Source organism: Castor canadensis, chromosome 16, assembly GCF_047511655.1.
Source record: "Castor canadensis chromosome 16, mCasCan1.hap1v2, whole genome shotgun sequence".
NCBI lineage: Eukaryota > Metazoa > Chordata > Mammalia > Rodentia > Castoridae > Castor > Castor canadensis.
In genome coordinates this window covers 33,704,005-33,992,362 of record NC_133401.1, presented here as the reverse complement: position 1 = coordinate 33,992,362, position 288,358 = coordinate 33,704,005, and positions in this window count along the sequence as shown.

The following is a 288,358-nucleotide window of genomic DNA, read 5'->3' as shown; positions in this document are numbered from 1 at the left end:
AGGGGAACAAAGTGCTTGTGTTCCTGCTGGGAACACAGAAAATTTTCAACCGAGAGAAACATCTGTGTATCACCTTCACAAAACAGTCCTATTTTGAACAAACTGAGTATCTGTTCAACATGAAAATTCAGATTTGAACTATGTATTCCTATCAAAAACTAACTCAATTCTCAAAGGGAAACAGCGTGCTAGTTGCTCCTGCTAATAACATGGACGGATTTTTTGCAGATAGAAATGTGTTTCTTCAACTAAGCTGAATAGGCTTATTTGGAACAAAAGGAGCCACTCTCCACCTTCAAAACTATGAATTGAAGGATATATTCCTTTCAAAAACTAATGCAATTACCACAGGGAAACAATGTGGTAGATGCCACAGCCTCTAACAAAGATGGTTTTCTTTGAAAACCTACATGTGTTTCATTGTTTAAGCTGAACAAGTCTACTTGCTACAAATTTAGACTTCTCCACCATGAAACTTCTGATTTGCCAGAAATACACCCTTCAAAAATTGACTCATTTCTCTCAAGGGAGCAATGTGGTAGGTGATGCAGCTTTAACATACATGCTTGTCTTTGGAGGAGAAGATATATTTGTTTCTTGACTATCGCAGAATAGGCCCATTTGGAACAAAAGGAGCCTTATTGCAACTAGAAAACTATGATTTGCAGTAAGTATTCCTTTCAAAAACTAACAGAGTTCTCATAGGTAAACAACATGCTAGAAGCTCCTGATGCTTTCTCAGATGCTTTTCCTGTGAGAGATACATATGTTTCCTCAACCTAGCTGAATAGGCCTATTTGCAAGAAAAGGTGCCTTCCTCCACCTTGAAACCTAAGATTTGGAGGAACTATTCCTTTCAAAAACTACATGAATTCTCAAAAAGAAACCAACTGCGACATGCTGCAACTTCTGTCATAGATGGTTTTCTTTTCAGAGATTTATAGTTTCATCTCCTCAGTTGAATAGGCCTGTCTGGAACCAATGAGCCTTTCTCCCCCTTAACAACTGTGATTAGCAGGAAGGATTTGTTTCAAAACCTAACTCAATTCTCACAGGGAAACAATGTGCTGGTTGCTCCTGCTTCTAACACACATGGTTTTCTTGCCAGAGATACATGTGGTTCAAAAACTCAGCCTAAGATGCCTATTTGAAACCAAAAGATCCTCTCTTCAACTACAAAAATCTGATTTGGAGGCAGTGTTTCAATCACAAACTACCTCAATGTTCACATGGAAACAAAGGGCTAGATGCTCCTTCTTCATTTACACACGGTTTTCTTTTGACAGATAAATGTGTTTCACCAACTTAGCTGAATAGGCCTGTTTGCAACAAAATGAACCTTTCTCAGTCTTGACAACTATGATTTCCAGGAAGCACTCCCTTCCAACCCGAACTGAGATCTCACAAAGGAACAACGTGTGACATTCTGCAAAGCCTAACACAGACGTTTGTTTTCTGAGACCTACATGTGTTTCTTCAACTTGTCTGAATAAGGCCTATTTGGAACAAAATGAGCATTTCTTCACCTTCTCAATTCAGATCGGAAGTAAGTATTCCTTTCAAAAGCTACCTTGATCCTCACAGGGAAACAATGTGCTAGTTGCTCCTGCTCCTGACACAGACGGTTTTCATTTCAGATATACATGTGTTTCTTCAACTAAGCTGCATAGGCCTCTTTGGAACAAAATGAGCCTTTCTCAAAATTGGAAGCTATGAATTCATGGATGCATTACTTTCAAAAACTAACTCACTTCTCACAGGGAATCCATGCCCTAGGTGTTGCAGCTTTGAACACAAATGGTTTTCTTTGGACAGATACAGGAGTTTGCCATCAAGCTGAATAAGTCTATTTACATCAAATTGCACTTTTCTCCTCCTTGAAAATTCTGATTTGCCAGAATTATACCCTTGAAAGAAGATCTCACTTATCACTGGGGAACAATGTGCTGGATGCTGCAGATCATAACACCCATGGTTCTCTTTTAGTGAAACATGTTTCTTGGCCGTAGAAGATTTGGCCTATTTGGAACCAAAGGAGTGTTATTCCAACTAGAAAGCCATGGTTTTTAGCCAGTATTCCTTTCAAAAAGTACCTCAATTCTCATAAGTAAACAATGTCCTAGATGCTCCTGATTCTGCCACCGAGGGTTTAATTTCGAGAGATACAAGTGTTTAGTCAACTCACCAGAGTAGGCCTATTTGCAGCAAAAGGAGCCATTCTCCACCTGTTAAACTTTGATTTGCAGGAAGTACACCATCCAAAACTCATTGAATTACCACAGGGAAACAATGTGCTAGATGCTCCTGGTTCTAACACACATGCTTTTCTTTGAGAGATACATGTGTTTCTTACCTTACCTGAACAGGCCCATTTGGAACAAAATGAGCATTTCTTCACCTTGAAAACTCAGATAAGAAGAAAGTATTCCTTTCAAAAACCCATCCAATTCTCACAGGTAAACAATGTGCTAGTTGCTCCTGCTGATAACACACACAGTCTTCTTTGCAGAGAGACATGTGCTTCTTCAATTAAGCTGATGAAGCTTATTTGGAGCAAAATGAGCCTTTCTCCACCTTGAAAAGTGGGAATTGAAGGACATATTCCTTTCAAAAACTAACTCAATTATCACAGGGAAATAATATGCTAGATTCTGCAGCATCTAACACAGATGATTTCCTTCTGAGAGATACATGTGTTTCGTCATCTAAGCTGAGTAGGTCTATTTGCTGCAAATTTAGCCTTCTCCACCTTGAAAATTCCGATTTGCTAGAATTATACCCTTCAAAAACTAACACATTTCTCACAATGGATCAATGTAGTAGATGCTGCAGCAGCTAATATAGATGTCTCTCCTTGGAGACATACATGAGTTTCTTGACCATCACTGAATCGGCCCATTTGGAACAAAATGAACCTTATACCAATGCGAAAACTGTGATTGGCAACAAGTATTCCTTCCTAAAACTAACACAGTTCTCATAGGTAAACAATGTGCTGGAATCTCTTGATTCTGCCACAGATGCATTTCCTAGGAGAAATATATATGTTTCCTCAACCTAGTTGACTAGGCCTATTTGCAACAAAATGTGCCTTTCTCCACCTTGAAAACTGTGTTTGCAGGAAGTATTCCTTTGAAAAATTAACTGAATTCTCACAAAGCAACCAGGTACCACCTGCTGCAGCTAATAATACAGCCGGTTTTCTTTTCAGAGATTTATGTGCTTCGTCCACTCAGCTGAATAGGCCTATGTGGAACGAACGAGCCTTACTCCAACTTCAAAACTGATTTGCAAAAGGTTTGTCTCTGAAAGCTAACTCAATTCTCACAGGGGAACAAGTTGCTGGTTGCTCTTGCTTCTAATACTGATGGTTTTCTTTCGAGAGATACTTGTGTTTCGTCGACTCAGCATATGATGCATCCAAATTCAAAATCTGATTTGCAGGAAGTGCTCCATTCAAAAACTGCCTCAATTTCCACACGGAAACAATGGGCTCGATACTCCTTCTTCTATTACACACAGTTTTGTCTGGAGAGATAATTGTGTATCATCAACTTAGTTGAATAGGCCTGTTTGTGACAAAATGAGCCATTCTCAACCTTGAAAACTAGGATTAGCAGGAAGTACTCCCTTCCAAAGCGAACTGAGATCTCACAAAGGAACAACGTCTAACACAGACGGTTTGTTTCCGAGACATACGTGTGTTTCTTCACGTTTACTGAGTAGGCCTATTTGGAACAGCAAAAACCTTTCTCCACCTTGAGAAGTTTGATTTGCAGAAATTATTTCTTTCAAAATCTAATCCAATTCCCATAGTTAAGCAATGTGCTAGATGCTCCTGATTCTGTGACAGGTGGTATAATTTCGATAGCTATGTGTGTTTCGCCAAGTCAGCAGAGTAGGTCCATTTGCAACAAACTCAGGCTATGTCCACCTTGAAAATTCTAATTAGCAGGAAGATTTTCCTTTGACAGCTAACTCTATTCTCCCAGGGAAACAATGTGATCGATGTTGCAGTTTCTCACATAGCTGGTTTTCTATCGAGAGATACATGTGATATTTCAACTCTTCTGAATACGCCTACTTGGAGCAAACAGAGCCTATCTCCACCCTGGAAATTATGATTTGCAAGAAGTGTCCTATGAAAGATTTACTCAATTCTCACAGGGGAACAAAGTGCTTGTGTTCCTGCTGGGAACACAGAAAATTTTCAACCGAGAGAAACATCTGTGTATCACCTTCACAAAACAGTCCTATTTTGAACAAACTGAGTATCTGTTCAACATGAAAATTCAGATTTGAACTATGTATTCCTATCAAAAACTAACTCAATTCTCAAAGGGAAACAGCGTGCTAGTTGCTCCTGCTAATAACATGGACGGATTTTTTGCAGATAGAAATGTGTTTCTTCAACTAAGCTGAATAGGCTTATTTGGAACAAAAGGAGCCACTCTCCACCTTCAAAACTATGAATTGAAGGATATATTCCTTTCAAAAACTAATGCAATTACCACAGGGAAACAATGTGGTAGATGCCACAGCCTCTAACAAAGATGGTTTTCTTTGAAAACCTACATGTGTTTCATTGTTTAAGCTGAACAAGTCTACTTGCTACAAATTTAGACTTCTCCACCATGAAACTTCTGATTTGCCAGAAATACACCCTTCAAAAATTGACTCATTTCTCTCAAGGGAGCAATGTGGTAGGTGATGCAGCTTTAACATACATGCTTGTCTTTGGAGGAGAAGATATATTTGTTTCTTGACTATCGCAGAATAGGCCCATTTGGAACAAAAGGAGCCTTATTGCAACTAGAAAACTATGATTTGCAGTAAGTATTCCTTTCAAAAACTAACAGAGTTCTCATAGGTAAACAACATGCTAGAAGCTCCTGATGCTTTCTCAGATGCTTTTCCTGTGAGAGATACATATGTTTCCTCAACCTAGCTGAATAGGCCTATTTGCAAGAAAAGGTGCCTTCCTCCACCTTGAAACCTAAGATTTGGAGGAACTATTCCTTTCAAAAACTACATGAATTCTCAAAAAGAAACCAACTGCGACATGCTGCAACTTCTGTCATAGATGGTTTTCTTTTCAGAGATTTATAGTTTCATCTCCTCAGTTGAATAGGCCTGTCTGGAACCAATGAGCCTTTCTCCCCCTTAACAACTGTGATTAGCAGGAAGGATTTGTTTCAAAACCTAACTCAATTCTCACAGGGAAACAATGTGCTGGTTGCTCCTGCTTCTAACACACATGGTTTTCTTGCCAGAGATACATGTGGTTCAAAAACTCAGCCTAAGATGCCTATTTGAAACCAAAAGATCCTCTCTTCAACTACAAAAATCTGATTTGGAGGCAGTGTTTCAATCACAAACTACCTCAATGTTCACATGGAAACAAAGGGCTAGATGCTCCTTCTTCATTTACACACGGTTTTCTTTTGACAGATAAATGTGTTTCACCAACTTAGCTGAATAGGCCTGTTTGCAACAAAATGAACCTTTCTCAGTCTTGACAACTATGATTTCCAGGAAGCACTCCCTTCCAAACCGAACTGAGATCTCACAAAGGAACAACGTGTGACATTCTGCAAAGCCTAACACAGACGTTTGTTTTCTGAGACCTACATGTGTTTCTTCAACTTGTCTGAATAAGGCCTATTTGGAACAAAATGAGCATTTCTTCACCTTCTCAATTCAGATCGGAAGTAAGTATTCCTTTCAAAAGCTACCTTGATCCTCACAGGGAAACAATGTGCTAGTTGCTCCTGCTCCTGACACAGACGGTTTTCATTTCAGATATACATGTGTTTCTTCAACTAAGCTGCATAGGCCTCTTTGGAACAAAATGAGCCTTTCTCAAAATTGGAAGCTATGAATTCATGGATGCATTACTTTCAAAAACTAACTCACTTCTCACAGGGAATCCATGCCCTAGGTGTTGCAGCTTTGAACACAAATGGTTTTCTTTGGACAGATACAGGAGTTTGCCATCAAGCTGAATAAGTCTATTTACATCAAATTGCGCTTTTCTCCTCCTTGAAAATTCTGATTTGCCAGAATTATACCCTTGAAAGAAGATCTCACTTATCACTGGGGAACAATGTGCTGGATGCTGCAGATCATAACACCCATGGTTCTCTTTTAGTGAAACATGTTTCTTGGCCGTAGAAGATTTGGCCTATTTGGAACCAAAGGAGTGTTATTCCAACTAGAAAGCCATGGTTTTTAGCCAGTATTCCTTTCAAAAAGTACCTCAATTCTCATAAGTAAACAATGTCCTAGATGCTCCTGATTCTGCCACCGAGGGTTTAATTTCGAGAGATACAAGTGTTTAGTCAACTCACCAGAGTAGGCCTATTTGCAGCAAAAGGAGCCATTCTCCACCTGTTAAACTTTGATTTGCAGGAAGTACACCATCCAAAACTCATTGAATTACCACAGGGAAACAATGTGCTAGATGCTCCTGGTTCTAACACACATGCTTTTCTTTGAGAGATACATGTGTTTCTTACCTTACCTGAACAGGCCCATTTGGAACAAAATGAGCATTTCTTCACCTTGAAAACTCAGATAAGAAGAAAGTATTCCTTTCAAAAACCCATCCAATTCTCACAGGTAAACAATGTGCTAGTTGCTCCTGCTGATAACACACACAGTCTTCTTTGCAGAGAGACATGTGCTTCTTCAATTAAGCTGATGAAGCTTATTTGGAGCAAAATGAGCCTTTCTCCACCTTGAAAAGTGGGAATTGAAGGACATATTCCTTTCAAAAACTAACTCAATTATCACAGGGAAATAATATGCTAGATTCTGCAGCATCTAACACAGATGATTTCCTTCTGAGAGATACATGTGTTTCGTCATCTAAGCTGAGTAGGTCTATTTGCTGCAAATTTAGCCTTCTCCACCTTGAAAATTCCGATTTGCTAGAATTATACCCTTCAAAAACTAACACATTTCTCACAATGGATCAATGTAGTAGATGCTGCAGCAGCTAATATAGATGTCTCTCCTTGGAGACATACATGAGTTTCTTGACCATCACTGAATCGGCCCATTTGGAACAAAATGAACCTTATACCAATGCGAAAACTGTGATTGGCAACAAGTATTCCTTCCTAAAACTAACACAGTTCTCATAGGTAAACAATGTGCTGGAATCTCTTGATTCTGCCACAGATGCATTTCCTAGGAGAAATATATATGTTTCCTCAACCTAGTTGACTAGGCCTATTTGCAACAAAATGTGCCTTTCTCCACCTTGAAAACTGTGTTTGCAGGAAGTATTCCTTTGAAAAATTAACTGAATTCTCACAAAGCAACCAGGTACCACCTGCTGCAGCTAATAATACAGCCGGTTTTCTTTTCAGAGATTTATGTGCTTCGTCCACTCAGCTGAATAGGCCTATGTGGAACGAACGAGCCTTACTCCAACTTCAAAACTGATTTGCAAAAGGTTTGTCTCTGAAAGCTAACTCAATTCTCACAGGGAAACAAGTTGCTGGTTGCTCTTGCTTCTAATACTGATGGTTTTCTTTCGAGAGATACTTGTGTTTCGTCGACTCAGCATATGATGCATCCAAATTCAAAATCTGATTTGCAGGAAGTGCTCCATTCAAAAACTGCCTCAATTTCCACACGGAAACAATGGGCTCGATACTCCTTCTTCTATTACACACAGTTTTGTCTGGAGAGATAATTGTGTATCATCAACTTAGTTGAATAGGCCTGTTTGTGACAAAATGAGCCATTCTCAACCTTGAAAACTAGGATTAGCAGGAAGTACTCCCTTCCAAAGCGAACTGAGATCTCACAAAGGAACAACGTCTAACACAGACGGTTTGTTTCCGAGACATACGTGTGTTTCTTCACGTTTACTGAGTAGGCCTATTTGGAACAGCAAAAACCTTTCTCCACCTTGAGAAGTTTGATTTGCAGAAATTATTTCTTTCAAAATCTAATCCAATTCCCATAGTTAAGCAATGTGCTAGATGCTCCTGATTCTGTGACAGGTGGTATAATTTCGATAGCTATGTGTGTTTCGCCAAGTCAGCAGAGTAGGTCCATTTGCAACAAACTCAGGCTAAGTCCACCTTGAAAATTCTAATTAGCAGGAAGATTTTCCTTTGACAGCTAACTCTATTCTCCCAGGGAAACAATGTGATCGATGTTGCAGTTTCTCACATAGCTGGTTTTCTATCGAGAGATACATGTGATATTTCAACTCTTCTGAATACGCCTACTTGGAGCAAACAGAGCCTATCTCCACCCTGGAAATTATGATTTGCAAGAAGTGTCCTATGAAAGATTTACTCAATTCTCACAGGGGAACAAAGTGCTTGTGTTCCTGCTGGGAACACAGAAAATTTTCAACCGAGAGAAACATCTGTGTATCACCTTCACAAAACAGTCCTATTTTGAACAAACTGAGTATCTGTTCAACATGAAAATTCAGATTTGAACTATGTATTCCTATCAAAAACTAACTCAATTCTCAAAGGGAAACAGCGTGCTAGTTGCTCCTGCTAATAACATGGACGGATTTTTTGCAGATAGAAATGTGTTTCTTCAACTAAGCTGAATAGGCTTATTTGGAACAAAAGGAGCCACTCTCCACCTTCAAAACTATGAATTGAAGGATATATTCCTTTCAAAAACTAATGCAATTACCACAGGGAAACAATGTGGTAGATGCCACAGCCTCTAACAAAGATGGTTTTCTTTGAAAACCTACATGTGTTTCATTGTTTAAGCTGAACAAGTCTACTTGCTACAAATTTAGACTTCTCCACCATGAAACTTCTGATTTGCCAGAAATACACCCTTCAAAAATTGACTCATTTCTCTCAAGGGAGCAATGTGGTAGGTGATGCAGCTTTAACATACATGCTTGTCTTTGGAGGAGAAGATATATTTGTTTCTTGACTATCGCAGAATAGGCCCATTTGGAACAAAAGGAGCCTTATTGCAACTAGAAAACTATGATTTGCAGTAAGTATTCCTTTCAAAAACTAACAGAGTTCTCATAGGTAAACAACATGCTAGAAGCTCCTGATGCTTTCTCAGATGCTTTTCCTGTGAGAGATACATATGTTTCCTCAACCTAGCTGAATAGGCCTATTTGCAAGAAAAGGTGCCTTCCTCCACCTTGAAACCTAAGATTTGGAGGAACTATTCCTTTCAAAAACTACATGAATTCTCAAAAAGAAACCAACTGCGACATGCTGCAACTTCTGTCATAGATGGTTTTCTTTTCAGAGATTTATAGTTTCATCTCCTCAGTTGAATAGGCCTGTCTGGAACCAATGAGCCTTTCTCCCCCTTAACAACTGTGATTAGCAGGAAGGATTTGTTTCAAAACCTAACTCAATTCTCACAGGGAAACAATGTGCTGGTTGCTCCTGCTTCTAACACACATGGTTTTCTTGCCAGAGATACATGTGGTTCAAAAACTCAGCCTAAGATGCCTATTTGAAACCAAAAGATCCTCTCTTCAACTACAAAAATCTGATTTGGAGGCAGTGTTTCAATCACAAACTACCTCAATGTTCACATGGAAACAAAGGGCTAGATGCTCCTTCTTCATTTACACACGGTTTTCTTTTGACAGATAAATGTGTTTCACCAACTTAGCTGAATAGGCCTGTTTGCAACAAAATGAACCTTTCTCAGTCTTGACAACTATGATTTCCAGGAAGCACTCCCTTCCAAACCGAACTGAGATCTCACAAAGGAACAACGTGTGACATTCTGCAAAGCCTAACACAGACGTTTGTTTTCTGAGACCTACATGTGTTTCTTCAACTTGTCTGAATAAGGCCTATTTGGAACAAAATGAGCATTTCTTCACCTTCTCAATTCAGATCGGAAGTAAGTATTCCTTTCAAAAGCTACCTTGATCCTCACAGGGAAACAATGTGCTAGTTGCTCCTGCTCCTGACACAGACGGTTTTCATTTCAGATATACATGTGTTTCTTCAACTAAGCTGCATAGGCCTCTTTGGAACAAAATGAGCCTTTCTCAAAATTGGAAGCTATGAATTCATGGATGCATTACTTTCAAAAACTAACTCACTTCTCACAGGGAATCCATGCCCTAGGTGTTGCAGCTTTGAACACAAATGGTTTTCTTTGGACAGATACAGGAGTTTGCCATCAAGCTGAATAAGTCTATTTACATCAAATTGCACTTTTCTCCTCCTTGAAAATTCTGATTTGCCAGAATTATACCCTTGAAAGAAGATCTCACTTATCACTGGGGAACAATGTGCTGGATGCTGCAGATCATAACACCCATGGTTCTCTTTTAGTGAAACATGTTTCTTGGCCGTAGAAGATTTGGCCTATTTGGAACCAAAGGAGTGTTATTCCAACTAGAAAGCCATGGTTTTTAGCCAGTATTCCTTTCAAAAAGTACCTCAATTCTCATAAGTAAACAATGTCCTAGATGCTCCTGATTCTGCCACCGAGGGTTTAATTTCGAGAGATACAAGTGTTTAGTCAACTCACCAGAGTAGGCCTATTTGCAGCAAAAGGAGCCATTCTCCACCTGTTAAACTTTGATTTGCAGGAAGTACACCATCCAAAACTCATTGAATTACCACAGGGAAACAATGTGCTAGATGCTCCTGGTTCTAACACACATGCTTTTCTTTGAGAGATACATGTGTTTCTTACCTTACCTGAACAGGCCCATTTGGAACAAAATGAGCATTTCTTCACCTTGAAAACTCAGATAAGAAGAAAGTATTCCTTTCAAAAACCCATCCAATTCTCACAGGTAAACAATGTGCTAGTTGCTCCTGCTGATAACACACACAGTCTTCTTTGCAGAGAGACATGTGCTTCTTCAATTAAGCTGATGAAGCTTATTTGGAGCAAAATGAGCCTTTCTCCACCTTGAAAAGTGGGAATTGAAGGACATATTCCTTTCAAAAACTAACTCAATTATCACAGGGAAATAATATGCTAGATTCTGCAGCATCTAACACAGATGATTTCCTTCTGAGAGATACATGTGTTTCGTCATCTAAGCTGAGTAGGTCTATTTGCTGCAAATTTAGCCTTCTCCACCTTGAAAATTCCGATTTGCTAGAATTATACCCTTCAAAAACTAACACATTTCTCACAATGGATCAATGTAGTAGATGCTGCAGCAGCTAATATAGATGTCTCTCCTTGGAGACATACATGAGTTTCTTGACCATCACTGAATCGGCCCATTTGGAACAAAATGAACCTTATACAAATGCGAAAACTGTGATTGGCAACAAGTATTCCTTCCTAAAACTAACACAGTTCTCATAGGTAAACAATGTGCTGGAATCTCTTGATTCTGCCACAGATGCATTTCCTAGGAGAAATATATATGTTTCCTCAACCTAGTTGACTAGGCCTATTTGCAACAAAATGTGCCTTTCTCCACCTTGAAAACTGTGTTTGCAGGAAGTATTCCTTTGAAAAATTAACTGAATTCTCACAAAGCAACCAGGTACCACCTGCTGCAGCTAATAATACAGCCGGTTTTCTTTTCAGAGATTTATGTGCTTCGTCCACTCAGCTGAATAGGCCTATGTGGAACGAACGAGCCTTACTCCAACTTCAAAACTGATTTGCAAAAGGTTTGTCTCTGAAAGCTAACTCAATTCTCACAGGGAAACAAGTTGCTGGTTGCTCTTGCTTCTAATACTGATGGTTTTCTTTCGAGAGATACTTGTGTTTCGTCGACTCAGCATATGATGCATCCAAATTCAAAATCTGATTTGCAGGAAGTGCTCCATTCAAAAACTGCCTCAATTTCCACACGGAAACAATGGGCTCGATACTCCTTCTTCTATTACACACAGTTTTGTCTGGAGAGATAATTGTGTATCATCAACTTAGTTGAATAGGCCTGTTTGTGACAAAATGAGCCATTCTCAACCTTGAAAACTAGGATTAGCAGGAAGTACTCCCTTCCAAAGCGAACTGAGATCTCACAAAGGAACAACGTCTAACACAGACGGTTTGTTTCCGAGACATACGTGTGTTTCTTCACGTTTACTGAGTAGGCCTATTTGGAACAGCAAAAACCTTTCTCCACCTTGAGAAGTTTGATTTGCAGAAATTATTTCTTTCAAAATCTAATCCAATTCCCATAGTTAAGCAATGTGCTAGATGCTCCTGATTCTGTGACAGGTGGTATAATTTCGATAGCTATGTGTGTTTCGCCAAGTCAGCAGAGTAGGTCCATTTGCAACAAACTCAGGCTAAGTCCACCTTGAAAATTCTAATTAGCAGGAAGATTTTCCTTTGACAGCTAACTCTATTCTCCCAGGGAAACAATGTGATCGATGTTGCAGTTTCTCACATAGCTGGTTTTCTATCGAGAGATACATGTGATATTTCAACTCTTCTGAATACGCCTACTTGGAGCAAACAGAGCCTATCTCCACCCTGGAAATTATGATTTGCAAGAAGTGTCCTATGAAAGATTTACTCAATTCTCACAGGGGAACAAAGTGCTTGTGTTCCTGCTGGGAACACAGAAAATTTTCAACCGAGAGAAACATCTGTGTATCACCTTCACAAAACAGTCCTATTTTGAACAAACTGAGTATCTGTTCAACATGAAAATTCAGATTTGAACTATGTATTCCTATCAAAAACTAACTCAATTCTCAAAGGGAAACAGCGTGCTAGTTGCTCCTGCTAATAACATGGACGGATTTTTTGCAGACAGAAATGTGTTTCTTCAACTAAGCTGAATAGGCTTATTTGGAACAAAAGGAGCCACTCTCCACCTTCAAAACTATGAATTGAAGGATATATTCCTTTCAAAAACTAATGCAATTACCACAGGGAAACAATGTGGTAGATGCCACAGCCTCTAACAAAGATGGTTTTCTTTGAAAACCTACATGTGTTTCATTGTTTAAGCTGAACAAGTCTACTTGCTACAAATTTAGACTTCTCCACCATGAAACTTCTGATTTGCCAGAAATACACCCTTCAAAAATTGACTCATTTCTCTCAAGGGAGCAATGTGGTAGGTGATGCAGCTTTAACATACATGCTTGTCTTTGGAGGAGAAGATATATTTGTTTCTTGACTATCGCAGAATAGGCCCATTTGGAACAAAAGGAGCCTTATTGCAACTAGAAAACTATGATTTGCAGTAAGTATTCCTTTCAAAAACTAACAGAGTTCTCATAGGTAAACAACATGCTAGAAGCTCCTGATGCTTTCTCAGATGCTTTTCCTGTGAGAGATACATATGATTCCTCAACCTAGCTGAATAGGCCTATTTGCAAGAAAAGGTGCCTTCCTCCACCTTGAAACCTAAGATTTGGAGGAACTATTCCTTTCAAAAACTACATGAATTCTCAAAAAGAAACCAACAGCGACATGCTGCAACTTCTGTCATAGATGGTTTTCTTTTCAGAGATTTATAGTTTCATCTCCTCAGTTGAATAGGCCTGTCTGGAACCAATGAGCCTTTCTCCCCCTTAACAACTGTGATTAGCAGGAAGGATTTGTTTCAAAACCTAACTCAATTCTCACAGGGAAACAATGTGCTGGTTGCTCCTGCTTCTAACACACATGGTTTTCTTGCCAGAGATACATGTGGTTCAAAAACTCAGCCTAAGATGCCTATTTGAAACCAAAAGATCCTCTCTTCAACTACAAAAATCTGATTTGGAGGCAGTGTTTCAATCACAAACTACCTTAATGTTCACATGGAAACAAAGGGCTAGATGCTCCTTCTTCATTTACACACGGTTTTCTTTTGACAGATAAATGTGTTTCACCAACTTAGCTGAATAGGCCTGTTTGCAACAAAATGAACCTTTCTCAGTCTTGACAACTATGATTTCCAGGAAGCACTCCCTTCCAAACCGAACTGAGATCTCACAAAGGAACAACGTGTGACATTCTGCAAAGCCTAACACAGACGTTTGTTTTCTGAGACCTACATGTGTTTCTTCAACTTGTCTGAATAAGGCCTATTTGGAACAAAATGAGCATTTCTTCACCTTCTCAATTCAGATCGGAAGTAAGTATTCCTTTCAAAAGCTACCTTGATCCTCACAGGGAAACAATGTGCTAGTTGCTCCTGCTCCTGACACAGACGGTTTTCATTTCAGATATACATGTGTTTCTTCAACTAAGCTGCATAGGCCTCTTTGGAACAAAATGAGCCTTTCTCAAAATTGGAAGCTATGATTTCATGGATGCATTACTTTCAAAAACTAACTCACTTCTCACAGGGAATCCATGCCCTAGGTGTTGCAGCTTTGAACACAAATGGTTTTCTTTGGACAGATACAGGAGTTTGCCATCAAGCTGAATAAGTCTATTTACATCAAATTGCGCTTTTCTCCTCCTTGAAAATTCTGATTTGCCAGAATTATACCCTTGAAAGAAGATCTCACTTATCACTGGGGAACAATGTGCTGGATGCTGCAGATCATAACACCCATGGTTCTCTTTTAGTGAAACATGTTTCTTGGCCGTAGAAGATTTGGCCTATTTGGAACCAAAGGAGTGTTATTCCAACTAGAAAGCCATGGTTTTTAGCCAGTATTCCTTTCAAAAAGTACCTCAATTCTCATAAGTAAACAATGTCCTAGATGCTCCTGATTCTGCCACCGAGGGTTTAATTTCGAGAGATACAAGTGTTTAGTCAACTCACCAGAGTAGGCCTATTTGCAGCAAAAGGAGCCATTCTCCACCTGTTAAACTTTGATTTGCAGGAAGTACACCATCCAAAACTCATTGAATTACCACAGGGAAACAATGTGCTAGATGCTCCTGGTTCTAACACACATGCTTTTCTTTGAGAGATACATGTGTTTCTTACCTTACCTGAACAGGCCCATTTGGAACAAAATGAGCATTTCTTCACCTTGAAAACTCAGATAAGAAGAAAGTATTCCTTTCAAAAACCCATCCAATTCTCACAGGTAAACAATGTGCTAGTTGCTCCTGCTGATAACACACACAGTCTTCTTTGCAGAGAGACATGTGCTTCTTCAATTAAGCTGATGAAGCTTATTTGGAGCAAAATGAGCCTTTCTCCACCTTGAAAAGTGGGAATTGAAGGACATATTCCTTTCAAAAACTAACTCAATTATCACAGGGAAATAATATGCTAGATTCTGCAGCATCTAACACAGATGATTTCCTTCTGAGAGATACATGTGTTTCGTCATCTAAGCTGAGTAGGTCTATTTGCTGCAAATTTAGCCTTCTCCACCTTGAAAATTCCGATTTGCTAGAATTATACCCTTCAAAAACTAACACATTTCTCACAATGGATCAATGTAGTAGATGCTGCAGCAGCTAATATAGATGTCTCTCCTTGGAGACATACATGAGTTTCTTGACCATCACTGAATCGGCCCATTTGGAACAAAATGAACCTTATACCAATGCGAAAACTGTGATTGGCAACAAGTATTCCTTCCTAAAACTAACACAGTTCTCATAGGTAAACAATGTGCTGGAATCTCTTGATTCTGCCACAGATGCATTTCCTAGGAGAAATATATATGTTTCCTCAACCTAGTTGACTAGGCCTATTTGCAACAAAATGTGCCTTTCTGCACCTTGAAAACTGTGTTTGCAGGAAGTATTCCTTTGAAAAATTAACTGAATTCTCACAAAGCAACCAGGTACCACGTGCTGCAGCTAATAATACAGCCAGTTTTCTTTTCAGAGATTTATGTGCTTCGTCCACTCAGCTGAATAGGCCTATGTGGAACGAACGAGCCTTACTCCAACTTCAAAACTGATTTGCAAAAGGTTTGTCTCTGAAAGCTAACTCAATTCTCACAGGGAAACAAGTTGCTGGTTGCTCTTGCTTCTAATACTGATGGTTTTCTTTCGAGAGATACTTGTGTTTCGTCGACTCAGCATATGATGCATCCAAATTCAAAATCTGATTTGCAGGAAGTGCTCCATTCAAAAACTGCCTCAATTTCCACACGGAAACAATGGGCTCGATACTCCTTCTTCTATTACACACAGTTTTGTCTGGAGAGATAATTGTGTATCATCAACTTAGTTGAATAGGCCTGTTTGTGACAAAATGAGCCATTCTCAACCTTGAAAACTAGGATTAGCAGGAAGTACTCCCTTCCAAAGCGAACTGAGATCTCACAAAGGAACAACGTCTAACACAGACGGTTTGTTTCCGAGACATACGTGTGTTTCTTCACGTTTACTGAGTAGGCCTATTTGGAACAGCAAAAACCTTTCTCCACCTTGAGAAGTTTGATTTGCAGAAATTATTTCTTTCAAAATCTAATCCAATTCCCATAGTTAAGCAATGTGCTAGATGCTCCTGATTCTGTGACAGGTGGTATAATTTCGATAGCTATGTGTGTTTCGCCAAGTCAGCAGAGTAGGTCCATTTGCAACAAACTCAGGCTAAGTCCACCTTGAAAATTCTAATTAGCAGGAAGATTTTCCTTTGACAGCTAACTCTATTCTCCCAGGGAAACAATGTGATCGATGTTGCAGTTTCTCACATAGCTGGTTTTCTATCGAGAGATACATGTGATATTTCAACTCTTCTGAATACGCCTACTTGGAGCAAACAGAGCCTATCTCCACCCTGGAAATTATGATTTGCAAGAAGTGTCCTATGAAAGATTTACTCAATTCTCACAGGGGAACAAAGTGCTTGTGTTCCTGCTGGGAACACAGAAAATTTTCAACCGAGAGAAACATCTGTGTATCACCTTCACAAAACAGTCCTATTTTGAACAAACTGAGTATCTGTTCAACATGAAAATTCAGATTTGAACTATGTATTCCTATCAAAAACTAACTCAATTCTCAAAGGGAAACAGCGTGCTAGTTGCTCCTGCTAATAACATGGACGGATTTTTTGTAGATAGAAATGTGTTTCTTCAACTAAGCTGAATAGGCTTATTTGGAACAAAAGGAGCCACTCTGCACCTTCAAAACTATGAATTGAAGGATATATTCCTTTCAAAAACTAATGCAATTACCACAGGGAAACAATGTGGTAGATGCCACAGCCTCTAACAAAGATGGTTTTCTTTGAAAACCTACATGTGTTTCATTGTTTAAGCTGAACAAGTCTACTTGCTACAAATTTAGACTTCTCCACCATGAAACTTCTGATTTGCCAGAAATACACCCTTCAAAAATTGACTCATTTCTCTCAAGGGAGCAATGTGGTAGGTGATGCAGCTTTAACATACATGCTTGTCTTTGGAGGAGAAGATATATTTGTTTCTTGACTATCGCAGAATAGGCCCATTTGGAACAAAAGGAGCCTTATTGCAACTAGAAAACTATGATTTGCAGTAAGTATTCCTGTCAAAAACTAACAGAGTTCTCATAGGTAAACAACATGCTAGAAGCTCCTGATGCTTTCTCAGATGCTTTTCCTGTGAGAGATACATATGTTTCCTCAACCTAGCTGAATAGGCCTATTTGCAAGAAAAGGTGCCTTCCTCCACCTTGAAACCTAAGATTTGGAGGAACTATTCCTTTCAAAAACTACATGAATTCTCAAAAAGAAACCAACTGCGACATGCTGCAACTTCTGTCATAGATGGTTTTCTTTTCAGAGATTTATAGTTTCATCTCCTCAGTTGAATAGGCCTGTCTGGAACCAATGAGCCTTTCTCCCCCTTAACAACTGTGATTAGCAGGAAGGATTTGTTTCAAAACCTAACTCAATTCTCACAGGGAAACAATGTGCTGGTTGCTCCTGCTTCTAACACACATGGTTTTCTTGCCAGAGATACATGTGGTTCAAAAACTCAGCCTAAGATGCCTATTTGAAACCAAAAGATCCTCTCTTCAACTACAAAAATCTGATTTGGAGGCAGTGTTTCAATCACAAACTACCTTAATGTTCACATGGAAACAAAGGGCTAGATGCTCCTTCTTCATTTACACACGGTTTTCTTTTGACAGATAAATGTGTTTCACCAACTTAGCTGAATAGGCCTGTTTGCAACAAAATGAACCTTTCTCAGTCTTGACAACTATGATTTCCAGGAAGCACTCCCTTCCAAACCGAACTGAGATCTCACAAAGGAACAACGTGTGACATTCTGCAAAGCCTAACACAGACGTTTGTTTTCTGAGACCTACATGTGTTTCTTCAACTTGTCTGAATAAGGCCTATTTGGAACAAAATGAGCATTTCTTCACCTTCTCAATTCAGATCAGAAGTAAGTATTCCTTTCAAAAGCTACCTTGATCCTCACAGGGAAACAATGTGCTAGTTGCTCCTGCTCCTGACACAGACGGTTTTCATTTCAGATATACATGTGTTTCTTCAACTAAGCTGCATAGGCCTCTTTGGAACAAAATGAGCCTTTCTCAAAATTGGAAGCTATGAATTCATGGATGCATTACTTTCAAAAACTAACTCACTTCTCACAGGGAATCCATGCCCTAGGTGTTGCAGCTTTGAACACAAATGGTTTTCTTTGGACAGATACAGGAGTTTGCCATCAAGCTGAATAAGTCTATTTACATCAAATTGCACTTTTCTCCTCCTTGAAAATTCTGATTTGCCAGAATTATACCCTTGAAAGAAGATCTCACTTATCACTGGGGAACAATGTGCTGGATGCTGCAGATCATAACACCCATGGTTCTCTTTTAGTGAAACATGTTTCTTGGCCGTAGAAGATTTGGCCTATTTGGAACCAAAGGAGTGTTATTCCAACTAGAAAGCCATGGTTTTTAGCCAGTATTCCTTTCAAAAAGTACCTCAATTCTCATAAGTAAACAATGTCCTAGATGCTCCTGATTCTGCCACCGAGGGTTTAATTTCGAGAGATACAAGTGTTTAGTCAACTCACCAGAGTAGGCCTATTTGCAGCAAAAGGAGCCATTCTCCACCTGTTAAACTTTGATTTGCAGGAAGTACACCATCCAAAACTCATTGAATTACCACAGGGAAACAATGTGCTAGATGCTCCTGGTTCTAACACACATGCTTTTCTTTGAGAGATACATGTGTTTCTTACCTTACCTGAACAGGCCCATTTGGAACAAAATGAGCATTTCTTCACCTTGAAAACTCAGATAAGAAGAAAGTATTCCTTTCAAAAACCCATCCAATTCTCACAGGTAAACAATGTGCTAGTTGCTCCTGCTGATAACACACACAGTCTTCTTTGCAGAGAGACATGTGCTTCTTCAATTAAGCTGATGAAGCTTATTTGGAGCAAAATGAGCCTTTCTCCACCTTGAAAAGTAGGAATTGAAGGACATATTCCTTTCAAAAACTAACTCAATTATCACAGGGAAATAATATGCTAGATTCTGCAGCATCTAACACAGATGATTTCCTTCTGAGAGATACATGTGTTTCGTCATCTAAGCTGAGTAGGTCTATTTGCTGCAAATTTAGCCTTCTCCACCTTGAAAATTCCGATTTGCTAGAATTATACCCTTCAAAAACTAACACATTTCTCACAATGGATCAATGTAGTAGATGCTGCAGCAGCTAATATAGATGTCTCTCCTTGGAGACATACATGAGTTTCTTGACCATCACTGAATCGGCCCATTTGGAACAAAATGAACCTTATACCAATGAGAAAACTGTGATTGGCAACAAGTATTCCTTCCTAAAACTAACACAGTTCTCATAGGTAAACAATGTGCTGGAATCTCTTGATTCTGCCACAGATGCATTTCCTAGGAGAAATATATATGTTTCTTCAACCTAGTTGACTAGGCCTATTTGCAACAAAATGTGCCTTTCTCCACCTTGAAAACTGTGTTTGCAGGAAGTATTCCTTTGAAAAATTAACTGAATTCTCACAAAGCAACCAGGTACCACCTGCTGCAGCTAATAATACAGCCAGTTTTCTTTTCAGAGATTTATGTGCTTCGTCCACTCAGCTGAATAGGCCTATGTGGAACGAACGAGCCTTACTCCAACTTCAAAACTGATTTGCAAAAGGTTTGTCTCTGAAAGCTAACTCAATTCTCACAGGGAAACAAGTTGCTGGTTGCTCTTGCTTCTAATACTGATGGTTTTCTTTCGAGAGATACTTGTGTTTCGTCGACTCAGCATATGATGCATCCAAATTCAAAATCTGATTTGCAGGAAGTGCTCCATTCAAAAACTGCCTCAATTTCCACACGGAAACAATGGGCTCGATACTCCTTCTTCTATTACACACAGTTTTGTCTGGAGAGATAATTGTGTATCATCAACTTAGTTGAATAGGCCTGTTTGTGACAAAATGAGCCATTCTCAACCTTGAAAACTAGGATTAGCAGGAAGTACTCCCTTCCAAAGCGAACTGAGATCTCACAAAGGAACAACGTCTAACACAGACGGTTTGTTTCCGAGACATACCTGTGTTTCTTCACGTTTACTGAGTAGGCCTATTTGGAACAGCAAAAACCTTTCTCCACCTTGAGAAGTTTGATTTGCAGAAATTATTTCTTTCAAAATCTAATCCAATTCCCATAGTTAAGCAATGTGCTAGATGCTCCTGATTCTGTGACAGGTGGTATAATTTCGATAGCTATGTGTGTTTCGCCAAGTCAGCAGAGTAGGTCCATTTGCAACAAACTCAGGCTAAGTCCACCTTGAAAATTCTAATTAGCAGGAAGATTTTCCTTTGACAGCTAACTCTATTCTCCCAGGGAAACAATGTGATCGATGTTGCAGTTTCTCACATAGCTGGTTTTCTATCGAGAGATACATGTGATATTTCAACTCTTCTGAATACGCCTACTTGGAGCAAACAGAGCCTATCTCCACCCTGGAAATTATGATTTGCAAGAAGTGTCCTATGAAAGATTTACTCAATTCTCACAGGGGAACAAAGTGCTTGTGTTCCTGCTGGGAACACAGAAAATTTTCAACCGAGAGAAACATCTGTGTATCACCTTCACAAAACAGTCCTATTTTGAACAAACTGAGTATCTGTTCAACATGAAAATTCAGATTTGAACTATGTATTCCTATCAAAAACTAACTCAATTCTCAAAGGGAAACAGCGTGCTAGTTGCTCCCGCTAATAACATGGACGGATTTTTTGCAGATAGAAATGTGTTTCTTCAACTAAGCTGAATAGGCTTATTTGGAACAAAAGGAGCCACTCTCCACCTTCAAAACTATGAATTGAAGGATATATTCCTTTCAAAAACTAATGCAATTACCACAGGGAAACAATGTGGTAGATGCCACAGCCTCTAACAAAGATGGTTTTCTTTGAAAACCTACATGTGTTTCATTGTTTAAGCTGAACAAGTCTACTTGCTACAAATTTAGACTTCTCCACCATGCAACTTCTGATTTGCCAGAAATACACCCTTCAAAAATTGACTCATTTCTCTCAAGGGAGCAATGTGGTAGGTGATGCAGCTTTAACATACATGCTTGTCTTTGGAGGAGAAGATATATTTGTTTCTTGACTATCGCAGAATAGGCCCATTTGGAACAAAAGGAGCCTTATTGCAACTAGAAAACTATGATTTGCAGTAAGTATTCCTTTCAAAAACTAACAGAGTTCTCATAGGTAAACAACATGCTAGAAGCTCCTGATGCTTTCTCAGATGCTTTTCCTGTGAGAGATACATATGTTTCCTCAACCTAGCTGAATAGGCCTATTTGCAAGAAAAGGTGCCTTCCTCCACCTTGAAACCTAAGATTTGGAGGAACTATTCCTTTCAAAAACTACATGAATTCTCAAAAAGAAACCAACTGCGACATGCTGCAACTTCTGTCATAGATGGTTTTCTTTTCAGAGATTTATAGTTTCATCTCCTCAGTTGAATAGGCCTGTCTGGAACCAATGAGCCTTTCTCCCCCTTAACAACTGTGATTAGCAGGAAGGATTTGTTTCAAAACCTAACTCAATTCTCACAGGGAAACAATGTGCTGGTTGCTCCTGCTTCTAACACACATGGTTTTCTTGCCAGAGATACATGTGGTTCAAAAACTCAGCCTAAGATGCCTATTTGAAACCAAAAGATCCTCTCTTCAACTACAAAAATCTGATTTGGAGGCAGTGTTTCAATCACAAACTACCTCAATGTTCACATGGAAACAAAGGGCTAGATGCTCCTTCTTATTTACACACGGTTTTCTTTTGACAGATAAATGTGTTTCACCAACTTAGCTGAATAGGCCTGTTTGCAACAAAATGAGCCTTTCTCAGTCTTGACAACTATGATTTCCAGGAAGCACTCCCTTCCAAACCGAACTGAGATCTCACAAAGGAACAACGTGTGACATTCTGCAAAGCCTAACACAGACGTTTGTTTTCTGAGACCTACATGTGTTTCTTCAACTTGTCTGAATAAGGCCTATTTGGAACAAAATGAGCATTTCTTCACCTTCTCAATTCAGATCGGAAGTAAGTATTCCTTTCAAAAGCTACCTTGATCCTCACAGGGAAACAATGTGCTAGTTGCTCCTGCTCCTGACACAGACGGTTTTCATTTCAGATATACATGTGTTTCTTCAACGAAGCTGCATAGGCCTCTTTGGAACAAAATGAGCCTTTCTCAAAATTGGAAGCTATGAATTCATGGATGCATTACTTTCAAAAACTAACTCACTTCTCACAGGGAATCCATGCCCTAGGTGTTGCAGCTTTGAACACAAATGGTTTTCTTTGGACAGATACAGGAGTTTGCCATCAAGCTGAATAAGTCTATTTACATCAAATTGCGCTTTTCTCCTCCTTGAAAATTCTGATTTGCCAGAATTATACCCTTGAAAGAAGATCTCACTTATCACTGGGGAACAATGTGCTGGATGCTGCAGATCATAACACCCATGGTTCTCTTTTAGTGAAACATGTTTCTTGGCCGTAGAAGATTTGGCCTATTTGGAACCAAAGGAGTGTTATTCCAACTAGAAAGCCATGGTTTTTAGCCAGTATTCCTTTCAAAAAGTACCTCAATTCTCATAAGTAAACAATGTCCTAGATGCTCCTGATTCTGCCACCGAGGGTTTAATTTCGAGAGATACAAGTGTTTAGTCAACTCACCAGAGTAGGCCTATTTGCAGCAAAAGGAGCCATTCTCCACCTGTTAAACTTTGATTTGCAGGAAGTACACCATCCAAAACTCATTGAATTGCCACAGGGAAACAATGTGCTAGATGCTCCTGGTTCTAACACACATGCTTTTCTTTGAGAGATACATGTGTTTCTTACCTTACCTGAACAGGCCCATTTGGAACAAAATGAGCATTTCTTCACCTTGAAAACTCAGATAAGAAGAAAGTATTCCTTTCAAAAACCCATCCAATTCTCACAGGTAAACAATGTGCTAGTTGCTCCTGCTGATAACACACACAGTCTTCTTTGCAGAGAGACATGTGTTTCTTCAATTAAGCTGATGAAGCTTATTTGGAGCAAAATGAGCCTTTCTCCACCTTGAAAAGTAGGAATTGAAGGACATATTCCTTTCAAAAACTAACTCAATTATCACAGGGAAATAATATGCTAGATTCTGCAGCATCTAACACAGATGATTTCCTTCTGAGAGATACATGTGTTTCGTCATCTAAGCTGAGTAGGTCTATTTGCTGCAAATTTAGCCTTCTCCACCTTGAAAATTCCGATTTGCTAGAATTATACCCTTCAAAAACTAACACATTTCTCACAATGGATCAATGTAGTAGATGCTGCAGCAGCTAATATAGATGTCTCTTCTTGGAGACATACATGAGTTTCTTGACCATCACTGAATCGGCCCATTTGGAACAAAATGACCCTTATACCAATGCGAAAACTGTGATTGGCAACAAGTATTCCTTCCTAAAACAAACACAGTTCTCATAGGTAAACAATGTGCTGGAATCTCTTGATTCTGCCACAGATGCATTTCCTAGGAGAAATATATATGTTTCCTCAACCTAGTTGACTAGGCCTATTTGCAACAAAATGTGCCTTTCTCCACCTTGAAAACTGTGTTTGCAGGAAGTATTCCTTTGAAAAATTAACTGAATTCTCACAAAGCAACCAGGTACCACCTGCTGCAGCTAATAATACAGCCGGTTTTCTTTTCAGAGATTTATGTGCTTCGTCCACTCAGCTGAATAGGCCTATGTGGAACGAACGAGCCTTACTCCAACTTCAAAACTGATTTGCAAAAGGTTTGTCTCTGAAAGCTAACTCAATTCTCACAGGGAAACAAGTTGCTGGTTGCTCTTGCTTCTAATACTGATGGTTTTCTTTCGAGAGATACTTGTGTTTCGTCGACTCAGCATATGATGCATCCAAATTCAAAATCTGATTTGCAGGAAGTGCTCCATTCAAAAACTGCCTCAATTTCCACACGGAAACAATGGGCTCGATACTCCTTCTTCTATTACACACAGTTTTGTCTGGAGAGATAATTGTGTATCATCAACTTAGTTGAATAGGCCTGTTTGTGACAAAATGAGCCATTCTCAACCTTGAAAACTAGGATTAGCAGGAAGTACTCCCTTCCAAAGCGAACTGAGATCTCACAAAGGAACAACGTCTAACACAGACGGTTTGTTTCCGAGACATACCTGTGTTTCTTCACGTTTACTGAGTAGGCCTATTTGGAACAGCAAAAACCTTTCTCCACCTTGAGAAGTTTGATTTGCAGAAATTATTTCTTTCAAAATCTAATCCAATTCCCATAGTTAAGCAATGTGCTAGATGCTCCTGATTCTGTGACAGGTGGTATAATTTCGATAGCTATGTGTGTTTCGCCAAGTCAGCAGAGTAGGTCCATTTGCAACAAACTCAGGCTAAGTCCACCTTGAAAATTCTAATTAGCAGGAAGATTTTCCTTTGACAGCTAACTCTATTCTCCCATGGAAACAATGTGATCGATGTTGCAGTTTCTCACATAGCTGGTTTTCTATCGAGAGATACATGTGATATTTCAACTCTTCTGAATACGCCTACTTGGAGCAAACAGAGCCTATCTCCACCCTGGAAATTATGATTTGCAAGAAGTGTCCTATGAAAGATTTACTCAATTCTCACAGGGGAACAAAGTGCTTGTGTTCCTGCTGGGAACACAGAAAATTTTCAACCGAGAGAAACATCTGTGTATCACCTTCACAAAACAGTCCTATTTTGAACAAACTGAGTATCTGTTCAACATGAAAATTCAGATTTGAACTATGTATTCCTATCAAAAACTAACTCAATTCTCAAAGGGAAACAGCGTGCTAGTTGCTCCCGCTAATAACATGGACGGATTTTTTGCAGATAGAAATGTGTTTCTTCAACTAAGCTGAATAGGCTTATTTGGAACAAAAGGAGCCACTCTCCACCTTCAAAACTATGAATTGAAGGATATATTCCTTTCAAAAACTAATGCAATTACCACAGGGAAACAATGTGGTAGATGCCACAGCCTCTAACAAAGATGGTTTTCTTTGAAAACCTACATGTGTTTCATTGTTTAAGCTGAACAAGTCTACTTGCTACAAATTTAGACTTCTCCACCATGAAACTTCTGATTTGCCAGAAATACACCCTTCAAAAATTGACTCATTTCTCTCAAGGGAGCAATGTGGTAGGTGATGCAGCTTTAACATACATGCTTGTCTTTGGAGGAGAAGATATATTTGTTTCTTGACTATCGCAGAATAGGCCCATTTGGAACAAAAGGAGCCTTATTGCAACTAGAAAACTATGATTTGCAGTAAGTATTCCTTTCAAAAACTAACAGAGTTCTCATAGGTAAACAACATGCTAGAAGCTCCTGATGCTTTCTCAGATGCTTTTCCTGTGAGAGATACATATGTTTCCTCAACCTAGCTGAATAGGCCTATTTGCAAGAAAAGGTGCCTTCCTCCACCTTGAAACCTAAGATTTGGAGGAACTATTCCTTTCAAAAACTACATGAATTCTCAAAAAGAAACCAACTGCGACATGCTGCAACTTCTGTCATAGATGGTTTTCTTTTCAGAGATATATAGTTTCATCTCCTCAGTTGAATAGGCCTGTCTGGAACCAATGAGCCTTTCTCCCCCTTAACAACTGTGATTAGCAGGAAGGATTTGTTTCAAAACCTAACTCAATTCTCACAGGGAAACAATGTGCTGGTTGCTCCTGCTTCTAACACACATGGTTTTCTTGCCAGAGATACATGTGGTTCAAAAACTCAGCCTAAGATGCCTATTTGAAACCAAAAGTTCCTCTCTTCAACTACAAAAATCTGATTTGGAGGCAGTGTTTCAATCACAAACTACCTCAATGTTCACATGGAAACAAAGGGCTAGATGCTCCTTCTTCATTTACACACGGTTTTCTTTTGACAGATAAATGTGTTTCACCAACTTAGCTGAATAGGCCTGTTTGCAACAAAATGAGCCTTTCTCAGTCTTGACAACTATGATTTCCAGGAAGCACTCCCTTCCAAACCGAACTGAGATCTCACAAAGGAACAACGTGTGACATTCTGCAAAGCCTAACACAGACGTTTGTTTTCTGAGACCTACATGTGTTTCTTCAACTTGTCTGAATAAGGCCTATTTGGAACAAAATGAGCATTTCTTCACCTTCTCAATTCAGATCGGAAGTAAGTATTCCTTTCAAAAGCTACCTTGATCCTCACAGGGAAACAATGTGCTAGTTGCTCCTGCTCCTGACACAGACGGTTTTCATTTCAGATATACATGTGTTTCTTCAACTAAGCTGCATAGGCCTCTTTGGAACAAAATGAGCCTTTCTCAAAATTGGAAGCTATGAATTCATGGATGCATTACTTTCAAAAACTAACTCACTTCTCACAGGGAATCCATGCCCTAGGTGTTGCAGCTTTGAACACAAATGGTTTTCTTTGGACAGATACAGGAGTTTGCCATCAAGCTGAATAAGTCTATTTACATCAAATTGCGCTTTTCTCCTCCTTGAAAATTCTGATTTGCCAGAATTATACCCTTGAAAGAAGATCTCACTTATCACTGGGGAACAATGTGCTGGATGCTGCAGATCATAACACCCATGGTTCTCTTTTAGTGAAACATGTTTCTTGGCCGTAGAAGATTTGGCCTATTTGGAACCAAAGGAGTGTTATTCCAACTAGAAAGCCATGGTTTTTAGCCAGTATTCCTTTCAAAAAGTACCTCAATTCTCATAAGTAAACAATGTCCTAGATGCTCCTGATTCTGCCACCGAGGGTTTAATTTCGAGAGATACAAGTGTTTAGTCAACTCACCAGAGTAGGCCTATTTGCAGCAAAAGGAGCCATTCTCCACCTGTTAAACTTTGATTTGCAGGAAGTACACCATCCAAAACTCATTGAATTACCACAGGGAAACAATGTGCTAGATGCTCCTGGTTCTAACACACATGCTTTTCTTTGAGAGATACATGTGTTTCTTACCTTACCTGAACAGGCCCATTTGGAACAAAATGAGCATTTCTTCACCTTGAAAACTCAGATAAGAAGAAAGTATTCCTTTCAAAAACCCATCCAATTCTCACAGGTAAACAATGTGCTAGTTGCTCCTGCTGATAACACACACAGTCTTCTTTGCAGAGAGACATGTGTTTCTTCAATTAAGCTGATAAAGCTTATTTGGAGCAAAATGAGCCTTTCTCCACCTTGAAAAGTAGGAATTGAAGGACATATTCCTTTCAAAAACTAACTCAATTATCACAGGGAAATAATATGCTAGATTCTGCAGCATCTAACACAGATGATTTCCTTCTGAGAGATACATGTGTTTCGTCATCTAAGCTGAGTAGGTCTATTTGCTGCAAATTTAGCCTTCTCCACCTTGAAAATTCCGATTTGCTAGAATTATACCCTTCAAAAACTAACACATTTCTCACAATGGATCAATGTAGTAGATGCTGCAGCAGCTAATATAGATGTCTCTCCTTGGAGACATACATGAGTTTCTTGACCATCACTGAATCGGCCCATTTGGAACAAAATGAACCTTATACCAATGCGAAAACTGTGATTGGCAACAAGTATTCCTTCCTAAAACTAACACAGTTCTCATAGGTAAACAATGTGCTGGAATCTCTTGATTCTGCCACAGATGCATTTCCTAGGAGAAATATATATGTTTCCTCAACCTAGTTGTCTAGGCCTATTTGCAACAAAATGTGCCTTTCTGCACCTTGAAAACTGTGTTTGCAGGAAGTATTCCTTTGAAAAATTAACTGAATTCTCACAAAGCAACCAGGTACCACGTGCTGCAGCTAATAATACAGCCAGTTTTCTTTTCAGAGATTTATGTGCTTCGTCCACTCAGCTGAATAGGCCTATGTGGAACGAACGAGCCTTACTCCAACTTCAAAACTGATTTGCAAAAGGTTTGTCTCTGAAAGCTAACTCAATTCTCACAGGGAAACAAGTTGCTGGTTGCTCTTGCTTCTAATACTGATGGTTTTCTTTCGAGAGATACTTGTGTTTCGTCGACTCAGCATATGATGCATCCAAATTCAAAATCTGATTTGCAGGAAGTGCTCCATTCAAAAACTGCCTCAATTTCCACACGGAAACAATGGGCTCGATACTCCTTCTTCTATTACACACAGTTTTGTCTGGAGAGATAATTGTGTATCATCAACTTAGTTGAATAGGCCTGTTTGTGACAAAATGAGCCATTCTCAACCTTGAAAACTAGGATTAGCAGGAAGTACTCCCTTCCAAAGCGAACTGAGATCTCACAAAGGAACAACGTCTAACACAGACGGTTTGTTTCCGAGACATACGTGTGTTTCTTCACGTTTACTGAGTAGGCCTATTTGGAACAGCAAAAACCTTTCTCCACCTTGAGAAGTTTGATTTGCAGAAATTATTTCTTTCAAAATCTAATCCAATTCCCATAGTTAAGCAATGTGCTAGATGCTCCTGATTCTGTGACAGGTGGTATAATTTCGATAGCTATGTGTGTTTCGCCAAGTCAGCAGAGTAGGTCCATTTGCAACAAACTCAGGCTAAGTCCACCTTGAAAATTCTAATTAGCAGGAAGATTTTCCTTTGACAGCTAACTCTATTCTCCCAGGGAAACAATGTGATCGATGTTGCAGTTTCTCACATAGCTGGTTTTCTATCGAGAGATACATGTGATATTTCAACTCTTCTGAATACGCCTACTTGGAGCAAACAGAGCCTATCTCCACCCTGGAAATTATGATTTGCAAGAAGTGTCCTATGAAAGATTTACTCAATTCTCACAGGGGAACAAAGTGCTTGTGTTCCTGCTGGGAACACAGAAAATTTTCAACCGAGAGAAACATCTGTGTATCACCTTCACAAAACAGTCCTATTTTGAACAAACTGAGTATCTGTTCAACATGAAAATTCAGATTTGAACTATGTATTCCTATCAAAAACTAACTCAATTCTCAAAGGGAAACAGCGTGCTAGTTGCTCCTGCTAATAACATGGACGGATTTTTTGTAGATAGAAATGTGTTTCTTCAACTAAGCTGAATAGGCTTATTTGGAACAAAAGGAGCCACTCTGCACCTTCAAAACTATGAATTGAAGGATATATTCCTTTCAAAAACTAATGCAATTACCACAGGGAAACAATGTGGTAGATGCCACAGCCTCTAACAAAGATGGTTTTCTTTGAAAACCTACATGTGTTTCATTGTTTAAGCTGAACAAGTCTACTTGCTACAAATTTAGACTTCTCCACCATGAAACTTCTGATTTGCCAGAAATACACCCTTCAAAAATTGACTCATTTCTCTCAAGGGAGCAATGTGGTAGGTGATGCAGCTTTAACATACATGCTTGTCTTTGGAGGAGAAGATATATTTGTTTCTTGACTATCGCAGAATAGGCCCATTTGGAACAAAAGGAGCCTTATTGCAACTAGAAAACTATGATTTGCAGTAAGTATTCCTGTCAAAAACTAACAGAGTTCTCATAGGTAAACAACATGCTAGAAGCTCCTGATGCTTTCTCAGATGCTTTTCCTGTGAGAGATACATATGTTTCCTCAACCTAGCTGAATAGGCCTATTTGCAAGAAAAGGTGCCTTCCTCCACCTTGAAACCTAAGATTTGGAGGAACTATTCCTTTCAAAAACTACATGAATTCTCAAAAAGAAACCAACTGCGACATGCTGCAACTTCTGTCATAGATGGTTTTCTTTTCAGAGATTTATAGTTTCATCTCCTCAGTTGAATAGGCCTGTCTGGAACCAATGAGCCTTTCTCCCCCTTAACAACTGTGATTAGCAGGAAGGATTTGTTTCAAAACCTAACTCAATTCTCACAGGGAAACAATGTGCTGGTTGCTCCTGCTTCTAACACACATGGTTTTCTTGCCAGAGATACATGTGGTTCAAAAACTCAGCCTAAGATGCCTATTTGAAACCAAAAGATCCTCTCTTCAACTACAAAAATCTGATTTGGAGGCAGTGTTTCAATCACAAACTACCTTAATGTTCACATGGAAACAAAGGGCTAGATGCTCCTTCTTCATTTACACACGGTTTTCTTTTGACAGATAAATGTGTTTCACCAACTTAGCTGAATAGGCCTGTTTGCAACAAAATGAACCTTTCTCAGTCTTGACAACTATGATTTCCAGGAAGCACTCCCTTCCAAACCGAACTGAGATCTCACAAAGGAACAACGTGTGACATTCTGCAAAGCCTAACACAGACGTTTGTTTTCTGAGACCTACATGTGTTTCTTCAACTTGTCTGAATAAGGCCTATTTGGAACAAAATGAGCATTTCTTCACCTTCTCAATTCAGATCAGAAGTAAGTATTCCTTTCAAAAGCTACCTTGATCCTCACAGGGAAACAATGTGCTAGTTGCTCCTGCTCCTGACACAGACGGTTTTCATTTCAGATATACATGTGTTTCTTCAACTAAGCTGCATAGGCCTCTTTGGAACAAAATGAGCCTTTCTCAAAATTGGAAGCTATGAATTCATGGATGCATTACTTTCAAAAACTAACTCACTTCTCACAGGGAATCCATGCCCTAGGTGTTGCAGCTTTGAACACAAATGGTTTTCTTTGGACAGATACAGGAGTTTGCCATCAAGCTGAATAAGTCTATTTACATCAAATTGCACTTTTCTCCTCCTTGAAAATTCTGATTTGCCAGAATTATACCCTTGAAAGAAGATCTCACTTATCACTGGGGAACAATGTGCTGGATGCTGCAGATCATAACACCCATGGTTCTCTTTTAGTGAAACATGTTTCTTGGCCGTAGAAGATTTGGCCTATTTGGAACCAAAGGAGTGTTATTCCAACTAGAAAGCCATGGTTTTTAGCCAGTATTCCTTTCAAAAAGTACCTCAATTCTCATAAGTAAACAATGTCCTAGATGCTCCTGATTCTGCCACCGAGGGTTTAATTTCGAGAGATACAAGTGTTTAGTCAACTCACCAGAGTAGGCCTATTTGCAGCAAAAGGAGCCATTCTCCACCTGTTAAACTTTGATTTGCAGGAAGTACACCATCCAAAACTCATTGAATTACCACAGGGAAACAATGTGCTAGATGCTCCTGGTTCTAACACACATGCTTTTCTTTGAGAGATACATGTGTTTCTTACCTTACCTGAACAGGCCCATTTGGAACAAAATGAGCATTTCTTCACCTTGAAAACTCAGATAAGAAGAAAGTATTCCTTTCAAAAACCCATCCAATTCTCACAGGTAAACAATGTGCTAGTTGCTCCTGCTGATAACACACACAGTCTTCTTTGCAGAGAGACATGTGCTTCTTCAATTAAGCTGATGAAGCTTATTTGGAGCAAAATGAGCCTTTCTCCACCTTGAAAAGTAGGAATTGAAGGACATATTCCTTTCAAAAACTAACTCAATTATCACAGGGAAATAATATGCTAGATTCTGCAGCATCTAACACAGATGATTTCCTTCTGAGAGATACATGTGTTTCGTCATCTAAGCTGAGTAGGTCTATTTGCTGCAAATTTAGCCTTCTCCACCTTGAAAATTCCGATTTGCTAGAATTATACCCTTCAAAAACTAACACATTTCTCACAATGGATCAATGTAGTAGATGCTGCAGCAGCTAATATAGATGTCTCTCCTTGGAGACATACATGAGTTTCTTGACCATCACTGAATCGGCCCATTTGGAACAAAATGAACCTTATACCAATGCGAAAACTGTGATTGGCAACAAGTATTCCTTCCTAAAACTAACACAGTTCTCATAGGTAAACAATGTGCTGGAATCTCTTGATTCTGCCACAGATGCATTTCCTAGGAGAAATATATATGTTTCTTCAACCTAGTTGACTAGGCCTATTTGCAACAAAATGTGCCTTTCTCCACCTTGAAAACTGTGTTTGCAGGAAGTATTCCTTTGAAAAATTAACTGAATTCTCACAAAGCAACCAGGTACCACCTGCTGCAGCTAATAATACAGCCAGTTTTCTTTTCAGAGATTTATGTGCTTCGTCCACTCAGCTGAATAGGCCTATGTGGAACGAACGAGCCTTACTCCAACTTCAAAACTGATTTGCAAAAGGTTTGTCTCTGAAAGCTAACTCAATTCTCACAGGGAAACAAGTTGCTGGTTGCTCTTGCTTCTAATACTGATGGTTTTCTTTCGAGAGATACTTGTGTTTCGTCGACTCAGCATATGATGCATCCAAATTCAAAATCTGATTTGCAGGAAGTGCTCCATTCAAAAACTGCCTCAATTTCCACACGGAAACAATGGGCTCGATACTCCTTCTTCTATTACACACAGTTTTGTCTGGAGAGATAATTGTGTATCATCAACTTAGTTGAATAGGCCTGTTTGTGACAAAATGAGCCATTCTCAACCTTGAAAACTAGGATTAGCAGGAAGTACTCCCTTCCAAAGCGAACTGAGATCTCACAAAGGAACAACGTCTAACACAGACGGTTTGTTTCCGAGACATACCTGTGTTTCTTCACGTTTACTGAGTAGGCCTATTTGGAACAGCAAAAACCTTTCTCCACCTTGAGAAGTTTGATTTGCAGAAATTATTTCTTTCAAAATCTAATCCAATTCCCATAGTTAAGCAATGTGCTAGATGCTCCTGATTCTGTGACAGGTGGTATAATTTCGATAGCTATGTGTGTTTCGCCAAGTCAGCAGAGTAGGTCCATTTGCAACAAACTCAGGCTAAGTCCACCTTGAAAATTCTAATTAGCAGGAAGATTTTCCTTTGACAGCTAACTCTATTCTCCCAGGGAAACAATGTGATCGATGTTGCAGTTTCTCACATAGCTGGTTTTCTATCGAGAGATACATGTGATATTTCAACTCTTCTGAATACGCCTACTTGGAGCAAACAGAGCCTATCTCCACCCTGGAAATTATGATTTGCAAGAAGTGTCCTATGAAAGATTTACTCAATTCTCACAGGGGAACAAAGTGCTTGTGTTCCTGCTGGGAACACAGAAAATTTTCAACCGAGAGAAACATCTGTGTATCACCTTCACAAAACAGTCCTATTTTGAACAAACTGAGTATCTGTTCAACATGAAAATTCAGATTTGAACTATGTATTCCTATCAAAAACTAACTCAATTCTCAAAGGGAAACAGCGTGCTAGTTGCTCCCGCTAATAACATGGACGGATTTTTTGCAGATAGAAATGTGTTTCTTCAACTAAGCTGAATAGGCTTATTTGGAACAAAAGGAGCCACTCTCCACCTTCAAAACTATGAATTGAAGGATATATTCCTTTCAAAAACTAATGCAATTACCACAGGGAAACAATGTGGTAGATGCCACAGCCTCTAACAAAGATGGTTTTCTTTGAAAACCTACATGTGTTTCATTGTTTAAGCTGAACAAGTCTACTTGCTACAAATTTAGACTTCTCCACCATGCAACTTCTGATTTGCCAGAAATACACCCTTCAAAAATTGACTCATTTCTCTCAAGGGAGCAATGTGGTAGGTGATGCAGCTTTAACATACATGCTTGTCTTTGGAGGAGAAGATATATTTGTTTCTTGACTATCGCAGAATAGGCCCATTTGGAACAAAAGGAGCCTTATTGCAACTAGAAAACTATGATTTGCAGTAAGTATTCCTTTCAAAAACTAACAGAGTTCTCATAGGTAAACAACATGCTAGAAGCTCCTGATGCTTTCTCAGATGCTTTTCCTGTGAGAGATACATATGTTTCCTCAACCTAGCTGAATAGGCCTATTTGCAAGAAAAGGTGCCTTCCTCCACCTTGAAACCTAAGATTTGGAGGAACTATTCCTTTCAAAAACTACATGAATTCTCAAAAAGAAACCAACTGCGACATGCTGCAACTTCTGTCATAGATGGTTTTCTTTTCAGAGATTTATAGTTTCATCTCCTCAGTTGAATAGGCCTGTCTGGAACCAATGAGCCTTTCTCCCCCTTAACAACTGTGATTAGAAGGAAGGATTTGTTTCAAAACCTAACTCAATTCTCACAGGGAAACAATGTGCTGGTTGCTCCTGCTTCTAACACACATGGTTTTCTTGCCAGAGATACATGTGGTTCAAAAACTCAGCCTAAGATGCCTATTTGAAACCAAAAGATCCTCTCTTCAACTACAAAAATCTGATTTGGAGGCAGTGTTTCAATCACAAACTACCTCAATGTTCACATGGAAACAAAGGGCTAGATGCTCCTTCTTATTTACACACGGTTTTCTTTTGACAGATAAATGTGTTTCACCAACTTAGCTGAATAGGCCTGTTTGCAACAAAATGAGCCTTTCTCAGTCTTGACAACTATGATTTCCAGGAAGCACTCCCTTCCAAACCGAACTGAGATCTCACAAAGGAACAACGTGTGACATTCTGCAAAGCCTAACACAGACGTTTGTTTTCTGAGACCTACATGTGTTTCTTCAACTTGTCTGAATAAGGCCTATTTGGAACAAAATGAGCATTTCTTCACCTTCTCAATTCAGATCGGAAGTAAGTATTCCTTTCAAAAGCTACCTTGATCCTCACAGGGAAACAATGTGCTAGTTGCTCCTGCTCCTGACACAGACGGTTTTCATTTCAGATATACATGTGTTTCTTCAACGAAGCTGCATAGGCCTCTTTGGAACAAAATGAGCCTTTCTCAAAATTGGAAGCTATGAATTCATGGATGCATTACTTTCAAAAACTAACTCACTTCTCACAGGGAATCCATGCCCTAGGTGTTGCAGCTTTGAACACAAATGGTTTTCTTTGGACAGATACAGGAGTTTGCCATCAAGCTGAATAAGTCTATTTACATCAAATTGCGCTTTTCTCCTCCTTGAAAATTCTGATTTGCCAGAATTATACCCTTGAAAGAAGATCTCACTTATCACTGGGGAACAATGTGCTGGATGCTGCAGATCATAACACCCATGGTTCTCTTTTAGTGAAACATGTTTCTTGGCCGTAGAAGATTTGGCCTATTTGGAACCAAAGGAGTGTTATTCCAACTAGAAAGCCATGGTTTTTAGCCAGTATTCCTTTCAAAAAGTACCTCAATTCTCATAAGTAAACAATGTCCTAGATGCTCCTGATTCTGCCACCGAGGGTTTAATTTCGAGAGATACAAGTGTTTAGTCAACTCACCAGAGTAGGCCTATTTGCAGCAAAAGGAGCCATTCTCCACCTGTTAAACTTTGATTTGCAGGAAGTACACCATCCAAAACTCATTGAATTGCCACAGGGAAACAATGTGCTAGATGCTCCTGGTTCTAACACACATGCTTTTCTTTGAGAGATACATGTGTTTCTTACCTTACCTGAACAGGCCCATTTGGAACAAAATGAGCATTTCTTCACCTTGAAAACTCAGATAAGAAGAAAGTATTCCTTTCAAAAACCCATCCAATTCTCACAGGTAAACAATGTGCTAGTTGCTCCTGCTGATAACACACACAGTCTTCTTTGCAGAGAGACATGTGTTTCTTCAATTAAGCTGATGAAGCTTATTTGGAGCAAAATGAGCCTTTCTCCACCTTGAAAAGTAGGAATTGAAGGACATATTCCTTTCAAAAACTAACTCAATTATCACAGGGAAATAATATGCTAGATTCTGCAGCATCTAACACAGATGATTTCCTTCTGAGAGATACATGTGTTTCGTCATCTAAGCTGAGTAGGTCTATTTGCTGCAAATTTAGCCTTCTCCACCTTGAAAATTCCGATTTGCTAGAATTATACCCTTCAAAAACTAACACATTTCTCACAATGGATCAATGTAGTAGATGCTGCAGCAGCTAATATAGATGTCTCTTCTTGGAGACATACATGAGTTTCTTGACCATCACTGAATCGGCCCATTTGGAACAAAATGACCCTTATACCAATGCGAAAACTGTGATTGGCAACAAGTATTCCTTCCTAAAACAAACACAGTTCTCATAGGTAAACAATGTGCTGGAATCTCTTGATTCTGCCACAGATGCATTTCCTAGGAGAAATATATATGTTTCCTCAACCTAGTTGACTAGGCCTATTTGCAACAAAATGTGCCTTTCTCCACCTTGAAAACTGTGTTTGCAGGAAGTATTCCTTTGAAAAATTAACTGAATTCTCACAAAGCAACCAGGTACCACCTGCTGCAGCTAATAATACAGCCGGTTTTCTTTTCAGAGATTTATGTGCTTCGTCCACTCAGCTGAATAGGCCTATGTGGAACGAACGAGCCTTACTCCAACTTCAAAACTGATTTGCAAAAGGTTTGTCTCTGAAAGCTAACTCAATTCTCACAGGGAAACAAGTTGCTGGTTGCTCTTGCTTCTAATACTGATGGTTTTCTTTCGAGAGATACTTGTGTTTCGTCGACTCAGCATATGATGCATCCAAATTCAAAATCTGATTTGCAGGAAGTGCTCCATTCAAAAACTGCCTCAATTTCCACACGGAAACAATGGGCTCGATACTCCTTCTTCTATTACACACAGTTTTGTCTGGAGAGATAATTGTGTATCATCAACTTAGTTGAATAGGCCTGTTTGTGACAAAATGAGCCATTCTCAACCTTGAAAACTAGGATTAGCAGGAAGTACTCCCTTCCAAAGCGAACTGAGATCTCACAAAGGAACAACGTCTAACACAGACGGTTTGTTTCCGAGACATACCTGTGTTTCTTCACGTTTACTGAGTAGGCCTATTTGGAACAGCAAAAACCTTTCTCCACCTTGAGAAGTTTGATTTGCAGAAATTATTTCTTTCAAAATCTAATCCAATTCCCATAGTTAAGCAATGTGCTAGATGCTCCTGATTCTGTGACAGGTGGTATAATTTCGATAGCTATGTGTGTTTCGCCAAGTCAGCAGAGTAGGTCCATTTGCAACAAACTCAGGCTAAGTCCACCTTGAAAATTCTAATTAGCAGGAAGATTTTCCTTTGACAGCTAACTCTATTCTCCCATGGAAACAATGTGATCGATGTTGCAGTTTCTCACATAGCTGGTTTTCTATCGAGAGATACATGTGATATTTCAACTCTTCTGAATACGCCTACTTGGAGCAAACAGAGCCTATCTCCACCCTGGAAATTATGATTTGCAAGAAGTGTCCTATGAAAGATTTACTCAATTCTCACAGGGGAACAAAGTGCTTGTGTTCCTGCTGGGAACACAGAAAATTTTCAACCGAGAGAAACATCTGTGTATCACCTTCACAAAACAGTCCTATTTTGAACAAACTGAGTATCTGTTCAACATGAAAATTCAGATTTGAACTATGTATTCCTATCAAAAACTAACTCAATTCTCAAAGGGAAACAGCGTGCTAGTTGCTCCCGCTAATAACATGGACGGATTTTTTGCAGATAGAAATGTGTTTCTTCAATTAAGCTGAATAGGCTTATTTGGAACAAAAGGAGCCACTCTCCACCTTCAAAACTATGAATTGAAGGATATATTCCTTTCAAAAACTAATGCAATTACCACAGGGAAACAATGTGGTAGATGCCACAGCCTCTAACAAAGATGGTTTTCTTTGAAAACCTACATGTGTTTCATTGTTTAAGCTGAACAAGTCTACTTGCTACAAATTTAGACTTCTCCACCATGCAACTTCTGATTTGCCAGAAATACACCCTTCAAAAATTGACTCATTTCTCTCAAGGGAGCAATGTGGTAGGTGATGCAGCTTTAACATACATGCTTGTCTTTGGAGGAGAAGATATATTTGTTTCTTGACTATCGCAGAATAGGCCCATTTGGAACAAAAGGAGCCTTATTGCAACTAGAAAACTATGATTTGCAGTAAGTATTCCTTTCAAAAACTAACAGAGTTCTCATAGGTAAACAACATGCTAGAAGCTCCTGATGCTTTCTCAGATGCTTTTCCTGTGAGAGATACATATGTTTCCTCAACCTAGCTGAATAGGCCTATTTGCAAGAAAAGGTGCCTTCCTCCACCTTGAAACCTAAGATTTGGAGGAACTATTCCTTTCAAAAACTACATGAATTCTCAAAAAGAAACCAACTGCGACATGCTGCAACTTCTGTCATAGATGGTTTTCTTTTCAGAGATTTATAGTTTCATCTCCTCAGTTGAATAGGCCTGTCTGGAACCAATGAGCCTTTCTCCCCCTTAACAACTGTGATTAGAAGGAAGGATTTGTTTCAAAACCTAACTCAATTCTCACAGGGAAACAATGTGCTGGTTGCTCCTGCTTCTAACACACATGGTTTTCTTGCCAGAGATACATGTGGTTCAAAAACTCAGCCTAAGATGCCTATTTGAAACCAAAAGATCCTCTCTTCAACTACAAAAATCTGATTTGGAGGCAGTGTTTCAATCACAAACTACCTCAATGTTCACATGGAAACAAAGGGCTAGATGCTCCTTCTTATTTACACACGGTTTTCTTTTGACAGATAAATGTGTTTCACCAACTTAGCTGAATAGGCCTGTTTGCAACAAAATGAGCCTTTCTCAGTCTTGACAACTATGATTTCCAGGAAGCACTCCCTTCCAAACCGAACTGAGATCTCACAAAGGAACAACGTGTGACATTCTGCAAAGCCTAACACAGACGTTTGTTTTCTGAGACCTACATGTGTTTCTTCAACTTGTCTGAATAAGGCCTATTTGGAACAAAATGAGCATTTCTTCACCTTCTCAATTCAGATCGGAAGTAAGTATTCCTTTCAAAAGCTACCTTGATCCTCACAGGGAAACAATGTGCTAGTTGCTCCTGCTCCTGACACAGACGGTTTTCATTTCAGATATACATGTGTTTCTTCAACGAAGCTGCATAGGCCTCTTTGGAACAAAATGAGCCTTTCTCAAAATTGGAAGCTATGAATTCATGGATGCATTACTTTCAAAAACTAACTCACTTCTCACAGGGAATCCATGCCCTAGGTGTTGCAGCTTTGAACACAAATGGTTTTCTTTGGACAGATACAGGAGTTTGCCATCAAGCTGAATAAGTCTATTTACATCAAATTGCGCTTTTCTCCTCCTTGAAAATTCTGATTTGCCAGAATTATACCCTTGAAAGAAGATCTCACTTATCACTGGGGAACAATGTGCTGGATGCTGCAGATCATAACACCCATGGTTCTCTTTTAGTGAAACATGTTTCTTGGCCGTAGAAGATTTGGCCTATTTGGAACCAAAGGAGTGTTATTCCAACTAGAAAGCCATGGTTTTTAGCCAGTATTCCTTTCAAAAAGTACCTCAATTCTCATAAGTAAACAATGTCCTAGATGCTCCTGATTCTGCCACCGAGGGTTTAATTTCGAGAGATACAAGTGTTTAGTCAACTCACCAGAGTAGGCCTATTTGCAGCAAAAGGAGCCATTCTCCACCTGTTAAACTTTGGTTTGCAGGAAGTACACCATCCAAAACTCATTGAATTGCCACAGGGAAACAATGTGCTAGATGCTCCTGGTTCTAACACACATGCTTTTCTTTGAGAGATACATGTGTTTCTTACCTTACCTGAACAGGCCCATTTGGAACAAAATGAGCATTTCTTCACCTTGAAAACTCAGATAAGAAGAAAGTATTCCTTTCAAAAACCCATCCAATTCTCACAGGTAAACAATGTGCTAGTTGCTCCTGCTGATAACACACACAGTCTTCTTTGCAGAGAGACATGTGTTTCTTCAATTAAGCTGATGAAGCTTATTTGGAGCAAAATGAGCCTTTCTCCACCTTGAAAAGTAGGAATTGAAGGACATATTCCTTTCAAAAACTAACTCAATTATCACAGGGAAATAATATGCTAGATTCTGCAGCATCTAACACAGATGATTTCCTTCTGAGAGATACATGTGTTTCGTCATCTAAGCTGAGTAGGTCTATTTGCTGCAAATTTAGCCTTCTCCACCTTGAAAATTCCGATTTGCTAGAATTATACCCTTCAAAAACTAACACATTTCTCACAATGGATCAATGTAGTAGATGCTGCAGCAGCTAATATAGATGTCTCTTCTTGGAGACATACATGAGTTTCTTGACCATCACTGAATCGGCCCATTTGGAACAAAATGACCCTTATACCAATGCGAAAACTGTGATTGGCAACAAGTATTCCTTCCTAAAACAAACACAGTTCTCATAGGTAAACAATGTGCTGGAATCTCTTGATTCTGCCACAGATGCATTTCCTAGGAGAAATATATATGTTTCCTCAACCTAGTTGACTAGGCCTATTTGCAACAAAATGTGCCTTTCTCCACCTTGAAAACTGTGTTTGCAGGAAGTATTCCTTTGAAAAATTAACTGAATTCTCACAAAGCAACCAGGTACCACCTGCTGCAGCTAATAATACAGCCGGTTTTCTTTTCAGAGATTTATGTGCTTCGTCCACTCAGCTGAATAGGCCTATGTGGAACGAACGAGCCTTACTCCAACTTCAAAACTGATTTGCAAAAGGTTTGTCTCTGAAAGCTAACTCAATTCTCACAGGGAAACAAGTTGCTGGTTGCTCTTGCTTCTAATACTGATGGTTTTCTTTCGAGAGATACTTGTGTTTCGTCGACTCAGCATATGATGCATCCAAATTCAAAATCTGATTTGCAGGAAGTGCTCCATTCAAAAACTGCCTCAATTTCCACACGGAAACAATGGGCTCGATACTCCTTCTTCTATTACACACAGTTTTGTCTGGAGAGATAATTGTGTATCATCAACTTAGTTGAATAGGCCTGTTTGTGACAAAATGAGCCATTCTCAACCTTGAAAACTAGGATTAGCAGGAAGTACTCCCTTCCAAAGCGAACTGAGATCTCACAAAGGAACAACGTCTAACACAGACGGTTTGTTTCCGAGACATACCTGTGTTTCTTCACGTTTACTGAGTAGGCCTATTTGGAACAGCAAAAACCTTTCTCCACCTTGAGAAGTTTGATTTGCAGAAATTATTTCTTTCAAAATCTAATCCAATTCCCATAGTTAAGCAATGTGCTAGATGCTCCTGATTCTGTGACAGGTGGTATAATTTCGATAGCTATGTGTGTTTCGCCAAGTCAGGAGAGTAGGTCCATTTGCAACAAACTCAGGCTAAGTCCACCTTGAAAATTCTAATTAGCAGGAAGATTTTCCTTTGACAGCTAACTCTATTCTCCCATGGAAACAATGTGATCGATGTTGCAGTTTCTCACATAGCTGGTTTTCTATCGAGAGATACATGTGATATTTCAACTCTTCTGAATACGCCTACTTGGAGCAAACAGAGCCTATCTCCACCCTGGAAATTATGATTTGCAAGAAGTGTCCTATGAAAGATTTACTCAATTCTCACAGGGGAACAAAGTGCTTGTGTTCCTGCTGGGAACACAGAAAATTTTCAACCGAGAGAAACATCTGTGTATCACCTTCACAAAACAGTCCTATTTTGAACAAACTGAGTATCTGTTCAACATGAAAATTCAGATTTGAACTATGTATTCCTATCAAAAACTAACTCAATTCTCAAAGGGAAACAGCGTGCTAGTTGCTCCCGCTAATAACATGGACGGATTTTTTGCAGATAGAAATGTGTTTCTTCAATTAAGCTGAATAGGCTTATTTGGAACAAAAGGAGCCACTCTCCACCTTCAAAACTATGAATTGAAGGATATATTCCTTTCAAAAACTAATGCAATTACCACAGGGAAACAATGTGGTAGATGCCACAGCCTCTAACAAAGATGGTTTTCTTTGAAAACCTACATGTGTTTCATTGTTTAAGCTGAACAAGTCTACTTGCTACAAATTTAGACTTCTCCACCATGAAACTTCTGATTTGCCAGAAATACACCCTTCAAAAATTGACTCATTTCTCTCAAGGGAGCAATGTGGTAGGTGATGCAGCTTTAACATACATGCTTGTCTTTGGAGGAGAAGATATATTTGTTTCTTGACTATCGCAGAATAGGCCCATTTGGAACAAAAGGAGCCTTATTGCAACTAGAAAACTATGATTTGCAGTAAGTATTCCTTTCAAAAACTAACAGAGTTCTCATAGGTAAACAACATGCTAGAAGCTCCTGATGCTTTCTCAGATGCTTTTCCTGTGAGAGATACATATGTTTCCTCAACCTAGCTGAATAGGCCTATTTGCAAGAAAAGGTGCCTTCCTCCACCTTGAAACCTAAGATTTGGAGGAACTATTCCTTTCAAAAACTACATGAATTCTCAAAAAGAAACCAACTGCGACATGCTGCAACTTCTGTCATAGATGGTTTTCTTTTCAGAGATATATAGTTTCATCTCCTCAGTTGAATAGGCCTGTCTGGAACAAATGAGCCTTTCTCCCCCTTAACAACTGTGATTAGCAGGAAGGATTTGTTTCAAAACCTAACTCAATTCTCACAGGGAAACAATGTGCTGGTTGCTCCTGCTTCTAACACACATGGTTTTCTTGCCAGAGATACATGTGGTTCAAAAACTCAGCCTAAGATGCCTATTTGAAACCAAAAGTTCCTCTCTTCAACTACAAAAATCTGATTTGGAGGCAGTGTTTCAATCACAAACTACCTCAATGTTCACATGGAAACAAAGGGCTAGATGCTCCTTCTTCATTTACACACGGTTTTCTTTTGACAGATAAATGTGTTTCACCAACTTAGCTGAATAGGCCTGTTTGCAACAAAATGAGCCTTTCTCAGTCTTGACAACTATGATTTCCAGGAAGCACTCCCTTCCAAACCGAACTGAGATCTCACAAAGGAACAACGTGTGACATTCTGCAAAGCCTAACACAGACGTTTGTTTTCTGAGACCTACATGTGTTTCTTCAACTTGTCTGAATAAGGCCTATTTGGAACAAAATGAGCATTTCTTCACCTTCTCAATTCAGATCGGAAGTAAGTATTCCTTTCAAAAGCTACCTTGATCCTCACAGGGAAACAATGTGCTAGTTGCTCCTGCTCCTGACACAGACGGTTTTCATTTCAGATATACATGTGTTTCTTCAACGAAGCTGCATAGGCCTCTTTGGAACAAAATGAGCCTTTCTCAAAATTGGAAGCTATGAATTCATGGATGCATTACTTTCAAAAACTAACTCACTTCTCACAGGGAATCCATGCCCTAGGTGTTGCAGCTTTGAACACAAATGGTTTTCTTTGGACAGATACAGGAGTTTGCCATCAAGCTGAATAAGTCTATTTACATCAAATTGCGCTTTTCTCCTCCTTGAAAATTCTGATTTGCCAGAATTATACCCTTGAAAGAAGATCTCACTTATCACTGGGGAACAATGTGCTGGATGCTGCAGATCATAACACCCATGGTTCTCTTTTAGTGAAACATGTTTCTTGGCCGTAGAAGATTTGGCCTATTTGGAACCAAAGGAGTGTTATTCCAACTAGAAAGCCATGGTTTTTAGCCAGTATTCCTTTCAAAAAGTACCTCAATTCTCATAAGTAAACAATGTCCTAGATGCTCCTGATTCTGCCACCGAGGGTTTAATTTCGAGAGATACAAGTGTTTAGTCAACTCACCAGAGTAGGCCTATTTGCAGCAAAAGGAGCCATTCTCCACCTGTTAAACTTTGATTTGCAGGAAGTACACCATCCAAAACTCATTGAATTACCACAGGGAAACAATGTGCTAGATGCTCCTGGTTCTAACACACATGCTTTTCTTTGAGAGATACATGTGTTTCTTACCTTACCTGAACAGGCCCATTTGGAACAAAATGAGCATTTCTTCACCTTGAAAACTCAGATAAGAAGAAAGTATTCCTTTCAAAAACCCATCCAATTCTCACAGGTAAACAATGTGCTAGTTGCTCCTGCTGATAACACACACAGTCTTCTTTGCAGAGAGACATGTGTTTCTTCAATTAAGCTGATAAAGCTTATTTGGAGCAAAATGAGCCTTTCTCCACCTTGAAAAGTAGGAATTGAAGGACATATTCCTTTCAAAAACTAACTCAATTATCACAGGGAAATAATATGCTAGATTCTGCAGCATCTAACACAGATGATTTCCTTCTGAGAGATACATGTGTTTCGTCATCTAAGCTGAGTAGGTCTATTTGCTGCAAATTTAGCCTTCTCCACCTTGAAAATTCCGATTTGCTAGAATTATACCCTTCAAAAACTAACACATTTCTCACAATGGATCAATGTAGTAGATGCTGCAGCAGCTAATATAGATGTCTCTCCTTGGAGACATACATGAGTTTCTTGACCATCACTGAATCGGCCCATTTGGAACAAAATGAACCTTATACCAATGCGAAAACTGTGATTGGCAACAAGTATTCCTTCCTAAAACTAACACAGTTCTCATAGGTAAACAATGTGCTGGAATCTCTTGATTCTGCCACAGATGCATTTCCTAGGAGAAATATATATGTTTCCTCAACCTAGTTGACTAGGCCTATTTGCAACAAAATGTGCCTTTCTCCACCTTGAAAACTGTGTTTGCAGGAAGTATTCCTTTGAAAAATTAACTGAATTCTCACAAAGCAACCAGGTACCACCTGCTGCAGCTAATAATACAGCCGGTTTTCTTTTCAGAGATTTATGTGCTTCGTCCACTCAGCTGAATAGGCCTATGTGGAACGAACGAGCCTTACTCCAACTTCAAAACTGATTTGCAAAAGGTTTGTCTCTGAAAGCTAACTCAATTCTCACAGGGAAACAAGTTGCTGGTTGCTCTTGCTTCTAATACTGATGGTTTTCTTTCGAGAGATACTTGTGTTTCGTCAACTCAGCATATGATGCATCCAAATTCAAAATCTGATTTGCAGGAAGTGCTCCATTCAAAAACTGCCTCAATTTCCACACGGAAACAATGGGCTCGATACTCCTTCTTCTATTACACACAGTTTTGTCTGGAGAGATAATTGTGTATCATCAACTTAGTTGAATAGGCCTGTTTGTGACAAAATGAGCCATTCTCAACCTTGAAAACTAGGATTAGCAGGAAGTACTCCCTTCCAAAGCGAACTGAGATCTCACAAAGGAACAACGTCTAACACAGACGGTTTGTTTCCGAGACATACGTGTGTTTCTTCACGTTTACTGAGTAGGCCTATTTGGAACAGCAAAAACCTTTCTCCACCTTGAGAAGTTTGATTTGCAGAAATTATTTCTTTCAAAATCTAATCCAATTCCCATAGTTAAGCAATGTGCTAGATGCTCCTGATTCTGTGACAGGTGGTATAATTTCGATAGCTATGTGTGTTTCGCCAAGTCAGCAGAGTAGGTCCATTTGCAACAAACTCAGGCTAAGTCCACCTTGAAAATTCTAATTAGCAGGAAGATTTTCCTTTGACAGCTAACTCTATTCTCCCATGGAAACAATGTGATCGATGTTGCAGTTTCTCACATAGCTGGTTTTCTATCGAGAGATACATGTGATATTTCAACTCTTCTGAATACGCCTACTTGGAGCAAACAGAGCCTATCTCCACCCTGGAAATTATGATTTGCAAGAAGTGTCCTATGAAAGATTTACTCAATTCTCACAGGGGAACAAAGTGCTTGTGTTCCTGCTGGGAACACAGAAAATTTTCAACCGAGAGAAACATCTGTGTATCACCTTCACAAAACAGTCCTATTTTGAACAAACTGAGTATCTGTTCAACATGAAAATTCAGATTTGAACTATGTATTCCTATCAAAAACTAACTCAATTCTCAAAGGGAAACAGCGTGCTAGTTGCTCCCGCTAATAACATGGACGGATTTTTTGCAGATAGAAATGTGTTTCTTCAACTAAGCTGAATAGGCTTATTTGGAACAAAAGGAGCCACTCTCCACCTTCAAAACTATGAATTGAAGGATATATTCCTTTCAAAAACTAATGCAATTACCACAGGGAAACAATGTGGTAGATGCCACAGCCTCTAACAAAGATGGTTTTCTTTGAAAACCTACATGTGTTTCATTGTTTAAGCTGAACAAGTCTACTTGCTACAAATTTAGACTTCTCCACCATGAAACTTCTGATTTGCCAGAAATACACCCTTCAAAAATTGACTCATTTCTCTCAAGGGAGCAATGTGGTAGGTGATGCAGCTTTAACATACATGCTTGTCTTTGGAGGAGAAGATATATTTGTTTCTTGACTATCGCAGAATAGGCCCATTTGGAACAAAAGGAGCCTTATTGCAACTAGAAAACTATGATTTGCAGTAAGTATTCCTTTCAAAAACTAACAGAGTTCTCATAGGTAAACAACATGCTAGAAGCTCCTGATGCTTTCTCAGATGCTTTTCCTGTGAGAGATACATATGTTTCCTCAACCTAGCTGAATAGGCCTATTTGCAAGAAAAGGTGCCTTCCTCCACCTTGAAACCTAAGATTTGGAGGAACTATTCCTTTCAAAAACTACATGAATTCTCAAAAAGAAACCAACTGCGACATGCTGCAACTTCTGTCATAGATGGTTTTCTTTTCAGAGATTTATAGTTTCATCTCCTCAGTTGAATAGGCCTGTCTGGAACCAATGAGCCTTTCTCCCCCTTAACAACTGTGATTAGCAGGAAGGATTTGTTTCAAAACCTAACTCAATTCTCACAGGGAAACAATGTGCTGGTTGCTCCTGCTTCTAACACACATGGTTTTCTTGCCAGAGATACATGTGGTTCAAAAACTCAGCCTAAGATGCCTATTTGAAACCAAAAGATCCTCTCTTCAACTACAAAAATCTGATTTGGAGGCAGTGTTTCAATCACAAACTACCTCAATGTTCACATGGAAACAAAGGGCTAGATGCTCCTTCTTCATTTACACACGGTTTTCTTTTGACAGATAAATGTGTTTCACCAACTTAGCTGAATAGGCCTGTTTGCAACAAAATGAACCTTTCTCAGTCTTGACAACTATGATTTCCAGGAAGCACTCCCTTCCAAACCGAACTGAGATCTCACAAAGGAACAACGTGTGACATTCTGCAAAGCCTAACACAGACGTTTGTTTTCTGAGACCTACATGTGTTTCTTCAACTTGTCTGAATAAGGCCTATTTGGAACAAAATGAGCATTTCTTCACCTTCTCAATTCAGATCGGAAGTAAGTATTCCTTTCAAAAGCTACCTTGATCCTCACAGGGAAACAATGTGCTAGTTGCTCCTGCTCCTGACACAGACGGTTTTCATTTCAGATATACATGTGTTTCTTCAACTAAGCTGCATAGGCCTCTTTGGAACAAAATGAGCCTTTCTCAAAATTGGAAGCTATGAATTCATGGATGCATTACTTTCAAAAACTAACTCACTTCTCACAGGGAATCCATGCCCTAGGTGTTGCAGCTTTGAACACAAATGGTTTTCTTTGGACAGATACAGGAGTTTGCCATCAAGCTGAATAAGTCTATTTACATCAAATTGCGCTTTTCTCCTCCTTGAAAATTCTGATTTGCCAGAATTATACCCTTGAAAGAAGATCTCACTTATCACTGGGGAACAATGTGCTGGATGCTGCAGATCATAACACCCATGGTTCTCTTTTAGTGAAACATGTTTCTTGGCCGTAGAAGATTTGGCCTATTTGGAACCAAAGGAGTGTTATTCCAACTAGAAAGCCATGGTTTTTAGCCAGTATTCCTTTCAAAAAGTACCTCAATTCTCATAAGTAAACAATGTCCTAGATGCTCCTGATTCTGCCACCGAGGGTTTAATTTCGAGAGATACAAGTGTTTAGTCAACTCACCAGAGTAGGCCTATTTGCAGCAAAAGGAGCCATTCTCCACCTGTTAAACTTTGATTTGCAGGAAGTACACCATCCAAAACTCATTGAATTACCACAGGGAAACAATGTGCTAGATGCTCCTGGTTCTAACACACATGCTTTTCTTTGAGAGATACATGTGTTTCTTACCTTACCTGAACAGGCCCATTTGGAACAAAATGAGCATTTCTTCACCTTGAAAACTCAGATAAGAAGAAAGTATTCCTTTCAAAAACCCATCCAATTCTCACAGGTAAACAATGTGCTAGTTGCTCCTGCTGATAACACACACAGTCTTCTTTGCAGAGAGACATGTGCTTCTTCAATTAAGCTGATGAAGCTTATTTGGAGCAAAATGAGCCTTTCTCCACCTTGAAAAGTAGGAATTGAAGGACATATTCCTTTCAAAAACTAACTCAATTATCACAGGGAAATAATATGCTAGATTCTGCAGCATCTAACACAGATGATTTCCTTCTGAGAGATACATGTGTTTCGTCATCTAAGCTGAGTAGGTCTATTTGCTGCAAATTTAGCCTTCTCCACCTTGAAAATTCCGATTTGCTAGAATTATACCCTTCAAAAACTAACACATTTCTCACAATGGATCAATGTAGTAGATGCTGCAGCAGCTAATATAGATGTCTCTCCTTGGAGACATACATGAGTTTCTTGACCATCACTGAATCGGCCCATTTGGAACAAAATGAACCTTATACCAATGCGAAAACTGTGATTGGCAACAAGTATTCCTTCCTAAAACTAACACAGTTCTCATAGGTAAGCAATGTGCTGGAATCTCTTGATTCTGCCACAGATGCATTTCCTAGGAGAAATATATATGTTTCCTCAACCGAGTTGACTAGGCCTATTTGCAACAAAATGTGCCTTTCTGCACCTTGAAAACTGTGTTTGCAGGAAGTATTCCTTTAAAAAATTAACTGAATTCTCACAAAGCAACCAGGTACCACCTGCTGCAGCTAATAATACAGCCGGTTTTCTTTTCAGAGATTTATGTGCTTCGTCCATTCAGCTGAATAGGCCTATGTGGAACGAACGAGCCTTACTCCAACTTCAAAACTGATTTGCAAAAGGTTTGTCTCTGAAAGCTAACTCAATTCTCACAGGGAAACAAGTTGCTGGTTGCTCTTGCTTCTAATACTGATGGTTTTCTTTCGAGAGATACTTGTGTTTCGTCGACTCAGCATATGATGCATCCAAATTCAAAATCTGATTTGCAGGAAGTGCTCCATTCAAAAACTGCCTCAATTTCCACACGGAAACAATGGGCTAGATACTCCTTCTTCTACTACACACAGGTTTCTCTGGAGAGATAGTTGTGTATCATCAACTTAGTTGAATAGGCCTGTTTGTGACAAAATGAGCCATTCTCAACCTTGAAAACTAGGATTAGCAGGAAGTACTCCCTTCCAAAGCGAACTGAGATCTCACAAAGGAACAACGTCTAACACAGACGGTTTGTTTCCGAGACATACGTGTGTTTCTTCATGTTTACTGAGTAGGCCTATTTGGAACAGCAAAAACCTTTCTCCACCTTGAGAAGTTTGATTTGCAGAAATTATTTCTTTCAAAATCTAATCCAATTCCCATAGTTAAGCAATGTGCTAGATGCTCCTGATTCTGTGACAGGTGGTATAATTTCGATAGCTATGTGTGTTTCGCCAAGTCAGCAGAGTAGGTCCATTTGCAACAAACTCAGGCTAAGTCCACCTTGAAAATTCTAATTAGCAGGAAGATTTTCCTTTGACAGCTAACTCTATTCTCCCAGGGAAACAATGTGATCGATGTTGCAGTTTCTCACATAGCTGGTTTTCTATCGAGAGATACATGTGATATTTCAACTCTTCTGAATACGCCTACTTGGAGCAAACAGAGCCTATCTCCACCCTGGAAATTATGATTTGCAAGAAGTGTCCTATGAAAGATTTACTCAATTCTCACAGGGGAACAAAGTGCTTGTGTTCCTGCTGGGAACACAGAAAATTTTCAACCGAGAGAAACATCTGTGTATCACCTTCACAAAACAGTCCTATTTTGAACAAACTGAGTATCTGTTCAACATGAAAATTCAGATTTGAACTATGTATTCCTATCAAAAACTAACTCAATTCTCAAAGGGAAACAGCGTGCTAGTTGCTCCTGCTAATAACATGGACGGATTTTTTGCAGATAGAAATGTGTTTCTTCAACTAAGCTGAATAGGCTTATTTGGAACAAAAGGAGCCACTCTCCACCTTCAAAACTATGAATTGAAGGATATATTCCTTTCAAAAACTAATGCAATTACCACAGGGAAACAATGTGGTAGATGCCACAGCCTCTAACAAAGATGGTTTTCTTTGAAAACCTACATGTGTTTCATTGTTTAAGCTGAACAAGTCTACTTGCTACAAATTTAGACTTCTCCACCATGAAACTTCTGATTTGCCAGAAATACACCCTTCAAAAATTGACTCATTTCTCTCAAGGGAGCAATGTGGTAGGTGATGCAGCTTTAACATACATGCTTGTCTTTAGAGGAGAAGATATATTTGTTTCTTGACTATCGCAGAATAGGCCCATTTGGAACAAAAGGAGCCTTATTGCAACTAGAAAACTATGATTTGCAGTAAGTATTCCTTTCAAAAACTAACAGAGTTCTCATAGGTAAACAACATGCTAGAAGCTCCTGATGCTTTCTCAGATGCTTTTCCTGTGAGAGATACATATGTTTCCTCAACCTAGCTGAATAGGCCTATTTGCAAGAAAAGGTGCCTTCCTCCACCTTGAAACCTAAGATTTGGAGGAACTATTCCTTTCAAAAACTACATGAATTCTCAAAAAGAAACCAACTGCGACATGCTGCAACTTCTGTCATAGATGGTTTTCTTTTCAGAGATTTATAGTTTCATCTCCTCAGTTGAATAGGCCTGTCTGGAACCAATGAGCCTTTCTCCCCCTTAACAACTGTGATTAGCAGAAAGGATTTGTTTCAAAACCTAACTCAATTCTCACAGGGAAACAATGTGCTGGTTGCTCCTGCTTCTAACACACATGGTTTTCTTGCCAGAGATACATGTGGTTCAAAAACTCAGCCTAAGATGCCTATTTGAAACCAAAAGTAACTCTCTTCAACTACAAAAATCTGATTTGGAGGCAGTGTTTCAATCACAAACTACCTCAATGTTCACATGGAAACAAAGGGCTAGATGCTCCTTCTTCATTTACACACGGTTTTCTTTTGACAGATAAATGTGTTTCACCAACTTAGCTGAATAGGCCTGTTTGCAACAAAATGAACCTTTCTCAGTCTTGACAACTATGATTTCCAGGAAGCACTCCCTTCCAAACCGAACTGAGATCTCACAAAGGAACAACGTGTGACATTCTGCAAAGCCTAACACAGACGTTTGTTTTCTGAGACCTACATGTGTTTCTTCAACTTGTCTGAATAAGGCCTATTTGGAACAAAATGAGCATTTCTTCACCTTCTCAATTCAGATCGGAAGTAAGTATTCCTTTCAAAAGCTACCTTGATCCTCACAGGGAAACAATGTGCTAGTTGCTCCTGCTCCTGACACAGACGGTTTTCATTTCAGATATACATGTGTTTCTTCAACTAAGCTGCATAGGCCTCTTTGGAACAAAATGAGCCTTTCTCAAAATTGGAAGCTATGAATTCATGGATGCATTACTTTCAAAAACTAACTCACTTCTCACAGGGAATCCATGCCCTAGGTGTTGCAGCTTTGAACACAAATGGTTTTCTTTGGACAGATACAGGAGTTTGCCATCAAGCTGAATAAGTCTATTTACATCAAATTGCGCTTTTCTCCTCCTTGAAAATTCTGATTTGCCAGAATTATACCCTTGAAAGAAGATCTCACTTATCACTGGGGAACAATGTGCTGGATGCTGCAGATCATAACACCCATGGTTCTCTTTTAGTGAAACATGTTTCTTGGCCGTAGAAGATTTGGCCTATTTGGAACCAAAGGAGTGTTATTCCAACTAGAAAGCCATGGTTTTTAGCCAGTATTCCTTTCAAAAAGTACCTCAATTCTCATAAGTAAACAATGTCCTAGATGCTCCTGATTCTGCCACCGAGGGTTTAATTTCGAGAGATACAAGTGTTTAGTCAACTCACCAGAGTAGGCCTATTTGCAGCAAAAGGAGCCATTCTCCACCTGTTAAACTTTGATTTGCAGGAAGTACACCATCCAAAACTCATTGAATTACCACAGGGAAACAATGTGCTAGATGCTCCTGGTTCTAACACACATGCTTTTCTTTGAGAGATACATGTGTTTCTTACCTTACCTGAACAGGCCCATTTGGAACAAAATGAGCATTTCTTCACCTTGAAAACTCAGATAAGAAGAAAGTATTCCTTTCAAAAACCCATCCAATTCTCACAGGTAAACAATGTGCTAGTTGCTCCTGCTGATAACACACACAGTCTTCTTTGCAGAGAGACATGTGCTTCTTCAATTAAGCTGATGAAGCTTATTTGGAGCAAAATGAGCCTTTCTCCACCTTGAAAAGTAGGAATTGAAGGACATATTCCTTTCAAAAACTAACTCAATTATCACAGGGAAATAATATGCTAGATTCTGCAGCATCTAACACAGATGATTTCCTTCTGAGAGATACATGTGTTTCGTCATCTAAGCTGAGTAGGTCTATTTGCTGCAAATTTAGCCTTCTCCACCTTGAAAATTCCGATTTGCTAGAATTATACCCTTCAAAAACTAACACATTTCTCACAATGGATCAATGTAGTAGATGCTGCAGCAGCTAATATAGATGTCTCTCCTTGGAGACATACATGAGTTTCTTGACCATCACTGAATCGGCCCATTTGGAACAAAATGAACCTTATACCAATGCGAAAACTGTGATTGGCAACAAGTATTCCTTCCTAAAACTAACACAGTTCTCATAGGTAAGCAATGTGCTGGAATCTCTTGATTCTGCCACAGATGCATTTCCTAGGAGAAATATATATGTTTCCTCAACCGAGTTGACTAGGCCTATTTGCAACAAAATGTGCCTTTCTGCACCTTGAAAACTGTGTTTGCAGGAAGTATTCCTTTAAAAAATTAACTGAATTCTCACAAAGCAACCAGGTACCACCTGCTGCAGCTAATAATACAGCCGGTTTTCTTTTCAGAGATTTATGTGCTTCGTCCACTCAGCTGAATAGGCCTATGTGGAACGAACGAGCCTTACTCCAACTTCAAAACTGATTTGCAAAAGGTTTGTCTCTGAAAGCTAACTCAATTCTCACAGGGAAACAAGTTGCTGGTTGCTCTTGCTTCTAATACTGATGGTTTTCTTTCGAGAGATACTTGTGTTTCGTCGACTCAGCATATGATGCATCCAAATTCAAAATCTGATTTGCAGGAAGTGCTCCATTCAAAAACTGCCTCAATTTCCACACGGAAACAATGGGCTAGATACTCCTTCTTCTACTACACACAGGTTTCTCTGGAGAGATAGTTGTGTATCATCAACTTAGTTGAATAGGCCTGTTTGTGACAAAATGAGCCATTCTCAACCTTGAAAACTAGGATTAGCAGGAAGTACTCCCTTCCAAAGCGAACTGAGATCTCACAAAGGAACAACGTCTAACACAGACGGTTTGTTTCCGAGACATACGTGTGTTTCTTCATGTTTACTGAGTAGGCCTATTTGGAACAGCAAAAACCTTTCTCCACCTTGAGAAGTTTGATTTGCAGAAATTATTTCTTTCAAAATCTAATCCAATTCCCATAGTTAAGCAATGTGCTAGATGCTCCTGATTCTGTGACAGGTGGTATAATTTCGATAGCTATGTGTGTTTCGCCAAGTCAGCAGAGTAGGTCCATTTGCAACAAACTCAGGCTAAGTCCACCTTGAAAATTCTAATTAGCAGGAAGATTTTCCTTTGACAGCTAACTCTATTCTCCCAGGGAAACAATGTGATCGATGTTGCAGTTTCTCACATAGCTGGTTTTCTATCGAGAGATACATGTGATATTTCAACTCTTCTGAATACGCCTACTTGGAGCAAACAGAGCCTATCTCCACCCTGGAAATTATGATTTGCAAGAAGTGTCCTATGAAAGATTTACTCAATTCTCACAGGGGAACAAAGTGCTTGTGTTCCTGCTGGGAACACAGAAAATTTTCAACCGAGAGAAACATCTGTGTATCACCTTCACAAAACAGTCCTATTTTGAACAAACTGAGTATCTGTTCAACATGAAAATTCAGATTTGAACTATGTATTCCTATCAAAAACTAACTCAATTCTCAAAGGGAAACAGCGTGCTAGTTGCTCCTGCTAATAACATGGACGGATTTTTTGCAGATAGAAATGTGTTTCTTCAACTAAGCTGAATAGGCTTATTTGGAACAAAAGGAGCCACTCTCCACCTTCAAAACTATGAATTGAAGGATATATTCCTTTCAAAAACTAATGCAATTACCACAGGGAAACAATGTGGTAGATGCCACAGCCTCTAACAAAGATGGTTTTCTTTGAAAACCTACATGTGTTTCATTGTTTAAGCTGAACAAGTCTACTTGCTACAAATTTAGACTTCTCCACCATGAAACTTCTGATTTGCCAGAAATACACCCTTCAAAAATTGACTCATTTCTCTCAAGGGAGCAATGTGGTAGGTGATGCAGCTTTAACATACATGCTTGTCTTTAGAGGAGAAGATATATTTGTTTCTTGACTATCGCAGAATAGGCCCATTTGGAACAAAAGGAGCCTTATTGCAACTAGAAAACTATGATTTGCAGTAAGTATTCCTTTCAAAAACTAACAGAGTTCTCATAGGTAAACAACATGCTAGAAGCTCCTGATGCTTTCTCAGATGCTTTTCCTGTGAGAGATACATATGTTTCCTCAACCTAGCTGAATAGGCCTATTTGCAAGAAAAGGTGCCTTCCTCCACCTTGAAACCTAAGATTTGGAGGAACTATTCCTTTCAAAAACTACATGAATTCTCAAAAAGAAACCAACTGCGACATGCTGCAACTTCTGTCATAGATGGTTTTCTTTTCAGAGATTTATAGTTTCATCTCCTCAGTTGAATAGGCCTGTCTGGAACCAATGAGCCTTTCTCCCCCTTAACAACTGTGATTAGCAGAAAGGATTTGTTTCAAAACCTAACTCAATTCTCACAGGGAAACAATGTGCTGGTTGCTCCTGCTTCTAACACACATGGTTTTCTTGCCAGAGATACATGTGGTTCAAAAACTCAGCCTAAGATGCCTATTTGAAACCAAAAGTAACTCTCTTCAACTACAAAAATCTGATTTGGAGGCAGTGTTTCAATCACAAACTACCTCAATGTTCACATGGAAACAAAGGGCTAGATGCTCCTTCTTCATTTACACACGGTTTTCTTTTGACAGATAAATGTGTTTCACCAACTTAGCTGAATAGGCCTGTTTGCAACAAAATGAACCTTTCTCAGTCTTGACAACTATGATTTCCAGGAAGCACTCCCTTCCAAACCGAACTGAGATCTCACAAAGGAACAACGTGTGACATTCTGCAAAGCCTAACACAGACGTTTGTTTTCTGAGACCTACATGTGTTTCTTCAACTTGTCTGAATAAGGCCTATTTGGAACAAAATGAGCATTTCTTCACCTTCTCAATTCAGATCGGAAGTAAGTATTCCTTTCAAAAGCTACCTTGATCCTCACAGGGAAACAATGTGCTAGTTGCTCCTGCTCCTGACACAGACGGTTTTCATTTCAGATATACATGTGTTTCTTCAACTAAGCTGCATAGGCCTCTTTGGAACAAAATGAGCCTTTCTCAAAATTGGAAGCTATGAATTCATGGATGCATTACTTTCAAAAACTAACTCACTTCTCACAGGGAATCCATGCCCTAGGTGTTGCAGCTTTGAACACAAATGGTTTTCTTTGGACAGATACAGGAGTTTGCCATCAAGCTGAATAAGTCTATTTACATCAAATTGCGCTTTTCTCCTCCTTGAAAATTCTGATTTGCCAGAATTATACCCTTGAAAGAAGATCTCACTTATCACTGGGGAACAATGTGCTGGATGCTGCAGATCATAACACCCATGGTTCTCTTTTAGTGAAACATGTTTCTTGGCCGTAGAAGATTTGGCCTATTTGGAACCAAAGGAGTGTTATTCCAACTAGAAAGCCATGGTTTTTAGCCAGTATTCCTTTCAAAAAGTACCTCAATTCTCATAAGTAAACAATGTCCTAGATGCTCCTGATTCTGCCACCGAGGGTTTAATTTCGAGAGATACAAGTGTTTAGTCAACTCACCAGAGTAGGCCTATTTGCAGCAAAAGGAGCCATTCTCCACCTGTTAAACTTTGATTTGCAGGAAGTACACCATCCAAAACTCATTGAATTACCACAGGGAAACAATGTGCTAGATGCTCCTGGTTCTAACACACATGCTTTTCTTTGAGAGATACATGTGTTTCTTACCTTACCTGAACAGGCCCATTTGGAACAAAATGAGCATTTCTTCACCTTGAAAACTCAGATAAGAAGAAAGTATTCCTTTCAAAAACCCATCCAATTCTCACAGGTAAACAATGTGCTAGTTGCTCCTGCTGATAACACACACAGTCTTCTTTGCAGAGAGACATGTGCTTCTTCAATTAAGCTGATGAAGCTTATTTGGAGCAAAATGAGCCTTTCTCCACCTTGAAAAGTAGGAATTGAAGGACATATTCCTTTCAAAAACTAACTCAATTATCACAGGGAAATAATATGCTAGATTCTGCAGCATCTAACACAGATGATTTCCTTCTGAGAGATACATGTGTTTCGTCATCTAAGCTGAGTAGGTCTATTTGCTGCAAATTTAGCCTTCTCCACCTTGAAAATTCCGATTTGCTAGAATTATACCCTTCAAAAACTAACACATTTCTCACAATGGATCAATGTAGTAGATGCTGCAGCAGCTAATATAGATGTCTCTCCTTGGAGACATACATGAGTTTCTTGACCATCACTGAATCGGCCCATTTGGAACAAAATGAACCTTATACCAATGCGAAAACTGTGATTGGCAACAAGTATTCCTTCCTAAAACTAACACAGTTCTCATAGGTAAACAATGTGCTGGAATCTCTTGATTCTGCCACAGATGCATTTCCTAGGAGAAATATATATGTTTCCTCAACCTAGTTGACTAGGCCTATTTGCAACAAAATGTGCCTTTCTCCACCTTGAAAACTGTGTTTGCAGGAAGTATTCCTTTAAAAAATTAACTGAATTCTCACAAAGCAACCAGGTACCACCTGCTGCAGCTAATAATACAGCCGGTTTTCTTTTCAGAGATTTATGTGCTTCGTCCACTCAGCTGAATAGGCCTATGTGGAACGAACGAGCCTTACTCCAACTTCAAAACTGATTTGCAAAAGGTTTGTCTCTGAAAGCTAACTCAATTCTCACAGGGAAACAAGTTGCTGGTTGCTCTTGCTTCTAATACTGATGGTTTTCTTTCGAGAGATACTTGTGTTTCGTCGACTCAGCATATGATGCATCCAAATTCAAAATCTGATTTGCAGGAAGTGCTCCATTCAAAAACTGCCTCAATTTCCACACGGAAACAATGGGCTCGATACTCCTTCTTCTATTACACACAGTTTTGTCTGGAGAGATAATTGTGTATCATCAACTTAGTTGAATAGGCCTGTTTGTGACAAAATGAGCCATTCTCAACCTTGAAAACTAGGATTAGCAGGAAGTACTCCCTTCCAAAGCGAACTGAGATCTCACAAAGGAACAACGTCTAACACAGACGGTTTGTTTCCGAGACATACGTGTGTTTCTTCACGTTTACTGAGTAGGCCTATTTGGAACAGCAAAAACCTTTCTCCACCTTGAGAAGTTTGATTTGCAGAAATTATTTCTTTCAAAATCTAATCCAATTCCCATAGTTAAGCAATGTGCTAGATGCTCCTGATTCTGTGACAGGTGGTATAATTTCGATAGCTATGTGTGTTTCGCCAAGTCAGCAGAGTAGGTCCATTTGCAACAAACTCAGGCTATGTCCACCTTGAAAATTCTAATTAGCAGGAAGATTTTCCTTTGACAGCTAACTCTATTCTCCCAGGGAAACAATGTGATTGATGTTGCAGTTTCTCACATAGCTGGTTTTCTATCGAGAGATACATGTGATATTTCAACTCTTCTGAATATGCCTACTTGGAGCAAACAGAGCCTATCTCCACCCTGGAAATTATGATTTGCAAGAAGTGTCCTATGAAAGATTTACTCAATTCTCACAGGGGAACAAAGTGCTTGTGTTCCTGCTGGGAACACAGAAAATTTTCAACCGAGAGAAACATCTGTGTATCACCTTCACAAAACAGTCCTATTTTGAACAAACTGAGTATCTGTTCAACATGAAAATTCAGATTTGAACTATGTATTCCTATCAAAAACTAACTCAATTCTCAAAGGGAAACAGCGTGCTAGTTGCTCCTGCTAATAACATGGACGGATTTTTTGCAGATAGAAATGTGTTTCTTCAACTAAGCTGAATAGGCTTATTTGGAACAAAAGGAGCCACTCTCCACCTTCAAAACTATGAATTGAAGGATATATTCCTTTCAAAAACTAATGCAATTACCACAGGGAAACAATGTGGTAGATGCCACAGCCTCTAACAAAGATGGTTTTCTTTGAAAACCTACATGTGTTTCATTGTTTAAGCTGAACAAGTCTACTTGCTACAAATTTAGACTTCTCCACCATGAAACTTCTGATTTGCCAGAAATACACCCTTCAAAAATTGACTCATTTCTCTCAAGGGAGCAATGTGGTAGGTGATGCAGCTTTAACATACATGCTTGTCTTTGGAGGAGAAGATATATTTGTTTCTTGACTATCGCAGAATAGGCCCATTTGGAACAAAAGGAGCCTTATTGCAACTAGAAAACTATGATTTGCAGTAAGTATTCCTTTCAAAAACTAACAGAGTTCTCATAGGTAAACAACATGCTAGAAGCTCCTGATGCTTTCTCAGATGCTTTTCCTGTGAGAGATACATATGTTTCCTCAACCTAGCTGAATAGGCCTATTTGCAAGAAAAGGCGCCTTCCTCCACCTTGAAACCTAAGATTTGGAGGAACTATTCCTTTCAAAAACTACATGAATTCTCAAAAAGAAACCAACTGCGACATGCTGCAACTTCTGTCATAGATGGTTTTCTTTTCAGAGATTTATAGTTTCATCTCCTCAGTTGAATAGGCCTGTCTGGAACCAATGAGCCTTTCTCCCCCTTAACAACTGTGATTAGCAGGAAGGATTTGTTTCAAAACCTAACTCAATTCTCACAGGGAAACAATGTGCTGGTTGCTCCTGCTTCTAACACACATGGTTTTCTTGCCAGAGATACATGTGGTTCAAAAACTCAGCCTAAGATGCCTATTTGAAACCAAAAGTTCCTCTCTTCAACTACAAAAATCTGATTTGGAGGCAGTGTTTCAATCACAAACTACCTCAATGTTCACATGGAAACAAAGGGCTAGATGCTCCTTCTTCATTTACACACGGTTTTCTTTTGACAGATAAATGTGTTTCACCAACTTAGCTGAATAGGCCTGTTTGCAACAAAATGAACCTTTCTCAGTCTTGACAACTATGATTTCCAGGAAGCACTCCCTTCCAAACCGAACTGAGATCTCACAAAGGAACAACGTGTGACATTCTGCAAAGCCTAACACAGACGTTTGTTTTCTGAGACCTACATGTGTTTCTTCAACTTGTCTGAATAAGGCCTATTTGGAACAAAATGAGCATTTCTTCACCTTCTCAATTCAGATCGGAAGTAAGTATTCCTTTCAAAAGCTACCTTGATCCTCACAGGGAAACAATGTGCTAGTTGCTCCTGCTCCTGACACAGACGGTTTTCATTTCAGATATACATGTGTTTCTTCAACTAAGCTGCATAGGCCTCTTTGGAACAAAATGAGCCTTTCTCAAAACTGGAAGCTATGAATTCATGGATGCATTACTTTCAAAAACTAACTCACTTCTCACAGGGAATCCATGCCCTAGGTGTTGCAGCTTTGAACACAAATGGTTTTCTTTGGACAGATACAGGAGTTTGCCATCAAGCTGAATAAGTCTATTTACATCAAATTGCGCTTTTCTCCTCCTTGAAAATTCTGATTTGCCAGAATTATACCCTTGAAAGAAGATCTCACTTATCACTGGGGAACAATGTGCTGGATGCTGCAGATCATAACACCCATGGTTCTCTTTTAGTGAAACATGTTTCTTGGCCGTAGAAGATTTGGCCTATTTGGAACCAAAGGAGTGTTATTCCAACTAGAAAGCCATGGTTTTTAGCCAGTATTCCTTTCAAAAAGTACCTCAATTCTCATAAGTAAACAATGTCCTAGATGCTCCTGATTCTGCCACCGAGGGTTTAATTTCGAGAGATACAAGTGTTTAGTCAACTCACCAGAGTAGGCCTATTTGCAGCAAAAGGAGCCATTCTCCACCTGTTAAATTTGATTTGCAGGAAGTACACCATCCAAAACTCATTGAATTACCACAGGGAAACAATGTGCTAGATGCTCCTGGTTCTAACACACATGCTTTTCTTTGAGAGATACATGTGTTTCTTACCTTACCTGAACAGGCCCATTTGGAACAAAATGAGCATTTCTTCACCTTGAAAACTCAGATAAGAAGAAAGTATTCCTTTCAAAAACCCATCCAATTCTCACAGGTAAACAATGTGCTAGTTGCTCCTGCTGATAACACACACAGTCTTCTTTGCAGAGAGACATGTGTTTCTTCAATTAAGCTGATGAAGCTTATTTGGAGCAAAATGAGCCTTTCTCCACCTTGAAAAGTAGGAATTGAAGGACATATTCCTTTCAAAAACTAACTCAATTATCACAGGGAAATAATATGCTAGATTCTGCAGCATCTAACACAGATGATTTCCTTCTGAGAGATACATGTGTTTCGTCATCTAAGCTGAGTAGGTCTATTTGCTGCAAATTTAGCCTTCTCCACCTTGAAAATTCCGATTTGCTAGAATTATACCCTTCAAAAACTAACACATTTCTCACAATGGATCAATGTAGTAGATGCTGCAGCCGCTAATATAGATGTCTCTCCTTGGAGACATACATGAGTTTCTTGACCATCACTGAATCGGCCCATTTGGAACAAAATGAACCTTATACCAATGCGAAAACTGTGATTGGCAACAAGTATTCCTTCCTAAAACTAACACAGTTCTCATAGGTAAACAATGTGCTGGAATCTCTTGATTCTGCCACAGATGCATTTCCTAGGAGAAATATATATGTTTCCTCAACCTAGTTGACTAGGCCTATTTGCAACAAAATGTGCCTTTCTCCACCTTGAAAACTGTGTTTGCAGGAAGTATTCCTTTGAAAAATTAACTGAATTCTCACAAAGCAACCAGGTACCACCTGCTGCAGCTAATAATACAGCCGGTTTTCTTTTCAGAGATTTATGTGCTTCGTCCACTCAGCTGAATAGGCCTATGTGGAACGAACGAGCCTTACTCCAACTTCAAAACTGATTTGCAAAAGGTTTGTCTCTGAAAGCTAACTCAATTCTCACAGGGAAACAAGTTGCTGGTTGCTCTTGCTTCTAATACTGATGGTTTTCTTTCGAGAGATACTTGTGTTTCGTCGACTCAGCATATGATGCATCCAAATTCAAAATCTGATTTGCAGGAAGTGCTCCATTCAAAAACTGCCTCAATTTCCACACGGAAACAATGGGCTCGATACTCCTTCTTCTATTACACACAGTTTTGTCTGGAGAGATAATTGTGTATCATCAACTTAGTTGAATAGGCCTGTTTGTGACAAAATGAGCCATTCTCAACCTTGAAAACTAGGATTAGCAGGAAGTACTCCCTTCCAAAGCGAACTGAGATCTCACAAAGGAACAACGTCTAACACAGACGGTTTGTTTCCGAGACATACGTGTGTTTCTTCACGTTTACTGAGTAGGCCTATTTGGAACAGCAAAAACCTTTCTCCACCTTGAGAAGTTTGATTTGCAGAAATTATTTCTTTCAAAATCTAATCCAATTCCCATAGTTAAGCAATGTGCTAGATGCTCCTGATTCTGTGACAGGTGGTATAATTTCGATAGCTATGTGTGTTTTGCCAAGTCAGCAGAGTAGGTCCATTTGCAACAAACTCAGGCTAAGTTCACCTTGAAAATTCTAATTAGCAGGAAGATTTTCCTTTGACAGCTAACTCTATTCTCCCAGGGAAACAATGTGATCGATGTTGCAGTTTCTCACATAGCTGGTTTTCTATCGAGAGATACATGTGATATTTCAACTCTTCTGAATACGCCTACTTGGAGCAAACAGAGCCTATCTCCACCCTGGAAATTATGATTTGCAAGAAGTGTCCTATGAAAGATTTACTCAATTCTCACAGGGGAACAAAGTGCTTGTGTTCCTGCTGGGAACACAGAAAATTTTCAACCGAGAGAAACATCTGTGTATCACCTCCACAAAACAGTCCTATTTTGAACAAACTGAGTATCTGTTCAACATGAAAATTCAGATTTGAACTATGTATTCCTATCAAAAACTAACTCAATTCTCAAAGGGAAACAGCGTGCTAGTTGCTCCTGCTAATAACATGGACGGATTTTTTGCAGATAGAAATGTGTTTCTTCAACTAAGCTGAATAGGCTTATTTGGAACAAAAGGAGCCACTCTCCACCTTCAAAACTATGAATTGAAGGATATATTCCTTTCAAAAACTAATGCAATTACCACAGGGAAACAATGTGGTAGATGCCACAGCCTCTAACAAAGATGGTTTTCTTTGAAAACCTACATGTGTTTCATTGTTTAAGCTGAACAAGTCTACTTGCTACAAATTTAGACTTCTCCACCATGAAACTTCTGATTTGCCAGAAATACACCCTTCAAAAATTGACTCATTTCTCTCAAGGGAGCAATGTGGTAGGTGATGCAGCTTTAACATACATGCTTGTCTTTGGAGGAGAAGATATATTTGTTTCTTGACTATCGCAGAATAGGCCCATTTGGAACAAAAGGAGCCTTATTGCAACTAGAAAACTATGATTTGCAGTAAGTATTCCTTTCAAAAACTAACAGAGTTCTCATAGGTAAACAACATGCTAGAAGCTCCTGATGCTTTCTCAGATGCTTTTCCTGTGAGAGATACATATGTTTCCTCAACCTAGCTGAATAGGCCTATTTGCAAGAAAAGGTGCCTTCCTCCACCTTGAAACCTAAGATTTGGAGGAACTATTCCTTTCAAAAACTACATGAATTCTCAAAAAGAAACCAACTGCGACATGCTGCAACTTCTGTCATAGATGGTTTTCTTTTCAGAGATTTATAGTTTCATCTCCTCAGTTGAATAGGCCTGTCTGGAACCAATGAGCCTTTCTCCCCCTTAACAACTGTGATTAGCAGGAAGGATTTGTTTCAAAACCTAACTCAATTCTCACAGGGAAACAATGTGCTGGTTGCTCCTGCTTCTAACACACATGGTTTTCTTGCCAGAGATACATGTGGTTCAAAAACTCAGCCTAAGATGCCTATTTGAAACCAAAAGTTCCTCTCTTCAACTACAAAAATCTGATTTGGAGGCAGTGTTTCAATCACAAACTACCTCAATGTTCACATGGAAACAAAGGGCTAGATGCTCCTTCTTCATTTACACACGGTTTTCTTTTGACAGATAAATGTGTTTCACCAACTTAGCTGAATAGGCCTGTTTGCAACAAAATGAACCTTTCTCAGTCTTGACAACTATGATTTCCAGGAAGCACTCCCTTCCAAACCGAACTGAGATCTCACAAAGGAACAACGTCTGACATTCTGCAAAGCCTAACACAGACGTTTGTTTTCTGAGACCTACATGTGTTTCTTCAACTTGTCTGAATAAGGCCTATTTGGAACAAAATGAGCATTTCTTCACCTTCTCAATTCAGATCGGAAGTAAGTATTCCTTTCAAAAGCTACCTTGATCCTCACAGGGAAACAATGTGCTAGTTGCTCCTGCTCCTGACACAGACGGTTTTCATTTCAGATATACATGTGTTTCTTCAACTAAGCTGCATAGGCCTCTTTGGAACAAAATGAGCCTTTCTCAAAATTGGAAGCTATGAATTCATGGATGCATTACTTTCAAAAACTAACTCACTTCTCACAGGGAATCCATGCCCTAGGTGTTGCAGCTTTGAACACAAATGGTTTTCTTTGGACAGATACAGGAGTTGCCATCAAGCTGAATAAGTCTATTTACATCAAATTGCGCTTTTCTCCTCCTTGAAAATTCTGATTTGCCAGAATTATACCCTTGAAAGAAGATCTCACTTATCACTGGGGAACAATGTGCTGGATGCTGCAGATCATAACACCCATGGTTCTCTTTTAGTGAAACATGTTTCTTGGCCGTAGAAGATTTGGCCTATTTGGAACCAAAGGAGTGTTATTCCAACTAGAAAGCCATGGTTTTTAGCCAGTATTCCTTTCAAAAAGTACCTCAATTCTCATAAGTAAACAATGTCCTAGATGCTCCTGATTCTGCCACCGAGGGTTTAATTTCGAGAGATACAAGTGTTTAGTCAACTCACCAGAGTAGGCCTATTTGCAGCAAAAGGAGCCATTCTCCACCTGTTAAATTTGATTTGCAGGAAGTACACCATCCAAAACTCATTGAATTACCACAGGGAAACAATGTGCTAGATGCTCCTGGTTCTAACACACATGCTTTTCTTTGAGAGATACATGTGTTTCTTACCTTACCTGAACAGGCCCATTTGGAACAAAATGAGCATTTCTTCACCTTGAAAACTCAGATAAGAAGAAAGTATTCCTTTCAAAAACCCATCCAATTCTCACAGGTAAACAATGTGCTAGTTGCTCCTGCTGATAACACACACAGTCTTCTTTGCAGAGAGACATGTGTTTCTTCAATTAAGCTGATGAAGCTTATTTGGAGCAAAATGAGCCTTTCTCCACCTTGAAAAGTAGGAATTGAAGGACATATTCCTTTCAAAAACTAACTCAATTATCACAGGGAAATAATATGCTAGATTCTGCAGCATCTAACACAGATGATTTCCTTCTGAGAGATACATGTGTTTCGTCATCTAAGCTGAGTAGGTCTATTTGCTGCAAATTTAGCCTTCTCCACCTTGAAAATTCCGATTTGCTAGAATTATACCCTTCAAAAACTAACACATTTCTCACAATGGATCAATGTAGTAGATGCTGCAGCCGCTAATATAGATGTCTCTCCTTGGAGACATACATGAGTTTCTTGACCATCACTGAATCGGCCCATTTGGAACAAAATGAACCTTATACCAATGCGAAAACTGTGATTGGCAACAAGTATTCCTTCCTAAAACTAACACAGTTCTCATAGGTAAACAATGTGCTGGAATCTCTTGATTCTGCCACAGATGCATTTCCTAGGAGAAATATATATGTTTCCTCAACCTAGTTGACTAGGCCTATTTGCAACAAAATGTGCCTTTCTCCACCTTGAAAACTGTGTTTGCAGGAAGTATTCCTTTAAAAAATTAACTGAATTCTCACAAAGCAACCAGGTACCACCTGCTGCAGCTAATAATACAGCCGGTTTTCTTTTCAGAGATTTATGTGCTTCGTCCACTCAGCTGAATAGGCCTATGTGGAACGAACGAGCCTTACTCCAACTTCAAAACTGATTTGCAAAAGGTTTGTCTCTGAAAGCTAACTCAATTCTCACAGGGAAACAAGTTGCTGGTTGCTCTTGCTTCTAATACTGATGGTTTTCTTTCGAGAGATACTTGTGTTTCGTCGACTCAGCATATGATGCATCCAAATTCAAAATCTGATTTGCAGGAAGTGCTCCATTCAAAAACTGCCTCAATTTCCACACGGAAACAATGGGCTCGATACTCCTTCTTCTATTACACACAGTTTTGTCTGGAGAGATAATTGTGTATCATCAACTTAGTTGAATAGGCCTGTTTGTGACAAAATGAGCCATTCTCAACCTTGAAAACTAGGATTAGCAGGAAGTACTCCCTTCCAAAGCGAACTGAGATCTCACAAAGGAACAACGTCTAACACAGACGGTTTGTTTCCGAGACATACGTGTGTTTCTTCACGTTTACTGAGTAGGCCTATTTGGAACAGCAAAAACCTTTCTCCACCTTGAGAAGTTTGATTTGCAGAAATTATTTCTTTCAAAATCTAATCCAATTCCCATAGTTAAGCAATGTGCTAGATGCTCCTGATTCTGTGACAGGTGGTATAATTTCGATAGCTATGTGTGTTTCGCCAAGTCAGCAGAGTAGGTCCATTTGCAACAAACTCAGGCTAAGTTCACCTTGAAAATTCTAATTAGCAGGAAGATTTTCCTTTGACAGCTAACTCTATTCTCCCAGGGAAACAATGTGATCGATGTTGCAGTTTCTCACATAGCTGGTTTTCTATCGAGAGATACATGTGATATTTCAACTCTTCTGAATACGCCTACTTGGAGCAAACAGAGCCTATCTCCACCCTGGAAATTATGATTTGCAAGAAGTGTCCTATGAAAGATTTACTCAATTCTCACAGGGGAACAAAGTGCTTGTGTTCCTGCTGGGAACACAGAAAATTTTCAACCGAGAGAAACATCTGTGTATCACCTTCACAAAACAGTCCTATTTTGAACAAACTGAGTATCTGTTCAACATGAAAATTCAGATTTGAACTATGTATTCCTATCAAAAACTAACTCAATTCTCAAAGGGAAACAGCGTGCTAGTTGCTCCTGCTAATAACATGGACGGATTTTTTGCAGATAGAAATGTGTTTCTTCAACTAAGCTGAATAGGCTTATTTGGAACAAAAGGAGCCACTCTCCACCTTCAAAACTATGAATTGAAGGATATATTCCTTTCAAAAACTAATGCAATTACCACAGGGAAACAATGTGGTAGATGCCACAGCCTCTAACAAAGATGGTTTTCTTTGAAAACCTACATGTGTTTCATTGTTTAAGCTGAACAAGTCTACTTGCTACAAATTTAGACTTCTCCACCATGAAACTTCTGATTTGCCAGAAATACACCCTTCAAAAATTGACTCATTTCTCTCAAGGGAGCAATGTGGTAGGTGATGCAGCTTTAACATACATGCTTGTCTTTGGAGGAGAAGATATATTTGTTTCTTGACTATCGCAGAATAGGCCCATTTGGAACAAAAGGAGCCTTATTGCAACTAGAAAACTATGATTTGCAGTAAGTATTCCTTTCAAAAACTAACAGAGTTCTCATAGGTAAACAACATGCTAGAAGCTCCTGATGCTTTCTCAGATGCTTTTCCTGTGAGAGATACATATGTTTCCTCAACCTAGCTGAATAGGCCTATTTGCAAGAAAAGGTGCCTTCCTCCACCTTGAAACCTAAGATTTGGAGGAACTATTCCTTTCAAAAACTACATGAATTCTCAAAAAGAAACCAACTGCGACATGCTGCAACTTCTGTCATAGATGGTTTTCTTTTCAGAGATTTATAGTTTCATCTCCTCAGTTGAATAGGCCTGTCTGGAACCAATGAGCCTTTCTCCCCCTTAACAACTGTGATTAGCAGGAAGGATTTGTTTCAAAACCTAACTCAATTCTCACAGGGAAACAATGTGCTGGTTGCTCCTGCTTCTAACACACATGGTTTTCTTGCCAGAGATACATGTGGTTCAAAAACTCAGCCTAAGATGCCTATTTGAAACCAAAAGTTCCTCTCTTCAACTACAAAAATCTGATTTGGAGGCAGTGTTTCAATCACAAACTACCTCAATGTTCACATGGAAACAAAGGGCTAGATGCTCCTTCTTCATTTACACACGGTTTTCTTTTGACAGATAAATGTGTTTCACCAACTTAGCTGAATAGGCCTGTTTGCAACAAAATGAACCTTTCTCAGTCTTGACAACTATGATTTCCAGGAAGCACTCCCTTCCAAACCGAACTGAGATCTCACAAAGGAACAACGTGTGACATTCTGCAAAGCCTAACACAGACGTTTGTTTTCTGAGACCTACATGTGTTTCTTCAACTTGTCTGAATAAGGCCTATTTGGAACAAAATGAGCATTTCTTCACCTTCTCAATTCAGATCGGAAGTAAGTATTCCTTTCAAAAGCTACCTTGATCCTCACAGGGAAACAATGTGCTAGTTGCTCCTGCTCCTGACACAGACGGTTTTCATTTCAGATATACATGTGTTTCTTCAACTAAGCTGCATAGGCCTCTTTGGAACAAAATGAGCCTTTCTCAAAATTGGAAGCTATGAATTCATGGATGCATTACTTTCAAAAACTAACTCACTTCTCACAGGGAATCCATGCCCTAGGTGTTGCAGCTTTGAACACAAATGGTTTTCTTTGGACAGATACAGGAGTTTGCCATCAAGCTGAATAAGTCTATTTACATCAAATTGCGCTTTTCTCCTCCTTGAAAATTCTGATTTGCCAGAATTATACCCTTGAAAGAAGATCTCACTTATCACTGGGGAACAATGTGCTGGATGCTGCAGATCATAACACCCATGGTTCTCTTTTAGTGAAACATGTTTCTTGGCCGTAGAAGATTTGGCCTATTTGGAACCAAAGGAGTGTTATTCCAACTAGAAAGCCATGGTTTTTAGCCAGTATTCCTTTCAAAAAGTACCTCAATTCTCATAAGTAAACAATGTCCTAGATGCTCCTGATTCTGCCACCGAGGGTTTAATTTCGAGAGATACAAGTGTTTAGTCAACTCACCAGAGTAGGCCTATTTGCAGCAAAAGGAGCCATTCTCCACCTGTTAAATTTGATTTGCACGAAGTACACCATCCAAAACTCATTGAATTACCACAGGGAAACAATGTGCTAGATGCTCCTGGTTCTAACACACATGCTTTTCTTTGAGAGATACATGTGTTTCTTACCTTACCTGAACAGGCCCATTTGGAACAAAATGAGCATTTCTTCACCTTGAAAACTCAGATAAGAAGAAAGTATTCCTTTCAAAAACCCATCCAATTCTCACAGGTAAACAATGTGCTAGTTGCTCCTGCTGATAACACACACAGTCTTCTTTGCAGAGAGACATGTGTTTCTTCAATTAAGCTGATGAAGCTTATTTGGAGCAAAATGAGCCTTTCTCCACCTTGAAAAGTAGGAATTGAAGGACATATTCCTTTCAAAAACTAACTCAATTATCACAGGGAAATAATATGCTAGATTCTGCAGCATCTAACACAGATGATTTCCTTCTGAGAGATACATGTGTTTCGTCATCTAAGCTGAGTAGGTCTATTTGCTGCAAATTTAGCCTTCTCCACCTTGAAAATTCCGATTTGCTAGAATTATACCCTTCAAAAACTAACACATTTCTCACAATGGATCAATGTAGTAGATGCTGCAGCAGCTAATATAGATGTCTCTCCTTGGAGACATACATGAGTTTCTTGACCATCACTGAATCGGCCCATTTGGAACAAAATGAACCTTATACCAATGCGAAAACTGTGATTGGCAACAAGTATTCCTTCCTAAAACTAACACAGTTCTCATAGGTAAACAATGTGCTGGAATCTCTTGATTCTGCCACAGATGCATTTCCTAGGAGAAATATATATGTTTCCTCAACCTAGTTGACTAGGCCTATTTGCAACAAAATGTGCCTTTCTCCACCTTGAAAACTGTGTTTGCAGGAAGTATTCCTTTAAAAAATTAACTGAATTCTCACAAAGCAACCAGGTACCACCTGCTGCAGCTAATAATACAGCCGGTTTTCTTTTCAGAGATTTATGTGCTTCGTCCACTCAGCTGAATAGGCCTATGTGGAACGAACGAGCCTTACTCCAACTTCAAAACTGATTTGCAAAAGGTTTGTCTCTGAAAGCTAACTCAATTCTCACAGGGAAACAAGTTGCTGGTTGCTCTTGCTTCTAATACTGATGGTTTTCTTTCGAGAGATACTTGTGTTTCGTCGACTCAGCATATGATGCATCCAAATTCAAAATCTGATTTGCAGGAAGTGCTCCATTCAAAAACTGCCTCAATTTCCACACGGAAACAATGGGCTCGATACTCCTTCTTCTATTACACACAGTTTTGTCTGGAGAGATAATTGTGTATCATCAACTTAGTTGAATAGGCCTGTTTGTGACAAAATGAGCCATTCTCAACCTTGAAAACTAGGATTAGCAGGAAGTACTCCCTTCCAAAGCGAACTGAGATCTCACAAAGGAACAACGTCTAACACAGACGGTTTGTTTCCGAGACATACGTGTGTTTCTTCACGTTTACTGAGTAGGCCTATTTGGAACAGCAAAAACCTTTCTCCACCTTGAGAAGTTTGATTTGCAGAAATTATTTCTTTCAAAATCTAATCCAATTCCCATAGTTAAGCAATGTGCTAGATGCTCCTGATTCTGTGACAGGTGGTATAATTTCGATAGCTATGTGTGTTTCGCCAAGTCAGCAGAGTAGGTCCATTTGCAACAAACTCAGGCTAAGTTCACCTTGAAAATTCTAATTAGCAGGAAGATTTTCCTTTGACAGCTAACTCTATTCTCCCAGGGAAACAATGTGATCGATGTTGCAGTTTCTCACATAGCTGGTTTTCTATCGAGAGATACATGTGATATTTCAACTCTTCTGAATACGCCTACTTGGAGCAAACAGAGCCTATCTCCACCCTGGAAATTATGATTTGCAAGAAGTGTCCTATGAAAGATTTACTCAATTCTCACAGGGGAACAAAGTGCTTGTGTTCCTGCTGGGAACACAGAAAATTTTCAACCGAGAGAAACATCTGTGTATCACCTTCACAAAACAGTCCTATTTTGAACAAACTGAGTATCTGTTCAACATGAAAATTCAGATTTGAACTATGTATTCCTATCAAAAACTAACTCAATTCTCAAAGGGAAACAGCGTGCTAGTTGCTCCTGCTAATAACATGGACGGATTTTTTGCAGATAGAAATGTGTTTCTTCAACTAAGCTGAATAGGCTTATTTGGAACAAAAGGAGCCACTCTCCACCTTCAAAACTATGAATTGAAGGATATATTCCTTTCAAAAACTAATGCAATTACCACAGGGAAACAATGTGGTAGATGCCACAGCCTCTAACAAAGATGGTTTTCTTTGAAAACCTACATGTGTTTCATTGTTTAAGCTGAACAAGTCTACTTGCTACAAATTTAGACTTCTCCACCATGAAACTTCTGATTTGCCAGAAATACACCCTTCAAAAATTGACTCATTTCTCTCAAGGGAGCAATGTGGTAGGTGATGCAGCTTTAACATACATGCTTGTCTTTGGAGGAGAAGATATATTTGTTTCTTGACTATCGCAGAATAGGCCCATTTGGAACAAAAGGAGCCTTATTGCAACTAGAAAACTATGATTTGCAGTAAGTATTCCTTTCAAAAACTAACAGAGTTCTCATAGGTAAACAACATGCTAGAAGCTCCTGATGCTTTCTCAGATGCTTTTCCTGTGAGAGATACATATGTTTCCTCAACCTAGCTGAATAGGCCTATTTGCAAGAAAAGGTGCCTTCCTCCACCTTGAAACCTAAGATTTGGAGGAACTATTCCTTTCAAAAACTACATGAATTCTCAAAAAGAAACCAACTGCGACATGCTGCAACTTCTGTCATAGATGGTTTTCTTTTCAGAGATTTATAGTTTCATCTCCTCAGTTGAATAGGCCTGTCTGGAACCAATGAGCCTTTCTCCCCCTTAACAACTGTGATTAGCAGGAAGGATTTGTTTCAAAACCTAACTCAATTCTCACAGGGAAACAATGTGCTGGTTGCTCCTGCTTCTAACACACATGGTTTTCTTGCCAGAGATACATGTGGTTCAAAAACTCAGCCTAAGATGCCTATTTGAAACCAAAAGTTCCTCTCTTCAACTACAAAAATCTGATTTGGAGGCAGTGTTTCAATCACAAACTACCTCAATGTTCACATGGAAACAAAGGGCTAGATGCTCCTTCTTCATTTACACACGGTTTTCTTTTGACAGATAAATGTGTTTCACCAACTTAGCTGAATAGGCCTGTTTGCAACAAAATGAACCTTTCTCAGTCTTGACAACTATGATTTCCAGGAAGCACTCCCTTCCAAACCGAACTGAGATCTCACAAAGGAACAACGTGTGACATTCTGCAAAGCCTAACACAGACGTTTGTTTTCTGAGACCTACATGTGTTTCTTCAACTTGTCTGAATAAGGCCTATTTGGAACAAAATGAGCATTTCTTCACCTTCTCAATTCAGATCGGAAGTAAGTATTCCTTTCAAAAGCTACCTTGATCCTCACAGGGAAACAATGTGCTAGTTGCTCCTGCTCCTGACACAGACGGTTTTCATTTCAGATATACATGTGTTTCTTCAACTAAGCTGCATAGGCCTCTTTGGAACAAAATGAGCCTTTCTCAAAATTGGAAGCTATGAATTCATGGATGCATTACTTTCAAAAACTAACTCACTTCTCACAGGGAATCCATGCCCTAGGTGTTGCAGCTTTGAACACAAATGGTTTTCTTTGGACAGATACAGGAGTTTGCCATCAAGCTGAATAAGTCTATTTACATCAAATTGCGCTTTTCTCCTCCTTGAAAATTCTGATTTGCCAGAATTATACCCTTGAAAGAAGATCTCACTTATCACTGGGGAACAATGTGCTGGATGCTGCAGATCATAACACCCATGGTTCTCTTTTAGTGAAACATGTTTCTTGGCCGTAGAAGATTTGGCCTATTTGGAACCAAAGGAGTGTTATTCCAACTAGAAAGCCATGGTTTTTAGCCAGTATTCCTTTCAAAAAGTACCTCAATTCTCATAAGTAAACAATGTCCTAGATGCTCCTGATTCTGCCACCGAGGGTTTAATTTCGAGAGATACAAGTGTTTAGTCAACTCACCAGAGTAGGCCTATTTGCAGCAAAAGGAGCCATTCTCCACCTGTTAAACTTTGATTTGCAGGAAGTACACCATCCAAAACTCATTGAATTACCACAGGGAAACAATGTGCTAGATGCTCCTGGTTCTAACACACATGCTTTTCTTTGAGAGATACATGTGTTTCTTACCTTACCTGAACAGGCCCATTTGGAACAAAATGAGCATTTCTTCACCTTGAAAACTCAGATAAGAAGAAAGTATTCCTTTCAAAAACCCATCCAATTCTCACAGGTAAACAATGTGCTAGTTGCTCCTGCTGATAACACACACAGTCTTCTTTGCAGAGAGACATGTGCTTCTTCAATTAAGCTGATGAAGCTTATTTGGAGCAAAATGAGCCTTTCTCCACCTTGAAAAGTAGGAATTGAAGGACATATTCCTTTCAAAAACTAACTCAATTATCACAGGGAAATAATATGCTAGATTCTGCAGCATCTAACACAGATGATTTCCTTCTGAGAGATACATGTGTTTCGTCATCTAAGCTGAGTAGGTCTATTTGCTGCAAATTTAGCCTTCTCCACCTTGAAAATTCCGATTTGCTAGAATTATACCCTTCAAAAACTAACACATTTCTCACAATGGATCAATGTAGTAGATGCTGCAGCAGCTAATATAGATGTCTCTCCTTGGAGACATACATGAGTTTCTTGACCATCACTGAATCGGCCCATTTGGAACAAAATGAACCTTATACCAATGCGAAAACTGTGATTGGCAACAAGTATTCCTTCCTAAAACTAACACAGTTCTCATAGGTAAACAATGTGCTGGAATCTCTTGATTCTGCCACAGATGCATTTCCTAGGAGAAATATATATGTTTCCTCAACCTAGTTGACTAGGCCTATTTGCAACAAAATGTGCCTTTCTCCACCTTGAAAACTGTGTTTGCAGGAAGTATTCCTTTAAAAAATTAACTGAATTCTCACAAAGCAACCAGGTACCACCTGCTGCAGCTAATAATACAGCCGGTTTTCTTTTCAGAGATTTATGTGCTTCGTCCACTCAGCTGAATAGGCCTATGTGGAACGAACGAGCCTTACTCCAACTTCAAAACTGATTTGCAAAAGGTTTGTCTCTGAAAGCTAACTCAATTCTCACAGGGAAACAAGTTGCTGGTTGCTCTTGCTTCTAATACTGATGGTTTTCTTTCGAGAGATACTTGTGTTTCGTCGACTCAGCATATGATGCATCCAAATTCAAAATCTGATTTGCAGGAAGTGCTCCATTCAAAAACTGCCTCAATTTCCACACGGAAACAATGGGCTCGATACTCCTTCTTCTATTACACACAGTTTTGTCTGGAGAGATAATTGTGTATCATCAACTTAGTTGAATAGGCCTGTTTGTGACAAAATGAGCCATTCTCAACCTTGAAAACTAGGATTAGCAGGAAGTACTCCCTTCCAAAGCGAACTGAGATCTCACAAAGGAACAACGTCTAACACAGACGGTTTGTTTCCGAGACATACGTGTGTTTCTTCACGTTTACTGAGTAGGCCTATTTGGAACAGCAAAAACCTTTCTCCACCTTGAGAAGTTTGATTTGCAGAAATTATTTCTTTCAAAATCTAATCCAATTCCCATAGTTAAGCAATGTGCTAGATGCTCCTGATTCTGTGACAGGTGGTATAATTTCGATAGCTATGTGTGTTTCGCCAAGTCAGCAGAGTAGGTCCATTTGCAACAAACTCAGGCTAAGTCCACCTTGAAAATTCTAATTAGCAGGAAGATTTTCCTTTGACAGCTAACTCTATTCTCCCAGGGAAACAATGTGATCGATGTTGCAGTTTCTCACATAGCTGGTTTTCTATTGAGAGATACATGTGATATTTCAACTCTTCTGAATACGCCTACTTGGAGCAAACAGAGCCTATCTCCACCCTGGAAATTATGATTTGCAAGAAGTGTCCTATGAAAGATTTACTCAATTCTCACAGGGGAACAAAGTGCTTGTGTTCCTGCTGGGAACACAGAAAATTTTCAACCGAGAGAAACATCTGTGTATCACCTTCACAAAACAGTCCTATTTTGAACAAACTGAGTATCTGTTCAACATGAAAATTCAGATTTGAACTATGTATTCCTATCAAAAACTAACTCAATTCTCAAAGGGAAACAGCGTGCTAGTTGCTCCTGCTAATAACATGGACGGATTTTTTGCAGATAGAAATGTGTTTCTTCAACTAAGCTGAATAGGCTTATTTGGAACAAAAGGAGCCACTCTCCACCTTCAAAACTATGAATTGAAGGATATATTCCTTTCAAAAACTAATGCAATTACCACAGGGAAACAATGTGGTAGATGCCACAGCCTCTAACAAAGATGGTTTTCTTTGAAAACCTACATGTGTTTCATTGTTTAAGCTGAACAAGTCTACTTGCTACAAATTTAGACTTCTCCACCATGAAACTTCTGATTTGCCAGAAATACACCCTTCAAAAATTGACTCATTTCTCTCAAGGGAGCAATGTGGTAGGTGATGCAGCTTTAACATACATGCTTGTCTTTGGAGGAGAAGATATATTTGTTTCTTGACTATCGCAGAATAGGCCCATTTGGAACAAAAGGAGCCTTATTGCAACTAGAAAACTATGATTTGCAGTAAGTATTCCTTTCAAAAACTAACAGAGTTCTCATAGGTAAACAACATGCTAGAAGCTCCTGATGCTTTCTCAGATGCTTTTCCTGTGAGAGATACATATGTTTCCTCAACCTAGCTGAATAGGCCTATTTGCAAGAAAAGGTGCCTTCCTCCACCTTGAAACCTAAGATTTGGAGGAACTATTCCTTTCAAAAACTACATGAATTCTCAAAAAGAAACCAACTGCGACATGCTGCAACTTCTGTCATAGATGGTTTTCTTTTCAGAGATTTATAGTTTCATCTCCTCAGTTGAATAGGCCTGTCTGGAACCAATGAGCCTTTCTCCCCCTTAACAACTGTGATTAGCAGGAAGGATTTGTTTCAAAACCTAACTCAATTCTCACAGGGAAACAATGTGCTGGTTGCTCCTGCTTCTAACACACATGGTTTTCTTGCCAGAGATACATGTGGTTCAAAAACTCAGCCTAAGATGCCTATTTGAAACCAAAAGATCCTCTCTTCAACTACAAAAATCTGATTTGGAGGCAGTGTTTCAATCACAAACTACCTCAATGTTCACATGGAAACAAAGGGCTAGATGCTCCTTCTTCATTTACACACGGTTTTCTTTTGACAGATAAATGTGTTTCACCAACTTAGCTGAATAGGCCTGTTTGCAACAAAATGAACCTTTCTCAGTCTTGACAACTATGATTTCCAGGAAGCACTCCCTTCCAAACCGAACTGAGATCTCACAAAGGAACAACGTGTGACATTCTGCAAAGCCTAACACAGACGTTTGTTTTCTGAGACCTACATGTGTTTCTTCAACTTGTCTGAATAAGGCCTATTTGGAACAAAATGAGCATTTCTTCACCTTCTCAATTCAGATCGGAAGTAAGTATTCCTTTCAAAAGCTACCTTGATCCTCACAGGGAAACAATGTGCTAGTTGCTCCTGCTCCTGACACAGACGGTTTTCATTTCAGATATACATGTGTTTCTTCAACTAAGCTGCATAGGCCTCTTTGGAACAAAATGAGCCTTTCTCAAAATTGGAAGCTATGAATTCATGGATGCATTACTTTCAAAAACTAACTCACTTCTCACAGGGAATCCATGCCCTAGGTGTTGCAGCTTTGAACACAAATGGTTTTCTTTGGACAGATACAGGAGTTTGCCATCAAGCTGAATAAGTCTATTTACATCAAATTGCGCTTTTCTCCTCCTTGAAAATTCTGATTTGCCAGAATTATACCCTTGAAAGAAGATCTCACTTATCACTGGGGAACAATGTGCTGGATGCTGCAGATCATAACACCCATGGTTCTCTTTTAGTGAAACATGTTTCTTGGCCGTAGAAGATTTGGCCTATTTGGAACCAAAGGAGTGTTATTCCAACTAGAAAGCCATGGTTTTTAGCCAGTATTCCTTTCAAAAAGTACCTCAATTCTCATAAGTAAACAATGTCCTAGATGCTCCTGATTCTGCCACCGAGGGTTTAATTTCGAGAGATACAAGTGTTTAGTCAACTCACCAGAGTAGGCCTATTTGCAGCAAAAGGAGCCATTCTCCACCTGTTAAACTTTGATTTGCAGGAAGTACACCATCCAAAACTCATTGAATTACCACAGGGAAACAATGTGCTAGATGCTCCTGGTTCTAACACACATGCTTTTCTTTGAGAGATACATGTGTTTCTTACCTTACCTGAACAGGCCCATTTGGAACAAAATGAGCATTTCTTCACCTTGAAAACTCAGATAAGAAGAAAGTATTCCTTTCAAAAACCCATCCAATTCTCACAGGTAAACAATGTGCTAGTTGCTCCTGCTGATAACACACACAGTCTTCTTTGCAGAGAGACATGTGCTTCTTCAATTAAGCTGATGAAGCTTATTTGGAGCAAAATGAGCCTTTCTCCACCTTGAAAAGTAGGAATTGAAGGACATATTCCTTTCAAAAACTAACTCAATTATCACAGGGAAATAATATGCTAGATTCTGCAGCATCTAACACAGATGATTTCCTTCTGAGAGATACATGTGTTTCGTCATCTAAGCTGAGTAGGTCTATTTGCTGCAAATTTAGCCTTCTCCACCTTGAAAATTCCGATTTGCTAGAATTATACCCTTCAAAAACTAACACATTTCTCACAATGGATCAATGTAGTAGATGCTGCAGCAGCTAATATAGATGTCTCTCCTTGGAGACATACATGAGTTTCTTGACCATCACTGAATCGGCCCATTTGGAACAAAATGAACCTTATACCAATGCAAAAACTGTGATTGGCAACAAGTATTCCTTCCTAAAACTAACACAGTTCTCATAGGTAAACAATGTGCTGGAATCTCTTGATTCTGCCACAGATGCATTTCCTAGGAGAAATATATATGTTTCCTCAACCTAGTTGACTAGGCCTATTTGCAACAAAATGTGCCTTTCTCCACCTTGAAAACTGTGTTTGCAGGAAGTATTCCTTTAAAAAATTAACTGAATTCTCACAAAGCAACCAGGTACCACCTGCTGCAGCTAATAATACAGCCGGTTTTCTTTTCAGAGATTTATGTGCTTCGTCCACTCAGCTGAATAGGCCTATGTGGAACGAACGAGCCTTACTCCAACTTCAAAACTGATTTGCAAAAGGTTTGTCTCTGAAAGCTAACTCAATTCTCACAGGGAAACAAGTTGCTGGTTGCTCTTGCTTCTAATACTGATGGTTTTCTTTCGAGAGATACTTGTGTTTCGTCGACTCAGCATATGATGCATCCAAATTCAAAATCTGATTTGCAGGAAGTGCTCCATTCAAAAACTGCCTCAATTTCCACACGGAAACAATGGGCTCGATACTCCTTCTTCTATTACACACAGTTTTGTCTGGAGAGATAATTGTGTATCATCAACTTAGTTGAATAGGCCTGTTTGTGACAAAATGAGCCATTCTCAACCTTGAAAACTAGGATTAGCAGGAAGTACTCCCTTCCAAAGCGAACTGAGATCTCACAAAGGAACAACGTCTAACACAGACGGTTTGTTTCCGAGACATACGTGTGTTTCTTCACGTTTACTGAGTAGGCCTATTTGGAACAGCAAAAACCTTTCTCCACCTTGAGAAGTTTGATTTGCAGAAATTATTTCTTTCAAAATCTAATCCAATTCCCATAGTTAAGCAATGTGCTAGATGCTCCTGATTCTGTGACAGGTGGTATAATTTCGATAGCTATGTGTGTTTCGCCAAGTCAGCAGAGTAGGTCCATTTGCAACAAACTCAGGCTAAGTCCACCTTGAAAATTCTAATTAGCAGGAAGATTTTCCTTTGACAGCTAACTCTATTCTCCCAGGGAAACAATGTGATCGATGTTGCAGTTTCTCACATAGCTGGTTTTCTATCGAGAGATACATGTGATATTTCAACTCTTCTGAATACGCCTACTTGGAGCAAACAGAGCCTATCTCCACCCTGGAAATTATGATTTGCAAGAAGTGTCCTATGAAAGATTTACTCAATTCTCACAGGGGAACAAAGTGCTTGTGTTCCTGCTGGGAACACAGAAAATTTTCAACCGAGAGAAACATCTGTGTATCACCTTCACAAAACAGTCCTATTTTGAACAAACTGAGTATCTGTTCAACATGAAAATTCAGATTTGAACTATGTATTCCTATCAAAAACTAACTCAATTCTCAAAGGGAAACAGCGTGCTAGTTGCTCCTGCTAATAACATGGACGGATTTTTTGCAGATAGAAATGTGTTTCTTCAACTAAGCTGAATAGGCTTATTTGGAACAAAAGGAGCCACTCTCCACCTTCAAAACTATGAATTGAAGGATATATTCCTTTCAAAAACTAATGCAATTACCACAGGGAAACAATGTGGTAGATGCCACAGCCTCTAACAAAGATGGTTTTCTTTGAAAACCTACATGTGTTTCATTGTTTAAGCTGAACAAGTCTACTTGCTACAAATTTAGACTTCTCCACCATGAAACTTCTGATTTGCCAGAAATACACCCTTCAAAAATTGACTCATTTCTCTCAAGGGAGCAATGTGGTAGGTGATGCAGCTTTAACATACATGCTTGTCTTTGGAGGAGAAGATATATTTGTTTCTTGACTATCGCAGAATAGGCCCATTTGGAACAAAAGGAGCCTTATTGCAACTAGAAAACTATGATTTGCAGTAAGTATTCCTTTCAAAAACTAACAGAGTTCTCATAGGTAAACAACATGCTAGAAGCTCCTGATGCTTTCTCAGATGCTTTTCCTGTGAGAGATACATATGTTTCCTCAACCTAGCTGAATAGGCCTATTTGCAAGAAAAGGTGCCTTCCTCCACCTTGAAACCTAAGATTTGGAGGAACTATTCCTTTCAAAAACTACATGAATTCTCAAAAAGAAACCAACTGCGACATGCTGCAACTTCTGTCATAGATGGTTTTCTTTTCAGAGATTTATAGTTTCATCTCCTCAGTTGAATAGGCCTGTCTGGAACCAATGAGCCTTTCTCCCCCTTAACAACTGTGATTAGCAGGAAGGATTTGTTTCAAAACCTAACTCAATTCTCACAGGGAAACAATGTGCTGGTTGCTCCTGCTTCTAACACACATGGTTTTCTTGCCAGAGATACATGTGGTTCAAAAACTCAGCCTAAGATGCCTATTTGAAACCAAAAGATCCTCTCTTCAACTACAAAAATCTGATTTGGAGGCAGTGTTTCAATCACAAACTACCTCAATGTTCACATGGAAACAAAGGGCTAGATGCTCCTTCTTCATTTACACACGGTTTTCTTTTGACAGACAAATGTGTTTCACCAACTTAGCTGAATAGGCCTGTTTGCAACAAAATGAACCTTTCTCAGTCTTGACAACTATGATTTCCAGGAAGCACTCCCTTCCAAACCGAACTGAGATCTCACAAAGGAACAACGTGTGACATTCTGCAAAGCCTAACACAGACGTTTGTTTTCTGAGACCTACATGTGTTTCTTCAACTTGTCTGAATAAGGCCTATTTGGAACAAAATGAGCATTTCTTCACCTTCTCAATTCAGATCGGAAGTAAGTATTCCTTTCAAAAGCTACCTTGATCCTCACAGGGAAACAATGTGCTAGTTGCTCCTGCTCCTGACACAGACGGTTTTCATTTCAGATATACATGTGTTTCTTCAACTAAGCTGCATAGGCCTCTTTGGAACAAAATGAGCCTTTCTCAAAATTGGAAGCTATGAATTCATGGATGCATTACTTTCAAAAACTAACTCACTTCTCACAGGGAATCCATGCCCTAGGTGTTGCAGCTTTGAACACAAATGGTTTTCTTTGGACAGATACAGGAGTTTGCCATCAAGCTGAATAAGTCTATTTACATCAAATTGCGCTTTTCTCCTCCTTGAAAATTCTGATTTGCCAGAATTATACCCTTGAAAGAAGATCTCACTTATCACTGGGGAACAATGTGCTGGATGCTGCAGATCATAACACCCATGGTTCTCTTTTAGTGAAACATGTTTCTTGGCCGTAGAAGATTTGGCCTATTTGGAACCAAAGGAGTGTTATTCCAACTAGAAAGCCATGGTTTTTAGCCAGTATTCCTTTCAAAAAGTACCTCAATTCTCATAAGTAAACAATGTCCTAGATGCTCCTGATTCTGCCACCGAGGGTTTAATTTCGAGAGATACAAGTGTTTAGTCAACTCACCAGAGTAGGCCTATTTGCAGCAAAAGGAGCCATTCTCCACCTGTTAAACTTTGATTTGCAGGAAGTACACCATCCAAAACTCATTGAATTACCACAGGGAAACAATGTGCTAGATGCTCCTGGTTCTAACACACATGCTTTTCTTTGAGAGATACATGTGTTTCTTACCTTACCTGAACAGGCCCATTTGGAACAAAATGAGCATTTCTTCACCTTGAAAACTCAGATAAGAAGAAAGTATTCCTTTCAAAAACCCATCCAATTCTCACAGGTAAACAATGTGCTAGTTGCTCCTGCTGATAACACACACAGTCTTCTTTGCAGAGAGACATGTGCTTCTTCAATTAAGCTGATGAAGCTTATTTGGAGCAAAATGAGCCTTTCTCCACCTTGAAAAGTAGGAATTGAAGGACATATTCCTTTCAAAAACTAACTCAATTATCACAGGGAAATAATATGCTAGATTCTGCAGCATCTAACACAGATGATTTCCTTCTGAGAGATACATGTGTTTCGTCATCTAAGCTGAGTAGGTCTATTTGCTGCAAATTTAGCCTTCTCCACCTTGAAAATTCCGATTTGCTAGAATTATACCCTTCAAAAACTAACACATTTCTCACAATGGATCAATGTAGTAGATGCTGCAGCAGCTAATATAGATGTCTCTCCTTGGAGACATACATGAGTTTCTTGACCATCACTGAATCGGCCCATTTGGAACAAAATGAACCTTATACCAATGCAAAAACTGTGATTGGCAACAAGTATTCCTTCCTAAAACTAACACAGTTCTCATAGGTAAACAATGTGCTGGAATCTCTTGATTCTGCCACAGATGCATTTCCTAGGAGAAATATATATGTTTCCTCAACCTAGTTGACTAGGCCTATTTGCAACAAAATGTGCCTTTCTCCACCTTGAAAACTGTGTTTGCAGGAAGTATTCCTTTAAAAAATTAACTGAATTCTCACAAAGCAACCAGGTACCACCTGCTGCAGCTAATAATACAGCCGGTTTTCTTTTCAGAGATTTATGTGCTTCGTCCACTCAGCTGAATAGGCCTATGTGGAACGAACGAGCCTTACTCCAACTTCAAAACTGATTTGCAAAAGGTTTGTCTCTGAAAGCTAACTCAATTCTCACAGGGAAACAAGTTGCTGGTTGCTCTTGCTTCTAATACTGATGGTTTTCTTTCGAGAGATACTTGTGTTTCGTCGACTCAGCATATGATGCATCCAAATTCAAAATCTGATTTGCAGGAAGTGCTCCATTCAAAAACTGCCTCAATTTCCACACGGAAACAATGGGCTCGATACTCCTTCTTCTATTACACACAGTTTTGTCTGGAGAGATAATTGTGTATCATCAACTTAGTTGAATAGGCCTGTTTGTGACAAAATGAGCCATTCTCAACCTTGAAAACTAGGATTAGCAGGAAGTACTCCCTTCCAAAGCGAACTGAGATCTCACAAAGGAACAACGTCTAACACAGACGGTTTGTTTCCGAGACATACGTGTGTTTCTTCACGTTTACTGAGTAGGCCTATTTGGAACAGCAAAAACCTTTCTCCACCTTGAGAAGTTTGATTTGCAGAAATTATTTCTTTCAAAATCTAATCCAATTCCCATAGTTAAGCAATGTGCTAGATGCTCCTGATTCTGTGACAGGTGGTATAATTTCGATAGCTATGTGTGTTTCGCCAAGTCAGCAGAGTAGGTCCATTTGCAACAAACTCAGGCTAAGTTCACCTTGAAAATTCTAATTAGCAGGAAGATTTTCCTTTGACAGCTAACTCTATTCTCCCAGGGAAACAATGTGATCGATGTTGCAGTTTCTCACATAGCTGGTTTTCTATCGAGAGATACATGTGATATTTCAACTCTTCTGAATACGCCTACTTGGAGCAAACAGAGCCTATCTCCACCCTGGAAATTATGATTTGCAAGAAGTGTCCTATGAAAGATTTACTCAATTCTCACAGGGGAACAAAGTGCTTGTGTTCCTGCTGGGAACACAGAAAATTTTCAACTGAGAGAAACATCTGTGTATCACCTTCACAAAACAGTCCTATTTTGAACAAACTGAGTATCTGTTCAACATGAAAATTCAGATTTGAACTATGTATTCCTATCAAAAACTAACTCAATTCTCAAAGGGAAACAGCGTGCTAGTTGCTCCTGCTAATAACATGGACGGATTTTTTGCAGATAGAAATGTGTTTCTTCAACTAAGCTGAATAGGCTTATTTGGAACAAAAGGAGCCACTCTCCACCTTCAAAACTATGAATTGAAGGATATATTCCTTTCAAAAACTAATGCAATTACCACAGGGAAACAATGTGGTAGATGCCACAGCCTCTAACAAAGATGGTTTTCTTTGAAAACCTACATGTGTTTCATTGTTTAAGCTGAACAAGTCTACTTGCTACAAATTTAGACTTCTCCACCATGAAACTTCTGATTTGCCAGAAATACACCCTTCAAAAATTGACTCATTTCTCTCAAGGGAGCAATGTGGTAGGTGATGCAGCTTTAACATACATGCTTGTCTTTGGAGGAGAAGATATATTTGTTTCTTGACTATCGCAGAATAGGCCCATTTGGAACAAAAGGAGCCTTATTGCAACTAGAAAACTATGATTTGCAGTAAGTATTCCTTTCAAAAACTAACAGAGTTCTCATAGGTAAACAACATGCTAGAAGCTCCTGATGCTTTCTCAGATGCTTTTCCTGTGAGAGATACATATGTTTCCTCAACCTAGCTGAATAGGCCTATTTGCAAGAAAAGGTGCCTTCCTCCACCTTGAAACCTAAGATTTGGAGGAACTATTCCTTTCAAAAACTACATGAATTCTCAAAAAGAAACCAACTGCGACATGCTGCAACTTCTGTCATAGATGGTTTTCTTTTCAGAGATTTATAGTTTCATCTCCTCAGTTGAATAGGCCTGTCTGGAACCAATGAGCCTTTCTCCCCCTTAACAACTGTGATTAGCAGGAAGGATTTGTTTCAAAACCTAACTCAATTCTCACAGGGAAACAATGTGCTGGTTGCTCCTGCTTCTAACACACATGGTTTTCTTGCCAGAGATACATGTGGTTCAAAAACTCAGCCTAAGATGCCTATTTGAAACCAAAAGATCCTCTCTTCAACTACAAAAATCTGATTTGGAGGCAGTGTTTCAATCACAAACTACCTCAATGTTCACATGGAAACAAAGGGCTAGATGCTCCTTCTTCATTTACACACGGTTTTCTTTTGACAGATAAATGTGTTTCACCAACTTAGCTGAATAGGCCTGTTTGCAACAAAATGAACCTTTCTCAGTCTTGACAACTATGATTTCCAGGAAGCACTCCCTTCCAAACCGAACTGAGATCTCACAAAGGAACAACGTGTGACATTCTGCAAAGCCTAACACAGACGTTTGTTTTCTGAGACCTACATGTGTTTCTTCAACTTGTCTGAATAAGGCCTATTTGGAACAAAATGAGCATTTCTTCACCTTCTCAATTCAGATCGGAAGTAAGTATTCCTTTCAAAAGCTACCTTGATCCTCACAGGGAAACAATGTGCTAGTTGCTCCTGCTCCTGACACAGACGGTTTTCATTTCAGATATACATGTGTTTCTTCAACTAAGCTGCATAGGCCTCTTTGGAACAAAATGAGCCTTTCTCAAAATTGGAAGCTATGAATTCATGGATGCATTACTTTCAAAAACTAACTCACTTCTCACAGGGAATCCATGCCCTAGGTGTTGCAGCTTTGAACACAAATGGTTTTCTTTGGACAGATACAGGAGTTTGCCATCAAGCTGAATAAGTCTATTTACATCAAATTGCGCTTTTCTCCTCCTTGAAAATTCTGATTTGCCAGAATTATACCCTTGAAAGAAGATCTCACTTATCACTGGGGAACAATGTGCTGGATGCTGCAGATCATAACACCCATGGTTCTCTTTTAGTGAAACATGTTTCTTGGCCGTAGAAGATTTGGCCTATTTGGAACCAAAGGAGTGTTATTCCAACTAGAAAGCCATGGTTTTTAGCCAGTATTCCTTTCAAAAAGTACCTCAATTCTCATAAGTAAACAATGTCCTAGATGCTCCTGATTCTGCCACCGAGGGTTTAATTTCGAGAGATACAAGTGTTTAGTCAACTCACCAGAGTAGGCCTATTTGCAGCAAAAGGAGCCATTCTCCACCTGTTAAACTTTGATTTGCAGGAAGTACACCATCCAAAACTCATTGAATTACCACAGGGAAACAATGTGCTAGATGCTCCTGGTTCTAACACACATGCTTTTCTTTGAGAGATACATGTGTTTCTTACCTTACCTGAACAGGCCCATTTGGAACAAAATGAGCATTTCTTCACCTTGAAAACTCAGATAAGAAGAAAGTATTCCTTTCAAAAACCCATCCAATTCTCACAGGTAAACAATGTGCTAGTTGCTCCTGCTGATAACACACACAGTCTTCTTTGCAGAGAGACATGTGCTTCTTCAATTAAGCTGATGAAGCTTATTTGGAGCAAAATGAGCCTTTCTCCACCTTGAAAAGTAGGAATTGAAGGACATATTCCTTTCAAAAACTAACTCAATTATCACAGGGAAATAATATGCTAGATTCTGCAGCATCTAACACAGATGATTTCCTTCTGAGAGATACATGTGTTTCGTCATCTAAGCTGAGTAGGTCTATTTGCTGCAAATTTAGCCTTCTCCACCTTGAAAATTCCGATTTGCTAGAATTATACCCTTCAAAAACTAACACATTTCTCACAATGGATCAATGTAGTAGATGCTGCAGCAGCTAATATAGATGTCTCTCCTTGGAGACATACATGAGTTTCTTGACCATCACTGAATCGGCCCATTTGGAACAAAATGAACCTTATACCAATGCGAAAACTGTGATTGGCAACAAGTATTCCTTCCTAAAACTAACACAGTTCTCATAGGTAAACAATGTGCTGGAATCTCTTGATTCTGCCACAGATGCATTTCCTAGGAGAAATATATATGTTTCCTCAACCTAGTTGACTAGGCCTATTTGCAACAAAATGTGCCTTTCTCCACCTTGAAAACTGTGTTTGCAGGAAGTATTCCTTTAAAAAATTAACTGAATTCTCACAAAGCAACCAGGTACCACCTGCTGCAGCTAATAATACAGCCGGTTTTCTTTTCAGAGATTTATGTGCTTCGCCCACTCAGCTGAATAGGCCTATGTGGAACGAACGAGCCTTACTCCAACTTCAAAACTGATTTGCAAAAGGTTTGTCTCTGAAAGCTAACTCAATTCTCACAGGGAAACAAGTTGCTGGTTGCTCTTGCTTCTAATACTGATGGTTTTCTTTCGAGAGATACTTGTGTTTCGTCGACTCAGCATATGATGCATCCAAATTCAAAATCTGATTTGCAGGAAGTGCTCCATTCAAAAACTGCCTCAATTTCCACACGGAAACAATGGGCTCGATACTCCTTCTTCTATTACACACAGTTTTGTCTGGAGAGATAATTGTGTATCATCAACTTAGTTGAATAGGCCTGTTTGTGACAAAATGAGCCATTCTCAACCTTGAAAACTAGGATTAGCAGGAAGTACTCCCTTCCAAAGCGAACTGAGATCTCACAAAGGAACAACGTCTAACACAGACGGTTTGTTTCCGAGACATACGTGTGTTTCTTCATGTTTACTGAGTAGGCCTATTTGGAACAGCAAAAACCTTTCTCCACCTTGAGAAGTTTGATTTGCAGAAATTATTTCTTTCAAAATCTAATCCAATTCCCATAGTTAAGCAATGTGCTAGATGCTCCTGATTCTGTGACAGGTGGTATAATTTCGATAGCTATGTGTGTTTCGCCAAGTCAGCAGAGTAGGTCCATTTGCAACAAACTCAGGCTAAGTCCACCTTGAAAATTCTAATTAGCAGGAAGATTTTCCTTTGACAGCTAACTCTATTCTCCCAGGGAAACAATGTGATCGATGTTGCAGTTTCTCACATAGCTGGTTTTCTATCGAGAGATACATGTGATATTTCAACTCTTCTGAATATGCCTACTTGGAGCAAACAGAGCCTATCTCCACCCTGGAAATTATGATTTGCAAGAAGTGTCCTATGAAAGATTTACTCAATTCTCACAGGGGAACAAAGTGCTTGTGTTCCTGCTGGGAACACAGAAAATTTTCAACCGAGAGAAACATCTGTGTATCACCTTCACAAAACAGTCCTATTTTGAACAAACTGAGTATCTGTTCAACATGAAAATTCAGATTTGAACTATGTATTCCTATCAAAAACTAACTCAATTCTCAAAGGGAAACAGCGTGCTAGTTGCTCCTGCTAATAACATGGACGGATTTTTTGCAGATAGAAATGTGTTTCTTCAACTAAGCTGAATAGGCTTATTTGGAACAAAAGGAGCCACTCTCCACCTTCAAAACTATGAATTGAAGGATATATTCCTTTCAAAAACTAATGCAATTACCACAGGGAAACAATGTGGTAGATGCCACAGCCTCTAACAAAGATGGTTTTCTTTGAAAACCTACATGTGTTTCATTGTTTAAGCTGAACTAGTCTACTTGCTACAAATTTAGACTTCTCCACCATGAAACTTCTGATTTGCCAGAAATACACCCTTCAAAAATTGACTCATTTCTCTCAAGGGAGCAATGTGGTAGGTGATGCAGCTTTAACATACATGCTTGTCTTTGGAGGAGAAGATATATTTGTTTCTTGACTATCGCAGAATAGGCCCATTTGGAACAAAAGGAGCCTTATTGCAACTAGAAAACTATGATTTGCAGTAAGTATTCCTTTCAAAAACTAACAGAGTTCTCATAGGTAAACAACATGCTAGAAGCTCCTGATGCTTTCTCAGATGCTTTTCCTGTGAGAGATACATATGTTTCCTCAACCTAGCTGAATAGGCCTATTTGCAAGAAAAGGTGCCTTCCTCCACCTTGAAACCTAAGATTTGGAGGAACTATTCCTTTCAAAAACTACATGAATTCTCAAAAAGAAACCAACTGCGACATGCTGCAACTTCTGTCATAGATGGTTTTCTTTTCAGAGATTTATAGTTTCATCTCCTCAGTTGAATAGGCCTGTCTGGAACCAATGAGCCTTTCTCCCCCTTAACAACTGTGATTAGCAGGAAGGATTTGTTTCAAAACCTAACTCAATTCTCACAGGGAAACAATGTGCTGGTTGCTCCTGCTTCTAACACACATGGTTTTCTTGCCAGAGATACATGTGGTTCAAAAACTCAGCCTAAGATGCCTATTTGAAACCAAAAGTTCCTCTCTTCAACTACAAAAATCTGATTTGGAGGCAGTGTTTCAATCACAAACTACCTCAATGTTCACATGGAAACAAAGGGCTAGATGCTCCTTCTTCATTTACACACGGTTTTCTTTTGACAGATAAATGTGTTTCACCAACTTAGCTGAATAGGCCTGTTTGCAACAAAATGAACCTTTCTCAGTCTTGACAACTATGATTTCCAGGAAGCACTCCCTTCCAAACCGAACTGAGATCTCACAAAGGAACAACGTGTGACATTCTGCAAAGCCTAACACAGACGTTTGTTTTCTGAGACCTACATGTGTTTCTTCAACTTGTCTGAATAAGGCCTATTTGGAACAAAATGAGCATTTCTTCACCTTCTCAATTCAGATCGGAAGTAAGTATTCCTTTCAAAAGCTACCTTGATCCTCACAGGGAAACAATGTGCTAGTTGCTCCTGCTCCTGACACAGACGGTTTTCATTTCAGATATACATGTGTTTCTTCAACTAAGCTGCATAGGCCTCTTTGGAACAAAATGAGCCTTTCTCAAAATTGGAAGCTATGAATTCATGGATGCATTACTTTCAAAAACTAACTCACTTCTCACAGGGAATCCATGCCCTAGGTGTTGCAGCTTTGAACACAAATGGTTTTCTTTGGACAGATACAGGAGTTTGCCATCAAGCTGAATAAGTCTATTTACATCAAATTGCGCTTTTCTCCTCCTTGAAAATTCTGATTTGCCAGAATTATACCCTTGAAAGAAGATCTCACTTATCACTGGGGAACAATGTGCTGGATGCTGCAGATCATAACACCCATGGTTCTCTTTTAGTGAAACATGTTTCTTGGCCGTAGAAGATTTGGCCTATTTGGAACCAAAGGAGTGTTATTCCAACTAGAAAGCCATGGTTTTTAGCCAGTATTCCTTTCAAAAAGTACCTCAATTCTCATAAGTAAACAATGTCCTAGATGCTCCTGATTCTGCCACCGAGGGTTTAATTTCGAGAGATACAAGTGTTTAGTCAACTCACCAGAGTAGGCCTATTTGCAGCAAAAGGAGCCATTCTCCACCTGTTAAATTTGATTTGCACGAAGTACACCATCCAAAACTCATTGAATTACCACAGGGAAACAATGTGCTAGATGCTCCTGGTTCTAACACACATGCTTTTCTTTGAGAGATACATGTGTTTCTTACCTTACCTGAACAGGCCCATTTGGAACAAAATGAGCATTTCTTCACCTTGAAAACTCAGATAAGAAGAAAGTATTCCTTTCAAAAACCCATCCAATTCTCACAGGTAAACAATGTGCTAGTTGCTCCTGCTGATAACACACACAGTCTTCTTTGCAGAGAGACATGTGTTTCTTCAATTAAGCTGATGAAGCTTATTTGGAGCAAAATGAGCCTTTCTCCACCTTGAAAAGTAGGAATTGAAGGACATATTCCTTTCAAAAACTAACTCAATTATCACAGGGAAATAATATGCTAGATTCTGCAGCATCTAACACAGATGATTTCCTTCTGAGAGATACATGTGTTTCGTCATCTAAGCTGAGTAGGTCTATTTGCTGCAAATTTAGCCTTCTCCACCTTGAAAATTCCGATTTGCTAGAATTATACCCTTCAAAAACTAACACATTTCTCACAATGGATCAATGTAGTAGATGCTGCAGCAGCTAATATAGATGTCTCTCCTTGGAGACATACATGAGTTTCTTGACCATCACTGAATCGGCCCATTTGGAACAAAATGAACCTTATACCAATGCGAAAACTGTGATTGGCAACAAGTATTCCTTCCTAAAACTAACACAGTTCTCATAGGTAAACAATGTGCTGGAATCTCTTGATTCTGCCACAGATGCATTTCCTAGGAGAAATATATATGTTTCCTCAACCTAGTTGACTAGGCCTATTTGCAACAAAATGTGCCTTTCTCCACCTTGAAAACTGTGTTTGCAGGAAGTATTCCTTTAAAAAATTAACTGAATTCTCACAAAGCAACCAGGTACCACCTGCTGCAGCTAATAATACAGCCGGTTTTCTTTTCAGAGATTTATGTGCTTCGTCCACTCAGCTGAATAGGCCTATGTGGAACGAACGAGCCTTACTCCAACTTCAAAACTGATTTGCAAAAGGTTTGTCTCTGAAAGCTAACTCAATTCTCACAGGGAAACAAGTTGCTGGTTGCTCTTGCTTCTAATACTGATGGTTTTCTTTCGAGAGATACTTGTGTTTCGTCGACTCAGCATATGATGCATCCAAATTCAAAATCTGATTTGCAGGAAGTGCTCCATTCAAAAACTGCCTCAATTTCCACACGGAAACAATGGGCTCGATACTCCTTCTTCTATTACACACAGTTTTGTCTGGAGAGATAATTGTGTATCATCAACTTAGTTGAATAGGCCTGTTTGTGACAAAATGAGCCATTCTCAACCTTGAAAACTAGGATTAGCAGGAAGTACTCCCTTCCAAAGCGAACTGAGATCTCACAAAGGAACAACGTCTAACACAGACGGTTTGTTTCCGAGACATACGTGTGTTTCTTCACGTTTACTGAGTAGGCCTATTTGGAACAGCAAAAACCTTTCTCCACCTTGAGAAGTTTGATTTGCAGAAATTATTTCTTTCAAAATCTAATCCAATTCCCATAGTTAAGCAATGTGCTAGATGCTCCTGATTCTGTGACAGGTGGTATAATTTCGATAGCTATGTGTGTTTCGCCAAGTCAGCAGAGTAGGTCCATTTGCAACAAACTCAGGCTAAGTTCACCTTGAAAATTCTAATTAGCAGGAAGATTTTCCTTTGACAGCTAACTCTATTCTCCCAGGGAAACAATGTGATCGATGTTGCAGTTTCTCACATAGCTGGTTTTCTATCGAGAGATACATGTGATATTTCAACTCTTCTGAATACGCCTACTTGGAGCAAACAGAGCCTATCTCCACCCTGGAAATTATGATTTGCAAGAAGTGTCCTATGAAAGATTTACTCAATTCTCACAGGGGAACAAAGTGCTTGTGTTCCTGCTGGGAACACAGAAAATTTTCAACTGAGAGAAACATCTGTGTATCACCTTCACAAAACAGTCCTATTTTGAACAAACTGAGTATCTGTTCAACATGAAAATTCAGATTTGAACTATGTATTCCTATCAAAAACTAACTCAATTCTCAAAGGGAAACAGCGTGCTAGTTGCTCCTGCTAATAACATGGACGGATTTTTTGCAGATAGAAATGTGTTTCTTCAACTAAGCTGAATAGGCTTATTTGGAACAAAAGGAGCCACTCTCCACCTTCAAAACTATGAATTGAAGGATATATTCCTTTCAAAAACTAATGCAATTACCACAGGGAAACAATGTGGTAGATGCCACAGCCTCTAACAAAGATGGTTTTCTTTGAAAACCTACATGTGTTTCATTGTTTAAGCTGAACAAGTCTACTTGCTACAAATTTAGACTTCTCCACCATGAAACTTCTGATTTGCCAGAAATACACCCTTCAAAAATTGACTCATTTCTCTCAAGGGAGCAATGTGGTAGGTGATGCAGCTTTAACATACATGCTTGTCTTTGGAGGAGAAGATATATTTGTTTCTTGACTATCGCAGAATAGGCCCATTTGGAACAAAAGGAGCCTTATTGCAACTAGAAAACTATGATTTGCAGTAAGTATTCCTTTCAAAAACTAACAGAGTTCTCATAGGTAAACAACATGCTAGAAGCTCCTGATGCTTTCTCAGATGCTTTTCCTGTGAGAGATACATATGTTTCCTCAACCTAGCTGAATAGGCCTATTTGCAAGAAAAGGTGCCTTCCTCCACCTTGAAACCTAAGATTTGGAGGAACTATTCCTTTCAAAAACTACATGAATTCTCAAAAAGAAACCAACTGCGACATGCTGCAACTTCTGTCATAGATGGTTTTCTTTTCAGAGATTTATAGTTTCATCTCCTCAGTTGAATAGGCCTGTCTGGAACCAATGAGCCTTTCTCCCCCTTAACAACTGTGATTAGCAGGAAGGATTTGTTTCAAAACCTAACTCAATTCTCACAGGGAAACAATGTGCTGGTTGCTCCTGCTTCTAACACACATGGTTTTCTTGCCAGAGATACATGTGGTTCAAAAACTCAGCCTAAGATGCCTATTTGAAACCAAAAGTTCCTCTCTTCAACTACAAAAATCTGATTTGGAGGCAGTGTTTCAATCACAAACTACCTCAATGTTCACATGGAAACAAAGGGCTAGATGCTCCTTCTTCATTTACACACGGTTTTCTTTTGACAGATAAATGTGTTTCACCAACTTAGCTGAATAGGCCTGTTTGCAACAAAATGAACCTTTCTCAGTCTTGACAACTATGATTTCCAGGAAGCACTCCCTTCCAAACCGAACTGAGATCTCACAAAGGAACAACGTGTGACATTCTGCAAAGCCTAACACAGACGTTTGTTTTCTGAGACCTACATGTGTTTCTTCAACTTGTCTGAATAAGGCCTATTTGGAACAAAATGAGCATTTCTTCACCTTCTCAATTCAGATCGGAAGTAAGTATTCCTTTCAAAAGCTACCTTGATCCTCACAGGGAAACAATGTGCTAGTTGCTCCTGCTCCTGACACAGACGGTTTTCATTTCAGATATACATGTGTTTCTTCAACTAAGCTGCATAGGCCTCTTTGGAACAAAATGAGCCTTTCTCAAAATTGGAAGCTATGAATTCATGGATGCATTACTTTCAAAAACTAACTCACTTCTCACAGGGAATCCATGCCCTAGGTGTTGCAGCTTTGAACACAAATGGTTTTCTTTGGACAGATACAGGAGTTTGCCATCAAGCTGAATAAGTCTATTTACATCAAATTGCGCTTTTCTCCTCCTTGAAAATTCTGATTTGCCAGAATTATACCCTTGAAAGAAGATCTCACTTATCACTGGGGAACAATGTGCTGGATGCTGCAGATCATAACACCCATGGTTCTCTTTTAGTGAAACATGTTTCTTGGCCGTAGAAGATTTGGCCTATTTGGAACCAAAGGAGTGTTATTCCAACTAGAAAGCCATGGTTTTTAGCCAGTATTCCTTTCAAAAAGTACCTCAATTCTCATAAGTAAACAATGTCCTAGATGCTCCTGATTCTGCCACCGAGGGTTTAATTTCGAGAGATACAAGTGTTTAGTCAACTCACCAGAGTAGGCCTATTTGCAGCAAAAGGAGCCATTCTCCACCTGTTAAACTTTGATTTGCAGGAAGTACACCATCCAAAACTCATTGAATTACCACAGGGAAACAATGTGCTAGATGCTCCTGGTTCTAACACACATGCTTTTCTTTGAGAGATACATGTGTTTCTTACCTTACCTGAACAGGCCCATTTGGAACAAAATGAGCATTTCTTCACCTTGAAAACTCAGATAAGAAGAAAGTATTCCTTTCAAAAACCCATCCAATTCTCACAGGTAAACAATGTGCTAGTTGCTCCTGCTGATAACACACACAGTCTTCTTTGCAGAGAGACATGTGCTTCTTCAATTAAGCTGATGAAGCTTATTTGGAGCAAAATGAGCCTTTCTCCACCTTGAAAAGTAGGAATTGAAGGACATATTCCTTTCAAAAACTAACTCAATTATCACAGGGAAATAATATGCTAGATTCTGCAGCATCTAACACAGATGATTTCCTTCTGAGAGATACATGTGTTTCGTCATCTAAGCTGAGTAGGTCTATTTGCTGCAAATTTAGCCTTCTCCACCTTGAAAATTCCGATTTGCTAGAATTATACCCTTCAAAAACTAACACATTTCTCACAATGGATCAATGTAGTAGATGCTGCAGCAGCTAATATAGATGTCTCTCCTTGGAGACATACATGAGTTTCTTGACCATCACTGAATCGGCCCATTTGGAACAAAATGAACCTTATACCAATGCGAAAACTGTGATTGGCAACAAGTATTCCTTCCTAAAACTAACACAGTTCTCATAGGTAAACAATGTGCTGGAATCTCTTGATTCTGCCACAGATACATTTCCTAGGAGAAATATATATGTTTCCTCAACCTAGTTGACTAGGCCTATTTGCAACAAAATGTGCCTTTCTCCACCTTGAAAACTGTGTTTGCAGGAAGTATTCCTTTAAAAAATTAACTGAATTCTCACAAAGCAACCAGGTACCACCTGCTGCAGCTAATAATACAGCCGGTTTTCTTTTCAGAGATTTATGTGCTTCGTCCACTCAGCTGAATAGGCCTATGTGGAACGAACGAGCCTTACTCCAACTTCAAAACTGATTTGCAAAAGGTTTGTCTCTGAAAGCTAACTCAATTCTCACAGGGAAACAAGTTGCTGGTTGCTCTTGCTTCTAATACTGATGGTTTTCTTTCGAGAGATACTTGTGTTTCGTCGACTCAGCATATGATGCATCCAAATTCAAAATCTGATTTGCAGGAAGTGCTCCATTCAAAAACTGCCTCAATTTCCACACGGAAACAATGGGCTCGATACTCCTTCTTCTATTACACACAGTTTTGTCTGGAGAGATAATTGTGTATCATCAACTTAGTTGAATAGGCCTGTTTGTGACAAAATGAGCCATTCTCAACCTTGAAAACTAGGATTAGCAGGAAGTACTCCCTTCCAAAGCGAACTGAGATCTCACAAAGGAACAACGTCTAACACAGACGGTTTGTTTCCGAGACATACGTGTGTTTCTTCACGTTTACTGAGTAGGCCTATTTGGAACAGCAAAAACCTTTCTCCACCTTGAGAAGTTTGATTTGCAGAAATTATTTCTTTCAAAATCTAATCCAATTCCCATAGTTAAGCAATGTGCTAGATGCTCCTGATTCTGTGACAGGTGGTATAATTTCGATAGCTATGTGTGTTTCGCCAAGTCAGCAGAGTAGGTCCATTTGCAACAAACTCAGGCTAAGTCCACCTTGAAAATTCTAATTAGCAGGAAGATTTTCCTTTGACAGCTAACTCTATTCTCCCAGGGAAACAATGTGATCGATGTTGCAGTTTCTCACATAGCTGGTTTTCTATCGAGAGATACATGTGATATTTCAACTCTTCTGAATACGCCTACTTGGAGCAAACAGAGCCTATCTCCACCCTGGAAATTATGATTTGCAAGAAGTGTCCTATGAAAGATTTACTCAATTCTCACAGGGGAACAAAGTGCTTGTGTTCCTGCTGGGAACACAGAAAATTTTCAACTGAGAGAAACATCTGTGTATCACCTTCACAAAACAGTCCTATTTTGAACAAACTGAGTATCTGTTCAACATGAAAATTCAGATTTGAACTATGTATTCCTATCAAAAACTAACTCAATTCTCAAAGGGAAACAGCGTGCTAGTTGCTCCTGCTAATAACATGGACGGATTTTTTGCAGATAGAAATGTGTTTCTTCAACTAAGCTGAATAGGCTTATTTGGAACAAAAGGAGCCACTCTCCACCTTCAAAACTATGAATTGAAGGATATATTCCTTTCAAAAACTAATGCAATTACCACAGGGAAACAATGTGGTAGATGCCACAGCCTCTAACAAAGATGGTTTTCTTTGAAAACCTACATGTGTTTCATTGTTTAAGCTGAACAAGTCTACTTGCTACAAATTTAGACTTCTCCACCATGAAACTTCTGATTTGCCAGAAATACACCCTTCAAAAATTGACTCATTTCTCTCAAGGGAGCAATGTGGTAGGTGATGCAGCTTTAACATACATGCTTGTCTTTGGAGGAGAAGATATATTTGTTTCTTGACTATCGCAGAATAGGCCCATTTGGAACAAAAGGAGCCTTATTGCAACTAGAAAACTATGATTTGCAGTAAGTATTCCTTTCAAAAACTAACAGAGTTCTCATAGGTAAACAACATGCTAGAAGCTCCTGATGCTTTCTCAGATGCTTTTCCTGTGAGAGATACATATGTTTCCTCAACCTAGCTGAATAGGCCTATTTGCAAGAAAAGGTGCCTTCCTCCACCTTGAAACCTAAGATTTGGAGGAACTATTCCTTTCAAAAACTACATGAATTCTCAAAAAGAAACCAACTGCGACATGCTGCAACTTCTGTCATAGATGGTTTTCTTTTCAGAGATTTATAGTTTCATCTCCTCAGTTGAATAGGCCTGTCTGGAACCAATGAGCCTTTCTCCCCCTTAACAACTGTGATTAGCAGGAAGGATTTGTTTCAAAACCTAACTCAATTCTCACAGGGAAACAATGTGCTGGTTGCTCCTGCTTCTAACACACATGGTTTTCTTGCCAGAGATACATGTGGTTCAAAAACTCAGCCTAAGATGCCTATTTGAAACCAAAAGATCCTCTCTTCAACTACAAAAATCTGATTTGGAGGCAGTGTTTCAATCACAAACTACCTCAATGTTCACATGGAAACAAAGGGCTAGATGCTCCTTCTTCATTTACACACGGTTTTCTTTTGACAGATAAATGTGTTTCACCAACTTAGCTGAATAGGCCTGTTTGCAACAAAATGAACCTTTCTCAGTCTTGACAACTATGATTTCCAGGAAGCACTCCCTTCCAAACCGAACTGAGATCTCACAAAGGAACAACGTGTGACATTCTGCAAAGCCTAACACAGACGTTTGTTTTCTGAGACCTACATGTGTTTCTTCAACTTGTCTGAATAAGGCCTATTTGGAACAAAATGAGCATTTCTTCACCTTCTCAATTCAGATCGGAAGTAAGTATTCCTTTCAAAAGCTACCTTGATCCTCACAGGGAAACAATGTGCTAGTTGCTCCTGCTCCTGACACAGACGGTTTTCATTTCAGATATACATGTGTTTCTTCAACTAAGCTGCATAGGCCTCTTTGGAACAAAATGAGCCTTTCTCAAAATTGGAAGCTATGAATTCATGGATGCATTACTTTCAAAAACTAACTCACTTCTCACAGGGAATCCATGCCCTAGGTGTTGCAGCTTTGAACACAAATGGTTTTCTTTGGACAGATACAGGAGTTTGCCATCAAGCTGAATAAGTCTATTTACATCAAATTGCGCTTTTCTCCTCCTTGAAAATTCTGATTTGCCAGAATTATACCCTTGAAAGAAGATCTCACTTATCACTGGGGAACAATGTGCTGGATGCTGCAGATCATAACACCCATGGTTCTCTTTTAGTGAAACATGTTTCTTGGCCGTAGAAGATTTGGCCTATTTGGAACCAAAGGAGTGTTATTCCAACTAGAAAGCCATGGTTTTTAGCCAGTATTCCTTTCAAAAAGTACCTCAATTCTCATAAGTAAACAATGTCCTAGATGCTCCTGATTCTGCCACCGAGGGTTTAATTTCGAGAGATACAAGTGTTTAGTCAACTCACCAGAGTAGGCCTATTTGCAGCAAAAGGAGCCATTCTCCACCTGTTAAACTTTGATTTGCAGGAAGTACACCATCCAAAACTCATTGAATTACCACAGGGAAACAATGTGCTAGATGCTCCTGGTTCTAACACACATGCTTTTCTTTGAGAGATACATGTGTTTCTTACCTTACCTGAACAGGCCCATTTGGAACAAAATGAGCATTTCTTCACCTTGAAAACTCAGATAAGAAGAAAGTATTCCTTTCAAAAACCCATCCAATTCTCACAGGTAAACAATGTGCTAGTTGCTCCTGCTGATAACACACACAGTCTTCTTTGCAGAGAGACATGTGCTTCTTCAATTAAGCTGATGAAGCTTATTTGGAGCAAAATGAGCCTTTCTCCACCTTGAAAAGTAGGAATTGAAGGACATATTCCTTTCAAAAACTAACTCAATTATCACAGGGAAATAATATGCTAGATTCTGCAGCATCTAACACAGATGATTTCCTTCTGAGAGATACATGTGTTTCGTCATCTAAGCTGAGTAGGTCTATTTGCTGCAAATTTAGCCTTCTCCACCTTGAAAATTCCGATTTGCTAGAATTATACCCTTCAAAAACTAACACATTTCTCACAATGGATCAATGTAGTAGATGCTGCAGCAGCTAATATAGATGTCTCTCCTTGGAGACATACATGAGTTTCTTGACCATCACTGAATCGGCCCATTTGGAACAAAATGAACCTTATACCAATGCGAAAACTGTGATTGGCAACAAGTATTCCTTCCTAAAACTAACACAGTTCTCATAGGTAAACAATGTGCTGGAATCTCTTGATTCTGCCACAGATGCATTTCCTAGGAGAAATATATATGTTTCCTCAACCTAGTTGACTAGGCCTATTTGCAACAAAATGTGCCTTTCTCCACCTTGAAAACTGTGTTTGCAGGAAGTATTCCTTTAAAAAATTAACTGAATTCTCACAAAGCAACCAGGTACCACCTGCTGCAGCTAATAATACAGCCGGTTTTCTTTTCAGAGATTTATGTGCTTCGTCCACTCAGCTGAATAGGCCTATGTGGAACGAACGAGCCTTACTCCAACTTCAAAACTGATTTGCAAAAGGTTTGTCTCTGAAAGCTAACTCAATTCTCACAGGGAAACAAGTTGCTGGTTGCTCTTGCTTCTAATACTGATGGTTTTCTTTCGAGAGATACTTGTGTTTCGTCGACTCAGCATATGATGCATCCAAATTCAAAATCTGATTTGCAGGAAGTGCTCCATTCAAAAACTGCCTCAATTTCCACACGGAAACAATGGGCTCGATACTCCTTCTTCTATTACACACAGTTTTGTCTGGAGAGATAATTGTGTATCATCAACTTAGTTGAATAGGCCTGTTTGTGACAAAATGAGCCATTCTCAACCTTGAAAACTAGGATTAGCAGGAAGTACTCCCTTCCAAAGCGAACTGAGATCTCACAAAGGAACAACGTCTAACACAGACGGTTTGTTTCCGAGACATACGTGTGTTTCTTCACGTTTACTGAGTAGGCCTATTTGGAACAGCAAAAACCTTTCTCCACCTTGAGAAGTTTGATTTGCAGAAATTATTTCTTTCAAAATCTAATCCAATTCCCATAGTTAAGCAATGTGCTAGATGCTCCTGATTCTGTGACAGGTGGTATAATTTCGATAGCTATGTGTGTTTCGCCAAGTCAGCAGAGTAGGTCCATTTGCAACAAACTCAGGCTAAGTCCACCTTGAAAATTCTAATTAGCAGGAAGATTTTCCTTTGACAGCTAACTCTATTCTCCCAGGGAAACAATGTGATCGATGTTGCAGTTTCTCACATAGCTGGTTTTCTATCGAGAGATACATGTGATATTTCAACTCTTCTGAATACGCCTACTTGGAGCAAACAGAGCCTATCTCCACCCTGGAAATTATGATTTGCAAGAAGTGTCCTATGAAAGATTTACTCAATTCTCACAGGGGAACAAAGTGCTTGTGTTCCTGCTGGGAACACAGAAAATTTTCAACCGAGAGAAACATCTGTGTATCACCTTCACAAAACAGTCCTATTTTGAACAAACTGAGTATCTGTTCAACATGAAAATTCAGATTTGAACTATGTATTCCTATCAAAAACTAACTCAATTCTCAAAGGGAAACAGCGTGCTAGTTGCTCCTGCTAATAACATGGACGGATTTTTTGCAGATAGAAATGTGTTTCTTCAACTAAGCTGAATAGGCTTATTTGGAACAAAAGGAGCCACTCTCCACCTTCAAAACTATGAATTGAAGGATATATTCCTTTCAAAAACTAATGCAATTACCACAGGGAAACAATGTGGTAGATGCCACAGCCTCTAACAAAGATGGTTTTCTTTGAAAACCTACATGTGTTTCATTGTTTAAGCTGAACAAGTCTACTTGCTACAAATTTAGACTTCTCCACCATGAAACTTCTGATTTGCCAGAAATACACCCTTCAAAAATTGACTCATTTCTCTCAAGGGAGCAATGTGGTAGGTGATGCAGCTTTAACATACATGCTTGTCTTTGGAGGAGAAGATATATTTGTTTCTTGACTATCGCAGAATAGGCCCATTTGGAACAAAAGGAGCCTTATTGCAACTAGAAAACTATGATTTGCAGTAAGTATTCCTTTCAAAAACTAACAGAGTTCTCATAGGTAAACAACATGCTAGAAGCTCCTGATGCTTTCTCAGATGCTTTTCCTGTGAGAGATACATATGTTTCCTCAACCTAGCTGAATAGGCCTATTTGCAAGAAAAGGTGCCTTCCTCCACCTTGAAACCTAAGATTTGGAGGAACTATTCCTTTCAAAAACTACATGAATTCTCAAAAAGAAACCAACTGCGACATGCTGCAACTTCTGTCATAGATGGTTTTCTTTTCAGAGATTTATAGTTTCATCTCCTCAGTTGAATAGGCCTGTCTGGAACCAATGAGCCTTTCTCCCCCTTAACAACTGTGATTAGCAGGAAGGATTTGTTTCAAAACCTAACTCAATTCTCACAGGGAAACAATGTGCTGGTTGCTCCTGCTTCTAACACACATGGTTTTCTTGCCAGAGATACATGTGGTTCAAAAACTCAGCCTAAGATGCCTATTTGAAACCAAAAGATCCTCTCTTCAACTACAAAAATCTGATTTGGAGGCAGTGTTTCAATCACAAACTACCTCAATGTTCACATGGAAACAAAGGGCTAGATGCTCCTTCTTCATTTACACACGGTTTTCTTTTGACAGATAAATGTGTTTCACCAACTTAGCTGAATAGGCCTGTTTGCAACAAAATGAACCTTTCTCAGTCTTGACAACTATGATTTCCAGGAAGCACTCCCTTCCAAACCGAACTGAGATCTCACAAAGGAACAACGTGTGACATTCTGCAAAGCCTAACACAGACGTTTGTTTTCTGAGACCTACATGTGTTTCTTCAACTTGTCTGAATAAGGCCTATTTGGAACAAAATGAGCATTTCTTCACCTTCTCAATTCAGATCGGAAGTACGTATTCCTTTCAAAAGCTACCTTGATCCTCACAGGGAAACAATGTGCTAGTTGCTCCTGCTCCTGACACAGACGGTTTTCATTTCAGATATACATGTGTTTCTTCAACTAAGCTGCATAGGCCTCTTTGGAACAAAATGAGCCTTTCTCAAAATTGGAAGCTATGAATTCATGGATGCATTACTTTCAAAAACTAACTCACTTCTCACAGGGAATCCATGCCCTAGGTGTTGCAGCTTTGAACACAAATGGTTTTCTTTGGACAGATACAGGAGTTTGCCATCAAGCTGAATAAGTCTATTTACATCAAATTGCGCTTTTCTCCTCCTTGAAAATTCTGATTTGCCAGAATTATACCCTTGAAAGAAGATCTCACTTATCACTGGGGAACAATGTGCTGGATGCTGCAGATCATAACACCCATGGTTCTCTTTTAGTGAAACATGTTTCTTGGCCGTAGAAGATTTGGCCTATTTGGAACCAAAGGAGTGTTATTCCAACTAGAAAGCCATGGTTTTTAGCCAGTATTCCTTTCAAAAAGTACCTCAATTCTCATAAGTAAACAATGTCCTAGATGCTCCTGATTCTGCCACCGAGGGTTTAATTTCGAGAGATACAAGTGTTTAGTCAACTCACCAGAGTAGGCCTATTTGCAGCAAAAGGAGCCATTCTCCACCTGTTAAACTTTGATTTGCAGGAAGTACACCATCCAAAACTCATTGAATTACCACAGGGAAACAATGTGCTAGATGCTCCTGGTTCTAACACACATGCTTTTCTTTGAGAGATACATGTGTTTCTTACCTTACCTGAACAGGCCCATTTGGAACAAAATGAGCATTTCTTCACCTTGAAAACTCAGATAAGAAGAAAGTATTCCTTTCAAAAACCCATCCAATTCTCACAGGTAAACAATGTGCTAGTTGCTCCTGCTGATAACACACACAGTCTTCTTTGCAGAGAGACATGTGCTTCTTCAATTAAGCTGATGAAGCTTATTTGGAGCAAAATGAGCCTTTCTCCACCTTGAAAAGTAGGAATTGAAGGACATATTCCTTTCAAAAACTAACTCAATTATCACAGGGAAATAATATGCTAGATTCTGCAGCATCTAACACAGATGATTTCCTTCTGAGAGATACATGTGTTTCGTCATCTAAGCTGAGTAGGTCTATTTGCTGCAAATTTAGCCTTCTCCACCTTGAAAATTCCGATTTGCTAGAATTATACCCTTCAAAAACTAACACATTTCTCACAATGGATCAATGTAGTAGATGCTGCAGCAGCTAATATAGATGTCTCTCCTTGGAGACATACATGAGTTTCTTGACCATCACTGAATCGGCCCATTTGGAACAAAATGAACCTTATACCAATGCGAAAACTGTGATTGGCAACAAGTATTCCTTCCTAAAACTAACACAGTTCTCATAGGTAAACAATGTGCTGGAATCTCTTGATTCTGCCACAGATGCATTTCCTAGGAGAAATATATATGTTTCCTCAACCTAGTTGACTAGGCCTATTTGCAACAAAATGTGCCTTTCTCCACCTTGAAAACTGTGTTTGCAGGAAGTATTCCTTTAAAAAATTAACTGAATTCTCACAAAGCAACCAGGTACCACCTGCTGCAGCTAATAATACAGCCGGTTTTCTTTTCAGAGATTTATGTGCTTCGTCCACTCAGCTGAATAGGCCTATGTGGAACGAACGAGCCTTACTCCAACTTCAAAACTGATTTGCAAAAGGTTTGTCTCTGAAAGCTAACTCAATTCTCACAGGGAAACAAGTTGCTGGTTGCTCTTGCTTCTAATACTGATGGTTTTCTTTCGAGAGATACTTGTGTTTCGTCGACTCAGCATATGATGCATCCAAATTCAAAATCTGATTTGCAGGAAGTGCTCCATTCAAAAACTGCCTCAATTTCCACACGGAAACAATGGGCTCGATACTCCTTCTTCTATTACACACAGTTTTGTCTGGAGAGATAATTGTGTATCATCAACTTAGTTGAATAGGCCTGTTTGTGACAAAATGAGCCATTCTCAACCTTGAAAACTAGGATTAGCAGGAAGTACTCCCTTCCAAAGCGAACTGAGATCTCACAAAGGAACAACGTCTAACACAGACGGTTTGTTTCCGAGACATACGTGTGTTTCTTCACGTTTACTGAGTAGGCCTATTTGGAACAGCAAAAACCTTTCTCCACCTTGAGAAGTTTGATTTGCAGAAATTATTTCTTTCAAAATCTAATCCAATTCCCATAGTTAAGCAATGTGCTAGATGCTCCTGATTCTGTGACAGGTGGTATAATTTCGATAGCTATGTGTGTTTCGCCAAGTCAGCAGAGTAGGTCCATTTGCAACAAACTCAGGCTAAGTCCACCTTGAAAATTCTAATTAGCAGGAAGATTTTCCTTTGACAGCTAACTCTATTCTCCCAGGGAAACAATGTGATCGATGTTGCAGTTTCTCACATAGCTGGTTTTCTATCGAGAGATACATGTGATATTTCAACTCTTCTGAATACGCCTACTTGGAGCAAACAGAGCCTATCTCCACCCTGGAAATTATGATTTGCAAGAAGTGTCCTATGAAAGATTTACTCAATTCTCACAGGGGAACAAAGTGCTTGTGTTCCTGCTGGGAACACAGAAAATTTTCAACCGAGAGAAACATCTGTGTATCACCTTCACAAAACAGTCCTATTTTGAACAAACTGAGTATCTGTTCAACATGAAAATTCAGATTTGAACTATGTATTCCTATCAAAAACTAACTCAATTCTCAAAGGGAAACAGCGTGCTAGTTGCTCCTGCTAATAACATGGACGGATTTTTTGCAGATAGAAATGTGTTTCTTCAACTAAGCTGAATAGGCTTATTTGGAACAAAAGGAGCCACTCTCCACCTTCAAAACTATGAATTGAAGGATATATTCCTTTCAAAAACTAATGCAATTACCACAGGGAAACAATGTGGTAGATGCCACAGCCTCTAACAAAGATGGTTTTCTTTGAAAACCTACATGTGTTTCATTGTTTAAGCTGAACAAGTCTACTTGCTACAAATTTAGACTTCTCCACCATGAAACTTCTGATTTGCCAGAAATACACCCTTCAAAAATTGACTCATTTCTCTCAAGGGAGCAATGTGGTAGGTGATGCAGCTTTAACATACATGCTTGTCTTTGGAGGAGAAGATATATTTGTTTCTTGACTATCGCAGAATAGGCCCATTTGGAACAAAAGGAGCCTTATTGCAACTAGAAAACTATGATTTGCAGTAAGTATTCCTTTCAAAAACTAACAGAGTTCTCATAGGTAAACAACATGCTAGAAGCTCCTGATGCTTTCTCAGATGCTTTTCCTGTGAGAGATACATATGTTTCCTCAACCTAGCTGAATAGGCCTATTTGCAAGAAAAGGTGCCTTCCTCCACCTTGAAACCTAAGATTTGGAGGAACTATTCCTTTCAAAAACTACATGAATTCTCAAAAAGAAACCAACTGCGACATGCTGCAACTTCTGTCATAGATGGTTTTCTTTTCAGAGATTTATAGTTTCATCTCCTCAGTTGAATAGGCCTGTCTGGAACCAATGAGCCTTTCTCCCCCTTAACAACTGTGATTAGCAGGAAGGATTTGTTTCAAAACCTAACTCAATTCTCACAGGGAAACAATGTGCTGGTTGCTCCTGCTTCTAACACACATGGTTTTCTTGCCAGAGATACATGTGGTTCAAAAACTCAGCCTAAGATGCCTATTTGAAACCAAAAGTTCCTCTCTTCAACTACAAAAATCTGATTTGGAGGCAGTGTTTCAATCACAAACTACCTCAATGTTCACATGGAAACAAAGGGCTAGATGCTCCTTCTTCATTTACACACGGTTTTCTTTTGACAGATAAATGTGTTTCACCAACTTAGCTGAATAGGCCTGTTTGCAACAAAATGAACCTTTCTCAGTCTTGACAACTATGATTTCCAGGAAGCACTCCCTTCCAAACCGAACTGAGATCTCACAAAGGAACAACGTCTGACATTCTGCAAAGCCTAACACAGACGTTTGTTTTCTGAGACCTACATGTGTTTCTTCAACTTGTCTGAATAAGGCCTATTTGGAACAAAATGAGCATTTCTTCACCTTCTCAATTCAGATCGGAAGTAAGTATTCCTTTCAAAAGCTACCTTGATCCTCACAGGGAAACAATGTGCTAGTTGCTCCTGCTCCTGACACAGACGGTTTTCATTTCAGATATACATGTGTTTCTTCAACTAAGCTGCATAGGCCTCTTTGGAACAAAATGAGCCTTTCTCAAAATTGGAAGCTATGAATTCATGGATGCATTACTTTCAAAAACTAACTCACTTCTCACAGGGAATCCATGCCCTAGGTGTTGCAGCTTTGAACACAAATGGTTTTCTTTGGACAGATACAGGAGTTTGCCATCAAGCTGAATAAGTCTATTTACATCAAATTGCGCTTTTCTCCTCCTTGAAAATTCTGATTTGCCAGAATTATACCCTTGAAAGAAGATCTCACTTATCACTGGGGAACAATGTGCTGGATGCTGCAGATCATAACACCCATGGTTCTCTTTTAGTGAAACATGTTTCTTGGCCGTAGAAGATTTGGCCTATTTGGAACCAAAGGAGTGTTATTCCAACTAGAAAGCCATGGTTTTTAGCCAGTATTCCTTTCAAAAAGTACCTCAATTCTCATAAGTAAACAATGTCCTAGATGCTCCTGATTCTGCCACCGAGGGTTTAATTTCGAGAGATACAAGTGTTTAGTCAACTCACCAGAGTAGGCCTATTTGCAGCAAAAGGAGCCATTCTCCACCTGTTAAATTTGATTTGCACGAAGTACACCATCCAAAACTCATTGAATTACCACAGGGAAACAATGTGCTAGATGCTCCTGGTTCTAACACACATGCTTTTCTTTGAGAGATACATGTGTTTCTTACCTTACCTGAACAGGCCCATTTGGAACAAAATGAGCATTTCTTCACCTTGAAAACTCAGATAAGAAGAAAGTATTCCTTTCAAAAACCCATCCAATTCTCACAGGTAAACAATGTGCTAGTTGCTCCTGCTGATAACACACACAGTCTTCTTTGCAGAGAGACATGTGTTTCTTCAATTAAGCTGATGAAGCTTATTTGGAGCAAAATGAGCCTTTCTCCACCTTGAAAAGTAGGAATTGAAGGACATATTCCTTTCAAAAACTAACTCAATTATCACAGGGAAATAATATGCTAGATTCTGCAGCATCTAACACAGATGATTTCCTTCTGAGAGATACATGTGTTTCGTCATCTAAGCTGAGTAGGTCTATTTGCTGCAAATTTAGCCTTCTCCACCTTGAAAATTCCGATTTGCTAGAATTATACCCTTCAAAAACTAACACATTTCTCACAATGGATCAATGTAGTAGATGCTGCAGCAGCTAATATAGATGTCTCTCCTTGGAGACATACATGAGTTTCTTGACCATCACTGAATCGGCCCATTTGGAACAAAATGAACCTTATACCAATGCGAAAACTGTGATTGGCAACAAGTATTCCTTCCTAAAACTAACACAGTTCTCATAGGTAAACAATGTGCTGGAATCTCTTGATTCTGCCACAGATGCATTTCCTAGGAGAAATATATATGTTTCCTCAACCTAGTTGACTAGGCCTATTTGCAACAAAATGTGCCTTTCTCCACCTTGAAAACTGTGTTTGCAGGAAGTATTCCTTTAAAAAATTAACTGAATTCTCACAAAGCAACCAGGTACCACCTGCTGCAGCTAATAATACAGCCGGTTTTCTTTTCAGAGATTTATGTGCTTCGTCCACTCAGCTGAATAGGCCTATGTGGAACGAACGAGCCTTACTCCAACTTCAAAACTGATTTGCAAAAGGTTTGTCTCTGAAAGCTAACTCAATTCTCACAGGGAAACAAGTTGCTGGTTGCTCTTGCTTCTAATACTGATGGTTTTCTTTCGAGAGATACTTGTGTTTCGTCGACTCAGCATATGATGCATCCAAATTCAAAATCTGATTTGCAGGAAGTGCTCCATTCAAAAACTGCCTCAATTTCCACACGGAAACAATGGGCTCGATACTCCTTCTTCTATTACACACAGTTTTGTCTGGAGAGATAATTGTGTATCATCAACTTAGTTGAATAGGCCTGTTTGTGACAAAATGAGCCATTCTCAACCTTGAAAACTAGGATTAGCAGGAAGTACTCCCTTCCAAAGCGAACTGAGATCTCACAAAGGAACAACGTCTAACACAGACGGTTTGTTTCCGAGACATACGTGTGTTTCTTCACGTTTACTGAGTAGGCCTATTTGGAACAGCAAAAACCTTTCTCCACCTTGAGAAGTTTGATTTGCAGAAATTATTTCTTTCAAAATCTAATCCAATTCCCATAGTTAAGCAATGTGCTAGATGCTCCTGATTCTGTGACAGGTGGTATAATTTCGATAGCTATGTGTGTTTCGCCAAGTCAGCAGAGTAGGTCCATTTGCAACAAACTCAGGCTAAGTCCACCTTGAAAATTCTAATTAGCAGGAAGATTTTCCTTTGACAGCTAACTCTATTCTCCCAGGGAAACAATGTGATCGATGTTGCAGTTTCTCACATAGCTGGTTTTCTATCGAGAGATACATGTGATATTTCAACTCTTCTGAATACGCCTACTTGGAGCAAACAGAGCCTATCTCCACCCTGGAAATTATGATTTGCAAGAAGTGTCCTATGAAAGATTTACTCAATTCTCACAGGGGAACAAAGTGCTTGTGTTCCTGCTGGGAACACAGAAAATTTTCAACCGAGAGAAACATCTGTGTATCACCTTCACAAAACAGTCCTATTTTGAACAAACTGAGTATCTGTTCAACATGAAAATTCAGATTTGAACTATGTATTCCTATCAAAAACTAACTCAATTCTCAAAGGGAAACAGCGTGCTAGTTGCTCCTGCTAATAACATGGACGGATTTTTTGCAGATAGAAATGTGTTTCTTCAACTAAGCTGAATAGGCTTATTTGGAACAAAAGGAGCCACTCTCCACCTTCAAAACTATGAATTGAAGGATATATTCCTTTCAAAAACTAATGCAATTACCACAGGGAAACAATGTGGTAGATGCCACAGCCTCTAACAAAGATGGTTTTCTTTGAAAACCTACATGTGTTTCATTGTTTAAGCTGAACAAGTCTACTTGCTACAAATTTAGACTTCTCCACCATGAAACTTCTGATTTGCCAGAAATACACCCTTCAAAAATTGACTCATTTCTCTCAAGGGAGCAATGTGGTAGGTGATGCAGCTTTAACATACATGCTTGTCTTTGGAGGAGAAGATATATTTGTTTCTTGACTATCGCAGAATAGGCCCATTTGGAACAAAAGGAGCCTTATTGCAACTAGAAAACTATGATTTGCAGTAAGTATTCCTTTCAAAAACTAACAGAGTTCTCATAGGTAAACAACATGCTAGAAGCTCCTGATGCTTTCTCAGATGCTTTTCCTGTGAGAGATACATATGTTTCCTCAACCTAGCTGAATAGGCCTATTTGCAAGAAAAGGTGCCTTCCTCCACCTTGAAACCTAAGATTTGGAGGAACTATTCCTTTCAAAAACTACATGAATTCTCAAAAAGAAACCAACTGCGACATGCTGCAACTTCTGTCATAGATGGTTTTCTTTTCAGAGATTTATAGTTTCATCTCCTCAGTTGAATAGGCCTGTCTGGAACCAATGAGCCTTTCTCCCCCTTAACAACTGTGATTAGCAGGAAGGATTTGTTTCAAAACCTAACTCAATTCTCACAGGGAAACAATGTGCTGGTTGCTCCTGCTTCTAACACACATGGTTTTCTTGCCAGAGATACATGTGGTTCAAAAACTCAGCCTAAGATGCCTATTTGAAACCAAAAGTTCCTCTCTTCAACTACAAAAATCTGATTTGGAGGCAGTGTTTCAATCACAAACTACCTCAATGTTCACATGGAAACAAAGGGCTAGATGCTCCTTCTTCATTTACACACGGTTTTCTTTTGACAGATAAATGTGTTTCACCAACTTAGCTGAATAGGCCTGTTTGCAACAAAATGAACCTTTCTCAGTCTTGACAACTATGATTTCCAGGAAGCACTCCCTTCCAAACCGAACTGAGATCTCACAAAGGAACAACGTCTGACATTCTGCAAAGCCTAACACAGACGTTTGTTTTCTGAGACCTACATGTGTTTCTTCAACTTGTCTGAATAAGGCCTATTTGGAACAAAATGAGCATTTCTTCACCTTCTCAATTCAGATCGGAAGTAAGTATTCCTTTCAAAAGCTACCTTGATCCTCACAGGGAAACAATGTGCTAGTTGCTCCTGCTCCTGACACAGACGGTTTTCATTTCAGATATACATGTGTTTCTTCAACTAAGCTGCATAGGCCTCTTTGGAACAAAATGAGCCTTTCTCAAAATTGGAAGCTATGAATTCATGGATGCATTACTTTCAAAAACTAACTCACTTCTCACAGGGAATCCATGCCCTAGGTGTTGCAGCTTTGAACACAAATGGTTTTCTTTGGACAGATACAGGAGTTTGCCATCAAGCTGAATAAGTCTATTTACATCAAATTGCGCTTTTCTCCTCCTTGAAAATTCTGATTTGCCAGAATTATACCCTTGAAAGAAGATCTCACTTATCACTGGGGAACAATGTGCTGGATGCTGCAGATCATAACACCCATGGTTCTCTTTTAGTGAAACATGTTTCTTGGCCGTAGAAGATTTGGCCTATTTGGAACCAAAGGAGTGTTATTCCAACTAGAAAGCCATGGTTTTTAGCCAGTATTCCTTTCAAAAAGTACCTCAATTCTCATAAGTAAACAATGTCCTAGATGCTCCTGATTCTGCCACCGAGGGTTTAATTTCGAGAGATACAAGTGTTTAGTCAACTCACCAGAGTAGGCCTATTTGCAGCAAAAGGAGCCATTCTCCACCTGTTAAATTTGATTTGCACGAAGTACACCATCCAAAACTCATTGAATTACCACAGGGAAACAATGTGCTAGATGCTCCTGGTTCTAACACACATGCTTTTCTTTGAGAGATACATGTGTTTCTTACCTTACCTGAACAGGCCCATTTGGAACAAAATGAGCATTTCTTCACCTTGAAAACTCAGATAAGAAGAAAGTATTCCTTTCAAAAACCCATCCAATTCTCACAGGTAAACAATGTGCTAGTTGCTCCTGCTGATAACACACACAGTCTTCTTTGCAGAGAGACATGTGTTTCTTCAATTAAGCTGATGAAGCTTATTTGGAGCAAAATGAGCCTTTCTCCACCTTGAAAAGTAGGAATTGAAGGACATATTCCTTTCAAAAACTAACTCAATTATCACAGGGAAATAATATGCTAGATTCTGCAGCATCTAACACAGATGATTTCCTTCTGAGAGATACATGTGTTTCGTCATCTAAGCTGAGTAGGTCTATTTGCTGCAAATTTAGCCTTCTCCACCTTGAAAATTCCGATTTGCTAGAATTATACCCTTCAAAAACTAACACATTTCTCACAATGGATCAATGTAGTAGATGCTGCAGCAGCTAATATAGATGTCTCTCCTTGGAGACATACATGAGTTTCTTGACCATCACTGAATCGGCCCATTTGGAACAAAATGAACCTTATACCAATGCGAAAACTGTGATTGGCAACAAGTATTCCTTCCTAAAACTAACACAGTTCTCATAGGTAAACAATGTGCTGGAATCTCTTGATTCTGCCACAGATGCATTTCCTAGGAGAAATATATATGTTTCCTCAACCTAGTTGACTAGGCCTATTTGCAACAAAATGTGCCTTTCTCCACCTTGAAAACTGTGTTTGCAGGAAGTATTCCTTTAAAAAATTAACTGAATTCTCACAAAGCAACCAGGTACCACCTGCTGCAGCTAATAATACAGCCGGTTTTCTTTTCAGAGATTTATGTGCTTCGTCCACTCAGCTGAATAGGCCTATGTGGAACGAACGAGCCTTACTCCAACTTCAAAACTGATTTGCAAAAGGTTTGTCTCTGAAAGCTAACTCAATTCTCACAGGGAAACAAGTTGCTGGTTGCTCTTGCTTCTAATACTGATGGTTTTCTTTCGAGAGATACTTGTGTTTCGTCGACTCAGCATATGATGCATCCAAATTCAAAATCTGATTTGCAGGAAGTGCTCCATTCAAAAACTGCCTCAATTTCCACACGGAAACAATGGGCTCGATACTCCTTCTTCTATTACACACAGTTTTGTCTGGAGAGATAATTGTGTATCATCAACTTAGTTGAATAGGCCTGTTTGTGACAAAATGAGCCATTCTCAACCTTGAAAACTAGGATTAGCAGGAAGTACTCCCTTCCAAAGCGAACTGAGATCTCACAAAGGAACAACGTCTAACACAGACGGTTTGTTTCCGAGACATACGTGTGTTTCTTCACGTTTACTGAGTAGGCCTATTTGGAACAGCAAAAACCTTTCTCCACCTTGAGAAGTTTGATTTGCAGAAATTATTTCTTTCAAAATCTAATCCAATTCCCATAGTTAAGCAATGTGCTAGATGCTCCTGATTCTGTGACAGGTGGTATAATTTCGATAGCTATGTGTGTTTCGCCAAGTCAGCAGAGTAGGTCCATTTGCAACAAACTCAGGCTAAGTCCACCTTGAAAATTCTAATTAGCAGGAAGATTTTCCTTTGACAGCTAACTCTATTCTCCCAGGGAAACAATGTGATCGATGTTGCAGTTTCTCACATAGCTGGTTTTCTATCGAGAGATACATGTGATATTTCAACTCTTCTGAATACGCCTACTTGGAGCAAACAGAGCCTATCTCCACCCTGGAAATTATGATTTGCAAGAAGTGTCCTATGAAAGATTTACTCAATTCTCACAGGGGAACAAAGTGCTTGTGTTCCTGCTGGGAACACAGAAAATTTTCAACCGAGAGAAACATCTGTGTATCACCTTCACAAAACAGTCCTATTTTGAACAAACTGAGTATCTGTTCAACATGAAAATTCAGATTTGAACTATGTATTCCTATCAAAAACTAACTCAATTCTCAAAGGGAAACAGCGTGCTAGTTGCTCCTGCTAATAACATGGACGGATTTTTTGCAGATAGAAATGTGTTTCTTCAACTAAGCTGAATAGGCTTATTTGGAACAAAAGGAGCCACTCTCCACCTTCAAAACTATGAATTGAAGGATATATTCCTTTCAAAAACTAATGCAATTACCACAGGGAAACAATGTGGTAGATGCCACAGCCTCTAACAAAGATGGTTTTCTTTGAAAACCTACATGTGTTTCATTGTTTAAGCTGAACAAGTCTACTTGCTACAAATTTAGACTTCTCCACCATGAAACTTCTGATTTGCCAGAAATACACCCTTCAAAAATTGACTCATTTCTCTCAAGGGAGCAATGTGGTAGGTGATGCAGCTTTAACATACATGCTTGTCTTTGGAGGAGAAGATATATTTGTTTCTTGACTATCGCAGAATAGGCCCATTTGGAACAAAAGGAGCCTTATTGCAACTAGAAAACTATGATTTGCAGTAAGTATTCCTTTCAAAAACTAACAGAGTTCTCATAGGTAAACAACATGCTAGAAGCTCCTGATGCTTTCTCAGATGCTTTTCCTGTGAGAGATACATATGTTTCCTCAACCTAGCTGAATAGGCCTATTTGCAAGAAAAGGTGCCTTCCTCCACCTTGAAACCTAAGATTTGGAGGAACTATTCCTTTCAAAAACTACATGAATTCTCAAAAAGAAACCAACTGCGACATGCTGCAACTTCTGTCATAGATGGTTTTCTTTTCAGAGATTTATAGTTTCATCTCCTCAGTTGAATAGGCCTGTCTGGAACCAATGAGCCTTTCTCCCCCTTAACAACTGTGATTAGCAGGAAGGATTTGTTTCAAAACCTAACTCAATTCTCACAGGGAAACAATGTGCTGGTTGCTCCTGCTTCTAACACACATGGTTTTCTTGCCAGAGATACATGTGGTTCAAAAACTCAGCCTAAGATGCCTATTTGAAACCAAAAGTTCCTCTCTTCAACTACAAAAATCTGATTTGGAGGCAGTGTTTCAATCACAAACTACCTCAATGTTCACATGGAAACAAAGGGCTAGATGCTCCTTCTTCATTTACACACGGTTTTCTTTTGACAGATAAATGTGTTTCACCAACTTAGCTGAATAGGCCTGTTTGCAACAAAATGAACCTTTCTCAGTCTTGACAACTATGATTTCCAGGAAGCACTCCCTTCCAAACCGAACTGAGATCTCACAAAGGAACAACGTGTGACATTCTGCAAAGCCTAACACAGACGTTTGTTTTCTGAGACCTACATGTGTTTCTTCAACTTGTCTGAATAAGGCCTATTTGGAACAAAATGAGCATTTCTTCACCTTCTCAATTCAGATCGGAAGTAAGTATTCCTTTCAAAAGCTACCTTGATCCTCACAGGGAAACAATGTGCTAGTTGCTCCTGCTCCTGACACAGACGGTTTTCATTTCAGATATACATGTGTTTCTTCAACTAAGCTGCATAGGCCTCTTTGGAACAAAATGAGCCTTTCTCAAAATTGGAAGCTATGAATTCATGGATGCATTACTTTCAAAAACTAACTCACTTCTCACAGGGAATCCATGCCCTAGGTGTTGCAGCTTTGAACACAAATGGTTTTCTTTGGACAGATACAGGAGTTTGCCATCAAGCTGAATAAGTCTATTTACATCAAATTGCGCTTTTCTCCTCCTTGAAAATTCTGATTTGCCAGAATTATACCCTTGAAAGAAGATCTCACTTATCACTGGGGAACAATGTGCTGGATGCTGCAGATCATAACACCCATGGTTCTCTTTTAGTGAAACATGTTTCTTGGCCGTAGAAGATTTGGCCTATTTGGAACCAAAGGAGTGTTATTCCAACTAGAAAGCCATGGTTTTTAGCCAGTATTCCTTTCAAAAAGTACCTCAATTCTCATAAGTAAACAATGTCCTAGATGCTCCTGATTCTGCCACCGAGGGTTTAATTTCGAGAGGTACAAGTGCTTAGTCAACTCACCAGAGTAGGCCTATTTGCAGCAAAAGGAGCCATTCTCCACCTGTTAAATTTGATTTGTAGGAAGTACACCATCCAAAACTCATTGAATTACCACAGGGAAACAATGTGCTAGATGCTCCTGGTTCTAACACACATGCTTTTCTTTGAGAGATACATGTGTTTCTTACCTTACCTGAACAGGCCCATTTGGAACAAAATGAGCATTTCTTCACCTTGAAAACTCAGATAAGAAGAAAGTATTCCTTTCAAAAACCCATCCAATTCTCACAGGTAAACAATGTGCTAGTTGCTCCTGCTGATAACACACACAGTCTTCTTTGCAGAGAGACATGTGTTTCTTCAATTAAGCTGATGAAGCTTATTTGGAGCAAAATGAGCCTTTCTCCACCTTGAAAAGTAGGAATTGAAGGACATATTCCTTTCAAAAACTAACTCAATTATCACAGGGAAATAATATGCTAGATTCTGCAGCATCTAACACAGATGATTTCCTTCTGAGAGATACATGTGTTTCGTCATCTAAGCTGAGTAGGTCTATTTGCTGCAAATTTAGCCTTCTCCACCTTGAAAATTCCGATTTGCTAGAATTATACCCTTCAAAAACTAACACATTTCTCACAATGGATCAATGTAGTAGATGCTGCAGCAGCTAATATAGATGTCTCTCCTTGGAGACATACATGAGTTTCTTGACCATCACTGAATCGGCCCATTTGGAACAAAATGAACCTTATACCAATGCGAAAACTGTGATTGGCAACAAGTATTCCTTCCTAAAACTAACACAGTTCTCATAGGTAAACAATGTGCTGGAATCTCTTGATTCTGCCACAGATGCATTTCCTAGGAGAAATATATATGTTTCCTCAACCTAGTTGACTAGGCCTATTTGCAACAAAATGTGCCTTTCTCCACCTTGAAAACTGTGTTTGCAGGAAGTATTCCTTTAAAAAATTAACTGAATTCTCACAAAGCAACCAGGTACCACCTGCTGCAGCTAATAATACAGCCGGTTTTCTTTTCAGAGATTTATGTGCTTCGTCCACTCAGCTGAATAGGCCTATGTGGAACGAACGAGCCTTACTCCAACTTCAAAACTGATTTGCAAAAGGTTTGTCTCTGAAAGCTAACTCAATTCTCACAGGGAAACAAGTTGCTGGTTGCTCTTGCTTCTAATACTGATGGTTTTCTTTCGAGAGATACTTGTGTTTCGTCGACTCAGCATATGATGCATCCAAATTCAAAATCTGATTTGCAGGAAGTGCTCCATTCAAAAACTGCCTCAATTTCCACACGGAAACAATGGGCTCGATACTCCTTCTTCTATTACACACAGTTTTGTCTGGAGAGATAATTGTGTATCATCAACTTAGTTGAATAGGCATGTTTGTGACAAAATGAGCCATTCTCAACCTTGAAAACTAGGATTAGCAGGAAGTACTCCCTTCCAAAGCGAACTGAGATCTCACAAAGGAACAACGTCTAACACAGACGGTTTGTTTCCGAGACATACGTGTGTTTCTTCACGTTTACTGAGTAGGCCTATTTGGAACAGCAAAAACCTTTCTCCACCTTGAGAAGTTTGATTTGCAGAAATTATTTCTTTCAAAATCTAATCCAATTCCCATAGTTAAGCAATGTGCTAGATGCTCCTGATTCTGTGACAGGTGGTATAATTTCGATAGCTATGTGTGTTTCGCCAAGTCAGCAGAGTAGGTCCATTTGCAACAAACTCAGGCTATGTCCACCTTGAAAATTCTAATTAGCAGGAAGATTTTCCTTTGACAGCTAACTCTATTCTCCCAGGGAAACAATGTGATCGATGTTGCAGTTTCTCACATAGCTGGTTTTCTATCGAGAGATACATGTGATATTTCAACTCTTCTGAATACGCCTACTTGGAGCAAACAGAGCCTATCTCCACCCTGGAAATTATGATTTGCAAGAAGTGTCCTATGAAAGATTTACTCAATTCTCACAGGGGAACAAAGTGCTTGTGTTCCTGCTGGGAACACAGAAAATTTTCAACCGAGAGAAACATCTGTGTATCACCTTCACAAAACAGTCCTATTTTGAACAAACTGAGTATCTGTTCAACATGAAAATTCAGATTTGAACTATGTATTCCTATCAAAAACTAACTCAATTCTCAAAGGGAAACAGCGTGCTAGTTGCTCCTGCTAATAACATGGACGGATTTTTTGCAGATAGAAATGTGTTTCTTCAACTAAGCTGAATAGGCTTATTTGGAACAAAAGGAGCCACTCTCCACCTTCAAAACTATGAATTGAAGGATATATTCCTTTCAAAAACTAATGCAATTACCACAGGGAAACAATGTGGTAGATGCCACAGCCTCTAACAAAGATGGTTTTCTTTGAAAACCTACATGTGTTTCATTGTTTAAGCTGAACAAGTCTACTTGCTACAAATTTAGACTTCTCCACCATGAAACTTCTGATTTGCCAGAAATACACCCTTCAAAAATTGACTCATTTCTCTCAAGGGAGCAATGTGGTAGGTGATGCAGCTTTAACATACATGCTTGTCTTTGGAGGAGAAGATATATTTGTTTCTTGACTATCGCAGAATAGGCCCATTTGGAACAAAAGGAGCCTTATTGCAACTAGAAAACTATGATTTGCAGTAAGTATTCCTTTCAAAAACTAACAGAGTTCTCATAGGTAAACAACATGCTAGAAGCTCCTGATGCTTTCTCAGATGCTTTTCCTGTGAGAGATACATATGTTTCCTCAACCTAGCTGAATAGGCCTATTTGCAAGAAAAGGTGCCTTCCTCCACCTTGAAACCTAAGATTTGGAGGAACTATTCCTTTCAAAAACTACATGAATTCTCAAAAAGAAACCAACTGCGACATGCTGCAACTTCTGTCATAGATGGTTTTCTTTTCAGAGATTTATAGTTTCATCTCCTCAGTTGAATAGGCCTGTCTGGAACCAATGAGCCTTTCTCCCCCTTAACAACTGTGATTAGCAGGAAGGATTTGTTTCAAAACCTAACTCAATTCTCACAGGGAAACAATGTGCTGGTTGCTCCTGCTTCTAACACACATGGTTTTCTTGCCAGAGATACATGTGGTTCAAAAACTCAGCCTAAGATGCCTATTTGAAACCAAAAGTTCCTCTCTTCAACTACAAAAATCTGATTTGGAGGCAGTGTTTCAATCACAAACTACCTCAATGTTCACATGGAAACAAAGGGCTAGATGCTCCTTCTTCATTTACACACGGTTTTCTTTTGACAGATAAATGTGTTTCACCAACTTAGCTGAATAGGCCTGTTTGCAACAAAATGAACCTTTCTCAGTCTTGACAACTATGATTTCCAGGAAGCACTCCCTTCCAAACCGAACTGAGATCTCACAAAGGAACAACGTGTGACATTCTGCAAAGCCTAACACAGACGTTTGTTTTCTGAGACCTACATGTGTTTCTTCAACTTGTCTGAATAAGGCCTATTTGGAACAAAATGAGCATTTCTTCACCTTCTCAATTCAGATCGGAAGTAAGTATTCCTTTCAAAAGCTACCTTGATCCTCACAGGGAAACAATGTGCTAGTTGCTCCTGCTCCTGACACAGACGGTTTTCATTTCAGATATACATGTGTTTCTTCAACTAAGCTGCATAGGCCTCTTTGGAACAAAATGAGCCTTTCTCAAAATTGGAAGCTATGAATTCATGGATGCATTACTTTCAAAAACTAACTCACTTCTCACAGGGAATCCATGCCCTAGGTGTTGCAGCTTTGAACACAAATGGTTTTCTTTGGACAGATACAGGAGTTTGCCATCAAGCTGAATAAGTCTATTTACATCAAATTGCGCTTTTCTCCTCCTTGAAAATTCTGATTTGCCAGAATTATACCCTTGAAAGAAGATCTCACTTATCACTGGGGAACAATGTGCTGGATGCTGCAGATCATAACACCCATGGTTCTCTTTTAGTGAAAGATGTTTCTTGGCCGTAGAAGATTTGGCCTATTTGGAACCAAAGGAGTGTTATTCCAACTAGAAAGCCATGGTTTTTAGCCAGTATTCCTTTCAAAAAGTACCTCAATTCTCATAAGTAAACAATGTCCTAGATGCTCCTGATTCTGCCACCGAGGGTTTAATTTCGAGAGATACAAGTGTTTAGTCAACTCACCAGAGTAGGCCTATTTGCAGCAAAAGGAGCCATTCTCCACCTGTTAAATTTGATTTGCAGGAAGTACACCATCCAAAACTCATTGAATTACCACAGGGAAACAATGTGCTAGATGCTCCTGGTTCTAACACACATGCTTTTCTTTGAGAGATACATGTGTTTCTTACCTTACCTGAACAGGCCCATTTGGAACAAAATGAGCATTTCTTCACCTTGAAAACTCAGATAAGAAGAAAGTATTCCTTTCAAAAACCCATCCAATTCTCACAGGTAAACAATGTGCTAGTTGCTCCTGCTGATAACACACACAGTCTTCTTTGCAGAGAGACATGTGTTTCTTCAATTAAGCTGATGAAGCTTATTTGGAGCAAAATGAGCCTTTCTCCACCTTGAAAAGTAGGAATTGAAGGACATATTCCTTTCAAAAACTAACTCAATTATCACAGGGAAATAATATGCTAGATTCTGCAGCATCTAACACAGATGATTTCCTTCTGAGAGATACATGTGTTTCGTCATCTAAGCTGAGTAGGTCTATTTGCTGCAAATTTAGCCTTCTCCACCTTGAAAATTCCGATTTGCTAGAATTATACCCTTCAAAAACTAACACATTTCTCACAATGGATCAATGTAGTAGATGCTGCAGCAGCTAATATAGATGTCTCTCCTTGGAGACATACATGAGTTTCTTGACCATCACTGAATCGGCCCATTTGGAACAAAATGAACCTTATACCAATGCGAAAACTGTGATTGGCAACAAGTATTCCTTCCTAAAACTAACACAGTTCTCATAGGTAAACAATGTGCTGGAATCTCTTGATTCTGCCACAGATGCATTTCCTAGGAGAAATATATATGTTTCCTCAACCTAGTTGACTAGGCCTATTTGCAACAAAATGTGCCTTTCTCCACCTTGAAAACTGTGTTTGCAGGAAGTATTCCTTTAAAAAATTAACTGAATTCTCACAAAGCAACCAGGTACCACCTGCTGCAGCTAATAATACAGCCGGTTTTCTTTTCAGAGATTTATGTGCTTCGTCCACTCAGCTGAATAGGCCTATGTGGAACGAACGAGCCTTACTCCAACTTCAAAACTGATTTGCAAAAGGTTTGTCTCTGAAAGCTAACTCAATTCTCACAGGGAAACAAGTTGCTGGTTGCTCTTGCTTCTAATACTGATGGTTTTCTTTCGAGAGATACTTGTGTTTCGTCGACTCAGCATATGATGCATCCAAATTCAAAATCTGATTTGCAGGAAGTGCTCCATTCAAAAACTGCCTCAATTTCCACACGGAAACAATGGGCTCGATACTCCTTCTTCTATTACACACAGTTTTGTCTGGAGAGATAATTGTGTATCATCAACTTAGTTGAATAGGCCTGTTTGTGACAAAATGAGCCATTCTCAACCTTGAAAACTAGGATTAGCAGGAAGTACTCCCTTCCAAAGCGAACTGAGATCTCACAAAGGAACAACGTCTAACACAGACGGTTTGTTTCCGAGACATACGTGTGTTTCTTCACGTTTACTGAGTAGGCCTATTTGGAACAGCAAAAACCTTTCTCCACCTTGAGAAGTTTGATTTGCAGAAATTATTTCTTTCAAAATCTAATCCAATTCCCATAGTTAAGCAATGTGCTAGATGCTCCTGATTCTGTGACAGGTGGTATAATTTCGATAGCTATGTGTGTTTCGCCAAGTCAGCAGAGTAGGTCCATTTGCAACAAACTCAGGCTAAGTTCACCTTGAAAATTCTAATTAGCAGGAAGATTTTCCTTTGACAGCTAACTCTATTCTCCCAGGGAAACAATGTGATCGATGTTGCAGTTTCTCACATAGCTGGTTTTCTATCGAGAGATACATGTGATATTTCAACTCTTCTGAATACGCCTACTTGGAGCAAACAGAGCCTATCTCCACCCTGGAAATTATGATTTGCAAGAAGTGTCCTATGAAAGATTTACTCAATTCTCACAGGGGAACAAAGTGCTTGTGTTCCTGCTGGGAACACAGAAAATTTTCAACCGAGAGAAACATCTGTGTATCACCTTCACAAAACAGTCCTATTTTGAACAAACTGAGTATCTGTTCAACATGAAAATTCAGATTTGAACTATGTATTCCTATCAAAAACTAACTCAATTCTCAAAGGGAAACAGCGTGCTAGTTGCTCCTGCTAATAACATGGACGGATTTTTTGCAGATAGAAATGTGTTTCTTCAACTAAGCTGAATAGGCTTATTTGGAACAAAAGGAGCCACTCTCCACCTTCAAAACTATGAATTGAAGGATATATTCCTTTCAAAAACTAATGCAATTACCACAGGGAAACAATGTGGTAGATGCCACAGCCTCTAACAAAGATGGTTTTCTTTGAAAACCTACATGTGTTTCATTGTTTAAGCTGAACAAGTCTACTTGCTACAAATTTAGACTTCTCCACCATGAAACTTCTGATTTGCCAGAAATACACCCTTCAAAAATTGACTCATTTCTCTCAAGGGAGCAATGTGGTAGGTGATGCAGCTTTAACATACATGCTTGTCTTTGGAGGAGAAGATATATTTGTTTCTTGACTATCGCAGAATAGGCCCATTTGGAACAAAAGGAGCCTTATTGCAACTAGAAAACTATGATTTGCAGTAAGTATTCCTTTCAAAAACTAACAGAGTTCTCATAGGTAAACAACATGCTAGAAGCTCCTGATGCTTTCTCAGATGCTTTTCCTGTGAGAGATACATATGTTTCCTCAACCTAGCTGAATAGGCCTATTTGCAAGAAAAGGTGCCTTCCTCCACCTTGAAACCTAAGATTTGGAGGAACTATTCCTTTCAAAAACTACATGAATTCTCAAAAAGAAACCAACTGCGACATGCTGCAACTTCTGTCATAGATGGTTTTCTTTTCAGAGATTTATAGTTTCATCTCCTCAGTTGAATAGGCCTGTCTGGAACCAATGAGCCTTTCTCCCCCTTAACAACTGTGATTAGCAGGAAGGATTTGTTTCAAAACCTAACTCAATTCTCACAGGGAAACAATGTGCTGGTTGCTCCTGCTTCTAACACACATGGTTTTCTTGCCAGAGATACATGTGGTTCAAAAACTCAGCCTAAGATGCCTATTTGAAACCAAAAGTTCCTCTCTTCAACTACAAAAATCTGATTTGGAGGCAGTGTTTCAATCACAAACTACCTCAATGTTCACATGGAAACAAAGGGCTAGATGCTCCTTCTTCATTTACACACGGTTTTCTTTTGACAGATAAATGTGTTTCACCAACTTAGCTGAATAGGCCTGTTTGCAACAAAATGAACCTTTCTCAGTCTTGACAACTATGATTTCCAGGAAGCACTCCCTTCCAAACCGAACTGAGATCTCACAAAGGAACAACGTGTGACATTCTGCAAAGCCTAACACAGACGTTTGTTTTCTGAGACCTACATGTGTTTCTTCAACTTGTCTGAATAAGGCCTATTTGGAACAAAATGAGCATTTCTTCACCTTCTCAATTCAGATCGGAAGTAAGTATTCCTTTCAAAAGCTACCTTGATCCTCACAGGGAAACAATGTGCTAGTTGCTCCTGCTCCTGACACAGACGGTTTTCATTTCAGATATACATGTGTTTCTTCAACTAAGCTGCATAGGCCTCTTTGGAACAAAATGAGCCTTTCTCAAAATTGGAAGCTATGAATTCATGGATGCATTACTTTCAAAAACTAACTCACTTCTCACAGGGAATCCATGCCCTAGGTGTTGCAGCTTTGAACACAAATGGTTTTCTTTGGACAGATACAGGAGTTTGCCATCAAGCTGAATAAGTCTATTTACATCAAATTGCGCTTTTCTCCTCCTTGAAAATTCTGATTTGCCAGAATTATACCCTTGAAAGAAGATCTCACTTATCACTGGGGAACAATGTGCTGGATGCTGCAGATCATAACACCCATGGTTCTCTTTTAGTGAAACATGTTTCTTGGCCGTAGAAGATTTGGCCTATTTGGAACCAAAGGAGTGTTATTCCAACTAGAAAGCCATGGTTTTTAGCCAGTATTCCTTTCAAAAAGTACCTCAATTCTCATAAGTAAACAATGTCCTAGATGCTCCTGATTCTGCCACCGAGGGTTTAATTTCGAGAGATACAAGTGTTTAGTCAACTCACCAGAGTAGGCCTATTTGCAGCAAAAGGAGCCATTCTCCACCTGTTAAATTTGATTTGCAGGAAGTACACCATCCAAAACTCATTGAATTACCACAGGGAAACAATGTGCTAGATGCTCCTGGTTCTAACACACATGCTTTTCTTTGAGAGATACATGTGTTTCTTACCTTACCTGAACAGGCCCATTTGGAACAAAATGAGCATTTCTTCACCTTGAAAACTCAGATAAGAAGAAAGTATTCCTTTCAAAAACCCATCCAATTCTCACAGGTAAACAATGTGCTAGTTGCTCCTGCTGATAACACACACAGTCTTCTTTGCAGAGAGACATGTGTTTCTTCAATTAAGCTGATGAAGCTTATTTGGAGCAAAATGAGCCTTTCTCCACCTTGAAAAGTAGGAATTGAAGGACATATTCCTTTCAAAAACTAACTCAATTATCACAGGGAAATAATATGCTAGATTCTGCAGCATCTAACACAGATGGTTTCCTTCTGAGAGATACATGTGTTTCGTCATCTAAGCTGAGTAGGTCTATTTGCTGCAAATTTAGCCTTCTCCACCTTGAAAATTCCGATTTGCTAGAATTATACCCTTCAAAAACTAACACATTTCTCACAATGGATCAATGTAGTAGATGCTGCAGCAGCTAATATAGATGTCTCTCCTTGGAGACATACATGAGTTTCTTGACCATCACTGAATCGGCCCATTTGGAACAAAATGAACCTTATACCAATGCGAAAACTGTGATTGGCAACAAGTATTCCTTCCTAAAACTAACACAGTTCTCATAGGTAAACAATGTGCTGGAATCTCTTGATTCTGCCACAGATGCATTTCCTAGGAGAAATATATATGTTTCCTCAACCTAGTTGACTAGGCCTATTTGCAACAAAATGTGCCTTTCTCCACCTTGAAAACTGTGTTTGCAGGAAGTATTCCTTTAAAAAATTAACTGAATTCTCACAAAGCAACCAGGTACCACCTGCTGCAGCTAATAATACAGCCGGTTTTCTTTTCAGAGATTTATGTGCTTCGTCCACTCAGCTGAATAGGCCTATGTGGAACGAACGAGCCTTACTCCAACTTCAAAACTGATTTGCAAAAGGTTTGTCTCTGAAAGCTAACTCAATTCTCACAGGGAAACAAGTTGCTGGTTGCTCTTGCTTCTAATACTGATGGTTTTCTTTCGAGAGATACTTGTGTTTCGTCGACTCAGCATATGATGCATCCAAATTCAAAATCTGATTTGCAGGAAGTGCTCCATTCAAAAACTGCCTCAATTTCCACACGGAAACAATGGGCTCGATACTCCTTCTTCTATTACACACAGTTTTGTCTGGAGAGATAATTGTGTATCATCAACTTAGTTGAATAGGCCTGTTTGTGACAAAATGAGCCATTCTCAACCTTGAAAACTAGGATTAGCAGGAAGTACTCCCTTCCAAAGCGAACTGAGATCTCACAAAGGAACAACGTCTAACACAGACGGTTTGTTTCCGAGACATACGTGTGTTTCTTCACGTTTACTGAGTAGGCCTATTTGGAACAGCAAAAACCTTTCTCCACCTTGAGAAGTTTGATTTGCAGAAATTATTTCTTTCAAAATCTAATCCAATTCCCATAGTTAAGCAATGTGCTAGATGCTCCTGATTCTGTGACAGGTGGTATAATTTCGATAGCTATGTGTGTTTCGCCAAGTCAGCAGAGTAGGTCCATTTGCAACAAACTCAGGCTAAGTTCACCTTGAAAATTCTAATTAGCAGGAAGATTTTCCTTTGACAGCTAACTCTATTCTCCCAGGGAAACAATGTGATCGATGTTGCAGTTTCTCACATAGCTGGTTTTCTATCGAGAGATACATGTGATATTTCAACTCTTCTGAATACGCCTACTTGGAGCAAACAGAGCCTATCTCCACCCTGGAAATTATGATTTGCAAGAAGTGTCCTATGAAAGATTTACTCAATTCTCACAGGGGAACAAAGTGCTTGTGTTCCTGCTGGGAACACAGAAAATTTTCAACCGAGAGAAACATCTGTGTATCACCTTCACAAAACAGTCCTATTTTGAACAAACTGAGTATCTGTTCAACATGAAAATTCAGATTTGAACTATGTATTCCTATCAAAAACTAACTCAATTCTCAAAGGGAAACAGCGTGCTAGTTGCTCCTGCTAATAACATGGACGGATTTTTTGCAGATAGAAATGTGTTTCTTCAACTAAGCTGAATAGGCTTATTTGGAACAAAAGGAGCCACTCTCCACCTTCAAAACTATGAATTGAAGGATATATTCCTTTCAAAAACTAATGCAATTACCACAGGGAAACAATGTGGTAGATGCCACAGCCTCTAACAAAGATGGTTTTCTTTGAAAACCTACATGTGTTTCATTGTTTAAGCTGAACAAGTCTACTTGCTACAAATTTAGACTTCTCCACCATGAAACTTCTGATTTGCCAGAAATACACCCTTCAAAAATTGACTCATTTCTCTCAAGGGAGCAATGTGGTAGGTGATGCAGCTTTAACATACATGCTTGTCTTTGGAGGAGAAGATATATTTGTTTCTTGACTATCGCAGAATAGGCCCATTTGGAACAAAAGGAGCCTTATTGCAACTAGAAAACTATGATTTGCAGTAAGTATTCCTTTCAAAAACTAACAGAGTTCTCATAGGTAAACAACATGCTAGAAGCTCCTGATGCTTTCTCAGATGCTTTTCCTGTGAGAGATACATATGTTTCCTCAACCTAGCTGAATAGGCCTATTTGCAAGAAAAGGTGCCTTCCTCCACCTTGAAACCTAAGATTTGGAGGAACTATTCCTTTCAAAAACTACATGAATTCTCAAAAAGAAACCAACTGCGACATGCTGCAACTTCTGTCATAGATGGTTTTCTTTTCAGAGATTTATAGTTTCATCTCCTCAGTTGAATAGGCCTGTCTGGAACCAATGAGCCTTTCTCCCCCTTAACAACTGTGATTAGCAGGAAGGATTTGTTTCAAAACCTAACTCAATTCTCACAGGGAAACAATGTGCTGGTTGCTCCTGCTTCTAACACACATGGTTTTCTTGCCAGAGATACATGTGGTTCAAAAACTCAGCCTAAGATGCCTATTTGAAACCAAAAGTTCCTCTCTTCAACTACAAAAATCTGATTTGGAGGCAGTGTTTCAATCACAAACTACCTCAATGTTCACATGGAAACAAAGGGCTAGATGCTCCTTCTTCATTTACACACGGTTTTCTTTTGACAGATAAATGTGTTTCACCAACTTAGCTGAATAGGCCTGTTTGCAACAAAATGAACCTTTCTCAGTCTTGACAACTATGATTTCCAGGAAGCACTCCCTTCCAAACCGAACTGAGATCTCACAAAGGAACAACGTGTGACATTCTGCAAAGCCTAACACAGACGTTTGTTTTCTGAGACCTACATGTGTTTCTTCAACTTGTCTGAATAAGGCCTATTTGGAACAAAATGAGCATTTCTTCACCTTCTCAATTCAGATCGGAAGTAAGTATTCCTTTCAAAAGCTACCTTGATCCTCACAGGGAAACAATGTGCTAGTTGCTCCTGCTCCTGACACAGACGGTTTTCATTTCAGATATACATGTGTTTCTTCAACTAAGCTGCATAGGCCTCTTTGGAACAAAATGAGCCTTTCTCAAAATTGGAAGCTATGAATTCATGGATGCATTACTTTCAAAAACTAACTCACTTCTCACAGGGAATCCATGCCCTAGGTGTTGCAGCTTTGAACACAAATGGTTTTCTTTGGACAGATACAGGAGTTTGCCATCAAGCTGAATAAGTCTATTTACATCAAATTGCGCTTTTCTCCTCCTTGAAAATTCTGATTTGCCAGAATTATACCCTTGAAAGAAGATCTCACTTATCACTGGGGAACAATGTGCTGGATGCTGCAGATCATAACACCCATGGTTCTCTTTTAGTGAAACATGTTTCTTGGCCGTAGAAGATTTGGCCTATTTGGAACCAAAGGAGTGTTATTCCAACTAGAAAGCCATGGTTTTTAGCCAGTATTCCTTTCAAAAAGTACCTCAATTCTCATAAGTAAACAATGTCCTAGATGCTTCTGATTCTGCCACCGAGGGTTTAATTTCGAGAGATACAAGTGTTTAGTCAACTCACCAGAGTAGGCCTATTTGCAGCAAAAGGAGCCATTCTCCACCTGTTAAATTTGATTTGCAGGAAGTACACCATCCAAAACTCATTGAATTACCACAGGGAAACAATGTGCTAGATGCTCCTGGTTCTAACACACATGCTTTTCTTTGAGAGATACATGTGTTTCTTACCTTACCTGAACAGGCCCATTTGGAACAAAATGAGCATTTCTTCACCTTGAAAACTCAGATAAGAAGAAAGTATTCCTTTCAAAAACCCATCCAATTCTCACAGGTAAACAATGTGCTAGTTGCTCCTGCTGATAACACACACAGTCTTCTTTGCAGAGAGACATGTGTTTCTTCAATTAAGCTGATGAAGCTTATTTGGAGCAAAATGAGCCTTTCTCCACCTTGAAAAGTAGGAATTGAAGGACATATTCCTTTCAAAAACTAACTCAATTATCACAGGGAAATAATATGCTAGATTCTGCAGCATCTAACACAGATGATTTCCTTCTGAGAGATACATGTGTTTCGTCATCTAAGCTGAGTAGGTCTATTTGCTGCAAATTTAGCCTTCTCCACCTTGAAAATTCCGATTTGCTAGAATTATACCCTTCAAAAACTAACACATTTCTCACAATGGATCAATGTAGTAGATGCTGCAGCAGCTAATATAGATGTCTCTCCTTGGAGACATACATGAGTTTCTTGACCATCACTGAATCGGCCCATTTGGAACAAAATGAACCTTATACCAATGCGAAAACTGTGATTGGCAACAAGTATTCCTTCCTAAAACTAACACAGTTCTCATAGGTAAACAATGTGCTGGAATCTCTTGATTCTGCCACAGATGCATTTCCTAGGAGAAATATATATGTTTCCTCAACCTAGTTGACTAGGCCTATTTGCAACAAAATGTGCCTTTCTCCACCTTGAAAACTGTGTTTGCAGGAAGTATTCCTTTAAAAAATTAACTGAATTCTCACAAAGCAACCAGGTACCACCTGCTGCAGCTAATAATACAGCCGGTTTTCTTTTCAGAGATTTATGTGCTTCGTCCACTCAGCTGAATAGGCCTATGTGGAACGAACGAGCCTTACTCCAACTTCAAAACTGATTTGCAAAAGGTTTGTCTCTGAAAGCTAACTCAATTCTCACAGGGAAACAAGTTGCTGGTTGCTCTTGCTTCTAATACTGATGGTTTTCTTTCGAGAGATACTTGTGTTTCGTCGACTCAGCATATGATGCATCCAAATTCAAAATCTGATTTGCAGGAAGTGCTCCATTCAAAAACTGCCTCAATTTCCACACGGAAACAATGGGCTCGATACTCCTTCTTCTATTACACACAGTTTTGTCTGGAGAGATAATTGTGTATCATCAACTTAGTTGAATAGGCCTGTTTGTGACAAAATGAGCCATTCTCAACCTTGAAAACTAGGATTAGCAGGAAGTACTCCCTTCCAAAGCGAACTGAGATCTCACAAAGGAACAACGTCTAACACAGACGGTTTGTTTCCGAGACATACGTGTGTTTCTTCACGTTTACTGAGTAGGCCTATTTGGAACAGCAAAAACCTTTCTCCACCTTGAGAAGTTTGATTTGCAGAAATTATTTCTTTCAAAATCTAATCCAATTCCCATAGTTAAGCAATGTGCTAGATGCTCCTGATTCTGTGACAGGTGGTATAATTTCGATAGCTATGTGTGTTTCGCCAAGTCAGCAGAGTAGGTCCATTTGCAACAAACTCAGGCTAAGTTCACCTTGAAAATTCTAATTAGCAGGAAGATTTTCCTTTGACAGCTAACTCTATTCTCCCAGGGAAACAATGTGATCGATGTTGCAGTTTCTCACATAGCTGGTTTTCTATCGAGAGATACATGTGATATTTCAACTCTTCTGAATACGCCTACTTGGAGCAAACAGAGCCTATCTCCACCCTGGAAATTATGATTTGCAAGAAGTGTCCTATGAAAGATTTACTCAATTCTCACAGGGGAACAAAGTGCTTGTGTTCCTGCTGGGAACACAGAAAATTTTCAACCGAGAGAAACATCTGTGTATCACCTTCACAAAACAGTCCTATTTTGAACAAACTGAGTATCTGTTCAACATGAAAATTCAGATTTGAACTATGTATTCCTATCAAAAACTAACTCAATTCTCAAAGGGAAACAGCGTGCTAGTTGCTCCTGCTAATAACATGGACGGATTTTTTGCAGATAGAAATGTGTTTCTTCAACTAAGCTGAATAGGCTTATTTGGAACAAAAGGAGCCACTCTCCACCTTCAAAACTATGAATTGAAGGATATATTCCTTTCAAAAACTAATGCAATTACCACAGGGAAACAATGTGGTAGATGCCACAGCCTCTAACAAAGATGGTTTTCTTTGAAAACCTACATGTGTTTCATTGTTTAAGCTGAACAAGTCTACTTGCTACAAATTTAGACTTCTCCACCATGAAACTTCTGATTTGCCAGAAATACACCCTTCAAAAATTGACTCATTTCTCTCAAGGGAGCAATGTGGTAGGTGATGCAGCTTTAACATACATGCTTGTCTTTGGAGGAGAAGATATATTTGTTTCTTGACTATCGCAGAATAGGCCCATTTGGAACAAAAGGAGCCTTATTGCAACTAGAAAACTATGATTTGCAGTAAGTATTCCTTTCAAAAACTAACAGAGTTCTCATAGGTAAACAACATGCTAGAAGCTCCTGATGCTTTCTCAGATGCTTTTCCTGTGAGAGATACATATGTTTCCTCAACCTAGCTGAATAGGCCTATTTGCAAGAAAAGGTGCCTTCCTCCACCTTGAAACCTAAGATTTGGAGGAACTATTCCTTTCAAAAACTACATGAATTCTCAAAAAGAAACCAACTGCGACATGCTGCAACTTCTGTCATAGATGGTTTTCTTTTCAGAGATTTATAGTTTCATCTCCTCAGTTGAATAGGCCTGTCTGGAACCAATGAGCCTTTCTCCCCCTTAACAACTGTGATTAGCAGGAAGGATTTGTTTCAAAACCTAACTCAATTCTCACAGGGAAACAATGTGCTGGTTGCTCCTGCTTCTAACACACATGGTTTTCTTGCCAGAGATACATGTGGTTCAAAAACTCAGCCTAAGATGCCTATTTGAAACCAAAAGTTCCTCTCTTCAACTACAAAAATCTGATTTGGAGGCAGTGTTTCAATCACAAACTACCTCAATGTTCACATGGAAACAAAGGGCTAGATGCTCCTTCTTCATTTACACACGGTTTTCTTTTGACAGATAAATGTGTTTCACCAACTTAGCTGAATAGGCCTGTTTGCAACAAAATGAACCTTTCTCAGTCTTGACAACTATGATTTCCAGGAAGCACTCCCTTCCAAACCGAACTGAGATCTCACAAAGGAACAACGTGTGACATTCTGCAAAGCCTAACACAGACGTTTGTTTTCTGAGACCTACATGTGTTTCTTCAACTTGTCTGAATAAGGCCTATTTGGAACAAAATGAGCATTTCTTCACCTTCTCAATTCAGATCGGAAGTAAGTATTCCTTTCAAAAGCTACCTTGATCCTCACAGGGAAACAATGTGCTAGTTGCTCCTGCTCCTGACACAGACGGTTTTCATTTCAGATATACATGTGTTTCTTCAACTAAGCTGCATAGGCCTCTTTGGAACAAAATGAGCCTTTCTCAAAATTGGAAGCTATGAATTCATGGATGCATTACTTTCAAAAACTAACTCACTTCTCACAGGGAATCCATGCCCTAGGTGTTGCAGCTTTGAACACAAATGGTTTTCTTTGGACAGATACAGGAGTTTGCCATCAAGCTGAATAAGTCTATTTACATCAAATTGCGCTTTTCTCCTCCTTGAAAATTCTGATTTGCCAGAATTATACCCTTGAAAGAAGATCTCACTTATCACTGGGGAACAATGTGCTGGATGCTGCAGATCATAACACCCATGGTTCTCTTTTAGTGAAACATGTTTCTTGGCCGTAGAAGATTTGGCCTATTTGGAACCAAAGGAGTGTTATTCCAACTAGAAAGCCATGGTTTTTAGCCAGTATTCCTTTCAAAAAGTACCTCAATTCTCATAAGTAAACAATGTCCTAGATGCTCCTGATTCTGCCACCGAGGGTTTAATTTCGAGAGATACAAGTGTTTAGTCAACTCACCAGAGTAGGCCTATTTGCAGCAAAAGGAGCCATTCTCCACCTGTTAAATTTGATTTGCAGGAAGTACACCATCCAAAACTCATTGAATTACCACAGGGAAACAATGTGCTAGATGCTCCTGGTTCTAACACACATGCTTTTCTTTGAGAGATACATGTGTTTCTTACCTTACCTGAACAGGCCCATTTGGAACAAAATGAGCATTTCTTCACCTTGAAAACTCAGATAAGAAGAAAGTATTCCTTTCAAAAACCCATCCAATTCTCACAGGTAAACAATGTGGTAGTTGCTCCTGCTGATAACACACACAGTCTTCTTTGCAGAGAGACATGTGTTTCTTCAATTAAGCTGATGAAGCTTATTTGGAGCAAAATGAGCCTTTCTCCACCTTGAAAAGTAGGAATTGAAGGACATATTCCTTTCAAAAATTAACTCAATTATCACAGGGAAATAATATGCTAGATTCTGCAGCATCTAACACAGATGATTTCCTTCTGAGAGATACATGTGTTTCGTCATCTAAGCTGAGTAGGTCTATTTGCTGCAAATTTAGCCTTCTCCACCTTGAAAATTCTGATTTGCTAGAATTATACCCTTCAAAAACTAACACATTTCTCACAATGGATCAATGTAGTAGATGCTGCAGCAGCTAATATAGATGTCTCTCCTTGGAGACATACATGAGTTTCTTGACCATCACTGAATCGGCCCATTTGGAACAAAATGAACCTTATACCAATGCGAAAACTGTGATTGGCAACAAGTATTCCTTCCTAAAACTAACACAGTTCTCATAGGTAAACAATGTGCTGGAATCTCTTGATTCTGCCACAGATGCATTTCCTAGGAGAAATATATATGTTTCCTCAACCTAGTTGACTAGGCCTATTTGCAACAAAATGTGCCTTTCTCCACCTTGAAAACTGTGTTTGCAGGAAGTATTCCTTTAAAAAATTAACTGAATTCTCACAAAGCAACCAGGTACCACCTGCTGCAGCTAATAATACAGCCGGTTTTCTTTTCAGAGATTTATGTGCTTCGTCCACTCAGCTGAATAGGCCTATGTGGAACGAACGAGCCTTACTCCAACTTCAAAACTGATTTGCAAAAGGTTTGTCTCTGAAAGCTAACTCAATTCTCACAGGGAAACAAGTTGCTGGTTGCTCTTGCTTCTAATACTGATGGTTTTCTTTCGAGAGATACTTGTGTTTCGTCGACTCAGCATATGATGCATCCAAATTCAAAATCTGATTTGCAGGAAGTGCTCCATTCAAAAACTGCCTCAATTTCCACACGGAAACAATGGGCTCGATACTCCTTCTTCTATTACACACAGTTTTGTCTGGAGAGATAATTGTGTATCATCAACTTAGTTGAATAGGCCTGTTTGTGACAAAATGAGCCATTCTCAACCTTGAAAACTAGGATTAGCAGGAAGTACTCCCTTCCAAAGCGAACTGAGATCTCACAAAGGAACAACGTCTAACACAGACGGTTTGTTTCCGAGACATACGTGTGTTTCTTCACGTTTACTGAGTAGGCCTATTTGGAACAGCAAAAACCTTTCTCCACCTTGAGAAGTTTGATTTGCAGAAATTATTTCTTTCAAAATCTAATCCAATTCCCATAGTTAAGCAATGTGCTAGATGCTCCTGATTCTGTGACAGGTGGTATAATTTCGATAGCTATGTGTGTTTCGCCAAGTCAGCAGAGTAGGTCCATTTGCAACAAACTCAGGCTAAGTTCACCTTGAAAATTCTAATTAGCAGGAAGATTTTCCTTTGACAGCTAACTCTATTCTCCCAGGGAAACAATGTGATCGATGTTGCAGTTTCTCACATAGCTGGTTTTCTATCGAGAGATACATGTGATATTTCAACTCTTCTGAATACGCCTACTTGGAGCAAACAGAGCCTATCTCCACCCTGGAAATTATGATTTGCAAGAAGTGTCCTATGAAAGATTTACTCAATTCTCACAGGGGAACAAAGTGCTTGTGTTCCTGCTGGGAACACAGAAAATTTTCAACCGAGAGAAACATCTGTGTATCACCTTCACAAAACAGTCCTATTTTGAACAAACTGAGTATCTGTTCAACATGAAAATTCAGATTTGAACTATGTATTCCTATCAAAAACTAACTCAATTCTCAAAGGGAAACAGCGTGCTAGTTGCTCCTGCTAATAACATGGACGGATTTTTTGCAGATAGAAATGTGTTTCTTCAACTAAGCTGAATAGGCTTATTTGGAACAAAAGGAGCCACTCTCCACCTTCAAAACTATGAATTGAAGGATATATTCCTTTCAAAAACTAATGCAATTACCACAGGGAAACAATGTGGTAGATGCCACAGCCTCTAACAAAGATGGTTTTCTTTGAAAACCTACATGTGTTTCATTGTTTAAGCTGAACAAGTCTACTTGCTACAAATTTAGACTTCTCCACCATGAAACTTCTGATTTGCCAGAAATACACCCTTCAAAAATTGACTCATTTCTCTCAAGGGAGCAATGTGGTAGGTGATGCAGCTTTAACATACATGCTTGTCTTTGGAGGAGAAGATATATTTGTTTCTTGACTATCGCAGAATAGGCCCATTTGGAACAAAAGGAGCCTTATTGCAACTAGAAAACTATGATTTGCAGTAAGTATTCCTTTCAAAAACTAACAGAGTTCTCATAGGTAAACAACATGCTAGAAGCTCCTGATGCTTTCTCAGATGCTTTTCCTGTGAGAGATACATATGTTTCCTCAACCTAGCTGAATAGGCCTATTTGCAAGAAAAGGTGCCTTCCTCCACCTTGAAACCTAAGATTTGGAGGAACTATTCCTTTCAAAAACTACATGAATTCTCAAAAAGAAACCAACTGCGACATGCTGCAACTTCTGTCATAGATGGTTTTCTTTTCAGAGATTTATAGTTTCATCTCCTCAGTTGAATAGGCCTGTCTGGAACCAATGAGCCTTTCTCCCCCTTAACAACTGTGATTAGCAGGAAGGATTTGTTTCAAAACCTAACTCAATTCTCACAGGGAAACAATGTGCTGGTTGCTCCTGCTTCTAACACACATGGTTTTCTTGCCAGAGATACATGTGGTTCAAAAACTCAGCCTAAGATGCCTATTTGAAACCAAAAGTTCCTCTCTTCAACTACAAAAATCTGATTTGGAGGCAGTGTTTCAATCACAAACTACCTCAATGTTCACATGGAAACAAAGGGCTAGATGCTCCTTCTTCATTTACACACGGTTTTCTTTTGACAGATAAATGTGTTTCACCAACTTAGCTGAATAGGCCTGTTTGCAACAAAATGAACCTTTCTCAGTCTTGACAACTATGATTTCCAGGAAGCACTCCCTTCCAAACCGAACTGAGATCTCACAAAGGAACAACGTGTGACATTCTGCAAAGCCTAACACAGACGTTTGTTTTCTGAGACCTACATGTGTTTCTTCAACTTGTCTGAATAAGGCCTATTTGGAACAAAATGAGCATTTCTTCACCTTCTCAATTCAGATCGGAAGTAAGTATTCCTTTCAAAAGCTACCTTGATCCTCACAGGGAAACAATGTGCTAGTTGCTCCTGCTCCTGACACAGACGGTTTTCATTTCAGATATACATGTGTTTCTTCAACTAAGCTGCATAGGCCTCTTTGGAACAAAATGAGCCTTTCTCAAAATTGGAAGCTATGAATTCATGGATGCATTACTTTCAAAAACTAACTCACTTCTCACAGGGAATCCATGCCCTAGGTGTTGCAGCTTTGAACACAAATGGTTTTCTTTGGACAGATACAGGAGTTTGCCATCAAGCTGAATAAGTCTATTTACATCAAATTGCGCTTTTCTCCTCCTTGAAAATTCTGATTTGCCAGAATTATACCCTTGAAAGAAGATCTCACTTATCACTGGGGAACAATGTGCTGGATGCTGCAGATCATAACACCCATGGTTCTCTTTTAGTGAAACATGTTTCTTGGCCGTAGAAGATTTGGCCTATTTGGAACCAAAGGAGTGTTATTCCAACTAGAAAGCCATGGTTTTTAGCCAGTATTCCTTTCAAAAAGTACCTCAATTCTCATAAGTAAACAATGTCCTAGATGCTTCTGATTCTGCCACCGAGGGTTTAATTTCGAGAGATACAAGTGTTTAGTCAACTCACCAGAGTAGGCCTATTTGCAGCAAAAGGAGCCATTCTCCACCTGTTAAATTTGATTTGCAGGAAGTACACCATCCAAAACTCATTGAATTACCACAGGGAAACAATGTGCTAGATGCTCCTGGTTCTAACACACATGCTTTTCTTTGAGAGATACATGTGTTTCTTACCTTACCTGAACAGGCCCATTTGGAACAAAATGAGCATTTCTTCACCTTGAAAACTCAGATAAGAAGAAAGTATTCCTTTCAAAAACCCATCCAATTCTCACAGGTAAACAATGTGGTAGTTGCTCCTGCTGATAACACACACAGTCTTCTTTGCAGAGAGACATGTGTTTCTTCAATTAAGCTGATGAAGCTTATTTGGAGCAAAATGAGCCTTTCTCCACCTTGAAAAGTAGGAATTGAAGGACATATTCCTTTCAAAAACTAACTCAATTATCACAGGGAAATAATATGCTAGATTCTGCAGCATCTAACACAGATGATTTCCTTCTGAGAGATACATGTGTTTCGTCATCTAAGCTGAGTAGGTCTATTTGCTGCAAATTTAGCCTTCTCCACCTTGAAAATTCCGATTTGCTAGAATTATACCCTTCAAAAACTAACACATTTCTCACAATGGATCAATGTAGTAGATGCTGCAGCAGCTAATATAGATGTCTCTCCTTGGAGACATACATGAGTTTCTTGACCATCACTGAATCGGCCCATTTGGAACAAAATGAACCTTATACCAATGCGAAAACTGTGATTGGCAACAAGTATTCCTTCCTAAAACTAACACAGTTCTCATAGGTAAACAATGTGCTGGAATCTCTTGATTCTGCCACAGATGCATTTCCTAGGAGAAATATATATGTTTCCTCAACCTAGTTGACTAGGCCTATTTGCAACAAAATGTGCCTTTCTCCACCTTGAAAACTGTGTTTGCAGGAAGTATTCCTTTAAAAAATTAACTGAATTCTCACAAAGCAACCAGGTACCACCTGCTGCAGCTAATAATACAGCCGGTTTTCTTTTCAGAGATTTATGTGCTTCGTCCACTCAGCTGAATAGGCCTATGTGGAACGAACGAGCCTTACTCCAACTTCAAAACTGATTTGCAAAAGGTTTGTCTCTGAAAGCTAACTCAATTCTCACAGGGAAACAAGTTGCTGGTTGCTCTTGCTTCTAATACTGATGGTTTTCTTTCGAGAGATACTTGTGTTTCGTCGACTCAGCATATGATGCATCCAAATTCAAAATCTGATTTGCAGGAAGTGCTCCATTCAAAAACTGCCTCAATTTCCACACGGAAACAATGGGCTCGATACTCCTTCTTCTATTACACACAGTTTTGTCTGGAGAGATAATTGTGTATCATCAACTTAGTTGAATAGGCCTGTTTGTGACAAAATGAGCCATTCTCAACCTTGAAAACTAGGATTAGCAGGAAGTACTCCCTTCCAAAGCGAACTGAGATCTCACAAAGGAACAACGTCTAACACAGACGGTTTGTTTCCGAGACATACGTGTGTTTCTTCACGTTTACTGAGTAGGCCTATTTGGAACAGCAAAAACCTTTCTCCACCTTGAGAAGTTTGATTTGCAGAAATTATTTCTTTCAAAATCTAATCCAATTCCCATAGTTAAGCAATGTGCTAGATGCTCCTGATTCTGTGACAGGTGGTATAATTTCGATAGCTATGTGTGTTTCGCCAAGTCAGCAGAGTAGGTCCATTTGCAACAAACTCAGGCTAAGTTCACCTTGAAAATTCTAATTAGCAGGAAGATTTTCCTTTGACAGCTAACTCTATTCTCCCAGGGAAACAATGTGATCGATGTTGCAGTTTCTCACATAGCTGGTTTTCTATCGAGAGATACATGTGATATTTCAACTCTTCTGAATACGCCTACTTGGAGCAAACAGAGCCTATCTCCACCCTGGAAATTATGATTTGCAAGAAGTGTCCTATGAAAGATTTACTCAATTCTCACAGGGGAACAAAGTGCTTGTGTTCCTGCTGGGAACACAGAAAATTTTCAACCGAGAGAAACATCTGTGTATCACCTTCACAAAACAGTCCTATTTTGAACAAACTGAGTATCTGTTCAACATGAAAATTCAGATTTGAACTATGTATTCCTATCAAAAACTAACTCAATTCTCAAAGGGAAACAGCGTGCTAGTTGCTCCTGCTAATAACATGGACGGATTTTTTGCAGATAGAAATGTGTTTCTTCAACTAAGCTGAATAGGCTTATTTGGAACAAAAGGAGCCACTCTCCACCTTCAAAACTATGAATTGAAGGATATATTCCTTTCAAAAACTAATGCAATTACCACAGGGAAACAATGTGGTAGATGCCACAGCCTCTAACAAAGATGGTTTTCTTTGAAAACCTACATGTGTTTCATTGTTTAAGCTGAACAAGTCTACTTGCTACAAATTTAGACTTCTCCACCATGAAACTTCTGATTTGCCAGAAATACACCCTTCAAAAATTGACTCATTTCTCTCAAGGGAGCAATGTGGTAGGTGATGCAGCTTTAACATACATGCTTGTCTTTGGAGGAGAAGATATATTTGTTTCTTGACTATCGCAGAATAGGCCCATTTGGAACAAAAGGAGCCTTATTGCAACTAGAAAACTATGATTTGCAGTAAGTATTCCTTTCAAAAACTAACAGAGTTCTCATAGGTAAACAACATGCTAGAAGCTCCTGATGCTTTCTCAGATGCTTTTCCTGTGAGAGATACATATGTTTCCTCAACCTAGCTGAATAGGCCTATTTGCAAGAAAAGGTGCCTTCCTCCACCTTGAAACCTAAGATTTGGAGGAACTATTCCTTTCAAAAACTACATGAATTCTCAAAAAGAAACCAACTGCGACATGCTGCAACTTCTGTCATAGATGGTTTTCTTTTCAGAGATTTATAGTTTCATCTCCTCAGTTGAATAGGCCTGTCTGGAACCAATGAGCCTTTCTCCCCCTTAACAACTGTGATTAGCAGGAAGGATTTGTTTCAAAACCTAACTCAATTCTCACAGGGAAACAATGTGCTGGTTGCTCCTGCTTCTAACACACATGGTTTTCTTGCCAGAGATACATGTGGTTCAAAAACTCAGCCTAAGATGCCTATTTGAAACCAAAAGTTCCTCTCTTCAACTACAAAAATCTGATTTGGAGGCAGTGTTTCAATCACAAACTACCTCAATGTTCACATGGAAACAAAGGGCTAGATGCTCCTTCTTCATTTACACACGGTTTTCTTTTGACAGATAAATGTGTTTCACCAACTTAGCTGAATAGGCCTGTTTGCAACAAAATGAACCTTTCTCAGTCTTGACAACTATGATTTCCAGGAAGCACTCCCTTCCAAACCGAACTGAGATCTCACAAAGGAACAACGTGTGACATTCTGCAAAGCCTAACACAGACGTTTGTTTTCTGAGACCTACATGTGTTTCTTCAACTTGTCTGAATAAGGCCTATTTGGAACAAAATGAGCATTTCTTCACCTTCTCAATTCAGATCGGAAGTAAGTATTCCTTTCAAAAGCTACCTTGATCCTCACAGGGAAACAATGTGCTAGTTGCTCCTGCTCCTGACACAGACGGTTTTCATTTCAGATATACATGTGTTTCTTCAACTAAGCTGCATAGGCCTCTTTGGAACAAAATGAGCCTTTCTCAAAATTGGAAGCTATGAATTCATGGATGCATTACTTTCAAAAACTAACTCACTTCTCACAGGGAATCCATGCCCTAGGTGTTGCAGCTTTGAACACAAATGGTTTTCTTTGGACAGATACAGGAGTTTGCCATCAAGCTGAATAAGTCTATTTACATCAAATTGCGCTTTTCTCCTCCTTGAAAATTCTGATTTGCCAGAATTATACCCTTGAAAGAAGATCTCACTTATCACTGGGGAACAATGTGCTGGATGCTGCAGATCATAACACCCATGGTTCTCTTTTAGTGAAACATGTTTCTTGGCCGTAGAAGATTTGGCCTATTTGGAACCAAAGGAGTGTTATTCCAACTAGAAAGCCATGGTTTTTAGCCAGTATTCCTTTCAAAAAGTACCTCAATTCTCATAAGTAAACAATGTCCTAGATGCTCCTGATTCTGCCACCGAGGGTTTAATTTCGAGAGATACAAGTGTTTAGTCAACTCACCAGAGTAGGCCTATTTGCAGCAAAAGGAGCCATTCTCCACCTGTTAAATTTGATTTGCAGGAAGTACACCATCCAAAACTCATTGAATTACCACAGGGAAACAATGTGCTAGATGCTCCTGGTTCTAACACACATGCTTTTCTTTGAGAGATACATGTGTTTCTTACCTTACCTGAACAGGCCCATTTGGAACAAAATGAGCATTTCTTCACCTTGAAAACTCAGATAAGAAGAAAGTATTCCTTTCAAAAACCCATCCAATTCTCACAGGTAAACAATGTGCTAGTTGCTCCTGCTGATAACACACACAGTCTTCTTTGCAGAGAGACATGTGTTTCTTCAATTAAGCTGATGAAGCTTATTTGGAGCAAAATGAGCCTTTCTCCACCTTGAAAAGTAGGAATTGAAGGACATATTCCTTTCAAAAACTAACTCAATTATCACAGGGAAATAATATGCTAGATTCTGCAGCATCTAACACAGATGATTTCCTTCTGAGAGATACATGTGTTTCGTCATCTAAGCTGAGTAGGTCTATTTGCTGCAAATTTAGCCTTCTCCACCTTGAAAATTCCGATTTGCTAGAATTATACCCTTCAAAAACTAACACATTTCTCACAATGGATCAATGTAGTAGATGCTGCAGCAGCTAATATAGATGTCTCTCCTTGGAGACATACATGAGTTTCTTGACCATCACTGAATCGGCCCATTTGGAACAAAATGAACCTTATACCAATGCGAAAACTGTGATTGGCAACAAGTATTCCTTCCTAAAACTAACACAGTTCTCATAGGTAAACAATGTGCTGGAATCTCTTGATTCTGCCACAGATGCATTTCCTAGGAGAAATATATATGTTTCCTCAACCTAGTTGACTAGGCCTATTTGCAACAAAATGTGCCTTTCTCCACCTTGAAAACTGTGTTTGCAGGAAGTATTCCTTTGAAAAATTAACTGAATTCTCACAAAGCAACCAGGTACCACCTGCTGCAGCTAATAATACAGCCGGTTTTCTTTTCAGAGATTTATGTGCTTCGTCCACTCAGCTGAATAGGCCTATGTGGAACGAACGAGCCTTACTCCAACTTCAAAACTGATTTGCAAAAGGTTTGTCTCTGAAAGCTAACTCAATTCTCACAGGGAAACAAGTTGCTGGTTGCTCTTGCTTCTAATACTGATGGTTTTCTTTCGAGAGATACTTGTGTTTCGTCGACTCAGCATATGATGCATCCAAATTCAAAATCTGATTTGCAGGAAGTGCTCCATTCAAAAACTGCCTCAATTTCCACACGGAAACAATGGGCTCGATACTCCTTCTTCTATTACACACAGTTTTGTCTGGAGAGATAATTGTGTATCATCAACTTAGTTGAATAGGCCTGTTTGTGACAAAATGAGCCATTCTCAACCTTGAAAACTAGGATTAGCAGGAAGTACTCCCTTCCAAAGCGAACTGAGATCTCACAAAGGAACAACGTCTAACACAGACGGTTTGTTTCCGAGACATACGTGTGTTTCTTCACGTTTACTGAGTAGGCCTATTTGGAACAGCAAAAACCTTTCTCCACCTTGAGAAGTTTGATTTGCAGAAATTATTTCTTTCAAAATCTAATCCAATTCCCATAGTTAAGCAATGTGCTAGATGCTCCTGATTCTGTGACAGGTGGTATAATTTCGATAGCTATGTGTGTTTCGCCAAGTCAGCAGAGTAGGTCCATTTGCAACAAACTCAGGCTAAGTTCACCTTGAAAATTCTAATTAGCAGGAAGATTTTCCTTTGACAGCTAACTCTATTCTCCCAGGGAAACAATGTGATCGATGTTGCAGTTTCTCACATAGCTGGTTTTCTATCGAGAGATACATGTGATATTTCAACTCTTCTGAATACGCCTACTTGGAGCAAACAGAGCCTATCTCCACCCTGGAAATTATGATTTGCAAGAAGTGTCCTATGAAAGATTTACTCAATTCTCACAGGGGAACAAAGTGCTTGTGTTCCTGCTGGGAACACAGAAAATTTTCAACCGAGAGAAACATCTGTGTATCACCTTCACAAAACAGTCCTATTTTGAACAAACTGAGTATCTGTTCAACATGAAAATTCAGATTTGAACTATGTATTCCTATCAAAAACTAACTCAATTCTCAAAGGGAAACAGCGTGCTAGTTGCTCCTGCTAATAACATGGACGGATTTTTTGCAGATAGAAATGTGTTTCTTCAACTAAGCTGAATAGGCTTATTTGGAACAAAAGGAGCCACTCTCCACCTTCAAAACTATGAATTGAAGGATATATTCCTTTCAAAAACTAATGCAATTACCACAGGGAAACAATGTGGTAGATGCCACAGCCTCTAACAAAGATGGTTTTCTTTGAAAACCTACATGTGTTTCATTGTTTAAGCTGAACAAGTCTACTTGCTACAAATTTAGACTTCTCCACCATGAAACTTCTGATTTGCCAGAAATACACCCTTCAAAAATTGACTCATTTCTCTCAAGGGAGCAATGTGGTAGGTGATGCAGCTTTAACATACATGCTTGTCTTTGGAGGAGAAGATATATTTGTTTCTTGACTATCGCAGAATAGGCCCATTTGGAACAAAAGGAGCCTTATTGCAACTAGAAAACTATGATTTGCAGTAAGTATTCCTTTCAAAAACTAACAGAGTTCTCATAGGTAAACAACATGCTAGAAGCTCCTGATGCTTTCTCAGATGCTTTTCCTGTGAGAGATACATATGTTTCCTCAACCTAGCTGAATAGGCCTATTTGCAAGAAAAGGTGCCTTCCTCCACCTTGAAACCTAAGATTTGGAGGAACTATTCCTTTCAAAAACTACATGAATTCTCAAAAAGAAACCAACTGCGACATGCTGCAACTTCTGTCATAGATGGTTTTCTTTTCAGAGATTTATAGTTTCATCTCCTCAGTTGAATAGGCCTGTCTGGAACCAATGAGCCTTTCTCCCCCTTAACAACTGTGATTAGCAGGAAGGATTTGTTTCAAAACCTAACTCAATTCTCACAGGGAAACAATGTGCTGGTTGCTCCTGCTTCTAACACACATGGTTTTCTTGCCAGAGATACATGTGGTTCAAAAACTCAGCCTAAGATGCCTATTTGAAACCAAAAGTTCCTCTCTTCAACTACAAAAATCTGATTTGGAGGCAGTGTTTCAATCACAAACTACCTCAATGTTCACATGGAAACAAAGGGCTAGATGCTCCTTCTTCATTTACACACGGTTTTCTTTTGACAGATAAATGTGTTTCACCAACTTAGCTGAATAGGCCTGTTTGCAACAAAATGAACCTTTCTCAGTCTTGACAACTATGATTTCCAGGAAGCACTCCCTTCCAAACCGAACTGAGATCTCACAAAGGAACAACGTGTGACATTCTGCAAAGCCTAACACAGACGTTTGTTTTCTGAGACCTACATGTGTTTCTTCAACTTGTCTGAATAAGGCCTATTTGGAACAAAATGAGCATTTCTTCACCTTCTCAATTCAGATCGGAAGTAAGTATTCCTTTCAAAAGCTACCTTGATCCTCACAGGGAAACAATGTGCTAGTTGCTCCTGCTCCTGACACAGACGGTTTTCATTTCAGATATACATGTGTTTCTTCAACTAAGCTGCATAGGCCTCTTTGGAACAAAATGAGCCTTTCTCAAAATTGGAAGCTATGAATTCATGGATGCATTACTTTCAAAAACTAACTCACTTCTCACAGGGAATCCATGCCCTAGGTGTTGCAGCTTTGAACACAAATGGTTTTCTTTGGACAGATACAGGAGTTTGCCATCAAGCTGAATAAGTCTATTTACATCAAATTGCGCTTTTCTCCTCCTTGAAAATTCTGATTTGCCAGAATTATACCCTTGAAAGAAGATCTCACTTATCACTGGGGAACAATGTGCTGGATGCTGCAGATCATAACACCCATGGTTCTCTTTTAGTGAAACATGTTTCTTGGCCGTAGAAGATTTGGCCTATTTGGAACCAAAGGAGTGTTATTCCAACTAGAAAGCCATGGTTTTTAGCCAGTATTCCTTTCAAAAAGTACCTCAATTCTCATAAGTAAACAATGTCCTAGATGCTCCTGATTCTGCCACCGAGGGTTTAATTTCGAGAGATACAAGTGTTTAGTCAACTCACCAGAGTAGGCCTATTTGCAGCAAAAGGAGCCATTCTCCACCTGTTAAATTTGATTTGCAGGAAGTACACCATCCAAAACTCATTGAATTACCACAGGGAAACAATGTGCTAGATGCTCCTGGTTCTAACACACATGCTTTTCTTTGAGAGATACATGTGTTTCTTACCTTACCTGAACAGGCCCATTTGGAACAAAATGAGCATTTCTTCACCTTGAAAACTCAGATAAGAAGAAAGTATTCCTTTCAAAAACCCATCCAATTCTCACAGGTAAACAATGTGCTAGTTGCTCCTGCTGATAACACACACAGTCTTCTTTGCAGAGAGACATGTGTTTCTTCAATTAAGCTGATGAAGCTTATTTGGAGCAAAATGAGCCTTTCTCCACCTTGAAAAGTAGGAATTGAAGGACATATTCCTTTCAAAAACTAACTCAATTATCACAGGGAAATAATATGCTAGATTCTGCAGCATCTAACACAGATGATTTCCTTCTGAGAGATACATGTGTTTCGTCATCTAAGCTGAGTAGGTCTATTTGCTGCAAATTTAGCCTTCTCCACCTTGAAAATTCCGATTTGCTAGAATTATACCCTTCAAAAACTAACACATTTCTCACAATGGATCAATGTAGTAGATGCTGCAGCAGCTAATATAGATGTCTCTCCTTGGAGACATACATGAGTTTCTTGACCATCACTGAATCGGCCCATTTGGAACAAAATGAACCTTATACCAATGCGAAAACTGTGATTGGCAACAAGTATTCCTTCCTAAAACTAACACAGTTCTCATAGGTAAACAATGTGCTGGAATCTCTTGATTCTGCCACAGATGCATTTCCTAGGAGAAATATATATGTTTCCTCAACCTAGTTGACTAGGCCTATTTGCAACAAAATGTGCCTTTCTCCACCTTGAAAACTGTGTTTGCAGGAAGTATTCCTTTAAAAAATTAACTGAATTCTCACAAAGCAACCAGGTACCACCTGCTGCAGCTAATAATACAGCCGGTTTTCTTTTCAGAGATTTATGTGCTTCATCCACTCAGCTGAATAGGCCTATGTGGAACGAACGAGCCTTACTCCAACTTCAAAACTGATTTGCAAAAGGTTTGTCTCTGAAAGCTAACTCAATTCTCACAGGGAAACAAGTTGCTGGTTGCTCTTGCTTCTAATACTGATGGTTTTCTTTCGAGAGATACTTGTGTTTCGTCGACTCAGCATATGATGCATCCAAATTCAAAATCTGATTTGCAGGAAGTGCTCCATTCAAAAACTGCCTCAATTTCCACACGGAAACAATGGGCTCGATACTCCTTCTTCTATTACACACAGTTTTGTCTGGAGAGATAATTGTGTATCATCAACTTAGTTGAATAGGCCTGTTTGTGACAAAATGAGCCATTCTCAACCTTGAAAACTAGGATTAGCAGGAAGTACTCCCTTCCAAAGCGAACTGAGATCTCACAAAGGAACAACGTCTAACACAGACGGTTTGTTTCCGAGACATACGTGTGTTTCTTCACGTTTACTGAGTAGGCCTATTTGGAACAGCAAAAACCTTTCTCCACCTTGAGAAGTTTGATTTGCAGAAATTATTTCTTTCAAAATCTAATCCAATTCCCATAGTTAAGCAATGTGCTAGATGCTCCTGATTCTGTGACAGGTGGTATAATTTCGATAGCTATGTGTGTTTCGCCAAGTCAGCAGAGTAGGTCCATTTGCAACAAACTCAGGCTAAGTTCACCTTGAAAATTCTAATTAGCAGGCAGATTTTCCTTTGACAGCTAACTCTATTCTCCCAGGGAAACAATGTGATCGATGTTGCAGTTTCTCACATAGCTGGTTTTCTATCGAGAGATACATGTGATATTTCAACTCTTCTGAATACGCCTACTTGGAGCAAACAGAGCCTATCTCCACCCTGGAAATTATGATTTGCAAGAAGTGTCCTATGAAAGATTTACTCAATTCTCACAGGGGAACAAAGTGCTTGTGTTCCTGCTGGGAACACAGAAAATTTTCAACCGAGAGAAACATCTGTGTATCACCTTCACAAAACAGTCCTATTTTGAACAAACTGAGTATCTGTTCAACATGAAAATTCAGATTTGAACTATGTATTCCTATCAAAAACTAACTCAATTCTCAAAGGGAAACAGCGTGCTAGTTGCTCCTGCTAATAACATGGACGGATTTTTTGCAGATAGAAATGTGTTTCTTCAACTAAGCTGAATAGGCTTATTTGGAACAAAAGGAGCCACTCTCCACCTTCAAAACTATGAATTGAAGGATATATTCCTTTCAAAAACTAATGCAATTACCACAGGGAAACAATGTGGTAGATGCCACAGCCTCTAACAAAGATGGTTTTCTTTGAAAACCTACATGTGTTTCATTGTTTAAGCTGAACAAGTCTACTTGCTACAAATTTAGACTTCTCCACCATGAAACTTCTGATTTGCCAGAAATACACCCTTCAAAAATTGACTCATTTCTCTCAAGGGAGCAATGTGGTAGGTGATGCAGCTTTAACATACATGCTTGTCTTTGGAGGAGAAGATATATTTGTTTCTTGACTATCGCAGAATAGGCCCATTTGGAACAAAAGGAGCCTTATTGCAACTAGAAAACTATGATTTGCAGTAAGTATTCCTTTCAAAAACTAACAGAGTTCTCATAGGTAAACAACATGCTAGAAGCTCCTGATGCTTTCTCAGATGCTTTTCCTGTGAGAGATACATATGTTTCCTCAACCTAGCTGAATAGGCCTATTTGCAAGAAAAGGTGCCTTCCTCCACCTTGAAACCTAAGATTTGGAGGAACTATTCCTTTCAAAAACTACATGAATTCTCAAAAAGAAACCAACTGCGACATGCTGCAACTTCTGTCATAGATGGTTTTCTTTTCAGAGATTTATAGTTTCATCTCCTCAGTTGAATAGGCCTGTCTGGAACCAATGAGCCTTTCTCCCCCTTAACAACTGTGATTAGCAGGAAGGATTTGTTTCAAAACCTAACTCAATTCTCACAGGGAAACAATGTGCTGGTTGCTCCTGCTTCTAACACACATGGTTTTCTTGCCAGAGATACATGTGGTTCAAAAACTCAGCCTAAGATGCCTATTTGAAACCAAAAGTTCCTCTCTTCAACTACAAAAATCTGATTTGGAGGCAGTGTTTCAATCACAAACTACCTCAATGTTCACATGGAAACAAAGGGCTAGATGCTCCTTCTTCATTTACACACGGTTTTCTTTTGACAGATAAATGTGTTTCACCAACTTAGCTGAATAGGCCTGTTTGCAACAAAATGAACCTTTCTCAGTCTTGACAACTATGATTTCCAGGAAGCACTCCCTTCCAAACCGAACTGAGATCTCACAAAGGAACAACGTGTGACATTCTGCAAAGCCTAACACAGACGTTTGTTTTCTGAGACCTACATGTGTTTCTTCAACTTGTCTGAATAAGGCCTATTTGGAACAAAATGAGCATTTCTTCACCTTCTCAATTCAGATCGGAAGTAAGTATTCCTTTCAAAAGCTACCTTGATCCTCACAGGGAAACAATGTGCTAGTTGCTCCTGCTCCTGACACAGACGGTTTTCATTTCAGATATACATGTGTTTCTTCAACTAAGCTGCATAGGCCTCTTTGGAACAAAATGAGCCTTTCTCAAAATTGGAAGCTATGAATTCATGGATGCATTACTTTCAAAAACTAACTCACTTCTCACAGGGAATCCATGCCCTAGGTGTTGCAGCTTTGAACACAAATGGTTTTCTTTGGACAGATACAGGAGTTTGCCATCAAGCTGAATAAGTCTATTTACATCAAATTGCGCTTTTCTCCTCCTTGAAAATTCTGATTTGCCAGAATTATACCCTTGAAAGAAGATCTCACTTATCACTGGGGAACAATGTGCTGGATGCTGCAGATCATAACACCCATGGTTCTCTTTTAGTGAAACATGTTTCTTGGCCGTAGAAGATTTGGCCTATTTGGAACCAAAGGAGTGTTATTCCAACTAGAAAGCCATGGTTTTTAGCCAGTATTCCTTTCAAAAAGTACCTCAATTCTCATAAGTAAACAATGTCCTAGATGCTCCTGATTCTGCCACCGAGGGTTTAATTTCGAGAGATACAAGTGTTTAGTCAACTCACCAGAGTAGGCCTATTTGCAGCAAAAGGAGCCATTCTCCACCTGTTAAATTTGATTTGCAGGAAGTACACCATCCAAAACTCATTGAATTACCACAGGGAAACAATGTGCTAGATGCTCCTGGTTCTAACACACATGCTTTTCTTTGAGAGATACATGTGTTTCTTACCTTACCTGAACAGGCCCATTTGGAACAAAATGAGCATTTCTTCACCTTGAAAACTCAGATAAGAAGAAAGTATTCCTTTCAAAAACCCATCCAATTCTCACAGGTAAACAATGTGCTAGTTGCTCCTGCTGATAACACACACAGTCTTCTTTGCAGAGAGACATGTGTTTCTTCAATTAAGCTGATGAAGCTTATTTGGAGCAAAATGAGCCTTTCTCCACCTTGAAAAGTAGGAATTGAAGGACATATTCCTTTCAAAAACTAACTCAATTATCACAGGGAAATAATATGCTAGATTCTGCAGCATCTAACACAGATGATTTCCTTCTGAGAGATACATGTGTTTCGTCATCTAAGCTGAGTAGGTCTATTTGCTGCAAATTTAGCCTTCTCCACCTTGAAAATTCCGATTTGCTAGAATTATACCCTTCAAAAACTAACACATTTCTCACAATGGATCAATGTAGTAGATGCTGCAGCAGCTAATATAGATGTCTCTCCTTGGAGACATACATGAGTTTCTTGACCATCACTGAATCGGCCCATTTGGAACAAAATGAACCTTATACCAATGCGAAAACTGTGATTGGCAACAAGTATTCCTTCCTAAAACTAACACAGTTCTCATAGGTAAACAATGTGCTGGAATCTCTTGATTCTGCCACAGATGCATTTCCTAGGAGAAATATATATGTTTCCTCAACCTAGTTGACTAGGCCTATTTGCAACAAAATGTGCCTTTCTCCACCTTGAAAACTGTGTTTGCAGGAAGTATTCCTTTAAAAAATTAACTGAATTCTCACAAAGCAACCAGGTACCACCTGCTGCAGCTAATAATACAGCCGGTTTTCTTTTCAGAGATTTATGTGCTTCGTCCACTCAGCTGAATAGGCCTATGTGGAACGAACGAGCCTTACTCCAACTTCAAAACTGATTTGCAAAAGGTTTGTCTCTGAAAGCTAACTCAATTCTCACAGGGAAACAAGTTGCTGGTTGCTCTTGCTTCTAATACTGATGGTTTTCTTTCGAGAGATACTTGTGTTTCGTCGACTCAGCATATGATGCATCCAAATTCAAAATCTGATTTGCAGGAAGTGCTCCATTCAAAAACTGCCTCAATTTCCACACGGAAACAATGGGCTCGATACTCCTTCTTCTATTACACACAGTTTTGTCTGGAGAGATAATTGTGTATCATCAACTTAGTTGAATAGGCCTGTTTGTGACAAAATGAGCCATTCTCAACCTTGAAAACTAGGATTAGCAGGAAGTACTCCCTTCCAAAGCGAACTGAGATCTCACAAAGGAACAACGTCTAACACAGACGGTTTGTTTCCGAGACATACGTGTGTTTCTTCACGTTTACTGAGTAGGCCTATTTGGAACAGCAAAAACCTTTCTCCACCTTGAGAAGTTTGATTTGCAGAAATTATTTCTTTCAAAATCTAATCCAATTCCCATAGTTAAGCAATGTGCTAGATGCTCCTGATTCTGTGACAGGTGGTATAATTTCGATAGCTATGTGTGTTTCGCCAAGTCAGCAGAGTAGGTCCATTTGCAACAAACTCAGGCTAAGTTCACCTTGAAAATTCTAATTAGCAGGCAGATTTTCCTTTGACAGCTAACTCTATTCTCCCAGGGAAACAATGTGATCGATGTTGCAGTTTCTCACATAGCTGGTTTTCTATCGAGAGATACATGTGATATTTCAACTCTTCTGAATACGCCTACTTGGAGCAAACAGAGCCTATCTCCACCCTGGAAATTATGATTTGCAAGAAGTGTCCTATGAAAGATTTACTCAATTCTCACAGGGGAACAAAGTGCTTGTGTTCCTGCTGGGAACACAGAAAATTTTCAACCGAGAGAAACATCTGTGTATCACCTTCACAAAACAGTCCTATTTTGAACAAACTGAGTATCTGTTCAACATGAAAATTCAGATTTGAACTATGTATTCCTATCAAAAACTAACTCAATTCTCAAAGGGAAACAGCGTGCTAGTTGCTCCTGCTAATAACATGGACGGATTTTTTGCAGATAGAAATGTGTTTCTTCAACTAAGCTGAATAGGCTTATTTGGAACAAAAGGAGCCACTCTCCACCTTCAAAACTATGAATTGAAGGATATATTCCTTTCAAAAACTAATGCAATTACCACAGGGAAACAATGTGGTAGATGCCACAGCCTCTAACAAAGATGGTTTTCTTTGAAAACCTACATGTGTTTCATTGTTTAAGCTGAACAAGTCTACTTGCTACAAATTTAGACTTCTCCACCATGAAACTTCTGATTTGCCAGAAATACACCCTTCAAAAATTGACTCATTTCTCTCAAGGGAGCAATGTGGTAGGTGATGCAGCTTTAACATACATGCTTGTCTTTGGAGGAGAAGATATATTTGTTTCTTGACTATCGCAGAATAGGCCCATTTGGAACAAAAGGAGCCTTATTGCAACTAGAAAACTATGATTTGCAGTAAGTATTCCTTTCAAAAACTAACAGAGTTCTCATAGGTAAACAACATGCTAGAAGCTCCTGATGCTTTCTCAGATGCTTTTCCTGTGAGAGATACATATGTTTCCTCAACCTAGCTGAATAGGCCTATTTGCAAGAAAAGGTGCCTTCCTCCACCTTGAAACCTAAGATTTGGAGGAACTATTCCTTTCAAAAACTACATGAATTCTCAAAAAGAAACCAACTGCGACATGCTGCAACTTCTGTCATAGATGGTTTTCTTTTCAGAGATTTATAGTTTCATCTCCTCAGTTGAATAGGCCTGTCTGGAACCAATGAGCCTTTCTCCCCCTTAACAACTGTGATTAGCAGGAAGGATTTGTTTCAAAACCTAACTCAATTCTCACAGGGAAACAATGTGCTGGTTGCTCCTGCTTCTAACACACATGGTTTTCTTGCCAGAGATACATGTGGTTCAAAAACTCAGCCTAAGATGCCTATTTGAAACCAAAAGTTCCTCTCTTCAACTACAAAAATCTGATTTGGAGGCAGTGTTTCAATCACAAACTACCTCAATGTTCACATGGAAACAAAGGGCTAGATGCTCCTTCTTCATTTACACACGGTTTTCTTTTGACAGATAAATGTGTTTCACCAACTTAGCTGAATAGGCCTGTTTGCAACAAAATGAACCTTTCTCAGTCTTGACAACTATGATTTCCAGGAAGCACTCCCTTCCAAACCGAACTGAGATCTCACAAAGGAACAACGTGTGACATTCTGCAAAGCCTAACACAGACGTTTGTTTTCTGAGACCTACATGTGTTTCTTCAACTTGTCTGAATAAGGCCTATTTGGAACAAAATGAGCATTTCTTCACCTTCTCAATTCAGATCGGAAGTAAGTATTCCTTTCAAAAGCTACCTTGATCCTCACAGGGAAACAATGTGCTAGTTGCTCCTGCTCCTGACACAGACGGTTTTCATTTCAGATATACATGTGTTTCTTCAACTAAGCTGCATAGGCCTCTTTGGAACAAAATGAGCCTTTCTCAAAATTGGAAGCTATGAATTCATGGATGCATTACTTTCAAAAACTAACTCACTTCTCACAGGGAATCCATGCCCTAGGTGTTGCAGCTTTGAACACAAATGGTTTTCTTTGGACAGATACAGGAGTTTGCCATCAAGCTGAATAAGTCTATTTACATCAAATTGCGCTTTTCTCCTCCTTGAAAATTCTGATTTGCCAGAATTATACCCTTGAAAGAAGATCTCACTTATCACTGGGGAACAATGTGCTGGATGCTGCAGATCATAACACCCATGGTTCTCTTTTAGTGAAACATGTTTCTTGGCCGTAGAAGATTTGGCCTATTTGGAACCAAAGGAGTGTTATTCCAACTAGAAAGCCATGGTTTTTAGCCAGTATTCCTTTCAAAAAGTACCTCAATTCTCATAAGTAAACAATGTCCTAGATGCTCCTGATTCTGCCACCGAGGGTTTAATTTCGAGAGATACAAGTGTTTAGTCAACTCACCAGAGTAGGCCTATTTGCAGCAAAAGGAGCCATTCTCCACCTGTTAAATTTGATTTGCAGGAAGTACACCATCCAAAACTCATTGAATTACCACAGGGAAACAATGTGCTAGATGCTCCTGGTTCTAACACACATGCTTTTCTTTGAGAGATACATGTGTTTCTTACCTTACCTGAACAGGCCCATTTGGAACAAAATGAGCATTTCTTCACCTTGAAAACTCAGATAAGAAGAAAGTATTCCTTTCAAAAACCCATCCAATTCTCACAGGTAAACAATGTGCTAGTTGCTCCTGCTGATAACACACACAGTCTTCTTTGCAGAGAGACATGTGTTTCTTCAATTAAGCTGATGAAGCTTATTTGGAGCAAAATGAGCCTTTCTCCACCTTGAAAAGTAGGAATTGAAGGACATATTCCTTTCAAAAACTAACTCAATTATCACAGGGAAATAATATGCTAGATTCTGCAGCATCTAACACAGATGATTTCCTTCTGAGAGATACATGTGTTTCGTCATCTAAGCTGAGTAGGTCTATTTGCTGCAAATTTAGCCTTCTCCACCTTGAAAATTCCGATTTGCTAGAATTATACCCTTCAAAAACTAACACATTTCTCACAATGGATCAATGTAGTAGATGCTGCAGCAGCTAATATAGATGTCTCTCCTTGGAGACATACATGAGTTTCTTGACCATCACTGAATCGGCCCATTTGGAACAAAATGAACCTTATACCAATGCGAAAACTGTGATTGGCAACAAGTATTCCTTCCTAAAACTAACACAGTTCTCATAGGTAAACAATGTGCTGGAATCTCTTGATTCTGCCACAGATGCATTTCCTAGGAGAAATATATATGTTTCCTCAACCTAGTTGACTAGGCCTATTTGCAACAAAATGTGCCTTTCTCCACCTTGAAAACTGTGTTTGCAGGAAGTATTCCTTTAAAAAATTAACTGAATTCTCACAAAGCAACCAGGTACCACCTGCTGCAGCTAATAATACAGCCGGTTTTCTTTTCAGAGATTTATGTGCTTCGTCCACTCAGCTGAATAGGCCTATGTGGAACGAACGAGCCTTACTCCAACTTCAAAACTGATTTGCAAAAGGTTTGTCTCTGAAAGCTAACTCAATTCTCACAGGGAAACAAGTTGCTGGTTGCTCTTGCTTCTAATACTGATGGTTTTCTTTCGAGAGATACTTGTGTTTCGTCGACTCAGCATATGATGCATCCAAATTCAAAATCTGATTTGCAGGAAGTGCTCCATTCAAAAACTGCCTCAATTTCCACACGGAAACAATGGGCTCGATACTCCTTCTTCTATTACACACAGTTTTGTCTGGAGAGATAATTGTGTATCATCAACTTAGTTGAATAGGCCTGTTTGTGACAAAATGAGCCATTCTCAACCTTGAAAACTAGGATTAGCAGGAAGTACTCCCTTCCAAAGCGAACTGAGATCTCACAAAGGAACAACGTCTAACACAGACGGTTTGTTTCCGAGACATACGTGTGTTTCTTCACGTTTACTGAGTAGGCCTATTTGGAACAGCAAAAACCTTTCTCCACCTTGAGAAGTTTGATTTGCAGAAATTATTTCTTTCAAAATCTAATCCAATTCCCATAGTTAAGCAATGTGCTAGATGCTCCTGATTCTGTGACAGGTGGTATAATTTCGATAGCTATGTGTGTTTCGCCAAGTCAGCAGAGTAGGTCCATTTGCAACAAACTCAGGCTAAGTTCACCTTGAAAATTCTAATTAGCAGGCAGATTTTCCTTTGACAGCTAACTCTATTCTCCCAGGGAAACAATGTGATCGATGTTGCAGTTTCTCACATAGCTGGTTTTCTATCGAGAGATACATGTGATATTTCAACTCTTCTGAATACGCCTACTTGGAGCAAACAGAGCCTATCTCCACCCTGGAAATTATGATTTGCAAGAAGTGTCCTATGAAAGATTTACTCAATTCTCACAGGGGAACAAAGTGCTTGTGTTCCTGCTGGGAACACAGAAAATTTTCAACCGAGAGAAACATCTGTGTATCACCTTCACAAAACAGTCCTATTTTGAACAAACTGAGTATCTGTTCAACATGAAAATTCAGATTTGAACTATGTATTCCTATCAAAAACTAACTCAATTCTCAAAGGGAAACAGCGTGCTAGTTGCTCCTGCTAATAACATGGACGGATTTTTTGCAGATAGAAATGTGTTTCTTCAACTAAGCTGAATAGGCTTATTTGGAACAAAAGGAGCCACTCTCCACCTTCAAAACTATGAATTGAAGGATATATTCCTTTCAAAAACTAATGCAATTACCACAGGGAAACAATGTGGTAGATGCCACAGCCTCTAACAAAGATGGTTTTCTTTGAAAACCTACATGTGTTTCATTGTTTAAGCTGAACAAGTCTACTTGCTACAAATTTAGACTTCTCCACCATGAAACTTCTGATTTGCCAGAAATACACCCTTCAAAAATTGACTCATTTCTCTCAAGGGAGCAATGTGGTAGGTGATGCAGCTTTAACATACATGCTTGTCTTTGGAGGAGAAGATATATTTGTTTCTTGACTATCGCAGAATAGGCCCATTTGGAACAAAAGGAGCCTTATTGCAACTAGAAAACTATGATTTGCAGTAAGTATTCCTTTCAAAAACTAACAGAGTTCTCATAGGTAAACAACATGCTAGAAGCTCCTGATGCTTTCTCAGATGCTTTTCCTGTGAGAGATACATATGTTTCCTCAACCTAGCTGAATAGGCCTATTTGCAAGAAAAGGTGCCTTCCTCCACCTTGAAACCTAAGATTTGGAGGAACTATTCCTTTCAAAAACTACATGAATTCTCAAAAAGAAACCAACTGCGACATGCTGCAACTTCTGTCATAGATGGTTTTCTTTTCAGAGATTTATAGTTTCATCTCCTCAGTTGAATAGGCCTGTCTGGAACCAATGAGCCTTTCTCCCCCTTAACAACTGTGATTAGCAGGAAGGATTTGTTTCAAAACCTAACTCAATTCTCACAGGGAAACAATGTGCTGGTTGCTCCTGCTTCTAACACACATGGTTTTCTTGCCAGAGATACATGTGGTTCAAAAACTCAGCCTAAGATGCCTATTTGAAACCAAAAGTTCCTCTCTTCAACTACAAAAATCTGATTTGGAGGCAGTGTTTCAATCACAAACTACCTCAATGTTCACATGGAAACAAAGGGCTAGATGCTCCTTCTTCATTTACACACGGTTTTCTTTTGACAGATAAATGTGTTTCACCAACTTAGCTGAATAGGCCTGTTTGCAACAAAATGAACCTTTCTCAGTCTTGACAACTATGATTTCCAGGAAGCACTCCCTTCCAAACCGAACTGAGATCTCACAAAGGAACAACGTGTGACATTCTGCAAAGCCTAACACAGACGTTTGTTTTCTGAGACCTACATGTGTTTCTTCAACTTGTCTGAATAAGGCCTATTTGGAACAAAATGAGCATTTCTTCACCTTCTCAATTCAGATCGGAAGTAAGTATTCCTTTCAAAAGCTACCTTGATCCTCACAGGGAAACAATGTGCTAGTTGCTCCTGCTCCTGACACAGACGGTTTTCATTTCAGATATACATGTGTTTCTTCAACTAAGCTGCATAGGCCTCTTTGGAACAAAATGAGCCTTTCTCAAAATTGGAAGCTATGAATTCATGGATGCATTACTTTCAAAAACTAACTCACTTCTCACAGGGAATCCATGCCCTAGGTGTTGCAGCTTTGAACACAAATGGTTTTCTTTGGACAGATACAGGAGTTTGCCATCAAGCTGAATAAGTCTATTTACATCAAATTGCGCTTTTCTCCTCCTTGAAAATTCTGATTTGCCAGAATTATACCCTTGAAAGAAGATCTCACTTATCACTGGGGAACAATGTGCTGGATGCTGCAGATCATAACACCCATGGTTCTCTTTTAGTGAAACATGTTTCTTGGCCGTAGAAGATTTGGCCTATTTGGAACCAAAGGAGTGTTATTCCAACTAGAAAGCCATGGTTTTTAGCCAGTATTCCTTTCAAAAAGTACCTCAATTCTCATAAGTAAACAATGTCCTAGATGCTCCTGATTCTGCCACCGAGGGTTTAATTTCGAGAGATACAAGTGTTTAGTCAACTCACCAGAGTAGGCCTATTTGCAGCAAAAGGAGCCATTCTCCACCTGTTAAATTTGATTTGCAGGAAGTACACCATCCAAAACTCATTGAATTACCACAGGGAAACAATGTGCTAGATGCTCCTGGTTCTAACACACATGCTTTTCTTTGAGAGATACATGTGTTTCTTACCTTACCTGAACAGGCCCATTTGGAACAAAATGAGCATTTCTTCACCTTGAAAACTCAGATAAGAAGAAAGTATTCCTTTCAAAAACCCATCCAATTCTCACAGGTAAACAATGTGCTAGTTGCTCCTGCTGATAACACACACAGTCTTCTTTGCAGAGAGACATGTGTTTCTTCAATTAAGCTGATGAAGCTTATTTGGAGCAAAATGAGCCTTTCTCCACCTTGAAAAGTAGGAATTGAAGGACATATTCCTTTCAAAAACTAACTCAATTATCACAGGGAAATAATATGCTAGATTCTGCAGCATCTAACACAGATGATTTCCTTCTGAGAGATACATGTGTTTCGTCATCTAAGCTGAGTAGGTCTATTTGCTGCAAATTTAGCCTTCTCCACCTTGAAAATTCCGATTTGCTAGAATTATACCCTTCAAAAACTAACACATTTCTCACAATGGATCAATGTAGTAGATGCTGCAGCAGCTAATATAGATGTCTCTCCTTGGAGACATACATGAGTTTCTTGACCATCACTGAATCGGCCCATTTGGAACAAAATGAACCTTATACCAATGCGAAAACTGTGATTGGCAACAAGTATTCCTTCCTAAAACTAACACAGTTCTCATAGGTAAACAATGTGCTGGAATCTCTTGATTCTGCCACAGATGCATTTCCTAGGAGAAATATATATGTTTCCTCAACCTAGTTGACTAGGCCTATTTGCAACAAAATGTGCCTTTCTCCACCTTGAAAACTGTGTTTGCAGGAAGTATTCCTTTAAAAAATTAACTGAATTCTCACAAAGCAACCAGGTACCACCTGCTGCAGCTAATAATACAGCCGGTTTTCTTTTCAGAGATTTATGTGCTTCGTCCACTCAGCTGAATAGGCCTATGTGGAACGAACGAGCCTTACTCCAACTTCAAAACTGATTTGCAAAAGGTTTGTCTCTGAAAGCTAACTCAATTCTCACAGGGAAACAAGTTGCTGGTTGCTCTTGCTTCTAATACTGATGGTTTTCTTTCGAGAGATACTTGTGTTTCGTCGACTCAGCATATGATGCATCCAAATTCAAAATCTGATTTGCAGGAAGTGCTCCATTCAAAAACTGCCTCAATTTCCACACGGAAACAATGGGCTCGATACTCCTTCTTCTATTACACACAGTTTTGTCTGGAGAGATAATTGTGTATCATCAACTTAGTTGAATAGGCCTGTTTGTGACAAAATGAGCCATTCTCAACCTTGAAAACTAGGATTAGCAGGAAGTACTCCCTTCCAAAGCGAACTGAGATCTCACAAAGGAACAACGTCTAACACAGACGGTTTGTTTCCGAGACATACGTGTGTTTCTTCACGTTTACTGAGTAGGCCTATTTGGAACAGCAAAAACCTTTCTCCACCTTGAGAAGTTTGATTTGCAGAAATTATTTCTTTCAAAATCTAATCCAATTCCCATAGTTAAGCAATGTGCTAGATGCTCCTGATTCTGTGACAGGTGGCATAATTTCGATAGCTATGTGTGTTTCGCCAAGTCAGCAGAGTAGGTCCATTTGCAACAAACTCAGGCTAAGTTCACCTTGAAAATTCTAATTAGCAGGCAGATTTTCCTTTGACAGCTAACTCTATTCTCCCAGGGAAACAATGTGATCGATGTTGCAGTTTCTCACATAGCTGGTTTTCTATCGAGAGATACATGTGATATTTCAACTCTTCTGAATACGCCTACTTGGAGCAAACAGAGCCTATCTCCACCCTGGAAATTATGATTTGCAAGAAGTGTCCTATGAAAGATTTACTCAATTCTCACAGGGGAACAAAGTGCTTGTGTTCCTGCTGGGAACACAGAAAATTTTCAACCGAGAGAAACATCTGTGTATCACCTTCACAAAACAGTCCTATTTTGAACAAACTGAGTATCTGTTCAACATGAAAATTCAGATTTGAACTATGTATTCCTATCAAAAACTAACTCAATTCTCAAAGGGAAACAGCGTGCTAGTTGCTCCTGCTAATAACATGGACGGATTTTTTGCAGATAGAAATGTGTTTCTTCAACTAAGCTGAATAGGCTTATTTGGAACAAAAGGAGCCACTCTCCACCTTCAAAACTATGAATTGAAGGATATATTCCTTTCAAAAACTAATGCAATTACCACAGGGAAACAATGTGGTAGATGCCACAGCCTCTAACAAAGATGGTTTTCTTTGAAAACCTACATGTGTTTCATTGTTTAAGCTGAACAAGTCTACTTGCTACAAATTTAGACTTCTCCACCATGAAACTTCTGATTTGCCAGAAATACACCCTTCAAAAATTGACTCATTTCTCTCAAGGGAGCAATGTGGTAGGTGATGCAGCTTTAACATACATGCTTGTCTTTGGAGGAGAAGATATATTTGTTTCTTGACTATCGCAGAATAGGCCCATTTGGAACAAAAGGAGCCTTATTGCAACTAGAAAACTATGATTTGCAGTAAGTATTCCTTTCAAAAACTAACAGAGTTCTCATAGGTAAACAACATGCTAGAAGCTCCTGATGCTTTCTCAGATGCTTTTCCTGTGAGAGATACATATGTTTCCTCAACCTAGCTGAATAGGCCTATTTGCAAGAAAAGGTGCCTTCCTCCACCTTGAAACCTAAGATTTGGAGGAACTATTCCTTTCAAAAACTACATGAATTCTCAAAAAGAAACCAACTGCGACATGCTGCAACTTCTGTCATAGATGGTTTTCTTTTCAGAGATTTATAGTTTCATCTCCTCAGTTGAATAGGCCTGTCTGGAACCAATGAGCCTTTCTCCCCCTTAACAACTGTGATTAGCAGGAAGGATTTGTTTCAAAACCTAACTCAATTCTCACAGGGAAACAATGTGCTGGTTGCTCCTGCTTCTAACACACATGGTTTTCTTGCCAGAGATACATGTGGTTCAAAAACTCAGCCTAAGATGCCTATTTGAAACCAAAAGTTCCTCTCTTCAACTACAAAAATCTGATTTGGAGGCAGTGTTTCAATCACAAACTACCTCAATGTTCACATGGAAACAAAGGGCTAGATGCTCCTTCTTCATTTACACACGGTTTTCTTTTGACAGATAAATGTGTTTCACCAACTTAGCTGAATAGGCCTGTTTGCAACAAAATGAACCTTTCTCAGTCTTGACAACTATGATTTCCAGGAAGCACTCCCTTCCAAACCGAACTGAGATCTCACAAAGGAACAACGTGTGACATTCTGCAAAGCCTAACACAGACGTTTGTTTTCTGAGACCTACATGTGTTTCTTCAACTTGTCTGAATAAGGCCTATTTGGAACAAAATGAGCATTTCTTCACCTTCTCAATTCAGATCGGAAGTAAGTATTCCTTTCAAAAGCTACCTTGATCCTCACAGGGAAACAATGTGCTAGTTGCTCCTGCTCCTGACACAGACGGTTTTCATTTCAGATATACATGTGTTTCTTCAACTAAGCTGCATAGGCCTCTTTGGAACAAAATGAGCCTTTCTCAAAATTGGAAGCTATGAATTCATGGATGCATTACTTTCAAAAACTAACTCACTTCTCACAGGGAATCCATGCCCTAGGTGTTGCAGCTTTGAACACAAATGGTTTTCTTTGGACAGATACAGGAGTTTGCCATCAAGCTGAATAAGTCTATTTACATCAAATTGCGCTTTTCTCCTCCTTGAAAATTCTGATTTGCCAGAATTATACCCTTGAAAGAAGATCTCACTTATCACTGGGGAACAATGTGCTGGATGCTGCAGATCATAACACCCATGGTTCTCTTTTAGTGAAACATGTTTCTTGGCCGTAGAAGATTTGGCCTATTTGGAACCAAAGGAGTGTTATTCCAACTAGAAAGCCATGGTTTTTAGCCAGTATTCCTTTCAAAAAGTACCTCAATTCTCATAAGTAAACAATGTCCTAGATGCTCCTGATTCTGCCACCGAGGGTTTAATTTCGAGAGATACAAGTGTTTAGTCAACTCACCAGAGTAGGCCTATTTGCAGCAAAAGGAGCCATTCTCCACCTGTTAAATTTGATTTGCAGGAAGTACACCATCCAAAACTCATTGAATTACCACAGGGAAACAATGTGCTAGATGCTCCTGGTTCTAACACACATGCTTTTCTTTGAGAGATACATGTGTTTCTTACCTTACCTGAACAGGCCCATTTGGAACAAAATGAGCATTTCTTCACCTTGAAAACTCAGATAAGAAGAAAGTATTCCTTTCAAAAACCCATCCAATTCTCACAGGTAAACAATGTGCTAGTTGCTCCTGCTGATAACACACACAGTCTTCTTTGCAGAGAGACATGTGTTTCTTCAATTAAGCTGATGAAGCTTATTTGGAGCAAAATGAGCCTTTCTCCACCTTGAAAAGTAGGAATTGAAGGACATATTCCTTTCAAAAACTAACTCAATTATCACAGGGAAATAATATGCTAGATTCTGCAGCATCTAACACAGATGATTTCCTTCTGAGAGATACATGTGTTTCGTCATCTAAGCTGAGTAGGTCTATTTGCTGCAAATTTAGCCTTCTCCACCTTGAAAATTCCGATTTGCTAGAATTATACCCTTCAAAAACTAACACATTTCTCACAATGGATCAATGTAGTAGATGCTGCAGCAGCTAATATAGATGTCTCTCCTTGGAGACATACATGAGTTTCTTGACCATCACTGAATCGGCCCATTTGGAACAAAATGAACCTTATACCAATGCGAAAACTGTGATTGGCAACAAGTATTCCTTCCTAAAACTAACACAGTTCTCATAGGTAAACAATGTGCTGGAATCTCTTGATTCTGCCACAGATGCATTTCCTAGGAGAAATATATATGTTTCCTCAACCTAGTTGACTAGGCCTATTTGCAACAAAATGTGCCTTTCTCCACCTTGAAAACTGTGTTTGCAGGAAGTATTCCTTTAAAAAATTAACTGAATTCTCACAAAGCAACCAGGTACCACCTGCTGCAGCTAATAATACAGCCGGTTTTCTTTTCAGAGATTTATGTGCTTCGTCCACTCAGCTGAATAGGCCTATGTGGAACGAACGAGCCTTACTCCAACTTCAAAACTGATTTGCAAAAGGTTTGTCTCTGAAAGCTAACTCAATTCTCACAGGGAAACAAGTTGCTGGTTGCTCTTGCTTCTAATACTGATGGTTTTCTTTCGAGAGATACTTGTGTTTCGTCGACTCAGCATATGATGCATCCAAATTCAAAATCTGATTTGCAGGAAGTGCTCCATTCAAAAACTGCCTCAATTTCCACACGGAAACAATGGGCTCGATACTCCTTCTTCTATTACACACAGTTTTGTCTGGAGAGATAATTGTGTATCATCAACTTAGTTGAATAGGCATGTTTGTGACAAAATGAGCCATTCTCAACCTTGAAAACTAGGATTAGCAGGAAGTACTCCCTTCCAAAGCGAACTGAGATCTCACAAAGGAACAACGTCTAACACAGACGGTTTGTTTCCGAGACATACGTGTGTTTCTTCACGTTTACTGAGTAGGCCTATTTGGAACAGCAAAAACCTTTCTCCACCTTGAGAAGTTTGATTTGCAGAAATTATTTCTTTCAAAATCTAATCCAATTCCCATAGTTAAGCAATGTGCTAGATGCTCCTGATTCTGTGACAGGTGGTATAATTTCGATAGCTATGTGTGTTTCGCCAAGTCAGCAGAGTAGGTCCATTTGCAACAAACTCAGGCTAAGTTCACCTTGAAAATTCTAATTAGCAGGCAGATTTTCCTTTGACAGCTAACTCTATTCTCCCAGGGAAACAATGTGATCGATGTTGCAGTTTCTCACATAGCTGGTTTTCTATCGAGAGATACATGTGATATTTCAACTCTTCTGAATACGCCTACTTGGAGCAAACAGAGCCTATCTCCACCCTGGAAATTATCATTTGCAAGAAGTGTCCTATGAAAGATTTACTCAATTCTCACAGGGGAACAAAGTGCTTGTGTTCCTGCTGGGAACACAGAAAATTTTCAACCGAGAGAAACATCTGTGTATCACCTTCACAAAACAGTCCTATTTTGAACAAACTGAGTATCTGTTCAACATGAAAATTCAGATTTGAACTATGTATTCCTATCAAAAACTAACTCAATTCTCAAAGGGAAACAGCGTGCTAGTTGCTCCTGCTAATAACATGGACGGATTTTTTGCAGATAGAAATGTGTTTCTTCAACTAAGCTGAATAGGCTTATTTGGAACAAAAGGAGCCACTCTCCACCTTCAAAACTATGAATTGAAGGATATATTCCTTTCAAAAACTAATGCAATTACCACAGGGAAACAATGTGGTAGATGCCACAGCCTCTAACAAAGATGGTTTTCTTTGAAAACCTACATGTGTTTCATTGTTTAAGCTGAACAAGTCTACTTGCTACAAATTTAGACTTCTCCACCATGAAACTTCTGATTTGCCAGAAATACACCCTTCAAAAATTGACTCATTTCTCTCAAGGGAGCAATGTGGTAGGTGATGCAGCTTTAACATACATGCTTGTCTTTGGAGGAGAAGATATATTTGTTTCTTGACTATCGCAGAATAGGCCCATTTGGAACAAAAGGAGCCTTATTGCAACTAGAAAACTATGATTTGCAGTAAGTATTCCTTTCAAAAACTAACAGAGTTCTCATAGGTAAACAACATGCTAGAAGCTCCTGATGCTTTCTCAGATGCTTTTCCTGTGAGAGATACATATGTTTCCTCAACCTAGCTGAATAGGCCTATTTGCAAGAAAAGGTGCCTTCCTCCACCTTGAAACCTAAGATTTGGAGGAACTATTCCTTTCAAAAACTACATGAATTCTCAAAAAGAAACCAACTGCGACATGCTGCAACTTCTGTCATAGATGGTTTTCTTTTCAGAGATTTATAGTTTCATCTCCTCAGTTGAATAGGCCTGTCTGGAACCAATGAGCCTTTCTCCCCCTTAACAACTGTGATTAGCAGGAAGGATTTGTTTCAAAACCTAACTCAATTCTCACAGGGAAACAATGTGCTGGTTGCTCCTGCTTCTAACACACATGGTTTTCTTGCCAGAGATACATGTGGTTCAAAAACTCAGCCTAAGATGCCTATTTGAAACCAAAAGTTCCTCTCTTCAACTACAAAAATCTGATTTGGAGGCAGTGTTTCAATCACAAACTACCTCAATGTTCACATGGAAACAAAGGGCTAGATGCTCCTTCTTCATTTACACACGGTTTTCTTTTGACAGATAAATGTGTTTCACCAACTTAGCTGAATAGGCCTGTTTGCAACAAAATGAACCTTTCTCAGTCTTGACAACTATGATTTCCAGGAAGCACTCCCTTCCAAACCGAACTGAGATCTCACAAAGGAACAACGTGTGACATTCTGCAAAGCCTAACACAGACGTTTGTTTTCTGAGACCTACATGTGTTTCTTCAACTTGTCTGAATAAGGCCTATTTGGAACAAAATGAGCATTTCTTCACCTTCTCAATTCAGATCGGAAGTAAGTATTCCTTTCAAAAGCTACCTTGATCCTCACAGGGAAACAATGTGCTAGTTGCTCCTGCTCCTGACACAGACGGTTTTCATTTCAGATATACATGTGTTTCTTCAACTAAGCTGCATAGGCCTCTTTGGAACAAAATGAGCCTTTCTCAAAATTGGAAGCTATGAATTCATGGATGCATTACTTTCAAAAACTAACTCACTTCTCACAGGGAATCCATGCCCTAGGTGTTGCAGCTTTGAACACAAATGGTTTTCTTTGGACAGATACAGGAGTTTGCCATCAAGCTGAATAAGTCTATTTACATCAAATTGCGCTTTTCTCCTCCTTGAAAATTCTGATTTGCCAGAATTATACCCTTGAAAGAAGATCTCACTTATCACTGGGGAACAATGTGCTGGATGCTGCAGATCATAACACCCATGGTTCTCTTTTAGTGAAACATGTTTCTTGGCCGTAGAAGATTTGGCCTATTTGGAACCAAAGGAGTGTTATTCCAACTAGAAAGCCATGGTTTTTAGCCAGTATTCCTTTCAAAAAGTACCTCAATTCTCATAAGTAAACAATGTCCTAGATGCTCCTGATTCTGCCACCGAGGGTTTAATTTCGAGAGATACAAGTGTTTAGTCAACTCACCAGAGTAGGCCTATTTGCAGCAAAAGGAGCCATTCTCCACCTGTTAAATTTGATTTGCAGGAAGTACACCATCCAAAACTCATTGAATTACCACAGGGAAACAATGTGCTAGATGCTCCTGGTTCTAACACACATGCTTTTCTTTGAGAGATACATGTGTTTCTTACCTTACCTGAACAGGCCCATTTGGAACAAAATGAGCATTTCTTCACCTTGAAAACTCAGATAAGAAGAAAGTATTCCTTTCAAAAACCCATCCAATTCTCACAGGTAAACAATGTGCTAGTTGCTCCTGCTGATAACACACACAGTCTTCTTTGCAGAGAGACATGTGTTTCTTCAATTAAGCTGATGAAGCTTATTTGGAGCAAAATGAGCCTTTCTCCACCTTGAAAAGTAGGAATTGAAGGACATATTCCTTTCAAAAACTAACTCAATTATCACAGGGAAATAATATGCTAGATTCTGCAGCATCTAACACAGATGATTTCCTTCTGAGAGATACATGTGTTTCGTCATCTAAGCTGAGTAGGTCTATTTGCTGCAAATTTAGCCTTCTCCACCTTGAAAATTCCGATTTGCTAGAATTATACCCTTCAAAAACTAACACATTTCTCACAATGGATCAATGTAGTAGATGCTGCAGCAGCTAATATAGATGTCTCTCCTTGGAGACATACATGAGTTTCTTGACCATCACTGAATCGGCCCATTTGGAACAAAATGAACCTTATACCAATGCGAAAACTGTGATTGGCAACAAGTATTCCTTCCTAAAACTAACACAGTTCTCATAGGTAAACAATGTGCTGGAATCTCTTGATTCTGCCACAGATGCATTTCCTAGGAGAAATATATATGTTTCCTCAACCTAGTTGACTAGGCCTATTTGCAACAAAATGTGCCTTTCTCCACCTTGAAAACTGTGTTTGCAGGAAGTATTCCTTTAAAAAATTAACTGAATTCTCACAAAGCAACCAGGTACCACCTGCTGCAGCTAATAATACAGCCGGTTTTCTTTTCAGAGATTTATGTGCTTCGTCCACTCAGCTGAATAGGCCTATGTGGAACGAACGAGCCTTACTCCAACTTCAAAACTGATTTGCAAAAGGTTTGTCTCTGAAAGCTAACTCAATTCTCACAGGGAAACAAGTTGCTGGTTGCTCTTGCTTCTAATACTGATGGTTTTCTTTCGAGAGATACTTGTGTTTCGTCGACTCAGCATATGATGCATCCAAATTCAAAATCTGATTTGCAGGAAGTGCTCCATTCAAAAACTGCCTCAATTTCCACACGGAAACAATGGGCTCGATACTCCTTCTTCTATTACACACAGTTTTGTCTGGAGAGATAATTGTGTATCATCAACTTAGTTGAATAGGCCTGTTTGTGACAAAATGAGCCATTCTCAACCTTGAAAACTAGGATTAGCAGGAAGTACTCCCTTCCAAAGCGAACTGAGATCTCACAAAGGAACAACGTCTAACACAGACGGTTTGTTTCCGAGACATACGTGTGTTTCTTCACGTTTACTGAGTAGGCCTATTTGGAACAGCAAAAACCTTTCTCCACCTTGAGAAGTTTGATTTGCAGAAATTATTTCTTTCAAAATCTAATCCAATTCCCATAGTTAAGCAATGTGCTAGATGCTCCTGATTCTGTGACAGGTGGTATAATTTCGATAGCTATGTGTGTTTCGCCAAGTCAGCAGAGTAGGTCCATTTGCAACAAACTCAGGCTAAGTCCACCTTGAAAATTCTAATTAGCAGGCAGATTTTCCTTTGACAGCTAACTCTATTCTCCCAGGGAAACAATGTGATCGATGTTGCAGTTTCTCACATAGCTGGTTTTCTATCGAGAGATACATGTGATATTTCAACTCTTCTGAATACGCCTACTTGGAGCAAACAGAGCCTATCTCCACCCTGGAAATTATCATTTGCAAGAAGTGTCCTATGAAAGATTTACTCAATTCTCACAGGGGAACAAAGTGCTTGTGTTCCTGCTGGGAACACAGAAAATTTTCAACCGAGAGAAACATCTGTGTATCACCTTCACAAAACAGTCCTATTTTGAACAAACTGAGTATCTGTTCAACATGAAAATTCAGATTTGAACTATGTATTCCTATCAAAAACTAACTCAATTCTCAAAGGGAAACAGCGTGCTAGTTGCTCCTGCTAATAACATGGACGGATTTTTTGCAGATAGAAATGTGTTTCTTCAACTAAGCTGAATAGGCTTATTTGGAACAAAAGGAGCCACTCTCCACCTTCAAAACTATGAATTGAAGGATATATTCCTTTCAAAAACTAATGCAATTACCACAGGGAAACAATGTGGTAGATGCCACAGCCTCTAACAAAGATGGTTTTCTTTGAAAACCTACATGTGTTTCATTGTTTAAGCTGAACAAGTCTACTTGCTACAAATTTAGACTTCTCCACCATGAAACTTCTGATTTGCCAGAAATACACCCTTCAAAAATTGACTCATTTCTCTCAAGGGAGCAATGTGGTAGGTGATGCAGCTTTAACATACATGCTTGTCTTTGGAGGAGAAGATATATTTGTTTCTTGACTATCGCAGAATAGGCCCATTTGGAACAAAAGGAGCCTTATTGCAACTAGAAAACTATGATTTGCAGTAAGTATTCCTTTCAAAAACTAACAGAGTTCTCATAGGTAAACAACATGCTAGAAGCTCCTGATGCTTTCTCAGATGCTTTTCCTGTGAGAGATACATATGTTTCCTCAACCTAGCTGAATAGGCCTATTTGCAAGAAAAGGTGCCTTCCTCCACCTTGAAACCTAAGATTTGGAGGAACTATTCCTTTCAAAAACTACATGAATTCTCAAAAAGAAACCAACTGCGACATGCTGCAACTTCTGTCATAGATGGTTTTCTTTTCAGAGATTTATAGTTTCATCTCCTCAGTTGAATAGGCCTGTCTGGAACCAATGAGCCTTTCTCCCCCTTAACAACTGTGATTAGCAGGAAGGATTTGTTTCAAAACCTAACTCAATTCTCACAGGGAAACAATGTGCTGGTTGCTCCTGCTTCTAACACACATGGTTTTCTTGCCAGAGATACATGTGGTTCAAAAACTCAGCCTAAGATGCCTATTTGAAACCAAAAGTTCCTCTCTTCAACTACAAAAATCTGATTTGGAGGCAGTGTTTCAATCACAAACTACCTCAATGTTCACATGGAAACAAAGGGCTAGATGCTCCTTCTTCATTTACACACGGTTTTCTTTTGACAGATAAATGTGTTTCACCAACTTAGCTGAATAGGCCTGTTTGCAACAAAATGAACCTTTCTCAGTCTTGACAACTATGATTTCCAGGAAGCACTCCCTTCCAAACCGAACTGAGATCTCACAAAGGAACAACGTGTGACATTCTGCAAAGCCTAACACAGACGTTTGTTTTCTGAGACCTACATGTGTTTCTTCAACTTGTCTGAATAAGGCCTATTTGGAACAAAATGAGCATTTCTTCACCTTCTCAATTCAGATCGGAAGTAAGTATTCCTTTCAAAAGCTACCTTGATCCTCACAGGGAAACAATGTGCTAGTTGCTCCTGCTCCTGACACAGACGGTTTTCATTTCAGATATACATGTGTTTCTTCAACTAAGCTGCATAGGCCTCTTTGGAACAAAATGAGCCTTTCTCAAAATTGGAAGCTATGAATTCATGGATGCATTACTTTCAAAAACTAACTCACTTCTCACAGGGAATCCATGCCCTAGGTGTTGCAGCTTTGAACACAAATGGTTTTCTTTGGACAGATACAGGAGTTTGCCATCAAGCTGAATAAGTCTATTTACATCAAATTGCGCTTTTCTCCTCCTTGAAAATTCTGATTTGCCAGAATTATACCCTTGAAAGAAGATCTCACTTATCACTGGGGAACAATGTGCTGGATGCTGCAGATCATAACACCCATGGTTCTCTTTTAGTGAAACATGTTTCTTGGCCGTAGAAGATTTGGCCTATTTGGAACCAAAGGAGTGTTATTCCAACTAGAAAGCCATGGTTTTTAGCCAGTATTCCTTTCAAAAAGTACCTCAATTCTCATAAGTAAACAATGTCCTAGATGCTCCTGATTCTGCCACCGAGGGTTTAATTTCGAGAGATACAAGTGTTTAGTCAACTCACCAGAGTAGGCCTATTTGCAGCAAAAGGAGCCATTCTCCACCTGTTAAATTTGATTTGCAGGAAGTACACCATCCAAAACTCATTGAATTACCACAGGGAAACAATGTGCTAGATGCTCCTGGTTCTAACACACATGCTTTTCTTTGAGAGATACATGTGTTTCTTACCTTACCTGAACAGGCCCATTTGGAACAAAATGAGCATTTCTTCACCTTGAAAACTCAGATAAGAAGAAAGTATTCCTTTCAAAAACCCATCCAATTCTCACAGGTAAACAATGTGCTAGTTGCTCCTGCTGATAACACACACAGTCTTCTTTGCAGAGAGACATGTGTTTCTTCAATTAAGCTGATGAAGCTTATTTGGAGCAAAATGAGCCTTTCTCCACCTTGAAAAGTAGGAATTGAAGGACATATTCCTTTCAAAAACTAACTCAATTATCACAGGGAAATAATATGCTAGATTCTGCAGCATCTAACACAGATGATTTCCTTCTGAGAGATACATGTGTTTCGTCATCTAAGCTGAGTAGGTCTATTTGCTGCAAATTTAGCCTTCTCCACCTTGAAAATTCCGATTTGCTAGAATTATACCCTTCAAAAACTAACACATTTCTCACAATGGATCAATGTAGTAGATGCTGCAGCAGCTAATATAGATGTCTCTCCTTGGAGACATACATGAGTTTCTTGACCATCACTGAATCGGCCCATTTGGAACAAAATGAACCTTATACCAATGCGAAAACTGTGATTGGCAACAAGTATTCCTTCCTAAAACTAACACAGTTCTCATAGGTAAACAATGTGCTGGAATCTCTTGATTCTGCCACAGATGCATTTCCTAGGAGAAATATATATGTTTCCTCAACCTAGTTGACTAGGCCTATTTGCAACAAAATGTGCCTTTCTCCACCTTGAAAACTGTGTTTGCAGGAAGTATTCCTTTAAAAAATTAACTGAATTCTCACAAAGCAACCAGGTACCACCTGCTGCAGCTAATAATACAGCCGGTTTTCTTTTCAGAGATTTATGTGCTTCGTCCACTCAGCTGAATAGGCCTATGTGGAACGAACGAGCCTTACTCCAACTTCAAAACTGATTTGCAAAAGGTTTGTCTCTGAAAGCTAACTCAATTCTCACAGGGAAACAAGTTGCTGGTTGCTCTTGCTTCTAATACTGATGGTTTTCTTTCGAGAGATACTTGTGTTTCGTCGACTCAGCATATGATGCATCCAAATTCAAAATCTGATTTGCAGGAAGTGCTCCATTCAAAAACTGCCTCAATTTCCACACGGAAACAATGGGCTCGATACTCCTTCTTCTATTACACACAGTTTTGTCTGGAGAGATAATTGTGTATCATCAACTTAGTTGAATAGGCATGTTTGTGACAAAATGAGCCATTCTCAACCTTGAAAACTAGGATTAGCAGGAAGTACTCCCTTCCAAAGCGAACTGAGATCTCACAAAGGAACAACGTCTAACACAGACGGTTTGTTTCCGAGACATACGTGTGTTTCTTCACGTTTACTGAGTAGGCCTATTTGGAACAGCAAAAACCTTTCTCCACCTTGAGAAGTTTGATTTGCAGAAATTATTTCTTTCAAAATCTAATCCAATTCCCATAGTTAAGCAATGTGCTAGATGCTCCTGATTCTGTGACAGGTGGTATAATTTCGATAGCTATGTGTGTTTCGCCAAGTCAGCAGAGTAGGTCCATTTGCAACAAACTCAGGCTAAGTTCACCTTGAAAATTCTAATTAGCAGGCAGATTTTCCTTTGACAGCTAACTCTATTCTCCCAGGGAAACAATGTGATCGATGTTGCAGTTTCTCACATAGCTGGTTTTCTATCGAGAGATACATGTGATATTTCAACTCTTCTGAATACGCCTACTTGGAGCAAACAGAGCCTATCTCCACCCTGGAAATTATCATTTGCAAGAAGTGTCCTATGAAAGATTTACTCAATTCTCACAGGGGAACAAAGTGCTTGTGTTCCTGCTGGGAACACAGAAAATTTTCAACCGAGAGAAACATCTGTGTATCACCTTCACAAAACAGTCCTATTTTGAACAAACTGAGTATCTGTTCAACATGAAAATTCAGATTTGAACTATGTATTCCTATCAAAAACTAACTCAATTCTCAAAGGGAAACAGCGTGCTAGTTGCTCCTGCTAATAACATGGACGGATTTTTTGCAGATAGAAATGTGTTTCTTCAACTAAGCTGAATAGGCTTATTTGGAACAAAAGGAGCCACTCTCCACCTTCAAAACTATGAATTGAAGGATATATTCCTTTCAAAAACTAATGCAATTACCACAGGGAAACAATGTGGTAGATGCCACAGCCTCTAACAAAGATGGTTTTCTTTGAAAACCTACATGTGTTTCATTGTTTAAGCTGAACAAGTCTACTTGCTACAAATTTAGACTTCTCCACCATGAAACTTCTGATTTGCCAAAAATACACCCTTCAAAAATTGACTCATTTCTCTCAAGGGAGCAATGTGGTAGGTGATGCAGCTTTAACATACATGCTTGTCTTTGGAGGAGAAGATATATTTGTTTCTTGACTATCGCAGAATAGGCCCATTTGGAACAAAAGGAGCCTTATTGCAACTAGAAAACTATGATTTGCAGTAAGTATTCCTTTCAAAAACTAACAGAGTTCTCATAGGTAAACAACATGCTAGAAGCTCCTGATGCTTTCTCAGATGCTTTTCCTGTGAGAGATACATATGTTTCCTCAACCTAGCTGAATAGGCCTATTTGCAAGAAAAGGTGCCTTCCTCCACCTTGAAACCTAAGATTTGGAGGAACTATTCCTTTCAAAAACTACATGAATTCTCAAAAAGAAACCAACTGCGACATGCTGCAACTTCTGTCATAGATGGTTTTCTTTTCAGAGATTTATAGTTTCATCTCCTCAGTTGAATAGGCCTGTCTGGAACCAATGAGCCTTTCTCCCCCTTAACAACTGTGATTAGCAGGAAGGATTTGTTTCAAAACCTAACTCAATTCTCACAGGGAAACAATGTGCTGGTTGCTCCTGCTTCTAACACACATGGTTTTCTTTCCAGAGATACATGTGGTTCAAAAACTCAGCCTAAGATGCCTATTTGAAACCAAAAGATCCTCTCTTCAACTACAAAAATCTGATTTGGAGGCAGTGTTTCAATCACAAACTACCTCAATGTTCACATGGAAACAAAGGGCTAGATGCTCCTTCTTCATTTACACACGGTTTTCTTTTGACAGATAAATGTGTTTCACCAACTTAGCTGAATAGGCCTGTTTGCAACAAAATGAACCTTTCTCAGTCTTGACAACTATGATTTCCAGGAAGCACTCCCTTCCAAACCGAACTGAGATCTCACAAAGGAACAACGTGTGACATTCTGCAAAGCCTAACACAGACGTTTGTTTTCTGAGACCTACATGTGTTTCTTCAACTTGTCTGAATAAGGCCTATTTGGAACAAAATGAGCATTTCTTCACCTTCTCAATTCAGATCGGAAGTAAGTATTCCTTTCAAAAGCTACCTTGATCCTCACAGGGAAACAATGTGCTAGTTGCTCCTGCTCCTGACACAGACGGTTTTCATTTCAGATATACATGTGTTTCTTCAACTAAGCTGCATAGGCCTCTTTGGAACAAAATGAGCCTTTCTCAAAATTGGAAGCTATGAATTCATGGATGCATTACTTTCAAAAACTAACTCACTTCTCACAGGGAATCCATGCCCTAGGTGTTGCAGCTTTGAACACAAATGGTTTTCTTTGGACAGATACAGGAGTTTGCCATCAAGCTGAATAAGTCTATTTACATCAAATTGCGCTTTTCTCCTCCTTGAAAATTCTGATTTGCCAGAATTATACCCTTGAAAGAAGATCTCACTTATCACTGGGGAACAATGTGCTGGATGCTGCAGATCATAACACCCATGGTTCTCTTTTAGTGAAACATGTTTCTTGGCCGTAGAAGATTTGGCCTATTTGGAACCAAAGGAGTGTTATTCCAACTAGAAAGCCATGGTTTTTAGCCAGTATTCCTTTCAAAAAGTACCTCAATTCTCATAAGTAAACAATGTCCTAGATGCTCCTGATTCTGCCACCGAGGGTTTAATTTCGAGAGATACAAGTGTTTAGTCAACTCACCAGAGTAGGCCTATTTGCAGCAAAAGGAGCCATTCTCCACCTGTTAAATTTGATTTGCAGGAAGTACACCATCCAAAACTCATTGAATTACCACAGGGAAACAATGTGCTAGATGCTCCTGGTTCTAACACACATGCTTTTCTTTGAGAGATACATGTGTTTCTTACCTTACCTGAACAGGCCCATTTGGAACAAAATGAGCATTTCTTCACCTTGAAAACTCAGATAAGAAGAAAGTATTCCTTTCAAAAACCCATCCAATTCTCACAGGTAAACAATGTGCTAGTTGCTCCTGCTGATAACACACACAGTCTTCTTTGCAGAGAGACATGTGCTTCTTCAATTAAGCTGATGAAGCTTATTTGGAGCAAAATGAGCCTTTCTCCACCTTGAAAAGTAGGAATTGAAGGACATATTCCTTTCAAAAACTAACTCAATTATCACAGGGAAATAATATGCTAGATTCTGCAGCATCTAACACAGATGATTTCCTTCTGAGAGATACATGTGTTTCGTCATCTAAGCTGAGTAGGTCTATTTGCTGCAAATTTAGCCTTCTCCACCTTGAAAATTCCGATTTGCTGGAATTATACCCTTCAAAAACTAACACATTTCTCACAATGGATCAATGTAGTAGATGCTGCAGCAGCTAATATAGATGTCTCTCCTTGGAGACATACATGAGTTTCTTGACCATCACTGAATCGGCCCATTTGGAACAAAATGAACCTTATACCAATGCGAAAACTGTGATTGGCAACAAGTATTCCTTCCTAAAACTAACACAGTTCTCATAGGTAAACAATGTGCTGGAATCTCTTGATTCTGCCACAGATGCATTTCCTAGGAGAAATATATATGTTTCCTCAACCTAGTTGACTAGGCCTATTTGCAACAAAATGTGCCTTTCTCCACCTTGAAAACTGTGTTTGCAGGAAGTATTCCTTTAAAAAATTAACTGAATTCTCACAAAGCAACCAGGTACCACCTGCTGCAGCTAATAATACAGCCGGTTTTCTTTTCAGAGATTTATGTGCTTCGTCCACTCAGCTGAATAGGCCTATGTGGAACGAACGAGCCTTACTCCAACTTCAAAACTGATTTGCAAAAGGTTTGTCTCTGAAAGCTAACTCAATTCTCACAGGGAAACAAGTTGCTGGTTGCTCTTGCTTCTAATACTGATGGTTTTCTTTCGAGAGATACTTGTGTTTCGTCGACTCAGCATATGATGCATCCAAATTCAAAATCTGATTTGCAGGAAGTGCTCCATTCAAAAACTGCCTCAATTTCCACACGGAAACAATGGGCTCGATACTCCTTCTTCTATTACACACAGTTTTGTCTGGAGAGATAATTGTGTATCATCAACTTAGTTGAATAGGCCTGTTTGTGACAAAATGAGCCATTCTCAACCTTGAAAACTAGGATTAGCAGGAAGTACTCCCTTCCAAAGCGAACTGAGATCTCACAAAGGAACAACGTCTAACACAGACGGTTTGTTTCCGAGACATACGTGTGTTTCTTCACGTTTACTGAGTAGGCCTATTTGGAACAGCAAAAACCTTTCTCCACCTTGAGAAGTTTGATTTGCAGAAATTATTTCTTTCAAAATCTAATCCAATTCCCATAGTTAAGCAATGTGCTAGATGCTCCTGATTCTGTGACAGGTGGTATAATTTCGATAGCTATGTGTGTTTCGCCAAGTCAGCAGAGTAGGTCCATTTGCAACAAACTCAGGCTAAGTTCACCTTGAAAATTCTAATTAGCAGGCAGATTTTCCTTTGACAGCTAACTCTATTCTCCCAGGGAAACAATGTGATCGATGTTGCAGTTTCTCACATAGCTGGTTTTCTATCGAGAGATACATGTGATATTTCAACTCTTCTGAATACGCCTACTTGGAGCAAACAGAGCCTATCTCCACCCTGGAAATTATGATTTGCAAGAAGTGTCCTATGAAAGATTTACTCAATTCTCACAGGGGAACAAAGTGCTTGTGTTCCTGCTGGGAACACAGAAAATTTTCAACCGAGAGAAACATCTGTGTATCACCTTCACAAAACAGTCCTATTTTGAACAAACTGAGTATCTGTTCAACATGAAAATTCAGATTTGAACTATGTATTCCTATCAAAAACTAACTCAATTCTCAAAGGGAAACAGCGTGCTAGTTGCTCCTGCTAATAACATGGACGGATTTTTTGCAGATAGAAATGTGTTTCTTCAACTAAGCTGAATAGGCTTATTTGGAACAAAAGGAGCCACTCTCCACCTTCAAAACTATGAATTGAAGGATATATTCCTTTCAAAAACTAATGCAATTACCACAGGGAAACAATGTGGTAGATGCCACAGCCTCTAACAAAGATGGTTTTCTTTGAAAACCTACATGTGTTTCATTGTTTAAGCTGAACAAGTCTACTTGCTACAAATTTAGACTTCTCCACCATGAAACTTCTGATTTGCCAGAAATACACCCTTCAAAAATTGACTCATTTCTCTCAAGGGAGCAATGTGGTAGGTGATGCAGCTTTAACATACATGCTTGTCTTTGGAGGAGAAGATATATTTGTTTCTTGACTATCGCAGAATAGGCCCATTTGGAACAAAAGGAGCCTTATTGCAACTAGAAAACTATGATTTGCAGTAAGTATTCCTTTCAAAAACTAACAGAGTTCTCATAGGTAAACAACATGCTAGAAGCTCCTGATGCTTTCTCAGATGCTTTTCCTGTGAGAGATACATATGTTTCCTCAACCTAGCTGAATAGGCCTATTTGCAAGAAAAGGTGCCTTCCTCCACCTTGAAACCTAAGATTTGGAGGAACTATTCCTTTCAAAAACTACATGAATTCTCAAAAAGAAACCAACTGCGACATGCTGCAACTTCTGTCATAGATGGTTTTCTTTTCAGAGATTTATAGTTTCATCTCCTCAGTTGAATAGGCCTGTCTGGAACCAATGAGCCTTTCTCCCCCTTAACAACTGTGATTAGCAGGAAGGATTTGTTTCAAAACCTAACTCAATTCTCACAGGGAAACAATGTGCTGGTTGCTCCTGCTTCTAACACACATGGTTTTCTTGCCAGAGATACATGTGGTTCAAAAACTCAGCCTAAGATGCCTATTTGAAACCAAAAGATCCTCTCTTCAACTACAAAAATCTGATTTGGAGGCAGTGTTTCAATCACAAACTACCTCAATGTTCACATGGAAACAAAGGGCTAGATGCTCCTTCTTCATTTACACACGGTTTTCTTTTGACAGATAAATGTGTTTCACCAACTTAGCTGAATAGGCCTGTTTGCAACAAAATGAACCTTTCTCAGTCTTGACAACTATGATTTCCAGGAAGCACTCCCTTCCAAACCGAACTGAGATCTCACAAAGGAACAACGTGTGACATTCTGCAAAGCCTAACACAGACGTTTGTTTTCTGAGACCTACATGTGTTTCTTCAACTTGTCTGAATAAGGCCTATTTGGAACAAAATGAGCATTTCTTCACCTTCTCAATTCAGATCGGAAGTAAGTATTCCTTTCAAAAGCTACCTTAATCCTCACAGGGAAACAATGTGCTAGTTGCTCCTGCTCCTGACACAGACGGTTTTCATTTCAGATATACATGTGTTTCTTCAACTAAGCTGCATAGGCCTCTTTGGAACAAAATGAGCCTTTCTCAAAATTGGAAGCTATGAATTCATGGATGCATTACTTTCAAAAACTAACTCACTTCTCACAGGGAATCCATGCCCTAGGTGTTGCAGCTTTGAACACAAATGGTTTTCTTTGGACAGATACAGGAGTTTGCCATCAAGCTGAATAAGTCTATTTACATCAAATTGCGCTTTTCTCCTCCTTGAAAATTCTGATTTGCCAGAATTATACCCTTGAAAGAAGATCTCACTTATCACTGGGGAACAATGTGCTGGATGCTGCAGATCATAACACCCATGGTTCTCTTTTAGTGAAACATGTTTCTTGGCCGTAGAAGTTTTGGCCTATTTGGAACCAAAGGAGTGTTATTCCAACTAGAAAGCCATGGTTTTTAGCCAGTATTCCTTTCAAAAAGTACCTCAATTCTCATAAATAAACAATGTCCTAGATGCTCCTGATTCTGCCACCGAGGGTTTAATTCCGAGAGATACAAGTGTTTAGTCAACTCACCAGAGTAGGCCTATTTGCAGCAAAAGGAGCCATTCTCCACCTGTTAAACTTTGATTTGCAGGAAGTACACCATCCAAAACTCATTGAATTACCACAGGGAAACAATGTGCTAGATGCTCCTGGTTCTAACACACATGCTTTTCTTTGAGAGATACATGTGTTTCTTACCTTACCTGAACAGGCCCATTTGGAACAAAATGAGCATTTCTTCACCTTGAAAACTCAGATAAGAAGAAAGTATTCCTTTCAAAAACCCATCCAATTCTCACAGGTAAACAATGTGCTAGTTGCTCCTGCTGATAACACACACAGTCTTCTTTGCAGAGAGACATGTGCTTCTTCAATTAAGCTGATGAAGCTTATTTGGAGCAAAATGAGCCTTTCTCCACCTTGAAAAGTAGGAATTGAAGGACATATTCCTTTCAAAAACTAACTCAATTATCACAGGGAAATAATATGCTAGATTCTGCAGCATCTAACACAGATGATTTCCTTCTGAGAGATACATGTGTTTCGTCATCTAAGCTGAGTAGGTCTATTTGCTGCAAATTTAGCCTTCTCCACCTTGAAAATTCCGATTTGCTAGAATTATACCCTTCAAAAACTAACACATTTCTCACAATGGATCAATGTAGTAGATGCTGCAGCAGCTAATATAGATGTCTCTCCTTGGAGACATACATGAGTTTCTTGACCATCACTGAATCGGCCCATTTGGAACAAAATGAACCTTATACCAATGCGAAAACTGTGATTGGCAACAAGTATTCCTTCCTAAAACTAACACAGTTCTCATAGGTAAACAATGTGCTGGAATCTCTTGATTCTGCCACAGATGCATTTCCTAGGAGAAATATATATGTTTCCTCAACCTAGTTGAGTAGGCCTATTTGCAACAAAATGTGCCTTTCTCCACCTTGAAAACTGTGTTTGCAGGAAGTATTCCTTTAAAAAATTAACTGAATTCTCACAAAGCAACCAGGTACCACCTGCTGCAGCTAATAATACAGCCGGTTTTCTTTTCAGAGATTTATGTGCTTCGTCCACTCAGCTGAATAGGCCTATGTGGAACGAACGAGCCTTACTCCAACTTCAAAACTGATTTGCAAAAGGTTTGTCTCTGAAAGCTAACTCAATTCTCACAGGGAAACAAGTTGCTGGTTGCTCTTGCTTCTAATACTGATGGTTTTCTTTCGAGAGATACTTGTGTTTCGTCGACTCAGCATATGATGCATCCAAATTCAAAATCTGATTTGCAGGAAGTGCTCCATTCAAAAACTGCCTCAATTTCCACACGGAAACAATGGGCTCGATACTCCTTCTTCTATTACACACAGTTTTGTCTGGAGAGATAATTGTGTATCATCAACTTAGTTGAATAGGCATGTTTGTGACAAAATGAGCCATTCTCAACCTTGAAAACTAGGATTAGCAGGAAGTACTCCCTTCCAAAGCGAACTGAGATCTCACAAAGGAACAACGTCTAACACAGACGGTTTGTTTCCGAGACATACGTGTGTTTCTTCACGTTTACTGAGTAGGCCTATTTGGAACAGCAAAAACCTTTCTCCACCTTGAGAAGTTTGATTTGCAGAAATTATTTCTTTCAAAATCTAATCCAATTCCCATAGTTAAGCAATGTGCTAGATGCTCCTGATTCTGTGACAGGTGGTATAATTTCGATAGCTATGTGTGTTTCGCCAAGTCAGCAGAGTAGGTCCATTTGCAACAAACTCAGGCTAAGTCCACCTTGAAAATTCTAATTAGCAGGAAGATTTTCCTTTGACAGCTAACTCTATTCTCCCAGGGAAACAATGTGATCGATGTTGCAGTTTCTCACATAGCTGGTTTTCTATCGAGAGATACATGTGATATTTCAACTCTTCTGAATACGCCTACTTGGAGCAAACAGAGCCTATCTCCACCCTGGAAATTATGATTTGCAAGAAGTGTCCTATGAAAGATTTACTCAATTCTCACAGGGGAACAAAGTGCTTGTGTTCCTGCTGGGAACACAGAAAATTTTCAACCGAGAGAAACATCTGTGTATCACCTTCACAAAACAGTCCTATTTTGAACAAACTGAGTATCTGTTCAACATGAAAATTCAGATTTGAACTATGTATTCCTATCAAAAACTAACTCAATTCTCAAAGGGAAACAGCGTGCTAGTTGCTCCTGCTAATAACATGGACGGATTTTTTGCAGATAGAAATGTGTTTCTTCAACTAAGCTGAATAGGCTTATTTGGAACAAAAGGAGCCACTCTCCACCTTCAAAACTATGAATTGAAGGATATATTCCTTTCAAAAACTAATGCAATTACCACAGGGAAACAATGTGGTAGATGCCACAGCCTCTAACAAAGATGGTTTTCTTTGAAAACCTACATGTGTTTCATTGTTTAAGCTGAACAAGTCTACTTGCTACAAATTTAGACTTCTCCACCATGAAACTTCTGATTTGCCAAAAATACACCCTTCAAAAATTGACTCATTTCTCTCAAGGGAGCAATGTGGTAGGTGATGCAGCTTTAACATACATGCTTGTCTTTGGAGGAGAAGATATATTTGTTTCTTGACTATCGCAGAATAGGCCCATTTGGAACAAAAGGAGCCTTATTGCAACTAGAAAACTATGATTTGCAGTAAGTATTCCTTTCAAAAACTAACAGAGTTCTCATAGGTAAACAACATGCTAGAAGCTCCTGATGCTTTCTCAGATGCTTTTCCTGTGAGAGATACATATGTTTCCTCAACCTAGCTGAATAGGCCTATTTGCAAGAAAAGGTGCCTTCCTCCACCTTGAAACCTAAGATTTGGAGGAACTATTCCTTTCAAAAACTACATGAATTCTCAAAAAGAAACCAACTGCGACATGCTGCAACTTCTGTCATAGATGGTTTTCTTTTCAGAGATTTATAGTTTCATCTCCTCAGTTGAATAGGCCTGTCTGGAACCAATGAGCCTTTCTCCCCCTTAACAACTGTGATTAGCAGGAAGGATTTGTTTCAAAACCTAACTCAATTCTCACAGGGAAACAATGTGCTGGTTGCTCCTGCTTCTAACACACATGGTTTTCTTTCCAGAGATACATGTGGTTCAAAAACTCAGCCTAAGATGCCTATTTGAAACCAAAAGAACCTCTCTTCAACTACAAAAATCTGATTTGGAGGCAGTGTTTCAATCACAAACTACCTCAATGTTCACATGGAAACAAAGGGCTAGATGCTCCTTCTTCATTTACACACGGTTTTCTTTTGACAGATAAATGTGTTTCACCAACTTAGCTGAATAGGCCTGTTTGCAACAAAATGAACCTTTCTCAGTCTTGACAACTATGATTTCCAGGAAGCACTCCCTTCCAAACCGAACTGAGATCTCACAAAGGAACAACGTGTGACATTCTGCAAAGCCTAACACAGACGTTTGTTTTCTGAGACCTACATGTGTTTCTTCAACTTGTCTGAATAAGGCCTATTTGGAACAAAATGAGCATTTCTTCACCTTCTCAATTCAGATCGGAAGTAAGTATTCCTTTCAAAAGCTACCTTGATCCTCACAGGGAAACAATGTGCTAGTTGCTCCTGCTCCTGACACAGACGGTTTTCATTTCAGATATACATGTGTTTCTTCAACTAAGCTGCATAGGCCTCTTTGGAACAAAATGAGCCTTTCTCAAAATTGGAAGCTATGAATTCATGGATGCATTACTTTCAAAAACTAACTCACTTCTCACAGGGAATCCATGCCCTAGGTGTTGCAGCTTTGAACACAAATGGTTTTCTTTGGACAGATACAGGAGTTTGCCATCAAGCTGAATAAGTCTATTTACATCAAATTGCGCTTTTCTCCTCCTTGAAAATTCTGATTTGCCAGAATTATACCCTTGAAAGAAGATCTCACTTATCACTGGGGAACAATGTGCTGGATGCTGCAGATCATAACACCCATGGTTCTCTTTTAGTGAAACATGTTTCTTGGCCGTAGAAGTTTTGGCCTATTTGGAACCAAAGGAGTGTTATTCCAACTAGAAAGCCATGGTTTTTAGCCAGTATTCCTTTCAAAAAGTACCTCAATTCTCATAAGTAAACAATGTCCTAGATGCTCCTGATTCTGCCACCGAGGGTTTAATTCCGAGAGATACAAGTGTTTAGTCAACTCACCAGAGTAGGCCTATTTGCAGCAAAAGGAGCCATTCTCCACCTGTTAAACTTTGATTTGCAGGAAGTACACCATCCAAAACTCATTGAATTACCACAGGGAAACAATGTGCTAGATGCTCCTGGTTCTAACACACATGCTTTTCTTTGAGAGATACATGTGTTTCTTACCTTACCTGAACAGGCCCATTTGGAACAAAATGAACATTTCTTCACCTTGAAAACTCAGATAAGAAGAAAGTATTCCTTTCAAAAACCCATCCAATTCTCACAGGTAAACAATGTGCTAGTTGCTCCTGCTGATAACACACACAGTCTTCTTTGCAGAGAGACATGTGTTTCTTCAATTAAGCTGATGAAGCTTATTTGGAGCAAAATGAGCCTTTCTCCACCTTGAAAAGTAGGAATTGAAGGACATATTCCTTTCAAAAACTAACTCAATTATCACAGGGAAATAATATGCTAGATTCTGCAGCATCTAACACAGATGATTTCCTTCTGAGAGATACATGTGTTTCGTCATCTAAGCTGAGTAGGTCTATTTGCTGCAAATTTAGCCTTCTCCACCTTGAAAATTCCGATTTGCTAGAATTATACCCTTCAAAAACTAACACATTTCTCACAATGGATCAATGTAGTAGATGCTGCAGCAGCTAATATAGATGTCTCTCCTTGGAGACATACATGAGTTTCTTGACCATCACTGAATCGGCCCATTTGGAACAAAATGAACCTTATACCAATGCGAAAACTGTGATTGGCAACAAGTATTCCTTCCTAAAACTAACACAGTTCTCATAGGTAAACAATGTGCTGGAATCTCTTGATTCTGCCACAGATGCATTTCCTAGGAGAAATATATATGTTTCCTCAACCTAGTTGACTAGGCCTATTTGCAACAAAATGTGCCTTTCTCCACCTTGAAAACTGTGTTTGCAGGAAGTATTCCTTTAAAAAATTAACTGAATTCTCACAAAGCAACCAGGTACCACCTGCTGCAGCTAATAATACAGCCGGTTTTCTTTTCAGAGATTTATGTGCTTCGTCCACTCAGCTGAATAGGCCTATGTGGAACGAACGAGCCTTACTCCAACTTCAAAACTGATTTGCAAAAGGTTTGTCTCTGAAAGCTAACTCAATTCTCACAGGGAAACAAGTTGCTGGTTGCTCTTGCTTCTAATACTGATGGTTTTCTTTCGAGAGATACTTGTGTTTCGTCGACTCAGCATATGATGCATCCAAATTCAAAATCTGATTTGCAGGAAGTGCTCCATTCAAAAACTGCCTCAATTTCCACACGGAAACAATGGGCTCGATACTCCTTCTTCTATTACACACAGTTTTGTCTGGAGAGATAATTGTGTATCATCAACTTAGTTGAATAGGCCTGTTTGTGACAAAATGAGCCATTCTCAACCTTGAAAACTAGGATTAGCAGGAAGTACTCCCTTCCAAAGCGAACTGAGATCTCACAAAGGAACAACGTCTAACACAGACGGTTTGTTTCCGAGACATACGTGTGTTTCTTCACGTTTACTGAGTAGGCCTATTTGGAACAGCAAAAACCTTTCTCCACCTTGAGAAGTTTGATTTGCAGAAATTATTTCTTTCAAAATCTAATCCAATTCCCATAGTTAAGCAATGTGCTAGATGCTCCTGATTCTGTGACAGGTGGTATAATTTCGATAGCTATGTGTGTTTCGCCAAGTCAGCAGAGTAGGTCCATTTGCAACAAACTCAGGCTAAGTCCACCTTGAAAATTCTAATTAGCAGGAAGATTTTCCTTTGACAGCTAACTCTATTCTCCCAGGGAAACAATGTGATCGATGTTGCAGTTTCTCACATAGCTGGTTTTCTATCGAGAGATACATGTGATATTTCAACTCTTCTGAATACGCCTACTTGGAGCAAACAGAGCCGATCTCCACCCTGGAAATTATGATTTGCAAGAAGTGTCCTATGAAAGATTTACTCAATTCTCACAGGGGAACAAAGTGCTTGTGTTCCTGCTGGGAACACAGAAAATTTTCAACCGAGAGAAACATCTGTGTATCACCTTCACAAAACAGTCCTATTTTGAACAAACTGAGTATCTGTTCAACATGAAAATTCAGATTTGAACTATGTATTCCTATCAAAAACTAACTCAATTCTCAAAGGGAAACAGCGTGCTAGTTGCTCCTGCTAATAACATGGACGGATTTTTTGCAGATAGAAATGTGTTTCTTCAACTAAGCTGAATAGGCTTATTTGGAACAAAAGGAGCCACTCTCCACCTTCAAAACTGTGAATTGAAGGATATATTCCTTTCAAAAACTAATGCAATTACCACAGGGAAACAATGTGGTAGATGCCACAGCCTCTAACAAAGATGGTTTTCTTTGAAAACCTACATGTGTTTCATTGTTTAAGCTGAACAAGTCTACTTGCTACAAATTTAGACTTCTCCACCATGAAACTTCTGATTTGCCAGAAATACACCCTTCAAAAATTGACTCATTTCTCTCAAGGGAGCAATGTGGTAGGTGATGCAGCTTTAACATACATGCTTGTCTTTGGAGGAGAAGATATATTTGTTTCTTGACTATCGCAGAATAGGCCCATTTGGAACAAAAGGAGCCTTATTGCAACTAGAAAACTATGATTTGCAGTAAGTATTCCTTTCAAAAACTAACAGAGTTCTCATAGGTAAACAACATGCTAGAAGCTCCTGATGCTTTCTCAGATGCTTTTCCTGTGAGAGATACATATGTTTCCTCAACCTAGCTGAATAGGCCTATTTGCAAGAAAAGGTGCCTTCCTCCACCTTGAAACCTAAGATTTGGAGGAACTATTCCTTTCAAAAACTACATGAATTCTCAAAAAGAAACCAACTGCGACATGCTGCAACTTCTGTCATAGATGGTTTTCTTTTCAGAGATTTATAGTTTCATCTCCTCAGTTGAATAGGCCTGTCTGGAACCAATGAGCCTTTCTCCCCCTTAACAACTGTGATTAGCAGGAAGGATTTGTTTCAAAACCTAACTCAATTCTCACAGGGAAACAATGTGCTGGTTGCTCCTGCTTCTAACACACATGGTTTTCTTTCCAGAGATACATGTGGTTCAAAAACTCAGCCTAAGATGCCTATTTGAAACCAAAAGATCCTCTCTTCAACTACAAAAATCTGATTTGGAGGCAGTGTTTCAATCACAAACTACCTCAATGTTCACATGGAAACAAAGGGCTAGATGCTCCTTCTTCATTTACACACGGTTTTCTTTTGACAGATAAATGTGTTTCACCAACTTAGCTGAATAGGCCTGTTTGCAACAAAATGAACCTTTCTCAGTCTTGACAACTATGATTTCCAGGAAGCACTCCCTTCCAAACCGAACTGAGATCTCACAAAGGAACAACGTGTGACATTCTGCAAAGCCTAACACAGACGTTTGTTTTCTGAGACCTACATGTGTTTCTTCAACTTGTCTGAATAAGGCCTATTTGGAACAAAATGAGCATTTCTTCACCTTCTCAATTCAGATCGGAAGTAAGTATTCCTTTCAAAAGCTACCTTGATCCTCACAGGGAAACAATGTGCTAGTTGCTCCTGCTCCTGACACAGACGGTTTTCATTTCAGATATACATGTGTTTCTTCAACTAAGCTGCATAGGCCTCTTTGGAACAAAATGAGCCTTTCTCAAAATTGGAAGCTATGAATTCATGGATGCATTACTTTCAAAAACTAACTCACTTCTCACAGGGAATCCATGCCCTAGGTGTTGCAGCTTTGAACACAAATGGTTTTCTTTGGACAGATACAGGAGTTTGCCATCAAGCTGAATAAGTCTATTTACATCAAATTGCGCTTTTCTCCTCCTTGAAAATTCTGATTTGCCAGAATTATACCCTTGAAAGAAGATCTCACTTATCACTGGGGAACAATGTGCTGGATGCTGCAGATCATAACACCCATGGTTCTCTTTTAGTGAAACATGTTTCTTGGCCGTAGAAGTTTTGGCCTATTTGGAACCAAAGGAGTGTTATTCCAACTAGAAAGCCATGGTTTTTAGCCAGTATTCCTTTCAAAAAGTACCTCAATTCTCATAAGTAAACAATGTCCTAGATGCTCCTGATTCTGCCACCGAGGGTTTAATTCCGAGAGATACAAGTGTTTAGTCAACTCACCAGAGTAGGCCTATTTGCAGCAAAAGGAGCCATTCTCCACCTGTTAAACTTTGATTTGCAGGAAGTACACCATCCAAAACTCATTGAATTACCACAGGGAAACAATGTGCTAGATGCTCCTGGTTCTAACACACATGCTTTTCTTTGAGAGATACATGTGTTTCTTACCTTACCTGAACAGGCCCATTTGGAACAAAATGAACATTTCTTCACCTTGAAAACTCAGATAAGAAGAAAGTATTCCTTTCAAAAACCCATCCAATTCTCACAGGTAAACAATGTGCTAGTTGCTCCTGCTGATAACACACACAGTCTTCTTTGCAGAGAGACATGTGTTTCTTCAATTAAGCTGATGAAGCTTATTTGGAGCAAAATGAGCCTTTCTCCACCTTGAAAAGTAGGAATTGAAGGACATATTCCTTTCAAAAACTAACTCAATTATCACAGGGAAATAATATGCTAGATTCTGCAGCATCTAACACAGATGATTTCCTTCTGAGAGATACATGTGTTTCGTCATCTAAGCTGAGTAGGTCTATTTGCTGCAAATTTAGCCTTCTCCACCTTGAAAATTCCGATTTGCTAGAATTATACCCTTCAAAAACTAACACATTTCTCACAATGGATCAATGTAGTAGATGCTGCAGCAGCTAATATAGATGTCTCTCCTTGGAGACATACATGAGTTTCTTGACCATCACTGAATCGGCCCATTTGGAACAAAATGAACCTTATACCAATGCGAAAACTGTGATTGGCAACAAGTATTCCTTCCTAAAACTAACACAGTTCTCATAGGTAAACAATGTGCTGGAATCTCTTGATTCTGCCACAGATGCATTTCCTAGGAGAAATATATATGTTTCCTCAACCTAGTTGACTAGGCCTATTTGCAACAAAATGTGCCTTTCTCCACCTTGAAAACTGTGTTTGCAGGAAGTATTCCTTTAAAAAATTAACTGAATTCTCACAAAGCAACCAGGTACCACCTGCTGCAGCTAATAATACAGCCGGTTTTCTTTTCAGAGATTTATGTGCTTCGTCCACTCAGCTGAATAGGCCTATGTGGAACGAACGAGCCTTACTCCAACTTCAAAACTGATTTGCAAAAGGTTTGTCTCTGAAAGCTAACTCAATTCTCACAGGGAAACAAGTTGCTGGTTGCTCTTGCTTCTAATACTGATGGTTTTCTTTCGAGAGATACTTGTGTTTCGTCGACTCAGCATATGATGCATCCAAATTCAAAATCTGATTTGCAGGAAGTGCTCCATTCAAAAACTGCCTCAATTTCCACACGGAAACAATGGGCTCGATACTCCTTCTTCTATTACACACAGTTTTGTCTGGAGAGATAATTGTGTATCATCAACTTAGTTGAATAGGCCTGTTTGTGACAAAATGAGCCATTCTCAACCTTGAAAACTAGGATTAGCAGGAAGTACTCCCTTCCAAAGCGAACTGAGATCTCACAAAGGAACAACGTCTAACACAGACGGTTTGTTTCCGAGACATACGTGTGTTTCTTCACGTTTACTGAGTAGGCCTATTTGGAACAGCAAAAACCTTTCTCCACCTTGAGAAGTTTGATTTGCAGAAATTATTTCTTTCAAAATCTAATCCAATTCCCATAGTTAAGCAATGTGCTAGATGCTCCTGATTCTGTGACAGGTGGTATAATTTCGATAGCTATGTGTGTTTCGCCAAGTCAGCAGAGTAGGTCCATTTGCAACAAACTCAGGCTAAGTCCACCTTGAAAATTCTAATTAGCAGGAAGATTTTCCTTTGACAGCTAACTCTATTCTCCCAGGGAAACAATGTGATCGATGTTGCAGTTTCTCACATAGCTGGTTTTCTATCGAGAGATACATGTGATATTTCAACTCTTCTGAATACGCCTACTTGGAGCAAACAGAGCCTATCTCCACCCTGGAAATTATGATTTGCAAGAAGTGTCCTATGAAAGATTTACTCAATTCTCACAGGGGAACAAAGTGCTTGTGTTCCTGCTGGGAACACAGAAAATTTTCAACCGAGAGAAACATCTGTGTATCACCTTCACAAAACAGTCCTATTTTGAACAAACTGAGTATCTGTTCAACATGAAAATTCAGATTTGAACTATGTATTCCTATCAAAAACTAACTCAATTCTCAAAGGGAAACAGCGTGCTAGTTGCTCCTGCTAATAACATGGACGGATTTTTTGCAGATAGAAATGTGTTTCTTCAACTAAGCTGAATAGGCTTATTTGGAACAAAAGGAGCCACTCTCCACCTTCAAAACTGTGAATTGAAGGATATATTCCTTTCAAAAACTAATGCAATTACCACAGGGAAACAATGTGGTAGATGCCACAGCCTCTAACAAAGATGGTTTTCTTTGAAAACCTACATGTGTTTCATTGTTTAAGCTGAACAAGTCTACTTGCTACAAATTTAGACTTCTCCACCATGAAACTTCTGATTTGCCAGAAATACACCCTTCAAAAATTGACTCATTTCTCTCAAGGGAGCAATGTGGTAGGTGATGCAGCTTTAACATACATGCTTGTCTTTGGAGGAGAAGATATATTTGTTTCTTGACTATCGCAGAATAGGCCCATTTGGAACAAAAGGAGCCTTATTGCAACTAGAAAACTATGATTTGCAGTAAGTATTCCTTTCAAAAACTAACAGAGTTCTCATAGGTAAACAACATGCTAGAAGCTCCTGATGCTTTCTCAGATGCTTTTCCTGTGAGAGATACATATGTTTCCTCAACCTAGCTGAATAGGCCTATTTGCAAGAAAAGGTGCCTTCCTCCACCTTGAAACCTAAGATTTGGAGGAACTATTCCTTTCAAAAACTACATGAATTCTCAAAAAGAAACCAACTGCGACATGCTGCAACTTCTGTCATAGATGGTTTTCTTTTCAGAGATTTATAGTTTCATCTCCTCAGTTGAATAGGCCTGTCTGGAACCAATGAGCCTTTCTCCCCCTTAACAACTGTGATTAGCAGGAAGGATTTGTTTCAAAACCTAACTCAATTCTCACAGGGAAACAATGTGCTGGTTGCTCCTGCTTCTAACACACATGGTTTTCTTTCCAGAGATACATGTGGTTCAAAAACTCAGCCTAAGATGCCTATTTGAAACCAAAAGATCCTCTCTTCAACTACAAAAATCTGATTTGGAGGCAGTGTTTCAATCACAAACTACCTCAATGTTCACATGGAAACAAAGGGCTAGATGCTCCTTCTTCATTTACACACGGTTTTCTTTTGACAGATAAATGTGTTTCACCAACTTAGCTGAATAGGCCTGTTTGCAACAAAATGAACCTTTCTCAGTCTTGACAACTATGATTTCCAGGAAGCACTCCCTTCCAAACCGAACTGAGATCTCACAAAGGAACAACGTGTGACATTCTGCAAAGCCTAACACAGACGTTTGTTTTCTGAGACCTACATGTGTTTCTTCAACTTGTCTGAATAAGGCCTATTTGGAACAAAATGAGCATTTCTTCACCTTCTCAATTCAGATCGGAAGTAAGTATTCCTTTCAAAAGCTACCTTGATCCTCACAGGGAAACAATGTGCTAGTTGCTCCTGCTCCTGACACAGACGGTTTTCATTTCAGATATACATGTGTTTCTTCAACTAAGCTGCATAGGCCTCTTTGGAACAAAATGAGCCTTTCTCAAAATTGGAAGCTATGAATTCATGGATGCATTACTTTCAAAAACTAACTCACTTCTCACAGGGAATCCATGCCCTAGGTGTTGCAGCTTTGAACACAAATGGTTTTCTTTGGACAGATACAGGAGTTTGCCATCAAGCTGAATAAGTCTATTTACATCAAATTGCGCTTTTCTCCTCCTTGAAAATTCTGATTTGCCAGAATTATACCCTTGAAAGAAGATCTCACTTATCACTGGGGAACAATGTGCTGGATGCTGCAGATCATAACACCCATGGTTCTCTTTTAGTGAAACATGTTTCTTGGCCGTAGAAGTTTTGGCCTATTTGGAACCAAAGGAGTGTTATTCCAACTAGAAAGCCATGGTTTTTAGCCAGTATTCCTTTCAAAAAGTACCTCAATTCTCATAAGTAAACAATGTCCTAGATGCTCCTGATTCTGCCACCGAGGGTTTAATTCCGAGAGATACAAGTGTTTAGTCAACTCACCAGAGTAGGCCTATTTGCAGCAAAAGGAGCCATTCTCCACCTGTTAAACTTTGATTTGCAGGAAGTACACCATCCAAAACTCATTGAATTACCACAGGGAAACAATGTGCTAGATGCTCCTGGTTCTAACACACATGCTTTTCTTTGAGAGATACATGTGTTTCTTACCTTACCTGAACAGGCCCATTTGGAACAAAATGAGCATTTCTTCACCTTGAAAACTCAGATAAGAAGAAAGTATTCCTTTCAAAAACCCATCCAATTCTCACAGGTAAACAATGTGCTAGTTGCTCCTGCTGATAACACACACAGTCTTCTTTGCAGAGAGACATGTGCTTCTTCAATTAAGCTGATGAAGCTTATTTGGAGCAAAATGAGCCTTTCTCCACCTTGAAAAGTGGGAATTGAAGGACATATTCCTTTCAAAAACTAACTCAATTATCACAGGGAAATAATATGCTAGATTCTGCAGCATCTAACACAGATGATTTCCTTCTGAGAGATACATGTGTTTCGTCATCTAAGCTGAGTAGGTCTATTTGCTGCAAATTTAGCCTTCTCCACCTTGAAAATTCCGATTTGCTAGAATTATACCCTTCAAAAACTAACACATTTCTCACAATGGATCAATGTAGTAGATGCTGCAGCAGCTAATATAGATGTCTCTCCTTGGAGACATACATGAGTTTCTTGACCATCACTGAATCGGCCCATTTGGAACAAAATGAACCTTATACCAATGCGAAAACTGTGATTGGCAACAAGTATTCCTTCCTAAAAGAACACAGTTCTCATAGCCAACAAGTATTCCTTCCTAAAAGAACACAGTTCTCATAGGTAAACAATGTGCTGGAATCTCTTGATTCTGCCACAGATGCATTTCCTAGGAGAAATATATATGTTTCCTCAACCTAGTTGACTAGGCCTATTTGCAACAAAATGTGCCTTTCTCCACCTTGAAAACTGTGTTTGCAGGAAGTATTCCTTTAAAAAATTAACTGAATTCTCACAAAGCAACCAGGTACCACCTGCTGCAGCTAATAATACAGCCGGTTTTCTTTTCAGAGATTTATGTGCTTCGTCCACTCAGCTGAATAGGCCTATGTGGAACGAACGAGCCTTACTCCAACTTCAAAACTGATTTGCAAAAGGTTTGTCTCTGAAAGCTAACTCAATTCTCACAGGGAAACAAGTTGCTGGTTGCTCTTGCTTCTAATACTGATGGTTTTCTTTCGAGAGATACTTGTGTTTCGTCGACTCAGCATATGATGCATCCAAATTCAAAATCTGATTTGCAGGAAGTGCTCCATTCAAAAACTGCCTCAATTTCCACACGGAAACAATGGGCTCGATACTCCTTCTTCTATTACACACAGTTTTGTCTGGAGAGATAATTGTGTATCATCAACTTAGTTGAATAGGCCTGTTTGTGACAAAATGAGCCATTCTCAACCTTGAAAACTGGGATTAGCAGGAAGTACTCCCTTCCAAAGCGAACTGAGATCTCACAAAGGAACAACGTCTAACACAGACGGTTTGTTTCCGAGACATACGTGTGTTTCTTCACGTTTACTGAGTAGGCCTATTTGGAACAGCAAAAACCTTTCTCCACCTTGAGAAGTTTGATTTGCAGAAATTATTTCTTTCAAAATCTAATCCAATTCCCATAGTTAAGCAATGTGCTAGATGCTCCTGATTCTGTGACAGGTGGTATAATTTCGATAGCTATGTGTGTTTCGCCAAGTCAGCAGAGTAGGTCCATTTGCAACAAACTCAGGCTAAGTCCACCTTGAAAATTCTAATTAGCAGGAAGATTTTCCTTTGACAGCTAACTCTATTCTCCCAGGGAAACAATGTGATCGATGTTGCAGTTTCTCACATAGCTGGTTTTCTATCGAGAGATACATGTGATATTTCAACTCTTCTGAATACGCCTACTTGGAGCAAACAGAGCCGATCTCCACCCTGGAAATTATGATTTGCAAGAAGTGTCCTATGAAAGATTTACTCAATTCTCACAGGGGAACAAAGTGCTTGTGTTCCTGCTGGGAACACAGAAAATTTTCAACCGAGAGAAACATCTGTGTATCACCTTCACAAAACAGTCCTATTTTGAACAAACTGAGTATCTGTTCAACATGAAAATTCAGATTTGAACTATGTATTCCTATCAAAAACTAACTCAATTCTCAAAGGGAAACAGCGTGCTAGTTGCTCCTGCTAATAACATGGACGGATTTTTTGCAGATAGAAATGTGTTTCTTCAACTAAGCTGAATAGGCTTATTTGGAACAAAAGGAGCCACTCTCCACCTTCAAAACTATGAATTGAAGGATATATTCCTTTCAAAAACTAATGCAATTACCACAGGGAAACAATGTGGTAGATGCCACAGCCTCTAACAAAGATGGTTTTCTTTGAAAACCTACATGTGTTTCATTGTTTAAGCTGAACAAGTCTACTTGCTACAAATTTAGACTTCTCCACCATGAAACTTCTGATTTGCCAGAAATACACCCTTCAAAAATTGACTCATTTCTCTCAAGGGAGCAATGTGGTAGGTGATGCAGCTTTAACATACATGCTTGTCTTTGGAGGAGAAGATATATTTGTTTCTTGACTATCGCAGAATAGGCCCATTTGGAACAAAAGGAGCCTTATTGCAACTAGAAAACTATGATTTGCAGTAAGTATTCCTTTCAAAAACTAACAGAGTTCTCATAGGTAAACAACATGCTAGAAGCTCCTGATGCTTTCTCAGATGCTTTTCCTGTGAGAGATACATATGTTTCCTCAACCTAGCTGAATAGGCCTATTTGCAAGAAAAGGTGCCTTCCTCCACCTTGAAACCTAAGATTTGGAGGAACTATTCCTTTCAAAAACTACATGAATTCTCAAAAAGAAACCAACTGCGACATGCTGCAACTTCTGTCATAGATGGTTTTCTTTTCAGAGATTTATAGTTTCATCTCCTCAGTTGAATAGGCCTGTCTGGAACCAATGAGCCTTTCTCCCCCTTAACAACTGTGATTAGCAGGAAGGATTTGTTTCAAAACCTAACTCAATTCTCACAGGGAAACAATGTGCTGGTTGCTCCTGCTTCTAACACACATGGTTTTCTTTCCAGAGATACATGTGGTTCAAAAACTCAGCCTAAGATGCCTATTTGAAACCAAAAGATCCTCTCTTCAACTACAAAAATCTGATTTGGAGGCAGTGTTTCAATCACAAACTACCTCAATGTTCACATGGAAACAAAGGGCTAGATGCTCCTTCTTCATTTACACACGGTTTTCTTTTGACAGATAAATGTGTTTCACCAACTTAGCTGAATAGGCCTGTTTGCAACAAAATGAACCTTTCTCAGTCTTGACAACTATGATTTCCAGGAAGCACTCCCTTCCAAACCGAACTGAGATCTCACAAAGGAACAACGTGTGACATTCTGCAAAGCCTAACACAGACGTTTGTTTTCTGAGACCTACATGTGTTTCTTCAACTTGTCTGAATAAGGCCTATTTGGAACAAAATGAGCATTTCTTCACCTTCTCAATTCAGATCGGAAGTAAGTATTCCTTTCAAAAGCTACCTTGATCCTCACAGGGAAACAATGTGCTAGTTGCTCCTGCTCCTGACACAGACGGTTTTCATTTCAGATATACATGTGTTTCTTCAACTAAGCTGCATAGGCCTCTTTGGAACAAAATGAGCCTTTCTCAAAATTGGAAGCTATGAATTCATGGATGCATTACTTTCAAAAACTAACTCACTTCTCACAGGGAATCCATGCCCTAGGTGTTGCAGCTTTGAACACAAATGGTTTTCTTTGGACAGATACAGGAGTTTGCCATCAAGCTGAATAAGTCTATTTACATCAAATTGCGCTTTTCTCCTCCTTGAAAATTCTGATTTGCCAGAATTATACCCTTGAAAGAAGATCTCACTTATCACTGGGGAACAATGTGCTGGATGCTGCAGATCATAACACCCATGGTTCTCTTTTAGTGAAACATGTTTCTTGGCCGTAGAAGTTTTGGCCTATTTGGAACCAAAGGAGTGTTATTCCAACTAGAAAGCCATGGTTTTTAGCCAGTATTCCTTTCAAAAAGTACCTCAATTCTCATAAGTAAACAATGTCCTAGATGCTCCTGATTCTGCCACCGAGGGTTTAATTCCGAGAGATACAAGTGTTTAGTCAACTCACCAGAGTAGGCCTATTTGCAGCAAAAGGAGCCATTCTCCACCTGTTAAACTTTGATTTGCAGGAAGTACACCATCCAAAACTCATTGAATTACCACAGGGAAACAACGTGCTAGATGCTCCTGGTTCTAACACACATGCTTTTCTTTGAGAGATACATGTGTTTCTTACCTTACCTGAACAGGCCCATTTGGAACAAAATGAGCATTTCTTCACCTTGAAAACTCAGATAAGAAGAAAGTATTCCTTTCAAAAACCCATCCAATTCTCACAGGTAAACAATGTGCTAGTTGCTCCTGCTGATAACACACACAGTCTTCTTTGCAGAGAGACATGTGCTTCTTCAATTAAGCTGATGAAGCTTATTTGGAGCAAAATGAGCCTTTCTCCACCTTGAAAAGTGGGAATTGAAGGACATATTCCTTTCAAAAACTAACTCAATTATCACAGGGAAATAATATGCTAGATTCTGCAGCATCTAACACAGATGATTTCCTTCTGAGAGATACATGTGTTTCGTCATCTAAGCTGAGTAGGTCTATTTGCTGCAAATTTAGCCTTCTCCACCTTGAAAATTCCGATTTGCTAGAATTATACCCTTCAAAAACTAACACATTTCTCACAATGGATCAATGTAGTAGATGCTGCAGCAGCTAATATAGATGTCTCTCCTTGGAGACATACATGAGTTTCTTGACCATCACTGAATCGGCCCATTTGGAACAAAATGAACCTTATACCAATGCGAAAACTGTGATTGGCAACAAGTATTCCTTCCTAAAAGAACACAGTTCTCATAGCCAACAAGTATTCCTTCCTAAAAGAACACAGTTCTCATAGGTAAACAATGTGCTGGAATCTCTTGATTCTGCCACAGATGCATTTCCTAGGAGAAATATATATGTTTCCTCAACCTAGTTGACTAGGCCTATTTGCAACAAAATGTGCCTTTCTCCACCTTGAAAACTGTGTTTGCAGGAAGTATTCCTTTAAAAAATTAACTGAATTCTCACAAAGCAACCAGGTACCACCTGCTGCAGCTAATAATACAGCCGGTTTTCTTTTCAGAGATTTATGTGCTTCGTCCACTCAGCTGAATAGGCCTATGTGGAACGAACGAGCCTTACTCCAACTTCAAAACTGATTTGCAAAAGGTTTGTCTCTGAAAGCTAACTCAATTCTCACAGGGAAACAAGTTGCTGGTTGCTCTTGCTTCTAATACTGATGGTTTTCTTTCGAGAGATACTTGTGTTTCGTCGACTCAGCATATGATGCATCCAAATTCAAAATCTGATTTGCAGGAAGTGCTCCATTCAAAAACTGCCTCAATTTCCACACGGAAACAATGGGCTCGATACTCCTTCTTCTATTACACACAGTTTTGTCTGGAGAGATAATTGTGTATCATCAACTTAGTTGAATAGGCCTGTTTGTGACAAAATGAGCCATTCTCAACCTTGAAAACTAGGATTAGCAGGAAGTACTCCCTTCCAAAGCGAACTGAGATCTCACAAAGGAACAACGTCTAACACAGACGGTTTGTTTCCGAGACATACGTGTGTTTCTTCACGTTTACTGAGTAGGCCTATTTGGAACAGCAAAAACCTTTCTCCACCTTGAGAAGTTTGATTTGCAGAAATTATTTCTTTCAAAATCTAATCCAATTCCCATAGTTAAGCAATGTGCTAGATGCTCCTGATTCTGTGACAGGTGGTATAATTTCGATAGCTATGTGTGTTTCGCCAAGTCAGCAGAGTAGGTCCATTTGCAACAAACTCAGGCTAAGTCCACCTTGAAAATTCTAATTAGCAGGAAGATTTTCCTTTGACAGCTAACTCTATTCTCCCAGGGAAACAATGTGATCGATGTTGCAGTTTCTCACATAGCTGGTTTTCTATCGAGAGATACATGTGATATTTCAACTCTTCTGAATATGCCTACTTGGAGCAAACAGAGCCGATCTCCACCCTGGAAATTATGATTTGCAAGAAGTGTCCTATGAAAGATTTACTCAATTCTCACAGGGGAACAAAGTGCTTGTGTTCCTGCTGGGAACACAGAAAATTTTCAACCGAGAGAAACATCTGTGTATCACCTTCACAAAACAGTCCTATTTTGAACAAACTGAGTATCTGTTCAACATGAAAATTCAGATTTGAACTATGTATTCCTATCAAAAACTAACTCAATTCTCAAAGGGAAACAGCGTGCTAGTTGCTCCTGCTAATAACATGGACGGATTTTTTGCAGATAGAAATGTGTTTCTTCAACTAAGCTGAATAGGCTTATTTGGAACAAAAGGAGCCACTCTCCACCTTCAAAACTATGAATTGAAGGATATATTCCTTTCAAAAACTAATGCAATTACCACAGGGAAACAATGTGGTAGATGCCACAGCCTCTAACAAAGATGGTTTTCTTTGAAAACCTACATGTGTTTCATTGTTTAAGCTGAACAAGTCTACTTGCTACAAATTTAGACTTCTCCACCATGAAACTTCTGATTTGCCAGAAATACACCCTTCAAAAATTGACTCATTTCTCTCAAGGGAGCAATGTGGTAGGTGATGCAGCTTTAACATACATGCTTGTCTTTGGAGGAGAAGATATATTTGTTTCTTGACTATCGCAGAATAGGCCCATTTGGAACAAAAGGAGCCTTATTGCAACTAGAAAACTATGATTTGCAGTAAGTATTCCTTTCAAAAACTAACAGAGTTCTCATAGGTAAACAACATGCTAGAAGCTCCTGATGCTTTCTCAGATGCTTTTCCTGTGAGAGATACATATGTTTCCTCAACCTAGCTGAATAGGCCTATTTGCAAGAAAAGGTGCCTTCCTCCACCTTGAAACCTAAGATTTGGAGGAACTATTCCTTTCAAAAACTACATGAATTCTCAAAAAGAAACCAACTGCGACATGCTGCAACTTCTGTCATAGATGGTTTTCTTTTCAGAGATTTATAGTTTCATCTCCTCAGTTGAATAGGCCTGTCTGGAACCAATGAGCCTTTCTCCCCCTTAACAACTGTGATTAGCAGGAAGGATTTGTTTCAAAACCTAACTCAATTCTCACAGGGAAACAATGTGCTGGTTGCTCCTGCTTCTAACACACATGGTTTTCTTGCCAGAGATACATGTGGTTCAAAAACTCAGCCTAAGATGCCTATTTGAAACCAAAAGATCCTCTCTTCAACTACAAAAATCTGATTTGGAGGCAGTGTTTCAATCACAAACTACCTCAATGTTCACATGGAAACAAAGGGCTAGATGCTCCTTCTTCATTTACACACGGTTTTCTTTTGACAGATAAATGTGTTTCACCAACTTAGCTGAATAGGCCTGTTTGCAACAAAATGAACCTTTCTCAGTCTTGACAACTATGATTTCCAGGAAGCACTCCCTTCCAAACCGAACTGAGATCTCACAAAGGAACAACGTGTGACATTCTGCAAAGCCTAACACAGACGTTTGTTTTCTGAGACCTACATGTGTTTCTTCAACTTGTCTGAATAAGGCCTATTTGGAACAAAATGAGCATTTCTTCACCTTCTCAATTCAGATCGGAAGTAAGTATTCCTTTCAAAAGCTACCTTGATCCTCACAGGGAAACAATGTGCTAGTTGCTCCTGCTCCTGACACAGACGGTTTTCATTTCAGATATACATGTGTTTCTTCAACTAAGCTGCATAGGCCTCTTTGGAACAAAATGAGCCTTTCTCAAAATTGGAAGCTATGAATTCATGGATGCATTACTTTCAAAAACTAACTCACTTCTCACAGGGAATCCATGCCCTAGGTGTTGCAGCTTTGAACACAAATGGTTTTCTTTGGACAGATACAGGAGTTTGCCATCAAGCTGAATAAGTCTATTTACATCAAATTGCGCTTTTCTCCTCCTTGAAAATTCTGATTTGCCAGAATTATACCCTTGAAAGAAGATCTCACTTATCACTGGGGAACAATGTGCTGGATGCTGCAGATCATAACACCCATGGTTCTCTTTTAGTGAAACATGTTTCTTGGCCGTAGAAGTTTTGGCCTATTTGGAACCAAAGGAGTGTTATTCCAACTAGAAAGCCATGGTTTTTAGCCAGTATTCCTTTCAAAAAGTACCTCAATTCTCATAAGTAAACAATGTCCTAGATGCTCCTGATTCTGCCACCGAGGGTTTAATTCCGAGAGATACAAGTGTTTAGTCAACTCACCAGAGTAGGCCTATTTGCAGCAAAAGGAGCCATTCTCCACCTGTTAAACTTTGATTTGCAGGAAGTACACCATCCAAAACTCATTGAATTACCACAGGGAAACAATGTGCTAGATGCTCCTGGTTCTAACACACATGCTTTTCTTTGAGAGATACATGTGTTTCTTACCTTACCTGAACAGGCCCATTTGGAACAAAATGAGCATTTCTTCACCTTGAAAACTCAGATAAGAAGAAAGTATTCCTTTCAAAAACCCATCCAATTCTCACAGGTAAACAATGTGCTAGTTGCTCCTGCTGATAACACACACAGTCTTCTTTGCAGAGAGACATGTGCTTCTTCAATTAAGCTGATGAAGCTTATTTGGAGCAAAATGAGCCTTTCTCCACCTTGAAAAGTAGGAATTGAAGGACATATTCCTTTCAAAAACTAACTCAATTATCACAGGGAAATAATATGCTAGATTCTGCAGCATCTAACACAGATGATTTCCTTCTGAGAGATACATGTGTTTCGTCATCTAAGCTGAGTAGGTCTATTTGCTGCAAATTTAGCCTTCTCCACCTTGAAAATTCCGATTTGCTAGAATTATACCCTTCAAAAACTAACACATTTCTCACAATGGATCAATGTAGTAGATGCTGCAGCAGCTAATATAGATGTCTCTCCTTGGAGACATACATGAGTTTCTTGACCATCACTGAATCGGCCCATTTGGAACAAAATGAACCTTATACCAATGCGAAAACTGTGATTGGCAACAAGTATTCCTTCCTAAAACTAACACAGTTCTCATAGGTAAACAATGTGCTGGAATCTCTTGATTCTGCCACAGATGCATTTCCTAGGAGAAATATATATGTTTCCTCAACCTAGTTGACTAGGCCTATTTGCAACAAAATGTGCCTTTCTCCACCTTGAAAACTGTGTTTGCAGGAAGTATTCCTTTAAAAAATTAACTGAATTCTCACAAAGCAACCAGGTACCACCTGCTGCAGCTAATAATACAGCCGGTTTTCTTTTCAGAGATTTATGTGCTTCGTCCACTCAGCTGAATAGGCCTATGTGGAACGAACGAGCCTTACTCCAACTTCAAAACTGATTTGCAAAAGGTTTGTCTCTGAAAGCTAACTCAATTCTCACAGGGAAACAAGTTGCTGGTTGCTCTTGCTTCTAATACTGATGGTTTTCTTTCGAGAGATACTTGTGTTTCGTCGACTCAGCATATGATGCATCCAAATTCAAAATCTGATTTGCAGGAAGTGCTCCATTCAAAAACTGCCTCAATTTCCACACGGAAACAATGGGCTCGATACTCCTTCTTCTATTACACACAGTTTTGTCTGGAGAGATAATTGTGTATCATCAACTTAGTTGAATAGGCCTGTTTGTGACAAAATGAGCCATTCTCAACCTTGAAAACTGGGATTAGCAGGAAGTACTCCCTTCCAAAGCGAACTGAGATCTCACAAAGGAACAACGTCTAACACAGACGGTTTGTTTCCGAGACATACGTGTGTTTCTTCACGTTTACTGAGTAGGCCTATTTGGAACAGCAAAAACCTTTCTCCACCTTGAGAAGTTTGATTTGCAGAAATTATTTCTTTCAAAATCTAATCCAATTCCCATAGTTAAGCAATGTGCTAGATGCTCCTGATTCTGTGACAGGTGGTATAATTTCGATAGCTATGTGTGTTTCGCCAAGTCAGCAGAGTAGGTCCATTTGCAACAAACTCAGGCTAAGTCCACCTTGAAAATTCTAATTAGCAGGAAGATTTTCCTTTGACAGCTAACTCTATTCTCCCAGGGAAACAATGTGATCGATGTTGCAGTTTCTCACATAGCTGGTTTTCTATCGAGAGATACATGTGATATTTCAACTCTTCTGAATACGCCTACTTGGAGCAAACAGAGCCGATCTCCACCCTGGAAATTATGATTTGCAAGAAGTGTCCTATGAAAGATTTACTCAATTCTCACAGGGGAACAAAGTGCTTGTGTTCCTGCTGGGAACACAGAAAATTTTCAACCGAGAGAAACATCTGTGTATCACCTTCACAAAACAGTCCTATTTTGAACAAACTGAGTATCTGTTCAACATGAAAATTCAGATTTGAACTATGTATTCCTATCAAAAACTAACTCAATTCTCAAAGGGAAACAGCGTGCTAGTTGCTCCTGCTAATAACATGGACGGATTTTTTGCAGATAGAAATGTGTTTCTTCAACTAAGCTGAATAGGCTTATTTGGAACAAAAGGAGCCACTCTCCACCTTCAAAACTATGAATTGAAGGATATATTCCTTTCAAAAACTAATGCAATTACCACAGGGAAACAATGTGGTAGATGCCACAGCCTCTAACAAAGATGGTTTTCTTTGAAAACCTACATGTGTTTCATTGTTTAAGCTGAACAAGTCTACTTGCTACAAATTTAGACTTCTCCACCATGAAACTTCTGATTTGCCAGAAATACACCCTTCAAAAATTGACTCATTTCTCTCAAGGGAGCAATGTGGTAGGTGATGCAGCTTTAACATACATGCTTGTCTTTGGAGGAGAAGATATATTTGTTTCTTGACTATCGCAGAATAGGCCCATTTGGAACAAAAGGAGCCTTATTGCAACTAGAAAACTATGATTTGCAGTAAGTATTCCTTTCAAAAACTAACAGAGTTCTCATAGGTAAACAACATGCTAGAAGCTCCTGATGCTTTCTCAGATGCTTTTCCTGTGAGAGATACATATGTTTCCTCAACCTAGCTGAATAGGCCTATTTGCAAGAAAAGGTGCCTTCCTCCACCTTGAAACCTAAGATTTGGAGGAACTATTCCTTTCAAAAACTACATGAATTCTCAAAAAGAAACCAACTGCGACATGCTGCAACTTCTGTCATAGATGGTTTTCTTTTCAGAGATTTATAGTTTCATCTCCTCAGTTGAATAGGCCTGTCTGGAACCAATGAGCCTTTCTCCCCCTTAACAACTGTGATTAGCAGGAAGGATTTGTTTCAAAACCTAACTCAATTCTCACAGGGAAACAATGTGCTGGTTGCTCCTGCTTCTAACACACATGGTTTTCTTTCCAGAGATACATGTGGTTCAAAAACTCAGCCTAAGATGCCTATTTGAAACCAAAAGATCCTCTCTTCAACTACAAAAATCTGATTTGGAGGCAGTGTTTCAATCACAAACTACCTCAATGTTCACATGGAAACAAAGGGCTAGATGCTCCTTCTTCATTTACACACGGTTTTCTTTTGACAGATAAATGTGTTTCACCAACTTAGCTGAATAGGCCTGTTTGCAACAAAATGAACCTTTCTCAGTCTTGACAACTATGATTTCCAGGAAGCACTCCCTTCCAAACCGAACTGAGATCTCACAAAGGAACAACGTGTGACATTCTGCAAAGCCTAACACAGACGTTTGTTTTCTGAGACCTACATGTGTTTCTTCAACTTGTCTGAATAAGGCCTATTTGGAACAAAATGAGCATTTCTTCACCTTCTCAATTCAGATCGGAAGTAAGTATTCCTTTCAAAAGCTACCTTGATCCTCACAGGGAAACAATGTGCTAGTTGCTCCTGCTCCTGACACAGACGGTTTTCATTTCAGATATACATGTGTTTCTTCAACTAAGCTGCGTAGGCCTCTTTGGAACAAAATGAGCCTTTCTCAAAATTGGAAGCTATGAATTCATGGATGCATTACTTTCAAAAACTAACTCACTTCTCACAGGGAATCCATGCCCTAGGTGTTGCAGCTTTGAACACAAATGGTTTTCTTTGGACAGATACAGGAGTTTGCCATCAAGCTGAATAAGTCTATTTACATCAAATTGCGCTTTTCTCCTCCTTGAAAATTCTGATTTGCCAGAATTATACCCTTGAAAGAAGATCTCACTTATCACTGGGGAACAATGTGCTGGATGCTGCAGATCATAACACCCATGGTTCTCTTTTAGTGAAACATGTTTCTTGGCCGTAGAAGTTTTGGCCTATTTGGAACCAAAGGAGTGTTATTCCAACTAGAAAGCCATGGTTTTTAGCCAGTATTCCTTTCAAAAAGTACCTCAATTCTCATAAGTAAACAATGTCCTAGATGCTCCTGATTCTGCCACCGAGGGTTTAATTCCGAGAGATACAAGTGTTTAGTCAACTCACCAGAGTAGGCCTATTTGCAGCAAAAGGAGCCATTCTCCACCTGTTAAACTTTGATTTGCAGGAAGTACACCATCCAAAACTCATTGAATTACCACAGGGAAACAATGTGCTAGATGCTCCTGGTTCTAACACACATGCTTTTCTTTGAGAGATACATGTGTTTCTTACCTTACCTGAACAGGCCCATTTGGAACAAAATGAGCATTTCTTCACCTTGAAAACTCAGATAAGAAGAAAGTATTCCTTTCAAAAACCCATCCAATTCTCACAGGTAAACAATGTGCTAGTTGCTCCTGCTGATAACACACACAGTCTTCTTTGCAGAGAGACATGTGTTTCTTCAATTAAGCTGATGAAGCTTATTTGGAGCAAAATGAGCCTTTCTCCACCTTGAAAAGTAGGAATTGAAGGACATATTCCTTTCAAAAACTAACTCAATTATCACAGGGAAATAATATGCTAGATTCTGCAGCATCTAACACAGATGATTTCCTTCTGAGAGATACATGTGTTTCGTCATCTAAGCTGAGTAGGTCTATTTGCTGCAAATTTAGCCTTCTCCACCTTGAAAATTCCGATTTGCTAGAATTATACCCTTCAAAAACTAACACATTTCTCACAATGGATCAATGTAGTAGATGCTGCAGCAGCTAATATAGATGTCTCTCCTTGGAGACATACATGAGTTTCTTGACCATCACTGAATCGGCCCATTTGGAACAAAATGAACCTTATACCAATGCGAAAACTGTGATTGGCAACAAGTATTCCTTCCTAAAAGAACACAGTTCTCATAGCCAACAAGTATTCCTTCCTAAAACTAACACAGTTCTCATAGGTAAACAATGTGCTGGAATCTCTTGATTCTGCCACAGATGCATTTCCTAGGAGAAATATATATGTTTCCTCAACCTAGTTGACTAGGCCTATTTGCAACAAAATGTGCCTTTCTCCACCTTGAAAACTGTGTTTGCAGGAAGTATTCCTTTAAAAAATTAACTGAATTCTCACAAAGCAACCAGGTACCACCTGCTGCAGCTAATAATACAGCCGGTTTTCTTTTCAGAGATTTATGTGCTTCGTCCACTCAGCTGAATAGGCCTATGTGGAACGAACGAGCCTTACTCCAACTTCAAAACTGATTTGCAAAAGGTTTGTCTCTGAAAGCTAACTCAATTCTCACAGGGAAACAAGTTGCTGGTTGCTCTTGCTTCTAATACTGATGGTTTTCTTTCGAGAGATACTTGTGTTTCGTCGACTCAGCATATGATGCATCCAAATTCAAAATCTGATTTGCAGGAAGTGCTCCATTCAAAAACTGCCTCAATTTCCACACGGAAACAATGGGCTTGATACTCCTTCTTCTATTACACACAGTTTTGTCTGGAGAGATAATTGTGTATCATCAACTTAGTTGAATAGGCCTGTTTGTGACAAAATGAGCCATTCTCAACCTTGAAAACTAGGATTAGCAGGAAGTACTCCCTTCCAAAGCGAACTGAGATCTCTCAAAGGAACAACGTCTAACACAGACGGTTTGTTTCCGAGACATACGTGTGTTTCTGCACGTTTACTGAGTAGGCCTATTTGGAACAGCAAAAACCTTTCTCCACCTTGAGAAGTTTGATTTGCAGAAATTATTTCTTTCAAAATCTAATCCAATTCCCATAGTTAAGCAATGTGCTAGATACTCCTGATTCTGTGACAGGTGGTATAATTTCGATAGCTATGTGTGTTTCGCCAAGTCTGCAGAGTAGGTCCATTTGCAACAAACTCAGGCTAAGTCCACCTTGAAAATTCTAATTATCAGGAAGATTTTCCTTTGACAGCTAACTCTATTCTCCCAGGGAAACAATGTGATCGATGTTGCAGTTTCTCACATAGCTGGTTTTCTATCGAGAGATACATGTGATATTTCAACTCTTCTGAATACGCCTACTTGGAGCAAACAGAGCCGATCTCCACCCTGGAAATTATGATTTGCAAGAAGTGTCCTATGAAAGATTTACTCAATTCTCACAGGGGAACAAAGTGCTTGTGTTCCTGCTGGGAACACAGAAAATTTTCAACCGAGAGAAACATCTGTGTATCACCTTCACAAAACAGTCCTATTTTGAACAAACTGAGTATCTGTTCAACATGAAAATTCAGATTTGAACTATGTATTCCTATCAAAAACTAACTCAATTCTCAAAGGGAAACAGCGTGCTAGTTGCTCCTGCTAATAACATGGACGGATTTTTTGCAGATAGAAATGTGTTTCTTCAACTAAGCTGAATAGGCTTATTTGGAACAAAAGGAGCCACTCTCCACCTTCAAAACTATGAATTGAAGGATATATTCCTTTCAAAAACTAATGCAATTACCACAGGGAAACAATGTGGTAGATGCCACAGCCTCTAACAAAGATGGTTTTCTTTGAAAACCTACATGTGTTTCATTGTTTAAGCTGAACAAGTCTACTTGCTACAAATTTAGACTTCTCCACCATGAAACTTCTGATTTGCCAGAAATACACCCTTCAAAAATTGACTCATTTCTCTCAAGGGAGCAATGTGGTAGGTGATGCAGCTTTAACATACATGCTTGTCTTTGGAGGAGAAGATATATTTGTTTCTTGACTATCGCAGAATAGGCCCATTTGGAACAAAAGGAGCCTTATTGCAACTAGAAAACTATGATTTGCAGTAAGTATTCCTCTCAAAAACTAACAGAGTTCTCATAGGTAAACAACATGCTAGAAGCTCCTGATGCTTTCTCAGATGCTTTTCCTGTGAGAGATACATATGTTTCCTCAACCTAGCTGAATAGGCCTATTTGCAAGAAAAGGTGCCTTCCTCCACCTTGAAACCTAAGATTTGGAGGAACTATTCCTTTCAAAAACTACATGAATTCTCAAAAAGAAACCAACTGCGACATGCTGCAACTTCTGTCATAGATGGTTTTCTTTTCAGAGATTTATAGTTTCATCTCCTCAGTTGAATAGGCCTGTCTGGAACCAATGAGCCTTTCTCCCCCTTAACAACTGTGATTAGCAGGAAGGATTTGTTTCAAAACCTAACTCAATTCTCACAGGGAAACAATGTGCTGGTTGCTCCTGCTTCTAACACACATGGTTTTCTTGCCAGAGATACATGTGGTTCAAAAACTCAGCCTAAGATGCCTATTTGAAACCAAAAGATCCTCTCTTCAACTACAAAAATCTGATTTGGAGGCAGTGTTTCAATCACAAACTACCTCAATGTTCACATGGAAACAAAGGGCTAGATGCTCCTTCTTCATTTACACACGGTTTTCTTTTGACAGATAAATGTGTTTCACCAACTTGGCTGAATAGGCCTGTTTGCAACAAAATGAACCTTTCTCAGTCTTGACAACTATGATTTCCAGGAAGCACTCCCTTCCAAACCGAACTGAGATCTCACAAAGGAACAACGTGTGACATTCTGCAAAGCCTAACACAGACGTTTGTTTTCTGAGACCTACATGTGTTTCTTCAACTTGTCTGAATAAGGCCTATTTGGAACAAAATGAGCATTTCTTCACCTTCTCAATTCAGATCGGAAGTAAGTATTCCTTTCAAAAGCTACCTTGATCCTCACAGGGAAACAATGTGCTAGTTGCTCCTGCTCCTGACACAGACGGTTTTCATTTCAGATATACATGTGTTTCTTCAACTAAGCTGCATAGGCCTCTTTGGAACAAAATGAGCCTTTCTCAAAATTGGAAGCTATGAATTCATGGATGCATTACTTTCAAAAACTAACTCACTTCTCACAGGGAATCCATGCCCTAGGTGTTGCAGCTTTGAACACAAATGGTTTTCTTTGGACAGATACAGGAGTTTGCCATCAAGCTGAATAAGTCTATTTACATCAAATTGCGCTTTTCTCCTCCTTGAAAATTCTGATTTGCCAGAATTATACCCTTGAAAGAAGATCTCACTTATCACTGGGGAACAATGTGCTGGATGCTGCAGATCATAACACCCATGGTTCTCTTTTAGTGAAACATGTTTCTTGGCCGTAGAAGATTTGGCCTATTTGGAACCAAAGGAGTGTTATTCCAACTAGAAAGCCATGGTTTTTAGCCAGTATTCCTTTCAAAAAGTACCTCAATTCTCATAAGTAAACAATGTCCTAGATGCTCCTGATTCTGCCACCGAGGGTTTAATTTCGAGAGATACAAGTGTTTAGTCAACTCACCAGAGTAGGCCTATTTGCAGCAAAAGGAGCCATTCTCCACCTGTTAAACTTTGATTTGCAGGAAGTACACCATCCAAAACTCATTGAATTACCACAGGGAAACAATGTGCTAGATGCTCCTGGTTCTAACACACATGCTTTTCTTTGAGAGATACATGTGTTTCTTACCTTACCTGAACAGGCCCATTTGGAACAAAATGAGCATTTCTTCACCTTGAAAACTCAGATAAGAAGAAAGTATTCCTTTCAAAAACCCATCCAATTCTCACAGGTAAACAATGTGCTAGTTGCTCCTGCTGATAACACACACAGTCTTCTTTGCAGAGAGACATGTGCTTCTTCAATTAAGCTGATGAAGCTTATTTGGAGCAAAATGAGCCTTTCTCCACCTTGAAAAGTAGGAATTGAAGGACATATTCCTTTCAAAAACTAACTCAATTATCACAGGGAAATAATATGCTAGATTCTGCAGCATCTAACACAGATGATTTCCTTCTGAGAGATACATGTGTTTCGTCATCTAAGCTGAGTAGGTCTATTTGCTGCAAATTTAGCCTTCTCCACCTTGAAAATTCCGATTTGCTAGAATTATACCCTTCAAAAACTAACACATTTCTCACAATGGATCAATGTAGTAGATGCTGCAGCAGCTAATATAGATGTCTCTCCTTGGAGACATACATGAGTTTCTTGACCATCACTGAATCGGCCCATTTGGAACAAAATGAACCTTATACCAATGCGAAAACTGTGATTGGCAACAAGTATTCCTTCCTAAAACTAACACAGTTCTCATAGGTAAACAATGTGCTGGAATCTCTTGATTCTGCCACAGATGCATTTCCTAGGAGAAATATATATGTTTCCTCAACCTAGTTGACTAGGCCTATTTGCAACAAAATGTGCCTTTCTCCACCTTGAAAACTGTGTTTGCAGGAAGTATTCCTTTGAAAAATTACCTGAATTCTCACAAAGCAACCAGGTACCACCTGCTGCAGCTAATAATACAGCCGGTTTTCTTTTCAGAGATTTATGTGCTTCGTCCACTCAGCTGAATAGGCCTATGTGGAACGAACGAGCCTTACTCCAACTTCAAAACTGATTTGCAAAAGGTTTGTCTCTGAAAGCTAACTCAATTCTCACAGGGAAACAAGTTGCTGGTTGCTCTTGCTTCTAATACTGATGGTTTTCTTTCGAGAGATACTTGTGTTTCGTCGACTCAGCATATGATGCATCCAAATTCAAAATCTGATTTGCAGGAAGTGCTCCATTCAAAAACTGCCTCAATTTCCACACGGAAACAATGGGCTCGATACTCCTTCTTCTATTACACACAGTTTTGTCTGGAGAGATAATTGTGTATCATCAACTTAGTTGAATAGGCCTGTTTGTGACAAAATGAGCCATTCTCAACCTTGAAAACTAGGATTAGCAGGAAGTACTCCCTTCCAAAGCGAACTGAGATCTCACAAAGGAACAACGTCTAACACAGACGGTTTGTTTCCGAGACATACGTGTGTTTCTTCACGTTTACTGAGTAGGCCTATTTGGAACAGCAAAAACCTTTCTCCACCTTGAGAAGTTTGATTTGCAGAAATTATTTCTTTCAAAATCTAATCCAATTCCCATAGTTAAGCAATGTGCTAGATGCTCCTGATTCGGTGACAGGTGGTATAATTTCGATAGCTATGTGTGTTTCGCCAAGTCAGCAGAGTAGGTCCATTTGCAACAAACTCAGGCTAAGTCCACCTTGAAAATTCTAATTAGCAGGAAGATTTTCCTTTGACAGCTAACTCTATTCTCCCAGGGAAACAATGTGATCGATGTTGCAGTTTCTCACATAGCTGGTTTTCTATCGAGAGATACATGTGATATTTCAACTCTTCTGAATACGCCTACTTGGAGCAAACAGAGCCTATCTCCACCCTGGAAATTATGATTTGCAAGAAGTGTCCTATGAAAGATTTACTCAATTCTCACAGGGGAACAAAGTGCTTGTGTTCCTGCTGGGAACACAGAAAATTTTCAACCGAGAGAAACATCTGTGTATCACCTTCACAAAACAGTCCTATTTTGAACAAACTGAGTATCTGTTCAACATGAAAATTCAGATTTGAACTATGTATTCCTATCAAAAACTAACTCAATTCTCAAAGGGAAACAGCGTGCTAGTTGCTCCTGCTAATAACATGGACGGATTTTTTGCAGATAGAAATGTGTTTCTTCAACTAAGCTGAATAGGCTTATTTGGAACAAAAGGAGCCACTCTCCACCTTCAAAACTATGAATTGAAGGATATATTCCTTTCAAAAACTAATGCAATTACCACAGGGAAACAATGTGGTAGATGCCACAGCCTCTAACAAAGATGGTTTTCTTTGAAAACCTACATGTGTTTCATTGTTTAAGCTGAACAAGTCTACTTGCTACAAATTTAGACTTCTCCACCATGAAACTTCTGATTTGCCAGAAATACACCCTTCAAAAATTGACTCATTTCTCTCAAGGGAGCAATGTGGTAGGTGATGCAGCTTTAACATACATGCTTGTCTTTGGAGGAGAAGATATATTTGTTTCTTGACTATCGCAGAATAGGCCCATTTGGAACAAAAGGAGCCTTATTGCAACTAGAAAACTATGATTTGCAGTAAGTATTCCTTTCAAAAACTAACAGAGTTCTCATAGGTAAACAACATGCTAGAAGCTCCTGATGCTTTCTCAGATGCTTTTCCTGTGAGAGATACATATGTTTCCTCAACCTAGCTGAATAGGCCTATTTGCAAGAAAAGGTGCCTTCCTCCACCTTGAAACCTAAGATTTGGAGGAACTATTCCTTTCAAAAACTACATGAATTCTCAAAAAGAAACCAACTGCGACATGCTGCAACTTCTGTCATAGATGGTTTTCTTTTCAGAGATTTATAGTTTCATCTCCTCAGTTGAATAGGCCTGTCTGGAACCAATGAGCCTTTCTCCCCCTTAACAACTGTGATTAGCAGGAAGGATTTGTTTCAAAACCTAACTCAATTCTCACAGGGAAACAATGTGCTGGTTGCTCCTGCTTCTAACACACATGGTTTTCTTGCCAGAGATACATGTGGTTCAAAAACTCAGCCTAAGATGCCTATTTGAAACCAAAAGATCCTCTCTTCAACTACAAAAATCTGATTTGGAGGCAGTGTTTCAATCACAAACTACCTCAATGTTCACATGGAAACAAAGGGCTAGATGCTCCTTCTTCATTTACACACGGTTTTCTTTTGACAGATAAATGTGTTTCACCAACTTGGCTGAATAGGCCTGTTTGCAACAAAATGAACCTTTCTCAGTCTTGACAACTATGATTTCCAGGAAGCACTCCCTTCCAAACCGAACTGAGATCTCACAAAGGAACAACGTGTGACATTCTGCAAAGCCTAACACAGACGTTTGTTTTCTGAGACCTACATGTGTTTCTTCAACTTGTCTGAATAAGGCCTATTTGGAACAAAATGAGCATTTCTTCACCTTCTCAATTCAGATCGGAAGTAAGTATTCCTTTCAAAAGCTACCTTGATCCTCACAGGGAAACAATGTGCTAGTTGCTCCTGCTCCTGACACAGACGGTTTTCATTTCAGATATACATGTGTTTCTTCAACTAAGCTGCATAGGCCTCTTTGGAACAAAATGAGCCTTTCTCAAAATTGGAAGCTATGAATTCATGGATGCATTACTTTCAAAAACTAACTCACTTCTCACAGGGAATCCATGCCCTAGGTGTTGCAGCTTTGAACACAAATGGTTTTCTTTGGACAGATACAGGAGTTTGCCATCAAGCTGAATAAGTCTATTTACATCAAATTGCGCTTTTCTCCTCCTTGAAAATTCTGATTTGCCAGAATTATACCCTTGAAAGAAGATCTCACTTATCACTGGGGAACAATGTGCTGGATGCTGCAGATCATAACACCCATGGTTCTCTTTTAGTGAAACATGTTTCTTGGCCGTAGAAGATTTGGCCTATTTGGAACCAAAGGAGTGTTATTCCAACTAGAAAGCCATGGTTTTTAGCCAGTATTCCTTTCAAAAAGTACCTCAATTCTCATAAGTAAACAATGTCCTAGATGCTCCTGATTCTGCCACCGAGGGTTTAATTTCGAGAGATACAAGTGTTTAGTCAACTCACCAGAGTAGGCCTATTTGCAGCAAAAGGAGCCATTCTCCACCTGTTAAACTTTGATTTGCAGGAAGTACACCATCCAAAACTCATTGAATTACCACAGGGAAACAATGTGCTAGATGCTCCTGGTTCTAACACACATGCTTTTCTTTGAGAGATACATGTGTTTCTTACCTTACCTGAACAGGCCCATTTGGAACAAAATGAGCATTTCTTCACCTTGAAAACTCAGATAAGAAGAAAGTATTCCTTTCAAAAACCCATCCAATTCTCACAGGTAAACAATGTGCTAGTTGCTCCTGCTGATAACACACACAGTCTTCTTTGCAGAGAGACATGTGCTTCTTCAATTAAGCTGATGAAGCTTATTTGGAGCAAAATGAGCCTTTCTCCACCTTGAAAAGTAGGAATTGAAGGACATATTCCTTTCAAAAACTAACTCAATTATCACAGGGAAATAATATGCTAGATTCTGCAGCATCTAACACAGATGATTTCCTTCTGAGAGATACATGTGTTTCGTCATCTAAGCTGAGTAGGTCTATTTGCTGCAAATTTAGCCTTCTCCACCTTGAAAATTCCGATTTGCTAGAATTATACCCTTCAAAAACTAACACATTTCTCACAATGGATCAATGTAGTAGATGCTGCAGCAGCTAATATAGATGTCTCTCCTTGGAGACATACATGAGTTTCTTGACCATCACTGAATCGGCCCATTTGGAACAAAATGAACCTTATACCAATGCGAAAACTGTGATTGGCAACAAGTATTCCTTCCTAAAACTAACACAGTTCTCATAGGTAAACAATGTGCTGGAATCTCTTGATTCTGCCACAGATGCATTTCCTAGGAGAAATATATATGTTTCCTCAACCTAGTTGACTAGGCCTATTTGCAACAAAATGTGCCTTTCTCCACCTTGAAAACTGTGTTTGCAGGAAGTATTCCTTTGAAAAATTAACTGAATTCTCACAAAGCAACCAGGTACCACCTGCTGCAGCTAATAATACAGCCGGTTTTCTTTTCAGAGATTTATGTGCTTCGTCCACTCAGCTGAATAGGCCTATGTGGAACGAACGAGCCTTACTCCAACTTCAAAACTGATTTGCAAAAGGTTTGTCTCTGAAAGCTAACTCAATTCTCACAGGGAAACAAGTTGCTGGTTGCTCTTGCTTCTAATACTGATGGTTTTCTTTCGAGAGATACTTGTGTTTCGTCGACTCAGCATATGATGCATCCAAATTCAAAATCTGATTTGCAGGAAGTGCTCCATTCAAAAACTGCCTCAATTTCCACACGGAAACAATGGGCTCGATACTCCTTCTTCTATTACACACAGTTTTGTCTGGAGAGATAATTGTGTATCATCAACTTAGTTGAATAGGCCTGTTTGTGACAAAATGAGCCATTCTCAACCTTGAAAACTAGGATTAGCAGGAAGTACTCCCTTCCAAAGCGAACTGAGATCTCACAAAGGAACAACGTCTAACACAGACGGTTTGTTTCCGAGACATACGTGTGTTTCTTCACGTTTACTGAGTAGGCCTATTTGGAACAGCAAAAACCTTTCTCCACCTTGAGAAGTTTGATTTGCAGAAATTATTGCTTTCAAAATCTAATCCAATTCCCATAGTTAAGCAATGTGCTAGATGCTCCTGATTCTGTGACAGGTGGTATAATTTCGATAGCTATGTGTGTTTCGCCAAGTCAGCAGAGTAGGTCCATTTGCAACAAACTCAGGCTAAGTCCACCTTGAAAATTCTAATTAGCAGGCAGATTTTCCTTTGACAGCTAACTCTATTCTCCCAGGGAAACAATGTGATCGATGTTGCAGTTTCTCACATAGCTGGTTTTCTATCGAGAGATACATGTGATATTTCAACTCTTCTGAATACGCCTACTTGGAGCAAACAGAGCCTATCTCCACCCTGGAAATTATGATTTGCAAGAAGTGTCCTATGAAAGATTTACTCAATTCTCACAGGGGAACAAAGTGCTTGTGTTCCTGCTGGGAACACAGAAAATTTTCAACCGAGAGAAACATCTGTGTATCACCTTCACAAAACAGTCCTATTTTGAACAAACTGAGTATCTGTTCAACATGAAAATTCAGATTTGAACTATGTATTCCTATCAAAAACTAACTCAATTCTCAAAGGGAAACAGCGTGCTAGTTGCTCCTGCTAATAACATGGACGGATTTTTTGCAGATAGAAATGTGTTTCTTCAACTAAGCTGAATAGGCTTATTTGGAACAAAAGGAGCCACTCTCCACCTTCAAAACTATGAATTGAAGGATATATTCCTTTCAAAAACTAATGCAATTACCACAGGGAAACAATGTGGTAGATGCCACAGCCTCTAACAAAGATGGTTTTCTTTGAAAACCTACATGTGTTTCATTGTTTAAGCTGAACAAGTCTACTTGCTACAAATTTAGACTTCTCCACCATGAAACTTCTGATTTGCCAGAAATACACCCTTCAAAAATTGACTCATTTCTCTCAAGGGAGCAATGTGGTAGGTGATGCAGCTTTAACATACATGCTTGTCTTTGGAGGAGAAGATATATTTGTTTCTTGACTATCGCAGAATAGGCCCATTTGGAACAAAAGGAGCCTTATTGCAACTAGAAAACTATGATTTGCAGTAAGTATTCCTTTCAAAAACTAACAGAGTTCTCATAGGTAAACAACATGCTAGAAGCTCCTGATGCTTTCTCAGATGCTTTTCCTGTGAGAGATACATATGTTTCCTCAACCTAGCTGAATAGGCCTATTTGCAAGAAAAGGTGCCTTCCTCCACCTTGAAACCTAAGATTTGGAGGAACTATTCCTTTCAAAAACTACATGAATTCTCAAAAAGAAACCAACTGCGACATGCTGCAACTTCTGTCATAGATGGTTTTCTTTTCAGAGATTTATAGTTTCATCTCCTCAGTTGAATAGGCCTGTCTGGAACCAATGAGCCTTTCTCCCCCTTAACAACTGTGATTAGCAGGAAGGATTTGTTTCAAAACCTAACTCAATTCTCACAGGGAAACAATGTGCTGGTTGCTCCTGCTTCTAACACACATGGTTTTCTTGCCAGAGATACATGTGGTTCAAAAACTCAGCCTAAGATGCCTATTTGAAACCAAAAGATCCTCTCTTCAACTACAAAAATCTGATTTGGAGGCAGTGTTTCAATCACAAACTACCTCAATGTTCACATGGAAACAAAGGGCTAGATGCTCCTTCTTCATTTACACACGGTTTTCTTTTGACAGATAAATGTGTTTCACCAACTTAGCTGAATAGGCCTGTTTGCAACAAAATGAACCTTTCTCAGTCTTGACAACTATGATTTCCAGGAAGCACTCCCTTCCAAACCGAACTGAGATCTCACAAAGGAACAACGTGTGACATTCTGCAAAGCCTAACACAGACGTTTGTTTTCTGAGACCTACATGTGTTTCTTCAACTTGTCTGAATAAGGCCTATTTGGAACAAAATGAGCATTTCTTCACCTTCTCAATTCAGATCGGAAGTAAGTATTCCTTTCAAAAGCTACCTTGATCCTCACAGGGAAACAATGTGCTAGTTGCTCCTGCTCCTGACACAGACGGTTTTCATTTCAGATATACATGTGTTTCTTCAACTAAGCTGCATAGGCCTCTTTGGAACAAAATGAGCCTTTCTCAAAATTGGAAGCTATGAATTCATGGATGCATTACTTTCAAAAACTAACTCACTTCTCACAGGGAATCCATGCCCTAGGTGTTGCAGCTTTGAACACAAATGGTTTTCTTTGGACAGATACAGAAGTTTGCCAACAAGCTGAATAAGTCTATTTACATCAAATTGCGCTTTTCTCCTCCTTGAAAATTCTGATTTGCCAGAATTATACCCTTGAAAGAAGATCTCACTTATCACTGGGGAACAATGTGCTGGATGCTGCAGATCATAACACCCATGGTTCTCTTTTAGTGAAACATGTTTCTTGGCCGTAGAAGATTTGGCCTATTTGGAACCAAAGGAGTGTTATTCCAACTAGAAAGCCATGGTTTTCAGCCAGTATTCCTTTCAAAAAGTACCTCAATTCTCATAAGTAAACAATGTCCTAGATGCTCCTGATTCTGCCACCGAGGGTTTAATTCCGAGAGATACAAGTGTTTAGTCAACTCACCAGAGTAGGCCTATTTGCAGCAAAAGGAGCCATTCTCCACCTGTTAAACTTTGATTTGCAGGAAGTACACCATCCAAAACTCATTGAATTACCACAGGGAAACAATGTGCTAGATGCTCCTGGTTCTAACACACATGCTTTTCTTTGAGAGATACATGTGTTTCTTACCTTACCTGAACAGGCCCATTTGGAACAAAATGAGCATTTCTTCACCTTGAAAACTCAGATAAGAAGAAAGTATTCCTTTCAAAAACCCATCCAATTCTCACAGGTAAACAATGTGCTAGTTGCTCCTGCTGATAACACACACAGTCTTCTTTGCAGAGAGACATGTGCTTCTTCAATTAAGCTGATGAAGCTTATTTGGAGCAAAATGAGCCTTTCTCCACCTTGAAAAGTAGGAATTGAAGGACATATTCCTTTCAAAAACTAACTCAATTATCACAGGGAAATAATATGCTAGATTCTGCAGCATCTAACACAGATGATTTCCTTCTGAGAGATACATGTGTTTCGTCATCTAAGCTGAGTAGGTCTATTTGCTGCAAATTTAGCCTTCTCCACCTTGAAAATTCCGATTTGCTAGAATTATACCCTTCAAAAACTAACACATTTCTCACAATGGATCAATGTAGTAGATGCTGCAGCAGCTAATATAGATGTCTCTCCTTGGAGACATACATGAGTTTCTTGACCATCACTGAATCGGCCCATTTGGAACAAAATGAACCTTATACCAATGCGAAAACTGTGATTGGCAACAAGTATTCCTTCCTAAAACTAACACAGTTCTCATAGGTAAACAATGTGCTGGAATCTCTTGATTCTGCCACAGATGCATTTCCTAGGAGAAATATATATGTTTCCTCAACCTAGTTGACTAGGCCTATTTGCAACAAAATGTGCCTTTCTCCACCTTGAAAACTGTGTTTGCAGGAAGTATTCCTTTGAAAAATTAACTGAATTCTCACAAAGCAACCAGGTACCACCTGCTGCAGCTAATAATACAGCCGGTTTTCTTTTCAGAGATTTATGTGCTTCGTCCACTCAGCTGAATAGGCCTATGTGGAACGAACGAGCCTTACTCCAACTTCAAAACTGATTTGCAAAAGGTTTGTCTCTGAAAGCTAACTCAATTCTCACAGGGAAACAAGTTGCTGGTTGCTCTTGCTTCTAATACTGATGGTTTTCTTTCGAGAGATACTTGTGTTTCGTCGACTCAGCATATGATGCATCCAAATTCAAAATCTGATTTGCAGGAAGTGCTCCATTCAAAAACTGCCTCAATTTCCACACGGAAACAATGGGCTCGATACTCCTTCTTCTATTACACACAGTTTTGTCTGGAGAGATAATTGTGTATCATCAACTTAGTTGAATAGGCCTGTTTGTGACAAAATGAGCCATTCTCAACCTTGAAAACTAGGATTAGCAGGAAGTACTCCCTTCCAAAGCGAACTGAGATCTCACAAAGGAACAACGTCTAACACAGACGGTTTGTTTCCGAGACATACGTGTGTTTCTTCACGTTTACTGAGTAGGCCTATTTGGAACAGCAAAAACCTTTCTCCACCTTGAGAAGTTTGATTTGCAGAAATTATTGCTTTCAAAATCTAATCCAATTCCCATAGTTAAGCAATGTGCTAGATGCTCCTGATTCTGTGACAGGTGGTATAATTTCGATAGCTATGTGTGTTTCGCCAAGTCAGCAGAGTAGGTCCATTTGCAACAAACTCAGGCTAAGTCCACCTTGAAAATTCTAATTAGCAGGCAGATTTTCCTTTGACAGCTAACTCTATTCTCCCAGGGAAACAATGTGATCGATGTTGCAGTTTCTCACATAGCTGGTTTTCTATCGAGAGATACATGTGATATTTCAACTCTTCTGAATACGCCTACTTGGAGCAAACAGAGCCGATCTCCACCCTGGAAATTATGATTTGCAAGAAGTGTCCTATGAAAGATTTACTCAATTCTCACAGGGGAACAAAGTGCTTGTGTTCCTGCTGGGAACACAGAAAATTTTCAACCGAGAGAAACATCTGTGTATCACCTTCACAAAACAGTCCTATTTTGAACAAACTGAGTATCTGTTCAACATGAAAATTCAGATTTGAACTATGTATTCCTATCAAAAACTAACTCAATTCTCAAAGGGAAACAGCGTGCTAGTTGCTCCTGCTAATAACATGGACGGATTTTTTGCAGATAGAAATGTGTTTCTTCAACTAAGCTGAATAGGCTTATTTGGAACAAAAGGAGCCACTCTCCACCTTCAAAACTATGAATTGAAGGATATATTCCTTTCAAAAACTAATGCAATTACCACAGGGAAACAATGTGGTAGATGCCACAGCCTCTAACAAAGATGGTTTTCTTTGAAAACCTACATGTGTTTCATTGTTTAAGCTGAACAAGTCTACTTGCTACAAATTTAGACTTCTCCACCATGAAACTTCTGATTTGCCAGAAATACACCCTTCAAAAATTGACTCATTTCTCTCAAGGGAGCAATGTGGTAGGTGATGCAGCTTTAACATACATGCTTGTCTTTGGAGGAGAAGATATATTTGTTTCTTGACTATCGCAGAATAGGCCCATTTGGAACAAAAGGAGCCTTATTGCAACTAGAAAACTATGATTTGCAGTAAGTATTCCTTTCAAAAACTAACAGAGTTCTCATAGGTAAACAACATGCTAGAAGCTCCTGATGCTTTCTCAGATGCTTTTCCTGTGAGAGATACATATGTTTCCTCAACCTAGCTGAATAGGCCTATTTGCAAGAAAAGGTGCCTTCCTCCACCTTGAAACCTAAGATTTGGAGGAACTATTCCTTTCAAAAACTACATGAATTCTCAAAAAGAAACCAACTGCGACATGCTGCAACTTCTGTCATAGATGGTTTTCTTTTCAGAGATTTATAGTTTCATCTCCTCAGTTGAATAGGCCTGTCTGGAACCAATGAGCCTTTCTCCCCCTTAACAACTGTGATTAGCAGGAAGGATTTGTTTCAAAACCTAACTCAATTCTCACAGGGAAACAATGTGCTGGTTGCTCCTGCTTCTAACACACATGGTTTTCTTGCCAGAGATACATGTGGTTCAAAAACTCAGCCTAAGATGCCTATTTGAAACCAAAAGATCCTCTCTTCAACTACAAAAATCTGATTTGGAGGCAGTGTTTCAATCACAAACTACCTCAATGTTCACATGGAAACAAAGGGCTAGATGCTCCTTCTTCATTTACACACGGTTTTCTTTTGACAGATAAATGTGTTTCACCAACTTAGCTGAATAGGCCTGTTTGCAACAAAATGAACCTTTCTCAGTCTTGACAACTATGATTTCCAGGAAGCACTCCCTTCCAAACCGAACTGAGATCTCACAAAGGAACAACGTGTGACATTCTGCAAAGCCTAACACAGACGTTTGTTTTCTGAGACCTACATGTGTTTCTTCAACTTGTCTGAATAAGGCCTATTTGGAACAAAATGAGCATTTCTTCACCTTCTCAATTCAGATCGGAAGTAAGTATTCCTTTCAAAAGCTACCTTGATCCTCACAGGGAAACAATGTGCTAGTTGCTCCTGCTCCTGACACAGACGGTTTTCATTTCAGATATACATGTGTTTCTTCAACTAAGCTGCATAGGCCTCTTTGGAACAAAATGAGCCTTTCTCAAAATTGGAAGCTATGAATTCATGGATGCATTACTTTCAAAAACTAACTCACTTCTCACAGGGAATCCATGCCCTAGGTGTTGCAGCTTTGAACACAAATGGTTTTCTTTGGACAGATACAGAAGTTTGCCAACAAGCTGAATAAGTCTATTTACATCAAATTGCGCTTTTCTCCTCCTTGAAAATTCTGATTTGCCAGAATTATACCCTTGAAAGAAGATCTCACTTATCACTGGGGAACAATGTGCTGGATGCTGCAGATCATAACACCCATGGTTCTCTTTTAGTGAAACATGTTTCTTGGCCGTAGAAGATTTGGCCTATTTGGAACCAAAGGAGTGTTATTCCAACTAGAAAGCCATGGTTTTCAGCCAGTATTCCTTTCAAAAAGTACCTCAATTCTCATAAGTAAACAATGTCCTAGATGCTCCTGATTCTGCCACCGAGGGTTTAATTCCGAGAGATACAAGTGTTTAGTCAACTCACCAGAGTAGGCCTATTTGCAGCAAAAGGAGCCATTCTCCACCTGTTAAACTTTGATTTGCAGGAAGTACACCATCCAAAACTCATTGAATTACCACAGGGAAACAATGTGCTAGATGCTCCTGGTTCTAACACACATGCTTTTCTTTGAGAGATACATGTGTTTCTTACCTTACCTGAACAGGCCCATTTGGAACAAAATGAGCATTTCTTCACCTTGAAAACTCAGATAAGAAGAAAGTATTCCTTTCAAAAACCCATCCAATTCTCACAGGTAAACAATGTGCTAGTTGCTCCTGCTGATAACACACACAGTCTTCTTTGCAGAGAGACATGTGCTTCTTCAATTAAGCTGATGAAGCTTATTTGGAGCAAAATGAGCCTTTCTCCACCTTGAAAAGTAGGAATTGAAGGACATATTCCTTTCAAAAACTAACTCAATTATCACAGGGAAATAATATGCTAGATTCTGCAGCATCTAACACAGATGATTTCCTTCTGAGAGATACATGTGTTTCGTCATCTAAGCTGAGTAGGTCTATTTGCTGCAAATTTAGCCTTCTCCACCTTGAAAATTCCGATTTGCTAGAATTATACCCTTCAAAAACTAACACATTTCTCACAATGGATCAATGTAGTAGATGCTGCAGCAGCTAATATAGATGTCTCTCCTTGGAGACATACATGAGTTTCTTGACCATCACTGAATCGGCCCATTTGGAACAAAATGAACCTTATACCAATGCGAAAACTGTGATTGGCAACAAGTATTCCTTCCTAAAACTAACACAGTTCTCATAGGTAAACAATGTGCTGGAATCTCTTGATTCTGCCACAGATGCATTTCCTAGGAGAAATATATATGTTTCCTCAACCTAGTTGACTAGGCCTATTTGCAACAAAATGTGCCTTTCTCCACCTTGAAAACTGTGTTTGCAGGAAGTATTCCTTTGAAAAATTAACTGAATTCTCACAAAGCAACCAGGTACCACCTGCTGCAGCTAATAATACAGCCGGTTTTCTTTTCAGAGATTTATGTGCTTCGTCCACTCAGCTGAATAGGCCTATGTGGAACGAACGAGCCTTACTCCAACTTCAAAACTGATTTGCAAAAGGTTTGTCTCTGAAAGCTAACTCAATTCTCACAGGGAAACAAGTTGCTGGTTGCTCTTGCTTCTAATACTGATGGTTTTCTTTCGAGAGATACTTGTGTTTCGTCGACTCAGCATATGATGCATCCAAATTCAAAATCTGATTTGCAGGAAGTGCTCCATTCAAAAACTGCCTCAATTTCCACACGGAAACAATGGGCTCGATACTCCTTCTTCTATTACACACAGTTTTGTCTGGAGAGATAATTGTGTATCATCAACTTAGTTGAATAGGCCTGTTTGTGACAAAATGAGCCATTCTCAACCTTGAAAACTAGGATTAGCAGGAAGTACTCCCTTCCAAAGCGAACTGAGATCTCACAAAGGAACAACGTCTAACACAGACGGTTTGTTTCCGAGACATACGTGTGTTTCTTCACGTTTACTGAGTAGGCCTATTTGGAACAGCAAAAACCTTTCTCCACCTTGAGAAGTTTGATTTGCAGAAATTATTGCTTTCAAAATCTAATCCAATTCCCATAGTTAAGCAATGTGCTAGATGCTCCTGATTCTGTGACAGGTGGTATAATTTCGATAGCTATGTGTGTTTCGCCAAGTCAGCAGAGTAGGTCCATTTGCAACAAACTCAGGCTAAGTCCACCTTGAAAATTCTAATTAGCAGGCAGATTTTCCTTTGACAGCTAACTCTATTCTCCCAGGGAAACAATGTGATCGATGTTGCAGTTTCTCACATAGCTGGTTTTCTATCGAGAGATACATGTGATATTTCAACTCTTCTGAATACGCCTACTTGGAGCAAACAGAGCCGATCTCCACCCTGGAAATTATGATTTGCAAGAAGTGTCCTATGAAAGATTTACTCAATTCTCACAGGGGAACAAAGTGCTTGTGTTCCTGCTGGGAACACAGAAAATTTTCAACCGAGAGAAACATCTGTGTATCACCTTCACAAAACAGTCCTATTTTGAACAAACTGAGTATCTGTTCAACATGAAAATTCAGATTTGAACTATGTATTCCTATCAAAAACTAACTCAATTCTCAAAGGGAAACAGCGTGCTAGTTGCTCCTGCTAATAACATGGACGGATTTTTTGCAGATAGAAATGTGTTTCTTCAACTAAGCTGAATAGGCTTATTTGGAACAAAAGGAGCCACTCTCCACCTTCAAAACTATGAATTGAAGGATATATTCCTTTCAAAAACTAATGCAATTACCACAGGGAAACAATGTGGTAGATGCCACAGCCTCTAACAAAGATGGTTTTCTTTGAAAACCTACATGTGTTTCATTGTTTAAGCTGAACAAGTCTACTTGCTACAAATTTAGACTTCTCCACCATGAAACTTCTGATTTGCCAGAAATACACCCTTCAAAAATTGACTCATTTCTCTCAAGGGAGCAATGTGGTAGGTGATGCAGCTTTAACATACATGCTTGTCTTTGGAGGAGAAGATATATTTGTTTCTTGACTATCGCAGAATAGGCCCATTTGGAACAAAAGGAGCCTTATTGCAACTAGAAAACTATGATTTGCAGTAAGTATTCCTTTCAAAAACTAACAGAGTTCTCATAGGTAAACAACATGCTAGAAGCTCCTGATGCTTTCTCAGATGCTTTTCCTGTGAGAGATACATATGTTTCCTCAACCTAGCTGAATAGGCCTATTTGCAAGAAAAGGTGCCTTCCTCCACCTTGAAACCTAAGATTTGGAGGAACTATTCCTTTCAAAAACTACATGAATTCTCAAAAAGAAACCAACTGCGACATGCTGCAACTTCTGTCATAGATGGTTTTCTTTTCAGAGATTTATAGTTTCATCTCCTCAGTTGAATAGGCCTGTCTGGAACCAATGAGCCTTTCTCCCCCTTAACAACTGTGATTAGCAGGAAGGATTTGTTTCAAAACCTAACTCAATTCTCACAGGGAAACAATGTGCTGGTTGCTCCTGCTTCTAACACACATGGTTTTCTTGCCAGAGATACATGTGGTTCAAAAACTCAGCCTAAGATGCCTATTTGAAACCAAAAGATCCTCTCTTCAACTACAAAAATCTGATTTGGAGGCAGTGTTTCAATCACAAACTACCTCAATGTTCACATGGAAACAAAGGGCTAGATGCTCCTTCTTCATTTACACACGGTTTTCTTTTGACAGATAAATGTGTTTCACCAACTTAGCTGAATAGGCCTGTTTGCAACAAAATGAACCTTTCTCAGTCTTGACAACTATGATTTCCAGGAAGCACTCCCTTCCAAACCGAACTGAGATCTCACAAAGGAACAACGTGTGACATTCTGCAAAGCCTAACACAGACGTTTGTTTTCTGAGACCTACATGTGTTTCTTCAACTTGTCTGAATAAGGCCTATTTGGAACAAAATGAGCATTTCTTCACCTTCTCAATTCAGATCGGAAGTAAGTATTCCTTTCAAAAGCTACCTTGATCCTCACAGGGAAACAATGTGCTAGTTGCTCCTGCTCCTGACACAGACGGTTTTCATTTCAGATATACATGTGTTTCTTCAACTAAGCTGCATAGGCCTCTTTGGAACAAAATGAGCCTTTCTCAAAATTGGAAGCTATGAATTCATGGATGCATTACTTTCAAAAACTAACTCACTTCTCACAGGGAATCCATGCCCTAGGTGTTGCAGCTTTGAACACAAATGGTTTTCTTTGGACAGATACAGAAGTTTGCCAACAAGCTGAATAAGTCTATTTACATCAAATTGCGCTTTTCTCCTCCTTGAAAATTCTGATTTGCCAGAATTATACCCTTGAAAGAAGATCTCACTTATCACTGGGGAACAATGTGCTGGATGCTGCAGATCATAACACCCATGGTTCTCTTTTAGTGAAACATGTTTCTTGGCCGTAGAAGATTTGGCCTATTTGGAACCAAAGGAGTGTTATTCCAACTAGAAAGCCATGGTTTTCAGCCAGTATTCCTTTCAAAAAGTACCTCAATTCTCATAAGTAAACAATGTCCTAGATGCTCCTGATTCTGCCACCGAGGGTTTAATTCCGAGAGATACAAGTGTTTAGTCAACTCACCAGAGTAGGCCTATTTGCAGCAAAAGGAGCCATTCTCCACCTGTTAAACTTTGATTTGCAGGAAGTACACCATCCAAAACTCATTGAATTACCACAGGGAAACAATGTGCTAGATGCTCCTGGTTCTAACACACATGCTTTTCTTTGAGAGATACATGTGTTTCTTACCTTACCTGAACAGGCCCATTTGGAACAAAATGAGCATTTCTTCACCTTGAAAACTCAGATAAGAAGAAAGTATTCCTTTCAAAAACCCATCCAATTCTCACAGGTAAACAATGTGCTAGTTGCTCCTGCTGATAACACACACAGTCTTCTTTGCAGAGAGACATGTGCTTCTTCAATTAAGCTGATGAAGCTTATTTGGAGCAAAATGAGCCTTTCTCCACCTTGAAAAGTAGGAATTGAAGGACATATTCCTTTCAAAAACTAACTCAATTATCACAGGGAAATAATATGCTAGATTCTGCAGCATCTAACACAGATGATTTCCTTCTGAGAGATACATGTGTTTCGTCATCTAAGCTGAGTAGGTCTATTTGCTGCAAATTTAGCCTTCTCCACCTTGAAAATTCCGATTTGCTAGAATTATACCCTTCAAAAACTAACACATTTCTCACAATGGATCAATGTAGTAGATGCTGCAGCAGCTAATATAGATGTCTCTCCTTGGAGACATACATGAGTTTCTTGACCATCACTGAATCGGCCCATTTGGAACAAAATGAACCTTATACCAATGCGAAAACTGTGATTGGCAACAAGTATTCCTTCCTAAAACTAACACAGTTCTCATAGGTAAACAATGTGCTGGAATCTCTTGATTCTGCCACAGATGCATTTCCTAGGAGAAATATATATGTTTCCTCAACCTAGTTGACTAGGCCTATTTGCAACAAAATGTGCCTTTCTCCACCTTGAAAACTGTGTTTGCAGGAAGTATTCCTTTGAAAAATTAACTGAATTCTCACAAAGCAACCAGGTACCACCTGCTGCAGCTAATAATACAGCCGGTTTTCTTTTCAGAGATTTATGTGCTTCGTCCACTCAGCTGAATAGGCCTATGTGGAACGAACGAGCCTTACTCCAACTTCAAAACTGATTTGCAAAAGGTTTGTCTCTGAAAGCTAACTCAATTCTCACAGGGAAACAAGTTGCTGGTTGCTCTTGCTTCTAATACTGATGGTTTTCTTTCGAGAGATACTTGTGTTTCGTCGACTCAGCATATGATGCATCCAAATTCAAAATCTGATTTGCAGGAAGTGCTCCATTCAAAAACTGCCTCAATTTCCACACGGAAACAATGGGCTCGATACTCCTTCTTCTATTACACACAGTTTTGTCTGGAGAGATAATTGTGTATCATCAACTTAGTTGAATAGGCCTGTTTGTGACAAAATGAGCCATTCTCAACCTTGAAAACTAGGATTAGCAGGAAGTACTCCCTTCCAAAGCGAACTGAGATCTCACAAAGGAACAACGTCTAACACAGACGGTTTGTTTCCGAGACATACGTGTGTTTCTTCACGTTTACTGAGTAGGCCTATTTGGAACAGCAAAAACCTTTCTCCACCTTGAGAAGTTTGATTTGCAGAAATTATTGCTTTCAAAATCTAATCCAATTCCCATAGTTAAGCAATGTGCTAGATGCTCCTGATTCTGTGACAGGTGGTATAATTTCGATAGCTATGTGTGTTTCGCCAAGTCAGCAGAGTAGGTCCATTTGCAACAAACTCAGGCTAAGTCCACCTTGAAAATTCTAATTAGCAGGCAGATTTTCCTTTGACAGCTAACTCTATTCTCCCAGGGAAACAATGTGATCGATGTTGCAGTTTCTCACATAGCTGGTTTTCTATCGAGAGATACATGTGATATTTCAACTCTTCTGAATACGCCTACTTGGAGCAAACAGAGCCGATCTCCACCCTGGAAATTATGATTTGCAAGAAGTGTCCTATGAAAGATTTACTCAATTCTCACAGGGGAACAAAGTGCTTGTGTTCCTGCTGGGAACACAGAAAATTTTCAACCGAGAGAAACATCTGTGTATCACCTTCACAAAACAGTCCTATTTTGAACAAACTGAGTATCTGTTCAACATGAAAATTCAGATTTGAACTATGTATTCCTATCAAAAACTAACTCAATTCTCAAAGGGAAACAGCGTGCTAGTTGCTCCTGCTAATAACATGGACGGATTTTTTGCAGATAGAAATGTGTTTCTTCAACTAAGCTGAATAGGCTTATTTGGAACAAAAGGAGCCACTCTCCACCTTCAAAACTATGAATTGAAGGATATATTCCTTTCAAAAACTAATGCAATTACCACAGGGAAACAATGTGGTAGATGCCACAGCCTCTAACAAAGATGGTTTTCTTTGAAAACCTACATGTGTTTCATTGTTTAAGCTGAACAAGTCTACTTGCTACAAATTTAGACTTCTCCACCATGAAACTTCTGATTTGCCAGAAATACACCCTTCAAAAATTGACTCATTTCTCTCAAGGGAGCAATGTGGTAGGTGATGCAGCTTTAACATACATGCTTGTCTTTGGAGGAGAAGATATATTTGTTTCTTGACTATCGCAGAATAGGCCCATTTGGAACAAAAGGAGCCTTATTGCAACTAGAAAACTATGATTTGCAGTAAGTATTCCTTTCAAAAACTAACAGAGTTCTCATAGGTAAACAACATGCTAGAAGCTCCTGATGCTTTCTCAGATGCTTTTCCTGTGAGAGATACATATGTTTCCTCAACCTAGCTGAATAGGCCTATTTGCAAGAAAAGGTGCCTTCCTCCACCTTGAAACCTAAGATTTGGAGGAACTATTCCTTTCAAAAACTACATGAATTCTCAAAAAGAAACCAACTGCGACATGCTGCAACTTCTGTCATAGATGGTTTTCTTTTCAGAGATTTATAGTTTCATCTCCTCAGTTGAATAGGCCTGTCTGGAACCAATGAGCCTTTCTCCCCCTTAACAACTGTGATTAGCAGGAAGGATTTGTTTCAAAACCTAACTCAATTCTCACAGGGAAACAATGTGCTGGTTGCTCCTGCTTCTAACACACATGGTTTTCTTGCCAGAGATACATGTGGTTCAAAAACTCAGCCTAAGATGCCTATTTGAAACCAAAAGATCCTCTCTTCAACTACAAAAATCTGATTTGGAGGCAGTGTTTCAATCACAAACTACCTCAATGTTCACATGGAAACAAAGGGCTAGATGCTCCTTCTTCATTTACACACGGTTTTCTTTTGACAGATAAATGTGTTTCACCAACTTAGCTGAATAGGCCTGTTTGCAACAAAATGAACCTTTCTCAGTCTTGACAACTATGATTTCCAGGAAGCACTCCCTTCCAAACCGAACTGAGATCTCACAAAGGAACAACGTGTGACATTCTGCAAAGCCTAACACAGACGTTTGTTTTCTGAGACCTACATGTGTTTCTTCAACTTGTCTGAATAAGGCCTATTTGGAACAAAATGAGCATTTCTTCACCTTCTCAATTCAGATCGGAAGTAAGTATTCCTTTCAAAAGCTACCTTGATCCTCACAGGGAAACAATGTGCTAGTTGCTCCTGCTCCTGACACAGACGGTTTTCATTTCAGATATACATGTGTTTCTTCAACTAAGCTGCATAGGCCTCTTTGGAACAAAATGAGCCTTTCTCAAAATTGGAAGCTATGAATTCATGGATGCATTACTTTCAAAAACTAACTCACTTCTCACAGGGAATCCATGCCCTAGGTGTTGCAGCTTTGAACACAAATGGTTTTCTTTGGACAGATACAGAAGTTTGCCAACAAGCTGAATAAGTCTATTTACATCAAATTGCGCTTTTCTCCTCCTTGAAAATTCTGATTTGCCAGAATTATACCCTTGAAAGAAGATCTCACTTATCACTGGGGAACAATGTGCTGGATGCTGCAGATCATAACACCCATGGTTCTCTTTTAGTGAAACATGTTTCTTGGCCGTAGAAGATTTGGCCTATTTGGAACCAAAGGAGTGTTATTCCAACTAGAAAGCCATGGTTTTCAGCCAGTATTCCTTTCAAAAAGTACCTCAATTCTCATAAGTAAACAATGTCCTAGATGCTCCTGATTCTGCCACCGAGGGTTTAATTCCGAGAGATACAAGTGTTTAGTCAACTCACCAGAGTAGGCCTATTTGCAGCAAAAGGAGCCATTCTCCACCTGTTAAACTTTGATTTGCAGGAAGTACACCATCCAAAACTCATTGAATTACCACAGGGAAACAATGTGCTAGATGCTCCTGGTTCTAACACACATGCTTTTCTTTGAGAGATACATGTGTTTCTTACCTTACCTGAACAGGCCCATTTGGAACAAAATGAGCATTTCTTCACCTTGAAAACTCAGATAAGAAGAAAGTATTCCTTTCAAAAACCCATCCAATTCTCACAGGTAAACAATGTGCTAGTTGCTCCTGCTGATAACACACACAGTCTTCTTTGCAGAGAGACATGTGCTTCTTCAATTAAGCTGATGAAGCTTATTTGGAGCAAAATGAGCCTTTCTCCACCTTGAAAAGTAGGAATTGAAGGACATATTCCTTTCAAAAACTAACTCAATTATCACAGGGAAATAATATGCTAGATTCTGCAGCATCTAACACAGATGATTTCCTTCTGAGAGATACATGTGTTTCGTCATCTAAGCTGAGTAGGTCTATTTGCTGCAAATTTAGCCTTCTCCACCTTGAAAATTCCGATTTGCTAGAATTATACCCTTCAAAAACTAACACATTTCTCACAATGGATCAATGTAGTAGATGCTGCAGCAGCTAATATAGATGTCTCTCCTTGGAGACATACATGAGTTTCTTGACCATCACTGAATCGGCCCATTTGGAACAAAATGAACCTTATACCAATGCGAAAACTGTGATTGGCAACAAGTATTCCTTCCTAAAACTAACACAGTTCTCATAGGTAAACAATGTGCTGGAATCTCTTGATTCTGCCACAGATGCATTTCCTAGGAGAAATATATATGTTTCCTCAACCTAGTTGACTAGGCCTATTTGCAACAAAATGTGCCTTTCTCCACCTTGAAAACTGTGTTTGCAGGAAGTATTCCTTTGAAAAATTAACTGAATTCTCACAAAGCAACCAGGTACCACCTGCTGCAGCTAATAATACAGCCGGTTTTCTTTTCAGAGATTTATGTGCTTCGTCCACTCAGCTGAATAGGCCTATGTGGAACGAACGAGCCTTACTCCAACTTCAAAACTGATTTGCAAAAGGTTTGTCTCTGAAAGCTAACTCAATTCTCACAGGGAAACAAGTTGCTGGTTGCTCTTGCTTCTAATACTGATGGTTTTCTTTCGAGAGATACTTGTGTTTCGTCGACTCAGCATATGATGCATCCAAATTCAAAATCTGATTTGCAGGAAGTGCTCCATTCAAAAACTGCCTCAATTTCCACACGGAAACAATGGGCTCGATACTCCTTCTTCTATTACACACAGTTTTGTCTGGAGAGATAATTGTGTATCATCAACTTAGTTGAATAGGCCTGTTTGTGACAAAATGAGCCATTCTCAACCTTGAAAACTAGGATTAGCAGGAAGTACTCCCTTCCAAAGCGAACTGAGATCTCACAAAGGAACAACGTCTAACACAGACGGTTTGTTTCCGAGACATACGTGTGTTTCTTCACGTTTACTGAGTAGGCCTATTTGGAACAGCAAAAACCTTTCTCCACCTTGAGAAGTTTGATTTGCAGAAATTATTGCTTTCAAAATCTAATCCAATTCCCATAGTTAAGCAATGTGCTAGATGCTCCTGATTCTGTGACAGGTGGTATAATTTCGATAGCTATGTGTGTTTCGCCAAGTCAGCAGAGTAGGTCCATTTGCAACAAACTCAGGCTAAGTCCACCTTGAAAATTCTAATTAGCAGGCAGATTTTCCTTTGACAGCTAACTCTATTCTCCCAGGGAAACAATGTGATCGATGTTGCAGTTTCTCACATAGCTGGTTTTCTATCGAGAGATACATGTGATATTTCAACTCTTCTGAATACGCCTACTTGGAGCAAACAGAGCCGATCTCCACCCTGGAAATTATGATTTGCAAGAAGTGTCCTATGAAAGATTTACTCAATTCTCACAGGGGAACAAAGTGCTTGTGTTCCTGCTGGGAACACAGAAAATTTTCAACCGAGAGAAACATCTGTGTATCACCTTCACAAAACAGTCCTATTTTGAACAAACTGAGTATCTGTTCAACATGAAAATTCAGATTTGAACTATGTATTCCTATCAAAAACTAACTCAATTCTCAAAGGGAAACAGCGTGCTAGTTGCTCCTGCTAATAACATGGACGGATTTTTTGCAGATAGAAATGTGTTTCTTCAACTAAGCTGAATAGGCTTATTTGGAACAAAAGGAGCCACTCTCCACCTTCAAAACTATGAATTGAAGGATATATTCCTTTCAAAAACTAATGCAATTACCACAGGGAAACAATGTGGTAGATGCCACAGCCTCTAACAAAGATGGTTTTCTTTGAAAACCTACATGTGTTTCATTGTTTAAGCTGAACAAGTCTACTTGCTACAAATTTAGACTTCTCCACCATGAAACTTCTGATTTGCCAGAAATACACCCTTCAAAAATTGACTCATTTCTCTCAAGGGAGCAATGTGGTAGGTGATGCAGCTTTAACATACATGCTTGTCTTTGGAGGAGAAGATATATTTGTTTCTTGACTATCGCAGAATAGGCCCATTTGGAACAAAAGGAGCCTTATTGCAACTAGAAAACTATGATTTGCAGTAAGTATTCCTTTCAAAAACTAACAGAGTTCTCATAGGTAAACAACATGCTAGAAGCTCCTGATGCTTTCTCAGATGCTTTTCCTGTGAGAGATACATATGTTTCCTCAACCTAGCTGAATAGGCCTATTTGCAAGAAAAGGTGCCTTCCTCCACCTTGAAACCTAAGATTTGGAGGAACTATTCCTTTCAAAAACTACATGAATTCTCAAAAAGAAACCAACTGCGACATGCTGCAACTTCTGTCATAGATGGTTTTCTTTTCAGAGATTTATAGTTTCATCTCCTCAGTTGAATAGGCCTGTCTGGAACCAATGAGCCTTTCTCCCCCTTAACAACTGTGATTAGCAGGAAGGATTTGTTTCAAAACCTAACTCAATTCTCACAGGGAAACAATGTGCTGGTTGCTCCTGCTTCTAACACACATGGTTTTCTTGCCAGAGATACATGTGGTTCAAAAACTCAGCCTAAGATGCCTATTTGAAACCAAAAGATCCTCTCTTCAACTACAAAAATCTGATTTGGAGGCAGTGTTTCAATCACAAACTACCTCAATGTTCACATGGAAACAAAGGGCTAGATGCTCCTTCTTCATTTACACACGGTTTTCTTTTGACAGATAAATGTGTTTCACCAACTTAGCTGAATAGGCCTGTTTGCAACAAAATGAACCTTTCTCAGTCTTGACAACTATGATTTCCAGGAAGCACTCCCTTCCAAACCGAACTGAGATCTCACAAAGGAACAACGTGTGACATTCTGCAAAGCCTAACACAGACGTTTGTTTTCTGAGACCTACATGTGTTTCTTCAACTTGTCTGAATAAGGCCTATTTGGAACAAAATGAGCATTTCTTCACCTTCTCAATTCAGATCGGAAGTAAGTATTCCTTTCAAAAGCTACCTTGATCCTCACAGGGAAACAATGTGCTAGTTGCTCCTGCTCCTGACACAGACGGTTTTCATTTCAGATATACATGTGTTTCTTCAACTAAGCTGCATAGGCCTCTTTGGAACAAAATGAGCCTTTCTCAAAATTGGAAGCTATGAATTCATGGATGCATTACTTTCAAAAACTAACTCACTTCTCACAGGGAATCCATGCCCTAGGTGTTGCAGCTTTGAACACAAATGGTTTTCTTTGGACAGATACAGGAGTTTGCCATCAAGCTGAATAAGTCTATTTACATCAAATTGCGCTTTTCTCCTCCTTGAAAATTCTGATTTGCCAGAATTATACCCTTGAAAGAAGATCTCACTTATCACTGGGGAACAATGTGCTGGATGCTGCAGATCATAACACCCATGGTTCTCTTTTAGTGAAACATGTTTCTTGGCCGTAGAAGATTTGGCCTATTTGGAACCAAAGGAGTGTTATTCCAACTAGAAAGCCATGGTTTTTAGCCAGTATTCCTTTCAAAAAGTACCTCAATTCTCATAAGTAAACAATGTCCTAGATGCTCCTGATTCTGCCACCGAGGGTTTAATTTCGAGAGATACAAGTGTTTAGTCAACTCACCAGAGTAGGCCTATTTGCAGCAAAAGGAGCCATTCTCCACCTGTTAAACTTTGATTTGCAGGAAGTACACCATCCAAAACTCATTGAATTACCACAGGGAAACAATGTGCTAGATGCTCCTGGTTCTAACACACATGCTTTTCTTTGAGAGATACATGTGTTTCTTACCTTACCTGAACAGGCCCATTTGGAACAAAATGAGCATTTCTTCACCTTGAAAACTCAGATAAGAAGAAAGTATTCCTTTCAAAAACCCATCCAATTCTCACAGGTAAACAATGTGCTAGTTGCTCCTGCTGATAACACACACAGTCTTCTTTGCAGAGAGACATGTGCTTCTTCAATTAAGCTGATGAAGCTTATTGGGAGCAAAATGAGCCTTTCTCCACCTTGAAAAGTAGGAATTGAAGGACATATTCCTTTCAAAAACTAACTCAATAATCACAGGGAAATAATATGCTAGATTCTGCAGCATCTAACACAGATGATTTCCTTCTGAGAGATACATGTGTTTCGTCATCTAAGCTGAGTAGGTCTATTTGCTGCAAATTTAGCCTTCTCCACCTTGAAAATTCCGATTTGCTAGAATTATACCCTTCAAAAACTAACACATTTCTCACAATGGATCAATGTAGTAGATGCTGCAGCAGCTAATATAGATGTCTCTCCTTGGAGACATACATGAGTTTCTTGACCATCACTGAATCGGCCCATTTGGAACAAAATGAACCTTATACCAATGCGAAAACTGTGATTGGCAACAAGTATTCCTTCCTAAAACTAACACAGTTCTCATAGGTAAACAATGTGCTGGAATCTCTTGATTCTGCCACAGATGCATTTCCTAGGAGAAATATATATGTTTCCTCAACCTAGTTGACTAGGCCTATTTGCAACAAAATGTGCCTTTCTCCACCTTGAAAACTGTGTTTGCAGGAAGTATTCCTTTGAAAAATTAACTGAATTCTCACAAAGCAACCAGGTACCACCTGCTGCAGCTAATAATACAGCCGGTTTTCTTTTCAGAGATTTATGTGCTTCGTCCACTCAGCTGAATAGGCCTATGTGGAACGAACGAGCCTTACTCCAACTTCAAAACTGATTTGCAAAAGGTTTGTCTCTGAAAGCTAACTCAATTCTCACAGGGAAACAAGTTGCTGGTTGCTCTTGCTTCTAATACTGATGGTTTTCTTTCGAGAGATACTTGTGTTTCGTCGACTCAGCATATGATGCATCCAAATTCAAAATCTGATTTGCAGGAAGTGCTCCATTCAAAAACTGCCTCAATTTCCACACGGAAACAATGGGCTCGATACTCCTTCTTCTATTACACACAGTTTTGTCTGGAGAGATAATTGTGTATCATCAACTTAGTTGAATAGGCCTGTTTGTGACAAAATGAGCCATTCTCAACCTTGAAAACTAGGATTAGCAGGAAGTACTCCCTTCCAAAGCGAACTGAGATCTCTCAAAGGAACAACGTCTAACACAGACGGTTTGTTTCCGTGACATACGTGTGTTTCTGCACGTTTACTGGGTAGGCCTATTTGGAACAGCAAAAACCTTTCTCCACCTTGAGAAGTTTGATTTGCAGAAATTATTTCTTTCAAAATCTAATCCAATTCCCATAGTTAAGCAATGTGCTAGATACTCCTGATTCTGTGACAGGTGGTATAATTTCGATAGCTATGTGTGTTTCGCCAAGTCAGCAGAGTAGGTCCATTTGCAACAAACTCAGGCTAAGTCCACCTTGAAAATTCTAATTAGCAGGAAGATTTTCCTTTGACAGCTAACTCTATTCTCCCAGGGAAACAATGTGATCGATGTTGCAGTTTCTCACATAGCTGGTTTTCTATCGAGAGATACATGTGATATTTCAACTCTTCTGAATACGCCTACTTGGAGCAAACAGAGCCGATCTCCACCCTGGAAATTATGATTTGCAAGAAGTGTCCTATGAAAGATTTACTCAATTCTCACAGGGGAACAAAGTGCTTGTGTTCCTGCTGGGAACACAGAAAATTTTCAACCGAGAGAAACATCTGTGTATCACCTTCACAAAACAGTCCTATTTTGAACAAACTGAGTATCTGTTCAACATGAAAATTCAGATTTGAACTATGTATTCCTATCAAAAACTAACTCAATTCTCAAAGGGAAACAGCGTGCTAGTTGCTCCTGCTAATAACATGGACGGATTTTTTGCAGATAGAAATGTGTTTCTTCAACTAAGCTGAATAGGCTTATTTGGAACAAAAGGAGCCACTCTCCACCTTCAAAACTATGAATTGAAGGATATATTCCTTTCAAAAACTAATGCAATTACCACAGGGAAACAATGTGGTAGATGCCACAGCCTCTAACAAAGATGGTTTTCTTTGAAAACCTACATGTGTTTCATTGTTTAAGCTGAACAAGTCTACTTGCTACAAATTTAGACTTCTCCACCATGAAACTTCTGATTTGCCAGAAATACACCCTTCAAAAATTGACTCATTTCTCTCAAGGGAGCAATGTGGTAGGTGATGCAGCTTTAACATACATGCTTGTCTTTGGAGGAGAAGATATATTTGTTTCTTGACTATCGCAGAATAGGCCCATTTGGAACAAAAGGAGCCTTATTGCAACTAGAAAACTATGATTTGCAGTAAGTATTCCTTTCAAAAACTAACAGAGTTCTCATAGGTAAACAACATGCTAGAAGCTCCTGATGCTTTCTCAGATGCTTTTCCTGTGAGAGATACATATGTTTCCTCAACCTAGCTGAATAGGCCTATTTGCAAGAAAAGGTGCCTTCCTCCACCTTGAAACCTAAGATTTGGAGGAACTATTCCTTTCAAAAACTACATGAATTCTCAAAAAGAAACCAACTGCGACATGCTGCAACTTCTGTCATAGATGGTTTTCTTTTCAGAGATTTATAGTTTCATCTCCTCAGTTGAATAGGCCTGTCTGGAACCAATGAGCCTTTCTCCCCCTTAACAACTGTGATTAGCAGGAAGGATTTGTTTCAAAACCTAACTCAATTCTCACAGGGAAACAATGTGCTGGTTGCTCCTGCTTCTAACACACATGGTTTTCTTGCCAGAGATACATGTGGTTCAAAAACTCAGCCTAAGATGCCTATTTGAAACCAAAAGATCCTCTCTTCAACTACAAAAATCTGATTTGGAGGCAGTGTTTCAATCACAAACTACCTCAATGTTCACATGGAAACAAAGGGCTAGATGCTCCTTCTTCATTTACACACGGTTTTCTTTTGACAGATAAATGTGTTTCACCAACTTAGCTGAATAGGCCTGTTTGCAACAAAATGAACCTTTCTCAGTCTTGACAACTATGATTTCCAGGAAGCACTCCCTTCCAAACCGAACTGAGATCTCACAAAGGAACAACGTGTGACATTCTGCAAAGCCTAACACAGACGTTTGTTTTCTGAGACCTACATGTGTTTCTTCAACTTGTCTGAATAAGGCCTATTTGGAACAAAATGAGCATTTCTTCACCTTCTCAATTCAGATCGGAAGTAAGTATTCCTTTCAAAAGCTACCTTGATCCTCACAGGGAAACAATGTGCTAGTTGCTCCTGCTCCTGACACAGACGGTTTTCATTTCAGATATACATGTGTTTCTTCAACTAAGCTGCATAGGCCTCTTTGGAACAAAATGAGCCTTTCTCAAAATTGGAAGCTATGAATTCATGGATGCATTACTTTCAAAAACTAACTCACTTCTCACAGGGAATCCATGCCCTAGGTGTTGCAGCTTTGAACACAAATGGTTTTCTTTGGACAGATACAGGAGTTTGCCATCAAGCTGAATAAGTCTATTTACATCAAATTGCACTTTTCTCCTCCTTGAAAATTCTGATTTGCCAGAATTATACCCTTGAAAGAAGATCTCACTTATCACTGGGGAACAATGTGCTGGATGCTGCAGATCATAACACCCATGGTTCTCTTTTAGTGAAACATGTTTCTTGGCCGTAGAAGATTTGGCCTATTTGGAACCAAAGGAGTGTTATTCCAACTAGAAAGCCATGGTTTTTAGCCAGTATTCCTTTCAAAAAGTACCTCAATTCTCATAAGTAAACAATGTCCTAGATGCTCCTGATTCTGCCACCGAGGGTTTAATTTCGAGAGATACAAGTGTTTAGTCAACTCACCAGAGTAGGCCTATTTGCAGCAAAAGGAGCCATTCTCCACCTGTTAAACTTTGATTTGCAGGAAGTACACCATCCAAAACTCATTGAATTACCACAGGGAAACAATGTGCTAGATGCTCCTGGTTCTAACACACATGCTTTTCTTTGAGAGATACATGTGTTTCTTACCTTACCTGAACAGGCCCATTTGGAACAAAATGAGCATTTCTTCACCTTGAAAACTCAGATAAGAAGAAAGTATTCCTTTCAAAAACCCATCCAATTCTCACAGGTAAACAATGTGCTAGTTGCTCCTGCTGATAACACACACAGTCTTCTTTGCAGAGAGACATGTGCTTCTTCAATTAAGCTGATGAAGCTTATTTGGAGCAAAATGAGCCTTTCTCCACCTTGAAAAGTAGGAATTGAAGGACATATTCCTTTCAAAAACTAACTCAATTATCACAGGGAAATAATATGCTAGATTCTGCAGCATCTAACACAGATGATTTCCTTCTGAGAGATACATGTGTTTCGTCATCTAAGCTGAGTAGGTCTATTTGCTGCAAATTTAGCCTTCTCCACCTTGAAAATTCTGATTTGCTAGAATTATACCCTTCAAAAACTAACACATTTCTCACAATGGATCAATGTAGTAGATGCTGCAGCAGCTAATATAGATGTCTCTCCTTGGAGACATACATGAGTTTCTTGACCATCACTGAATCGGCCCATTTGGAACAAAATGAACCTTATACCAATGCGAAAACTGTGATTGGCAACAAGTATTCCTTCCTAAAACTAACACAGTTCTCATAGGTAAACAATGTGCTGGAATCTCTTGATTCTGCCACAGATGCATTTCCTAGGAGAAATATATATGTTTCCTCAACCTAGTTGACTAGGCCTATTTGCAACAAAATGTGCCTTTCTCCACCTTGAAAACTGTGTTTGCAGGAAGTATTCCTTTAAAAAATTAACTGAATTCTCACAAAGCAACCAGGTACCACCTGCTGCAGCTAATAATACAGCCGGTTTTCTTTTCAGAGATTTATGTGCTTCGTCCACTCAGCTGAATAGGCCTATGTGGAACGAACGAGCCTTACTCCAACTTCAAAACTGATTTGCAAAAGGTTTGTCTCTGAAAGCTAACTCAATTCTCACAGGGAAACAAGTTGCTGGTTGCTCTTGCTTCTAATACTGATGGTTTTCTTTCGAGAGATACTTGTGTTTCGTCGACTCAGCATATGATGCATCCAAATTCAAAATCTGATTTGCAGGAAGTGCTCCATTCAAAAACTGCCTCAATTTCCACACGGAAACAATGGGCTCGATACTCCTTCTTCTATTACACACAGTTTTGTCTGGAGAGATAATTGTGTATCATCAACTTAGTTGAATAGGCCTGTTTGTGACAAAATGAGCCATTCTCAACCTTGAAAACTAGGATTAGCAGGAAGTACTCCCTTCCAAAGCGAACTGAGATCTCTCAAAGGAACAACGTCTAACACAGACGGTTTGTTTCCGAGACATACGTGTGTTTCTGCACGTTTACTGAGTAGGCCTATTTGGAACAGCAAAAACCTTTCTCCACCTTGAGAAGTTTGATTTGCAGAAATTATTTCTTTCAAAATCTAATCCAATTCCCATAGTTAAGCAATGTGCTAGATACTCCTGATTCTGTGACAGGTGGTATAATTTCGATAGCTATGTGTGTTTTGCCAAGTCTGCAGAGTAGGTCCATTTGCAACAAACTCAGGCTAAGTCCACCTTGAAAATTCTAATTATCAGGAAGATTTTCCTTTGACAGCTAACTCTATTCTCCCAGGGAAACAATGTGATCGATGTTGCAGTTTCTCACATAGCTGGTTTTCTATCGAGAGATACATGTGATATTTCAACTCTTCTGAATACGCCTACTTGGAGCAAACAGAGCCGATCTCCACCCTGGAAATTATGATTTGCAAGAAGTGTCCTATGAAAGATTTACTCAATTCTCACAGGGGAACAAAGTGCTTGTGTTCCTGCTGGGAACACAGAAAATTTTCAACCGAGAGAAACATCTGTGTATCACCTTCACAAAACAGTCCTATTTTGAACAAACTGAGTATCTGTTCAACATGAAAATTCAGATTTGAACTATGTATTCCTATCAAAAACTAACTCAATTCTCAAAGGGAAACAGCGTGCTAGTTGCTCCTGCTAATAACATGGACGGATTTTTTGCAGATAGAAATGTGTTTCTTCAACTAAGCTGAATAGGCTTATTTGGAACAAAAGGAGCCACTCTCCACCTTCAAAACTATGAATTGAAGGATATATTCCTTTCAAAAACTAATGCAATTACCACAGGGAAACAATGTGGTAGATGCCACAGCCTCTAACAAAGATGGTTTTCTTTGAAAACCTACATGTGTTTCATTGTTTAAGCTGAACAAGTCTACTTGCTACAAATTTAGACTTCTCCACCATGAAACTTCTGATTTGCCAGAAATACACCCTTCAAAAATTGACTCATTTCTCTCAAGGGAGCAATGTGGTAGGTGATGCAGCTTTAACATACATGCTTGTCTTTGGAGGAGAAGATATATTTGTTTCTTGACTATCGCAGAATAGGCCCATTTGGAACAAAAGGAGCCTTATTGCAACTAGAAAACTATGATTTGCAGTAAGTATTCCTTTCAAAAACTAACAGAGTTCTCATAGGTAAACAACATGCTAGAAGCTCCTGATGCTTTCTCAGATGCTTTTCCTGTGAGAGATACATATGTTTCCTCAACCTAGCTGAATAGGCCTATTTGCAAGAAAAGGTGCCTTCCTCCACCTTGAAACCTAAGATTTGGAGGAACTATTCCTTTCAAAAACTACATGAATTCTCAAAAAGAAACCAACTGCGACATGCTGCAACTTCTGTCATAGATGGTTTTCTTTTCAGAGATTTATAGTTTCATCTCCTCAGTTGAATAGGCCTGTCTGGAACCAATGAGCCTTTCTCCCCCTTAACAACTGTGATTAGCAGGAAGGATTTGTTTCAAAACCTAACTCAATTCTCACAGGGAAACAATGTGCTGGTTGCTCCTGCTTCTAACACACATGGTTTTCTTGCCAGAGATACATGTGGTTCAAAAACTCAGCCTAAGATGCCTATTTGAAACCAAAAGATCCTCTCTTCAACTACAAAAATCTGATTTGGAGGCAGTGTTTCAATCACAAACTACCTCAATGTTCACATGGAAACAAAGGGCTAGATGCTCCTTCTTCATTTACACACGGTTTTCTTTTGACAGATAAATGTGTTTCACCAACTTAGCTGAATAGGCCTGTTTGCAACAAAATGAACCTTTCTCAGTCTTGACAACTATGATTTCCAGGAAGCACTCCCTTCCAAACCGAACTGAGATCTCACAAAGGAACAACGTGTGACATTCTGCAAAGCCTAACACAGACGTTTGTTTTCTGAGACCTACATGTGTTTCTTCAACTTGTCTGAATAAGGCCTATTTGGAACAAAATGAGCATTTCTTCACCTTCTCAATTCAGATCGGAAGTAAGTATTCCTTTCAAAAGCTACCTTGATCCTCACAGGGAAACAATGTGCTAGTTGCTCCTGCTCCTGACACAGACGGTTTTCATTTCAGATATACATGTGTTTCTTCAACTAAGCTGCATAGGCCTCTTTGGAACAAAATGAGCCTTTCTCAAAATTGGAAGCTATGAATTCATGGATGCATTACTTTCAAAAACTAACTCACTTCTCACAGGGAATCCATGCCCTAGGTGTTGCAGCTTTGAACACAAATGGTTTTCTTTGGACAGATACAGGAGTTTGCCATCAAGCTGAATAAGTCTATTTACATCAAATTGCACTTTTCTCCTCCTTGAAAATTCTGATTTGCCAGAATTATACCCTTGAAAGAAGATCTCACTTATCACTGGGGAACAATGTGCTGGATGCTGCAGATCATAACACCCATGGTTCTCTTTTAGTGAAACATGTTTCTTGGCCGTAGAAGATTTGGCCTATTTGGAACCAAAGGAGTGTTATTCCAACTAGAAAGCCATGGTTTTTAGCCAGTATTCCTTTCAAAAAGTACCTCAATTCTCATAAGTAAACAATGTCCTAGATGCTCCTGATTCTGCCACCGAGGGTTTAATTTCGAGAGATACAAGTGTTTAGTCAACTCACCAGAGTAGGCCTATTTGCAGCAAAAGGAGCCATTCTCCACCTGTTAAACTTTGATTTGCAGGAAGTACACCATCCAAAACTCATTGAATTACCACAGGGAAACAATGTGCTAGATGCTCCTGGTTCTAACACACATGCTTTTCTTTGAGAGATACATGTGTTTCTTACCTTACCTGAACAGGCCCATTTGGAACAAAATGAGCATTTCTTCACCTTGAAAACTCAGATAAGAAGAAAGTATTCCTTTCAAAAACCCATCCAATTCTCACAGGTAAACAATGTGCTAGTTGCTCCTGCTGATAACACACACAGTCTTCTTTGCAGAGAGACATGTGCTTCTTCAATTAAGCTGATGAAGCTTATTTGGAGCAAAATGAGCCTTTCTCCACCTTGAAAAGTAGGAATTGAAGGACATATTCCTTTCAAAAACTAACTCAATTATCACAGGGAAATAATATGCTAGATTCTGCAGCATCTAACACAGATGATTTCCTTCTGAGAGATACATGTGTTTCGTCATCTAAGCTGAGTAGGTCTATTTGCTGCAAATTTAGCCTTCTCCACCTTGAAAATTCCGATTTGCTAGAATTATACCCTTCAAAAACTAACACATTTCTCACAATGGATCAATGTAGTAGATGCTGCAGCAGCTAATATAGATGTCTCTCCTTGGAGACATACATGAGTTTCTTGACCATCACTGAATCGGCCCATTTGGAACAAAATGAACCTTATACCAATGCGAAAACTGTGATTGGCAACAAGTATTCCTTCCTAAAACTAACACAGTTCTCATAGGTAAACAATGTGCTGGAATCTCTTGATTCTGCCACAGATGCATTTCCTAGGAGAAATATATATGTTTCCTCAACCTAGTTGACTAGGCCTATTTGCAACAAAATGTGCCTTTCTCCACCTTGAAAACTGTGTTTGCAGGAAGTATTCCTTTAAAAAATTAACTGAATTCTCACAAAGCAACCAGGTACCACCTGCTGCAGCTAATAATACAGCCGGTTTTCTTTTCAGAGATTTATGTGCTTCGTCCACTCAGCTGAATAGGCCTATGTGGAACGAACGAGCCTTACTCCAACTTCAAAACTGATTTGCAAAAGGTTTGTCTCTGAAAGCTAACTCAATTCTCACAGGGAAACAAGTTGCTGGTTGCTCTTGCTTCTAATACTGATGGTTTTCTTTCGAGAGATACTTGTGTTTCGTCGACTCAGCATATGATGCATCCAAATTCAAAATCTGATTTGCAGGAAGTGCTCCATTCAAAAACTGCCTCAATTTCCACACGGAAACAATGGGCTCGATACTCCTTCTTCTATTACACACAGTTTTGTCTGGAGAGATAATTGTGTATCATCAACTTAGTTGAATAGGCCTGTTTGTGACAAAATGAGCCATTCTCAACCTTGAAAACTAGGATTAGCAGGAAGTACTCCCTTCCAAAGCGAACTGAGATCTCTCAAAGGAACAACGTCTAACACAGACGGTTTGTTTCCGAGACATACGTGTGTTTCTGCACGTTTACTGAGTAGGCCTATTTGGAACAGCAAAAACCTTTCTCCACCTTGAGAAGTTTGATTTGCAGAAATTATTTCTTTCAAAATCTAATCCAATTCCCATAGTTAAGCAATGTGCTAGATACTCCTGATTCTGTGACAGGTGGTATAATTTCGATAGCTATGTGTGTTTCGCCAAGTCTGCAGAGTAGGTCCATTTGCAACAAACTCAGGCTAAGTCCACCTTGAAAATTCTAATTATCAGGAAGATTTTCCTTTGACAGCTAACTCTATTCTCCCAGGGAAACAATGTGATCGATGTTGCAGTTTCTCACATAGCTGGTTTTCTATCGAGAGATACATGTGATATTTCAACTCTTCTGAATACGCCTACTTGGAGCAAACAGAGCCGATCTCCACCCTGGAAATTATGATTTGCAAGAAGTGTCCTATGAAAGATTTACTCAATTCTCACAGGGGAACAAAGTGCTTGTGTTCCTGCTGGGAACACAGAAAATTTTCAACCGAGAGAAACATCTGTGTATCACCTTCACAAAACAGTCCTATTTTGAACAAACTGAGTATCTGTTCAACATGAAAATTCAGATTTGAACTATGTATTCCTATCAAAAACTAACTCAATTCTCAAAGGGAAACAGCGTGCTAGTTGCTCCTGCTAATAACATGGACGGATTTTTTGCAGATAGAAATGTGTTTCTTCAACTAAGCTGAATAGGCTTATTTGGAACAAAAGGAGCCACTCTCCACCTTCAAAACTATGAATTGAAGGATATATTCCTTTCAAAAACTAATGCAATTACCACAGGGAAACAATGTGGTAGATGCCACAGCCTCTAACAAAGATGGTTTTCTTTGAAAACCTACATGTGTTTCATTGTTTAAGCTGAACAAGTCTACTTGCTACAAATTTAGACTTCTCCACCATGAAACTTCTGATTTGCCAGAAATACACCCTTCAAAAATTGACTCATTTCTCTCAAGGGAGCAATGTGGTAGGTGATGCAGCTTTAACATACATGCTTGTCTTTGGAGGAGAAGATATATTTGTTTCTTGACTATCGCAGAATAGGCCCATTTGGAACAAAAGGAGCCTTATTGCAACTAGAAAACTATGATTTGCAGTAAGTATTCCTCTCAAAAACTAACAGAGTTCTCATAGGTAAACAACATGCTAGAAGCTCCTGATGCTTTCTCAGATGCTTTTCCTGTGAGAGATACATATGTTTCCTCAACCTAGCTGAATAGGCCTATTTGCAAGAAAAGGTGCCTTCCTCCACCTTGAAACCTAAGATTTGGAGGAACTATTCCTTTCAAAAACTACATGAATTCTCAAAAAGAAACCAACTGCGACATGCTGCAACTTCTGTCATAGATGGTTTTCTTTTCAGAGATTTATAGTTTCATCTCCTCAGTTGAATAGGCCTGTCTGGAACCAATGAGCCTTTCTCCCCCTTAACAACTGTGATTAGCAGGAAGGATTTGTTTCAAAACCTAACTCAATTCTCACAGGGAAACAATGTGCTGGTTGCTCCTGCTTCTAACACACATGGTTTTCTTGCCAGAGATACATGTGGTTCAAAAACTCAGCCTAAGATGCCTATTTGAAACCAAAAGATCCTCTCTTCAACTACAAAAATCTGATTTGGAGGCAGTGTTTCAATCACAAACTACCTCAATGTTCACATGGAAACAAAGGGCTAGATGCTCCTTCTTCATTTACACACGGTTTTCTTTTGACAGATAAATGTGTTTCACCAACTTGGCTGAATAGGCCTGTTTGCAACAAAATGAACCTTTCTCAGTCTTGACAACTATGATTTCCAGGAAGCACTCCCTTCCAAACCGAACTGAGATCTCACAAAGGAACAACGTGTGACATTCTGCAAAGCCTAACACAGACGTTTGTTTTCTGAGACCTACATGTGTTTCTTCAACTTGTCTGAATAAGGCCTATTTGGAACAAAATGAGCATTTCTTCACCTTCTCAATTCAGATCGGAAGTAAGTATTCCTTTCAAAAGCTACCTTGATCCTCACAGGGAAACAATGTGCTAGTTGCTCCTGCTCCTGACACAGACGGTTTTCATTTCAGATATACATGTGTTTCTTCAACTAAGCTGCATAGGCCTCTTTGGAACAAAATGAGCCTTTCTCAAAATTGGAAGCTATGAATTCATGGATGCATTACTTTCAAAAACTAACTCACTTCTCACAGGGAATCCATGCCCTAGGTGTTGCAGCTTTGAACACAAATGGTTTTCTTTGGACAGATACAGGAGTTTGCCATCAAGCTGAATAAGTCTATTTACATCAAATTGCGCTTTTCTCCTCCTTGAAAATTCTGATTTGCCAGAATTATACCCTTGAAAGAAGATCTCACTTATCACTGGGGAACAATGTGCTGGATGCTGCAGATCATAACACCCATGGTTCTCTTTTAGTGAAACATGTTTCTTGGCCGTAGAAGATTTGGCCTATTTGGAACCAAAGGAGTGTTATTCCAACTAGAAAGCCATGGTTTTTAGCCAGTATTCCTTTCAAAAAGTACCTCAATTCTCATAAGTAAACAATGTCCTAGATGCTCCTGATTCTGCCACCGAGGGTTTAATTTCGAGAGATACAAGTGTTTAGTCAACTCACCAGAGTAGGCCTATTTGCAGCAAAAGGAGCCATTCTCCACCTGTTAAACTTTGATTTGCAGGAAGTACACCATCCAAAACTCATTGAATTACCACAGGGAAACAATGTGCTAGATGCTCCTGGTTCTAACACACATGCTTTTCTTTGAGAGATACATGTGTTTCTTACCTTACCTGAACAGGCCCATTTGGAACAAAATGAGCATTTCTTCACCTTGAAAACTCAGATAAGAAGAAAGTATTCCTTTCAAAAACCCATCCAATTCTCACAGGTAAACAATGTGCTAGTTGCTCCTGCTGATAACACACACAGTCTTCTTTGCAGAGAGACATGTGCTTCTTCAATTAAGCTGATGAAGCTTATTTGGAGCAAAATGAGCCTTTCTCCACCTTGAAAAGTAGGAATTGAAGGACATATTCCTTTCAAAAACTAACTCAATTATCACAGGGAAATAATATGCTAGATTCTGCAGCATCTAACACAGATGATTTCCTTCTGAGAGATACATGTGTTTCGTCATCTAAGCTGAGTAGGTCTATTTGCTGCAAATTTAGCCTTCTCCACCTTGAAAATTCCGATTTGCTAGAATTATACCCTTCAAAAACTAACACATTTCTCACAATGGATCAATGTAGTAGATGCTGCAGCAGCTAATATAGATGTCTCTCCTTGGAGACATACATGAGTTTCTTGACCATCACTGAATCGGCCCATTTGGAACAAAATGAACCTTATACCAATGCGAAAACTGTGATTGGCAACAAGTATTCCTTCCTAAAACTAACACAGTTCTCATAGGTAAACAATGTGCTGGAATCTCTTGATTCTGCCACAGATGCATTTCCTAGGAGAAATATATATGTTTCCTCAACCTAGTTGACTAGGCCTATTTGCAACAAAATGTGCCTTTCTCCACCTTGAAAACTGTGTTTGCAGGAAGTATTCCTTTGAAAAATTAACTGAATTCTCACAAAGCAACCAGGTACCACCTGCTGCAGCTAATAATACAGCCGGTTTTCTTTTCAGAGATTTATGTGCTTCGTCCACTCAGCTGAATAGGCCTATGTGGAACGAACGAGCCTTACTCCAACTTCAAAACTGATTTGCAAAAGGTTTGTCTCTGAAAGCTAACTCAATTCTCACAGGGAAACAAGTTGCTGGTTGCTCTTGCTTCTAATACTGATGGTTTTCTTTCGAGAGATACTTGTGTTTCGTCGACTCAGCATATGATGCATCCAAATTCAAAATCTGATTTGCAGGAAGTGCTCCATTCAAAAACTGCCTCAATTTCCACACGGAAACAATGGGCTCGATACTCCTTCTTCTATTACACACAGTTTTGTCTGGAGAGATAATTGTGTATCATCAACTTAGTTGAATAGGCCTGTTTGTGACAAAATGAGCCATTCTCAACCTTGAAAACTAGGATTAGCAGGAAGTACTCCCTTCCAAAGCGAACTGAGATCTCACAAAGGAACAACGTCTAACACAGACGGTTTGTTTCCGAGACATACGTGTGTTTCTTCACGTTTACTGAGTAGGCCTATTTGGAACAGCAAAAACCTTTCTCCACCTTGAGAAGTTTGATTTGCAGAAATTATTTCTTTCAAAATCTAATCCAATTCCCATAGTTAAGCAATGTGCTAGATGCTCCTGATTCGGTGACAGGTGGTATAATTTCGATAGCTATGTGTGTTTTGCCAAGTCAGCAGAGTAGGTCCATTTGCAACAAACTCAGGCTAAGTCCACCTTGAAAATTCTAATTAGCAGGAAGATTTTCCTTTGACAGCTAACTCTATTCTCCCAGGGAAACAATGTGATCGATGTTGCAGTTTCTCACATAGCTGGTTTTCTATCGAGAGATACATGTGATATTTCAACTCTTCTGAATACGCCTACTTGGAGCAAACAGAGCCTATCTCCACCCTGGAAATTATGATTTGCAAGAAGTGTCCTATGAAAGATTTACTCAATTCTCACAGGGGAACAAAGTGCTTGTGTTCCTGCTGGGAACACAGAAAATTTTCAACCGAGAGAAACATCTGTGTATCACCTTCACAAAACAGTCCTATTTTGAACAAACTGAGTATCTGTTCAACATGAAAATTCAGATTTGAACTATGTATTCCTATCAAAAACTAACTCAATTCTCAAAGGGAAACAGCGTGCTAGTTGCTCCTGCTAATAACATGGACGGATTTTTTGCAGATAGAAATGTGTTTCTTCAACTAAGCTGAATAGGCTTATTTGGAACAAAAGGAGCCACTCTCCACCTTCAAAACTATGAATTGAAGGATATATTCCTTTCAAAAACTAATGCAATTACCACAGGGAAACAATGTGGTAGATGCCACAGCCTCTAACAAAGATGGTTTTCTTTGAAAACCTACATGTGTTTCATTGTTTAAGCTGAACAAGTCTACTTGCTACAAATTTAGACTTCTCCACCATGAAACTTCTGATTTGCCAGAAATACACCCTTCAAAAATTGACTCATTTCTCTCAAGGGAGCAATGTGGTAGGTGATGCAGCTTTAACATACATGCTTGTCTTTGGAGGAGAAGATATATTTGTTTCTTGACTATCGCAGAATAGGCCCATTTGGAACAAAAGGAGCCTTATTGCAACTAGAAAACTATGATTTGCAGTAAGTATTCCTTTCAAAAACTAACAGAGTTCTCATAGGTAAACAACATGCTAGAAGCTCCTGATGCTTTCTCAGATGCTTTTCCTGTGAGAGATACATATGTTTCCTCAACCTAGCTGAATAGGCCTATTTGCAAGAAAAGGTGCCTTCCTCCACCTTGAAACCTAAGATTTGGAGGAACTATTCCTTTCAAAAACTACATGAATTCTCAAAAAGAAACCAACTGCGACATGCTGCAACTTCTGTCATAGATGGTTTTCTTTTCAGAGATTTATAGTTTCATCTCCTCAGTTGAATAGGCCTGTCTGGAACCAATGAGCCTTTCTCCCCCTTAACAACTGTGATTAGCAGGAAGGATTTGTTTCAAAACCTAACTCAATTCTCACAGGGAAACAATGTGCTGGTTGCTCCTGCTTCTAACACACATGGTTTTCTTGCCAGAGATACATGTGGTTCAAAAACTCAGCCTAAGATGCCTATTTGAAACCAAAAGATCCTCTCTTCAACTACAAAAATCTGATTTGGAGGCAGTGTTTCAATCACAAACTACCTCAATGTTCACATGGAAACAAAGGGCTAGATGCTCCTTCTTCATTTACACACGGTTTTCTTTTGACAGATAAATGTGTTTCACCAACTTGGCTGAATAGGCCTGTTTGCAACAAAATGAACCTTTCTCAGTCTTGACAACTATGATTTCCAGGAAGCACTCCCTTCCAAACCGAACTGAGATCTCACAAAGGAACAACGTGTGACATTCTGCAAAGCCTAACACAGACGTTTGTTTTCTGAGACCTACATGTGTTTCTTCAACTTGTCTGAATAAGGCCTATTTGGAACAAAATGAGCATTTCTTCACCTTCTCAATTCAGATCGGAAGTAAGTATTCCTTTCAAAAGCTACCTTGATCCTCACAGGGAAACAATGTGCTAGTTGCTCCTGCTCCTGACACAGACGGTTTTCATTTCAGATATACATGTGTTTCTTCAACTAAGCTGCATAGGCCTCTTTGGAACAAAATGAGCCTTTCTCAAAATTGGAAGCTATGAATTCATGGATGCATTACTTTCAAAAACTAACTCACTTCTCACAGGGAATCCATGCCCTAGGTGTTGCAGCTTTGAACACAAATGGTTTTCTTTGGACAGATACAGGAGTTTGCCATCAAGCTGAATAAGTCTATTTACATCAAATTGCGCTTTTCTCCTCCTTGAAAATTCTGATTTGCCAGAATTATACCCTTGAAAGAAGATCTCACTTATCACTGGGGAACAATGTGCTGGATGCTGCAGATCATAACACCCATGGTTCTCTTTTAGTGAAACATGTTTCTTGGCCGTAGAAGATTTGGCCTATTTGGAACCAAAGGAGTGTTATTCCAACTAGAAAGCCATGGTTTTTAGCCAGTATTCCTTTCAAAAAGTACCTCAATTCTCATAAGTAAACAATGTCCTAGATGCTCCTGATTCTGCCACCGAGGGTTTAATTTCGAGAGATACAAGTGTTTAGTCAACTCACCAGAGTAGGCCTATTTGCAGCAAAAGGAGCCATTCTCCACCTGTTAAACTTTGATTTGCAGGAAGTACACCATCCAAAACTCATTGAATTACCACAGGGAAACAATGTGCTAGATGCTCCTGGTTCTAACACACATGCTTTTCTTTGAGAGATACATGTGTTTCTTACCTTACCTGAACAGGCCCATTTGGAACAAAATGAGCATTTCTTCACCTTGAAAACTCAGATAAGAAGAAAGTATTCCTTTCAAAAACCCATCCAATTCTCACAGGTAAACAATGTGCTAGTTGCTCCTGCTGATAACACACACAGTCTTCTTTGCAGAGAGACATGTGCTTCTTCAATTAAGCTGATGAAGCTTATTTGGAGCAAAATGAGCCTTTCTCCACCTTGAAAAGTAGGAATTGAAGGACATATTCCTTTCAAAAACTAACTCAATTATCACAGGGAAATAATATGCTAGATTCTGCAGCATCTAACACAGATGATTTCCTTCTGAGAGATACATGTGTTTCGTCATCTAAGCTGAGTAGGTCTATTTGCTGCAAATTTAGCCTTCTCCACCTTGAAAATTCCGATTTGCTAGAATTATACCCTTCAAAAACTAACACATTTCTCACAATGGATCAATGTAGTAGATGCTGCAGCAGCTAATATAGATGTCTCTCCTTGGAGACATACATGAGTTTCTTGACCATCACTGAATCGGCCCATTTGGAACAAAATGAACCTTATACCAATGCGAAAACTGTGATTGGCAACAAGTATTCCTTCCTAAAACTAACACAGTTCTCATAGGTAAACAATGTGCTGGAATCTCTTGATTCTGCCACAGATGCATTTCCTAGGAGAAATATATATGTTTCCTCAACCTAGTTGACTAGGCCTATTTGCAACAAAATGTGCCTTTCTCCACCTTGAAAACTGTGTTTGCAGGAAGTATTCCTTTGAAAAATTAACTGAATTCTCACAAAGCAACCAGGTACCACCTGCTGCAGCTAATAATACAGCCGGTTTTCTTTTCAGAGATTTATGTGCTTCGTCCACTCAGCTGAATAGGCCTATGTGGAACGAACGAGCCTTACTCCAACTTCAAAACTGATTTGCAAAAGGTTTGTCTCTGAAAGCTAACTCAATTCTCACAGGGAAACAAGTTGCTGGTTGCTCTTGCTTCTAATACTGATGGTTTTCTTTCGAGAGATACTTGTGTTTCGTCGACTCAGCATATGATGCATCCAAATTCAAAATCTGATTTGCAGGAAGTGCTCCATTCAAAAACTGCCTCAATTTCCACACGGAAACAATGGGCTCGATACTCCTTCTTCTATTACACACAGTTTTGTCTGGAGAGATAATTGTGTATCATCAACTTAGTTGAATAGGCCTGTTTGTGACAAAATGAGCCATTCTCAACCTTGAAAACTAGGATTAGCAGGAAGTACTCCCTTCCAAAGCGAACTGAGATCTCACAAAGGAACAACGTCTAACACAGACGGTTTGTTTCCGAGACATACGTGTGTTTCTTCACGTTTACTGAGTAGGCCTATTTGGAACAGCAAAAACCTTTCTCCACCTTGAGAAGTTTGATTTGCAGAAATTATTTCTTTCAAAATCTAATCCAATTCCCATAGTTAAGCAATATGCTAGATGCTCCTGATTCTGTGACAGGTGGTATAATTTCGATAGCTATGTGTGTTTCGCCAAGTCAGCAGAGTAGGTCCATTTGCAACAAACTCAGGCTAAGTCCACCTTGAAAATTCTAATTAGCAGGAAGATTTTCCTTTGACAGCTAACTCTATTCTCCCAGGGAAACAATGTGATCGATGTTGCAGTTTCTCACATAGCTGGTTTTCTATCGAGAGATACATGTGATATTTCAACTCTTCTGAATACGCCTACTTGGAGCAAACAGAGCCGATCTCCACCCTGGAAATTATGATTTGCAAGAAGTGTCCTATGAAAGATTTACTCAATTCTCACAGGGGAACAAAGTGCTTGTGTTCCTGCTGGGAACACAGAAAATTTTCAACCGAGAGAAACATCTGTGTATCACCTTCACAAAACAGTCCTATTTTGAACAAACTGAGTATCTGTTCAACATGAAAATTCAGATTTGAACTATGTATTCCTATCAAAAACTAACTCAATTCTCAAAGGGAAACAGCGTGCTAGTTGCTCCTGCTAATAACATGGACGGATTTTTTGCAGATAGAAATGTGTTTCTTCAACTAAGCTGAATAGGCTTATTTGGAACAAAAGGAGCCACTCTCCACCTTCAAAACTATGAATTGAAGGATATATTCCTTTCAAAAACTAATGCAATTACCACAGGGAAACAATGTGGTAGATGCCACAGCCTCTAACAAAGATGGTTTTCTTTGAAAACCTACATGTGTTTCATTGTTTAAGCTGAACAAGTCTACTTGCTACAAATTTAGACTTCTCCACCATGAAACTTCTGATTTGCCAGAAATACACCCTTCAAAAATTGACTCATTTCTCTCAAGGGAGCAATGTGGTAGGTGATGCAGCTTTAACATACATGCTTGTCTTTGGAGGAGAAGATATATTTGTTTCTTGACTATCGCAGAATAGGCCCATTTGGAACAAAAGGAGCCTTATTGCAACTAGAAAACTATGATTTGCAGTAAGTATTCCTTTCAAAAACTAACAGAGTTCTCATAGGTAAACAACATGCTAGAAGCTCCTGATGCTTTCTCAGATGCTTTTCCTGTGAGAGATACATATGTTTCCTCAACCTAGCTGAATAGGCCTATTTGCAAGAAAAGGTGCCTTCCTCCACCTTGAAACCTAAGATTTGGAGGAACTATTCCTTTCAAAAACTACATGAATTCTCAAAAAGAAACCAACTGCGACATGCTGCAACTTCTGTCATAGATGGTTTTCTTTTCAGAGATTTATAGTTTCATCTCCTCAGTTGAATAGGCCTGTCTGGAACCAATGAGCCTTTCTCCCCCTTAACAACTGTGATTAGCAGGAAGGATTTGTTTCAAAACCTAACTCAATTCTCACAGGGAAACAATGTGCTGGTTGCTCCTGCTTCTAACACACATGGTTTTCTTTCCAGAGATACATGTGGTTCAAAAACTCAGCCTAAGATGCCTATTTGAAACCAAAAGATCCTCTCTTCAACTACAAAAATCTGATTTGGAGGCAGTGTTTCAATCACAAACTACCTCAATGTTCACATGGAAACAAAGGGCTAGATGCTCCTTCTTCATTTACACACGGTTTTCTTTTGACAGATAAATGTGTTTCACCAACTTAGCTGAATAGGCCTGTTTGCAACAAAATGAACCTTTCTCAGTCTTGACAACTATGATTTCCAGGAAGCACTCCCTTCCAAACCGAACTGAGATCTCACAAAGGAACAACGTGTGACATTCTGCAAAGCCTAACACAGACGTTTGTTTTCTGAGACCTACATGTGTTTCTTCAACTTGTCTGAATAAGGCCTATTTGGAACAAAATGAGCATTTCTTCACCTTCTCAATTCAGATCGGAAGTAAGTATTCCTTTCAAAAGCTACCTTGATCCTCACAGGGAAACAATGTGCTAGTTGCTCCTGCTCCTGACACAGACGGTTTTCATTTCAGATATACATGTGTTTCTTCAACTAAGCTGCATAGGCCTCTTTGGAACAAAATGAGCCTTTCTCAAAATTGGAAGCTATGAATTCATGGATGCATTACTTTCAAAAACTAACTCACTTCTCACAGGGAATCCATGCCCTAGGTGTTGCAGCTTTGAACACAAATGGTTTTCTTTGGACAGATACAGGAGTTTGCCATCAAGCTGAATAAGTCTATTTACATCAAATTGCGCTTTTCTCCTCCTTGAAAATTCTGATTTGCCAGAATTATACCCTTGAAAGAAGATCTCACTTATCACTGGGGAACAATGTGCTGGATGCTGCAGATCATAACACCCATGGTTCTCTTTTAGTGAAACATGTTTCTTGGCCGTAGAAGATTTGGCCTATTTGGAACCAAAGGAGTGTTATTCCAACTAGAAAGCCATGGTTTTCAGCCAGTATTCCTTTCAAAAAGTACCTCAATTCTCATAAGTAAACAATGTCCTAGATGCTCCTGATTCTGCCACCGAGGGTTTAATTTCGAGAGATACAAGTGTTTAGTCAACTCACCAGAGTAGGCCTATTTGCAGCAAAAGGAGCCATTCTCCACCTGTTAAACTTTGATTTGCAGGAAGTACACCATCCAAAACTCATTGAATTACCACAGGGAAACAATGTGCTAGATGCTCCTGGTTCTAACACACATGCTTTTCTTTGAGAGATACATGTGTTTCTTACCTTACCTGAACAGGCCCATTTGGAACAAAATGAGCATTTCTTCACCTTGAAAACTCAGATAAGAAGAAAGTATTCCTTTCAAAAACCCATCCAATTCTCACAGGTAAACAATGTGCTAGTTGCTCCTGCTGATAACACACACAGTCTTCTTTGCAGAGAGACATGTGCTTCTTCAATTAAGCTGATGAAGCTTATTTGGAGCAAAATGAGCCTTTCTCCACCTTGAAAAGTAGGAATTGAAGGACATATTCCTTTCAAAAACTAACTCAATTATCACAGGGAAATAATATGCTAGATTCTGCAGCATCTAACACAGATGATTTCCTTCTGAGAGATACATGTGTTTCGTCATCTAAGCTGAGTAGGTCTATTTGCTGCAAATTTAGCCTTCTCCACCTTGAAAATTCCGATTTGCTAGAATTATACCCTTCAAAAACTAACACATTTCTCACAATGGATCAATGTAGTAGATGCTGCAGCAGCTAATATAGATGTCTCTCCTTGGAGACATACATGAGTTTCTTGACCATCACTGAATCGGCCCATTTGGAACAAAATGAACCTTATACCAATGCGAAAACTGTGATTGGCAACAAGTATTCCTTCCTAAAAGAACACAGTTCTCATAGCCAACAAGTATTCCTTCCTAAAAGAACACAGTTCTCATAGGTAAACAATGTGCTGGAATCTCTTGATTCTGCCACAGATGCATTTCCTAGGAGAAATATATATGTTTCCTCAACCTAGTTGACTAGGCCTATTTGCAACAAAATGTGCCTTTCTCCACCTTGAAAACTGTGTTTGCAGGAAGTATTCCTTTAAAAAATTAACTGAATTCTCACAAAGCAACCAGGTACCACCTGCTGCAGCTAATAATACAGCCGGTTTTCTTTTCAGAGATTTATGTGCTTCGTCCACTCAGCTGAATAGGCCTATGTGGAACGAACGAGCCTTACTCCAACTTCAAAACTGATTTGCAAAAGGTTTGTCTCTGAAAGCTAACTCAATTCTCACAGGGAAACAAGTTGCTGGTTGCTCTTGCTTCTAATACTGATGGTTTTCTTTCGAGAGATACTTGTGTTTCGTCGACTCAGCATATGATGCATCCAAATTCAAAATCTGATTTGCAGGAAGTGCTCCATTCAAAAACTGCCTCAATTTCCACACGGAAACAATGGGCTCGATACTCCTTCTTCTATTACACACAGTTTTGTCTGGAGAGATAATTGTGTATCATCAACTTAGTTGAATAGGCCTGTTTGTGACAAAATGAGCCATTCTCAACCTTGAAAACTAGGATTAGCAGGAAGTACTCCCTTCCAAAGCGAACTGAGATCTCACAAAGGAACAACGTCTAACACAGACGGTTTGTTTCCGAGACATACGTGTGTTTCTTCACGTTTACTGAGTAGGCCTATTTGGAACAGCAAAAACCTTTCTCCACCTTGAGAAGTTTGATTTGCAGAAATTATTTCTTTCAAAATCTAATCCAATTCCCATAGTTAAGCAATGTGCTAGATGCTCCTGATTCTGTGACAGGTGGTATAATTTCGATAGCTATGTGTGTTTTGCCAAGTCAGCAGAGTAGGTCCATTTGCAACAAACTCAGGCTAAGTCCACCTTGAAAATTCTAATTAGCAGGAAGATTTTCCTTTGACAGCTAACTCTATTCTCCCAGGGAAACAATGTGATCGATGTTGCAGTTTCTCACATAGCTGGTTTTCTATCGAGAGATACATGTGATATTTCAACTCTTCTGAATACGCCTACTTGGAGCAAACAGAGCCTATCTCCACCCTGGAAATTATGATTTGCAAGAAGTGTCCTATGAAAGATTTACTCAATTCTCACAGGGGAACAAAGTGCTTGTGTTCCTGCTGGGAACACAGAAAATTTTCAACCGAGAGAAACATCTGTGTATCACCTTCACAAAACAGTCCTATTTTGAACAAACTGAGTATCTGTTCAACATGAAAATTCAGATTTGAACTATGTATTCCTATCAAAAACTAACTCAATTCTCAAAGGGAAACAGCGTGCTAGTTGCTCCTGCTAATAACATGGACGGATTTTTTGCAGATAGAAATGTGTTTCTTCAACTAAGCTGAATAGGCTTATTTGGAACAAAAGGAGCCACTCTCCACCTTCAAAACTATGAATTGAAGGATATATTCCTTTCAAAAACTAATGCAATTACCACAGGGAAACAATGTGGTAGATGCCACAGCCTCTAACAAAGATGGTTTTCTTTGAAAACCTACATGTGTTTCATTGTTTAAGCTGAACAAGTCTACTTGCTACAAATTTAGACTTCTCCACCATGAAACTTCTGATTTGCCAGAAATACACCCTTCAAAAATTGACTCATTTCTCTCAAGGGAGCAATGTGGTAGGTGATGCAGCTTTAACATACATGCTTGTCTTTGGAGGAGAAGATATATTTGTTTCTTGACTATCGCAGAATAGGCCCATTTGGAACAAAAGGAGCCTTATTGCAACTAGAAAACTATGATTTGCAGTAAGTATTCCTTTCAAAAACTAACAGAGTTCTCATAGGTAAACAACATGCTAGAAGCTCCTGATGCTTTCTCAGATGCTTTTCCTGTGAGAGATACATATGTTTCCTCAACCTAGCTGAATAGGCCTATTTGCAAGAAAAGGTGCCTTCCTCCACCTTGAAACCTAAGATTTGGAGGAACTATTCCTTTCAAAAACTACATGAATTCTCAAAAAGAAACCAACTGCGACATGCTGCAACTTCTGTCATAGATGGTTTTCTTTTCAGAGATTTATAGTTTCATCTCCTCAGTTGAATAGGCCTGTCTGGAACCAATGAGCCTTTCTCCCCCTTAACAACTGTGATTAGCAGGAAGGATTTGTTTCAAAACCTAACTCAATTCTCACAGGGAAACAATGTGCTGGTTGCTCCTGCTTCTAACACACATGGTTTTCTTTCCAGAGATACATGTGGTTCAAAAACTCAGCCTAAGATGCCTATTTGAAACCAAAAGATCCTCTCTTCAACTACAAAAATCTGATTTGGAGGCAGTGTTTCAATCACAAACTACCTCAATGTTCACATGGAAACAAAGGGCTAGATGCTCCTTCTTCATTTACACACGGTTTTCTTTTGACAGATAAATGTGTTTCACCAACTTAGCTGAATAGGCCTGTTTGCAACAAAATGAACCTTTCTCAGTCTTGACAACTATGATTTCCAGGAAGCACTCCCTTCCAAACCGAACTGAGATCTCACAAAGGAACAACGTGTGACATTCTGCAAAGCCTAACACAGACGTTTGTTTTCTGAGACCTACATGTGTTTCTTCAACTTGTCTGAATAAGGCCTATTTGGAACAAAATGAGCATTTCTTCACCTTCTCAATTCAGATCGGAAGTAAGTATTCCTTTCAAAAGCTACCTTGATCCTCACAGGGAAACAATGTGCTAGTTGCTCCTGCTCCTGACACAGACGGTTTTCATTTCAGATATACATGTGTTTCTTCAACTAAGCTGCATAGGCCTCTTTGGAACAAAATGAGCCTTTCTCAAAATTGGAAGCTATGAATTCATGGATGCATTACTTTCAAAAACTAACTCACTTCTCACAGGGAATCCATGCCCTAGGTGTTGCAGCTTTGAACACAAATGGTTTTCTTTGGACAGATACAGGAGTTTGCCATCAAGCTGAATAAGTCTATTTACATCAAATTGCGCTTTTCTCCTCCTTGAAAATTCTGATTTGCCAGAATTATACCCTTGAAAGAAGATCTCACTTATCACTGGGGAACAATGTGCTGGATGCTGCAGATCATAACACCCATGGTTCTCTTTTAGTGAAACATGTTTCTTGGCCGTAGAAGATTTGGCCTATTTGGAACCAAAGGAGTGTTATTCCAACTAGAAAGCCATGGTTTTTAGCCAGTATTCCTTTCAAAAAGTACCTCAATTCTCATAAGTAAACAATGTCCTAGATGCTCCTGATTCTGCCACCGAGGGTTTAATTTCGAGAGATACAAGTGTTTAGTCAACTCACCAGAGTAGGCCTATTTGCAGCAAAAGGAGCCATTCTCCACCTGTTAAACTTTGATTTGCAGGAAGTACACCATCCAAAACTCATTGAATTACCACAGGGAAACAATGTGCTAGATGCTCCTGGTTCTAACACACATGCTTTTCTTTGAGAGATACATGTGTTTCTTACCTTACCTGAACAGGCCCATTTGGAACAAAATGAGCATTTCTTCACCTTGAAAACTCAGATAAGAAGAAAGTATTCCTTTCAAAAACCCATCCAATTCTCACAGGTAAACAATGTGCTAGTTGCTCCTGCTGATAACACACACAGTCTTCTTTGCAGAGAGACATGTGCTTCTTCAATTAAGCTGATGAAGCTTATTTGGAGCAAAATGAGCCTTTCTCCACCTTGAAAAGTAGGAATTGAAGGACATATTCCTTTCAAAAACTAACTCAATTATCACAGGGAAATAATATGCTAGATTCTGCAGCATCTAACACAGATGATTTCCTTCTGAGAGATACATGTGTTTCGTCATCTAAGCTGAGTAGGTCTATTTGCTGCAAATTTAGCCTTCTCCACCTTGAAAATTCCGATTTGCTAGAATTATACCCTTCAAAAACTAACACATTTCTCACAATGGATCAATGTAGTAGATGCTGCAGCAGCTAATATAGATGTCTCTCCTTGGAGACATACATGAGTTTCTTGACCATCACTGAATCGGCCCATTTGGAACAAAATGAACCTTATACCAATGCGAAAACTGTGATTGGCAACAAGTATTCCTTCCTAAAAGAACACAGTTCTCATAGCCAACAAGTATTCCTTCCTAAAAGAACACAGTTCTCATAGGTAAACAATGTGCTGGAATCTCTTGATTCTGCCACAGATGCATTTCCTAGGAGAAATATATATGTTTCCTCAACCTAGTTGACTAGGCCTATTTGCAACAAAATGTGCCTTTCTCCACCTTGAAAACTGTGTTTGCAGGAAGTATTCCTTTAAAAAATTAACTGAATTCTCACAAAGCAACCAGGTACCACCTGCTGCAGCTAATAATACAGCCGGTTTTCTTTTCAGAGATTTATGTGCTTCGTCCACTCAGCTGAATAGGCCTATGTGGAACGAACGAGCCTTACTCCAACTTCAAAACTGATTTGCAAAAGGTTTGTCTCTGAAAGCTAACTCAATTCTCACAGGGAAACAAGTTGCTGGTTGCTCTTGCTTCTAATACTGATGGTTTTCTTTCGAGAGATACTTGTGTTTCGTCGACTCAGCATATGATGCATCCAAATTCAAAATCTGATTTGCAGGAAGTGCTCCATTCAAAAACTGCCTCAATTTCCACACGGAAACAATGGGCTCGATACTCCTTCTTCTATTACACACAGTTTTGTCTGGAGAGATAATTGTGTATCATCAACTTAGTTGAATAGGCCTGTTTGTGACAAAATGAGCCATTCTCAACCTTGAAAACTAGGATTAGCAGGAAGTACTCCCTTCCAAAGCGAACTGAGATCTCACAAAGGAACAACGTCTAACACAGACGGTTTGTTTCCGAGACATACGTGTGTTTCTTCACGTTTACTGAGTAGGCCTATTTGGAACAGCAAAAACCTTTCTCCACCTTGAGAAGTTTGATTTGCAGAAATTATTTCTTTCAAAATCTAATCCAATTCCCATAGTTAAGCAATGTGCTAGATGCTCCTGATTCTGTGACAGGTGGTATAATTTCGATAGCTATGTGTGTTTCGCCAAGTCAGCAGAGTAGGTCCATTTGCAACAAACTCAGGCTAAGTCCACCTTGAAAATTCTAATTAGCAGGAAGATTTTCCTTTGACAGCTAACTCTATTCTCCCAGGGAAACAATGTGATCGATGTTGCAGTTTCTCACATAGCTGGTTTTCTATCGAGAGATACATGTGATATTTCAACTCTTCTGAATACGCCTACTTGGAGCAAACAGAGCCTATCTCCACCCTGGAAATTATGATTTGCAAGAAGTGTCCTATGAAAGATTTACTCAATTCTCACAGGGGAACAAAGTGCTTGTGTTCCTGCTGGGAACACAGAAAATTTTCAACCGAGAGAAACATCTGTGTATCACCTTCACAAAACAGTCCTATTTTGAACAAACTGAGTATCTGTTCAACATGAAAATTCAGATTTGAACTATGTATTCCTATCAAAAACTAACTCAATTCTCAAAGGGAAACAGCGTGCTAGTTGCTCCTGCTAATAACATGGACGGATTTTTTGCAGATAGAAATGTGTTTCTTCAACTAAGCTGAATAGGCTTATTTGGAACAAAAGGAGCCACTCTCCACCTTCAAAACTATGAATTGAAGGATATATTCCTTTCAAAAACTAATGCAATTACCACAGGGAAACAATGTGGTAGATGCCACAGCCTCTAACAAAGATGGTTTTCTTTGAAAACCTACATGTGTTTCATTGTTTAAGCTGAACAAGTCTACTTGCTACAAATTTAGACTTCTCCACCATGAAACTTCTGATTTGCCAGAAATACACCCTTCAAAAATTGACTCATTTCTCTCAAGGGAGCAATGTGGTAGGTGATGCAGCTTTAACATACATGCTTGTCTTTGGAGGAGAAGATATATTTGTTTCTTGACTATCGCAGAATAGGCCCATTTGGAACAAAAGGAGCCTTATTGCAACTAGAAAACTATGATTTGCAGTAAGTATTCCTTTCAAAAACTAACAGAGTTCTCATAGGTAAACAACATGCTAGAAGCTCCTGATGCTTTCTCAGATGCTTTTCCTGTGAGAGATACATATGTTTCCTCAACCTAGCTGAATAGGCCTATTTGCAAGAAAAGGTGCCTTCCTCCACCTTGAAACCTAAGATTTGGAGGAACTATTCCTTTCAAAAACTACATGAATTCTCAAAAAGAAACCAACTGCGACATGCTGCAACTTCTGTCATAGATGGTTTTCTTTTCAGAGATTTATAGTTTCATCTCCTCAGTTGAATAGGCCTGTCTGGAACCAATGAGCCTTTCTCCCCCTTAACAACTGTGATTAGCAGGAAGGATTTGTTTCAAAACCTAACTCAATTCTCACAGGGAAACAATGTGCTGGTTGCTCCTGCTTCTAACACACATGGTTTTCTTTCCAGAGATACATGTGGTTCAAAAACTCAGCCTAAGATGCCTATTTGAAACCAAAAGATCCTCTCTTCAACTACAAAAATCTGATTTGGAGGCAGTGTTTCAATCACAAACTACCTCAATGTTCACATGGAAACAAAGGGCTAGATGCTCCTTCTTCATTTACACACGGTTTTCTTTTGACAGATAAATGTGTTTCACCAACTTAGCTGAATAGGCCTGTTTGCAACAAAATGAACCTTTCTCAGTCTTGACAACTATGATTTCCAGGAAGCACTCCCTTCCAAACCGAACTGAGATCTCACAAAGGAACAACGTGTGACATTCTGCAAAGCCTAACACAGACGTTTGTTTTCTGAGACCTACATGTGTTTCTTCAACTTGTCTGAATAAGGCCTATTTGGAACAAAATGAGCATTTCTTCACCTTCTCAATTCAGATCGGAAGTAAGTATTCCTTTCAAAAGCTACCTTGATCCTCACAGGGAAACAATGTGCTAGTTGCTCCTGCTCCTGACACAGACGGTTTTCATTTCAGATATACATGTGTTTCTTCAACTAAGCTGCATAGGCCTCTTTGGAACAAAATGAGCCTTTCTCAAAATTGGAAGCTATGAATTCATGGATGCATTACTTTCAAAAACTAACTCACTTCTCACAGGGAATCCATGCCCTAGGTGTTGCAGCTTTGAACACAAATGGTTTTCTTTGGACAGATACAGGAGTTTGCCATCAAGCTGAATAAGTCTATTTACATCAAATTGCGCTTTTCTCCTCCTTGAAAATTCTGATTTGCCAGAATTATACCCTTGAAAGAAGATCTCACTTATCACTGGGGAACAATGTGCTGGATGCTGCAGATCATAACACCCATGGTTCTCTTTTAGTGAAACATGTTTCTTGGCCGTAGAAGATTTGGCCTATTTGGAACCAAAGGAGTGTTATTCCAACTAGAAAGCCATGGTTTTTAGCCAGTATTCCTTTCAAAAAGTACCTCAATTCTCATAAGTAAACAATGTCCTAGATGCTCCTGATTCTGCCACCGAGGGTTTAATTCCGAGAGATACAAGTGTTTAGTCAACTCACCAGAGTAGGCCTATTTGCAGCAAAAGGAGCCATTCTCCACCTGTTAAACTTTGATTTGCAGGAAGTACACCATCCAAAACTCATTGAATTACCACAGGGAAACAATGTGCTAGATGCTCCTGGTTCTAACACACATGCTTTTCTTTGAGAGATACATGTGTTTCTTACCTTACCTGAACAGGCCCATTTGGAACAAAATGAGCATTTCTTCACCTTGAAAACTCAGATAAGAAGAAAGTATTCCTTTCAAAAACCCATCCAATTCTCACAGGTAAACAATGTGCTAGTTGCTCCTGCTGATAACACACACAGTCTTCTTTGCAGAGAGACATGTGCTTCTTCAATTAAGCTGATGAAGCTTATTTGGAGCAAAATGAGCCTTTCTCCACCTTGAAAAGTAGGAATTGAAGGACATATTCCTTTCAAAAACTAACTCAATTATCACAGGGAAATAATATGCTAGATTCTGCAGCATCTAACACAGATGATTTCCTTCTGAGAGATACATGTGTTTCGTCATCTAAGCTGAGTAGGTCTATTTGCTGCAAATTTAGCCTTCTCCACCTTGAAAATTCCGATTTGCTAGAATTATACCCTTCAAAAACTAACACATTTCTCACAATGGATCAATGTAGTAGATGCTGCAGCAGCTAATATAGATGTCTCTCCTTGGAGACATACATGAGTTTCTTGACCATCACTGAATCGGCCCATTTGGAACAAAATGAACCTTATACCAATGCGAAAACTGTGATTGGCAACAAGTATTCCTTCCTAAAACTAACACAGTTCTCATAGGTAAACAATGTGCTGGAATCTCTTGATTCTGCCACAGATGCATTTCCTAGGAGAAATATATATGTTTCCTCAACCTAGTTGACTAGGCCTATTTGCAACAAAATGTGCCTTTCTCCACCTTGAAAACTGTGTTTGCAGGAAGTATTCCTTTAAAAAATTAACTGAATTCTCACAAAGCAACCAGGTACCACCTGCTGCAGCTAATAATACAGCCGGTTTTCTTTTCAGAGATTTATGTGCTTCGTCCACTCAGCTGAATAGGCCTATGTGGAACGAACGAGCCTTACTCCAACTTCAAAACTGATTTGCAAAAGGTTTGTCTCTGAAAGCTAACTCAATTCTCACAGGGAAACAAGTTGCTGGTTGCTCTTGCTTCTAATACTGATGGTTTTCTTTCGAGAGATACTTGTGTTTCGTCGACTCAGCATATGATGCATCCAAATTCAAAATCTGATTTGCAGGAAGTGCTCCATTCAAAAACTGCCTCAATTTCCACACGGAAACAATGGGCTCGATACTCCTTCTTCTATTACACACAGTTTTGTCTGGAGAGATAATTGTGTATCATCAACTTAGTTGAATAGGCCTGTTTGTGACAAAATGAGCCATTCTCAACCTTGAAAACTAGGATTAGCAGGAAGTACTCCCTTCCAAAGCGAACTGAGATCTCACAAAGGAACAACGTCTAACACAGACGGTTTGTTTCCGAGACATACGTGTGTTTCTTCACGTTTACTGAGTAGGCCTATTTGGAACAGCAAAAACCTTTCTCCACCTTGAGAAGTTTGATTTGCAGAAATTATTTCTTTCAAAATCTAATCCAATTCCCATAGTTAAGCAATGTGCTAGATGCTCCTGATTCTGTGACAGGTGGTATAATTTCGATAGCTATGTGTGTTTCGCCAAGTCAGCAGAGTAGGTCCATTTGCAACAAACTCAGGCTAAGTCCACCTTGAAAATTCTAATTAGCAGGAAGATTTTCCTTTGACAGCTAACTCTATTCTCCCAGGGAAACAATGTGATCGATGTTGCAGTTTCTCACATAGCTGGTTTTCTATCGAGAGATACATGTGATATTTCAACTCTTCTGAATACGCCTACTTGGAGCAAACAGAGCCTATCTCCACCCTGGAAATTATGATTTGCAAGAAGTGTCCTATGAAAGATTTACTCAATTCTCACAGGGGAACAAAGTGCTTGTGTTCCTGCTGGGAACACAGAAAATTTTCAACCGAGAGAAACATCTGTGTATCACCTTCACAAAACAGTCCTATTTTGAACAAACTGAGTATCTGTTCAACATGAAAATTCAGATTTGAACTATGTATTCCTATCAAAAACTAACTCAATTCTCAAAGGGAAACAGCGTGCTAGTTGCTCCTGCTAATAACATGGACGGATTTTTTGCAGATAGAAATGTGTTTCTTCAACTAAGCTGAATAGGCTTATTTGGAACAAAAGGAGCCACTCTCCACCTTCAAAACTATGAATTGAAGGATATATTCCTTTCAAAAACTAATGCAATTACCACAGGGAAACAATGTGGTAGATGCCACAGCCTCTAACAAAGATGGTTTTCTTTGAAAACCTACATGTGTTTCATTGTTTAAGCTGAACAAGTCTACTTGCTACAAATTTAGACTTCTCCACCATGAAACTTCTGATTTGCCAGAAATACACCCTTCAAAAATTGACTCATTTCTCTCAAGGGAGCAATGTGGTAGGTGATGCAGCTTTAACATACATGCTTGTCTTTGGAGGAGAAGATATATTTGTTTCTTGACTATCGCAGAATAGGCCCATTTGGAACAAAAGGAGCCTTATTGCAACTAGAAAACTATGATTTGCAGTAAGTATTCCTATCAAAAACTAACAGAGTTCTCATAGGTAAACAACATGCTAGAAGCTCCTGATGCTTTCTCAGATGCTTTTCCTGTGAGAGATACATATGTTTCCTCAACCTAGCTGAATAGGCCTATTTGCAAGAAAAGGTGCCTTCCTCCACCTTGAAACCTAAGATTTGGAGGAACTATTCCTTTCAAAAACTACATGAATTCTCAAAAAGAAACCAACTGCGACATGCTGCAACTTCTGTCATAGATGGTTTTCTTTTCAGAGATTTATAGTTTCATCTCCTCAGTTGAATAGGCCTGTCTGGAACCAATGAGCCTTTCTCCCCTTTAACAACTGTGATTAGCAGGAAGGATTTGTTTCAAAACCTAACTCAATTCTCACAGGGAAACAATGTGCTGGTTGCTCCTGCTTCTAACACACATGGTTTTCTTGCCAGAGATACATGTGGTTCAAAAACTCAGCCTAAGATGCCTATTTGAAACCAAAAGATCCTCTCTTCAACTACAAAAATCTGATTTGGAGGCAGTGTTTCAATCACAAACTACCTCAATGTTCACATGGAAACAAAGGGCTAGATGCTCCTTCTTCATTTACACACGGTTTTCTTTTGACAGATAAATGTGTTTCACCAACTTAGCTGAATAGGCCTGTTTGCAACAAAATGAACCTTTCTCAGTCTTGACAACTATGATTTCCAGGAAGCACTCCCTTCCAAACCGAACTGAGATCTCACAAAGGAACAACGTGTGACATTCTGCAAAGCCTAACACAGACGTTTGTTTTCTGAGACCTACATGTGTTTCTTCAACTTGTCTGAATAAGGCCTATTTGGAACAAAACGAGCATTTCTTCACCTTCTCAATTCAGATCGGAAGTAAGTATTCCTTTCAAAAGCTACCTTGATCCTCACAGGGAAACAATGTGCTAGTTGCTCCTGCTCCTGACACAGACGGTTTTCATTTCAGATATACATGTGTTTCTTCAACTAAGCTGCATAGGCCTCTTTGGAACAAAATGAGCCTTTCTCAAAATTGGAAGCTATGAATTCATGGATGCATTACTTTCAAAAACTAACTCACTTCTCACAGGGAATCCATGCCCTAGGTGTTGCAGCTTTGAACACAAATGGTTTTCTTTGGACAGATACAGGAGTTTGCCATCAAGCTGAATAAGTCTATTTACATCAAATTGCGCTTTTCTCCTCCTTGAAAATTCTGATTTGCCAGAATTATACCCTTGAAAGAAGATCTCACTTATCACTGGGGAACAATGTGCTGGATGCTGCAGATCATAACACCCATGGTTCTCTTTTAGTAAAACATGTTTCTTGGCCGTAGAAGATTTGGCCTATTTGGAACCAAAGGAGTGTTATTCCAACTAGAAAGCCATGGTTTTCAGCCAGTATTCCTTTCAAAAAGTACCTCAATTCTCATAAGTAAACAATGTCCTAGATGCTCCTGATTCTGCCACCGAGGGTTTAATTTCGAGAGATACAAGTGTTTAGTCAACTCACCAGAGTAGGCCTATTTGCAGCAAAAGGAGCCATTCTCCACCTGTTAAACTTTGATTTGCAGGAAGTACACCATCCAAAACTCATTGAATTACCACAGGGAAACAATGTGCTAGATGCTCCTGGTTCTAACACACATGCTTTTCTTTGAGAGATACATGTGTTTCTTACCTTACCTGAACAGGCCCATTTGGAACAAAATGAGCATTTCTTCACCTTGAAAACTCAGATAAGAAGAAAGTATTCCTTTCAAAAACCCATCCAATTCTCACAGGTAAACAATGTGCTAGTTGCTCCTGCTGATAACACACACAGTCTTCTTTGCAGAGAGACATGTGCTTCTTCAATTAAGCTGATGAAGCTTATTTGGAGCAAAATGAGCCTTTCTCCACCTTGAAAAGTAGGAATTGAAGGACATATTCCTTTCAAAAACTAACTCAATTATCACAGGGAAATAATATGCTAGATTCTGCAGCATCTAACACAGATGATTTCCTTCTGAGAGATACATGTGTTTCGTCATCTAAGCTGAGTAGGTCTATTTGCTGCAAATTTAGCCTTCTCCACCTTGAAAATTCCGATTTGCTAGAATTATACCCTTCAAAAACTAACACATTTCTCACAATGGATCAATGTAGTAGATGCTGCAGCAGCTAATATAGATGTCTCTCCTTGGAGACATACATGAGTTTCTTGACCATCACTGAATCGGCCCATTTGGAACAAAATGAACCTTATACCAATGCGAAAACTGTGATTGGCAACAAGTATTCCTTCCTAAAACTAACACAGTTCTCATAGGTAAACAATGTGCTGGAATCTCTTGATTCTGCCACAGATGCATTTCCTAGGAGAAATATATATGTTTCCTCAACCTAGTTGACTAGGCCTATTTGCAACAAAATGTGCCTTTCTCCACCTTGAAAACTGTGTTTGCAGGAAGTATTCCTTTAAAAAATTAACTGAATTCTCACAAAGCAACCAGGTACCACCTGCTGCAGCTAATAATACAGCCGGTTTTCTTTTCAGAGATTTATGTGCTTCGTCCACTCAGCTGAATAGGCCTATGTGGAACGAACGAGCCTTACTCCAACTTCAAAACTGATTTGCAAAAGGTTTGTCTCTGAAAGCTAACTCAATTCTCACAGGGAAACAAGTTGCTGGTTGCTCTTGCTTCTAATACTGATGGTTTTCTTTCGAGAGATACTTGTGTTTCGTCGACTCAGCATATGATGCATCCAAATTCAAAATCTGATTTGCAGGAAGTGCTCCATTCAAAAACTGCCTCAATTTCCACACGGAAACAATGGGCTCGATACTCCTTCTTCTATTACACACAGTTTTGTCTGGAGAGATAATTGTGTATCATCAACTTAGTTGAATAGGCCTGTTTGTGACAAAATGAGCCATTCTCAACCTTGAAAACTAGGATTAGCAGGAAGTACTCCCTTCCAAAGCGAACTGAGATCTCACAAAGGAACAACGTCTAACACAGACGGTTTGTTTCCGAGACATACGTGTGTTTCTTCACGTTTACTGAGTAGGCCTATTTGGAACAGCAAAAACCTTTCTCCACCTTGAGAAGTTTGATTTGCAGAAATTATTTCTTTCAAAATCTAATCCAATTCCCATAGTTAAGCAATGTGCTAGATGCTCCTGATTCTGTGACAGGTGGTATAATTTCGATAGCTATGTGTGTTTCGCCAAGTCAGCAGAGTAGGTCCATTTGCAACAAACTCAGGCTAAGTCCACCTTGAAAATTCTAATTAGCAGGAAGATTTTCCTTTGACAGCTAACTCTATTCTCCCAGGGAAACAATGTGATCGATGTTGCAGTTTCTCACATAGCTGGTTTTCTATCGAGAGATACATGTGATATTTCAACTCTTCTGAATACGCCTACTTGGAGCAAACAGAGCCTATCTCCACCCTGGAAATTATGATTTGCAAGAAGTGTCCTATGAAAGATTTACTCAATTCTCACAGGGGAACAAAGTGCTTGTGTTCCTGCTGGGAACACAGAAAATTTTCAACCGAGAGAAACATCTGTGTATCACCTTCACAAAACAGTCCTATTTTGAACAAACTGAGTATCTGTTCAACATGAAAATTCAGATTTGAACTATGTATTCCTATCAAAAACTAACTCAATTCTCAAAGGGAAACAGCGTGCTAGTTGCTCCTGCTAATAACATGGACGGATTTTTTGCAGATAGAAATGTGTTTCTTCAACTAAGCTGAATAGGCTTATTTGGAACAAAAGGAGCCACTCTCCACCTTCAAAACTATGAATTGAAGGATATATTCCTTTCAAAAACTAATGCAATTACCACAGGGAAACAATGTGGTAGATGCCACAGCCTCTAACAAAGATGGTTTTCTTTGAAAACCTACATGTGTTTCATTGTTTAAGCTGAACAAGTCTACTTGCTACAAATTTAGACTTCTCCACCATGAAACTTCTGATTTGCCAGAAATACACCCTTCAAAAATTGACTCATTTCTCTCAAGGGAGCAATGTGGTAGGTGATGCAGCTTTAACATACATGCTTGTCTTTGGAGGAGAAGATATATTTGTTTCTTGACTATCGCAGAATAGGCCCATTTGGAACAAAAGGAGCCTTATTGCAACTAGAAAACTATGATTTGCAGTAAGTATTCCTTTCAAAAACTAACAGAGTTCTCATAGGTAAACAACATGCTAGAAGCTCCTGATGCTTTCTCAGATGCTTTTCCTGTGAGAGATACATATGTTTCCTCAACCTAGCTGAATAGGCCTATTTGCAAGAAAAGGTGCCTTCCTCCACCTTGAAACCTAAGATTTGGAGGAACTATTCCTTTCAAAAACTACATGAATTCTCAAAAAGAAACCAACTGCGACATGCTGCAACTTCTGTCATAGATGGTTTTCTTTTCAGAGATTTATAGTTTCATCTCCTCAGTTGAATAGGCCTGTCTGGAACCAATGAGCCTTTCTCCCCTTTAACAACTGTGATTAGCAGGAAGGATTTGTTTCAAAACCTAACTCAATTCTCACAGGGAAACAATGTGCTGGTTGCTCCTGCTTCTAACACACATGGTTTTCTTGCCAGAGATACATGTGGTTCAAAAACTCAGCCTAAGATGCCTATTTGAAACCAAAAGATCCTCTCTTCAACTACAAAAATCTGATTTGGAGGCAGTGTTTCAATCACAAACTACCTCAATGTTCACATGGAAACAAAGGGCTAGATGCTCCTTCTTCATTTACACACGGTTTTCTTTTGACAGATAAATGTGTTTCACCAACTTAGCTGAATAGGCCTGTTTGCAACAAAATGAACCTTTCTCAGTCTTGACAACTATGATTTCCAGGAAGCACTCCCTTCCAAACCGAACTGAGATCTCACAAAGGAACAACGTGTGACATTCTGCAAAGCCTAACACAGACGTTTGTTTTCTGAGACCTACATGTGTTTCTTCAACTTGTCTGAATAAGGCCTATTTGGAACAAAACGAGCATTTCTTCACCTTCTCAATTCAGATCGGAAGTAAGTATTCCTTTCAAAAGCTACCTTGATCCTCACAGGGAAACAATGTGCTAGTTGCTCCTGCTCCTGACACAGACGGTTTTCATTTCAGATATACATGTGTTTCTTCAACTAAGCTGCATAGGCCTCTTTGGAACAAAATGAGCCTTTCTCAAAATTGGAAGCTATGAATTCATGGATGCATTACTTTCAAAAACTAACTCACTTCTCACAGGGAATCCATGCCCTAGGTGTTGCAGCTTTGAACACAAATGGTTTTCTTTGGACAGATACAGGAGTTTGCCATCAAGCTGAATAAGTCTATTTACATCAAATTGCGCTTTTCTCCTCCTTGAAAATTCTGATTTGCCAGAATTATACCCTTGAAAGAAGATCTCACTTATCACTGGGGAACAATGTGCTGGATGCTGCAGATCATAACACCCATGGTTCTCTTTTAGTAAAACATGTTTCTTGGCCGTAGAAGATTTGGCCTATTTGGAACCAAAGGAGTGTTATTCCAACTAGAAAGCCATGGTTTTCAGCCAGTATTCCTTTCAAAAAGTACCTCAATTCTCATAAGTAAACAATGTCCTAGATGCTCCTGATTCTGCCACCGAGGGTTTAATTTCGAGAGATACAAGTGTTTAGTCAACTCACCAGAGTAGGCCTATTTGCAGCAAAAGGAGCCATTCTCCACCTGTTAAACTTTGATTTGCAGGAAGTACACCATCCAAAACTCATTGAATTACCACAGGGAAACAATGTGCTAGATGCTCCTGGTTCTAACACACATGCTTTTCTTTGAGAGATACATGTGTTTCTTACCTTACCTGAACAGGCCCATTTGGAACAAAATGAGCATTTCTTCACCTTGAAAACTCAGATAAGAAGAAAGTATTCCTTTCAAAAACCCATCCAATTCTCACAGGTAAACAATGTGCTAGTTGCTCCTGCTGATAACACACACAGTCTTCTTTGCAGAGAGACATGTGCTTCTTCAATTAAGCTGATGAAGCTTATTTGGAGCAAAATGAGCCTTTCTCCAACTTGAAAAGTAGGAATTGAAGGACATATTCCTTTCAAAAACTAACTCAATTATCACAGGGAAATAATATGCTAGATTCTGCAGCATCTAACACAGATGATTTCCTTCTGAGAGATACATGTGTTTCGTCATCTAAGCTGAGTAGGTCTATTTGCTGCAAATTTAGCCTTCTCCACCTTGAAAATTCCGATTTGCTAGAATTATACCCTTCAAAAACTAACACATTTCTCACAATGGATCAATGTAGTAGATGCTGCAGCAGCTAATATAGATGTCTCTCCTTGGAGACATACATGAGTTTCTTGACCATCACTGAATCGGCCCATTTGGAACAAAATGAACCTTATACCAATGCGAAAACTGTGATTGGCAACAAGTATTCCTTCCTAAAAGAACACAGTTCTCATAGCCAACAAGTATTCCTTCCTAAAAGAACACAGTTCTCATAGGTAAACAATGTGCTGGAATCTCTTGATTCTGCCACAGATGCATTTCCTAGGAGAAATATATATGTTTCCTCAACCTAGTTGACTAGGCCTATTTGCAACAAAATGTGCCTTTCTCCACCTTGAAAACTGTGTTTGCAGGAAGTATTCCTTTAAAAAATTAACTGAATTCTCACAAAGCAACCAGGTACCACCTGCTGCAGCTAATAATACAGCCGGTTTTCTTTTCAGAGATTTATGTGCTTCGTCCACTCAGCTGAATAGGCCTATGTGGAACGAACGAGCCTTACTCCAACTTCAAAACTGATTTGCAAAAGGTTTGTCTCTGAAAGCTAACTCAATTCTCACAGGGAAACAAGTTGCTGGTTGCTCTTGCTTCTAATACTGATGGTTTTCTTTCGAGAGATACTTGTGTTTCGTCGACTCAGCATATGATGCATCCAAATTCAAAATCTGATTTGCAGGAAGTGCTCCATTCAAAAACTGCCTCAATTTCCACACGGAAACAATGGGCTCGATACTCCTTCTTCTATTACACACAGTTTTGTCTGGAGAGATAATTGTGTATCATCAACTTAGTTGAATAGGCCTGTTTGTGACAAAATGAGCCATTCTCAACCTTGAAAACTAGGATTAGCAGGAAGTACTCCCTTCCAAAGCGAACTGAGATCTCACAAAGGAACAACGTCTAACACAGACGGTTTGTTTCCGAGACATACGTGTGTTTCTTCACGTTTACTGAGTAGGCCTATTTGGAACAGCAAAAACCTTTCTCCACCTTGAGAAGTTTGATTTGCAGAAATTATTTCTTTCAAAATCTAATCCAATTCCCATAGTTAAGCAATGTGCTAGATGCTCCTGATTCTGTGACAGGTGGTATAATTTCGATAGCTATGTGTGTTTCGCCAAGTCAGCAGAGTAGGTCCATTTGCAACAAACTCAGGCTAAGTCCACCTTGAAAATTCTAATTAGCAGGAAGATTTTCCTTTGACAGCTAACTCTATTCTCCCAGGGAAACAATGTGATCGATGTTGCAGTTTCTCACATAGCTGGTTTTCTATCGAGAGATACATGTGATATTTCAACTCTTCTGAATACGCCTACTTGGAGCAAACAGAGCCTATCTCCACCCTGGAAATTATGATTTGCAAGAAGTGTCCTATGAAAGATTTACTCAATTCTCACAGGGGAACAAAGTGCTTGTGTTCCTGCTGGGAACACAGAAAATTTTCAACCGAGAGAAACATCTGTGTATCACCTTCACAAAACAGTCCTATTTTGAACAAACTGAGTATCTGTTCAACATGAAAATTCAGATTTGAACTATGTATTCCTATCAAAAACTAACTCAATTCTCAAAGGGAAACAGCGTGCTAGTTGCTCCTGCTAATAACATGGACGGATTTTTTGCAGATAGAAATGTGTTTCTTCAACTAAGCTGAATAGGCTTATTTGGAACAAAAGGAGCCACTCTCCACCTTCAAAACTATGAATTGAAGGATATATTCCTTTCAAAAACTAATGCAATTACCACAGGGAAACAATGTGGTAGATGCCACAGCCTCTAACAAAGATGGTTTTCTTTGAAAACCTACATGTGTTTCATTGTTTAAGCTGAACAAGTCTACTTGCTACAAATTTAGACTTCTCCACCATGAAACTTCTGATTTGCCAGAAATACACCCTTCAAAAATTGACTCATTTCTCTCAAGGGAGCAATGTGGTAGGTGATGCAGCTTTAACATACATGCTTGTCTTTGGAGGAGAAGATATATTTGTTTCTTGACTATCGCAGAATAGGCCCATTTGGAACAAAAGGAGCCTTATTGCAACTAGAAAACTATGATTTGCAGTAAGTATTCCTTTCAAAAACTAACAGAGTTCTCATAGGTAAACAACATGCTAGAAGCTCCTGATGCTTTCTCAGATGCTTTTCCTGTGAGAGATACATATGTTTCCTCAACCTAGCTGAATAGGCCTATTTGCAAGAAAAGGTGCCTTCCTCCACCTTGAAACCTAAGATTTGGAGGAACTATTCCTTTCAAAAACTACATGAATTCTCAAAAAGAAACCAACTGCGACATGCTGCAACTTCTGTCATAGATGGTTTTCTTTTCAGAGATTTATAGTTTCATCTCCTCAGTTGAATAGGCCTGTCTGGAACCAATGAGCCTTTCTCCCCCTTAACAACTGTGATTAGCAGGAAGGATTTGTTTCAAAACCTAACTCAATTCTCACAGGGAAACAATGTGCTGGTTGCTCCTGCTTCTAACACACATGGTTTTCTTGCCAGAGATACATGTGGTTCAAAAACTCAGCCTAAGATGCCTATTTGAAACCAAAAGATCCTCTCTTCAACTACAAAAATCTGATTTGGAGGCAGTGTTTCAATCACAAACTACCTCAATGTTCACATGGAAACAAAGGGCTAGATGCTCCTTCTTCATTTACACACGGTTTTCTTTTGACAGATAAATGTGTTTCACCAACTTAGCTGAATAGGCCTGTTTGCAACAAAATGAACCTTTCTCAGTCTTGACAACTATGATTTCCAGGAAGCACTCCCTTCCAAACCGAACTGAGATCTCACAAAGGAACAACGTGTGACATTCTGCAAAGCCTAACACAGACGTTTGTTTTCTGAGACCTACATGTGTTTCTTCAACTTGTCTGAATAAGGCCTATTTGGAACAAAATGAGCATTTCTTCACCTTCTCAATTCAGATCGGAAGTAAGTATTCCTTTCAAAAGCTACCTTGATCCTCACAGGGAAACAATGTGCTAGTTGCTCCTGCTCCTGACACAGACGGTTTTCATTTCAGATATACATGTGTTTCTTCAACTAAGCTGCATAGGCCTCTTTGGAACAAAATGAGCCTTTCTCAAAATTGGAAGCTATGAATTCATGGATGCATTACTTTCAAAAACTAACTCACTTCTCACAGGGAATCCATGCCCTAGGTGTTGCAGCTTTGAACACAAATGGTTTTCTTTGGACAGATACAGGAGTTTGCCATCAAGCTGAATAAGTCTATTTACATCAAATTGCGCTTTTCTCCTCCTTGAAAATTCTGATTTGCCAGAATTATACCCTTGAAAGAAGATCTCACTTATCACTGGGGAACAATGTGCTGGATGCTGCAGATCATAACACCCATGGTTCTCTTTTAGTGAAACATGTTTCTTGGCCGTAGAAGATTTGGCCTATTTGGAACCAAAGGAGTGTTATTCCAACTAGAAAGCCATGGTTTTTAGCCAGTATTCCTTTCAAAAAGTACCTCAATTCTCATAAGTAAACAATGTCCTAGATGCTCCTGATTCTGCCACCGAGGGTTTAATTCCGAGAGATACAAGTGTTTAGTCAACTCACCAGAGTAGGCCTATTTGCAGCAAAAGGAGCCATTCTCCACCTGTTAAACTTTGATTTGCAGGAAGTACACCATCCAAAACTCATTGAATTACCACAGGGAAACAATGTGCTAGATGCTCCTGGTTCTAACACACATGCTTTTCTTTGAGAGATACATGTGTTTCTTACCTTACCTGAACAGGCCCATTTGGAACAAAATGAGCATTTCTTCACCTTGAAAACTCAGATAAGAAGAAAGTATTCCTTTCAAAAACCCATCCAATTCTCACAGGTAAACAATGTGCTAGTTGCTCCTGCTGATAACACACACAGTCTTCTTTGCAGAGAGACATGTGCTTCTTCAATTAAGCTGATGAAGCTTATTTGGAGCAAAATGAGCCTTTCTCCACCTTGAAAAGTAGGAATTGAAGGACATATTCCTTTCAAAAACTAACTCAATTATCACAGGGAAATAATATGCTAGATTCTGCAGCATCTAACACAGATGATTTCCTTCTGAGAGATACATGTGTTTCGTCATCTAAGCTGAGTAGGTCTATTTGCTGCAAATTTAGCCTTCTCCACCTTGAAAATTCCGATTTGCTAGAATTATACCCTTCAAAAACTAACACATTTCTCACAATGGATCAATGTAGTAGATGCTGCAGCAGCTAATATAGATGTCTCTCCTTGGAGACATACATGAGTTTCTTGACCATCACTGAATCGGCCCATTTGGAACAAAATGAACCTTATACCAATGCGAAAACTGTGATTGGCAACAAGTATTCCTTCCTAAAAGAACACAGTTCTCATAGCCAACAAGTATTCCTTCCTAAAAGAACACAGTTCTCATAGGTAAACAATGTGCTGGAATCTCTTGATTCTGCCACAGATGCATTTCCTAGGAGAAATATATATGTTTCCTCAACCTAGTTGACTAGGCCTATTTGCAACAAAATGTGCCTTTCTCCACCTTGAAAACTGTGTTTGCAGGAAGTATTCCTTTAAAAAATTAACTGAATTCTCACAAAGCAACCAGGTACCACCTGCTGCAGCTAATAATACAGCCGGTTTTCTTTTCAGAGATTTATGTGCTTCGTCCACTCAGCTGAATAGGCCTATGTGGAACGAACGAGCCTTACTCCAACTTCAAAACTGATTTGCAAAAGGTTTGTCTCTGAAAGCTAACTCAATTCTCACAGGGAAACAAGTTGCTGGTTGCTCTTGCTTCTAATACTGATGGTTTTCTTTCGAGAGATACTTGTGTTTCGTCGACTCAGAATATGATGCATCCAAATTCAAAATCTGATTTGCAGGAAGTGCTCCATTCAAAAACTGCCTCAATTTCCACACGGAAACAATGGGCTCGATACTCCTTCTTCTATTACACACAGTTTTGTCTGGAGAGATAATTGTGTATCATCAACTTAGTTGAATAGGCCTGTTTGTGACAAAATGAGCCATTCTCAACCTTGAAAACTAGGATTAGCAGGAAGTACTCCCTTCCAAAGCGAACTGAGATCTCACAAAGGAACAACGTCTAACACAGACGGTTTGTTTCCGAGACATACGTGTGTTTCTTCACGTTTACTGAGTAGGCCTATTTGGAACAGCAAAAACCTTTCTCCACCTTGAGAAGTTTGATTTGCAGAAATTATTTCTTTCAAAATCTAATCCAATTCCCATAGTTAAGCAATGTGCTAGATGCTCCTGATTCTGTGACAGGTGGTATAATTTCGATAGCTATGTGTGTTTCGCCAAGTCAGCAGAGTAGGTCCATTTGCAACAAACTCAGGCTAAGTCCACCTTGAAAATTCTAATTAGCAGGAAGATTTTCCTTTGACAGCTAACTCTATTCTCCCAGGGAAACAATGTGATCGATGTTGCAGTTTCTCACATAGCTGGTTTTCTATCGAGAGATACATGTGATATTTCAACTCTTCTGAATACGCCTACTTGGAGCAAACAGAGCCTATCTCCACCCTGGAAATTATGATTTGCAAGAAGTGTCCTATGAAAGATTTACTCAATTCTCACAGGGGAACAAAGTGCTTGTGTTCCTGCTGGGAACACAGAAAATTTTCAACCGAGAGAAACATCTGTGTATCACCTTCACAAAACAGTCCTATTTTGAACAAACTGAGTATCTGTTCAACATGAAAATTCAGATTAGAACTATGTATTCCTATCAAAAACTAACTCAATTCTCAAAGGGAAACAGCGTGCTAGTTGCTCCTGCTAATAACATGGACGGATTTTTTGCAGATAGAAATGTGTTTCTTCAACTAAGCTGAATAGGCTTATTTGGAACAAAAGGAGCCACTCTCCACCTTCAAAACTATGAATTGAAGGATATATTCCTTTCAAAAACTAATGCAATTACCACAGGGAAACAATGTGGTAGATGCCACAGCCTCTAACAAAGATGGTTTTCTTTGAAAACCTACATGTGTTTCATTGTTTAAGCTGAACAAGTCTACTTGCTACAAATTTAGACTTCTCCACCATGAAACTTCTGATTTGCCAGAAATACACCCTTCAAAAATTGACTCATTTCTCTCAAGGGAGCAATGTGGTAGGTGATGCAGCTTTAACATACATGCTTGTCTTTGGAGGAGAAGATATATTTGTTTCTTGACTATCGCAGAATAGGCCCATTTGGAACAAAAGGAGCCTTATTGCAACTAGAAAACTATGATTTGCAGTAAGTATTCCTTTCAAAAACTAACAGAGTTCTCATAGGTAAACAACATGCTAGAAGCTCCTGATGCTTTCTCAGATGCTTTTCCTGTGAGAGATACATATGTTTCCTCAACCTAGCTGAATAGGCCTATTTGCAAGAAAAGGTGCCTTCCTCCACCTTGAAACCTAAGATTTGGAGGAACTATTCCTTTCAAAAACTACATGAATTCTCAAAAAGAAACCAACTGCGACATGCTGCAACTTCTGTCATAGATGGTTTTCTTTTCAGAGATTTATAGTTTCATCTCCTCAGTTGAATAGGCCTGTCTGGAACCAATGAGCCTTTCTCCCCCTTAACAACTGTGATTAGCAGGAAGGATTTGTTTCAAAACCTAACTCAATTCTCACAGGGAAACAATGTGCTGGTTGCTCCTGCTTCTAACACACATGGTTTTCTTGCCAGAGATACATGTGGTTCAAAAACTCAGCCTAAGATGCCTATTTGAAACCAAAAGTTCCTCTCTTCAACTACAAAAATCTGATTTGGAGGCAGTGTTTCAATCACAAACTACCTCAATGTTCACATGGAAACAAAGGGCTAGATGCTCCTTCTTCATTTACACACGGTTTTCTTTTGACAGATAAATGTGTTTCACCAACTTAGCTGAATAGGCCTGTTTGCAACAAAATGAACCTTTCTCAGTCTTGACAACTATGATTTCCAGGAAGCACTCCCTTCCAAACCGAACTGAGATCTCACAAAGGAACAACGTGTGACATTCTGCAAAGCCTAACACAGACGTTTGTTTTCTGAGACCTACATGTGTTTCTTCAACTTGTCTGAATAAGGCCTATTTGGAACAAAATGAGCATTTCTTCACCTTCTCAATTCAGATCGGAAGTAAGTATTCCTTTCAAAAGCTACCTTGATCCTCACAGGGAAACAATGTGCTAGTTGCTCCTGCTCCTGACACAGACGGTTTTCATTTCAGATATACATGTGTTTCTTCAACTAAGCTGCATAGGCCTCTTTGGAACAAAATGAGCCTTTCTCAAAATTGGAAGCTATGAATTCATGGATGCATTACTTTCAAAAACTAACTCACTTCTCACAGGGAATCCATGCCCTAGGTGTTGCAGCTTTGAACACAAATGGTTTTCTTTGGACAGATACAGGAGTTTGCCATCAGGCTGAATAAGTCTATTTACATCAAATTGCGCTTTTCTCCTCCTTGAAAATTCTGATTTGCCAGAATTATACCCTTGAAAGAAGATCTCACTTATCACTGGGGAACAATGTGCTGGATGCTGCAGATCAAAACACCCATGGTTCTCTTTTAGTGAAACATGTTTCTTGGCCGTAGAAGATTTGGCCTATTTGGAACCAAAGGAGTGTTATTCCAACTAGAAAGCCATGGTTTTTAGCCAGTATTCCTTTCAAAAAGTACCTCAATTCTCATAAGTAAACAATGTCCTAGATGCTCCTGATTCTGCCACCGAGGGTTTAATTTCGAGAGATACAAGTGTTTAGTCAACTCACCAGAGTAGGCCTATTTGCAGCAAAAGGAGCCATTCTCCACCTGTTAAACTTTGATTTGCAGGAAGTACACCATCCAAAACTCATTGAATTACCACAGGGAAACAATGTGCTAGATGCTCCTGGTTCTAACACACATGCTTTTCTTTGAGAGATACATGTGTTTCTTACCTTACCTGAACAGGCCCATTTGGAACAAAATGAGCATTTCTTCACCTGGAAAACTCAGATAAGAAGAAAGTATTCCTTTCAAAAACCCATCCAATTCTCACAGGTAAACAATGTGCTAGTTGCTCCTGCTGATAACACACACAGTCTTCTTTGCAGAGAGACATGTGTTTCTTCAATTAAGCTGATGAAGCTTATTTGGAGCAAAATGAGCCTTTCTCCACCTTGAAAAGTAGGAATTGAAGGACATATTCCTTTCAAAAACTAACTCAATTATCACAGGGAAATAATATGCTAGATTCTGCAGCATCTAACACAGATGATTTCCTTCTGAGAGATACATGTGTTTCGTCATCTAAGCTGAGTAGGTCTATTTGCTGCAAATTTAGCCTTCTCCACCTTGAAAATTCCGATTTGCTAGAATTATACCCTTCAAAAACTAACACATTTCTCACAATGGATCAATGTAGTAGATGCTGCAGCAGCTAATATAGATGTCTCTCCTTGGAGACATACATGAGTTTCTTGACCATCACTGAATCGGCCCATTTGGAACAAAATGAACCTTATACCAATGCGAAAACTGTGATTGGCAACAAGTATTCCTTCCTAAAAGAACACAGTTCTCATAGCCAACAAGTATTCCTTCCTAAAAGAACACAGTTCTCATAGGTAAACAATGTGCTGGAATCTCTTGATTCTGCCACAGATGCATTTCCTAGGAGAAATATATATGTTTCCTCAACCTAGTTGACTAGGCCTATTTGCAACAAAATGTGCCTTTCTCCACCTTGAAAACTGTGTTTGCAGGAAGTATTCCTTTAAAAAATTAACTGAATTCTCACAAAGCAACCAGGTACCACCTGCTGCAGCTAATAATACAGCCGGTTTTCTTTTCAGAGATTTATGTGCTTCGTCCACTCAGCTGAATAGGCCTATGTGGAACGAACGAGCCTTACTCCAACTTCAAAACTGATTTGCAAAAGGTTTGTCTCTGAAAGCTAACTCAATTCTCACAGGGAAACAAGTTGCTGGTTGCTCTTGCTTCTAATACTGATGGTTTTCTTTCGAGAGATACTTGTGTTTCGTCGACTCAGAATATGATGCATCCAAATTCAAAATCTGATTTGCAGGAAGTGCTCCATTCAAAAACTGCCTCAATTTCCACACGGAAACAATGGGCTCGATACTCCTTCTTCTATTACACACAGTTTTGTCTGGAGAGATAATTGTGTATCATCAACTTAGTTGAATAGGCCTGTTTGTGACAAAATGAGCCATTCTCAACCTTGAAAACTAGGATTAGCAGGAAGTACTCCCTTCCAAAGCGAACTGAGATCTCACAAAGGAACAACGTCTAACACAGACGGTTTGTTTCCGAGACATACGTGTGTTTCTTCACGTTTACTGAGTAGGCCTATTTGGAACAGCAAAAACCTTTCTCCACCTTGAGAAGTTTGATTTGCAGAAATTATTTCTTTCAAAATCTAATCCAATTCCCATAGTTAAGCAATGTGCTAGATGCTCCTGATTCTGTGACAGGTGGTATAATTTCGATAGCTATGTGTGTTTCGCCAAGTCAGCAGAGTAGGTCCATTTGCAACAAACTCAGGCTAAGTCCACCTTGAAAATTCTAATTAGCAGGAAGATTTTCCTTTGACAGCTAACTCTATTCTCCCAGGGAAACAATGTGATCGATGTTGCAGTTTCTCACATAGCTGGTTTTCTATCGAGAGATACATGTGATATTTCAACTCTTCTGAATACGCCTACTTGGAGCAAACAGAGCCTATCTCCACCCTGGAAATTATGATTTGCAAGAAGTGTCCTATGAAAGATTTACTCAATTCTCACAGGGGAACAAAGTGCTTGTGTTCCTGCTGGGAACACAGAAAATTTTCAACCGAGAGAAACATCTGTGTATCACCTTCACAAAACAGTCCTATTTTGAACAAACTGAGTATCTGTTCAACATGAAAATTCAGATTTGAACTATGTATTCCTATCAAAAACTAACTCAATTCTCAAAGGGAAACAGCGTGCTAGTTGCTCCTGCTAATAACATGGACGGATTTTTTGCAGATAGAAATGTGTTTCTTCAACTAAGCTGAATAGGCTTATTTGGAACAAAAGGAGCCACTCTCCACCTTCAAAACTATGAATTGAAGGATATATTCCTTTCAAAAACTAATGCAATTACCACAGGGAAACAATGTGGTAGATGCCACAGCCTCTAACAAAGATGGTTTTCTTTGAAAACCTACATGTGTTTCATTGTTTAAGCTGAACAAGTCTACTTGCTACAAATTTAGACTTCTCCACCATGAAACTTCTGATTTGCCAGAAATACACCCTTCAAAAATTGACTCATTTCTCTCAAGGGAGCAATGTGGTAGGTGATGCAGCTTTAACATACATGCTTGTCTTTGGAGGAGAAGATATATTTGTTTCTTGACTATCGCAGAATAGGCCCATTTGGAACAAAAGGAGCCTTATTGCAACTAGAAAACTATGATTTGCAGTAAGTATTCCTTTCAAAAACTAACAGAGTTCTCATAGGTAAACAACATGCTAGAAGCTCCTGATGCTTTCTCAGATGCTTTTCCTGTGAGAGATACATATGTTTCCTCAACCTAGCTGAATAGGCCTATTTGCAAGAAAAGGTGCCTTCCTCCACCTTGAAACCTAAGATTTGGAGGAACTATTCCTTTCAAAAACTACATGAATTCTCAAAAAGAAACCAACTGCGACATGCTGCAACTTCTGTCATAGATGGTTTTCTTTTCAGAGATTTATAGTTTCATCTCCTCAGTTGAATAGGCCTGTCTGGAACCAATGAGCCTTTCTCCCCCTTAACAACTGTGATTAGCAGGAAGGATTTGTTTCAAAACCTAACTCAATTCTCACAGGGAAACAATGTGCTGGTTGCTCCTGCTTCTAACACACATGGTTTTCTTGCCAGAGATACATGTGGTTCAAAAACTCAGCCTAAGATGCCTATTTGAAACCAAAAGTTCCTCTCTTCAACTACAAAAATCTGATTTGGAGGCAGTGTTTCAATCACAAACTACCTCAATGTTCACATGGAAACAAAGGGCTAGATGCTCCTTCTTCATTTACACACGGTTTTCTTTTGACAGATAAATGTGTTTCACCAACTTAGCTGAATAGGCCTGTTTGCAACAAAATGAACCTTTCTCAGTCTTGACAACTATGATTTCCAGGAAGCACTCCCTTCCAAACCGAACTGAGATCTCACAAAGGAACAACGTGTGACATTCTGCAAAGCCTAACACAGACGTTTGTTTTCTGAGACCTACATGTGTTTCTTCAACTTGTCTGAATAAGGCCTATTTGGAACAAAATGAGCATTTCTTCACCTTCTCAATTCAGATCGGAAGTAAGTATTCCTTTCAAAAGCTACCTTGATCCTCACAGGGAAACAATGTGCTAGTTGCTCCTGCTCCTGACACAGACGGTTTTCATTTCAGATATACATGTGTTTCTTCAACTAAGCTGCATAGGCCTCTTTGGAACAAAATGAGCCTTTCTCAAAATTGGAAGCTATGAATTCATGGATGCATTACTTTCAAAAACTAACTCACTTCTCACAGGGAATCCATGCCCTAGGTGTTGCAGCTTTGAACACAAATGGTTTTCTTTGGACAGATACAGGAGTTTGCCATCAGGCTGAATAAGTCTATTTACATCAAATTGCGCTTTTCTCCTCCTTGAAAATTCTGATTTGCCAGAATTATACCCTTGAAAGAAGATCTCACTTATCACTGGGGAACAATGTGCTGGATGCTGCAGATCAAAACACCCATGGTTCTCTTTTAGTGAAACATGTTTCTTGGCCGTAGAAGATTTGGCCTATTTGGAACCAAAGGAGTGTTATTCCAACTAGAAAGCCATGGTTTTTAGCCAGTATTCCTTTCAAAAAGTACCTCAATTCTCATAAGTAAACAATGTCCTAGATGCTCCTGATTCTGCCACCGAGGGTTTAATTTCGAGAGATACAAGTGTTTAGTCAACTCACCAGAGTAGGCCTATTTGCAGCAAAAGGAGCCATTCTCCACCTGTTAAACTTTGATTTGCAGGAAGTACACCATCCAAAACTCATTGAATTACCACAGGGAAACAATGTGCTAGATGCTCCTGGTTCTAACACACATGCTTTTCTTTGAGAGATACATGTGTTTCTTACCTTACCTGAACAGGCCCATTTGGAACAAAATGAGCATTTCTTCACCTGGAAAACTCAGATAAGAAGAAAGTATTCCTTTCAAAAACCCATCCAATTCTCACAGGTAAACAATGTGCTAGTTGCTCCTGCTGATAACACACACAGTCTTCTTTGCAGAGAGACATGTGTTTCTTCAATTAAGCTGATGAAGCTTATTTGGAGCAAAATGAGCCTTTCTCCACCTTGAAAAGTAGGAATTGAAGGACATATTCCTTTCAAAAACTAACTCAATTATCACAGGGAAATAATATGCTAGATTCTGCAGCATCTAACACAGATGATTTCCTTCTGAGAGATACATGTGTTTCGTCATCTAAGCTGAGTAGGTCTATTTGCTGCAAATTTAGCCTTCTCCACCTTGAAAATTCCGATTTGCTAGAATTATACCCTTCAAAAACTAACACATTTCTCACAATGGATCAATGTAGTAGATGCTGCAGCAGCTAATATAGATGTCTCTCCTTGGAGACATACATGAGTTTCTTGACCATCACTGAATCGGCCCATTTGGAACAAAATGAACCTTATACCAATGCGAAAACTGTGATTGGCAACAAGTATTCCTTCCTAAAACTAACACAGTTCTCATAGGTAAACAATGTGCTGGAATCTCTTGATTCTGCCACAGATGCATTTCCTAGGAGAAATATATATGTTTCCTCAACCTAGTTGACTAGGCCTATTTGCAACAAAATGTGCCTTTCTCCACCTTGAAAACTGTGTTTGCAGGAAGTATTCCTTTAAAAAATTAACTGAATTCTCACAAAGCAACCAGGTACCACCTGCTGCAGCTAATAATACAGCCGGTTTTCTTTTCAGAGATTTATGTGCTTCGTCCACTCAGCTGAATAGGCCTATGTGGAACGAACGAGCCTTACTCCAACTTCAAAACTGATTTGCAAAAGGTTTGTCTCTGAAAGCTAACTCAATTCTCACAGGGGAACAAGTTGCTGGTTGCTCTTGCTTCTAATACTGATGGTTTTCTTTCGAGAGATACTTGTGTTTCGTCGACTCAGCATATGATGCATCCAAATTCAAAATCTGATTTGCAGGAAGTGCTCCATTCAAAAACTGCCTCAATTTCCACACGGAAACAATGGGCTCGATACTCCTTCTTCTATTACACACAGTTTTGTCTGGAGAGATAATTGTGTATCATCAACTTAGTTGAATAGGCCTGTTTGTGACAAAATGAGCCATTCTCAACCTTGAAAACTAGGATTAGCAGGAAGTACTCCCTTCCAAAGCGAACTGAGATCTCACAAAGGAACAACGTCTAACACAGACGGTTTGTTTCCGAGACATACGTGTGTTTCTTCACGTTTACTGAGTAGGCCTATTTGGAACAGCAAAAACCTTTCTCCACCTTGAGAAGTTTGATTTGCAGAAATTATTTCTTTCAAAATCTAATCCAATTCCCATAGTTAAGCAATGTGCTAGATGCTCCTGATTCTGTGACAGGTGGTATAATTTCGATAGCTATGTGTGTTTCGCCAAGTCAGCAGAGTAGGTCCATTTGCAACAAACTCAGGCTAAGTCCACCTTGAAAATTCTAATTAGCAGGAAGATTTTCCTTTGACAGCTAACTCTATTCTCCCAGGGAAACAATGTGATCGATGTTGCAGTTTCTCACATAGCTGGTTTTCTATCGAGAGATACATGTGATATTTCAACTCTTCTGAATACGCCTACTTGGAGCAAACAGAGCCTATCTCCACCCTGGAAATTATGATTTGCAAGAAGTGTCCTATGAAAGATTTACTCAATTCTCACAGGGGAACAAAGTGCTTGTGTTCCTGCTGGGAACACAGAAAATTTTCAACCGAGAGAAACATCTGTGTATCACCTTCACAAAACAGTCCTATTTTGAACAAACTGAGTATCTGTTCAACATGAAAATTCAGATTTGAACTATGTATTCCTATCAAAAACTAACTCAATTCTCAAAGGGAAACAGCGTGCTAGTTGCTCCTGCTAATAACATGGACGGATTTTTTGCAGATAGAAATGTGTTTCTTCAACTAAGCTGAATAGGCTTATTTGGAACAAAAGGAGCCACTCTCCACCTTCAAAACTATGAATTGAAGTATATATTCCTTTCAAAAACTAATGCAATTACCACAGGGAAACAATGTGGTAGATGCCACAGCCTCTAACAAAGATGGTTTTCTTTGAAAACCTACATGTGTTTCATTGTTTAAGCTGAACAAGTCTACTTGCTACAAATTTAGACTTCTCCACCATGAAACTTCTGATTTGCCAGAAATACACCCTTCAAAAATTGACTCATTTCTCTCAAGGGAGCAATGTGGTAGGTGATGCAGCTTTAACATACATGCTTGTCTTTGGAGGAGAAGATATATTTGTTTCTTGACTATCGCAGAATAGGCCCATTTGGAACAAAAGGAGCCTTATTGCAACTAGAAAACTATGATTTGCAGTAAGTATTCCTTTCAAAAACTAACAGAGTTCTCATAGGTAAACAACATGCTAGAAGCTCCTGATGCTTTCTCAGATGCTTTTCCTGTGAGAGATACATATGTTTCCTCAACCTAGCTGAATAGGCCTATTTGCAAGAAAAGGTGCCTTCCTCCACCTTGAAACCTAAGATTTGGAGGAACTATTCCTTTCAAAAACTACATGAATTCTCAAAAAGAAACCAACTGCGACATGCTGCAACTTCTGTCATAGATGGTTTTCTTTTCAGAGATTTATAGTTTCATCTCCTCAGTTGAATAGGCCTGTCTGGAACCAATGAGCCTTTCTCCCCTTTAACAACTTTGATTAGCAGGAAGGATTTGTTTCAAAACCTAACTCAATTCTCACAGGGAAACAATGTGCTGGTTGCTCCTGCTTCTAACACACATGGTTTTCTTTCCAGAGATACATGTGGTTCAAAAACTCAGCCTAAGATGCCTATTTGAAACCAAAAGATCCTCTCTTCAACTACAAAAATCTGATTTGGAGGCAGTGTTTCAATCACAAACTACCTCAATGTTCACATGGAAACAAAGGGCTAGATGCTCCTTCTTCATTTACACACGGTTTTCTTTTGACAGATAAATGTGTTTCACCAACTTAGCTGAATAGGCCTGTTTGCAACAAAATGAACCTTTCTCAGTCTTGACAACTATGATTTCCAGGAAGCACTCCCTTCCAAACCGAACTGAGATCTCACAAAGGAACAACGTGTGACATTCTGCAAAGCCTAACACAGACGTTTGTTTTCTGAGACCTACATGTGTTTCTTCAACTTGTCTGAATAAGGCCTATTTGGAACAAAATGAGCATTTCTTCACCTTCTCAATTCAGATCGGAAGTAAGTATTCCTTTCAAAAGCTACCTTGATCCTCACAGGGAAACAATGTGCTAGTTGCTCCTGCTCCTGACACAGACGGTTTTCATTTCAGATATACATGTGTTTCTTCAACTAAGCTGCATAGGCCTCTTTGGAACAAAATGAGCCTTTCTCAAAATTGGAAGCTATGAATTCATGGATGCATTACTTTCAAAAACTAACTCACTTCTCACAGGGAATCCATGCCCTAGGTGTTGCAGCTTTGAACACAAATGGTTTTCTTTGGACAGATACAGGAGTTTGCCATCAGGCTGAATAAGTCTATTTACATCAAATTGCGCTTTTCTCCTCCTTGAAAATTCTGATTTGCCAGAATTATACCCTTGAAAGAAGATCTCACTTATCACTGGGGAACAATGTGCTGGATGCTGCAGATCAAAACACCCATGGTTCTCTTTTAGTGAAACATGTTTCTTGGCCGTAGAAGATTTGGCCTATTTGGAACCAAAGGAGTGTTATTCCAACTAGAAAGCCATGGTTTTTAGCCAGTATTCCTTTCAAAAAGTACCTCAATTCTCATAAGTAAACAATGTCCTAGATGCTCCTGATTCTGCCACCGAGGGTTTAATTTCGAGAGATACAAGTGTTTAGTCAACTCACCAGAGTAGGCCTATTTGCAGCAAAAGGAGCCATTCTCCACCTGTTAAACTTTGATTTGCAGGAAGTACACCATCCAAAACTCATTGAATTACCACAGGGAAACAATGTGCTAGATGCTCCTGGTTCTAACACACATGCTTTTCTTTGAGAGATACATGTGTTTCTTACCTTACCTGAACAGGCCCATTTGGAACAAAATGAGCATTTCTTCACCTTGAAAACTCAGATAAGAAGAAAGTATTCCTTTCAAAAACCCATCCAATTCTCACAGGTAAACAATGTGCTAGTTGCTCCTGCTGATAACACACACAGTCTTCTTTGCAGAGAGACATGTGCTTCTTCAATTAAGCTGATGAAGCTTATTTGGAGCAAAATGAGCCTTTCTCCACCTTGAAAAGTAGGAATTGAAGGACATATTCCTTTCAAAAACTAACTCAATTATCACAGGGAAATAATATGCTAGATTCTGCAGCATCTAACACAGATGATTTCCTTCTGAGAGATACATGTGTTTCGTCATCTAAGCTGAGTAGGTCTATTTGCTGCAAATTTAGCCTTCTCCACCTTGAAAATTCCGATTTGCTAGAATTATACCCTTCAAAAACTAACACATTTCTCACAATGGATCAATGTAGTAGATGCTGCAGCAGCTAATATAGATGTCTCTCCTTGGAGACATACATGAGTTTCTTGACCATCACTGAATCGGCCCATTTGGAACAAAATGAACCTTATACCAATGCGAAAACTGTGATTGGCAACAAGTATTCCTTCCTAAAACTAACACAGTTCTCATAGGTAAACAATGTGCTGGAATCTCTTGATTCTGCCACAGATGCATTTCCTAGGAGAAATATATATGTTTCCTCAACCTAGTTGACTAGGCCTATTTGCAACAAAATGTGCCTTTCTCCACCTTGAAAACTGTGTTTGCAGGAAGTATTCCTTTAAAAAATTAACTGAATTCTCACAAAGCAACCAGGTACCACCTGCTGCAGCTAATAATACAGCCGGTTTTCTTTTCAGAGATTTATGTGCTTCGTCCACTCAGCTGAATAGGCCTATGTGGAACGAACGAGCCTTACTCCAACTTCAAAACTGATTTGCAAAAGGTTTGTCTCTGAAAGCTAACTCAATTCTCACAGGGAAACAAGTTGCTGGTTGCTCTTGCTTCTAATACTGATGGTTTTCTTTCGAGAGATACTTGTGTTTCGTCGACTCAGCATATGATGCATCCAAATTCAAAATCTGATTTGCAGGAAGTGCTCCATTCAAAAACTGCCTCAATTTCCACACGGAAACAATGGGCTCGATACTCCTTCTTCTATTACACACAGTTTTGTCTGGAGAGATAATTGTGTATCATCAACTTAGTTGAATAGGCCTGTTTGTGACAAAATGAGCCATTCTCAACCTTGAAAACTAGGATTAGCAGGAAGTACTCCCTTCCAAAGCGAACTGAGATCTCACAAAGGAACAACGTCTAACACAGACGGTTTGTTTCCGAGACATACGTGTGTTTCTTCACGTTTACTGAGTAGGCCTATTTGGAACAGCAAAAACCTTTCTCCACCTTGAGAAGTTTGATTTGCAGAAATTATTTCTTTCAAAATCTAATCCAATTCCCATAGTTAAGCAATGTGCTAGATGCTCCTGATTCTGTGACAGGTGGTATAATTTCGATAGCTATGTGTGTTTCGCCAAGTCAGCAGAGTAGGTCCATTTGCAACAAACTCAGGCTAAGTCCACCTTGAAAATTCTAATTAGCAGGAAGATTTTCCTTTGACAGCTAACTCTATTCTCCCAGGGAAACAATGTGATCGATGTTGCAGTTTCTCACATAGCTGGTTTTCTATCGAGAGATACATGTGATATTTCAACTCTTCTGAATACGCCTACTTGGAGCAAACAGAGCCTATCTCCACCCTGGAAATTATGATTTGCAAGAAGTGTCCTATGAAAGATTTACTCAATTCTCACAGGGGAACAAAGTGCTTGTGTTCCTGCTGGGAACACAGAAAATTTTCAACCGAGAGAAACATCTGTGTATCACCTTCACAAAACAGTCCTATTTTGAACAAACTGAGTATCTGTTCAACATGAAAATTCAGATTTGAACTATGTATTCCTATCAAAAACTAACTCAATTCTCAAAGGGAAACAGCGTGCTAGTTGCTCCTGCTAATAACATGGACGGATTTTTTGCAGATAGAAATGTGTTTCTTCAACTAAGCTGAATAGGCTTATTTGGAACAAAAGGAGCCACTCTCCACCTTCAAAACTATGAATTGAAGGATATATTCCTTTCAAAAACTAATGCAATTACCACAGGGAAACAATGTGGTAGATGCCACAGCCTCTAACAAAGATGGTTTTCTTTGAAAACCTACATGTGTTTCATTGTTTAAGCTGAACAAGTCTACTTGCTACAAATTTAGACTTCTCCACCATGAAACTTCTGATTTGCCAGAAATACACCCTTCAAAAATTGACTCATTTCTCTCAAGGGAGCAATGTGGTAGGTGATGCAGCTTTAACATACATGCTTGTCTTTGGAGGAGAAGATATATTTGTTTCTTGACTATCGCAGAATAGGCCCATTTGGAACAAAAGGAGCCTTATTGCAACTAGAAAACTATGATTTGCAGTAAGTATTCCTTTCAAA